General features: G+C 32.5%; 2 protein-coding genes across 4 annotated transcripts; one reads left to right on the top strand and one right to left on the bottom strand.

Moving 5' to 3' along the window:
• The first annotated feature begins 10,634 nt into the window (after positions 1-10,634).
• Positions 10,635-185,947, top strand: IRSp53 (Insulin receptor substrate 53 kDa). 3 transcript variants are annotated; one of them, XM_085198794.1, is made up of 16 exons: positions 10,635-10,989; positions 98,360-98,416; positions 139,994-140,221; positions 175,806-175,881; positions 177,162-177,254; positions 178,389-178,450; positions 179,035-179,106; positions 179,956-180,093; positions 180,768-180,833; positions 181,110-181,301; positions 181,380-181,599; positions 181,923-182,178; positions 182,257-182,419; positions 182,564-182,779; positions 182,961-183,127; positions 183,228-185,947. In XM_085198794.1, exons 3-16 carry the CDS (start codon positions 140,177-140,179, stop codon positions 185,011-185,013), a joined length of 3,552 nt encoding a protein of 1,183 aa, XP_085054920.1. In that variant the 5' UTR covers positions 10,635-10,989; positions 98,360-98,416; positions 139,994-140,176; the 3' UTR covers positions 185,014-185,947. The 3 variants fall into 3 exon arrangements, with proteins under 3 accessions (XP_085054920.1, XP_085054922.1, XP_085054921.1); XM_085198796.1 differs by lacking the exon at positions 182,564-182,779; XM_085198795.1 differs by lacking the exons at positions 10,635-10,989; positions 98,360-98,416 and adding an exon at positions 139,675-139,812.
• Positions 185,948-194,556: 8,609 nt separating this feature from the next.
• On the bottom strand, positions 194,557-196,473 carry LOC146531472 (uncharacterized). Its single transcript, XM_085198569.1, has 2 exons — positions 195,375-196,473; positions 194,557-195,209 (listed from the first exon to the last, which is right to left on the bottom strand). The coding sequence occupies exons 1-2, from the start codon at positions 196,318-196,320 to the stop codon at positions 194,557-194,559; spliced, it is 1,599 nt and encodes a 532-aa protein (XP_085054695.1). The 5' UTR covers positions 196,321-196,473.
• Positions 196,474-204,758: the final 8,285 nt, after the last annotated feature.

Genomic DNA, 204,758 nt, shown 5'->3' with positions numbered 1-204,758 from the left:
AAAAAATAATTTACAACTTCACCATTGTTTTGTTATTTTTTCGTTTAATGCTATAACCCCTACATAGCAGGGCCGACTAGAGAGAACTTGGGTGCCTAGTGTTAAGACACTCCGTTCCCCATTTTTCGTCGACTTCTAGAGGCATTGTTTGTTGACAAGAAATGAAAATATTTTATATTTGGACCGTTTATTTTGAAAGTGGTGTAAGTCCATTTTTGAGAAAAATGAGCTATCACGTAATTCATGCTTAATTTAATGTATTTTTTTTATATATAACTAGTCCGTGTTTAATTTCTCAAAAAAAAACCCACATTTTGAACAACTTAAAATCGGTCGGTAAATGAAATTGCATAATCATCGACATACTAACCTTTAATTTTCTCGAAACAAAAGAAAATGGACTTACACCACTCTCAAAATAAACGGTCCATTTCTTTCCCCCAAGTGGGAATCGAACCCGCTGCGTCCCGGTCGCTTCAGTATTTATTTCTACCGCTTAATATAGGCACTCTAACAGAGACGATACACAGCTATTAGCAATAATGATAGTACTTAGTACGATGTTCCGTCATATCGTAGCTCAAGTCTCATCAGAGTTTCACCAAGTTTTGCTTAATCATTACTTCTATTATCCATATCAGTCTCGATTAAGCCTTAAAGGTGGTATTAAGCGTTAAGTTATATGTGATCCTTGAGGTTTATGTCGACGTATGCATATCGTTAAACATAATATTGGATATATTATGTGGGCCCGTGCGGGGCTACGCCCGCTTGAAATAGAAATATAAATAAAGAAATTGGAAACTAAAGATTCAATCAATTCATTAAAATAGTTATATACGGCAAATAGCAAATTTGTCGAACTGAATATTTTAAATTGACATAACTTTTTTATTTATGAACCGATTGTAATAAAATAAACCCTATATGTTTTCGGAAGCTTGCCAGAATCCAATAGTGAAAACCGCATCTAAATTGGTTAAGTCGATTTTGAGATTAGCGATAACAAACGCATAGACAAACAGACTAAAAAATGAAAAACCATTTTTTTGGGTTCTATTAGGTTAATAAAGGTTGCCAATAACATTTTTTTTCATCTTCCAAGTACAGACATCGACCCTCTTACAATCTTATTATAAGAATAGATATAGATAATTATGCGTTTTTTTTTCAGATCAGTTATTGTGCAAGGACACAAGCGGGCGACGTAAACGCTACAAGTAGTGGGTTCGATTGCCACTCGAGGAAGTAAAGTGTTTAATATTTATATTTCCTCGCTCTGGTAATGCGTCTTTCAACGCACAATGCTTAGAATTTGGCGGAAAGTGGGTAACGGAGTGTCGAAAGTCATAATACTAGGTTCCCTTTGAATAACCTGCTATTTGCGGGATACAGAGTGAAGCTAAAAAAAAATGGAATAAGATTTTAAACCTAACCTAACTAAAGCAATCAGTTCGAATTAGAAAGCCATTAAGGAGTACTTCAATCACAACTATCAATATTTTAAAAACAATTTAGTTATTGTCAATCTCAACAGAAACATATTTCAATGGAATATATCTTTGGATGGTTATAGCGAATTCTTTGGACATTAATGTTTTCGTGACACGAAACAGGCGGTGCTGGCCGATAGCAGTAGTGTAATGAATTTCCGAAAGCCTCGACAGCCTGCTTTTAACGGCTTTCAAGTATATAGTTTATGTTGCACGTGGAATTTTTGCTGTAAATATTCAACAGGAGTTAATGGTTAAATGATAAGAAATACCTAGAAATAGTATAAATAATTTGTAGCTTATCATTATGCAAATATTTTTCATACAAATAAAGTTAAATATGTTGAGAATATCGATTAAATTACATTTCAATCGTTATTATGTAAACTAATTGTTGTTTTTAACTGCAACAAAATATTTTTGCTTTTTTTATGAGACATTTTAAAATTAAATATAGATGTAATAAATTACATCTAACAATAGAACCTATAAAACACACGATAAGAGGGTATGTTGCACAGAAACTTGGACTTAAACTAAGCTAGCTATCGTATAAAGAATGAGGTGTTCAAGAACTTTGTTGTTCCGACTGGATCGAGTATAATATAAGTTTGGAACACTTTGTATTCCAAAAGAACCTTTTTTATTAGCTTGCCATATTTAAATTTATTTTATTATAAAAATTTACAGATAATACATATTTAAGGGGAGGCATATATTTATTTATTTATTTTATTTTTTATGTAGAACGTCCTCCAGCTAGATGGGGTGACGATATTCGCAAAGTGGCGGGCAGCGACTGGATGGGAAGAGCTGAAGATCGTGCTCAGTGGCGTGCCATTGGAGAGGCCTATGTCCAGCAGTGGACGAGGACAGGCTGATGATGATGATGATGAAGGGGAGGTAGAAATAAATTAATTGGACATCAGTCTCAACTATGACCCTTTAGATATATTTCCTATTGGATAGTGAAACCTAATGGCCACACCATTAATATATCCTGAAATTGAAATATTTCCAAATCAATACTTACAAGTGACTTTGTAATCCTTGTTAAATGGATGAAGAAAGTTTCAAATATCGTAACAGCGATGGCTGTCGTAAGATAGTGACGGGTTGAAGCCCCAGATGGCAAATTAGCCCTCGAATCACTTTCTCATCGCGGTTGGCAGCCCTACGAACATCTGTACCTACATCTATCTAATTAATGATCTTGTGGTAATACTTATGTTAAATCGGCTTTGATTGATGATATGTGCTTGTTTATGTGTTATTATTGTTGTGTGTTGTAAATAACTACAAATATATGGTTAATTGATATTTTTTATACACGCTAAAACGATGTAAATAGTTCACGACAACAAAAACTGTTCAAAAGCGAGTCGGATTCGCCTATAAAAGGGTTGTAGCAACAAACTAAAAATAAACATATATTACCACCATCATCATCATATTATTCTTAGTTCGATTGAAACAAGGATGTAGTCACAGTTTTGAAGAAGTCAATTGTTAATGAAGTGAAATATTTATTTATGTTTATATTTCCATTTCTTCGCTCTGGTCGAGGCAAAGCGCGGCGTTGAGATCTGCCACTCAACACGCAATGCCTCCAGAGTGTCTTAACCCTAGGTTCCCCCCTCTACCTACCCTGCTGTGCGGAATACAGCATGAAGCTGATTTGTTTTAATTTAATTTATGTTTCCTTACACGAGTAAATACAACAGTTACTCCAAATATTTGGGTCCACTTAATTCTTGCTCGCTGATCTCCGACATTAATATATCATATAGTCGTAGCAAGAATATTATCATATCTCAAATTCCATTTGCAAAATTGAATTACGCATCTACTGAAATTGTGGAATATAATTTTGTTAAGATGAGAAGTGTGTAGGTACAAACAACAATGGACATGCTGGGTTTGTTGTTGAGTGCTTTCAGTCAGCTGGGACCATTATTTTATATGACATGGATATCATAGTTATTTACAACGCGACTTTACAAGATTTTCTATGTAAAATTATATTTGAATGTGTTTGTTGGTAGTTGAAAATCTCATCAACTCTCGTTAAAAAGAGGTCACCTGAGTCGTAAGTCGTAACTGCATTGTCAGATATACTGTCTGCATGACTGACTCATTTTGAAGTCCCATTCAATTGGAGTTACAAATATAATAACAAAAATAAATGTGTATATTACAAAAAAAAAATTCTAATAGATTTTTCTTTATGTTTTCCTACAAACGAAAGAGAAAGAGAGAGATATACAACCATAAATATTTTGGTAAATTACTTACCTAAAATAATTCTTCATGAAGCTTAGCTTTTGCTAGCAACTTATAGGATTTAAAGATTTTTCTTAATTAACATAATATATTTTTAAGTTATAAGATGATATTATGTTCAATAATACAAAAATATTTTGAAAGAGTCTGAATTTTAATAATTGGGTCACAATTTTTTTAATAATAATAAGTAATCAGAAAAAAGTATATCAAAAGGACAAATGGCATTACCTATATTTTTTTAAATATTACTTTTAGTTTTTATATTATTATCTATTTATATACAAAATTGAAGGGTCGATACTTTTTCTCTAATCTATACTAATATAATAAAGCCTAAGAGTTTGTTTGTTTGTTTGTTTGTTTGTTTGAACGCTAAGATCTCTGGATCTACTGGATCGATTTACTTTGTTTTTGTTTTGTATGAAAGTTGCATTCTTCAGAAGTGCTATAGGCTATATAATATTACATTACACATATATACTAATAAATTAAAATACTTTCTAATTTGACATGCAATTTATTCTGCCATGTTAATAACAACCGTCGTCGCTACGCGACCGCGTTCGTTACCGCGTCATTTTGATATTCATCCTTATGAAAATAAATATAATAGTCACTTTTAGCATTTCATCTAGATAGAAATTATATTTCTATAGAAATTATATTCTTATATTTCAAGCAGGCGTAGCCGCGTCCGGGTCCGCTAGTCTACAATAAAAGTGCACCGTATGAAAACTTTAGTGAATATAATAGTACCATTGTATTACTACAATATCGATTTGGAAAACAGACAATTCCATAGAGTTGGGAAAAACCATCGAAATTTACATAAGAAAATTGAAGTTTTCAATAATAGGAAACATTATTCTGTCTCATAGGAGGACGAATAAGATTTTAGTATTGACTTTATATTAACAATTGTCTTTTCTTGTCTTTTCGATGCTTTGTATGTATGTATTTTTACTACATTTCTTACTTCTTAGCTTTTTAGGGTTCAGTACCTCAAAAGGAAAAACGGATAGGATGTTTCTTATCACCCTTTGTTGTCCGTATTTAATATTAAATATATAATGAGTGCATACACCCATAGTCCCTCCACGTTAGTCAATTTTTATAAATTGTGGTCCCCGTTGACCTACAATCCTGAAATAGGTTCCTTCGAGGTTTCAATCCTCGATTGGCGAGTCCGACTCGCACTTGATCATTTTTTCTCATATATTATTTCTAATCAATTTTAGAATTACTTTGTTTTTATTTTTTGAGTTATTATTGTTTTTCAGCTGCCGGCTGTATCCCGCATATTGTAACGTAGGTAGGTAGAAACTATTATCAAAGAACTTCCTTCCGTTTTTTGCCCGATACTGAGATCTTCCTTACCACCATAGAAAAAAAAAACCAAAAAGTTATTTAATTATATTAATCTAATCCAAACAGAAAATCTGTAAAATACAATATTGCAACGTAATCGACTGAATAAATTATTTTACTCCTATGATTTGAATCTAAACCTCCAAGAAAACGCAAAATTTTCAGTGCACACATATTATATCGGACGTTCACCTTTACACCCTTCTGTATCTCTTTCTTCGAGGTATTCTCATATCAATATTTTTTTATTAGTTTACAGAGTTGAAATTCATCATATACTATTTTCTTCGTATGATTATATGAAATTTACGATTTTATTACAAAACAAATAATAGTATCAATTAACCAATTAAGCCTTGTTAATTTAATTTGATAGCCGCTTAAAACCAATTTGTCAAACCAACCGATGTTTTATTAGACTTGGCTGTAACAGAATCCTTATTAACTTTTATGGGTGAAATAAAAGCGACATGCGTGTAAAATTTCTGTAAGACTTCTGGGAGACAACGCCCTCGTAAATTTTATGATGCCGAATTATTGTAGGCTCCTAGCTATACTATTCTAACATCGATCGGCATAGTTCAAAAAGCGAGGTAGCCGCCAAAACAACAATTGCAAGGGGAACGTCTTCCCCTAATGATATCCGCCCGGAAAATTGCCCGGTGCAGCCGGTTATGAAAGAATCTTATGAAAAATCTTTTTTTTCCTTATTATTCTTGTTTAGCAACTAATCACCAAACCCTTTCGTAAAAAATAATTTGAGCGTGAAAATATTGAGTGGATAAGTAATTTTTCTGACAAGCTTTGTTTTAATTTTGTTTACGGTTAAGAAAGAATATTATAAGATAAGAGATAATTTTTATAATTTAAATATAGATTTTATTAATAGCAATAACTTTAAAATAAAATGTGTTCTTGAGGCACAAAATTAATTGCTTACTAACTTTAGAAAATCCTCCTTTTTCGCTTTTCCTATGGTAAAATCATAATATTGGTGTGTTCAAAAACAGAAAAAGAAGAATGACTCTATCTAATATGTTACCAATAAATGAAATCGGACAAAGAAGTCAAAAAAAAAATAAACTATACTGTTATAAACCAGCAGCAAGTTAAAACGTCAAAACATCAAATTTAATCGAGATAGTTATTTAATCACGCTGTATCCCGTACCAGCAGGGTAGGCAGAGGGAACCTAGTGTCAAGACACTCCGTTCTCTACTTATTAGTTATTTGATTTTCCAAAACAAATTCCATTAAAATAACTGTAAACGAGGTATAACGTATAACTATACATCGTTGTTCTAGTCATTATAGAAGAAAAAATATTATCAGCTTTAAATGAGGACTACAAGACAAAAATCAATGTCAATCAAAGAATTATCTTATTTTTCATACTGTATCCAACATATAGAAGGGTAGGCAGAGAGGCGGAACTCAACGCCGCGCTCTACCTTGTTACTAGAGCGAAGCGAAGCGAAGCCTCAAAACAAGGAATTATGTTCTTATACTGAAGTTGGAATTGGGATTTCTTCAGAAAGTCTGCATCACATGAATAATGCATGGAACATGGCGTCTATTGAACGGTATGATCGCCCACGCGCCTATTGTTGTTCTCTCACAATAGCATGTCCTTACATACTCTTATGTAACTTCCAAGAGAAAAGCACACATTTGGGTTAATAGCTAGAGATGAGAACAACTTTTTATGAATGCTATTTGGTTTTAAAATGTATATTTCAGTGACATTGTTTACTCGTAGCCTCAAAATTCGCAAGTTATTTAATTAATATGATAAAATATATTTTCTATGCATTCCATGTCCTTTCAGACATGTTTTCCATTTTCATCAGTAAATAAAAGTAATTTAAATCCTAACAGAATATAAAGTAAATATTTTAAATCGACAAGTCAACAACCCGATACGGTTGATACGGTCTACGTCTAACGATATGTGTTCACAAAGTTTGTATGCAAAACAATTTATTTAAAATGTTCATACTCGTATATATATGAGTATAAAACGGACGAGATCGTAAAACTTTTTAGACAACAAATTGCTTTTAAATTTCACGCGTCCCCATCGGCGAACACATGTCGCATTCGCATTTTGGCCCCGAATTGACATCGGCCTTATTAAACTGTCGCCAATCTTGTCTATAGCATGCAAACTGCTGACAAAATAAAAAATAACAAGGCTATAAACGTGTATTCTGTCTCCTGGACCTGGTCCCGTCCTCATTACATCTGTATAATATTGCTCGTCTATAAGAGGTATCTTTTATTTTGCTAACGAAAAAATATTAACATTTTAATAACTTTATCTACAAGCTAAAATTACACATAAGGTAAAAGAATTCAAGTTTTTAAGAAAATATTGCCAAATAATCTATTTCGTATTTCTTTAGATAATCCCTAACTGGCAAGGCAAGAACAATGTCATGAATTATATCATCAAATAATATTTGAAAAACAAACTTTCTGCTAAATATTTAAAAAAAAATATTTAAGGTTCCGTACCGCAATAAGAGAAAACGGCACGCTTATAGGATCACGTGATTGCTCGTTTGTCAAGATCAATTATCTCGATATAGCCTAGAGGTATCAATCTGAAAGAGTCTAGTTTGGCACACAGTGAGAATTTTAGATACAAATAAAGACAAAAATCCAATAAAAAAAAATTAATACGTATTCATTTCATAGAAATATATCATTACAAACTTATACTTGTACTTAATTTCATATAAGACGCCCTTTCCAAAAGTTGTCTTTAATTATTAGTACAAGGTTTACATCCCGTTGACATACAATTCTGAAATCTGTACGAAACCTTCGGTATGAGAGTCTGGCTTGCACTTGACTGGATTTTTATATAGTGGACACAATATTATTTCCGGTTCAGTCCCACCGTATGCACTTAGAAATACGAGAAAATTTATTAATATTGCTTTCATCGTTGTCAACCATAACCATAGCCGCCGCCATAAGAAACAAGATCAACAAGGAATTAAGGGAAGTTCGGAGGGGAAAATGTAAAATATGCATAATTCAAATTTATTATCTTGACGTTTTTATTTTAAGCAAGCTGAGCATGAATACTTAAAATTAGATTTCACTATGTAGTAATAAAAATATTTTTTTCTTGTTAGCTTCACGCTGTATCCCGCACACAAAAGCGTAGGCAGGGGAAACCGAGTTTTAGAGTCATCGCGTGTAGAGTGTTGCGGGATACAGCGTGAAAAGAAAAAAAAGCAATAACCAGAAAATTATGTGCCTAATTTTTACACGAAATATATGAATATATGATATCAACAACAATTATTTTAAAATACCAAATAAATAACACCTTCGACGTTTGAAGTGATGGAGTAAGTTACGAAGTTTTCAACTTCGTCTCGAGCATTACCGTTAGTCATTGCAAAGTGAGGACGAATTCGAAGTGCTTTGAAAGAGTCACGTCTCTGTGGACAGTACGCGATATCCGTTGTAAAGATCTGTTTAGATACAAAGATAAGGCCAGAATCTTATATATATTAGCATTTATATATATATATATATATATATATATATATATATATATATATATATATATATATATATATATAATAACAATAACATAAAATATAAAGACAATATGTATTTTTTGGATACACGCTTTTGATTCAGTTGTAGTGTAAATTATTTATTATGATTTTTTAAATATGTACTAAATAATGTGGTTCCAATGTTTTAAATAACTGTTTATAATATTATGATCTTTATAATTTCAGAATATATTTATATTTTTACAGCTTCACACCTTTTCTCGTAAAGCAAGGTAGGCAGAGAAAACATAATGTTAAGAAACTCTGTTCGCTATGCTATCCCGTCGTGTCTGACGGTTTCACCAGAGAGCAATCTCTGAAAGCTCTACTACTGTTTCATTTACTTTTAACTTCAAATATTGCAGTAATTTAAATTCTTCTAATTGAATTCATCCGTTTTTCGTATATTGTTCTTATCTTATTACACATATATGTATTAATACACATATATAAATTTATGTATGTATCTGCTCGAGATACGATTACATTGAATCAGGTTTCCTTGCCGTATAATAGGTAAATTACACCTGACTTAATAACATATACACGCGTCTATATTTTTATCAGCAATAAAGATGGCTTTAAAAATATTAATAAATCATCTGTCAGGGCGTGCATGTAGCAGGGTAAGCAGAGGGAGTCTAGTGTTGAGACACTCCGTCCTCCACTTTACGCCAAATTTTGGAGGCATTGCGTGTTGAGTGACCCGTCTCAATTTCGCGCTTGGCCTCGAAACAAGAACGAAAACGAAAATCACTCAAGTGGGAATCGAACTCACAATCTATCGATTTTACAGTCACAAGCTAAAGCAAGCGTAAAAACAAATAAAAAACATCTACAATTATTGGTTTTATGGTCTTCATTCCTACTATTAGAGATTACAGCCGTCATTTAGTTCAATTAGCATTTATTAACACCACCATAACAAAGTTTTGATGGGAGCTACTAAAGCCAGTTTCCATTCCATTCCTATATGTGAAATATCCCTTAGTTTACGACCACGCTTGCTGACCCAGTTCGGGATCGTCGCGGGATCACGAAAAGGGTTTACGGTTTTCAATATTTGTTATCCACTATGACTACTTCTATATCTTATGGGAATAGTTCAACTTTCATTGCAAGTGTTCTCCCGTGTCTCATACGAAAAATATATTTGACCTATATCAAAACCTACACTGAAAAATGTAAGGAGCTTAACTTAAGGTTTCTTACATAATAACGTACAGCCTTCGCTCGGAATTATCTGGTCGAGCGTTCGGTATCCAATTTACGCGCTGTTGTGGGGCTTCGACCGCAGGCTGATAATTGACACCGAAGGCATAACCGCGGCCGTAATAACCATTACAGACGACGACCGCGCCATGCAAAAACATGAAATTACAGCACGTCGCCGTAGAATGACCAATTTTCTAAATTCTTTATCATCATTGTTCCAACTATTGTGACTTCCAATAAAAATAACGTAATTCACCATCCCGATAGTCCGCTCTTATAGGTTTAGTTTAGAAAGTTGGCATCTTGTCCGTAGCGGTTATTTCGAGTTCCTTACATAGGTTACCGGGTGCCGGTGCAGCAAAAAGAAGGCTTTATTTAACGATCCACGACTCTTGAAAAAGCGCTCTGAGGCTCGGTGCCAAGACCGAGATTACAGTGGTGGGGCTGAAAAACAAATCTACTACGATTTACGTACCGTAAACTCGTTACGCGATGTGAACGAGGCGAGTTTGGGGGTGGAGCGCGATACAAACTATATCTTGTTTCTAGTACGGGAGAGTCGATTACGGGTTAAGCGGGATACGATAGAGACACGCTCGGTGCGTAGACCGGGCGACGAGAGAGAGGCGAGCTTACGCCGCCAGCTATACTCAGGACCGCGGGTTCGCCCGCAAATACTGTCGTTATAGCAGTCGCTGTTCGGCGGTCGGGCGGCGTGCTACCGGCGGGGAACTTTTGCTCCTGCACCGTACTGATTCGCTTTGGGTGAACTTTTACGAAAATCGCGCTCGGAAATTTAAGAGGTACCCATTTCCGATTCGTGACAGATTACGATAACCGTTGAAAGTGAAACTGAACCGTTGCGACGTGATAAGAGTTGTGTAAGGATTTACCAGTACTTTGGGAGGTAAATTGAGTGACTAAGTGGGACGATCTAGTTGAAAAGTGAAATTATTTCGGACTGGTCTCGATATCGGCACAGTTTTGCAATAAAAACTGCGTTTTGATTATTGACGCTCGTTGAAGCTGTTTTATTTCCTTATATGGTAAGTAGTTCTGCATGAAAAAAGTATGACAACATTGATATAAAAAGTAATGAATACAAATTGCTTATGTCTTGGTTGTACTGGGGAAGGGAGGCTCGGTTAAAGTATTCATGAGGAAAATGTAAAAGCGAAATATCATTAGGCTCCGTTTTTTATTGCGTTTACTAGGATTTACAGCTAAAAAATATTTTTAAGCGTAAATTAGCCTATGTACTTTTTTATTTCTTAAATGTTTATTCCTTTTGAAGTCAAAGATCGAAAATAAATGTTCTACTAAGGTTGTACTTTATATAGCAGTAGATCGTTGTAGCATAAAAATAGTACAAATTTTGAAACCGAAGTTAATTACGTAAGTATTTATAGTAACGGAAGCAGTTAACTCAATTTTTTCTGCCATTTACAGATTACAGCAAATATAATCGATTCTGTGGATTAAAAAACGGATTCAAGTTATGATATTTTTAAAAGCAGTTTATATTTGAGAATTAGATATCTTTATATCTCACTAAACTGTAAAAGTAAAATAAATTACTTGGTTGTATATTTATTAACAATTTTATACAAACTAGTATTTAAGAGTTAAATTAAAATGCTTAAAAAAATATTTTTACATATATGTATTTATGTTTTCAAAATTATGAAATATATTAAATTTTCACATGGTTCAAAAATATAGCAGAATAATCAATTTCATTCATAGTAAATAGTATTCTATTATCTATTTATTTAGTCTACTTAGAAATAATGGTGTTTATTTAGCTAGCACGTATAGCTTTAACATGATAAAGGGCCTTGTAAAATTATGCTAATCGAATATACAGTGGGTTGGGACCAGTCTCATTCTTCACGCAGAACATCATCTACAGTAGACGGTAATTTAATCAATTAAACTTTATATAGAAATATGTAAACTAATAGGACTAGAATTACCTTAGTAGACGGTATTTGTTATTAGAAGACTTTATTTTAATATGATTTTTATTTTTATTTATCTATAGTCGTATAGGCTAATAAACGAACTGAGGCCCGTATTTATAAACAGCTCTTAACTCTGAGATCGCTCTTGAGATGCCTATTTTAATTAATAAATTCGATATCTATGAATGTAAACAGCATCTCTAGATCGGTCTCAAGCTTGAGAGAGATTTATAAATACAAACCTAGGAATATTGAACATATTGTTTTTAATTACAATTGATTTATTCTCATGTTGATAAATACCTACTTCGCATTCCATGTTGTAAATTTCAATTAAACCGGTTTCATTGCGGCGTATTTCATAAGAAGAATGTTTTGTTTTTATTTATTTGGAACTCTTTTTTATTTATTTCGATTGGTCTCATTTGATGGTCAAGAACATGGTTGAAATTTTTTGCTTATTACTACTCTTCGTACATGTCGGTTATTGTAATCTGTAATGAGGTATAGATATCAATAGTTCAAATTATTCGTCAATTACATTTGATGTCTGGAAATAAAGTTTATTTTGATTATGTTTTTTCGTATTTAATATTCGATTAATCGCACTTTGTGTTTTAAATTTAACAAGGATTTTTAATTAAAAATCCTTTGTGAAAAAAAAATGTTTATACAATATCTTTTTTACATCACACTGTATCCCGCATGTGCGAGGTAGAGGGAACCTGGGAACTTAGTGTTAAGACACTTTCCACCGAACTGGAGGCATTGTGTGTTGAGTGGCGGGACTCAACGCCGCGTTATGCTTCGTTACCACAGTAAGAGAGCGAGTTATAATAAATATTTAATTGGGAATGAAATATTTAAGGGGAATCGAACCGACAGCCTGTCGCGTTTGTGCTCACGCTTATGCTTTTCCAATACAATTGGGTTACTCCGAATATTTATACGAAATATTTCAAAAACTCAGATAATATCCATTTTAGGTGGTTAAAAATCTTTTAAAAGTAAATAATGGACAGTATCGTCCTCAAAAACAAATAAAAATTCTGATCAGATAAACGGTTGTCATTTTACATTTATACGTTCGTCAATACGAACGACAACTAAAATTGGCTCTTTTAAAACCAAAATAGCAATACAAACGCGAAATAAAATATTATAAAAGGAAATATTTAATAAAATACAGTTGACGTAATCTGGTACAGATTTTTCGTGAAACGACTTGAAGACTTTACCAGAAAGAGCGGAAAAAGGAGAGTCGAGAGAGATTAATGATGTGGATTGAACGTCTTAAGCTAGCTTCTTTTATACCATTCATTTGGCCTAACACAATGTTATCTAAGAAAACAAAATGTTGAAAGTAATACTTAGGAACCTTTATTGTTTTTCGTCTATAAGAAATAGACGAAAGCACTTTTGCTGGACCACCACTTTTAATAGACACTTTTACGAATTTATTTTGTTCACGTAACAGATTAAAAAAGCATTTTTTTTGTCTTTATGAGTATATTAAATATTCTTATAGTACCTACTTAGTTGAGTTTAGTATTTTTAAAAAATGTTCAAAGGTAATTCGTGGCGCAGGGGCACAAATTTCACAATTCCTCAGAAAGTCGGAAACGAAAGTGTCTTAATGGGAACAATGTCTACGATCCCAGGTTCCCTCTGTCTACCCTGCTGTGTGCGGGATACAGCGTGAAGCCAAAAAAAAGGCTTTTACAAAATTGCATAATATTTAATGAAATAAACAAAACCACAAAGGTCATTCTTAGTTGTTTAACAGTTATATTTTTTATTTTTAAACTTTCCAATTTACTTCATAGTGATTTCAGGTAGAGCTTGCCTACTATTATTATCTTATTTCAAAACGATTGCCTCAGTAATCACCTAGCTTCACCTAACACGTTATATCCAAAGCATATACCGTTTTGCAATTGAAAGTCTTTTATGCTAACAATTAACTATATTTTATTAAGAAACTCTTCACGGTCCGCTCATCAAGTTATTGCTGTATGAGAATATTTAGCTTGCACATACAAAAAGCATAGTAAGATGGGCATGACGAAAATATTGCTTAAAAGCTGTTACTTATTATGTTATCATGATATTAAAACAGTATTAAATAGGTTAAATTAATATTAAAAACGTTTAAATAACTATTTTGAAATGACTAGTCGTGGCGCAGAGGCTCAAGGGCGTGACTGTAAACGTAACAGGTTGTGAGTTCGATTCCCATTCGAGGAAACGAAATATTTCATATTAAATTTCTTCTCTTTGGTGTCGATGTAAGGCGCTGTGTAAGTTAACACTTAGCACGTAAAGCCTCTGCGGAATTGCTCCTGAGAATTTCGCGGAAAATGGGGAACGAAAGTGTTTTAATGGGAACGGAGTATCTTAGCACTAGGCGCAAAAAATATTAAATTAATTATATTGTAATTCTAATAACAAACAATGAAACTTGCAAAGACATTTCATCTATTAATATGCAAAAAGTAAATTTACACAATACAATAATTTATGTATAACGTAATAATTTTTACAATTCTACAATCGAAATTCAGTCACGTTTTCACCTTGTAATAATAAATTATATTATTTATTAACTTATATAAATAATGCAATATTTATTTGAAAAATGGTGGTTATATAAATAATAATAAACATCTTTAATTAATAAAAAATCATTTTTAAAGTATACAGTACTTGAATTAAAGTATACAGTGGTACCACTAAGATTTGTTTATCAGTTTGCAATATTATATTATTCGTATTTAATTTTATATTTTAGAGACTGGTCAATAACTTGTTTTTTTATTATATAAATCTGTATATTAAATATTGCATTGCAAGCATTTTTGCAATAAAATTTTAATATCCATATAAAGAAATATACAGAAAATTAAAACAATTTTTATACAATCTACTAAAGTTATAATGGAACTTGCAGCTAATTCAAAGTCCGTATGTAAAGGTAGCGCGAGCGTGAGCGTGCCATCCAAAATACATTTCCTGTCGGAGTTAAACCTAGCATCAAAACGGCAGGTTTAATAGAAATATTAAATTAGATTTTGTATGTAATGTTGCCAGTATTATAGTTTTATTTGGAGTATCTAATGTCATATATTTAATTATAAATATTATTAGAAATCTAATATAATGAGTTTTTTTTTGGAGGTTCTCGTGGCCATGAAGTAGCAGTCATTTTTGTAGTTTCACCCTGTGTCAGTTCTATAAACTTAATTTCAAAAAATATCTTTTAAGCAAAGAAGTAGATGATTATAATAAAAAAAAATTGCGAATATCAAAATCACACATACTTCATACAACGTTCACCATTATAATTGATTGCTGACTGTGAGCTATTGCTTATCCAAAAATAAACTGTACATCATCTCGAGGAGACGTCTTGGGGTGGCTAATACGCGAAAAATGGTATCCACTTTTCTTCGTTATCTGTTAATAAGAGCCCTTGCAGTGGGTAGCAATCTCGCAGAAATATGGACTTGCTAATATAATTAAAAGCATTTTCCTGTTTAACTTTATTCACAATATTTGAACTAAGCTAGAGGTGATTTTTGAAGTCAAGATTCAAAATTTAAAATATTTGTAAAATATGGACTTTGATTTAAATTTTAATAATATAAATAGTACGTAATATAAATAATATTTCAAATATTTTTTAAAAAATATAAAAATTAAAATCAACGAGATTCTCGTAATTTGTAGTATTTTCTAGTAACGAAGCGCGCGGACAAGATTGCGGTTGCACTTCTTTAAATTACATCAGCGTTACAGTTTTTAAATTCAACGAAATGCATTTTTAGTTTTAGTAAAATTATATTTAGTACATATATTTTATAAAGATATTAGTTATAAATAATATAGCTATATTAATTATTTACCAGATTCCAGGAAATGTATGGTATAAAGGTAATACCTTACGTATGTTGACCAAAAATGTTTTTCAAATACCTTTGTTTAATTCAGGCATAATAATCAAACAACAACTATGTAAAGTATGATGGTATTATATGGTAATACTAATTTTCAGTAGATATATGTAATACTAGCGGCCCGCCCGCGGCTTCGCCTGCGTGAACTACGTTATTGAAAGAAAGAGATCCGTTATGAAGCGTCGTGTACCGTTACGGGAATTCACAGACTATAATTGACCTTCAAATGCATTGTTATTTAAAATAACTTGAGAATAAAAGTGAATTTAGTAATAAACCTATTGTAAACGTTCTTTCATCTTCGTATATCTTTTTAAAGATCTTTTCTCACTTGTCAAAACTATACTATACTATTAATTGTGATAATTAATAATTTTCTCTCATTTTATTCTGCATAGCAGGGTAAACAGGGAACAGCTAGTGTCAAGACACTCTTTCCGTATTCTGCCGGAAATCTAGATATTGTTTGTTGAAAAAGCGAAACTCAACGCCGCGCTTTGTCCTCCCAAAGCGGGTAAATGCAAATAATTATGACTTTTTTTTAAATATTAATATAACTTGGGTACGTTTATAAATATAACATGAAGGTATTACCGACACATGTTTTAAATTTATAATAAAGTAATTTAAACGGATTTGTTAATTAAGATTATCTATTATATTAATCTCACTTTAATCAATACTCAAATGAATTAAGTTGATATTTTGAAATGCAGTAATTAGCCTTCGGGCGATGCGGATAGTAGTTTTTGGTCGAATATGATTTGGGTCGCTAATGAGAATTACAAATTAATGTTTTACTTAAAAATTATAACATAGTTTTTTTGGCAAGGCATGGGATTGTAAATACGACAGGTTGTGGGTTCGTTTCTCATTCAAGGAAATGAAAAATTTAATATTTTCGCTCGCTGGTAACTAACACCCGCAGCGTTGAGTTACGCCACTCAGAACGCAGTGCCTCCAGAATTCGGCGGAAAATCTCTTAATACTAGCTGAAGTTGAAGTGATAATTTCTTTTGAGACATTTGACGTATTTCAATGGATATTTGCTAAAATGTCTAAATAAATTGTTTAAGATATTAAAACACATACGCTTGTTATTTCTTAGAAACTCAATGATATGAAACTAATAGCAATACATCCGTACATCTCATATTTCACTACGCACTGCTGCATGCTGCGTAAGATGAAGGAAGTAATAATATTAATAATAATGAAAGAATTTTTATTCCAAAAAAATGCTGTCATTTCTTCCTTAAAATAGAGAGAGAGAGAGAGAATGAGATTATCAATGATTAAAGGTTTTAAAGAGAGAAGAGATGTTTTGGGTTTTATCATTTTTGTTTCATAAAATGTAATCCTTTTAACGGCCTTTTTAGACCGTTTAGACGTTTATAGAAGGACATGGCTGGAACCTATTGGTTACATTTAATCCTTATTGTTAGTATTTTAGCTGGCTGTAGTTGGCTTTGTCCCAGGATTGTCAATTACGAGTTCATCTGATTAATAAAAATGGCCTCCAAAGCTTAAAGGAAATCATTATTAGCATACCTAAGATCTTTAATAAGGTCTAAAGTACTTAAATCGTGCTTTACAAAACTACATAAACTTAAATTTCATTCATTATTCAAAATATATTGTTAAATTTATAAAAGTTTCAGAATATAGCTACCTAGATGAAATTACTTTTTATAAATTTTACCTAATAAATGAATATTATTAAAAATATTAACTTTTATAAAAAAAGTGTTATCTAAGATGACCGCAGCTACCAGCAGTGAATACGGACGTTGCCAAGTGACCGTAAACTGTTTTCTCTCAGCACGCGCTGTACAAGAGCCGTAGGTGCGACTTTCTTCGGTGTGTCGAATTTAACGAATTATAGCAAAAAATGTCTTTAAGAAGTGCGGCTACAGTTTTTTAAACAACCATTTATGTGAAATTTAGTTGTACCAAATATTTTTTTATACTTATTATTTAATTAAAGAAAAACTAGTTTTATTTTAGTCGGCCTTCGCGATATTGGAATTTGCTCTATATGCGTGTTCAAAGTGAATTCCTATATAGAGGAATATTTATGAATTTCCCATAATTGATGAAATATTGTATGAACAAGGTCACCAAGCTCATATGTTTACACTATGGAGGCCTGGCGTGACTCTAAAAGCGACAGCTTGTGGGTTTGATTTCCACTCGAGGAAATTAAATATTTAATATTTTTATTTCTTCGCTCTGGTGTCCATGCCTAAGTGCGGCGTTGAGTTCCGCCACTCAATACGCAATATATTCAAAAATTAGGCGGAAAGTGAAGAGTGGAGGGTCAAAGCACTATGCCTACTCAGCTACTATTTAGCAATATAACAAAATATGTTATTATAATATGTTTTTTTTATTTTATTATAATCCTTAATATATCGTAATTATTTCTTCTGTTATTATGAAGATTAATAGTCAATTAATTAGTCAATTGTCAAAATTCATCTAATTTGAACTAATATTGTTTGGTTAACAAAATTAATGAATGCAGCACAGTTGTCATCAAGATTTTATAGCGGTTTCATGTTTATGGTTTGTTCAATTGACAAGAAAGGCATAAAGTTTAGTTAGTACCTTTAATAAACCTCTTATCTGAGGGCACAAGATTAATACATAGGAATAATTTCATTTCAGCTTTTCATTTTAGTCATTGGAAAAACACATTTTTAAAATTATTAATTGAGTTCTTTGAGATGAAAAAATAAGCAGAACAAAATACTAGTATCTTTACATATTAGTAATAGTATATACGTTATATTGCAATTATAGTAATTACGTTATTAATTTCAACCTTGACGTTTATTCACCTAACAGACGCGTAGTTCACGATCTTGACAGCATCTTTGGTCCATGATTGCTATCTGGAATTTATATTTACCTAAGATATTTAAGTTAATTAATATACTTAATGTTAATAAACTCCATTCCCTACTTTCCGCTGAATTGTTATGTTGAATTGCGGAACTTAACGCCGCGCTTTTGAAACACGGCATTAGGTTTAACAAATACATTAACGTCAGCCGTTCCATTATTTATAGTTATTTTCCCAACTTATTCACCCCTTTGCGCTTTAGGGGTTAAACTTCTCCAAAATTCCTTCCTAAGGGCACTTTGAGGATGCGGAAAGAATATTTAATTGTCTTCAATTTATCAGCCAGCACTTAAAAAATCAAATCAACTTCACGCTGTATCCCGCACACACCAGGATAGGCAAGGGCTAACCTCGAACTATTCTGCTATATGGGGTAAAGGAAGATGCTGTGTTTTTGGTATATTTGGATTTAGGAAGGTTAATTTGAAGGGTCTTATGTGTTCACAGTTACACGTGTAATGGATATGAATTATAACCACAGAGCACGATGTAAAGTCATGATTGCCTTCGACGTGACTAATGGATAAATTGGCTTGGGTGTTAAAGGTTACAATTGAGCAAGCAATGATTCATAACAAACCTAAAATATATTCATTTCTTGTCTTAAAATATATTTGCTTATAGGCCTTTTATCTTAGAATTACCTAAAACATTGTTATAATTTAAAAAGTTTAAATAGTCCATAGTTGCTAGTGGGTACGGACTCAGTGATGTAAAATATACGTCGCGTGAAAATGTTATCTTTAAAATAGACGTGTTTTCTCTCATGGTTGTGTGGTTAATAATTGAAATAAAACTATATTTATTTACTTTTATTGATGTTTTATTAGTAATTTACAGTCCTCTGATTTGGAAATATGGCTGGAGATATTTATGCTATATCGTTGCTCCTTAAAAGTTAATTTTTTCCATTTGACATTTTACCGCTTTAAAGTTGTCTACGTGGCCACGATTTCCTTGTGTAATTAAAATGTAACTTACATTATAACGTAAGTTAGCCTACAGGTTTGAACTATTTAACTCTCATTACAAACAGCTTTCTAAGTCGATAAACGAAATGAGTTTAGGCTAGTATCTGAATACAGTTGTGCAATGTGAAAGTACTAGTAAATGATCGTGTAAAATGCTAACTAATCACTATATATTAGCTGTTGATGAACTATTATGCTTTCACTGTGACATAATCTAGACTTTAGGTATTTATAAATAGCTCTCAAGTCTGAGATCGATTTTAGATCCCATTGAGATGACGTTTTCATTCATTCATTCAGTAATCAAACATGTGTATTCGCATAGCGATGACCTTTTTATATTTAATTATTTACTTTCATTCACAAATAATCACTGACCACTGTAGAAAATTACTTTTATTTTATTTGAACGCTGTCTGTGGTTTTGACCAAAAAATCTGTAAAAACAATTTGGGTTGACATAAAAAAATATATTTACTTTTTCAGTGTCATAAGATAAAACGAGACAGACAGGTTAATAATACCTTTACGAAATCGTAAAATGCGATTTATAGAAGCGTAATACAAAATACGCCACGAAAAGTCAATAGTAAACGAGTTTATAGGGTCCTAAGTGGATTTCACTAGCGTTTACGGTACAAAAACTAAGTACTGCACTGGTGAACGAGAGTAAACGACCTCTAAAATTTCTCTTTAAATACCTTGCTTGTCAAAATCACGTGCTTATGTTATACGGACTTTAAACTTTAAGGTAATATTGTTTTAGTACAATATTAGGATGTTTTTGAAATGGTTTTTGAATGGAAGATTTATATTTTTAACCGACTACTGTAAGAAAAGGAGGTTTTTAATTGGCATGCATTTTTTTTTAAATATTTATTTAAGGTAATTTTTTTATCATCGTAATCTATTTATATATAAGGGGTTGAAACTTTGTAAGGGAAAATCTTTAAATCGTCGCCGATTTTTATAAAATTTGAAATTTAGACTCTTAAAAATACTTAATTGATCATGTGTTTCATGGTTTATTACAATTCACCCCTAAGGGTCCAAATAAGCAGGCGAAGCTGCGCGCGCCCCCTTGTTATATATATATATATATATAGAGCATAGAGATAAGTCTGATAGCAGATTCAGTAGACATTTGACATTGACTTCAATCATACAATACAAAAAAAAATCTTAAATTTGAACCAATATTTAAGCTAGAATACTTATACGATTTAAAATATAGAAATGCTATGGCTTTCAAATTAATAAAAAAATATTAGTAAGTTTTTTAGAAATGTAATAATAAGCGATAACATAGACAATTCGATATATTCATCAAATTTTATATGTTTAATACAGCAATTAACAAAACTGATTCAGTGTTTATACAGAAAGCTAGGCATTCACAAGCTAATTACAGTCGATATAAACATTGGGTGCCTAAATTCGAGATCACTAATGGAATTTTCGCATGGTCGCCGCTCGTAACCGACGCGGAGAAGGATTTAACTCGTTTATGATGCTGTTACCTACAAATATTTTCGGACAAAATATCAGTAAATAAATAGTAAGTAAATACATATTAAGTAGGTATATTCTTTTCTTTACTACTATGAAAAAAAAACTTAAAAAAAAAAGAAAAAGTGCTATATCTAATTAATCCTAAAAAGATATATTTAATATTTGCTACAAAAAATGTTTTTAATTTTTTTAACTTTACAATTACTAATTACTTTAATTAATATAATAAATATCCAATATATAATTTTATTTGTATTGTGAACCTTATTATTTCTGGTCATCGTTGTTTACCTACATTAGACGGTGCTACATGGGAATAAAAAAAATATATAATTTAATTCCGTCTCTGTGTTAGGATTGTTTCTCTCTTGTCTGTCAATCTTTGATTTTACACAGATTATAAGACAGACGTCATATTTATGTATAACTCAAATATACGATTCATCCGGTCAAAGAGACTTTAATATTGTTTTTTAATTCTTTCTAATGTCCCAACCCAAGATAGCAACAGATAAATTACAACTTTATGTAAATACAAAAATTATATAATTATCCACTTCGGTTTTAGTTGTAGAGCGAACACTAATGGAATTTCCGCATCGGAAGCCAGAACACTGTACACGCGTGTAGCTTGTAGCAGGGATCAACTATTCTGATATAGAATTTATAGGTTGTTAGTCTAGTTATTCAATCCCATTTTAATTGAAACAAAGCTACCTATTAAATTATAATATGTGTTTTTTAATATTGTCAAAAATATAGATTTAACAGGTATTCTTGTGTAGTAATATATGATATTAAATTTCATGTTTGATGCCGTTATGCTGCAGGTGAAACAGCAGTGCAGTAGTTTTTGCGGTCAGGTTAAGGCTAAAATCCGTCACCTATCGCTCAATAGATGTCTATTACGATTGAAAATGAAGATATAAGTGTTTTAGTATTATATTATATTTCCGCAGAATTTTTAAGATATGTGAAGATAAAAAATACGAATCTCCCTCACACAAGCAAGCTGTACTTAAGTATGATTATGTTTTTATTTTCATGTCAAATTACAAGGCAGTAAAAAAGTTATTGCTCTTATAAAAAAATAGCAATCAATTTATATTACGTAGTATATTTTGCCACTTGTATTATATGTGTATTATATGAGGAGGGGCGCTGCTGTGCCACGGTTAACATCAGCTCTGTGAATAATTTTGATTATTTATTTAATTACTGTAAAAAGTGCAATAAATAGTGTTGGAATATATCCATGGACTATAAAAGAACGTGAAAAGTGTAAAGTGTCGGCGATTAAGAACATATAAGTGCAAAAACAGTGACAAAGTACCGGTGACAGTGTAACGGTTGACGGTTATGTTTGTCATAACTTAGACACTAACATTGATTGTGAAGTGAACGCAGTTCTTGGACAGATTTATTGTTCCATTTTGCTACAAATTGTAAGAACGATTAATGTAGGAGTTTATTATAAAAAAAAAAAAAAAAGCAAGTCATTTCGAAAGGGAACTGCGACACGACCAAAAGACACCATCTAGCGGATAACAGGCGTAAATACATACATCTGTTAAAGAAAATCAATCAGTGCTTCTTCCACTCACCGCGAGAGGGCAGGACTTATAAAAAAAAATACTTATAAAAATAATACAATAAATATTAAAATTATCTGCTAAAAGACGACAACAGAGGCCACTACCTGTATTAAGACAAAACAATTACACTTTAGAATCATGGAAGAAATCTTAAACGCTCTTAAAAAAATTACGATAGAATTGAACGATCAAAAACAAGAAATCAGAGAAACGGGAAGAAATATTACTGAACAAGTAACTCTCAGTATGAGTAGAATGTTTGAAGAGAAATTTTTATTAATAGAAAAACACTACGAAAATCTGAAAGATAGAATGGAAAATCAAGAAAAAAAGATTCAAGCCTTAGAAAGAGAGGTAAGAAAAAATAATTTAGTTATTTTCGGCATAGAAAACAACGAAGAAACATACGAGAGCCTAGAAAGAAACGTAATCAACTGGTTGGAGCAATATCTCTCTGTAAAATTAAATTATGCCGACATTCGAGAAGTCAAAAGAATAGGAAAGAAAGATGAAAGAACACGTCCGATAGTAGTTACTCTCTCAACTCTAGGAACAAAAATAAAAATAATGAAACAAAAGAGGGAGTTAAAAGGTACGCATTATTACATCAAAGAAGATTATCCAAAACATATACTGGAGAAAAGAAGAGAATTACGACAACAACTACAATTGGAAAGAGATAAAGGAAACATAGCTGTAATCAAATATGATCGACTTATTGTATGGAAAAATAATTCTAAGCGTAAATTACCTACATCACCTGAAAATGCTACTATAACTAATATAGAGAAAAATATACAAATAAATAAAAAGAACAAAATACAACAAAAGGATGTACCAGCTAAAACACCAAACAGTCTTTCAGAAGGAGTTATAAAACAAGGAAAATTAAATTTTGCAATTAATCCTACAAATAAGAATAATAATAAAACAAACAAGCATAGCAATCAAGCACCTCCTCCATAGTTAAACTAATAAGAAAAGGAAAAACAAAACAAAATTAAAACAAAAGATCTTCCAACTCGGCTGGTCACCGCGGAAGAGTACGACCAAAACCCTCCAAAGAATAAAAAAGCTATAAAAAGTAAAAATAAATAAATAAAAAGACTTATAAGATTATTATATATTAGATTATTATACTTAGATTAGATATAGCAACATAATAATGTTGCCAATTGTAAGCAAACGGCACTGCATAGACAAAAGTGGATTTCTTTGGAGGAGGCCTATACCCAGTCTGGGGACCTTGCCTGATATTATATTACTAAATTAGCTATATATAATAAATAAATTAGAAAATTTTAAATAAGAAAATAAAATTAGAATAAAAGTTAACAAAAAAAAATAATTAAGTAAATGAATAGTAACAAGTAATTAGTGTGAGTGTGTAGTAGAGTATGTATTATAAAATAATTAGTAAAAGAAACAATTAATCAGCGCTAATGTACAATTAGAATTAGTAAAAAATATATCTCCTTATAACATATACTTAAATATTGTTAGTAACTTGTAGATAAAATAAATATATTAGAAAGTAAAGTACAATTAAAATGTAAATTAGCATTAAGTTTGTAACTGTGGCAACGGTAAATAAAAGGCTTTATTATTATTATTATTATAATGTTTTTATATTATTCAAGCCAACTTGGTGCTGGCACCCAGAATCTCACCCTAACCCTCATATTAATCGGATTAATTCCTAAAGGCACCTCACGCCTGAGAGGATTAGGGCCTGTATTTAAATCATTTTTGCATGTGGCATTTTGACGTAGGACCTCTAAAGTCACCTTTACCAGAAGGGTGTAATTAGACCCGCACGTTTCGTTTCACAATGAGCAATGAATATTTATAGCTGAAATCAAATCCAGGAATGTCGCAATAATAATATAACAATTTAATCGTATGTTCCACAGTACAAATACAAAGCTTTTAAGCGTTGCAATTTAAATGCATGTAAAAGAATAGCTGGATGAATTTGAATTATATTTCAATGAAAAACAATTTGTGTTCCCACAGTTCTGGTTGTTTATGTAAATGAGATATTCCATATAATCTGAATATATCGGAGAGAGCTCAAATAAAGATATATGCATTCAGTTGGAATCAGCGTTCAGCTCTTGGTTTGCTTGATTTTAATCAAAAGTTTCGATTGGACTGCCAACCACCCGGGCGAGTGCAATCTAAGCGTGTGTTCCTTCCTAGAATAGGGTGTAATGGCTGCACCGAAATCTGTTCAATTTAATACCTATTTGTGCCTTTATAATTGCTGAAGGTTGCAGTCAGGCGTGACGAATGTACTCGTATTTACTATAAGTTCGTGTAGAGATATCTTGCTGTTAGTTCTGGCTATTGGAAATAGCAGCTGTTACTTTGGTATTTATTTATAACTTAAATATTGTAGCCAGAAGAGGCGTAGAGGCACAATTGTGTGACAGTATATGCTACAGGATATGGATTCGATTCCCACTCGAAGAAATATTTAATTTTTTCATTTCTTGGCTCTGGTGTCCACCAGTCAACACACCGTGCTTCCAGAATTCGGGGATAAGTCGGCTGCTACATGTTATATACAGCGTGAAGCTGAAATAACAAACAATTTTAACAATTCTTGCAACTCGACACTTCTCTTTCTTAGACTGGTGACAGCGAAATTACTTTATATTATTGTGTACGAGGTGCTTTTATAATGAAAAATGTAGGTAAATCTCCTCGGATCCATGTTTAAGTGAAATAAAAAATACAAAATTGCTCACAAAGCGGGATAGTCGCTCAAATTAAGCACCTGAATAAATTGTGTGATAATCTGTAGCCGTCTTTTAATGTTTTATTTTAGGGAGCCGCCGGCGACGAAGGCGTACGGAGAAGAATAAACGAATAAGATAATGATTACTCTCATTTCATTTACTTCTCTTTATCCTGGGTAATTGAGTAAATTGGGTAGATCTAGATAAGACTAGAGGGTGGTTTTGGGTGGACTCATTAAGAACATTTAATCGCACTTAATGCTTTTATCACCTGTTGGTGTGAAGTGGACCGTGACATGGGTACATGAGGAACAGATATTGAGACGCCAAATTGGAATAACGTTGAACTTTCTAATTGTTATATGGGTCATAATCAGAAAAGTGGACATTTTCGAATTCGTAACGTAACTGATAAGTAACAACACTGATAAAGTTTGTTACGAAACTGATGACATAAAGCATTATACACAACAAAATAACGGTATTATATGAATAAAACTATTGTTTTTTTTTATTTAATGAGACACAGATCAAAATTTTAAAGGTTCAATCGTTGAATTAACAGATTATAAATGTAAGAAGAAAACATAACAAAGTGAGAATATTAACAATATAATAATGCTAGTTCGTAACGTAATAAACTTATATTTCTAGTTAGAGATCACAAAGTTAATGATAAAATTAAATTCACTTTAAAATATATCAAAATTTGAGTCGTTATCATTGGAATTAAGTTTAATTCTTTGTAAGTGTTTATTCCGCATATCTTCATATTTAATAGGATTGGTCTTTTTAAGACGTTCTCTATATCTAAAAAAAAAAAAGCATTTGTTTCAGCATTTGACATAGGAGCTTACGCTTACTGAAAATACAAAAATATATATCAAAAAATAATAATCACAAAATCACAACTAATTTCAGAAAGAATAAAAATAAATTTTAACTAAATCGGTTCAGCTGTTTGAGATTAGCGTGCACAAACACATAGACAAACAAGCAAACAAGCAAAAAAACTTAAAAATCATTATTTTTGGTTACTTTACGTTATGAAAAGTCACTAATAGTTTTTTTCATATGCCAGCAATTTTTTTTTCTTATATACATATCTTCCATATACAAGCACCGGTTCGATAAAATTTTATTATAAACATATATAAGAAAACATTGGTACCGTAATTGTGATCTAGGCTTCATATTTTCTCAGTTTCGTTACGTAACGAAATATAACGAAATTGAGAATGAAGTCTGAGAAATTCTAACCTTTTTAAATATTTGCTCATAAGCCACGTGTTGCATGTGCAAGCACTGACGTTCTTTTTTGAGATTTTGTAAAAAGAAGCAAATAACATAAACAAGAAAACGAAATTATAGAATACTTACCAAAATAAAAGCCGTTTATAACCCTGAGATGTAATTTTACGCATTCCCTTTAAAACATTTGAACCCCTCAACTGCAGCGAGAACACTACTGGTTGTAGCTACGACAGCATTGACTTTTAGAATAATGGTGCCACAATAAAAACTAATATTAAATACCATCCAAAATAATTGCGTTCATATTTTAATTGTACGTTACTAGCCCTGAGTAATAAAAAGACAATATTTTGGGACAAATTTAGTTAATTAATATATATTATTTATTAAATAATGTATCAATAAAAGTAGTTCTATTTAATATTATGCATAAAGTAAAGTAATATAAACATATCTGAAATCAAATAAAACCATAAATATTCGTAACAAATCAATTTTTAAAAAGTAAAATGGTGAATGGGACACGAAAAATTGTATGGAAGCATTTTGAAAAGTTTTTTGCAACTAACAAAAAATACTATTAAAAGCCTTAATACATTTAAAATATTACAAAAATCTTTAAGTTAATAAGTAAATTTATCTTAAATGGCAAAATATTTAAATTATCTTTAAAATTGTATTTTTAAAACGCATTCAAAGTAGCGGGACAAGAAAAGACACAAAATGTGCACTTTTTCTGATTATGACCCATATACAGTTTCAATATTAGCGGTGTAATTTTAACGGTTCGTTTATTTTCTTAGTATAAAGTTATTTTAGCATTATATTTGTTTCAGTAATATTGATATATTTTATAGTATAAGAAATCAATTAAAAAAAACAACAAAATTACTAATAACAGAACATAAATAATAATTTCTATACTACGATAGGTTCTTTATATATATTAAGGTTTTCATTTGAAACTTTACAAAGATTTCCAAGTAAATCTTATTCTTTCATTATACCAGACTCTAATGTACTCTGTAGCTTTTTGCCTTATTTCAAGTTAAAATTAAGCGCGAAATGAAAATTGAGCTAATTATGAGAGTGAAGAAATCGAGCTAGCGTGAAAATTTCTTCTTACTTATTGTAGGAAAAGTACACTGTGCAGTAATCGTCAGTGGGGTCAATTTATATATATTTTTTCCGCTCCCGGGTTCATAATGAACGAAACATTAGCTCAGTTTACTTCGGTGAAAGCTTTCAAGTCTGTTTAACTCATCTGACTTTGTATTTATTTTAATAAATTGTATAGAATCAGCTTTTAAGCTTCACAATTTACTTTGCTTAAATAAAAAAAAGGTTTTTTATCTTTGTTAAGATACAAAATTTTTTAATTTAATCATTATTCATTATATATTCTTTATTAATGAGAAAAATACTAGCAATATATTTTTTGTAAGCTTTTAAAACATATAAATTATACAATTTTCAAATAAAGAACACGAGATGGTTTAACAATATAAAGCGTACTTACTAAATAAATTATCCATTTAAAAGTTATATGTAAAATATATCTTTTATAATAAAGCTTTACATAAAAGTTTTAAAATAAAATTGGCATAATAAAATGGGATGTATGCCAAAGATCTGCAAAATATTTAAATACATTTTTAAATGAATTGCGCGGTCATTCAATTCGCGACCGCAACACTCATGCGGGAATCGGATATTTTAAAAATCGCACAGATAATTTTTAATTACAAATTAATTTTGGTTTACTATAATGAGAATGCACACAGATTATATATTTCTCTATCTTATATATATTTTACGTTGTTGTCGTAAAAGTAAAAAAAAAGTATTACGTAAACAAGTCGCTCGAGCAGAATTTAAATAGTTGTGAAAAGCCTATTGATATTCAACGAGCACATACCTTGAGAGGTTTCATTTTGAACTAGCCAGAAGTTTCTAGAAAAGACCGAAGAAAGTTGACAAGTGACAAATGTCCTCCTAATTTAATTTAAACACAGTAACGAAACGAATGGTGACAGACAATGACATAAATTTAATTAAATTATTATTTGCATCACTTCATCGGCAAAGGAAATTATTTTCACGAAAGGGTAAAATGAATTGAGTTACAAATTAAATTATTGCCCATCGAAGTATATCTATCTACTTTTAAGGAATTTTAAAGATATTTATTAAATATTTATAATAAATTTAAATAATATTAAAGATAAATTATAATTATACGATTTAAATTAAGTTTATAAAAGTAAATATAAATATTTATTGTTTACCTGTTCATTTAATAAAATATCTCGTTTTACGTTATGCAAACAAGATTTATGATCTGTACTTGAACTTTCTCCTTTGTAAGGGCATTTATGAGTTAGCTTACAATCCACATCTTCCAGTCCGGTTCACCTTGAGAAGTGAAAGTGCCATAAAAGTGAAACTGAGAAAAATGCAGCCCTACCGCTTTCCTAATAACAACAAATATAACCATATGTGACATTCAAGCTTGACCAGATGCTGGATTATTATCTATTTTTCTTAAGTTAGTAGATACATATATTTAAATAAGAACTGCTTTCTAGTTGTTCTTCCTGCTTCTTGAATTGAGAAGTCAATTTCTAACAACTTTGTAGGGAAAAGTAGAATTTTATTTTTAGAGTCAACACATATATGTACATGAAGCTCTAGTGGTATTGTAAATGGAGTGGTGATGGGTTTGATGAATGAATTATTGAACATTTTCATTTCATTGTCCTGGTGACAAGACAAAATGCGGCGTTGAGTCCTACCCCTCAACAAGCAATGTCTCGAAAATTCAGATGATAGTGGGGAACGTAAGTGTTGTAAATTAGGTTCCCTTTGCCTACCATGCAATACAGAATACAGTTTGAAGTCATCAAAATATATAACAAAAGTTTCACATGCTGACTAAACCTTTCACATATGAACCTTACTAAATGTTTCACATACGTATACTTACATAATATAAACACATAGAGAACAACATGTACCTACTAAGAAATGAATGATGGGTACAAATTATTAGGTCTACAAGTTTATGCAAGAAAGTAGCAAGAACAGCTCCCTATGAGGCAATGCTATCTCGTATACTGAATATATTCGTAATAATTCGAGTCCCCACCTCAGGCGTTGTAAAGCACGGCAGACAGTTTTATTGGAACCATGCGAGGGATAAAACTTGGAGACGACACGGGTTCCACACCCTAGCGTTTCATTTTTAATAACAGTTTTACGATTGTTCAGGGCAGGAGATTTCTGGAAAGTTGAATTTATAGGTTATGTAAGATGTTCTATATTTATTGTTGTAAATATAATATCATATCTAATTCCAATAGCAACAAAATGATTATAGAATACGATAAAATTATAATTATAATACTTAATTTCTATAAAAAAATATACTGTTTTGTATAGATAAAAAAATATTATCGCTGTGTTTGAGTTTTTTCTGTATTGCTCGTAAAGTATCTAGAAAATGAGCGTTTTACAAGAAAAGTTGTAAAAAGTCCATAATTTTATATTGAATAACAAAAACAAAAGCATACACTCTTTTATTGGTCGTAAAGAACATTTTTCAACGATACTATTAAGATGGAGAAAAAATAAAGACGTCGAAGTGACGGTCCCGCACCTTGCGACATTTGCAAATAGGCACTCAGTGTATTTATACGATCCACCTGAGGTAACCTAATATGGTGAAATTCGCGACCTTTACGCGTTCCGTAATATATTCCCTTGTAATTGTTCTTAAAAGCACCCTCTTCTATTATTCGATGAAGTGTAAAGGGTGGTAATTTATGGTACAAGTTGGGGTCCACTTGATTTTACGTATTACTTTAGGTAATGTCGCTTTAATTGCTGTTTGGCGGTCGAAAGTAGGTACCTGAGATGTTTTCTATCATCACGCATGACTCTCTTTTTTTTTTCGCAAGATTTATAAACTTTGGACATATGGTGGTAGAACCTAAAAATATTATTGCATTATTTTTTATCTGGATTTTTATTTATTTTAAAAAAGATTTTTATTAACAAAGAAACATTTTTTTGTTTAATTAAAATGAATATTAAATTCCTATTGTTATTATAGCCATTGTTGTTTATTATTTAAATCTTATAAAAAAAACTAAAGTGACATTAATTAGAAGTAAAGTATAAAGTTAGCACTTGCGTGAAAAAGGTCTCTTCTTTTCGACCTTAACCATAAAATTTATAGAAATTAAAGTAAAAGTAAGAACTGATAAAACTCTTGTCCTATATTAGACCCCACCGGCCCAGTTCATCCCCAACTCAGCCCATAAAAGTTAAAGAGCACATTACGGCAAGTAATAACCGAACAACGGACCCCTAAATTGGGACTAGCCCGTGTGATCCGATCTCTATTTGTTTCGGTTACCCTTTTTAATTAAACCATTAATTATATGATTAAAAATAACTGTTTAATTTTAATAAGATGCCGAATTGTTATTGTTTTCTTGTATTTTTTGTATAATTTTGGAACCATAGGCTTAACCGGAGATAATTTAAATATAATAATTTCCAGATAAAAATAAATAAAATCAATTTCACGCTGTATCCCGCATACACATTCGCTACCCACTTGAGACACACCGTTCTTTTTTTTCGCAAATTTTTTCGGCTTTTTTCCTAAGTGCCAGAGCGAAGAAACGAAAATATTAACAAATAATAATTCTTTTCCTCGAGTGGGAATCGAACCAATAACAGTCCTGTTACAGTCACAGTCATCCTTGTGACTGTTCTTGACCCAATACGGCTTCAGCTATTAAAATAAAATCTCCAGATAATTTGAATATAATCATTTCCCTAAATGGGGTTATATCCACAACCACCGATTCGTCGTCGTTCGTTCGTTCATCGTTTGTCATTTCCCATAGCTCCCTAATAGCGTAAATCTTTTAAAATTAAATAAATAATAGCTCTATTACATCCTACTTAAAGTAATTTTCATGTAACCATGTCAAATAACATTGACTATTTACGTGAAAATTAGTTTGAAGATTCTGGTCAACTAATTTGCGGTGAGGCTTACATCGCGAGAGCTTAATTATCTAATTCAACCGCAACGGCCATAGAGCGAGGTTATCGCTCGCAAATATTAACATTTCTCAATATAAAATTGGATATATATATATTTCTTAAATATGATTATTTCTAGGATTTTTCTAACATGGCCACATTTTAATATTTGATTGGGCAATTAATATAAATAACATGATGAAAAAAAGACTGCAGAATTAACAATTTTTTTTTAATCTTTATTTTTTTCTCGTATATTTTTGTTTACACGATTTATTTAAATAAAAAATATCGTTATTAGCACTTACTATATCTATAACGGAGAAATCATTTCAAGCTACGCTTGAGGAATCACATGTAGCAGGGTAAGCCTAGTGTTGAGACACTCCGCGCGTGGAAAATGTCCACCGAGTTCTGGAAGCATTGCATGTTGAGAGGCGGAACTTAACGCCGTGCTTTGCCTCGACATCAGAGATGATTATACCCTTGTGCCACGAAAGGCTTTATTAAAATTTCACAATCTTAGAGTAGAGTAGATATGTATGTGTATGTTTGTAAGTCAGTACATAATATTACTTACATATCTACTAAACAACAAAACACGAACACAACACAGAATGTGTTGCAAGGTGGCTTAATTTAGATTTAAGTGAAGGTTCAACAATCCTCTATCTCGAGATTGGCGTCGTAATCCCTGTATGAGTAAGTTGGATGATCGTGAATTATGTGATCTGGGTGGTGGGCTCGTGGCTAACAGTTGCTGGCCGCTTACGGAAGTAATCCCCTTGTCGGCAAGATTCCATTCGGGGAGGAATTCAACTAACTTATATTTAGACCTCTACTTTTTTTGTAATATAGTATAGAAAGTAATACATGTATTTATGTTTATGATATTCTTATATTTGGAAATGGATCATTCTTTGGGATGTATCATAAACAATTGGATTATAAGTAATTGACTATAGCCGACTGTAACTGAATGAATTATTTTTTATTTATATTTTCATTTCTTCGTTCTGGTATCAAGACAAAAGCGCAATTCAGAAAATGGAAAACGAAGTATCTTAACACTATGTTTTCTCTGCCTACCCTGCTATATTCGATGTACAGCGTGAGGCTGAAAAATAAGAAGAAAAGTAATTGGATTATGATATATCTAAAGATCGCATAGAAATAAAAGCCCTAACTAAAATAATCAAACTTATAAATATTAAAATATACTCGAACTTAAACTTATTTACTTAATTAAAATTGGCTTATTAGACATTTAAAAATTTAGATTCACTTTAAATTTAAAATATTTTTGTCAATGTATATCATTTCCAACCAAAGAGCCAGGATACGTGAGTAAAGGTTAACTAAAATTTAAGTTAGTCCATCAATATTCCAGCATTAAAAGAAGATTTCAGCAGTCAGGAAGAACCGTCAATCAAGAGATTGGTGCCGTAATCCCTTTATGACATAGCTGGTTGACTTACGCGATGTGGGTCGAATCTAACAGTCACTTGGTACTTACGTTTCAGTAATCCCCTTGTCACCAAGTTACTATTAAATGAACGGATATCTAAAGTATCTAAGCCTTTTGTAAATTTTGTTTTAAAATGTTTTTTTCTGTCATATTTTATTTGTCTAAATATTATTTTGAGAAATTTTAACAGTATTTAGCCTTGTGTGACTTAATTACACTTATTTTAATGTCTTGATGACAACCAGAATAATTAATTTTATATTTATACTAGTGGACCCGAACGCGGCTACGCCCGCTGGAACTATACGAATATTTGTTAAATATATTTATGAAATTATTTTCAGTTTTCAATATAGAGATGCGTTAAGCAAGCTCTATTTGGGTGACGTTTTCTAACAACAAACTTTGCAAATCGTTTCTTAGCAACGGTCGAATAGCGATGGTTGTTTTTAACATGGCGGAATAAATTGCATGTCAAATTAATGAGTATTTTAATATATTGGTTTATATCGATAATATTACAAATATGAGAAGAAAGTATACTATGTTCATCCCGAGACCCTCAAGTGTCTATATGAGTATTTTATCACAATTAAATTAGCGGTTTGGGCCTGATTTCGTAAAAGACAGACAGACAGAGTTACTTTCGAATTTATAATATAGGTATGGATTTATTGATCATATAAATGAAATAAATGAATATATATATAATTAAATCCTGATAGTTTCTCAGTTACACTAGAAACATATTTATTCAATAGTAATAGTAACTAGTGTTAACTCGATGGCTAACTCATAAGTTATTGCAAGCATTCGATGTATGAATGCCAACGTGCCGCCCGCAAGCTCGTGCATTTGACATTAACTGATTTGAATGCATTTTGTGTGGGATGATAGATTTACAATCAAGTTATTTCATCGTAGTCCAAGGTTTAATATGAAATTGTAATTTCTTGTTTGAAATTTGTCGTCTATATTCGTATGTAGCATATAATAGTTTTGTATTAACTAAAAAGATTGCTAATCTAAAAGCTTAAGTGTCCCGCACACAGCAGGATAGGCAAAGGGAATCTAGTGATAAGACACTCCGTTTCCCACTTTTCCCTAGTTTAAAAATAAAAAATGTTGATATATTAATTGTTTATTAGCAACTAAAATTTTGTGTTGTTTATACAACTAACTAATATAAGGATGGTCCACAGAATGAGGTAATAAAATCAACAACTAGCAAACTAGGTCTAAATGTAGAGCGGTTACAATAAAATGAGCAAAATATGTGTTTAGTTTTAAGCGAGATGTTTACAATGAACGTTATGTTTTGAGAGTTTTCTCTTCTGCTAGTTATTATTATTAAAAAAAAAAATTAAAAAAAAACAAACATGATTGATATTATATAAGAACATCATGTATTATACTTTTTATTTAGAACATTAAGAATTATTATAAGTTTTAAATTAAATAATTTTAAGTGATTATAAATAATAATCCTAAAAAAACCATACACAATGATAATAAACGTTATTTATGTGAATTTCTTATTATACAAAAGCTAAAGTAAAAGAAGCAGTATTATTTCTGCTTTAAAACTTTTTACATTTTACAATTCAAGCACAATATGAATCGCGCAGTTTTTGTCATCAATTTTAAACTTCTTTATTTAATAAAAAAATTAACAAAATTCTGATATCGCTTAGCTTTCGCTCTGTCAAGGCCACCCGTGAAATGATTTATTTTATTCTGATAAAAACTTTCTCAAAAGTGTCTTTTAAGAAAGTCTCAAGTTTCAGAGATAAAAACAACGTTGAATTTGATAGTAAGAGTATCGGATACAGCAGATTAAATTTGCTTCTATTATAATAATTATTGTGTAAAAATTATTGATAAAAAATATATATAAATATGCAAATACAATAAAAAAAATCAGATGTATAATTTTGTACTATTTATTGTATCTTCAATTAATTGAAAATAAAAGCTATTTTCAATTAATTTCATTCTATTGTATATTTTCAATTAATTTCTTTTAAATTAACAGACAAATAATATTTTTACAATAGCATCGATTGCCCTTTCATGTAACAATAAATTAAATACTAAAAAAGTAATAAAAAAGTAAGTATAACAAATATGGATTATTATTATATATGAATAACATACATTTCAAATTCAATAATAAGACAATTGTTATTCCATTCATAATTGGCTATAGAGTTATAATTCACGACAACAAAAGGCGAATATCGCGCGGGTATCAGTGATTCTAATTAACATGGCGGAATTGACTCAACTTAAACCAGGGGCTCTCAAAGTTTTAGACCTAAAAGTTGGATCTGAGGGCCGTATGGTAAAATTCAATGAAGCTACAACTGCTATATATCTCAACCAATTCTTGGTTAGCATGGTTCCGTATAATAAATATTAAAGTGTATACATATAGTTATTTAAAAGCGGACCGTAGTTTTGCGACTCCTGATTTGAGTGAGACCCTACAAACAAAGGCTCATAGCCTCATACCATTGTTAATGGTGACACCCGAGGAAACGTTAATTAAACAAGGTTCCTCGAATAAGATATTGTAGGACCTCATAATATAACTAGATTGTGAATGTGCGAAACTAAATTTGATTATTGTGAGGGAAATATTATTTACACGCGCGTCTGGCTTTGGACGATCTCATCTGTATAATATTGTAAAGGGAACATGATCTCTTTGAATTGACATTGTAGATACTGTTTTATTTTTACCAAGTCAACGTGACCCGTTGTTTTTAGGGAGGGGATTCGTTTTTTTAATATTGAATTCTATTTATAATATATATTTTTTATTTATCTTCACATTGTATGCCTCATATCGCAGGGTAGACAGAGAACCTATTGTTAAGACACTCCCCTCATTTCGAGTTGAGTGGCGAAACTCAACGACGTGTTTTGTCTTGTTATTAGAGCGTATAAATGAAATTATTAATAAATTTTAATTAAATCCCCCAAATAGGAATCGAATCCACAACCACTGTGCCACTGCGCCACGCGCCACTTATCTCAACACAGTTAAATTAAGTATTTACTTATAATAACATATATATAAATAATTCCATTTTAATGAATAATGTAGACATTTAAATGATAGCAATGTAAATACAAAAGATAAATGAAGCAATCTGATCAGCGGAGTCATGGTGGGCGATTGTTCCTACGAAAACAACAATAAAATTGGCACAGAACGAGGTATCGATATTCAGATTCGAAAAAACTAGATAAATCAAAATCAACTATAGTTCAATAATTAATGGGAAGTAATATATCAAAGGAACGTGAAAAGCCATACAAAACTTTTTTGTAGTATGTTATAAGTTATACATTTTTGTTTACTACTCTCTCTATGATTACTTATAAATATTAAAATACACTACGAAGGGATTTTGAAAAATTTTAACCCTAAAGGGATAAATAAAATGGGGGTTGAAACTGTGTATGGAAAAAAAATGAAATCGGCACCGATTCTTATAAAATTCAAAATTACGACTCCTAAAAATATTTCATTGAACACGTGTTTCATGGTTTATTAGAACTCACTCCTAAGAGTGCAAATAAGCAGGCGAAGCTGCGCGCGCCCGCTAGTACAATATAATTGTACTTACGCAGTAGTATTTGATCGATAAGTTAACATAAGGACTGACGCCATACAAGTGTAAAACTAATTCTATACAGTTTATTATGTAATACAGGAAGGCCTTTGAAAAGATGGTGGCATAATAGTGTCGTGTCGGCCCTCTCATCCATCATTTTCTTTCACTTCATTAGCTGGTGCGTTGGAAACGAAAGGTGGTAGACTGGTAGCTACCATTGTGCTGCGTAAATACTAATACAAAAATAAATGTTATATTTACGCTTTTATAGTACGAGTATTAACGTGCTTGAAAGTAAATGATGGATGTCTGTTCTAATGCAAGTTGGGGTAAACATTACCCCATATTTAAAGTTTGTCGGTGTAAAATATTTTTTTACTTTTATTTTAAATTATTACTATTGGTCATTTATATTTCTTTTAAATCGCTTTATTTTCTAATCTCTCACTCTATCTCTATTATGTCTCTAAGTCTATAGCTAACTTTCATACTTTTTTTTACTTTTTTATTAGTTTTTATCAATAATTATCAGTTTTGAGTATGTATACATCAAAGTATTTCGTAGTACCAAATATCACATTTACAGCTAGAAGTGGGTTAGATTTTCGATGAGTGAGTGACTTAGTCATATAAATGCCGGTTTTAAAACTCTTGAATAAATCAATAACCGTTTTTTTAATTTACATATTTTGATAAATGTACAAAATTTCATGAATGTAGACTGACTGGCTTATAAGTTACGAAGGGTTCAAAAGTAGCTAGAAATGGTTCATGTAAAACATACATTGCGCGTTTAAGTAAAATTTTTTTTTTAATAACATTTTATAATATAATTGATATATTTTTAAATATTTTTTAAACTTCACTCTGTTTCCCTCATACAGAGGGGTAGGCAGAGGGAACCTAGTGTTAGAACGCTCTGTTCCCAATATTCCGCCGTAAATTATATTGTAAAACAAAAATAAAATTTGCACAAAAATAAACACATCTAGCAAGCAAAGTGAGAAGTGTTGTCGAAATAAAGAAATAAGTAATACAATCACTCGCTACAAATTACATTCAGAAATTGAAAACGTTGACAAAAAGGGGCCAATGATATTGTTATTAAGTCAACTGTGCCTCTACACGCGTGGGCCTGGAGGCGTCAACACCCCCCGGGAAGAAGTGGCTGTGTTGCGAACACAATTTAACTTGAAATAAAATTTTGTTACCCTTTACAACGAATAGGACATATATTATTCGGAATGGCGGGGTTTTTCTTATTCCATTCTCACTACATTTCATTTCTCTGTTGATTTTGTGACGAAAAGACTACTTACTTTGTGAGATATTTGTAAATATATTTTCGTTTTTTTTCCATTTGTAAATACTTTTTTTTGCAGAAAGGACCCTATAGGAAGGCGGTTAATAAGGCTGCTTTTATGATTTTTCGTAAAGGTCTCCTCCGTCAATTTCTGAAAGCTTAAATTTTATAAATATCCATACTACTATTAAATCAAAATATTAGTTTATTTTGTTAAACTAATATTTTTGAGAGAGTCGAATAATAATAAAAGGTTATATATTTCAATGATATCACACAAAAACCAAATTGTGAGACTTTCCTTATCTTAAACAAGAACACCTCGTAAGTTGCCGATTCGCTGACTGACCAGTTACCCCGGGGTTAATGGTATGTGTAAACATTGTGGTAGCATAATTTTAACGTAGCGAAGAATTTATATTAGCTACAAATATATGAAAATTATTAATATTTTTGGTATTGATTAATAAATATAAGTGCTGCTTGTCAGTCACTTGGTAACGGTAGTGTTACTGAGTCACTTATAAAATAATAATTATTAATAGTAAAAGTAATGTGATGTTGATAACAATTTCAATGATAAAAATAAAACAAAATTGTACCTTTTATTTCTTATGTGGAACTTAGAAATGTATTAAGACTAAAAAGATATATGATTTACGCGTTTTCCTCATCATGCTGCGTAAGGTTGTAAGAAGCTCTATTTTTCACTTTCTGCAAATTTAACAAATATTGTGCATAACATATAAATGCCACATGAAAATTGTTTAAAAAAAAAACGATATAAACAATTCCACGACCGGAATTGAATTCACAATCTATATACCTATCTATATACTTTAAAACAGCAACACAACAATTACAAAAATGAAATGAAATAATAAGTTATAATTATATTCTAAGCAAACGAAATTCGTCTTTATAAATATTAATACATAAAAGTACGTAAAAGGTTATAAAATTAACTATTACTTAAGAACGTTGCACGTAATTAGCATTTTGAATCAATTTATTCGTATAGTATTTTGTTACGTGATTTTATAGCCTCGTTAATTGGACAGTATGAAGGGTAATTCGTATACAGTTATACTTTTATATAACTTAATTATTTTGACCAAATTTGGTGTAGTTTTATATTTAATTAAATTATTTTATATCACTTAGGTAACTTTATATCAGTTTCACGCAGTATTCCACATCACAGCCATCCCAACCACAGCAAGGTAGGCAGAGGGAACCTAGTGTTAGACACTCCGTTCTCCACTTTTTGCCGCATTATTCGAGGCATTGCGTGTTGAGTGAGGGAACGTAACTCTAGGCTTTTAACTTGGTGCCAGAGCGAAGCAATGAAAATAATAATAAATAATAATTCATTCCCCCGAGTAAGTATCGAACCCACAATCTTCGCGATACTGTCCTACTCTTGTGCTCGACACGACAGCCTCAGGTGACTTTATAGAAGGCCTAAATATTATAACAAGAGTTAGTTACTAAAATTCATTTTGTGGATACTTCATTAATACAAAATGTAAAATTATCGGTTATAAGCGCCTGGTTGACATTTTAGGTGAGTTTTTCTCAGAATGTTTTACACAGAGTAAGTGGTCCAATAATTTATGTCATACTGTATTATTTTATTTATATGGATATAAGCTTTAAGAGCTTTTTAAAATATGATTTAGGAGTATTTTAAAATTTTTTTTTGCCTCTATTAGGGGCGGTCATTGCATAGTATCTGTAAATAAATGTGACAGTTCTGTGTTCGATTATCATTCTGGGGAATGTGTAATTCCGACGAAATTGAGACGAACGGAACGGTTTTGTAAAGTTAAACTCCCCCCTTTCATTTTTTAAATACCTAAATATAATATTTAATTTACGTACTTAAGAATAACATAGAAAACAATTAAATCCAACAAAGTGTAATTAACTAAATGAAAAGTTATAATTTAATTGGATTTTCGAATTTCCACGATGAAACCTTTCACCCCAGGCCGTTATAACTTAACTATTGGTAAACAGTATCGTGTGTGAAGCTGATATCAATTTCACGCTACTTATACGGATACGACTTGAACAAACAGAACTGAATCTCTAAATATGGAGCGTGGGAAACCACACTTGTATTGGACGTGATAGGCGGTTCGTGCTTGGCCGTGCTTCATGAGGGTTACGTAGAGGATCTGTCAGTCATATTTTTGAGTATTCGATTTCTTATTGTTTACAAACACTTTCGACTTGTTGACTGTAAGCGCGACAAGTTGTGGTTCGATTTCTACTTGAGGAAATTTAATTTAATATTTTCATATTTTCGTTTCGGTGTAGAGCCAAAAGCTTCATCACTGACGCTTTGTCTCCAGATTTAAGTAGAAAATGGGAGGTGGAGTATCCTAACATTGGTCTCCCTCTACCTACTCTCCATGCGGGATACATTGTGAAGCTGAAAAAAAAAATCCAAATTTATTGAGATAAAAATAAATATAGCTTATATTCAAAATAAATATACCTACTTAAAACGAAATACGTAAAGCTAAAACAAAAACATATATCCATACCTATATTATAAATTCGAAAGTAATTCTGTCTGTCTGTCTATCTGTCTTTTACGCAGTCAGACACAAACCGCTAATTTCATTGTGATAAAATACTCATATAGAGATACTTGAAGGTCTCGGGATGAACATAGGATACTTTTTTTTCTCATATTTGTAATAAACGCATCGCTTGCTTAACGCATCTCTCTATTGAAAAATTAAAATAATTTTATAGATATATTTAATAAATATTCGTTTAGTTCAAGCGGGCATAGCCGAGTTCGGGTCCACTAGTTTTATTATATACGAGTACATAAGTACCGAATACAATATTCAAAATCGGAAACAAATATAATATCGAAAACTCGAATTTGTAAGTATGTATAAATAATAACAGCAAGTATACTCAAAAAGAGGAAATCCATATACGCACATGTAATGTAATATGAAAGTGCTTTTTATTAAGACGGAACATAATAAAAAAACGAAATGAAATATTTAATACTGTTAACGGGAAAATAAATGAAGTTACGCACTGAAAGTGACGGCGTATCGACATTTTCTTTTAAGTGTTTGTTGTTTAATTCATAAGGCTTTTTGAATAAAGATGAAAATATTAAATCGGACTAGAGGTACCAGCTCCAGGCTAATATGACCGGGGGTTAATCGTCATACATATTTATGTAAAAAAATACATATTACAGTGACCGCGCGAAATGTTTGGTGGAAAACAAACTTAAGGAATTGAATAATGTGACATTACTCTTTGCATTAGATTTATTTTTTTATTGCAAATTTATATCAGTCAATCTGCTGTCTGTCTGTCAATTGCTAAGGAAGGGTTATTGAAATTTATGTTAATCTTGAAATATATTCATATCTTATTTATTTTTATTTGAAATGTTTCCAATATTGTAAAGAGACAGGCAGTTGGCTCAATTATATTTTCGATTCCTAATATAGGTACTAATATAAAGATTTATCAAAAACGTACAAGTCCCAAGTGAACGTGAACATGAAAAGAAAGTAAAATGTTCTGATAAGTAAAATGTATTAAAAAGCATTATTTCAATATTTATATATGTAGATATAACTATATAAACGCCCGCGGCTTCGCCCTCTAGAAATACATGATTATTTATGTAATACACTAAATTGCGGTCTTGTTCTTATTTGTATTATATATATGTAATGTGTAGGTAATAACATCTTTATCATAGATCTCATAAAGATTTCCATAATTTTTTTTTGTTATATTTGTAACTCCTCTTGCGTAAATAGACTTTATGATTAAATAAAACTTAAGCCTTTATTTATAAACCGTTTTCAACTCTGAGATCGATCTTAAGATGGTATTTTAATAGTCATGGAAAGAAAACGACATCTCAAGCTCGCTCTCAACTCGACACACATAATATATTATGTCAATTCTAATTTTTTTGATGATTTGATATATAGATAGATTTGCAGACAGAAACAGGCCAAATAAATTTACCTTTAAATTTATCTACTAAGACTCCCATGGAAATTATTATCTTCCTACAAATAACGACGACTAATGTTAGTATAACACCAAAATATTAGTAATAATTAACAAAAAAAGTTATGCGAAATAGGCTTACCGTTAGCCCGCAGTACTTTACACGAACTACATTATGGCCCGTCTCGCGTGAGGAACGACTGTTGTCTAAATTTCGACGTCACGTGTCCGTTACGGCCTTAGTCAACAGAAAAGTAGTTCAAACTCTCCGCTTGTTTAGATTTCAAACTGAATTTTAATAATGTTTTCAAAAAATATGCAACCATTGGTTGGTGAAGGTGACCTCGTTTCAGGTGCTTTCAATAGAGGCCGTTATCTTATTCATTGAAAATTTTAAATGATTTTTCTATGCACATTGATTGACGTGAAATTATTCTTTCTTTAAATAACAACTTAGATAAAATTCTAAAATAAGTAGGTAGTTTTACTTTTTGTAGCTACAAGTAAAAGTAATTCGGTAAACTAAGTGTGTTCTTGATAATAAGTTCGTTGCCATATTCAAAAAAATTGTGATTAAACTGACGTAGGTATTTTAAATTTAAGTAATAAATTTTATTTAAATTATTTAAAACTCTGACTTATTTGAGTTCTATAATATATTGCTTAATACAATTCAATATTAAAATAAGTAAATGTAAGGCCAATCGTGACGCAGGAGCACAAGCGCGTGTGAGATTTATGTTTATATGCTTTAAGAATTTAGTTATAAGTAAATAAAATAGCAAATTAAGGTTGTTGAAGTAAAAGAGGTTATGAAATACACGTGTTTATTATATTTACCAGTGAAGACACAATACATACATTAACCACAAAATTATAATAAAAGGACTAGTTTATAATTAATTTATCCATCTAGAGAACAACTACACATATTTACCTGATAGTTGGAAAAAATAACAACTTAACTTTCAATGACTGATCGCTTAGCTTCAACAGAGGGAAAAGAGGACGATCCTTCTCGAACCCACTATTTAAAGCTTTTGCCATAGACAAATATCAATTGCCTTTACTACTGACCATAAATAAATATCTATGGTAATGATTCTATACATATATTTCTTATTATTAAAATATCATATTCATTATAATTTTATAGTAATTAATTTAAGTATTTTTATCGTAATAATATAACTTAAATATAAATAAACATTTCTGATCTATAACTTAATCATCCAAATTATATACATGTCTTAGACACCAAATTATAAAAAAGTCAAATGTCAATTCATTGTCAAATGTAATAGTTATATGTTTATCTCTTTCTATTTAAGTCTATAAATCTATTACGGCCAGACTGACAAAACTTCGTCCCCGAAGTTATATAACAAAAACATATTTTAAAAGAATATAGAAATTAAATTCAACATTTATATTGGATACACCTCAACATTTTATCATCGATTTCACTTTTTCAGACATATGTATATGTATAAAATACGTGAGCCACATATATAGACACATCAACCGCACTCACCCGCTGCCAGTGCGACCGGCTGATGCCAAATATATGACCGACCAGCGGATAAATATGATATATATATAATACATAAGTCACATAAATAGACACATCAGCTGCATTCACCCGCTGCCAGTGCGACCAACCGATGCCAAGTATGTGATCGCCCAGCGGATAGATAAAATATGTAATATATAAGTCACATAAATAGACACATCAGCTGCATTCACCCGCTGCCGGTGCGACCAGCTGATGCCAAATATGTGATCGACCAGCGGACATATATGAAAACATATAATGTATATAAAATATATATATAACTAACTATACTATGCTAAGAAAATAACTAACTTACAATAACAAAAACTAACTACAATAAAATAAAAACATTTCTTCTTTGTTTAGAAAAATAATATGTTTATATTAGTTTATACAATTTAAATTAATTCCTACTTAATAAAAAAAAAGAAAGAAATAAAATAATTGCAATTAAAAGAATACAATGTTCAGGTAATATATTAAAAATTAATATTTATATATTAAAAATATTACATATTGATATTTTAATCATAGTTAACGTTTTCAACAGCAATATTTTCTTCTACCCATTCACCGGGCCATAACCGTAATTTTTCTTTAGCTACAATTATATCCCTAAAACTGCCTAAACCTTTTAGAGTAAAACGATCGTTGGGAAGAATTGAAGAAATCTTATAAGGACCTTTAAATTTAGGTTTTAATTTTTCGTTACGCCTATGATCCTGATGCACATAAACTAAATCACCTGTACGAAAAAGTTTATCATTTCGTCTAAAGGAATCAAATCGCCGTTTAAATTTTTCGGATATCTGTTGCAGACGTTGCTTAGCAAGCTCACGATCAGCGGCAATATCAATATGTGGTTCAAACCTATTACTATCAACGACTTCATTTAACTTGGCTTGCACAATAGGTGTATTTGCCTCTACTCCTATTAATAATCGCAGCGGTGAAAAACCAGTGGATTTTTGAACCGTTGTATTAATAGATTGTTGAACTTTCCATAATCCGCTCGGCCAATCTGACGGTTCATTACATATGGTACTTAACATATTGATTATCGTTGATACATAACGTTCAACTTGGCCGTTACCTCTCGGTGTACCTGTGGCTATCATGTGGTGCTTAATATGTAATTCTCTAAAAAGATTTTGTATGTGACGAGAACTGAAATTGGTTCCACGATCAGTTACAATTAAGGATGGTGTGCCAAACAAAGTAATAGTTTCTTTTATAATTGGTATTAATTCCTGACTATTTAGTGTTATTAGTGGTTTTAATAAGCAAAATTTAGTAAAACCGTCAACTATAATCAAAATATATTTATAACCTTCTTCAGTGAGAGTGAAGGGTCCAGTACAGTCTAAATGTATAGTGTGAAACGGAATATTAATTTTAGTAATTGGATGCAAATAGCCTTGCTTAGGACCAGAATGCCCTTTTCTCTCCGTACAAATTAAACAATGAAATATATATTTTTTTATAAACACTACCATTCTAGGAAACCAAAAATACTCTCTTATTTTATGAAAGACTTTATATGGTCCAACGTGACAATTATCATCATGAAACCATTTTAAAATGCTTAATCTATAACCCTTCGGTACAAACATTTTAGGTTCCTCTTCATGGTTACTTTTATAACATAACAAGTCATTTTTAATTAAATAACGATTAGAATCTATCTCACCGGTTTGTAACTGAGAAATAATAGTCTGGGTCTCTAGGTCATTGTTTTGAGCAGTTTTTAACCATGATTGTGAACTAACATTGTCATCGGAGATCTCAATTAAACTAATCTCGGGAAGGGATTGGGATTGACATTTAGAAATTGGGGACTCAACAGGATTCCGGCTAAGAAAATCTACATGACTAATAAATTTACCCTTCCTATACTTAATATCGAACCGGAAATCTTGCATAAAGGTCCACCAACGAGCAACTCGTGGTGATAAATCTTTTTTTGTCATTGTTGACTTTATCGAATTACAATCGGTAACTATAGTAAAGTAAATTCCAAGGAGGTAAACTCTGAAATGCTTCAGAGCATTATAAATACCTAACGTTTCTAGGTCATAAGAGCAATACTTGGCTTCTGTCGGAGTAGTTCTTTTACTATAGTATGCAACGACTTTATTAACATTATTAACTCTTTGTAAAAGTATTGCCCCGTAGCCGATCGAACTAGCGTCGGTGTGTAGTTCTGTAGGATACTCTGGATTAAAAATGGTTAAGAGAGGTTTTGAAACAAGGTGATCTATTATATATTTTCTAGCCACATCCTGCTCGAGGCCCCACTCCCATTTTTGGTCAATTTTCAACAATTTACTAATACAAGCTGTTCGTGAAGCAAAGTCAGGAATAAATTTACGAAAATAGCTAGACAGTCCCATAAATTGCCTAATTTGTTTAACATTACGAGGTATAGGGGAATGTACTAAAGCAGCCACTTTGGATTGACTAGGCCTAACACCGTCACGGGAGATATGCCTACCTAAATATTCAATGTTATCGACAAAGAATTTACATTTTTTTAAATTCACTGTGAATCCATTAGAACTAAGTGCTGCAATCGTTTGTTCTAAATAATCTAGCCCTTGTTCAATACATCTAAACGGAATTAGAATATCGTCAATATATATTACTAAAAATTTTAAATCTTTGACAGCTTTAGAGATTGCTCTCTGGAACACCGATGGACCGTTACAAATGCCAAATGGCATCTTTAAAAATTCATAATGCCCATCAGGTGTTACAAAAGCCGTATATTTTGTAGAGTTGTCAGAAACAGGTATTTGATGAAAACCATTTTTCATATCAATTGATATAAAAAGATTAGATTGACCTAACTTATCGATTTGGTCCTCAATAAGAGGGAGTGGGTATCTATCTCTTTCTATCAATTTATTTAACGCTCTGTAATCAACACACATTCTATCACTTCCATCTTTCTTTTTAACTAAAATTATAGGACTGGCAAACGAAGAATTACTCTCTTTTATTATCCGTTTATCTAATAAATCTTGTACTATTTCTTTAACCTTTTCTCTTTCTATTGGGGCTAATCTATAAGGTCTATAGTATACAACTTCTTTCCTTTTTAGTTTTATCTCTAATTCCCCACACCTAACGTTTCCCATAGATTCCAAAACAGAGGGATATTTTTGAAAAATGATTTTAATTTTGTTCTGTAACTCTTTATCTAAGTGCTCCAACATTAATGTAAGTTCTGTAAACTGATCGTCACTATGAACGTCTAAAAAATTTATTTCTAAATTGCTTTTATGTTTTCGCACTAAACGAGAGCCTACGGAATCTGTCACTATTTCAATATCAGAATATTGTATAGCATTTCTACCTATTAACAGATCATAATGGCAATCAATGTCCCTAATTACATAGATGTCTAATTCTATACAAAGTTCCGGGAATTGAACCGGTACTGTTATCTTCGCAAAAACTTGTATACTTCCTTTACCTATTCCATAAACATAAAAAACACATGGTACGAGAGGGCATTCAAGGCGTTTTGCAACAGACTCCTTTACAATACTGCAATTGGCTCCAGTATCAATAAGCGGGTCTAGTGTTACATTATTAATAGATACTTTAGTTAGCTTTAGTTCGGATTTCCTAAAAAATTAACCTCCTTTTCACACGCAGGGACATTGTTACTGTTTACTTGCGGTTTGAATCGACAAAAAGCGCTTACATGACCGGGTTTTTTACAAAACGTGCAGAAATCTCTAACAAATTCGCGATCTCGTGTGTTTGGTTTATTTTTCTGTAAACCAGTGAACACCATAGGACACTGCGCTTTTGTATGTCCTAATTTACTACATACAAAACATTTTATTTCGTTAGACTTATCCTCAAATTTAGGACGCTTAGAATAATTAGGAATAAAAGAATTTTTGGAATACCTATTATCTTGCTCTAAAAGCCGTTTTTTAATTTTGACATATGAAGTAAATAATGCAATAAGTTCGGATGTATTTCTAACATTGCTATTGAAAGACGCCATTCTTACATTTACATCGGTTATACTACCACACACTAATTCAACTAATTGTATTTCACTAAAAGCAATCTTTGTATTACGTAACAGTCTTATCTTTTCTCTAGCATATTCGCAATAGGAAATGGCCGAGTCAGAGGTATATAACGCTGCTTTTTGTAACTTTTCCGTAAGATTTTTTTTTTCAGGAAATAAAGCTGTTAACTCTCTACGTAAATTCTCCCAAGAACGACCTTCTTCGGGATCCCAAGTCTCGAACCATAACAGCGCAGACCCTTTTAAAGCTTTACCTGCCTTAGCGACGGTAGCAATGCTACTCCACCCGAACTCCTTGGAGAGCGTTTCGAGGTTGTTGCACCAGGACTCAGCACCGAGCTCGCTCGCAGTTGGGTCGAAGACTGGTAAAACGATGTCGTCATCTCTCCGTTGTACACCGGAAAGAGTATCCTTCATCGCCTTAAGAAGTTCTTGTAACACAGGGAGATCCATTTCTAATACTGAAATAAATAATCAATGTTAATATTGTGGATTTCGTGGACACTATCCCACTTCTGATGTGAGATTTATGTTTATATGCTTTAAGAATTTAGTTATAAGTAAATAAAATAGCAAATTAAGGTTGTTGAAGTAAAAGAGGTTATGAAATACACGTGTTTATTATATTTACCAGTGAAGACACAATACATACATTAACCACAAAATTATAATAAAAGGACTAGTTTATAATTAATTTATCCATCTAGAGAACAACTACACATATTTACCTGATAGTTGGAAAAAATAACAACTTAACTTTCAATGACTGATCGCTTAGCTTCAACAGAGGGGCGATCGTGTTATCTTCCTTCTTGCTCACACTGCGGGAGCGAGGGGAGCGGCATCAGGGAGAGTCCCTATTGCCGGGTATCACTCTGCACCTATTAAAATGGGTGCGTCTTCGGGTTGTGGCTGTAGAGGCGCTACTTGACCGAGAGGGGAGTAATTTTAGGATAGATGGAGGCTAGGAGGGGGAGGATGAGCTAGAGTCGCCTGGGCGGTCAGCCCAGCCGGGTGAGACCCTCGGCTACCCGAGAGAGGCCCAGCTTAGGCGACCAGCGACCGAGGCGACAGCTCAGGAATCGGATGTTGGGGGGGAGAGGAGATCCCTGGGGAGACGGTGCGCATCTGGTGGTCTTGAGTGCCACGGGGCGATATCCTTAAGGTGCAAGTGGTCTGATACATCGGCACGGCGGAACGCGTTGGACGCGAGCCGGCCGATGTGCTCCTCCAGGCTTTCCATCTTGAGATCGCGGTGGAGCGTTCGGTTGCGGACGAAGAATGGGGCCTGGGTGACTCGCCTTAGGGCAGAGTTTTGGACCACTTGCAGGATGTTTCGTTGGCGAGGGCTGGCAAGGGAGTACCACCCCGGTGACGCGTATGTGAGGCGAGTCCTCACATATGTCTTATAGAGCGCCAGTTTTGTTCGCAGCGGCAGGTGCGAACGAAGAAGAGGACGCAGCAGGAACAACGCTGTCTTGGCGGAGCTGGCAGCTTTGCGGATGTGCCCCGTCATGGTCAACCTCCTATCTATCACCACTCCCAGGTAGGTGGCGTGGGGGCTCCAAGGGATCTGCTGGCCCTGTAGGCTGAGCGGAGGAGGCAACTTGAGATGCGATCCGAAGGAGACGATCTGAGTCTTGCTGACGTTGATGGTGAGCCTCCACTCCGCTAGCCAGTTAGGCAGCAGGTTGAGGGCCCGTTGGAGCTTGACGGCGGCGTGGGAGGGGTTGAGTGATTTCGTGAGGAGGGCGATGTCGTCCGCATACAAAGCCAGCGTGGTGTCCTTAATTGTCGGAACGTCATCGGTGTAGCTGGAGTAAAGCGCCGGGGACCAGGTGCTGCCCTGCGGCACGCCTGCTGTGGCTGGGTGACTCCTGGAGATGCTTCCTTCAACTCTCACACGAAAGGTCCTGCCACGGAGGAAGGCGGCTAGGACGAGAGCGAGGTGGTGAGGCATGCCGGCATTGAGGATCTTGAGGAGCAGTCCAGGGTGCCAAACGCGGTCGAAGGCGCTGGCCACATCCAGGAATGCTGCTGCTGGGCTCTCCTTCCGGTTGAAGGTAGCGGCGGCGAAGTGGAGGACTCTTGCCACTTGTAGCGTGGTTGAGTGTCCACTGCGGAAGCCAAACTGCTCGGGCCGCGGCTGTAGGTGCGGCATGAGAAGCGGGAGGGTAAGCTTCTCGAACAGTTTGGCTGTAGAACTCAATAAGGTGATAGGGCGGTAGCTCTTTGGGTGTCGCGTGTTCTTCCCGGGCTTAGGAATCGTGATCACCAGACCCTCTTTCCACGCCTGAGGGAAGTAGCCCAGGCGCGGAATGGCGCTAAAGAGTCTGGTGAGGCTGGCGATGTACTTTGGCGGGAGGTGTCGGAGAGCCCCGTTGGTAACCCCGTCCTTGCCAGGGGCTTTCTTCGGTTTCAAGCGTAGGATCTCCTTCTTTACAGATGAAGGTGAGAAGAAGGGTGGTGGCGGCAATGGTAGAAGAGGAGAGCGCATCAACAGAGGGAAAAGAGGACGATCCTTCTCGAACCCACTATTTAAAGCTTTTGCCATAGACAAATATCAATTGCCTTTACTACTGACCATAAATAAATATCTATGGTAATGATTCTATACATATATTTCTTATTATTAAAATATCATATTCATTATAATTTTATAGTAATTAATTTAAGTATTTTTATCGTAATAATATAACTTAAATATAAATAAACATTTCTGATCTATAACTTAATCATCCAAATTATATACATGTCTTAGACACCAAATTATAAAAAAGTCAAATGTCAATTCATTGTCAAATGTAATAGTTATATGTTTATCTCTTTCTATTTAAGTCTATAAATCTATTACGCGCGACTGTAGTGTCGACAGGTTGTGGGTTCGATTCCCATTCAAGAATATAAAACAATTCATATTTTAATTTCCTCGCTCTGGTAATGAGTAACTCAAAATACAACGGCTCCAGATTTCAGTGAAAAATCGGAAACGGAAGTGTTTTAATGGGAACGAAGTGTCTTAACACTGGGTTCTCCGATTCCCTCTACCTAATATGTGAGAATACAGAGTAAAGCTAAAATAAAATTATAATTATTTCCATTAAATTAAAATTAATAAAGACAGTTAGTTCCTACATTAAAATGTTTACTAAATAAAGAATTTCAGATAAAATTAGAGGTATATATTACCCACGAAAAAAGAAATTTTCGTGACCTAAAATCTCTCTAATAGTATTTACGAAGAGAAGAATTGACTAACGAATCGTAATGTGTTCGTCTTGACACAGAACAAACGGAATGTTTTCTTTTGCTTCCCCCCATTACAGAGTCAACACGGGCGTTTGTTACTCCTTCCACGGTAGCGTCGCCTTCACGAGTATTCGAGCCCCGGAGTATTTAGAGATGGCGAGGTATATCGTTCCAGAACTTGACTTCCGATTACAAATACCTCTTCAATATAGCTCGGTGAAATTTTAAAGTTGCTTTAGCCCGGCCGAACTTCAACTTTAACTTTCTTTAAAAGCTCCGGAAGGGCTCTCCTTTCTGCTGTTTACAAGGAAATATATAAGTTTGTGCTCGATAGATTCTTAACAGGCATCAAGTTCGAGTGATTCGCGTGTTTATTGTAAAATTGGCTATCTGAGACTAATATTAAAGGATTTAACTAATAAAAAAAAGAAAAATAATAATAATATATGTGGGTACATACATAAGTATTTATAAACTCATAATCTATGAGTAAGATATCCTTAATAGAAATTATATTGAATTCATAAAATAATACAAAATGCTTAAAATATGTGCGTACATACATTTTTTTTCGCTTCACGCTGCATCCCGCATATAGCAGAGTAGGCATAGTGAAACAACACTCCGTTTGCCACTATCCTTACAGATAATAAATAATAACTTGATCCCCCAAGTCGGTTATCGAACCCGTTACCGTCACGTTACAGTCACGAGTTTCTGCCGATGACGAATGTGAACATACATAGTTAAGTAACTTAAAGAAAGCAATTATTATAAGAACATTGTAACGTGAAGTTTTTAAAACATTTTTAAAGTAACTTTAAGTGTTTCCGACCAAGTAACCTCATGTTAGACTTTACAACGATACTAATGGTTTTAAAAGTAGCAGGTACAACGGGTGCGGTTCATCTTTATTCAGGCAGCGTTCATGAATAACCCAACAATGTAAATACAATCTTAGGAACTAGTGATAACAGAGAGATACGAGAACGTCGAAGGCAATTCGGTTCAGGATCTTTACGGCATGGCATAGGTATTTGGAAGAAGGAAGTTTCGATCTTAAGCCGGATAAGCCAGAATTATACGAGATTAGCGAAGTACACCCCTGAATTATAAATGCTTTGGGTCATAATCAGAAAAAGTGTACATTTTGTGTCTTTTCTTGTCCCGATACTTTGAATGCGTTTTAAAAATACAATTTTAAAGATAATTTAAATATTTTGCCATTTAAGATAAATTTACTTATTAAATTAAAGATTTTTGTAATATTTAAAATGTATTATGGCTAATAATAGTATTTTTTATTAGTTGCAAAAAACTTTTCAAAATGCTTCCATACAATTTTTCGTGTCCCATTCACCACTTTACTTTTTAAAAATTAATTTGTTACGAATGTTTATGGTTTTATTTGATTTCAGATATGTTTATATTACTTTACTTTATGCATAATATTAAATAAAAGTACTTTTATTGATACATTATTTAATAAATAATATATATGAATTAAGTAAATTTGTCCCAAAAAATTGTCTTTTTTGTTACTCAGGGCTAGTAACGTACAATTAAATTATGAATGCAATTATTTTGGATGGTGTTTATTATTAGTTTTTATTGTGGCACCATAATTCTAAAAGTCAATGCTGTCGTAGCTACAATAAGTAGTGTTCTCGCGGCAGTTGAGGGGTTCAAATGTTTTAGAGGGAATGCGTGAAATTACATCTCAGGGTTATAAACGGCTTTTATTTTGGTAAGTATTCTATAATTTCGTTTTCTTGTTTATGTTATTTGCTTCTTTTTACAAAATCTCAAAAAAGAACTTCAGTGCTTGCACATGCAACACGTGGCTTATGAGCAAATATTTAAAAAGGTTAGAATTTCTCAGACTTTATTCTCAATTGCGTTATATTTCGTTACGTAACGAAACTGAGAAAATATGAAGCCTAGTTCATAATTACGTTACCATCGGAAGATATGTATATAAAAAAAATTGCTGGCATATGAAAAAAATAATTGGTGACTTTTGATAACGTAAAGTAACCAAAAATAATGATTTTTAAGTTTTTTGCCTTTTTGCTTGTTTGTCTAATGTTGTTAGTTAAAAACATTTTTTTATTCTTCCTGAAATTAGTTGTGATTTTGTAATTACTATTTTTTTCTCTGGAGATAGTGAATTAATAAATATGTAGTTCAAGTGGGTGAAGCTTTTATTTAAAAACAAATACGTTCTGTACTAGCGTTGTTGAAGATCTAAACAATAAACATAAAATATTATTAAATATCTATTGATACATATTTTTGTATTTTCAGTAAGCGTCATGGCTCCTATGTCAAATGCTGAAACACATAAAAGATATAGAGAACGTCTTAAAAAGACCAATCCTATTAAATATGGAGTTATGCGAAATAAACACTTACAAAGAATTAACTTAATTCCCGTGATAACGACTCAAATTTTGATATATTTCAAAGTGGATTTAATTTTATCATTAACTTTGTTATATCTAACTAGAAATATAAGTTTATTACGTTACGAACTAGCATTATTATATTGTTAATATTGTCACTTTGTTATGTTTTCTTACATTTATAATCTGTTAATTCAACGATTGAATCTTTAAAATTTTAATTTGTGTCTCATTAAATAAAAACAACAGTAGTTTTATTCGTATAATATCCTTACTTTGTTGTGTATAATGCCTTATATCATCAGTTTCGTAACAAACATTATCAGTGTTGTTACTTATCAGTTACGTTACGAATTCGAAAATGTCCACCTTTCTGATTATGACCCTTATATAGTTTCCACGAGCATTAGATCTTAACTTTGATTAGGTTTTTGTTGTTCTTGGATTTTATGTGCTTGCTAAGTCCAATTAGCATTATTTATTTTACGTTGGTAAATTTGCAATGACAGAATATGCATGCTTGCGTTAAACAAATGAAAAAAAATAAGTTCCATAAAAACATAAATGTGAAATAAGAGACAAGTAAAATGTTAAGTAATTTGTCGATCTCGAGATCTATATGGTGCCGAGTTCTGTGTTCCATCGAGCTATAATTCCAGCTCTTAATTTTAGTTGATAATGTTTTACGTATACAGGGTTTATTATGTTGACAAGTTTGTATAATTTCAATTGTAGATTATTACGTTGCTATATGATTTGGTGGATGGTGGTAAATAATAGCCAAGGCAAATTTAGAACTTGAAACTTTGACTTTCCTGGTATGATTGACTATTACGTGCTTTTACGTATCAATTAAGTTTTTGTTCATACATTTTCGTACCATCATGCATTCTAAATCCTAAATTTGAATGAACCACCATTTTAAATAATGGCCCAACTTATAGTTTTAGTGGTCGCTTAACAAAGTTAGTATAATGAATTAGGTGGTTATTAGTCTTAAGTCGTTGCTAGCAAGACACATAGGTCTCTCCGGCGTGAGGTACCGGAAGCTGGATTAACATCTACATTAGTTAAGTAGGAATATTTCATTTACAGAATTAAAGTAAAACATATTGTTATATCGTTAAAATTTTCTCTTCAAAAACTATTTAATGATTTTGTTTAACTATTTTTAATTATTACAGTAAGTATAACTACTACATTATTTCCAAATTTAGGTGAATAAAATAAAAGAAAAATATAAGAGTGAAATGAATACATGCTTTTTTTAATCAGATTGTTTTAAATACCTTTTCATATGTTGATAAAAATATTTTTTTTTGTAAAACAACAAATTCATGGCATTTGTTTGATATAATGTTTCAGATTCCATAATTTATTAACATTGAGCTAGATAAGCTTATTATTGCAACCGCTGTCACGAAGCAAAACCGAGGTCGTCGTGGCGCAGCGGCACAAGGGTGTGACTGTAACGCGACGGTTGTGGGATCGATCCCCACTCGAGGAAGTGAAATATTTATTTACGTTTATAATTCCATTTCTTCCCTCTGGTGTCGAGGTCGACTTCCCTCCTGAGTTCGATAACAATGTAAAAAAATCATATACTTACACATAACGAAACAGTTTATACAATAAAATATATATTAGAAGAAATCTAAGAGTACTAAGAAGTATTTTTTAACTGCGATTAAAAAATAATTAAATTAAAAAATAATAATAAAAAAAAAATTTTAACTGCGATTAAAAAATACAGTAAAAAAAAAATTAAAAATTCACGTGACAATTTGATCTGTAGAAACCAATTACTCTTGACAAAACCACGCTGTCTCCACTTTATGAAATGGGCCAAGCCGCGCGCTACGTATAGCGTTATAAATCATGGATTAACTACCAGCATGCCTTTATTAAACCGTTTTACTGGATTTGGCTTTGCATACTCGATAGGCAATCTTTTAACAATTTTTTAGTTTGAAAGAGATTTCTGTTGGTGACTTTATTTTTAGATGTTTTTATTGTATTACAGTACTAGTGGACCCGAACGCGGTTACGCCCGCTTGAACTATACGAATATTTATTAAATATATTTAAATGAAATTATTTTCAGTTTTCAATAGAGAGATGAGATGCGTTAAGCAAGCTCATTTTGGGTGACGTTTTCTAACAACAAACTTTGTAACGTTGCTTAGCAACGGTCGCATAGCGACGGTTGTTATTAACATGGCGGAATAAATTGCATGTAAAATTAATAAGTATTTTAATATATTGGTATATATCGAAAATATTACAAATATGAGAAAAAAAAGTATCCTATGTTGATCCCGAGACCCTCAAGTATCTCTATATGAGTATTTTATCACAATTAAATTAGCGGTTTGGCCCTGATTGCGTAAAAGACAGACACACAGACAGAGTTACTTTCGAATTTATAATATAGGTATGGATATGAATCAAAACTAAGTTGTAACAAGCGTATAAGAATTTTGACGTAGCTCGATGAGAACGTATGGCTTAGTTGGCCTAGCGCTGGGACGGTTTCCCTTGAGGCGCGGGTTCAATCTCGCTACGTACAAATTTTTATACGTTTTCTTAATAAGTAGGTATTTTTCTTTCCTAAGTGTGGAATAAAACTTTAAAAATGTTCAAAAGTATATGTATCGTTAAAGATGTTAATTGAAATTACAATAACAATTTATTTATTTTGCCAGTATTCGTTTTAACGTTTTTTGTACTTTATCTACAAAAAAATGTCATTAACTAAAAAAAAATTGAAAAAACAATTGTCTACTGGATTCCGTAAACATTACACGCTGTAAATAAAGTAGTTTAAGTTGTCTGAACTGAATCTCAGAAGGTGCCTCAGGTTGAAGCTGCTTTATTTAAATAATTAAATGAACTGGCGAATGCAAATCTTGTCTTTCTTTGAATCCAAACAAACAAGTTGTTTAAATCTTTATTCATACAAATACATGAATTAAAACCGACAGAAACGTTGATAGTTTATGTATGTAGCGCTAGCTTTTGTAGGGATATGCAATATAGTCCCGGCAATGACAGTATGGTGGTCACAGATCAAATTATATATTACTAGTGGACCTGAACGCGGCTACGCCCGCTTGAACTATATGAATATTTATTGAATATATTTATGAAATTATTTTCAGTTTTCAATAGAGAGATACGTTAGGCAAGCTCATTTTGGGTGACGTTTTCTAACAACAAACTTTGCAAATCGTTGCTTAGCAACGGTCGCATAGCGACGGTTGTTATTTACATGGCGGAATAAATTGCATGTCAAATTAATAAGTATTTTAATATATTGGTATATATCGCAAATATTACAAATATGAGACAAAAAGTATCCTATGTTCATCCCGGGACCCTCAAGTATCTCTATATGAGTATTTCATCACAATTAAATTAGCGGTTTGGCCCTGATTGCGTAAAAGACAGACAGACAGACAGACAGAGTTACTTTCGAATTTATAATATAGGTATGGATGTTTGTTCGCTCCGAGTTAATAACTGTAATACGAATCGTCGAAACGATATAGGATTAAAATTAAATAAATTTTGTTTTACGTTCTGACGATATGTTAAATATTAATAAGCGGGATACTTCGTACTCTCATTAATAAGCCGTAATTAATTGATGGAAAAATCGATAATTTATAATTTTCACATATAAATTATATATTTAAATATATTAAAATTATTCTTACATAACAAATTAATGAATTTCAATGGATTTTGATACCATATATTTTCTGACTATTTGGAACGACACTTTCTTCACTTCGCGGTGGCGAAGCTAGCTCGTTAAGCATGCACGTGTATGTGATAGTATGGGGTTCAGAAGCTTCTTACATTTCTCTTATACAGACCATTCTAACGTCGTATATTTCTTTTATTGCTTAATGTGTTCAAACTTGAGCATGTCTTCCACCATTCTGAATAAAATATCATCACATATACACTAGAGACCACTAGAGACCAGTCGTAAGTTCGATTCCCACTCGAGGAAATGAAAATATAAATTAAAATATATAATATAACTGTTATTGGCTTTGTTTTTTTGTACAAGTTTTTTTTATTAGTAGTTAAAAATATGCTGTTGTTTTCTGTATAATAAATAAATAAAAATAAATATTTATTTCATTTCCACGAATGGGAATCGAATCCACAACCAGCCGTGTAATTTGCGTTCATATAATTAAATAATTTTAATAAGCAACAGTTACAGCACGTATAAAGTAATAGAGCCATTAGATTAATTAACTATTGTTAAATCAGTCTAGGATAGCAAAACTAAATTTGATTAGGAAGAGCAGGCTAAACCACTAACTCGGCTCGTTGATTTAAAGTTGTACGGCCATTCGTAATTTTGAACGTATTATGGAAATAGTAGAATCATTTTGCTACTAATTATGAACCTCATACATAAGCTTGGTAGCGGTCCAATATGTTCAGCCAAGAGTGTGTTTGTACGTCGTATCGGTGGATTTATTTCATATTGTATCTAAAATGTATTTTGGTAATGGATTTAGTTTATCTAAATATTATATAGATATGTGTATTTTAAAATATATAAATATGTATATTATTGAATTTTATATTAAAATCAACAAACAGTCTTTTATATCCTATCCTATCCTATCCATACCTATATTATAAATTCGAAAGTAACTCTGTCTGTCTGTCTGTCTGTCTGTCTTTTACGCAATCAGGGCCAAACCGCTAATTTAATTGTAATAAAATACACATATAGAGATACATGAGAGTACCGGGATGAACATAGGATACTTTTTTTTCTTATATTTGTAATATTGTCGATATATACTAATATATTAAAATACATTTAATTTGACATGCAATTTATTCCGCCATGTTAATAACAATCGTCGCTACGCGTTGCTAAGCAACGGCTTGCAAAGTTTGTTGTTTTAAGAAAACGTCACCCAAAGTGAGTTTGCTTAATGCATACATGGCGCGCGCCGATTTAGATTTGTATACATTAACAAAAATTAGATGATTTCTATAATTTGATATTCATCCTTATGAAAATAAATATAATAGTCACTTTTAGCATTTTATCTAGATTGAAATTATAGTTTACTGTATAACATTCCAATAAATAAGGAGATGTCACTAATTCGAAATGACCTAGCCTACGAGTGGTATAGTATGACCGACGCGAACGGGCAGATGACTTTGATGGTTTTGTAAATTTTTATATATTTTCGAATTATTATTATTTTTTATGTCATTATTTGTTGCTTATAATTAATTTATCTCAGTTCGGTTATCTATACCGATTTTATACACTTAAAATATCGTAATTTTAATGATTTCGGATTTTATTTAATATTGTTCGCAAAAATTAATTATTAATTAATATAGAAAAATGTTTAGTACGCGCGCACGGCAAACTTTAGGTACTTTTTCTATTAAAATTTTCCTTTAGTTACTTTTACTTCTTTTGTTTGTTCATTTCGGTTACTCAGATATTTTTTCTAATAATAAATCTCCACTTATTATTATTTTTTAACTTATTTTAATTATTTAGGTTTATATTTTCGCGGGCGTAGCCGCGTCCGGGCCCACTAGTCCTATATCTTATAAAACAAAGTCGCTTTTCGTGTCTGTCTGAACTTTCTAACTCTTCTTCTTCTAAACCACCCAACGGATTTTGATGCGGTTTTCACCATTAGGTCGAGTATTTCTCAGGGAAGGTTTATATATAGTTTATTATTTGTACATTCTTATGTAAATTAACATAATACGATAAATGTGTATAAAGTCCTACCCGTTCAGACACTTTCGCGCATGCGCTGCTTTAATGGTAAGTACTACATGAAAATAATGTAGTAGAGTATTGTTCCTCTTAATAAGATCTACAAAAAAGTCCACGAGAGCATATACGTATCTTTTAAGAATAACGTGTAGTGATCATATTTCTGTCTAAAAATAAATTGTAATTTCAATATATTTTTTATTGTGAGGGATATTTTTCCATAATGGTATTAATCCTTATCCTTTAAAATACTTTATTAATTTTCTACGTTAAACGAAGATAAACTTTGCTTTTTACAATATTTCGAAATTGCAAATAGTTTTAGAGAAAAACGCATTTAATTGTTGACACATCCCGCCGTTGACACATCAGCTGTATGTTACTCAAGTTTCACTTATCCCTTACTCTCAGCATATAAATAAGTATATTAGTTACGTTGGCCATTTAATGTAAATCAAAACTGTCTTCTACTGTTTTTCATTTTAATAAGTACTTTAGAAGTTGTTACAATATCAAAAAATCCTTGCTGCGAAACGGCTCGCCACTCGCCATGCAATACAAGCGCGTCCGCCGCGGCCGCCTGCCTTACACGCATCGGTGGTTCAGTGGTAGAATGCTCGCTTGCCACACGGGCGGCCCGGGTTCGATTCCCGGCCGATCATTCTATTTAATTTTCCTCACAGGCAGCTGCGTAATGCTTGCTTTTCATCAGAACAGAATACCCTCTTCAGCATTAACTACAAGCTCGAAAAAAAAACCCGCCTGTCTCTATAGCAACGAAGATTTAGATGCGTTTGCACGTATTGGATAATTGGAGTTGAATGTATTATTTCAGCGCGATATATTTGGTTTCATATTTTTTGTAGTAGGTAGTTATTAGTAGGTAGGTTTTTGTTTATAATTTCTTCCGTTTAAAAATAGTAATTTAACTATCTAAAAATAGTCATTTAAATATATTTTAATAAGTACTTGAAAAGATTAGTAGCACAGATTTAAAATTACGGTACCTACTAAAAAATCCTGTGTAAAACAATTGGAAAATCCTTATTGAAACTACAAAAATGCGGGTTGCATTAGGGTTTAATTAATTTTCACATTATCTTAAGTGCTTTGCAAACATACATTATATGAATAATCCAGTAGCAAAAGCGGGCGAAGCCGCAAGAGGGTCGCTAGTGTATAATAAAATTGTAACCGATCGGTGTCTGTATATGGAATATATAAAGAAGGATTACTGGAGGCCTTTTTTAATGTAATAGCAATAATTTTTAATTTTTTGTCTGTTTGTCTTTTCGTCTGCAATATTCAATATTGGAATTCGGCAAGCTTACCTTTACATTTAGTGTTTTGCATGCGCCAATATTGTGACAAAATAAGTGTTTTATTAAATTGAAGGAAACTTTAGCTATCAATGTATGGATTTTGTATCGAAAATGATAATATTGCTTAATTACGAAAGTAATTTAGATGACAAAATAAATAATTGTGTAGTACAAGCGGACGAATCTACGCGGGGGCCACTAGTATGTAATATGTATATCGAAAGTATATAAAATAAACATTTCTATAACAAGCTCCCTTTATCTCTGCTGAACACTTTATATATAAAATAGAAAAAATTAAAAAAACTTTATCATATTAAACCTATTATGAAACTTACAAAGAAAATCATGAATATGAAAATTCAAGAAGATTGCATTTACTGAACCTAAAATGCAAATCGACTTACATTCCAACACGTAATTAGCGTTGAGTTACGCTTTAATAATACTCGTAGCTCACGAGGGTTCCCTAATAGCAATGTCATGTTTACGAGCTACGGGTAGTGCATAGTTTTGACATTGCTAATGTTAACTTTTCCGAACTTTCCCTACACCGTCGTTAGCATAGAAAGCGTTGGTACAATCTTTTTTTATATTATTCATAGAAAATATTTTCTTAATTTATATTTCTTAATTGACTTTTGTATGTTAGTTACGTAATTCAATTTTCGTTCTAATTTATTAAAAGTTATAATTTAATATGATTATTTTAAACTTTTGTTTAATTTTACAATTACTATTTAAAAGATCTTAAAATATAAAAGGTATGTGAAAGTTGAAACAATATAAATAAATAAATAAATAAATAAAAAAAAATAAAAAAGCCTTTTATTTCCCAATGGTAACACAAAATTTTTACAGTGAATCTTACATATATATTTTTTTTTAAATTTATGAAATAAACTAACTTCTATTAAATTTTTACTATTCTATTCTATTCTGTTTTAATAAAAAAATATTTCTAAATTGTGTTAATTAGGAACCCCCCTCAGGTAAAGGCCTCTTCCAAGGATTGTCATCACTTTCGGTCCTGGGTCGTATATATTCATTCAAAAAAAAAACAATATAAATAAAACATTACTATTTTGGCTAATTGTTAATGACTTCACGAACAAAAACGAAGGCTCAGGTAGTATTTTGTCAGTGTTTGACCACCTACCATATGGACTACGACTGGGCAGAGATAACCTAGTATTTAGACACTCCGCTCCCCGCTTTCCATCGAATTCTAAAGGCATTACGTGTTAAATCGCGAAACTCAACGCGATTTGCCTCGACATCAGAGCGAAGAAATGGACATGTAAATTCAAATATTTAATTTTCTCGAGTGGGGATCGAACCTACGACTAGTCCCGCTTATACTTACTTTTCAAAACAAAGCTTCAATATTTCGTTTTATGTTTTATAAAAGTTTAGGTCATCTAAAGTTAAGTTATGAAAATTGTATGAAGTTCGACTTCAGTGAGGTGTTACGGACGCCCGTAGGTATCACTTCCGGAGTTCGTGGCGCCACTAATTAAATGTTTCGTGAACTTATACGTTTCATTTAAATCTCGTAAAACGAAACTTGAGAAGGAAATTAAAAATGTCCAGCGATTTCATTGTAAAAGTTTCTCTTGTTTGTAGACAAGTTTTGTCATTTGGAACGTTCACTACGTCTGCTTGGAGCGGACTGGATTTTTTAGGAGATTCAATCGGTAGAGTTGCTTCATGTTGATGCTTGACATTTACTTTTTGCCAAAGTAGTGTCGAAAATAGTAGATATAGCGTAGATTGGTTTAGTCTCCTTTTTTGCATTTTCCCGTTCATTTTTCAATGCAACTACTTTCCACGTACGAGCATGTTAAATTCTAGTTTTTTTTTTTATGTTATTAAAAACATGAATTGAAATATATAACTCACATGATTTTCAGCCATAGATTAAAGTATAATATATACAACAAAATCTAGGAATCAGAATTTAGTTGGGGTGTTGTGGGGATGTAATCTAAGTGACCAATTAAAAAATAAAGCTTTTTATTATCTAAATCTGATATATAAACTGTAATTAAATCTCATCGGCTACTATAAATTAAGAATTCCCATATATTTGAATTGACAATAATTTCTCAACTCACATTCGCTACAGTTAACTATCGCCCAGTCAAGGAATGATTTTATGCCCGAATAACTATGTTAATGGTATTCAAACCACAACAAAAACATTTGACGTCTTGTTAGATCTGGTCCGAAGTTTCCCTTTAATAATGTTTCGGGCGTAGAATAGTTTAAAGCAATGTAAATATCTAAAGTAATTGTATTTGTTTCAATTAAAATGGCGACGGTAAACGAGGATAATGGAAATACAGTAGTTAAACCTCATTTGTAGAAAGGATTAACATTTTCACTAATAATACAATGATTATTCCTTATTTATATTGAATAATCTAACCGGTCAACCTTTCACTTGAGTTGAGTGATGAGTGATGAAAGCCATTGCCATACCTTAAGGGACCGCCGTTGTAAAATATATTTTTTTCTCTTCTTTCATTCCTTTTTTTAACTGCAAGTCATATGCGGAATATAGCGGTATTCCGCATATTGCACTGCAAACAGAAACATAAGCTAGTGTTAAGATACTCCGTTCCCGTTAAGACACTTCTGCTCTCTATATTCCGCCAATTGTGTAGACATTGTGTGTTGAGTGGCAAGGCTCTCTCTTTCTTTCCATTCAAATTTCAACCTTTTATTTTTATATGAATAAAATCTTAGCAAACAATCTTAGGTTATTAATGCTGATAGATACTCGTATATTTACATATTAAAATTGAGTTACCTTTTCTTTGAAGCGTTCAGTAACGTTATTTTTGTGATACTCTTTAAAATTGCTCACTTCAAAAAGGTCTTGGTTTCTTTTATAGTTTCACCGAGGAATTACTTTTTTGTTGCTCTACTTTGTAACTCTAAGCACTTCTCAATCACTTTCAATCTTCTTACATTTTTGAGCAAAAAATTAACTTATATTTTCTATTGCATTTCAATGTTAACGTTTGACTTTTAGCTTTTCGAATGAATTTTCCCTCTTAAATACTTAATGTTCACAAAAAGAGATTTTTAATCAAAATAAATAAATCAAATTAAATCAGCTTCACGCTGTATCCCGCACACAGCAGGGTAGGCAGAGGGAACCTAGTGTTCAGACACTCTGTTCCCCACTTTCTGCCGAATTCCGGAGGCATTGCGTGTTGAGTGGCAGAACTCAACGCCGCGCTTTGCCTCGAAGCCAGAGCGAAGAAATGGAAATATAAACGTAAATAAATATTTCACTTCCTCGAGTGGGGATCGAATCCACAACCGTCGCGTTACAGTCACACCCTTGTGCCGATGGCCTCAATTCTCAATTTTTTAATCAATTTTTTTAATAATTTAATTTTAAAATATTACATATTGGCGAAAGCGTTTTATAAAAAATAATGTAGTACAATTTACAGTAACCAACAAACTTTAGCTATATACTAGTAGTTTCAAGTTTTCCAAGCCTAGCCAGAAATATTGAAATTTGTCTCATGCGAGAATAAGAATCCTCATCATTGTGGAATATAAATTACTGCAAATTCAAATATCAAAGATATATTTGTATAACATTAGTGTTGTATAATGTCCTACTAATAATAATGTTTAGGAACAATTTTACCCTTAAATATTTAATTAACTTAAGGGTTCTTGAAATTGTAAATTAATTAAAATATCTTATTTACAGGTAAGGATCCAGTTAAATATAAGAGTCGAAAATTAACATCGAGAGTAAGTAAAGAAATAATATTTCAATTCAATTATGAAACAACTTAATATTGTTTTCAAAACAACTGTACGATTGGTTTGAAAACAATAAATAGAGTATTTTACAAGAGTTTTAAAAGGAAAACGTATCTATTCAAAAATAAAAAAATATATTTTACTCTCCATTCGTTTCCTGTAAGAAGGTAAGTTGATATAAATAAATATAAAGCATATATTTGCAGTGTTTATTATGCAAACAAAATTTGTAGTCACCCTAATATATTACTTTATTGGCAATAAGGATCGTTCTTACGTGTGTGATCACCCTTAACTCACGCTTCGATTATTATGGAAATTGTATACAACATGAAATTCATGTTAATTCTGTCTCAGTTATTGCAAAATTGTATTCATAAAGCCCTCCTGTATAAAGAACAAATATTATTTGATGAGTATAAATTCCTTTCTTATTAGATTTTATTATTGTTTTTTTATTTTATTTTATTTTATTCTTTTGTTTTAATTATAAATATTCGAATATAGCAATACTAGTGGACCCGAACGCGGCTACGCCCGCTTGAACTATACGAATATTTATTAAATATATTTAAATGAAATTATTTTCAGTTTTCAATAGAGAGATGCGTTAAGCAAGCTCATTTTGGGTGACGTTTTCCAACAACAAACTCTGCAAATCGTTGCTTAGCAACGGTCGCATAGCGACGGTTGTTAAGCAACGTAACATGGCGGAATAAATTGCATGTCAAATTAATAAGTGTTTTAATATATTGGTATATATCGAAAATATTGCAAATATGAGAAAAAAAAGTATCCTATGTTCATCCCGAGACCCTCAAGTATCTCTATATGAGTATTTTATCACAATTAAATTAGCGGTTTGGCCCTGGTTGCGTAAAAGACAGACAGACAGACAGAGTTACTTTCAAATTTATAATATAGGTATGGATACGTGGAGATTACAGTGATTAGTAATTTATGGTGTTATTTTGGAAGAAACAAAAATAAACTCGAAACTTGTTTTGAAAGTTTAAAAATTATGGCCTCAGATATTGCTGGTTGGATACAGAAAGTATTTTTTGTGCGAGCCTTTGTCTTAATTCTTGCAGGATTTTGTAATGCTTATTTACAGTAAAATCTGTGGAACAAAAAATATTATTATAAATTTTAAAAAGATATATATGATTTTTGAGTTTAATTTAAAAGAAATATCTAAATGTTTTTCCAAAATCAATGAAAAACAATTCAGTGCATATTGCCAACTTTTTGGTATAATTTGCTGACATTTACGTTATTAACACCGTAGTCTTTACGGATCGTTAATCAGCACTCATTAAGGCATCCAGTGTACCATTTGTTGGAGTAATTAAGATAAGTTGCCTTATAAGTGCATTCGGATTGTGAAAAATTTTGATTTACATTTTGATAGTGTTTTCATTTATTTTTTAATCATGTTTAATAATAAGTTGTGCGTTTTTTTGGTGAATGATCATTTTAATTGATATTGACCAATTATTAGCAAATAAAATAATAGGAACGAAAGAACTAAATTCTGTTTCAAGTAAGGAGGTAAAGATATAAAATTTGTTTTTTTGTAGAGACGGAGAAATAAAATCTAAATTTGATAATATAATAATTATATATTATTTTTATATATATATTGCTTATAAATAATATCTAAAATTGTTATTTGTTATTATGTTTGGAAAGGGCACAATACGTTTGTCACCTAAAGTCATTTATTACGTCGCTGACACAATGTTACTTAACAAGGAAGGTTTATGTGTGGTATTTGTCTCTATCAACGACAATTATTTATTCTCTCCCGCACAAAAGCTTTTTTTTTAATGTTCATTTTCATTAACCTACGGTGTATGTACAAACGACTTAGGAAAAATATATAATCCAAAAAAAAATATTTGTAAATGAGCATTTTAAGTTAAAATAATGGATTAAGATAACTATATAAAATGATAATTGGAAAGTCAACATAATTATTTGCCAGAAAAATCTGGGAAGAATGTAGCAAGTGTATATTTCTTGTTTACATAAAAATAGAAGTAGCAGAAGCATAGAGTCGTTTATATATATGTAAATTAATGTATTATAATAACACGAGGTTTCAGTAATTAGGTACATATTTGTAGGTAGATAGGGAGTACTATATAAGTTAATTAGCTAAGCTGACGAACAAATATAAGTTTGTTTGGAAGGTGACTTAAACAAATGTGCTCCTAGATTGTCCTATGATTCAAGAAATTTTGCCGAATATCTGCTATCTGTGTGTCATCTTGAGAAAAATGATTTTGATAGACAGACAGACATACGATCAACAAAATTATTTTATCAAGGCTCTGTTTTTATCATTTGAGGTACGGAATCCAAAAAAAAAAATATTTAATTGGTATAAACAAAACAGATACGACAGACAGCCATAACAATTTTATTCATACGCATCGATATAAAGATTATCCACAGTAGATAGTCCTGCTGTTGCGCGCGGTGCCTGATATATGGCAACACTAGAAATAAATTGTTGTATTTGTTATACGTTAGTCCAATCCACGTGATGGATTGCAATTACTCCAGTGTCAATAGATTCGTTAGTCGCTTGTGATTGATTATCAGCAATTGAATGTAGCAAGTGCATTCTCTATGTCGATGGAATGTGGCTATATGTATAGGAAAATGTACTTTATTTTCTTCATTTTACTTATTCTGGAAATAGTTTGTTTGTCATTTTATACTCTCTTATAACAATAATAACACAGCTTCACGCTTTATCCCTATCGGGATAGTCAGAGAGAACGGAGCTCCAAACGCTACGGTCTCTACATACCTCTTTCACCTCGTCCACGTCATCAACCTTTTCATACATGTTTTTTACGTGATCTTCCTCCAGTTTCTTTGATACTGTGTTTTTGAAGGTTAACCGACGACCGGTCTCCCCCTACCTCTCTTATTTCAGTTTTCGTGCCCAAGCTAGCTGAGCACGTTCTTCTTCGTTCTCACCTGAGATGGAGGACGGAAACGGTAGGGGATGGAGCTACAAATATACTCTCTTATATTTATAAATCAATTTAATGAATATATGGTACAGTAGTATGAGAAACTCAAAAAGTAACCATCACTGAGTTGAAGATATTACAATGAGGCCAAATAGAATATCTCTGCTTTAAGTCGGAGGAGTTAGCTATCCTGTAGATTACAAATTATACTAGATCAAGATGAAATGGAACGTTATCAGTTGTTTAGTTAATAATGTGTAATAATTTCAAAATAAACGGAAAGTGAAGTAAGGTAACATTTAGGAAAGAAAACGTATAAACATTTGAACGCTAAGACTCGAATCCGCACCTCCTGGAAACCGTTCAGGAATTAATAAATGAAACCACACCACACCACATATGCAATAAAAATTATATTTAAAAACACAATTTCATAATATAATAAAGAAAATCGCATGAAATTTTTAATGACGATACCTTCCACCTTTCCCAATAAGGCAGCGCAGTTAAATCTAACATAGTTGTGTACCGTAGAATATTCAATTCGCACCCAATCAATTCAGTGGCCTTTACAAGTCCGTTACGTCAGCTTGGACAATTCCCACACTATACAAGTATGAAACTCAATTTGCCGTGCTACTTTTAGAATCTGCTATAGAAATTTTAATTCGAATCGGTCTTGCGGCTGAAAATGTCACATACAGGCGAAAATCCCTTTTAACTTTAGAAGTCTGTCACAAATAATAATTCGATATATTTAGCTTGGCCATTAAAATTCGTTGACGTGTATTTCATATATCTAAAGTTTTAATTAAAACTCCAGGCACTCTTGTTTTATTTGGCACGTTATAAGCAAAATACGTAGGTAATTAATCTTAACTTCTCGCGTAAATTATTTGCCTATTTTGGTTCGTGTACGATTAATTTTATGTTTGATTGCTTAAGAAATTGCAAAATTTTGCTGTGATATATAATAACGATGATGTAATAAACGCCAATAACCATTTTTTTCAACGTATCTTCATACAATAGTTTTTCTCAAGATATAGATTGTAGTTCGAATCTTAGTCATTTATTTCGTTATTTTCACCCATCAACCTCACTTTCCTGGGTAGCTTGTAAGAGAACTGTGACACATTACTTCCGTCCGGCACGGATATTAACTTGTGTGACGGAATTCTACACCTTATTATTACGTATAATTTTATTCAAATAGATCCATTAGTATAGAAATATTAATAATAAACTGTCTGAGATTTAAATATACGACCATTACGTACAGTTAGGTCACACTAATTTATTGCTAGTAAAAAATAAAGCTATATATTTAGTACTATTTTTCTTTTATAACTCTAGTAGAAATAAAAGAGCTTATTTAAAAATTTCATCATTTTAATTCCTGAATAATATCGACACAAGGTGAACTGTTGCGTTAATATAAATCGGAATAATTTTAATACAAATAAAAAGACATTTTAAAAAGCAGCATTTTTGTGCTACTTTTCATTTTATTGAAAGCTTTCATAAAATATAATATACAAACTCTAGAAATGTTAACTGAATCGCAATGACTTTTGAATAAAAATATTTTCACTAAAAGCTTGTTTTAGTTTCAATGCAAAATGAGAGTATTTAAACGTGCAAACAGCACAACCGACATTGAGTTTACTTGGAAGTCGTCTGGTTGCTTCCGAAGCCATTCAGCCAGGTTCAGGGGCAATGGAGGACATCCATCCATATTTATTTATCGCTTTCAACTATTGGCAAGAGATTGCAATTACTGAGACCCTCAAGCTACTGCAATTTCGCAAATTGCAGATTTTACCCGATAGCAAGAACTTTGAAATTGCACGTCGTTATATGCATTAGACCTTCTTTGCTACTTTGCATCGACGTCGTAACTGTCGACGTGTGGAAGACGTAATTATCAAAATTAATAGGTATTTTAATACTTTCTACGATGAAAGTTTCTATGTGATGTATAATTATATAACTATCAGAATTATTAAGTAATCTATCATGTTTTTCTTTATTAAATGTGTTAGTGAGTTTAATGTTGATAGATTGAATCATCTTTTAGTCGTTGGCCTACTGGACAATATGTAGAAAATGCGGAGAAATAACAGTAACTTATGTCATGTCGTCTGCCTTGGTACTAGAGCGAAGAAATGAAAATATTAATAAATTATAATTCATTCCCCTGAGTGGAAATCGAACCCAGAACTGTCTCGTTACGAACGCGTCAACAAAACATGTTAGTTATATATGTTAATGAAAATTAAAATATTTATAATATAAAATTGCAAACACAACATTAACAACCACCGAGATCGTGAGTGCAAGAGATTTTTCTTAACTGGAGCAGACGGCCTTATGTATATTAGATGTACCACGGCCGTACTGGTTCTACGCTAACGATGAAATTACTTACAATGAGTTCAGGGTTTTTATTTTTCATTTTTATTAACTTCACGTTGTATCCTGTCTATAGCAGGGTAGGTAGATAGAACCTTGTGATAAGACTCTACGTTCTCATTAAGACACTTTCGTTCTGCACTTTCTGCCGAAATCTAAAGTTTTTTGTTACGAGAGCGAGAAATGAAAATAATAATTATTTCATTTTCTTGACTGGGAATTGAACCTATATCACCCTTTGTCTCGTTTATGCGCTTGCGTCCCTGCACTTCAACTGGCCTCAAGAGTTTAAAAGATAAAAGTGTTTAAATAATCTTTGAAAATGTATGCAAAAGAAAGATTTAACAATTTTCGCTCTTAATAAATTATATCTTTGTGAAGTGTCAATGGCACTAAATAAAAAATCGAATTATTTCTATTTCTTATTGCAAATTAAATGGGATTTAAATTGTGTTTTTATTTAAATACGATATGTTGAGAAGCAAGCTATTAGTGGATTGGTTGAAGCATGTGTCAAGGGCGCCCGGCGTGCCTGGAGCCTGCACAAGTTCACCTCCATTGAAATAAACGTTTTAATAGAGTACTTGTTCGATGCAGTCTGCCGAGCTAGCTAATGTTTTGGATTTCTGTTTTGGTTTTGACTTTTGAATGCTGTAAAGCTTGTCTGGTTTTTTATATGAAACTAAGAGAATATACTTTTATTAAATTAGTGAATCAATTTTACATTTTTAAATATAAATTATTATAAAAATATATATTTAAAAATATAAAAAAAACCACTCTTCCGAGGGCGGGACAGGGGTCCAAGCCATCGGTGGCTAGGGCTCCAGAGAGAGGAACCTCAGCACAATACGCGCTGCCTTCTGTATCCGGTTCTTGATCCAACAGCTAGGCGATAGCCTCTTAAGGTGTTGATCGAGGCTTATATGAAAGTATATTATTGTAATGTCAGTTCAAAATGAAAATATTAATTTAAATAAATATTTCATTTTCTCGAGTGGGGATCGAAACCACAACCAGTGGCGTTTAGTCAGTCACGTCAGTCAGTCTAACTTATATTAAATTTAAACAGAAGCCAAATTTTAATCACAAATTTCACAAACCAGTCAAAGTATAAACAGTAATATCAGAATTAACATCAATATAGAGAAAGAGAGAGAGTCTCTCTCTCTCTTTAAAATTTAAAAGAACAATTGTATATTGCCTCCGAAAATATCCAATAGAAACAACAACGAAGCATTTACCTTCCTTCAGTCAATACTACCGCGGAAACCAAATTGGTTTCCGAACTTTAAAAAATATACTGCACAGAAGATACAGGCTTTTTTGTTTGCGAATCTCCATTGCTATATAAACATAGCTTTGGTACTAAAAGGGATCCAGTGGGAATCGTTTCTCTTTGGGGTAAATTCTGAGAGAAAATCGTTATTTTCTCCATTTTGTTTGAATTGCATAAGGAGAGTTTAACATGTTACGTTACTTATTTAATGAGAAAAAGTTCTTGATTGATTGTTCGCTTATAGTTGGTTGTTATTTATCCTTTACTCTTATACAACTTGTTTATTCTCTTAGCAACTACTTTGTGATTGGAATTGGGGTGTTTTCGTAACGTATCGACGTTTTGTCTTGCTAAGTTAATTTAGATATTTATCTTGCTCATTATATGAGCCAATCGTGGTGCAGAGACACAAGCTTGTCGGGTAGTGGGTTCGATATTCAGTCTAGGAAATAAAATATTGTATATTTTCATTTCTTCGCTTTGATGTTCCGGTCTATCAAATTGAGGAGTGGAGTGCCTTAACACTAGGCCCTATGCCTACCTTGAATGCATGAAACTAAAAACAAATCTTGCTCATTTAAATTTAATCCAATTGTATCATATATATCATAGATTTGATAAACATAAAGATAATATACTCGTACGTTACTAATAATGCAATATAACAATAGAAACTACTTGCAGATTTCAGACAGACCGACAAATAATTTTAAAATTTATTATAATATCGTCTAGTTCTTCGAGGGCGAGGTCAAAAGTCAAAAGAATAATTAAAAGTAGAATTCACTTTAAGTAAAAACGTCGGAAATAATATCCCGCATAAAGCATAGTTTACTGAGAAAAGAACAGACAGAATGGCAAATATGTCTGCCAAAGCCGCAAATATTACCGGAATGATAACAAATGTGTTCCTGTGCGCGTGATGTCTAGAACCTTGCCAAAACACTCACAGACTATAAATTAATATCTTTTTTAGTTTTTTCTTATTTTAATTCGATAAGTTTGTCTCAATAAAGTTATTGTTATTTTTCTTCTTTATGTATTTGTACTGTTACATAAGTATTAGATAACAATTGTTATTTACTTTTCGAAGATGGTCATGGTGTAAAGGCGAGCATGCGACTGTTATCGCCACAGGTTATGGGTTCGATTCCCATCAAAAGTAATGAGGCTGCGGTGATTTTCGTCACTCATCACTCAATGCCTCGAGAATTCGGCGGAAGGTGGAGAAGTATCTTCACATTAGGATCTTTCTGTCTGCTCTCCCATGTGCAGGATAGCGCGTGAATCTAAAAATAACATCTTTTTTAACTGCTGTTATACTCAGACTTTATAATCGCAGTTGATAATTAATTATTTTAACACTTATTAAAAGTTCTCTGTATTAAAGAATTAAAAGAATATATGCACAAGCAAATAAATATAAAAAGAACATATATCAATATCATCTGAAAATTGATTCCATATAAATTTAGAATAAAAATTCCAATAGAAAAATGGGGGACAATTTATGCTCATTGATTTTAATACCGAGCTATTTCAGTACACTTCCTTCACAGTTCTTTACCTTATGTACTCAGTTACATTATTGTTAAATTATTAAGAAAAAAATGTTTGAGAATTATTAAAATACTTTTAGGTTACGATCGAATTTCTTCCTAGTCCTTACTAGGAAGTTCTTCCTAGTTCTTCCTAGTTTTATTTTTCTTTAAAGAGCACTAACCTTGCATGACTGTTCTCGTTTGGAGCGATAATTTGTTGATATGATCTACTCGCCGTAATAGAGCCATATCACGATATTACTTGCGCGATATCACAATTTCCTTTTAATCGTTATAATATACCATATTTGCACTTGATAAAAGTATGTCATATGACTTTTAGGGCTGTGTGTGCTTAACGCCGTGTTCGTGGATTCGATACCCACTTGGGGGAAATGAAATATTTAATATTCTTATTACCTGGCCCTGGTGACGTGGCAACTTAATAATTCGACGGAATGTGAGGAATGGAAGTGATTTCACTGAATGAGAAGAGAGTATCTTAACACTTTTTAACGCATTTGTAGCTCCTCTGGTGTCACACGGGGTCGTGGGCGGCGGTGCCTTGTCTTTTTGCATAGAAAATGTGCAGAATACAGCATGAAGCTAAAAAATATTTTATAAAAATAGAAAGAACTGAAATAATAATTATTATTCAACTTTCAGTAATGTCGTTTTGACGACCACGTACATTTTGCGCGTAGGCAAAAATAATCCAATTGTCGATCATTTTGGTCTCGTTATCCTCTCGTTCAAGCGGAAAGTGAGGCTGAGCATAAATAGATAAAAGAAATGAAAATATTTTTAAATGTAAACATATATCCGTAAGTAATCGAACCCACAATCATAACGTGTACGGAGACTTGTTATCTATTCTCTTATTTAATTTGTAAGATTATATTTATAATGGAAAATTTTTCAATTATCTAACGGTGATTCACTCGTTGGCCGAGCAAATCAAGTTATTGATGAAATTGTACATACAGATAGCTATTATAATATAATAGACTGAGATCCCAGGGCCCCTAGACTTACGTCATTTTAGCAAAGTTGAAAGTTCAAAGTTGAACGGATTTATACTCTAATATACTTTCAGGGCCTTACTTTCAAAGTCAAAAGTCTTAACGAGATATTAGACTAACATTTCAGCACAAACTAAATTTCAGTTTTACTAAAATGAGGTAGGTCTAGGGGCCCTGGGATCTTGGGCTATAAGCATTTAGTTCGAACGACGCTGTCTTAAAATATAATTAATTATTTGTCTTTAAATATATCAATTCTAATTATTACCAAAAGACATTAAAGTAAATCTGTAGGATATTAATAGATAATATATTATTACTTAAGTGTACAACATAAAAAAAACATCAAATGTCTAATTAAAATTGTGAAGAATAAACGTAAACATAAATATACAATATTAACAAACGAAGAAAAATCTGATTCTATACAGTACTGAAAAGATAATTCAACTAAAATCAACGAATAAACAGTGCAATACCGCGTATGTAAATGAACGGGTCTGTAGTTGCAATTTTTAACTTTCCCCTCGTAATCGAAGAGCGATTGATGATTTTATTAAAGTCCATAATGTGCGCCTGATTGGAATGAAAACCTATATATAAAAAAGTAATTGAATGATTTCGATATGCAAATGAAAATTTCAATTAATTCATCGTGAATGACATTACCTCCTTTCAATTTGTGGGCAACTAGCTGAATGAACAGAATCAACATTTACAGTACTAATCAACGTTATAATTTATATTTTTTTAGTATCACGCTCTATCCCTCACATAGGGTAGGCAGAGGACACTCAATTTCCCATGTTCCGACGAATTCTGAAGGCATTGTGTGTTGAGTAGTGGAACTCAACGCCGTGCTGGGCCTCTACACCTGAGGGCAGAAATAAAAATATGAAATATTTTAATCTCTGGCCATATAATAGGTTATAATATTTGACACTATTAAGTTAATTAATAAGTAACATATTAATTTTGTTCTAGAATGCTGTTTTTTAAACAGCATAAGTAAGTAAATTTCTTGACTATTAACAGTAATTCTATAGTTTTTAATAATAATAAAATACAAAAAGACATATTTTCATACTGTGTCAGCCCTACGTCGACCATATTCATTTTTTACCTCTTTTTACTCGTAAATAATGGGGTGAGTTTAATTATTTATTTGTACAAGTATCCACTGTATTTCTTGGTAACTGTATATTACTTATATCATTATATATTATAGTTACGTAATTTGTTTTGCTTTGCAGAGCTGTAGGTACTTACGTCATTACTTCCTACTTTTATTGATAAAACTGTTGTTTACGTCCAGATCATGTTATATTCCTGTCTAGAACATTTTATGAAAAGAACTTATGTTAACTTTTAAAACAAGTATTACATTAATTATTGTACATTCCATTTAGAATTAAAATTAATGACGAAATTGATGATTAATGTTAATCGAAAAACTAGAACTTCGTATTACTATTTCTTGTTATTTCAAACCAATAAATTTTCATTTCAGTCAATACAAAATAAGCTCTAGAGAGTGAAAGCACGTTCATAGATATATTCACGTCCAACAATTTCCTCAAACGACCACAGCTGATTGCGAAAAAGGTACAAAGTAATAAAACTTGAGATCTAATTGAGTTGAAAGTGCTTTGTTTATCCATGTTTTCCTTAAACTAACTCTGCCCTAGGCAACGGTATGAGATAATCTGTATAGCTCGGGGCGCCAGACGCAATATCTTTTTAAAAACTTAAGAAGATAAAGAAAGAAAAACCCTTTGGTGTTAACTGAAGAGTGTAGGTGGAAATAGTGATGGAAAGCGTAATATTTTTTTTTATATTTATAAGATAACTAGCGACCCTATTGCGGCTTCGCCCGCTTTTACTACTGGATTATAAATATAATGTATGTTTACAAAGCACTTAAGATAATGTGAAAATTAATTAAACCCTAATGCAACCCGCATTTTCGTAGTTTCAATAAGGATTTTCCAATTGTTTTACACAGCAAGGATTTTTTAGTAGGTACCGTAATTTTAAATCTGTGCTACTAATCTTTTCAAGTACTTATTAAAATATATTTAAATTACTATTTTTAGATAGTTAAATGACATTAAATAATACATTCAACTCGAATTATCCAATACATGCAAACGCATCTAAATCTTCGTTGCTATAAAGGCAGGCGGGTTTTTTTTTTTCGAGCTTGTGGTTAATGCTGAAGAGGGTATTCTGTCCCTGATGAAAAGCAAGCACTACGTGGCTGCCTGTGACGAAAATTAAATAGAATGCATTGGCCGGGAATTGAACCCGGGCTGCCCGCGTGGCAGGCGAGCATTCTACCACTGAACCACCGATGCGTGTAAGGCAGGCGGGCGCGGCGGACGCATGGCGAGTGGCGAGCCGTTTCGCAGCAAGGATTTTTTGATATTGTAACAACTTCTAAAGTACTTATTAAAATGAAAAACAGAAAAGACAGTTTTGATCTACATTAAATGGCCAACGTAACTAATATACGTATTTATATGCTGAGAGTAAGGGATAAGTGAAACTTGACTCGATACAGTTGATGTGTGAACGGCGTGATGTGTCAATAATTAAATGCGTTTTTCTCTAAAACTATTCGCAATTTCGAAATAGTTTAAAAAGCAAATTTTATCTTCGTTTAACGTAGAAATTTAATAAAGTATTTTAAAGGATAAGGATTAATACCATTATGGAAAAATATCCCTCACAATAAAAAATATATTTAAATTACTATTTTTAGACAGAAATATGATCACTACACGTTATTCTTAAAAGATATGAATATGCTCTCGCGGACTTTTTTGTAGATCTTATTTTTTTTTTTTTTTTTTATTTTAAAAAACTACATCCACGGGCTCATAGTTGCCCGTGCCTTTTTTTATTTTAAGAAAGTTCTTTTAATGTGGCGTACTTAATTTTGGGACAATTTAAACTGTACTTATATCTAGAGCTTATACTAGAGGGGTTGGATGAGACCCCTACCGACAATTTTTTTTTTTTTTTTTTTTTTTAATTTTAAAAATATATTATAATTATTAGAGAAATTATTAGAATAAAAATTATAATTATTAGAGTCTTTTGTATAATTATTATAGTCTTTTGTATAATTATTATGTATATAGGTGTGGAATTTTAGATTTGGCCTGGCTTATGCAGAACGCCTTCCTTAAGTTTTTGGATCAGTGCCTCTATCACCCTATCGTCTCTTTGTGACATTGCCCCTTTTAGGTTCGCCTCCACCACCTCCGTAAATGAAGCGCCCACCGCTCGGCTGATGAAGTTGCCTATTGCGTCACCGCCATCGTCAGAGTAATAGACACAGGTGTTGGTGTGTCTCGTCACTGCGACGACTGCGTGAGAGACGCTCTCATGTACTCGGATCCGTGCGCGTCCGGTTCGGACGATGACGACGTCTGCGAAGGTCTGCCCCTGAGCCTCATGGATAGTCATGACTCGCGAACCTGCTCCAGCTCCATATCCCTGGTCTTTCAGCTGCCTCTTCTCCTCCTGCGTGTGGACCAGATATAGGGTGCCGTCGTTACAGTGTGGTATTCGCGCGTCGGTATATCCGAGAACCTTTAGGGAGTGGACAATGGGGCTTGCGGAGTAAATGCTGTTATATACTCCGGCGAGGGCATAGGCGACGTCCATTGGGCTCCGATGTGTGCAAGGCAACTCGCATGTGATGTTGGTTGTCAAGCTAGGCCTACAATACCTTAATTCGAATAGATTTTGTCTGTCGATGTAAGGCAGCTGATTGATATCTCCGATGAGTGTGACCTCGTTCGCTCCTGACAGTCTGGCCGCCATAACAATGGCCCCGAAGTGGTTCATGAGGGCTTCGTCCACCGTTAGCCGGTTTATAGCTATTCCCTCATGAAAACCGTTGACTAAGATCGAGGCCATTGTTCGCACTCTCTTTGTCGCTTTCGTGCCAAGGCGGTGCGCCAGCTTCTCTCTTAGATCTTTCGCGGCCTCTACTGTGGTTGTCGCTACTACTTCCGTGTCCTCATCGAAGTGCTTGATAATGTGAGTTGTCTTACCACACCCCGGAACCCCATTTACCCAGGAAAGTTTTGGTAGCTCCCAATTCACGAAGGCTGCGCCCGGCTCAGGATCGCTTGAAATGGCGTTTGCCATTCCGAGTATCCTATCGTCCAGCATCACCCTCGTGCATTCGGCCACTACTACCACTTGGTCGCTCTCTGATGTAAGGAATTTGGGGGGATCGTCTACTCTTTCACTTTCGACCAGGCCTATAAAGCCCTTGGTGCTGCTATAGGCCGCCATGTACTGTCCCGTCATGCTTCCGTGAATGACACGGGAGCTGACGTTGTCATAGATGGCGGCTTTGGCTTCATCGAGTTCTACTTCCAGGAGTTTGAAGTTCCCTCTCTGGAAAGTCTGAAGGATCTTTTTACAGATATTGGTGTTTACCTCGCGGGTTGCCTTTAATGTGGCTAAGAACTCGATGAACGCATTTATAGCATGTTCCTTTGGGCTTCTGGCTATTTTTAGGTCAGGTAGTGTTATGTTGCCTCTGCTGTGCTCTAGTACGCCTTCGCGGTGTCCTTTTTGTTCCCGTTGATTTCGAGTATCGAAAAAGGCTTTGACCTCTCTCTCTTGCGTGCTAGTTTGGCGCGCAGCCTTAGAGGCAGAACATTTTGGAGTTTCTTCGACTCCCGGAATGTCCTCTCTTTCTTCGGTGCTGGTTTGGCGCGCAGCCTTAGAGGCAGAGCATTTTGGGGTTTCTTTTTCCCTTGGAGCGACGACTCCCAGAATGGCCCTCGCCAAAGTCCTCGAGATGTTATGTTTGGGGGTGGGTGTGTTGGTCTTGCTTGTGGATGGCTCGGGGTACAGCTTCTCTTGCAGCCTCTCGGATCCGCTCTGCTTCGGCGTTTCGGTTGGAGCCTCTGTTGAGGGGGAAGGTAGATGTTTCTTTGCCTTTAGGAAGTCAAGGCATTCCCCCCTGTCTTCGTAGACGACTAGCTGGTGTTTGTGGGCGACCTTGAGGCATTCGTAGTAGTTTGCTATGCTGCCTCTATAAGGTTCTACCCTCATTGCGTCTACGCTTATGGTCTTAGGGGCTCCTTGCGGCGTGCATTCCCGAACTCTTCGGAGGATCGAGTCAAGTTGGGCAAAGGGAGATTTCTCCCCACACTCGAGCAATGCGATCACTTTGTTCTGTGACCGCAGTATTCGGCAGGGGGGTTCAGCCAGCCTTTGCCATGTCAGTGAGTCTATTTTTGCTGACCTCACCGATGTTTTACTCGTGCTTCCTTTGAGTAGGGCTGCTAGTCCTGGTGAAATTTGGACTCTATCCGGCGGTTCCGAGCGACTGAAAGCTATTCCCACCCTTTCTGATCCCTCGGCCATGAACAAGGCTACGCTCCTGACCCTTATTCCGGGTTGTCCGTCCGCTGCCTTCTCATTTAGCATTGCCATCACGTTGGTTGTGGCCAGTGTTGGTGGATTGTGCTGTGGCGGGTTTACTTTTGTGGTTAGTTTTTTCCACTTCTTTGGCAGGCATCCTGTGGTCTTTTTGAGGGAGACCAGTAGTTTATTTATTGGTGATTTTGTTGGTATTGTTGGTGTGGGAGAAGCAGGTGTCGAGTGTGTTTGTTGGATTAGTACGGGGATTGGAAGTGGTGCGGAAGTTGGTATCTGGGGAGCTTGTGGAAGCGGTGCAGGTGTTGTTGGTGGTGTGGGTACTGGTGTTTGGGAATTTTGTGTGAGTGGTGCAGGGGTTTGTGATGGTGCAGGTGCTGGTGTTTGGGATGTTTGTGAGGGTGTCGCGGGTATTGGCGCGGAGGGGAGAGCCACTAGCGAGCTATTGCGTTTCGCGGCTGTTAAGATGGCTTTACGTGCGAAGGTGAGGAAAGGTGTCCTGGTGGCTTCTGATTCTAAGATGGTGTGGAGTGATTGCTGGTCTAGGTTTTTGTTGATGGTGACCTCCAGCATCGCTCGATCTGAGCCGTATCTTGTTGTAGATCTTATTAAGAGGAACAATATTCCAGTACATTTTTTTCATGTAGTATTTACCATTAAAGCAGCGCATGCGCCAAAGTGTCTCAGCGGGTAGGACTCTATACACATTTATCGTATTTATGTTAATTTACATAAGAATGGACAAATAATAAACTATATATAAACCTTCCCTGAGAAATACTCGACCTAATGGTGAAAACCACATCCAAATCCGTTGGGTAGTTTAGAAGAAGAAGAGTTAGAAAGTTCAGACAGACACAAAAAGCGACTTTGTTTTATAAGATATAGGATTTATAAGTAGGATATTAATGTAAAAATATTAAACGCTTTTTTTCCATATAGCAAGGTTACTTGAATTAGGAAACTAGTGTTCAAACACTCCGTTCCTCATTTTCCCCTCAATTTTTAATCCTATCCGGTCAATGTCCGAGACTTACTAGAACAGGGAACTGAGAAATATAATCATTCCTGGGAGGGATTGCAACCGACAACCATCACGCTTACAGGCAGACGCTGTGCCACTGCTCCACGATGGTCTCAAGCAATAAAAAATGACAATTTAGATTTTTAGATCTTTGAGCATTTTAATCCAGCTTTACTCATTTATTTCCAAAATTAACAAGTTTTATAAAATATATTATATATACTATTATCGTATAACTATTATCGTACCTCTTACTTAAGACGTATAAATATATAAGTAGCAACGGCCAGCTCGCGTTGGACGTAAGGACAAATTCCTTGCGGGGAATGTTTGTTTTGAAAATACAGGTGTTTTTCCGATCTGTTTAAGCTAAAGTGCTTTACTAGGTTCGAGAAATAAATGTATAAGGGCGTGTTATGGCAACGGAAGGTGAAAATAGCATTAAAACTACTAAATTCGTGAAAAAAAAATAGCTATATTAATATAAATATGCCTATCAGTGACATTTCTTTGAGCTTTAATTAAAGAAATGATGATAAACATTGTGCGAGTAGGAGATCGCTGTACTGTAAATGCGATATTGTGGATTCGATATCGTTCGAGGGAATGATCATATTAATTCCTCTACTTTGGTTGACAACATCCTGCATAGGATTCAGTACTGCCAATTGCCAATTAACACGCTGTACTTCGATAATTGTGCGGAATGTGGCTAATAGAGTGCCTGAATGTCTTAACACTAGGTTGCATCTACCTACCCTGCTTTATAGTACCGTATGGACCTAAAAATATATTATAAATCTTCATTACCTTTAATAATCCATACCTACATTATAAATTCGAAAGTAACTCTGTCTTTTTGTTTGTGTTTTTTTTTCATATTTTTAATATTTATGATATATACCAATATATTTAATTAATTAATTTGACATGCAATTTATTCCGCTATGTTAATAACAATCGTTGCTACGTATTGCTAAGCAACGATTTGCAAAGTTTGTTTGCTGTTTGTGCTTAAAGCTCTCTCTATTGAAAACTGAAAATAATTTCATAAATATATTTAATAAATACTCGTATAGTTCAAGCGGGCATAGCCGCGTTCGGGTCAACTAGTATGCTATATGCAGAAAAAACGTTAGTCTAAAATAGGAAAATTTGCAAAACAAAACATTTATATATAACGATAATATAGCTTAACTAGATTTTTAGCAAATCTCCAACCAATTGACTTCTGGACAATTCAATTAAGCTGCACGGTAAGTGTGCAAGTTGCAAACAAGCATGCGGGCCAAGTTCCAGTAAGTTTATCAAAGAGATTGTAGTAACAAGTTAGCCTTCATCAGACATCGACGAGGATGTTTGTTTAGCTTTTAGTTAGTATTAATATGTAGAGGAATGTCTATTGTTCACGTTTTAATATAATTGCTACTTGTATGCGTTGCACGATTTATGTATGTCTTATACTAGCTGATACATACAATAAATAATGTGCGTTATTACCTTTTAAATATTTTTTAAATATATAATTTGAGGCCGTTGTGACGCAGTGGTAAAAGCATAGGACTGTAAACGCGACGGTTGTGGGTTCGATTCTCAATGGCAATTAATTATTGTTTATTAATATTTTCATTTCTTCGCTCTGGTAAAGTGGGTTTTAACACTAGGTTTCCTCTACCTACGCTGCTATATGCGGAATAATCAATCTTATATCTATTTTCTCCCTTTTTACTTTTTTGTTCATCACCTCAATGAAATATTGTTACAATAATAATCATTATTAAGGATTTTCAGTAAACAATAAAATATTTAACAGTACTTATTTGAAAATCAAAATTGTGGAATTTTCTAAAATGTCCCAATTCGATTTTAGAAGTTTGAAGTTATAACATTTGAATCATTTTAAGCTTAAATGGATATAATATCAAAGCTTCTCTACTCTAGCACAACACATAAATACGATATATTCAATAACATTGTATAATTTCTAATAGCTTGTATAACAAAACGTTGGACAAAGTTATTGGAAACGGTTTCTGTTTCGACTAACTGATTTCGAATTCTCGAAACCTAAATTTAGTTATCAATCCTGAGCACAGCCTGTGTGGTAAGTGGACCGACGAATTAAATTATAAGGTCGCTATGTAATACCGTCAGAACTTATCCGATTCGGCGTGCTGAGATTGGGAATAGTACTATCAATTTCAGAATATTCATTTCATTTGTGTATGTTGCCTCTAATGACAAGTTTCTAGAGAATAGTCAAAGATAAATAGTTTTTTTCGAAATACTTATTTTTTTTTATGTTTCATAATTTACCACCGGTCCACTAAAGTGTAATTGAATTAAAAAGACCTGAAAGGAACTGGCGCAAGAAGATTAGCGGGATTCTAAGTCAATAGTTTATATATGCATTATCGATATAACAAACAGCTGAAAAAATACATAGAATTAAAGAGGGGATGTTTATATGTGTTGTTTTTTTTGTATAGAAAAATCTATCGGTTAGTTTTTAATCAGTAATTTGTATAATTCAATAACATACCCATGAAAGAAAAAAATGACAAAAGATATCTATCGATTTAATTTCAAAATCATATGAATAACCTAAAATAACCATAATATAAATATAAAGTTGCAAACTTCTATCAGTTGCTACTTAAAAGTTCACGGAACTCTCTTCATCTGGAAGAAATTTTTAAATTCACTATCGATGCACAGGGAAGTATAAAGAAAATAAAAAAAATTGCTTATGCTTATAGCCCATTTAGCGCTTTTCGAAAAGTTTTGCAGCAAAGGTTCTACCTTCGCTGCAGAACAGTTATGAGAAAATAAACGCAGTTTTTAAAACTACCTGTTTGCACATTTTATTTTTCCACCCAGTATTGGAGGCAATGGCCCCTTTTAAAACTTTATGGAGGTTTTTCGTTATGATGAAATTATTAAGTATCTTCTTGCAAAGAATATCTGTTAAATATCCTTTCGGAATAAATGTTTATATACATATTCACGCTGTATTCAGCACATAGCGAGGTATCCAGAGGGAACCTGGAAATCTAGACCCCCCCATTTCCATTAAGATTCTAACCCATAATCTGTCGCGTTTACACTTCGCTTCCTTTGCTTCTGCCCCTGCTCCAATACTGAAATTTTAATTTCAAATTTTTGAATGGAAGCTACTACTAAAAGCTCACACAGTAAAACTATAATATTCAAATCGGAAAAATCGAACGAACCTAAATCCCAAATCATCACATTTAGATCCATTACCAAATCTGTTTGGTTTTCATATACAGCTATTACAGGTGTCCGGCTGTTTCACAACCACTAATAAACGCTGGTAGCTCATTAAAACGACTCACCACAAATTCACAAGTGGGAATAGCCTGGATTCCCAGGCAATGGCATCCAGCTAGTTCCAAACAGCTACCTGCATTCCTAATTAAATGTGATCATTGCGTACGTTTGTTAGTCGCGAATCGAAATTCGTCATACGATTAAACATCAATAATTTGAATGCTGATGTAGTTTTGATTGTATTTGTCTTTTGTAAATGTATTTGTGATACGATTTTGGATGGCTTTGGTTGGTGGGTGCTGTGAGGGTTGTCAATGGTTACTGGAATAGTTATTGATTGTTGTAGACAAGGGGAACTATTAACTTTTGGGCTATTACCAATTTAAGCTGCTTTGAATACTGTAAGTTTTCATGTTTTCATGATTCAATATCATTTGGAAGTTCTAAGTAACATATATGTTATTACAAAGTAAACTAATAAGATATTGTGATATATAGAACAATACAATTACTAGGCAGCCCCCTACATGTTCGACCCCTCAATAAGCAAAGCCTGTACTATAGTGATAAGAAAATAATGTGCATTTATAATTTCAAATATTATATTATACATATGCCTTAACAATTAAATGATTAATTTCATTTACACAAAATTTACGAGTTTCAGAAAATTTATTAGTTTACTGATACTTTTTCAGGGTAACGTCTTAAGACTTACTTAAATAAATATATATTAATGTTACCTACATAAAGAGGATAAATAAAGAAAAACTTAAATAAATAAAGCTACATTTATACCTAAGATAATTAAAAATTTGTGTGACAATCAGTACAGCAAGCGGAGACGCCACTAATTTATAATTGAAAACGTCTCGGTGTCACAGAAAAAGGAAAAATAATTTCTAAATTAAATTTCTTGGCGGCTTACGTACTGGGTACTGGTGGGTACTAAATTTAGAGTAAAGCCCAAAATTACCAGAGCATTTTCCGGATTGCTCAATTTACTCGGGGACTACTATCCGGGTTTTCACATTGATGGTAGAAATTGGATTTTTGGAGATCTATGAAGGTTTTGGATTTTGTAAACATTTTGTATTTTAGATATGATTTTTATTGGTTTATATTATTTTTTGTAAATAGATTTCATGCTGTAATAATTCATTTACTATAACAACATTCAATATTTAGAAAAAATATATTACATTTTTGTTAAAGACGAGATACTAGTTGATAACCAATGTCCATCTACTAAAGTCATAACAAGCAGTATAAAATTATTGAACATATAAATGGAATTAATATTTTAGTTACACATCTATACTTATCTGCTACCAAAATTTTTCCTTATACAAATTAAGAATTTTTTCTCGCACAAACTCCTTCCTATACAAATTGAGAAATTTAATCATTTATTTCTTAGAGTATTTTTATATACTTTAAGTTCAAGATGTGTCCCGCATATAGCAAGATAGTCTGAGGTAATTCAGTATTATGAAACTCTTTTACACACTTTCAGCAAAATTTTGGAGACATTACGTAGAACTCAATGCCGCGCTATCTCTTGTTACCAGAGCCCTGAAATGAAAATAATTACCCTGACTGGAATCAAATCCACAACCATTGCGTCAAATACAGTGCTCTTATACTCTTTTATAATTTTCTGAATGGAATATTAACATGGGCTTCAAATTGATTTGTAAATAAATATCCTATCAGCCTTTGAGTACAGACTCAACTACTGAAAGACTAGAGATATTGCTTATCTCTTTCCGAAAAATATTATTGGAAAATCACTGCGGATAGATTTAAAGTTCAATACTAAAGTGAGGATATATTTACTTTTTATTCAGCTTACAACATAAAATAAGGAAAGATAAAATGTAATAATATTATTTATTACTAGCGGACCCGGACGCGGCTACGCCTGCTTGAAATATAAGAATATAATTTCTATAGAAATATAATTTCAATCTAGATGAAATGCTAAAAGTGACTATTATATTTATTTTCATAAGGATGAATATCAAAATGACGCGGATACGAACGCGGTCGCGTAGCGACGACGTTTGTTATTAACATGGCAGAATAAATTGCATGTCAAATTAGAAAGTATTTTAATTTATTAGTACATATGTGTAATGTAATGTTATATAGCCTATAGCACTTCTGAAGAATGCAGCTTTCATACAAAACAAAAACAAAGTAAATCGATCCAGTAGATCCAGAGATCTTAGCGCCAAACAAACAAACAAACAAACTCTTCCGCTTTATTATATTAGTATAGATAATTATTTACCGTTATGTAATGTTAGTGGTATGTAATTGAGTGTTGGGTGGCAATTTCTATACAAGTATATATTAGGAAACTAAAATATTTGTCTCGTTTTAAATGTAAATCGAATCCACAACCATTGTTGTAGCAACGTCGCGACTGTGCCATAGTGGATGTTATGCGATTTGTTTAGACAAACTGCGTCATTTAAATGTGCCATTGCCACTGACATATTGTAAGTAATAAATTAAAATAGCGAATGTTAAATGTTTTTTCAAGTGCATGTAGTTACTTTATACTAAAATATAAACAAACGATTTAAATTTTTTTCTCTGACTGTGTCCGTTTGTCCGTTCTAATCTCCGGAATCGATGGTCCGATTTTTATGCAACTTTTACTGAAAGATAGAAATGTTTGTTGAGCAATATATAGGCTAATAATTTTTATCCCAGTATACCCATGAGAGCGGGATTCAAAAAAAATTAAAACAAATGATCTCCCTAACGGCTTAAATTAAAATTTATTTAGTACATAACGTAAATACACTTAAATAATAATAAGTGATAATAGATAATTTAAGCGGGCGAAGCCGCAAGGTGGCCCTACTAAGTAATCATATTTAGGGGTTAAGTATTATAGAAGTATAACGAAATCATCACCCAGAATTAACATTCTAATGAAGTTTGCGTGTTCCATTGAGAGTTTTTGGTAATTTTAATTACGTTTCCTTGAAGCGTGCCAAGCGACCTGTGCCGTTATTTACGAGTCCCCGCTGTATAAATAGATTATAATTATTATAACTACATACTTTTTTAGCTTCCAATTAATCAGTATAGAATCAAAAATATTTGGACAAATATTATTCATGATATACGATTAATTATTTATTTATTCTGTGTTTTATTTGGAGAGATTTTATTAACTGTTTTCATATAATTTGTTTTGCGTAAAGTCCTTTGTATCATGAATTGTGTAATAGACATGAATTTTAATGGACTTTTTCATATTTTTATATGTAGAAGCAAAAAGATGGGTGTTATAAGTTTGACGTGTAGGTATGTGGGTCTGTCTGTGGCACTGTAGCTGCTAAATTAGTGAACCGATTTGAGTGTGTTTTTCAATCGAAAGCTTTGGTCGGGGTTTTTTAAGTTTTATTTTTTTTCCTAGCAAACAAGATCTAGACATAAATATTTATAAATTTGCTAGTAGAATACATAAAAAATATCTGAAATTTGCTAATAATAGTAAGAAGATAACTAGACCAAATGTAAAATATGAGAACCAATAATGTTATATATGTATACGCTACTACATTATTTACTACAAATTTACGAAGTGATGAAACAAAAGTTAAGAAATATATAACTTAGCTCTCAAAATTCTTTTCAGCGGAAAAACATCCATAGTTTAACTGAGCTATGATGACGTCATTATTCATGTAAATATTAGTAAGTTAAATTAAATAATTAACATTCAATATATATATATATATATATCTAGTCTATAATTACGCAATCATTTTAATCCTATAACACAAACATACACACGACTAGTAAAAGTGGGGGTTGTTAAAAATGTCGTGCATAATGGAGATTGGAAGGGGCTTTAATTAAAAGTCAACGGTAGCCCTTGTAGAACAAAAACGCAATTTACTTCGTATGTCCACTTAATAGTTATTTTTTATTTGAAATTCACTTTGCCTTTGATTTCGATGGCGCTTTTAAATCTAAACGGCGGATTCCATGAACTGGCCAATTTAACATTTAGGCAATTTTGAATAGACGTGACACAGTGGTTCAGCGGCTGACTGTTCATGCAAGTGTAGTGGGTTTGATGTTCATTCGGAGAAATGAGTTATGTTCCTTTTTACGAATGAGGAGAAACCGTGGCGTAAAGTTTGGGCCTGTAGCCTGTAGGAATATTTATGCTTGCATATAAAAAAGCAAAAAATAAAGAAACTTGCAAAGATATCGATTTATTTATCATGATTATGACCTTTTTTGCGGAGTACTATAAAATAAAATTATTAGGTTAATAAAATATATTTGTAAATGACAAAGTTTCCATTAACTAATATTTTCTCTCTGTATTTTATAATTTATTCTGTAAGCCTAAATTATGTCAGTAATACGAAAGAAAAGTTAAATAATTTAACATTGGTTTGTTTCTAGACGAAATTTCCTCGACAGTATAATCTGGTAATATTTCACGGCGCACTATGGGACGCATTCTATAAAAGCGTGCCAAAAATGGTCGAAACAAAAGTCGTAATTTCAAAGTTCTGTTGATTGTTCTATATACTAGAATAGACTATCTTATCAATACAACAAGATTTTTATTTTTGATAGCAGTTTAAAGTGTCCAAAATGACCTTCAAACAATACACTTCGATATTTCCCTATTTTCCATACTGCATATAGCGATATTTAAGCGTTAGTTTCTTAATAAATTTCTATAGTAACTATATTTATGTTATACATTTTTATAAAGCTCATTGTTTCTTCTTTAAGAAAATATAATTCGTGTATAATAAAAACCTATATTTAAAAAGATATCTTAAAATTTTTAGAAGTGTTATATTTTACCATTTTCATATTTTCAATTGGAGTTTTCATTGTTGCCGCTGGCTGCCGCTGCCGAGAAAACTATATGTATGTATACAAAAATTATTCAAGAATTAGGGGAAAGAATAAAATTTTGCGCATATTTGCGCCATTTTGATTTAGAGCAAAAAAACCAAAATGTAGTAAAATCAAAATTTTTGATATTTCATGAATACTTCTTTTATTTTAAATAATTGGCGTCCTATTTAGTTCTTTTTTGTTCTATAAGTAGAAAAAAACTATCAGAATGTTTATTTTAACATTTAAAATAATAATATGTCTATTTTTGAAAGAGCATATTTGTTTTGAAATATAACATTTTTTGTGGTCATTCCAACTACGAACATGACAAAATTATCATTTTTTATGTGAATAAACAATATTATGTGAATACAAAATAAAATATTTAATTAATTTGATGTTGTTTTGCACAAAACACTTGTCTGGACAAGTATAAAAAGACCAATTATAACTAGTTGCTTTCATTAGAGTAACCGAACTTTTCCGCATTGTTTCTAAGACTGTTAACTTATTAAAAGATATACATATATTTTGTGCAACATGAGTGAATTCGTTTGCAGTAGACGTAACTTATGCACTTTTATAATTGAAGGGAGAAATACTTCTGAAATAGAAAACTTTTAAAAGGAGAACTTAAATTTGTCGTCATCAGACGTACAAACTATAGTGAACAACATTCAAAAAATTTTTTTATATAATTCTTCAAACTATGTCATCAGGACTTGTCGTAAATGTCGAAAAATTCGATTAATATACACTTAATACAGCGCAATTGTATGTTAACAAATGTAACAAGTATTACATGCCTTCTTCGATGCATAAAATTCTTATACATGGAGCTCAAATTATACAGTACTATGCAATTCTTCCTATTGGGCAACTTTCTGAAGACGCTCAGGAAGCAAGAAATAAGGATTACAAAAGTATCTAACGAACTGTTTGACGAAGCTAAAGAACTTCTGCAAATCACAGAATAAATTCCTTGTTTACGTCACTATTTTTATAAAAAAATTTTTTATATTACATATGATATATCAGTTTTTTGTTTAACAGCCTAGATTCAGTATACTTAAGTTACTTTTAATGATTTAAAAATAATAGTAATTTTTAAACATCTTAATAAGCTCTTATTTATGACAATTTCTAACTTTGAATTTTTTTTATTAAATAACTCATGACTTTTATTAATATCTATTTTATGTCATTGATAGTAAATATATTCAAGTATATATATGCAAAATTTCAACACTTTGCGATGAAAACTGAATGAGTTACGGATTTTTGACACGAAGCGCATCATTCCGTCCCACTGTGCGGCGACTAAGCTGCGATGAAACAGGGCATTTCTCGGACATATCGCATTGATTTATGGAGTGTTTAAGTACCCTTTAAAACTATGCTCCAAGAAAGCGGAGATACTTTTGTATCATTTTTATTAAAAAAAAAACAACACTAGCTACTGTTACTTTTATAACAGAACTAGCGGCCCGCTCGCGGTTTCACCCGCGTGAACTATGTTATTATTAATTCCTGTCTCCATGACTACGCCCTAGTGACGTCTATGCAAAATTTGAGACTCTTAGCATTTGTAGTTTCGACCCCAAAGACAACCCCTTAGAAGTCGAATATTGCAAATTCCCGTCTTAGCGAGCACCTACGTCCTATAAATAACTCCTATGCAAAATTTGAGATTCCTAGCACATGTAGTTTCTGAGATTTCGTGATGAGTGAGTGACCTTTCGAATTTATATATATAGATTTATTTTGGAAATTATTCTAGACTGTTATAGTATAAATTAGTAAATAAACGACTTAAAATTTGCATCTAAGGCGAGCTATACGGATCTTACTCATATAAAAATTATATACCTGTAAATGTGCTACAGTCATTGAGACGCTGTGCATACAGCTTTGAATGGAACGACTGGCGTAACAACTTCGTCGTGTAAATTCAATTTCGCTTCAAATTTGTCTTGATTAAAATCAAAATGAGCGTAAGCCTCTTGAAAAGTTTCATTTAAGTAAAACGCAAGCTACAGACGTGTTTTTCATAAGTTTTCACAAAGAGATTTTACTATAAAAATGTTCCTACCTATGAGTTTTCTTAGACTTCCTAGGTCTATGATTTATATATAAGTATTTTAAGAATATTTTTGTAAATACAAAAATAAAAGTAAAAGTAGAGGCCAGACCAGAAGAGGCAACAGAGGAGGTCGTGACGCAGAGGCTCAAACGAGCCACTGTTGACATAAAAGATTGTGAGTTCGATTCCTACGTGGGGAAATAATATATGTAATATTCTTATTTCCTCGCTCTGGTAACAGGGGAAAGCGCAATGTCTCTAGAATTCAGCGGAAAATGGGGAACGGAAATATCTTAATGAGAATGGAGTGTCTACTAGGTTCCCAATCTACCCTGCTACGTATGGGATACACCGTGAAGCTAAAAAACATAAAATAAGATCAGTGACCTTAGTAGCAGGGTTTAAACTATATTGAATTTGTACTTACTTATTGTAAGTTGTTTGCGGCAACCTGTTCGTAGAGTACTTGATATTTTCCCTCTACTTTACTAGTCTTTGATTATGTAGGGTGCCGAACACTTTTATACGGCAAGAGTATCAAAACATGTTTATCTTTTATATTTTATTCAATTGTATAAGATGCTTACGAATACATTACTTATTTACACGTGTATATAAAATTAAAAAAACCCTTTTAGTTCCTGCTCTCACAAAGTTTTAGTACATATAAAAGTATCTAAATAAATGCTTAGGGCAATTGTTTAGTGATTTATTTTTAATTATAATTATGTTAATTAATCATGTTTAATTTGTAAGTTAAAACTGAATAATATTGTTATGTAGAAGTTATTTGATATTTCAACATAAGAATATTCATTTGTTTTGCTGACTAGCAAGAACACCATTTGGGTACCACCAAGGTCTCCTCTAATATATATCTAATGTATATACAAATACGTATATACAAGAATTAAAATTAAAAGATAAGAAGAATTGAACGTCTGTCTGTACTCCCTTAGAAAAATTTAAATTCCTTAGCTCCTAATACTGTATGTATACATACATATTAAGTTAATCCAATACCATTCGTTTCTAAAAAAAATTAAAATTTTGTTATGAATAGGTAGGTAATTAATAAAATAAATATAAACTGTATGAATCAATTAATTTTAAACATTACATTCTATTGATTCTTCTTTATTATCATAGTACCGTTAAACAAATATGGGTAATTGACTGCATACGTTAGTACAAAATAAATAATTATTACATACGAAACGAAGCGAGGCTTGGCCGTGGCGTAGGGACACAAGAGTGTGTGCAAACGCGACAGGTTATAGGATAAAACACGGCGTTGAATTCCGCCGCTCAACACGCTATGTCTCCAGAATTCGGAGAGATTAAGTACAGCGAAGTTTCCCTAGCCTATACTGCTATATGTGGGATACGGCGTGAAGCTGACAAAAACAAAATTATATAAAACAGTTCACAATACGTGGTTGCCACTTTAGCCATATATTTTGATGTTATCATTATTAACGCAGAATTCCTTATTTATATTTAATTTTTATAGTATTATTTTAAAATTAAATTCTCCACAAACAAAAAACTTAACTATTTTCTAAACATCAATCAAGCTTTCCAATACTGTCTAAACAAAAATTACCCTATAATTATACAAGGGTCGTTCTATTATCGTTTGCTAGGATCGCTAAACGATTGTAAAATTCGTTTATTATAATTGGAATAATTTCAGTACATACTCGTATACGCCTCATCCACACCCCAGATAAACAGTGCGCTATAAATAACAGTGGACGATTAACAAACCGATGGCTGTAGGGTCGTAATATATTCACTAGTGGATCGCAATTTGTCTGACCTAACGCAATATTGGCCCTCCCTGAGTTTGCATAATCCCATCCATGTTCCAGACTTTAGTTATAGTTTAATTAAAGTATTTTCTAAATTTTCCTCCCCCCCAATACGTTCCAGCACGTTCGTATATTAGTTAACGTCGTGATGCTGCGGTGGTTTGAAATGTGACAGGTGATTAATTTGGAAATGTTTCTTACTGGCCAGACCAAATATAACTGGAGATGCATGTGGTTGCTAAGTAGAAAATTGCCATAATATTATAAGTATATGATTTGATTTTGGTGAAGAACAAAAAACGGTTAAGTGCGAGTCAGACTCGCCCACTGAGGCTTCCGTACCAATTTCAGGAATGTAGGCCAACGGGAAGTACTACTTATATAAAGGTTGACAAACTTTAAGTTAAGTTTATAGGCAAAAGCCCAAATTAATAAAAAAATAATTATAAATATAAATTTGCAGTGATTTTTTTCTATGAAATACCTATCAATGTTTACTTTTCGATTTTTTCCTTTCTTTATATTGTAAGTTCCCATTTCATGCAAAATTTCTTAACTGTAGGTCCGTACAGGACTACATGTACTGATTACGCGGCGAATTTCATACAAATTGCATTAAAATCGATGCATAAATGCTTGTCTTTTGATAACGTCGTCGTTTTTGATAACCCAAAAGAATATTTTTTTCTGTGCTTTAAAGGACCATATACAGGGTGGAATTGTCAGCACCACTTTAAATGAAACCACAGTTTTAACTACTCTATAAAAGCCTAATATAATTCGGAAAAAAAATAACTCCCAAAAATAAAAAAGTTATTTTTTCAAACAAAATAAATAATAAAATTATCGTTTTAAAATAAAACGCCATTTGTAAAGTATAACATAAGCACGCACACACTTACCTGTCAAATCGGAAACGTCGCACTCGTATGTGTGCGTCACACGAAATACAGGTACGGATAAAAATCGTGAAATGAAAAAAAAATCCTACGTCCAAACTGTTGAGGTACCTTGATTAATTTCTTAGGTGTGGGTTTGAAATATATTACCCTATATGCAGTTTCAATAAAAGAAGCGCTGCCTCTTCCACCCTGTATATAGATCAGACTGTTTGATAAAAATTTCAGCTTGATACCTCCACGCGGTCTCGATTTAAATGGTCTTGACATACGCACAACAAACTGATAGTTTTTAAGGGTTCCATTTTTACTTTTTGAGGAATGTAACTCTAAAAATAACTATTATAAATGATGTATAGTGTTTTAATATTCTTATACATAAAAAACACCATGTAGTAAAAACACTTTATATTTATAGTTAAAATGTTATTTATTTGTATATTATTTGGGCATTCTGTATTTAAAAGTTAATTAATGTAGTAATTTTCTTAAAACATATCCTAATTATCCATAAAACAGTATACAAATACAGGTACAGGTACCGATACAGGTACCGGTACAGGTACAGGTACCGGTACAGATACAGGTACAGGTACCGGTAGGTACAATAACAGCTTACCTATATCACCCCGAATATTTTCAGTTAACGCAATTTTGACAACACGAAGAGCGGCGATCCCGTTACTCAGTTTATTTAGCAACGAAATATAATTTGATTTCAGTACATCAGTGCATCTAACCTCGTTCATATTGATTTGTTAAGCGCACTGGGAAATTAATGGAAAGCATTACTCGAAATCAAGTTATTCGAAACATTTGTAATTATTGCAACTGAATAATAATGTGGATAATTTCTAAATTCTATTTAATTTTACGCTACGATTGAAGTTCATATTTGTATGCAACCGATATTCAAATACGAATACGACGATCTATTATTAGATAGAATATATCAAAATATGCCAATTTGGGAGGAAATTACGCGAATTTGACAAAAATAGTTGTCTGATATAAACTTGAAATTTATATGGGACTCTCTGAAATATTTCACCCTACAGAAAGAGAAATATCTAAATCTTAAAATCAAAAGTATCTGAGTAGTCCCATAATACAAAATATTAAAAATACAGTCTTACCGATAACCTCTCACCATTTAAAGTCAGTTAAAAAGACAATATTTTCTTAATTAACAACTTTTAACTTGCGAAAGTCTCAATTCACTATTTAAAGAACAAACTCAAAGAACGACAAATTGTCTTCAATTTATTATTCTCCACTTTTGACATGTTCAGCTTCAGGTCTTAATAGTTAATGGAATTTCAGCATTTAATTTCCTACTACAGCAGTAGAAGGCATTTTAAGATGCGCCCAGCATACAAATGCAGCAAGTTTATCGACTGTAGCAAGTGTGGTTATTGTCAAAGTTTTGCCAGTTTAATTGTTTTCCCATTTGGAACGCTCGCCGCATACGCCTTTCCAATGTCGCCTATTACGAGCATAATTAAATTAAATCTTCCTCATACAATTCCTTTGAAATGTTTTATTCCTTTGAATCAAGAAATGGAATGGTATTGCATAGAATTGTGGTACAGTTTTATGTGATTTGTACATAGTTAGTGCTTTTATAATTCCGTGGCTTCTTAAGGGTTGTTCTCACTTGAGACTTCTGTAGAAGCTACCAACTATTTTTAAATTTCCATTCAGATCTTTCACGTTATTTTTATATAATTCAATGCTTGCGAATAAATGATATCTTTATTTAAAACTATATTATTTTATAAACTCGTACATATTATGTATTTAACTTTACCCTTCTAATTTAGTTAACCAAGTTGTCATGAAACTCGCTAATGCCGTGTTAGTTTTAATCTACAATTTGCCAATTATTCGTTAGGCAAAGTAAATTGGTTTATGTTAGTATATCAAAGGTGTTTCGATACTTGTATTCTTTTTTTAAATTTATATCTTGTAACTAATTAATTAGAATTAGTGTACTTCAATTTTATTTATTGTGTTTAACTTAATACAAACTTATTCAGTGGCCCATATGACGCGGACGGCCCGTATGGCCCAGCCTATGACGCAGGTAGGTTCAATTTTTTTTCATTATTTTTGATTTTCTTATATTTTTCGTCAATTTCTTCGTCTTTTACGATATAGATATCGAAATACCTATCACTCTACTCTTTATATTAACCCGAGTACGAAAATACTTCCATTAATTGCTTATTAACTGGCGGAACCCATTGCATTTTTTTTTATTTAATTCCTTTTTATTAATTATAGATTTAAAATATACGTATGAAAATATACAAATGATATTAACATATTATCAATTTCTCGCAAACATAATTAATATGTTTATTGAAATAAGAATGCCTGATCGCTTCAAGTGAACTAATTGTTTTAAGCGCGAGCTTAAATAGAATTGCCGCAGAGTAATTAGTTTCGAGGTCTTTACCGACTGTCACGATCAACATATTTATAGCGTCGCTCTACTAATGCCTTTGTAGAGATACTTTAATTGAACTTTCTGTGGTAGCTACACTGTTTTTAATTTAGTTATTGTTTTTTCATACTGTCTATATAACGTAATATTAATGATAATGCCAGGATTTAAATCTTGCTTTGACAAAAATATTTAAGTTAAAGTTAAATTTAAGTTATATTTCATTTGGCGTTTTAGAGAAAAATGACGATAGTAAATTTTAACCATGCTCGCGCATATCCTCACGATAAATTGACACCAGGAAATTAAGAACAAACTACATGAGTCATCATTTTAGCTTTTTTAAATGATATCATTTAAGAAATAAATATTTTTTATGATATTTAAATAATAACAATAAATTCAATAAAATAAGTTTTTTTTTTGCATTATTACTGTCTTATTTTCAACAAACATATCTAGTAGTCTTATTTTCAACTCGTTTATACGAGAAAACAATTTTTAGAAAGATTTTTATCTTGTCACGCCAAAGAAGTGTCACTTATAGCACCTACACACATTAATTTTAAGCATACTCGAATCCCAATATTAAGCATATGATAGCAGTCAAAGCTAATACCAATATTTTACTAAATATACCACAATTTACCAATATATCCAGGTCGGCTCGTTACAGATCACCTGGGAGGCTGCATTACCTCGACTGCATGGTGTACAGGAGACCCCGCCACAATGAAATGGACGCTTTTAGCGGAATTAAAACGTTCGATGACTGTCCCCATGTTTTATTGATACGGGGACATATGTACTTGTTTTTTTTTCCATTAGCGAGAAAGAGTTGCGATTACACTTGACTGTCCGATACTTGCCTTGCGTTCTGTGTTTCGTGTTTATGTGATATGCACATAATACATACATACATGTAAAAGAAAATGCTTTTAATAATTTTTTCTGCACAGTTTTTATTATGAGTGAAATCTTCTTTGATACAATTTGAGTACAGTACAGTACATGTACATGTAAAAGATCCCGTATTCTTGGCATAAAATTTTGATTATCTATATATATAAAATCGAAAGGTCACTCACTCACTCATCACGAAATCTCAGAACCTACCATAGCTAGGAGTTTCAAATTTTGCACGGAGGTTATTTATAGGACCTAAGTGCTCGCTAAGACGGGAATTTGCAATATTCGACTTCTAAGGGGTTGTTTTTCGGGTTGAAAGTTTGTATGAAACTTCGTTACTACAAATGCTAGGACTCTCAAATTTTTCATGGACGTCACTTATAAGACGTAGGTACACATGGAGAAATTAATAATAATTTTAGAATTGCATGCGTGAATTACGTTATCGTAATTCAGGTAGGCGAAGCCGCGGGCGGGCAGCTAGTTTTAAAATAATATTATTATTATAAATAATACAGATAAGTAAATTATTAATTGTATAGTTCAAGCGGTAGAAGCTGTAAGCGGGTCGCCAGTCCAAAATAACGTTCTTAGAATTATCTAGAGTCCTAAGAATTTACAAATTGAAGCCTGAAGAATTTTTAATATAGTACAGTGATTGCTAAGTGTAAAAGGAATATTCCAGATTCTTTTCAAAATTAAAAAAATGTACTACAATCGTCATCAAAGACAAATACAAATTTATTATGCCTTTCAATTTTATTCTTTATCAGTTTTCACTTGCGTCATTCAATTAAAGAACAGGTTTCAATTAATTAATTAATTAGAAATACATGAATCTCAGAAATTGAAAGTAAATTTATAGTGTAAAAACATCTTGAAGAAATCGAAATTTAACCAGACATGTTATATTACCAAATATGTTATTACAAAAGTATAAGAAAAAACTAACTCAATATCATGTAATTAATTAATATTTTATTAATTTTCTTAGGATATTCTCAATAAAAAATGTATAATAAATTTCGTATTTAAATTCGTTGTAATTTAATATCATATTCTTAATATAAGAAATATATTTAGAAATGTATGCAAATATTAACATAGCGGGATTGAGTAGACGGGATAAGAAAACATCGAGCTGCCAATTAAGTAAACGTTTTAATTGTGTTATGTTGAAATTGTCTTAGAATATAATTTATTCTAATACTAGAGTTTGTGTACATTTTTTATATTATATATTATAAAAAAAATATTGGTTTTGACTTTTAAATAACCGTCCACACCAAACGACCACTAGTGTTAAAGAATATGGTAAGTTGCAATTGCATGCAAGCAGCACATATGGATGCTAAATCTTTGATTTTTACATAAGCTATAATAGAGTCATCATAGCACATTATTACACTGTCTGACTGCGAAACTACGGCAGTCGTGGGTTTGATTCTCACTAATGTAAATGAATTATATTTTTAATTTTTTCTCGCATTAGGCGGAAAGTACGAATAGATTACGGTACACTCAGTTTATAAATCGAATGAACACAAGTGTCTCTAATTGCAAAATATTATCGCTTCAGCCGCCCGTCTAAGTGTCTAATGTAGTTGAAACTTTTCGAACGGAAGTGTCTTAATGGGAACGGAGTGTCTTAACACTAAGTCCCTAGGTTCTTTCTGTCTACTCTGCTAAGTGCGGTGCAACACAAAAGATAGCTAAATGTTATTTATATTTCCAAAATTATTATTATCTACACAACAAGAAACAAATATAACACGTGAACAAAATAAAAGCAATAATGTTCTCATAATTAGATCATTAATTTCATTCTTTCTATTTTTGCAGGTTAATTCACAATCTTGTTAACGACAAGACGTGGATTGCTTTTGGGAAGGGATTAATGTAAGTATTATTTGTTATTGTTTGTTTAGAAGTATTACTAAGTACTTTTTTTATTAAAATAACACGTTAAGCAGTTTTATTTCCTTAAAATGCTTTTCAGTTTCAATATAAATTTCTATTAATATTAATTAATATGCCTATTATTTATAACTTATTCTAACGAAATTTGAAAAGCCTTAAAATATTTTTATTTATTTGTATCCCGCATATAGCAGGGTAGGCAGAGGGAACCAGTTGTCTAAACACTTCATTCCCCACTTTCCGCCGAATTTACTGGGTATTGCGTGTTGAGTAGAGGTTCTCAAAGTCGTGTTTTGCTTTGTTATTAGAAGCAAAGAAATGAAAATATTGATAAACAATATTTCACTAATATGTCACTTGTACCACGATAGCCTCGTATAAAAAGTAAATTTAGTAGTTTAAATAAGTACTGCTACTTTCAATTCAAAATTTAGAAATGAAGAGCTAAGCACGTAAATTTCTTTTTTTCCTCTAACCGTCGGAAGTGCACCTTTTAATTTAAGACTGAACAGACAGAAATAAAGTAGTTGTAATAAAAGGAAAGTTAGCTAGTATTTTGGGCACGTCCGCGTTAGCCCGTCCAAGGTGACTTTTAATTAATTTGAAAAAAAAAAAAAATTACCTGCCCACCACATCGCAAAACAACAACGAAAAATAGAACCTTTAGTATTCATTTAAGCAGTAAATTCTCTTTATGAAGACCAGAAAGTTTGTTTCATACGATAAAATCATTATGAGAATTTTTTAGTAAGACTGGAAATTTTTGAATTTTTTAACTAAAGATTTAGATATAAATGAGGAAGAAGTTCAGTTATTTTTTTTATAATGAACATTTCGTATTGCGTAACTAAAATGTCGATATCTGATAAATATATGCTAAAAATAATTTTGCAACTGAGATTCTTATATCTACATCTATAGCAATTAGTCTGGTAAGTACCTACTTTCGAATTAGATCATCGAACCATGACGGCTTCTTTAATTTTAGTTCTATAAATTAAAAAAAATATTTTAAATTATCATTTAGTTTTAATTAAAGGTGATTATATCTGTTTTAATTTAGGCATATTGGACAATTATATCTCTTTTATAAATGTTAATTGTCGTAAAAAGCCAGTCGTGGCGTAGGGGCATAAACGAGCGACTGTAAAAGCGAAAGGTTGTAGATCGATGTTCGATTCCCACTCAAGGAAATTGAATTTTTAATTTCTTCGCTCTGGTGTCGTGGTAAGCCGCGGCGTTGAGTTCTGCCACTCAACACGCAATGACTCCAGATTTCGGTGGAAACGGGGAAAGCAGAGTGTTTTAAAACTAGGTTCCCTCTGTCTACCCTATATATGCGGGATACAGCGTGAACCAAATAAGCTCTCTAAATTATAGTGCTAATAAAATAAAAAATTACAACCGCTTAAATCTCGTATGATTACAGCGTGATTCAAATTTATTTTGTTACACAAATAGCAATAGTAGCTGCATGTAATGTATTACAACATGAATAGGTATAATAACAGTATGTAAAATTTTATATTATGTAAATTTCATAACAATATTACTTATTTATGACTGGCGACCCGCTGGCGGCTTCGCCCGCTACAACTTTTTAATTATTCATTTATTATTAATATGAATTACTTTCGTGCTTTTTATTACATTTTAAGATAATATTGTTTTGTAGCAATTTTGTCGAATCGAATATCTTACATTGATAAAACACTTGTATTTATGAACTAATTAAATAAAAAAAAAACACTAAATATTGAGAGAAATTTACCAAAATATATTAGTGAAAATTTTAGTGAAAATTAACAAAAAAATTGTACTTAAATCACTTAATCCGTTTCCGATATTAGCGTGAAATACACAGACAAAAATAGAAAGAAAACGTATATTTTTTTGAACACAAGAGGATTCCAACTCGCGCTTATTATATTCTTAAATTTAAGATTAGCAACCCGCTAGCGGCTTCGCCCGCTCTTCCGCTCTTATAACATCAACATTTCCCAGAAAGACGTTTGATTGACATGATTTAGATTTCTCAATTATGCCACGATAACGTTTCAAACAGCCGACTTTTGCTTTAAAAGTACACTTGTATTAACAAGCAAAGTTTCCTTTAAAATCATTACTGAATATAGCATGAGGATGACTTTCTTAATGGTTAATTAGAACATGGGATTGGATTACCAACGCAACCCATTAGCGTAATTTAATAAGATAGCTCGCTCGCTTATTAGATGGGGAAATAAAGATAATTGCTGTCCCAATTTTCAGTTTACCCGTACACCCGATTCGAATTCAGTCTAATTTGGATGGTCGGATTTTACATCTAGATAAAGTACTTAATTAGGGGAATTAACTTCCTACAGTACTTTTCGGGTAGTTGGCTTCATTGGTTAATAGTCGATTGTGCTAATGCTGTAACTTACTTTAGTAGGTAATAGAATTGCAATTTTGTAATAGGTATTATAAAAATTGTGTATTTATAATGAAATAATAAAAAAGAGTTGAATGACTTATGTATGCAGAATATTAATTTTATTTCTAATCTATATATATAAAAGGACATATACCTGACTGACTAAAGGTAAAACGTGAATTTTGGATGGATGTTTAGAATAAGAAAAATAGAATTAAAAGAATTAAAAAAAATGTGTCGGTCAGTCTATTTGTTAGAGAAAGCTATATGCTATCTTACATAATGTTAATTATTTCCATATAACCCACTGAACCTGCGATCAGAGAGTCATTTACAAGACTATTAATTTCCATTTGATCACAGGGACCGAAGCCTCTGGTCAAACCTAATAATAATTAGCTGAAAAATATATAATTTAGGTTTTTTTTAGGTTTAGATTTAGTTTAGTAATTTAGACACGAACTGTGAAAAGAAAGTGGTTTATGAAATAGCATTCCAGTCGAACAATTTCCAGAACACTGCCGCTCACTACATTGCATATGTGATATGGGTATATTCGTACTCGGTATCAAATAAATGAGTCCGCTCGGTTTGATTCATACGAATGGGGAACGGGAAGTACCAGTACGAATAAAACAAATCAAACGGTGTATAGGCAATAGGGTGCCGAATTCACTGCAGTACTGCCATCCGACGTAGGCTGGACGTTTTACACTGTGGAGCTATTATATGCGTTTGCACTGTTAATGTTTAAAATAATACAAATAGTTGAATGTGGGCAACATGGGCACATGGGCACAAGATTCTTCGAGTCCCACCCAAGGAAATTAAATGTACTCGCGTCCATTTAACGCACAATCCCTTCAGAATTAGGCGGTAAGTGGGTAGTGGAGTGTCTTAACACTAGGCTCTCTTTGCCTGTCCTAATTTGAGCTGTATTAAAATACTAATAGTAATGATTTAAGCTTTTCGACCTGTGGGAAATTCGAAAGTGTATTGATATAATATGTTGTTTTTACTTGAATCCATGAAGAAAAAGAATTTCATATAAATAAACATATATATAGGTAAAATTATAAAATATATTTTGTCAGTCAGTATAGCAAAATCCGACTAGCTGTACGACTAAAACACCCCTACACGCGATACTCAACGCAGGGTTCAATGGGTGTACTACTAAATGGAAGTACTTAAATAAAATCTGAACTTGTTTAAAATTTGCTCAAAATGGTTCACAAAGCTGTTGCAATTTAACGCACCACTTGGCCCACATGCGCCGGTAAAACAGAAACATTTTTCATTTGCATGGCTCTCTCTGATCAGTAATGGAATTTTAGGTAGCTACAATTGAATTATGCTTAGAATTATTTAATTCTAGCTATTTAATTATTACTATTGTCTGTCCGTTTGTTAACACTAATCTCAGAATTTGCTTAACCGATTTTTGTACAGTTTTTCACTTAACTTTTAGTGTCTGTTTTATTTAAATCGCTTCATAAATTATAAAGTTATATCAATATATGTTTTTGGATATTAACTTTAAAATAATAATGTTATTAGAATACGAAAATAAATCTGATTAGTCTGTAAACTATTGAGTAGTTCTGGCGGGCGAAGCCGCAACCGGGTCACTAGTACAAAATAAGTATACATTGAATCATACTTTTTTGTGGTAGAAAATATGGGGTTCCCGTTTAAGAGGAGCAAATGGGGGGAAATTAGTAAGCGGTCCTTTGGTTCTCTCTATAAGGGTGGTAAAATCTAAATATGATTAATTTGGCTTATGTATATAATGTTTATTTTTGCAAAGTTAAGCGATCTAACATAAAAGTTAAGTTATGTTATGATAATAAAAAATTAAAGATATCTAAAAATAAGTAGAACGTTTTAAAGCAATTCATTAAGTCAAGTAATAATTGTCAAAATTTAATTAATTAAGGAACCTCAGGCCAATACCAACATTTATCAAAAGGACTAAAATATTATCTATAGTACCAATATTGTATACCAATCGCCTAGTTATTAATATTTCAAAATCTCATATAGACTCCATTAAATTGCAAATTGTGATTTTCGCAATCCACCTAACAACTTGCATGCTAACTAAACGTTTAGAGGTCAGCCGTTTGCATTTTAGTACAAATTATGGCTACTCCAAATTTTTTAGAACTAACGACTGGCACTGACTTTGCTTAAATGCTTGATGTTTCAATTTTAAGAATATGACAATCATCAATCAATCAAAACATGCCTCGAAAATTGGACGAAAAAATATGGGGACACTGTGGTGGGGTAATCTTAACACTAGGTTCCCTCTGCCTACCCTGCTGTATAAGGAATAAAGCGTGAATCTGAAAAAAAAATACTTAATTTATGTTTATTGATACATGGGAACATTACTCGCCAGTTGCAGTCATTAAATTATTCAGTGTTTTAATTAATAATTTTAACAAGGCAAAGCGTAGCGTTGAGTTTCGCCACTCAACACATAATGCCTTGAATTCAGCGAAAAGCGGAGAATGGAGTATCTTGACACTAGCGCCTAACCTGCTATATGACTACAGCGTGATACTAAAAAAAAAATCAGTATTGAATCAACCTTTTTCCTTTTTTATGGTGGTTTTTATTTTCTCTGTGATCAATATGAATAGTCCAGTGACTTCTGTAAAAGTAAAATTTTTATGAAAAAGGATTTGAAACTTTGCCACTTCATTCTGCAAAGTTCAAGAATCGCGCGGCGTTTTTTAATGATTTACTTCGCGTTCTTAACGAATGGAAAATGTAAATTGAGTAGAATCCTTTTAAACGAATTTGCATTTTCATTCATTTTCGTTTTATAAATCCATTCAATACAACACTTTGGAAATCGGCACGCTTATAATAGTTCCTTCTCATAATAAAATGAATGTCCAAGCCCCAATTTTGTTGTGAGGATTCTTCAAATGAACCCGAGTTGTTGTGGATGTGTTTACTTTGTATTTCGTAGCTACAAAGGGATGGGGCACAACACATTTAGCTTTTCGCTTCCTGCTCTTTTAGACATGGTCCAAATGATTACGAATAAAAAAATAAAAAAATACAGTCGAATTGATCCTCCTTTTCTTACAGAAGTCGGTTAAAAACCATATTTCGCATCGAGGTTTTTATTAATATTTAATTGACGTCGCCAGTGTAAATTATACATTGGCATATTTATAAGTTTGAAAATTTAAAAAATATATACGTTATAAAATATTTTGTACGGCAAAATTGTTGTTTTATTCAATTAGCTAAAACGTTAGTAGAGATATTGTCTTTAAAATAGAAACGTAAAGTTAAGTTAAATTAAGTTACATTTCTTAAGGTTGTTAGAACACAAAAATAATTCAGAATATTAAGTAAACAATTAAGTAATTCAAGCGGGCGAAGCCGCGACCAGGTCGCTAGTTAATTATAAAATAGTTTACAAAATATATGGAAATATTTCGCTTCCAACATGAACCATCAAGCAATACAGTTCAGGACAAATCGGGTCCCAGCGTTATTGCATAGTATCGCGACACCTGTAACAGACGTACTGACAGCACTATATTACTCGTATTGTAAATATGCACAGACTATTCGCGTTGCGTGGTCGCTTAGTGAGGAGGACCGCTAAATTAATTCTTTTGAGACTACATTACGAGTAAATACGACAACTTTCGTGGATATTAGACTGGTAGAATATACATATATTTTTGGGCATGTTTTTTTATGTTTAATATTAAATTTCCTTGAATGGGAATTGAACCCACAATCTATTGTATTTACACTGAGCTGGCTGACTGGCCTCTTTGGACATTTTAAGTCAACTCATATATTCAATCAGTCAATCAATCAAATCAGCCTTTTCGGCACTGCAGTCCACTGCTGGACATAGGCCTCTCCCAGGGTGCGCTAAAGTAGCTAACTAACTCAAATATTAACAAGCGTGTATTTTAAATTTATTTTATTACTAAATTAATAGTAAGCATCTTTTTTGATTAAGAAATTAAAATTTATTTAATTATAGGCATCAGATTTATATTATTTTTAACAAAAAGTAAAACAAAACAAAAACAAATATTGCCAATTTACAAAAAAAAAATATTCCCATAATATCAAGGTAGGATAGGCCGTTAATTTCAATATAGTCAATTTATATGCCTTGGAGTATGCTCTCAGCCACCCCTCTGTATCAAAAGAAAGAAAGGAATTTACGAGTATATTTAATTTTTCGGTAAAGGGACCCTTGTGACATTGGTTTCTGTAATAAGGCAATGCGTGTGGCGTGAATGAAACTAACAAGCCATGCAAACAAATTATCTTTACAATACTATTCATTATATTAAAATTAAAAAATATTATTATTAATATTGCGGCGTTGAATTCCGCAACTCAACAAGCATTGCCTCCAGAATTAGATGGCATGTGAGGAACGGAAGTGTCTTAATGGGAACGGAGGTCGTGAAATTAAATAATAATAAAAACATATAGCTATGTATATGAACCGTACGAAAATAACATATTTTTATGTAAACAAAATTGCTCATAAAAATAAGGCCAGGCTTAAAAAACGTATACCGAATAAAAATGCAGAAACAATAGAGGACCGATTAAGGCTATACGAGTGAACTGCTGGCCTCAATGGTCTCAAGTCGATATTATTTCGGTTATTGAATCGGGTCTCTTTATACGTCTTGCCGCGGTATTGCAGCACAATTTTAAATGGTTGTTTAAAAATCTAATAATAAAAGCACTGTTTTGTCATATATAATGTATATAATTATAATTATTAATTTATAACGTTCCTTACAGTAAAAAAATCTATCTAAATATCTAAATAAATATTTCTCGTAAAAAAAATTAAACGTGAAATATCAAGGTATGAAAATAATATTCACGTTAACGAATTCGAATTCTTTTTCATAAAAATATGGGTAAAAAATGAATTTCGCTAACAAATAATAAAAAAAAAACGTTCATTTTCTCGTTTTGTTATTTACCTATATAGCTGCAAAAATGTTTCACAAGGTTTATTACCAACATAAATATTTGCAAAATATAACTTCTTATCTTTGTTAAAAGGGTCGGTAAAGTTATTTTGTTATAACCGGATCTAATTCACAGGCAATTGATTTAAGAGAAAATTTGAAAATTCATTATTCGCTAAATATAAGCTTTAAGTTGTAATTAATTTTTGAAGCTAGGCACTAATGTTTGAAATATCCTATCTTACGTTGGGCCTCGGTGGGAGAATTACATTACATCCCTTTTGATCTTAAGGAAAAGTCCCTTAAAATGTAGGGCGACGTTTTCATTCATTGCGTGAAATATTATGCATTTATGTATAACATTTCTTCGCCAATCAATACTAATAATAATTTCAATTCTAAATTGCGGAATATTTTAATTCGGAATAATGCGAAAATAGGGAACGGAGTATCTTAACACTACGATTTCTCGGCCTACCCTGATGCTTGCGAGATACAGCGTGACGATAAAAATAAAAATCTACAACATTTTCTATATTTTTCAAATAAATCCAAAGCCCTAGCAGCAGTTTCTTTGCATATTGAAGTCTAAGTTAAACACAATAATAGCTTATTTTGGGATTTGAATCTATAGACTAAACATGACTAGACTAGGTTCAACACCATAACAGAAAAAAATGTGATACAAATTAAGATTGGAAAAAACGCTTTAAATTGCTAAAATTTAAATCTGCCAAATAACTGCTACTAAATCCCGTCGAGTTTAATATTGTAGGTGGAGTTTTCTTTTAAAAATATATCTTCTTGTATTCCATTGTTATGCAAATGCTATACTCGGCTCGTGCTTGGAAGAGTGTTGTTATTGCCTGAATCCATTTTAGTCTCATTTCATTAAACCTTTCACAGTTAGTTATAAGAATATATTTTTACTTTAAAGAATATGTTCCCCGTTGAGGCTTTGAGGAACGGAGTATTTTAATAATAGGTTCCCTCTGGTTACTCTGCTGTGTGCGGGATACAGCGAGACACTAAAAAAAGTACCGGTAACGAAGTCGAAGTCTGGTAACGAAGTAAAGTGGGGAAAGTGGGAACAGAAGTGTCTTTATGGAAACGATTATCTAGGTTATCAGTTTCCAAGCCATATTATAGAAAATAATCTAAAACTAATATATAAAAAAAAAACAATATTACACGTACATTATAATAATAATATAGCAAAAGTTATTTTCCGATAAAACTGAACTGCGAACGTTAGAAGGCTGAGGCTAGCACGCTGAGTTGCGCGGTTTCGCCGGCGATTCACTTAATTGGTAAATCTTAGCTGACTCCGCGCTTTGCAATTACGTTCTATGCAACCCAGATCAGACGGCTTTAGTACACGTATTCAAAGGAGCGATTAATTAGGGCTAACGGTTAACGGACAAGTTAATAATGTTAATTTGATGGGTATGGAAAATGGTCAGAATTTAATTATTTTAACTATAAATCTTAGTTGGGATTGCTTTATAATTAACAAGGGATCCATTCGCGGATTCGCCCGCTTGTTATACAAGGTTAAAAAATTAAAAACATCGTTTTGGGTTCTATTACATTAATAAATGCACCCAATTTTTCCATACTAATTCTATGTATTTTATTAACAGAATGTTCACTTTATCTGAGTCCTAATAATATAGAGATATCATGAAACAGGCAGTCGAGATGGTAATAAGATGATTGATATTATTGAGATACATATTCCTGAGGACACTGATGGGCCTACATTTCCTACATTTCCGATTTTGACCATTGATCATATTCGTAATTGAAAGGGATCGAGCTGGTTATATTCGGATCACGTAGATAACTTGTCTTAGCTTGTTTGCCGATCTTGGGTATTCAATAGATTATCGTTATATACTAAATCGATTATTGATGCGTTTAGTTAGACTTTAGGATGGTACTGTCGATACGTGCTATCTTGTTAATAAGTTTTGTTTATAGTAAATATATTGTTAGCGTACAAGTGTAAATGTGGGTAGAATTAGGTAAAATAGACAATAAAAGCAGTGGAATGGTGTCAAACGGGAACAGTTGCTTAAAGGCGGAAGCCCTGATTGGAAGGTATCTAGTGTAGTGTTGTTATTGAGTGATACATGTCACTTATTATAATTACGTGGAACCTCTGTCCGATTACGTTGGAAACATATAGACGGTATGTATTTTTTATTGTGTTGTTTTAAAACCGCTAACCTCATTTAAAACGCGCGGCCGCGCGTAGCCAAGTTTTTTTACAAACAAAACTGGCGAGCAGCACCGTGTGTTATTTTACACGAACCATTTGAAGCCACTTTTTACCTATTCGTAACTCAAAAACTATTCCATCTAAAGCTGTCATATTTGGCTCAAATATTTAGACCCCCTACCTGTATACATAAAATTTCATAAACACAGCTTAAACAGTTATTTAGATAATGACGTCCAAAAATCGTTAATTTTTAGGGGGGTGACTGACCTATAGACCTTAATGTTAACCAAGTTCCAGATGACCTGGAATGGTGAAATTTAGCATCCGGTTAAGTAATTGGGTGTATGTAAAGGAAAAAATCCGAAACTAGTATTTTTTTAACATTTTCTTATATTTTTTCAATAAATAGATTCAATTAGGAACATTTACTTATAGTGTAGCGCCTGCCAACAAAATAAGAGCAATGCATTATTTATATATATTTGCTTTTATTTATGTCACACGTTAGTAAATATTTTATTTGTTTTGTAGACTAACTTCACTATTACTTACGTAAGCCATCTAAAACAACACGATGCTTTCAAGTATATTTTAAGATAAGATATGTCTCCATTTGTAGCTGAAAATGCCTCTAATTTATGTCCTGACAAAGCCTGCCATCATGTGGACTTCAAGGGCTTCACGTAAAAATATAAAAATATAATAAATGGATTAACATCCTTCATTATTATTTATTATAATTTAAGCATATGTTTTAGTACTTATTATACTAAGAGTATTTGCATAGTCGATTAACGTATTTGATATTAAATTATTATTACAATATTTAAGTACTAAGTCCTATATAAGATCCTATAAGGGTTCTGTTTTATTGCTTTCGAGGTACAGAACCCTAAAACAGAAAAAAATACACTAAAAAATAAATATAAAAAAAATAATTATATTGATAGAAATATATATAAAATTTAAGAATAATATACTATCTGTAAGGTCAGTCGTGGCACAGGGGCACAAAGTGTGACTGTTAAACCGACTGGTAGTGAGTTCGATTCCCACTCGAGGAAATGAAATATTTATTTAAACTTATATTTCCATTTCTTCGCTCTGGTGTCGAGGCAAGGCGCGGCGGAGAGTTCCGCGACTCAACACGCAATGCCTCCAGAATTCGATGGAAAGTGGGGTTACTGAGTGTATTAACACTAGGTTCCCTCTGTCTACTCTGCTGTGTGCGGGATACAGCGTGAAGCTGATTTTATTTTTAATTTGATATATTGTCAGCCTACCAGCTATCTTAACAGAAGTAATTATAAAGTAATTATTAACAGTAAAAATTTAAGTAATTGTTAATAAAAAAAATAAGAGAAAAAAAGAGAAAACTAAAAATTACTTAAACAAAATAATAAAAAATAAATAAATCCGCTTTACGATGTATCCCACACATAGCGGGGTAGAGAGAGGGAACCTACTGTTAAGACACTCAGTTCCCCTCTTTCCATCGAACTCTGGAGGCATTGCGTGTTGAGTTATTCCAACAAAATAATAAAATTAGAAAAAAATATTAATTAATATATCAGATTTCTAAACGCAGCATACATTCATTACTTTCAAATCTGACAACTGTCATTTAATCAACAAAATAAAAACTATAGTCGAAATTCATAGATAAATATAATCTATTTTCATATATAATTAAATATCGTCTTAAGAGTAATAAAACATAATATTATTGACCATAATAAAAAAGTAAATATCTAATTATATTAGATATATTTTATTGTACGAAGCCGCTCATATTTTAATGGTTTTTTTGGCCTGAGTTTCATGATTCCGTTCTCTGCCGACCAAGGTCGACTCCGTTCTCTGCCGTTTTCATGAGTTTCATGAAAACGGCAGAGAACGGAGTCGACCTTGGGATCATATCAATTCAGATTGGTACCGTCAGCACTTAATAAACTTATTGTTTATATTTTTTCCAAGACATGTTGAACAATGAGTCGTTCAATAGAACTGCTTGTGGTTGAAACAAGAACTTACACCGAATTGTTCCAATGCCTCCCGATGGGAGCTGTTTCTTCCATGCTATTGCATATTCTTCGTTTGAGCGTATTGATATACAACAAACTAATAAATTGCGCGAGACTATAGTAGAGTACGTATGTCGTAACTGGAATGATTTAAGTATCTACACTAGCGCTCGAAACGGGAATCCTTACTCTTCTAAAGAAGACATGCTTTGCTTAACTACGTACGGAGCTACTTCCAAAATAAAGGCTGCAGTAGATTTGTACAGTACTAGCGGACGCGCGCAGCTTCGCTTGCTTATTGCTTAGGGGTGAATTCTAATAAACTTTGAAACACGTGTTCAATAAAATATTTTTAAGAGTCTCAATTTCAAATTTTATAAAAATCAGTGGCGATTTAAAGATTTTTCTATATAAAATTTTAACCCCTTATTTACACCCCTAGGGGATGAATTAAAATAAACCACGAAACTTATGTTCAATGAAATATTTTTAAGAGTCTAAATTTCAAATTTTATAAAAATCGGTGGCGATTTAAAGATTTTTCCATACAAACTTTCAACCCCTTATTTGCACCCTTAGGGGGTGAATTCTAGAAAACCATGAAACACATGTTCAATTAAATATTTTTAAGAGTATAAATTAAAAATTTTATAATAATCGGTGGCGTTTAAAAGATTTTTCCATACAAACTTTCAACCCCTTATTGGCACCCTTAGGGGGTGAATTCTAGAAAACCATGAAACATGTGTTCAATTAAATACTTTTAAGAGTCTGAATTTCAAATTTTATAAAAATTGGTGCCGATTAAAAAAAAAATCTATACAAACTTTCAACCCCTTATTTGCACCCTTAGAGGGAGAATTCTGGAAAACGATGAAACACGTGTTCAATTTAATACTTTTAAAAATCTAAATTTCAAATTTCATAAAAATCGGTGCCGATTTAATTTTTTTTCCATACAAAGTTTGAACCCCTATTTCACCCCTTTAGGGTAAAAATTTTTCAAAATCCCTTCTTAGTGGATATTCAGATTACGAAAGTAAATATCTGTCCAAATTTCACGTTCCTACGCACAGCGGCTACGGCTGTGCGTGCGTCTTACCTCAGTCAGTGAGAACAAGTCCTTTTATATATATAGATATAGATAGAAGTGTATTATCACAATGGTGTCCTACTTGGTTTATTCGGCGAAGAGAAATGTCCTATGAAGCGCTCACTCTAAACTATGTTTTAAAAAGAGCAACTCTTGAGTTTCTTGCCGTATAGCTTCCTATATGAAAAGTACTTGTAATGGGCAAATTGAATAAAGAATATTTTGATTTTGATTACATTATAAACCTTTCTACTTATGATTTCTGTACAAAAAGTAATGATATCCCATCAAAAACATAAATGTAAAATGAAAGCCAAGTTCAGTAATAAAACATATGCTTTCAGCGATAAAAGAAGTGAGATGTAAATGTATGCCAAGTTCAATGGTCAGTCCTGAAATTAATTTTAACAATATAAAATATTTTATAACAACTGAAAATGTCCATTCTTCTTACAACTTGGAGACTTTATTTATGTGTAATATCTGACTTGGCCAGTTTTCAAATTAATTTACATCGATATAAATAAATGTATTCAAATTCTATTCTATTCAGATTCTATTGTAAATTTATATGAAAACTGGCCAAGTCAGATATTACACATAAATAAAGTCTCCAAGTTGTAAGAAGAATGGACATTTTCAGTTGTTATAAAATATTTTATATTGTTAAAATTAATTTCAGGACTGACCATTGAACTTGGCATATATTTACATCTCACTTCTTTTATCGCTGAAAGCATATGTTTTATTACTGAACTTGGCTTTCATTTTACATTTATGTTTTTGATGGGATTTTCCTTTTACTCAAGTTTTTTCAAAAATATTACATAAAAAATTCTTTACACAATTACACACGATATTGCAACTGCAACGTGTAAGCAATAAATATTTTGGTTTCCATATTGACAGAAAGTAAATAATTGAATCGGCATAAAATACATTTCCTTTTGCGAATCAAATTCCACATTAACTCCGAATCCAAAAGTCCTATAAAGCGAAAATGATTTCATTTACTTTGGAAATTTAAGCTTCACTTATATTCTGTAATATTTTTGTAAGAAATTACGGTACCAGTGTTATACCAACTTAGCAACGAGTACTAAAACCAGTATCGATGAAGATCCTTTAAGGGATCAGGTGTTCTTTCAAGTAAATAAGCTATTATATTGTGCTTTGAAATTGTGCCACATTTTGAATTTGTGTGAAATTGAGGCCAGTCGTGGCGCTCCCAGGAGCACAAAAATATGATTGTAAACGCGATTAACTGTGGGTTCGATTCCCTCTCGAGCTCAACACGCAATCTCTTAAGAATTCGGCGAAAAATGGAAAATTATGTCTTAAAAGTCGCCGCTGCCTATCCTGCTATATGCGGGATAGAGCGTGAAACTGAAACAAATATACGACAAGCTAAAGAGATCGTAAGCCAGATCTGGAGTTATAGAACAAATTGTTTTGCAAGTGCGTGTGTACAAGGCGCAAAGCAATACCAAACTCATGTGAAGTTCGTATTTGGTAGAACAGAAACAATTAGTATAATTCCCATGCGGCCGCAATACACCGTCAGACTTTCCAATTTAACTTGACAAGTCGAAGTTCTTCCTCCTCCTCTTCAGATAGAACGTACTCCAGTTATTTTTATGTTTCTCTTATCTATTTTATTGGCCCATTATGTTACGAGTTCGACGTTTGTATATTACCCCTTATTGGAAAACCTACAAAAACATATTTAGATGAAATAAGTTTCCATTATTAGTTTAGTATTCGATATACAATATTGCTTTTTGTTCTAAACTATTTTATTTACTTTCAGTATCATATTTATTAAATGTTAAACACCGTAAACTAGATTACTTGTTCGTTTTAATAATTTACATAAATTCTAAATGTAATCTAACTTTCTTGCAAAGTGAAATATCGATTTATAATGACTTTTCCATAACCACCCATCTAAACAATGCGACTACGGGAAAAGCGAACTTCTCGATAAAATGAAATTAATGATGCGAAAGGCGGTATTACTCACTTTTCTTCTAAGTCCACAGTGGTTAAGTCGTCTGTGTATCGGTTCTGAACGTTGTACCATTATTTACTTTAGTACTTTTATCGTTTTCGCTATTGTCAGCGTCGATACTGTTTGAACTTTTGATACAAATAAAACGGTTAAGTACGAGTCGGACTCGCACACCGAGGCTTCTGTACCAATTTTAGGATAGTAGGTCACGGGAAGTATATCTTATAAAGGAGGATAAAGTTAAGCGGGCACATGCATTTATTCTATGTGAAATTAAGTACAAATATAACCTTATAACTTTTTATATGGAATAAAACCTATAAATTTTGACTTTTCGGATTTTTCTCTTTATTTGTATAGTAAGTTCTCACTTCGTGTCAAATTTCATAAATGTGTGCTTACAGGGCCCTACAGGTTTTGATTACTTGGCGCATTTCATACAAAATGCTTCAAAAACGATGAATAAATGCTCGTATTCTTTTAGCTTAATTTTTAGGAACTACAAATCTGGATATGAATAAATGAATAAATATGGTCAAGAGGTAAGATAACTTACTACATGTAAATATATCTTCAGCTATAATATAGGATCGTCATACAACCAGTACCATGCCGACTTTCACTCGATCACCGTACGGTATTCTCGATCGTCTCTCGATGTATACACGATTTGCTCATTAACGGCCTTTTGTTGGGATGTCTCCGGTGCATCGGTACATGGATGGGGGAGATGAGGACCTTTTATTACTCAGGTAGGCTCTCGGTTACATGAATAGTATTATATTGGTATTGGTAATATTTTTTTATGGATTTTTAAATTTCATACAATTTTTATTTGTGCTAGCGGTAAAACAAGAAAAAAAAATATTTATACTTGCTGTATTTTATGAAGTATCTACAGTGAAAAGAATAAAGTGCTTATTGTAGTGGAAAAAGATATTGACAAACGTAAAAAAATACAAATAGGAAAAAAAATCTTTAGTTGGACGCGTCTCTTATTATTTGCATTGTATGTTATACAAAGAAGAAAAAACAATATCATATATAGTTTTACAAAAAAGAAAAAAACATTTCATTTATATTAGACCAAATAAGCTATAAAAGTAAAGATATTCAAACTATGGCACTATCTAGCCCATCCCAATTTTCTATCTCATTCCTGTCTCCAGACTTCCTAATACAATATTAATAAACACCACATAACCCGAATCTCCCCTTTAAACCTGTATAGTGTTTGAGTCGCGGTGCTTAGTATCGAGACGTTCTAATCAGTGTTCAGGGTGTGTCGCACCTATGTAGCCTGGCTTCACCGACGATGCTTGACAAGATACGCAATTTAGTTTGCAATAATGAACTAAAGGATTTAATTAAGATGTTAATGTTAATTATGTTTTAAAGGTGTTTGCTGTTTACGCTTTAAACTTAGTTATAACAGCTCGAATGATAGTGTGAAATTTTAAATGATTATTGAATATTTTTTCTGAAAACAATACCTATATATTTCATAAAATAATATTTTCTGTAAAATAACTCGATATATTGCTCAATTAAAGTAATCTAGACAAGGCAAACCCACGGTTAATAGTATTACCCTTTTGTTCTTTACTTTTCGCTGAATTTTCGAGACAAAGTACGAAGAGAAAAGAAAGAGAGTCCGAAGTATGAAGAAATCAAAAAAATAATTCCCCTAAGTGGGAATCGAATCCACAACCTTCATATTTACAGACAGCCTCTATGTCACTGCTTCAATACCGCCTTTATATAACATATACATTTTACTGCAGGTGTTTTATTGCAATGTCTTGGTGATTTACCTCAGTATGCATATAAAACACGGTTGCAGTTTTGTCTCGCAAGAAGCGCGTAATAATAGAGATGTCACATTTTCTTTAGAAAGTAGGTCGGCTTGATGAGGAGTTTCTTAGCATATATATGAGCAAAGTAAAAGGTAAATTAGAAGGTCATAGATTAGTGCCTATTTATGTTTAATGCATTTTACTATTAAATAGAATATATATAAGATATTAGAAATATATGTACATATATCTATGTTTGTATGTTTTGAGATATATTCATTGTAGTGTTTCGGCTCTTGAGATAACATCTATCAATTTACTTTGAATCCGTGTGGATTACTGTCTTTTCTTATTTCTACTAGATAGTTGCCTAGAGGGTTTTCTGAGAATATATGGCGCATAAGAAAATGTTTATTTTTAAATTAAGAGCTAGCTCAGAAAATTTCTACAACATAAATAACAGTTATTTATTAGCAATAATAAATAATGAATTACTTAGAAAATAATAAATAAATAAATAAAAGAAAATTTGTTGCTTTTTGTCGTATTGTTATGGGAGACATTTTAGTGATAGGTATGCAAAAGTGTAGGGATTGACTCTTTTCTTTTTCCCTTTTTTTCTTACTCTACATAAGACACACAATTTAGTAAGAGATGTTCTTTTTATATAAAATCTTTTGTAATACCATTTTGTACCCAACATTTTGAATATTTTATAGTAGCCCGATGCTGTAAGCTGATGTGATATTCGTGTGTCAGTTTATACAGTAGATATCAAATTATCGCCGTGGGCATAGCTGAGATTACCTCCACAGAATGTAAAAAATATATAGTAGGTATATAAATGCATATATATAGTTTTTTTTATAGAAGAACATATTTTTAACATTTTTTCACTTAAAAAACTATTGTAACCTGTAATATTCGTACAAACATATACGGAAATTCAACTGAAATAATCCGTCTTAGTGCAAGTGAAATGTATTATTTATGAAATGGAAATGACACAAGGGTGTCACTGTAACGCGACGGTTGTAGCTTCGGTCCCCACTCGAGGAAGAGAAATATTTATTTACGTTTATATTTCCATTTCTTCGCTCTGGTGTCGAGGCAAAGCGCGGCGTTGAGTTCTGCCACTCAACACGCAATGCCGCCAGAATTCGTCAGAAAGTAGGGAACGGAGTGTCTTAACACTAGGCTCCCTGCTGCGGGATACAGCGTGAAGCTGACCATTAAGTTAAAATAATTTTGCTGAAATATTTTCTTCACATTTTACAATCTTTCCTTTGCAATAGCCAGGATCATCTATTTTCTATCGTGCCGTCTGATCCGATTTCCGTAGGGTGTCTATTTGAGATGCAATTTTGACGAGATATAGACGACAATGACCGACCGGCGTCTTGCTGACGCGGCCAAAGCTTTACGTTCGGTTTACATTTAGCTTGTTATATTCTTGAAAATCTTTCACTTTACAGTCGATCATGAAAAGTTGCATACTTTACTTGAAATTGTAATATTTTTCGCTTTGAAAAATGAAACGTAATCATATAATCAATATCGGAATCAAAACTCCTACGTTTATCAACAAGTAAAATAAGGCAACAGTTTATAGAATAACAAGAAATGTTTTCTACGATTTTTTTAATATTAAACATTTTTATAAGAAAAGGGAAAATTGCAGACATGTAACCCTAGCTGATATAACCCTCCGCCTGCAAGTGACGTGTCATTTTCACCGACTTCCCTTTACGGATTTTTCAAATGGTTTATTTTATTAGCAATGTGGTAAACTCTTAGTTCTTATATAGTGTTATGAGTTTTAGTCGTATGGATGCTAAAGTTTTGCAATATCTATCTTGAATTTAATCACGAGTGAACACAGAACTCGGCACCCATACAAATCTCCGATTAATTTACCGGTGAAGTCGGGATCAACTTCAACTTGGCTCTCATTTCATATTTGATAGAATCTAACTTACTTTCTGTGTGTGTGTGTGTGTGTGTGTAAAATAATAATTATTTACTTAATTTTACAAAACAATTCCAGGGACCATGACATAAGAAATCGGTCCTAACTGTGTTATGTTATTTAGAGGCAAATAATATTTATTGTATAATAGGCAAATTTCGATATATTAAATTTTAATATATTACCATAATTATCATGCTTAGCGAACATTACCAACATCTTCCTAATTATAATTGTAAATGTATTAAAATTTATTTTAATATGTATCACCCTATCAATTATATTCAGGCAACCGTATACCTTTACGATTCTAAATGACAAAATTATTACTCTATAAATAAGTTATTTTAAATTCTGTATTACAAGGTACTAAAAGTTAGATGCCAGATGAAAATCGTTGTGCAGAGGCACAATCGTGACAGGTTGTGGATTCAATTCCGACTCTTCTGCAATTGAAATATGAAATATTTCATTTCTTCGTTCTGGTAACGAGGCAAAGCACGGCGTTGAGTTCTGCCACTCAGCATATAATGCTCCCAGAACTCGGCATAAAATGGGGAAGGGAAGTATTTTATTGGAAACGGAGTGTCTAGGTTCCCTGGTTCCTTTTGCCTACCCTGGTATGCGAGGAATACAGCAAATATTATGCAACTTTACATCAAATTCAGCTTAAACTTGCTTAAAATTTTGTTTTTCTTCTATTGCTCACGAATTGTCAATAATCTTAGATAGATAGATAGAAAAACCTTAGAATAGAAAAGAAAGAAAAATAGATAGAAAAATCTTATTTGATTTTCTGCAAAATTTTGTAATTTTCTGGGGACATCTACTGAAATGAATATCAGTTTGCCAGCAAAATTTTTTCACCGGTAATTTAGAAGTTGCAGGAGCACAATAAAAGATACGTTTCACGCTCCACCTGGCATTCGTAAAAAAATAATAAAACTCGACTGCGCCGTGCAACTAGGACTACGAGAAATTTAAAGTGCTCTAGATGAAATTTCTAAATATTTCATGCAAGATGATATGTCAAAACGACGGTCCGGTAGGTCCTTTTCAGGCCGAGAAATGTAAGTTTATACAAGTGGCTTGTGACATACACACTCGTACATACCCTGGACTTTAATGACGGGCTATTTAAATTGAGCTTTTATTTGCTTCACAAAAATTATTATCTTACTAAAGCTTTATATAACTATGTTAAATTGTTATTTATTGAAAGTTACCTGATGAAAAGCAAAGTCAAAGATCTACAAGGCAAAATTAGAATTACAAAATAATAAAAAATATTAAAAATGTAAATTACGAATCTAGATGTGCTTTATTATATTAAGAATGTCCTTCAAGTGTAAACTAAACTGAGAGGCAGTCGAGCTTCTTCCAGTGTCAATATCCCTTTGGAGCAGCTCACAAACTTTCTACGTCGCTATCATTAAAACCTAGAGTACTTTATTCTAGTTAAGTATCACATTTTTTCAGTTTTCATTAAAATTTGCAACGAATATAAAAGTTATAATTAATTTCATATTTTACGTCGTTGATTCAGTATTAATTAGTGCTTTATTCACAGTTTAAATATTATCTAGTTCATATTTTTGTTAAGATATTTCAACAATCCTGTAAATTTGCTATAGTTGGTTCCACATTGAGTTATGATGTCATAAATCTAACTTCGAATTAATCAAAGTTGTTTTTGTTGTAACACAGTATGTTAAGCCTGAAACATTTTGATTGGTAATAAATATATCTACGGGATTAAATCAAATTTTATTTGTACTCTTTATTTTATATGTATAAATATCTAATCATAATTTTATTTTCGTTCATGTCTGTTTGCATAATTTGTTCTGGTTTTCCTTATTTCGTTATTATTTATTGGTTGATTGATACGTCGGTCCACCCAGTAATCACATATAAGTACCAAAATATTTATTGAAATATCCAAATATGTAATTTCTAAAAAAAATATTTCGAAAACTAACAAGGCATAATAAAATGGTAAAACGTCACTCGTACGGCGTACATTTTTAGTAGTATTTCGTAATAGGTGGAAGCCTTTGAATTTTATCATGTTCATTCGTCCGTTCTGGCGTCCACCCGTGCGTCTATTCCTGCCTTGTGCCTTTACAACATAATGTGAATTAATTCATTTTAAATTCATTATTTTATTGTACGTATGAAATTTGTGAGCAATAAACAAATGTATATAATTTTCTATTTGTATGCATATTTCGTATTTTTGGAATGGACAGAGATTTTGTATCAGGCATAATATAGAAAATCTCCAGCTATTGACATTGAAGTACATGTAATCGACTCCTAGTAATTATCGATTGAGACAGTTAATATTTATTTATTTATTTATTTATATGGGCAATACATATTCTTTTTTACTAAAATGAAAAGAGAATTATTAAAAAAAAGAGAAATTTAAAATAAAGCGTGCGTATGTATGTATGTATGACAGAAATGTATATTTATATCTTTATCTATAGTTTTCATCACTGGTTCCATTACTATTTTTATCTCCAAAAGATATTGGAATACACAATTACCGCAGTTTTCAGTCTACTAACCGATTTTGTTTTTAAAAACTTATTAAAAATTTATTATTATATATTATTATAATATGTTTTATATTGTCGATCAGGAAGACATTAAATTCTTAAGTCATTATCAATATTGGGGCCAGACTTGCGTGTGTGGCGACAATTAGGTACTCGTACATATATTACACCTTTTAACAGATTAAAAAAAATAATAATAATGGATAATATGTAGTGGGCATTTATTCTACAATTATTTTGTGAAAAAAATGTTATAATTTAATTTCTAGAAAAAAAACTAAACTGGAACAAGGACAGTTAAAATTTTATTAAAAGTACGACTAACGTTATTCCAATAGATAAAAGAGGACTTCTAATAAGGAAAATTGTGATGAAATTCCGTTGTGCCGTAGATTTCACTAAAGAACTTTCTAAAAGCAATCAAAAATATTTGAAGCAAGTAAAAATTTCCTTTAATAAATTATTTCTGGAGCATAGGCGAAGGGTTTCGAACGTTTCTTCTCTCGATACGATCTAAATTTGGCAAGCCAACTTTTTAACTGCTCCATCGTCAATTATCATTAGAATCTCGGTATCGGGTACTGGCAATGCGATCGTAATTCAATATTAGTGCCTATAAAGGTGAGTGATAACCGCCGTATCCTCTATAAAGCCTTTTCTTGTAGGACGCCATAAGTCTCATAAAATAGTTTAAGTATACTTCTGTATACATCAATTGAATATTAAATGGTATTGTTACTTTTTTTTAATTATCAGCTTCACGCTGTATCCCGCATGTAGCAGGTTAGTGCTATACAGAGAGAGCCTAGTGTTACGACACTCTGTTCTCCACTTTCCGCCAAATCTTTTTGCATCGACATTAGAGCAATGTAATGAAAATATTAAATATTTTATTTCCTCGAGCGGAATTAAACCTACGACCTTTCTCTCTAAATATTATTTTTGATAATAATTTGCAATAATATACGTTATTTGGTAAATTAAATCATATTTCTAAATCGAAATTGTAAAAATGTGAGTTACATACGAGGCAGACTCCCCTAAATTCATCTGTACGAAAAAATGTTTGAAATTTAAGTTGAACGAGCGATACGTCTGAAACCAGAGCAAATATTCGTATTTGACCAGGCAACAATTTTTGTCTACTGTTTGGTTAAATATTGAAGTGGTTTATTGCTTATACCAAATAGATTAAGTTACATGTGTTTTCTTAAGAAATATATATATTTTGATTTAGTAGAATATAGGTAAACAATAATTCAACAAATACTTACTTAATTATTGTTATAGTTTTTTGTACCTAATATAATTTATTTATTAAAACAATTAGAAATCTAAAAATAACAAGCTACGAGAGTACGCACATATTTGAGAATTTCGAGTTACTATTTTCTTTAAACAAGAAGCTGCATAGTTGTGATTGTGAGGTCGTCGTGGTGCGGAATTAAATAACTTTCCTTCCTCGTTCTGGAACAAGACTTAGTACGGTGTTGAGTACTGCCATTCAATACAAAATGTCTCGAAAATTGGGAAACAGAGTGTTTTAACACAAGGTTTCCTCCGTCAACCCTGAAATGAGAGATACAGTGTGAAGCTACAAAAAATATAGTTGTGTCATATAGTATTAAAAGAAATAGGTGGGAGAATACTTCTTGTATTATTTCTTGTACTTCTTGTATTGATACTTCTTATAGTTCCATTTCCTCGCTCTGGTGTCGAGGCAAAGCGCGGCATTGAGTTCTGCCACTCAACACGCAATGCATCCAGAAATCGGCAGAAAGTGGGGAACGGAGTGTCCTAACACTAGGTTCCCTTTGCCTACCCTACTGTGTGCGGGATACAGCGTGAAGCTGATTTATTTATTTTATTTTAATAATTCTTGTATCGTCTTCGTCGTTCTTATCTCCTTACAGGTACATAAATATATTGAAATAATACACTCTAAGCTAACAATAGTATATTTCAAACACCATAAAACGTACATCGAAATGGGTGGCAAATAAGGACAAATTCCAACATGTACGGTCAGCGGCGTTAGACGGCGTCGGGTCACTATTACGATGCAATCCGTGTGAAGGCTTCGCCGCTCGGAATTTTGAGATGCTACATGTTCCCTTAACACGAAATAAACTAGTCAGTCTATGGGAAATCTATTTGTGATAGCGTTACTTAGTTACATTTTCCTTTTAAAGTTTTAGGTATTTCTTTCTTTTTTGTTCAATAGAAAATAGAATAATAATTGTTTATGCAAGGGTAAAAAAATTAAATTATTTTAATTTTAATTTATTTTATGAAAGCTAGCTAGTTTAGTCAGCCTCTAGTTCGTACGGAGAATATATTTATGCTTAACATAATCGTTTTCAGCTCGACGTATTGCGTGTAGAATGGCGGATCTCAACGCCGCGATATATTTACTATAAAAATAATTTAAATATAATCAAAGCCCGATTCGATTCGATTCGAACGCACAACTATCACGTTAACAATCAGACGCTGTTCCACCGCGTCTCGACGGCCTACATTATTAAGAAGTAAGATCGTATTTCAGAAGTAAGGGATATGCGGTGTCCTATAGGCCCGGCACGTCCGTGGCCATTCCTCTCTTAAGCCGATTACAGCCGCATTGAAAATACACTTCCAAACACAAATTACACTCGGTACCATCGAAATTCTACGTTTACTAGATGATAAATTTAGAAAGTTCTATTTATTATTCATAATAATCTAAATTTATTGAAATATTAAAATTATTACTACTTTTTAAATATTAGATAGGCTCATTTGATGTTTAAAATAGCAAATAAACCACGTAAAAATGTATATTTCTTTTGTAAATTTGAACAGTTATTTCAACAGAGCTAACAACTAGGTACTACTATTGTTCTACTACTGTAATATTAGGATCATTGAGATCACTGCAATAATGTCATATAATTTTGTATAATTTGGTACTAAAAATGCTAAGGCGGTTCTAGACATTTACGATAGCAATTCTGTGACCTAAAAGTAAATATACCTGACGTAGCTGCAACTATCGGTCGACAAATTTTATAGACCATATTAAATCTATATCTATATATATAAAATTGAAAGGTCACTCACTCATCACGAAATCTCAGAAACTACATGTGCTTGGAATCTCAAATTTTGCATAGGAGTTATTTATAGGACGTAGGTGCTCGCTAAGACGGGAATTTGCAATATTCGATTTCTAAGGGGTTGTTTTTGGGATTGAAAGTTTGTATGAAACTTCGTTGCTACAAATGCTAGGAGACTCAAATTTTACATGGACGTCACTTATAGGACGTAGGTACTCATGGAGACAGAAATTAATAATAACGTAGTTCACGCAGGCGAAGCCGCGGGCGGGCCGCTATATGTTATAAATACATTTATTTTATTTGTTTAAATACTTTTATACTATTTCACTACCAAACATATTTTTCTCGTATGTCTATCACGAGTTCTAAAAATAATTCTGAAAAAATCCTCGTATATTGAAATTCCTCAAACTGAGTTCAATACTAAAACTCTTTAAATTGCCAAAGTTATTTGTGCTCAACTGACACGTTCGAATGCTGTAAAGAAAGGAACTTAAATTCTTTGAAAGTCAGCAAAAAGTAAAGATTATATAAACTTCATTTATTAGAAAAATATATTTGATTTAAGGCCAACCGTGGTGCGGGGGCACAAAGCAAGAACGTAAACGCGATAGGTTCTGAGGTCGATTCCCACTTTCAACTCAACTCGTTCTGGTTCTGGCAAAACACGGCGTTTAGTTCCGCCACTCAACACGCAATGCGTCCAAAATTGGGCAACAGAGTGTCTCTGTACTAGGTTCTCTCTGTGTCCCTTACTATGTGCGGGATACAGCGTGAAGCTGATTTAATTTTGATTTTTTTTTATTTCTTGTTAAAATATAACATAACGAAACCACAAATAAAATATGGCTGAACTTCAAATATCAATAATTCACAAATTAGCATTTAATTATTTGTGCGGTCCACGCTCGCCGATACCGTTGAATATTGTATGGCGGTGTTAGTGTGAACTGTATTGTCTGTAATTGCATTGTGCTGATCGAATTAATGTTTGTGCGTAATCGTCGAGGCGTCGCGTCGCGTCGCGTACATCCGATTAGTGGAACTGGTATGGAAGGAATGCAGGCAGGACAGAGGAAACCTGGGAACGTGTGGAGAATCCGTTCCCATTAAGACTGAAGAGAGGAAAATGGAGATGGAATTTTTCTCCATTTTCCTCCGACTTCTAGAAGTTTTGCGTATTGAGTGGTGAAACTCAACTTTCACTCAGGGTTTTAACTATATTTTTTTTATTTATAAACTGATAATATTTTTATATTCTTCCGTGTTGTTAGAATCTGTCTTATAATTGAAAATAGAAATATATATAGTTGTTTATGTATAGGAGGTTTGCTAAATAGCAATCCCTACAAATATTAATGTAAATATATTCATATATCAGATTTCATAATTTACTTAACACGTTAAATTTTACTTAAATAACCAATTCAATTCCTAAACACAATTTGAGACTATAACCTCAACTAACTCACTCACAATATCAACTTACAAAGAAAAATCTAATATAAATCCCATAAACTATTCATTGTACACAAACCATAGCAAAAGATATACTTTAAATTCAACCATTTAATATGAAAAAGAAAATCCCAGTCCATGCATTACATTAACTTTGAAACGTGTTTCAAATGTTAGTTGCTATAAAACCCTATTTCCTTGCCATAACGTGCCACTGTTGTCCATTAGGGGGGGGTAATATGATGAGACAGCACACTAAGCTTACTGCGTCTGGTAAATAAGAAAAATATTTCTGAGATTTCTTCGTATGTTACATTTCGTAAATATAACATCACTTTTGCTTTGGAATTAAAACTCATTATCTTTGTTTCTGAGTAGAATTTTTCTTTGTAATTAGCTTAATATCGTTTAAAATTAATGTTATTATATAAGCACTAGCTTTCGCTCATGGTTTTGGCTGTTGGATCTATATTATTTCTTTGGGCTATAGTTATTTGTGGGAGCCTTTACTCTGGCCACAGTCTGATTGCTAAGACCCGTATTTATTAACTGCTTTCAAGTCTGAAATTGGTGTTGAGATGCCGTTTTCATTTATAAATTATCTCTAAGAGAAAACAGCATCTCAAGATCGATCTCAAACTTGAGAGAGATATATGATAGTTTAACGCAGCAATGTTGCTTAGCACTGAATGCTTATATCAAAATAGAATTTTAAATGAATTGATGAAAATAAATAAATAATTAAATAATTTAAACGAATTGAAGAATTCACCGAGTTCCTTGTGAACATTAGTTAAGGTGTTACAAATGTGGTAAGCGGTTTAACGGAAACTTTAAGTAGACAGGTAAGAACATTTATTTCATCGAAAACATTTCAACGAAATTGTAGAAATAAAATATCATGTTAGGTAGCTATACATGGTTATGTTAAAACTATAAAAAAATACATGAAATACGATTTTTTTCTACTAGAGTGTATTTTAGAAAATATATTATATAGCACAGATAAATTTAAAAGTAAATTTTAAAAACAATAACTTTTTCAGCCAAACGTACAAAAATTTACGATTTTTTCGTCTAAGTAAACATTTTCTATAGATATTTTGAATTCATATTTTCTTCTCATAAAGCTTACTGCTAGTAATTGAATATTATGAACACAAATATACGAAAAGAAGTATTATTCTTTGGAAAATCAACAATCTCCTTACGTTATTACATACATGTCTGATGCTTGTCTAGCCCACGTTCGATACGGTCGAAGCATTAGCCTTTAACTTCACAGCATCTACGCTTTTACCGTTGTAAGTGTTTTGAGGAGAATGAGTACTTAAGTCGTTGAGAGTTCGTCGATAAGTTCTAAACAATTTTGATGTACTCTAAGTAGTATCTACGTTAAAAGCTGTTACGTGTTTGGGACCTATGATTTTAGAATAGAAATATTGGAAATGTTTTTAAAATAATAATATTACAAAATTATTAGTTTCTTACAAATAAAATAGGAAATATGTGGATCGTAATGTTTGAATGATGTCAGGATCGACTCTATAGATTTTAATAGTCTATAGAGTCCATATAACATTTTAGACTGGAACACGACACTTACTAGTAGAGTACCGTCTAGCGTGTGCCTTGAAGAATTTATATCAATGTCGATTTTGTTTTCAATTTTCCTAAATTTAGTAAAATTTTAGTTTTTACTAGTAAAAATAAAGAAGAAATAGCCTCAAGACTTAGTGTTATTACCTAAGCGACACTAAGTGCTTCCACTGTCGACATTTTCCCATCACTAGATAGAGCCTACAGTGTAATCGTAATACATAATGGCACCTATAAACATAAGTTACGATTAACTCCGGCCCCTCGTTTTCGGCTCATGATTTACCTTGTATCTACCATCACTATGAGGTTATGTTTTTCGAAACAACTTATTTAATATAATAGTATTTATATTCGTTCATTAAACATGTTTAAGATATTTTGTAGGACTTGACTCTTTTAATTACATTTTCAAATTAATGTTTATACTATACAATAGGCCGTTCTTTGCCTTGTATATATAATATATATAATAAGGCAAGAATTGGCGCGGAACTCAGCGCCGAGGTTTGTCTGGTTACCAAAGCGAGGAAATACAAATATAAAAAAAAATATTTCCTCCACTGGGATTCGAACCCTAAACCTGTTGCGTTGTGTTGCCTCTAGGTAATTAATCTTCAAATAAATAAAGATAATTTGCATCAAGCCCTACCAGAATCTGTATACGTTTATATACCCGTTAACTGGCCAATTACGGATGTTTATTATGTCCGATGATCCTTTAGTCCATTTTATATTCAAACGCAGTTTAAAATAAAAAATATAAGCCAATGATATTTTTAGCTATAAACTGAATTGCAGAGATTAGAGCTTAAATTTATATTCATGAAACATAAATAGAAATAATGTTACTAAAATTTTAATTTTTTAGGCATCACTGCATATCCCTAGTGGGGTAGGCAAAATAGTATATCACAAAACCCACCATAACCTAAAATAACACAAAAATAAATTATATATTTCATACTAAAAATATTTTGAATCTTCTTTTCCATGAAAACATTAAATAAAATTCATCCTCTATCTTTTTCTCTTAATAAAGATGTTAAAACATGTTCTTCAATTCTAAGTTAGTATCTTCTGTAAGCGAAAGAGATAGAGGATGAATAATCGACAGATAAGAAGAGTAGACTTTGTTTACCTTCCAAGGCAGTACGTGGGGATTTTACCAAACAACAATTTATATTTACGCCCCCGGCTTATAATTTCTGCACCGTTTGTCCCAAATATTACTTCCCCTCTATTGCCGGAGCTCTTAATGTACATATATATTTCATCTTCACGCTATATCCCAAATGTCGCAGGGTAGGGGGAGAGAGTCTAGTGTTAAAACTCTCCATTACCCACTTTCCAATGAATTCTAAAGGTATGACGCGAAGAGTTTAAGTGGTAAATGCCAGCTGACAAAACCACTGCATGTCACAAGTTCATCACAGATGAACAAGCCTCATATTTTTAGTTAAAAATTCCTTTTGACTGCATTTTGTCATAGTACGGAATATACGATTGTTCGTGACAGATATTGTATCGATAGCTAAACATACAGATAAATAAATACTGACAACATTAAATGCGCCAGTCGTGACCCAGGAGCTCAAAGAGTGCTGGAATATCGACTGGTTGTGGGTTCGATCCCCACTCGAGGAAAGAAAATATTTATTTAAATTTATGTTTTCATGGTAAAGCGCGACTTTGAGTTCAACTCAACACGCAATGCCCACAGAATTCGGCGGAAAGTGGGGAACTAATGGCCTTATATATTTTTATTTAATATGGCTTTAATATTACAAGGACTATACTATATATCTTTCTTTTAAGCTTCAAACTTTATCTTAAAATAGTAGGGAGGCGGAGAGAACCTAGTGCTTACTAAGACACTCTATTCTGCGTCTTCCGCCGTCATCACCGCCAATCATTTATCCCAAGTAGAAATCATAGCCATAGCTTTTGAGTTTAAAGTCTGATTGCATTCCACCGCGATATAATGTATCATAAAAAATAATATATTCCATTAATAATTGTGTTATGATATTAAGAATAACATAAGAAAATACAAAAGGACTAATGCATATATTTCTTAGCAAAAAAGTACAGAAATTAAAAAATAAATCTTTAAAGAATATAAATTAACTAGATTCTTCACATTTCTTACGAACATTATTCTTATTATAGTTTTTCAGTTAATACTAATTGCTAAGAAACAAAAGATTTGTTTTTGTTTTCTCAACTTTTCCGTTTTAAGTTGTGTACATTAAAGACAAAGAGCTCCGTCACAAACGGCGTTAGCGATACAAAAAGAAAAATGGAGGGTCGCGATACTATTAACGCAAACGTAGCGGACCATAAATTTCCTCTAATAAATGAAAGTAACGCCTTATGGGATAGGGGAATAACTCAATTGACTTGACTTTCGATACTGAAATCGATACTAATTTTATGTTTATTTAAAATATTTTAGAGAATCTTTTAGTGCTTTTACATTCTTCTTTTTAGGATTCCGTACCTCAAAAGGTAAAAACGGAATCTTTATAGGCTCACTTTGTTGTCCATTTCTCGGTCTGTCGAGACTATTAATCTCATAATCGCGTGGAGGTATCAAGGTCTCTTGAAGCATAGAAAAAATAAATCTTCGAAGTTAATGCATTTATTTTTTTTGTGATTTTGCTGTATTTCTAATGAAATTCGCTGTGTCATTAAAAGCTATAAAGTACTCCTCGTGGATCGTGGTTCTACAGTTATAAAATTTGGCACAAAGTTAGAATTTACAGTACATATAGTGTACATTTCTAACAAAGTGCCTGCAAACTTAAGTTTGTCAATTTTTATAAAATATACTTCCCATTGACAATAACGAGATTTGTACAGAACCCTCAGTGGGCGAGTCCGACTCGCACTTAACCGGGTTTTTAGTATGTTAGTTCTTGTTATATTTATTACTGTTTATAATAAATAAGAAACTATGCGGCCATATTTCAAGTATGTTGGCTTTCATACACATTGTTGTTATTAAAGCTAGAAAGAGCTCCTAATGAGGAAAAACGCTATCCGCATAGTTACGGGGGCTATGAACTTTAACGCCCTTAATAACATTTTCCACAACAGTTGTTTTAAACTGTTTTAATATCGTCTAAATAAACATTTTCTAAATGTTTATTTACTATATATAAACATAGATATTAAATTCAATTTCATTTTATAGCTTCACGTGGTATCCATCAAAGAGAACCTGTCAAGACACTCCGTTCTTCATTTTCCGTCCAAATTTCCAGACATTTGAAGTTGAGTTGGGAAACCCAACCAAAGCAAGGAAATGAAAATAATTCAAGCCGTCCAGTAGAAATTGAACTCACAGTCGTTGCTTATACAGTCAAACCCCGCGCCACTACGGCCTCAAATGTATTATTAAAAACAGAATTATTTCTTGTTTAAAATTAAAAATAAGCAGTATTTTGTGAAATAAACACAAAGAGACAATGAAAATCAAGAATCCTTGTAAACAATGTATTTACAAAGCAGCATATAACATATTTATACAAATAAAGAAGGTCCAGCCAGCATTGTAGAAAACATCGTAAAATTGTATTTTCTAATGCCGTTGCGTATGAAACATTCAACGGACGTATTCTCTAATTAGTTTTTGTAATATTTTTATGTTTTCTTGTTCACGTTCTGAAATGAAAATTGAATTTGAAAAGACAATATGTTTATTCTAAGTAAATATACTGGTGTTTTAGCATAGTTTTTTTTATCTTTTTTTATCAGCTACTTGCTATAATTGTGTGTTGAGTGGCAGAGCTCAACACCGTGCTTTGCCTCGACACCAGAGCGAAAGAAATGAAAATATTACCTTTTCTCAAGTGGGAATCGAACCCACAACCTGTCTTACAGTCACACGTTTGTGGCTTCACCACGATCGTTAGTTTTTTTAAAGAATTTTAAATTAAAAATACTTTCATTTTATATCTATATCTATTTATAGAGCGTAACGTATTACAAAACAGACGAGATACATTCCTTCATCTTTAATGAATTTAACTTTCATATAATAAAGATATTGTCGATGGAGATTTATTATACAATTACGCAATTTATTATACAAATGACGCCAATGATTACATTTGAAATTAAATAAATACAGTCTGTATTATATTTGTGAATTTAAAATGGCATCAAATTTGATACACATTATAAAATTTTACATTAATAATATGAAAGGATTTAAAATATACGCTTTTATTCGGACTAGAAAATAGAATTAATTTACGAGTATTTCCTGCTATTTATAAAGCAGTTAAATTATTATATAAAATGTTTATTAATATAAAATGATGGCTAAATAATGGCTCAGGAAGCGTAATGTAGGACGTCCTCCAGCTAGATGGGGTGACGAGATTCGCAAAGTGGCGGGCACCGGCTGGATGCGAAGAGCTGAAGATCGAGCTCAGTGGCGTGCCATAGGAGAGGCCTATGTCCAGCAGTGGACGAGGACAGGCTGATGATGATGATGGCTAAATACAAAATTTCTAATAAATATCACAAACCTGCACAAAAACACACATATTCTACACCTGTGCTATAAATATCACAGATTTGGACTGACATGGTCGTATACTGACAAGAGTATACGACCATGTCCAACAGGATTTTTATCTATTTCTAGAACAAAATTATCTACTTTATAAATTTTTAGTATTATGTGTCAACATTTCGTAGGAAAATGAAGCCATACGCATCAGCCATTACAAGATAAGGGAGGCCACGCACGCAACAGCTATTGACGTGAAATGGCAAACATTTTGTATAAAAAACGTCTAAAGAAATGACAACCATCTAGATAAAATTGAGGTCGTATATTGTTCTTTTATATTCCAGAAAGTGTTGCTAAAATTATATATATTGGAGTTATTGGTTATTGGTGTTATTATTATTTTATCTTTTATATTGTAAAGTTTAAAAAGAAAGAGGAATAAATTTTATTAAGCACTTAGGAAAAATAAATAATCGTGTTTTAATCCCAGTGGATATCTTTTATCACCGTAATTTAAATAATTAAAATAATAAGTACAAAAAACAGTTTTAAATCTAAAATAAGTGAAAGTAAATTGCTATAATAATTAATAATATAATATCTTCGTAGAAATAATAGCATCACGCTTCAACACCTTATTATACCTCTACATCATATAGCTTTATTAAGAGAATACCAGATCATCCTCCTAAGAATTGTAGGGCGAGACGTGTACTTCCCCAGCGTGTCAACAAGGGAGCTTTTACCTGACCGGAATATTTTTGTCGCCAATTTCCGTACAAACGGCTTAACGCAAAGGAACCTTACTTAAATGTAGGTACCTGAACCTCTTACCGCCTTGTCAAGATATCGTATATTTATGGGACCAGCGCAAATATTTCCTGTTCTCTTTTAAATTATAGCAGCAGCTTATAATTTTTAGCGTCCGTCAACTCTGCTGGAGCTAACCAACGTTATTTATTTGACACCCAGAGTATATTTTCTTTTTTTTTTCTGAGATTTATTAGGTTATAAATATATAAATTTATACCTATATTTATATATTTAGTTAGGGGAGTTTTTTCAATTTCATGTTAAGTAAATCGTATATGAATGAAAAATTATTTTGAATTCAAAAATGAATTAATTTCTTTTTGCTTGAAGAATATAAGTAGAAGTAAGCCCTTTTTTTGTTTTTGTTTGGTTTTACGTGTTATCCCGCATATAACAGGTTGGGCAGAGGGAACCTGGGAACCTAATGTTAAGACGCTCCGTTCCCATTAAAGCATTTTTGTTTTGGAAGCTTTGCGTCTTGAGTGGCGAAACTCAACGCTGCACTTTTCCTCGTTATCAGAGTTAAGAAATGAAAATATAAAATATTTAATTCTTGCGCGACTAGCCTCAATTTACTTGAACAATTAGTAATAAATTATTTTAAAATCAACTACTTAAGTATAGGTACACAGTTAAGCTCATCTTCTTTCACATTAAGAAAACCACAAAAACCATCAGAACACATTTTAAATACAAAATTCAAATCTAGACTTCACAACCTAGATTTACCTGTAAATTAGTACTTAACACCGCTAATTACTCCAATTAACAAGACCCATTAACACTATTAGCTTTGTTCCAACCATGAGAAGATCAATCCAAGCAGTTATCTACAGATCGTGTTTAAGATTTCCCTTTCCTATAAACAGTCACTTGAGATACGTCGATATCTCAGGCCCAACGTATATATCACTTAAAACGACAGAACATAAATCTATGGGGCTGTCTTCTCGTTATTTGTAGTCGCCACGTGAACCACCGGTTTCGGGTGAATATTAACGATATCGCCAATTTTCCGCAAGCTTACTCGCGTCGCAATTTCTCGCCAATTGAGCAATGGCATCACATCGGGGGGTTGCCGTTTTAGTTAAAAAGTTTAGTAAATATTAAATTGTGATTGGTGATCGTCTAGACCTGTAGAATATAATTCTATTGATGACGACTCCTCTGATTTTTCTTTTCGATTTGAAAATATACGTTCATCGTATAAGGAATATGCTAACAATATATTTTGTGTTTTATTAATAATATCAGCTTCATACTGTAACCCATCCACAAGGTACTCGTAGGCAAAGGGAACCTAGTGTTCAGATCCTCGTTCCCCATTTTCCATCAAATTCTGGAGGCATTGCGTGTTAAGAGGCGAAATTCAACGCCGCGTTTTGCGTAGACACCAGAGCGAAGAAATAAAAATATTTTATATAAATATTTTATTTCCTCGAGTGGGGATTGAACCCATAACAAGTTGCGCCGCTTTGTGCCACTAGCCCCCAATATTTTTTATTTTATTTATCTTGTATTGCCATTAAAAGTGCTCACAAAATCTTATCTATTGACTGTCATATATTTTTATAGCGGATATCCAGCTTGATTAAGGTACATAAATCGTATAAGAACTGATTTAAAATAAATAGAATTTATTCAATTTCAATTTCCTACGTTTATTTTCTAAGAACCGGGAAATGTTGCCAGTATCAGACTCGTTTTAAGGAAATGCTATTAATCTCATACGAGTGCATTTAGTTTTTTATATTTTATACAAGAAACTGGTTTTTTTGCATCAACCTTATAAATGATGTGATTTGCTGGAAGTTTTATATGATTTCCTAATTCTTGGAATTTTTCTCTTAATATGTACCTACCATAGTTTTTTTTCTTTTATCAAAGTGCAGTGAAGTGAAGATGCAAAAAAAGTATAATTATATTTTAGTAATATATTTTTAAACTTTTGTATATAAGATTATACGCACACGTCACGTTGCCTAAGAGCACAGTTGCTGTCCTTGCATTATTCACATGACGCTAATTTGAAAGCTCAGTTGCGAGAGCTATTTTATAACGTAAAATAAAAATATGTTCTATCTCTAAAACAATATAATAAAATCTTTTGCTATAATTATTTGTAACATATTCTTAACTTTGCCAGTCGTGGCGTAGGTGCACAAGCGTGAAACTGAAAACACGACAGGTTGTGGGTTCAATTCTCTGTAGAGGAAATTAAATATTTAATATTTTCATTTCTTTGCTCTGGTGTCGAAGCAAAGCGCGGTGTTGGGTTGCGCCACTCAATACGCAATGGCTTCAGAATTTGGCGGAAAGCGAGCAGCGGAGTGTTTTAACACTAGGCTCCCCTATGAATATCCTGCTACATGCGGGATACAGCGTGAAGTGAAAAAAAAACTTTATATAAGAGTAAATGTAAGAGAAAGCGATTAGTGGAATATTTAAATATTATGTAACGATCATTAATTAATATTTGAAAATTAATAAAAAAAATCCAAACATCTAAAATGAACTAACGAAATTAAAAAGTAAATACTTATTTAATAATAACTTTCTTTTCGTTAATAATATTATAATATATAAATTTTACCATCATATTTGGTAAATGTAGCTAATCAAGAGTGAAAGTATCTGGTCAGAACGAGCAGAAATAACCGAAAACAACATTCCTAAGTGATAACATCAACACAAACTCGACTCGCACAACATATGTACTATATACCTCCGTTTCCACACAAAAGAAATGAATAGAATAGTTTTTCGCTAGCGTATGTGGTAGCAACAGTTAAGCTATTATTTTAGTTTATTTTTGTGCCTATATTAGAAACCACAAAGACTCTTTTATTCTTCTAACTGCTCCAAGACGGATTTGTATTGAAATCCAACGGGATATAAAGGCAAACAATATTCGGCTTTGTTGTCATAGCAGTAACAGCCTTTAAGGAATCGCGTAGATTACCTTTATACAAGTAAATGTGACAAAGAAGGTCTTTGGTTGCGATATCCGTATATAAAGAGCATTGAGATATATCTTATAGCTTCATATATTTACTGGAAAATTATTTTTAAATAACAATACGTTCGTTCGTGAAATAAGTTTTTGAGACATTTTGAGTATAGATTTTGAGTATATTATTGAAATCTATTCAATGCCTCTTAGAGAATTCGCGCGCAAACATACGCTCTTGCATGTAAAAGCCCTAAAAGCTTTCTCTTTGGCTTTCAACTTCACCGTTGGTATATTCCAACATTGTTTACATTGTATGTAGTATGGGGTTACATAATAAATTATGCAAAAGTAAGTTTTAATCTATATCCTCAAAAAATATCTAATAATTTATAAGTTACTAGCGGCCCGCTCGCGGTTTCACCCGCGTGAACTATGTTATTATTAATTTCTGTCTCTATGACTACGTCCCAGTGACGTACATGCAAAATTTGACACTCCTAGCATTTGTAGTAACGAAGTTTCATACAATTTTTCAACCCCTATTTCTTCCCCTTAGGAGTCGAATATTGCAAATTCCTGTCTTAGCGAGCACCTACGACCTATAAATAACTCCTATGCAAAATTTGAGATTCCTAGCACTTGTAGTTTTTGAGATTTCGTGATGAGTGAGTGACCTTTCGATTTTATATATATAGATTAATCATTTTTACTCGTAAAAGCAACAAAATACAGAATTTTCTATACAAAATTGTCAATCTAAGTGAATAATGAAAGGGAGACTCAGTCGTGGCCACTTTCATACAATAAAAGCAAGTGCATATACCAATACTATTTGGGTTGTCAGTAGCACGCACGTCGGATTTCCGGGAAACTGTAGCAATCAGTGATAGCTAAAGCTAATGACTCGCCCCTCCTGCAGCTTAGAGCGGCCTAGGTGTGGGGATTCAAACTTCACCAACAGTTAGTAAGCCTACTATATTTTAAAACGTACTTTCAAGGTTGTTTTGAAATAGCTTATGTTATTATATAAAGCTTTTTAGTTATATTTTTTTCAACTCCTAGCATTGTTTATTTTTTATAGAAAATTCATTATTAGTACCTACGATGACAATTTATGCTGCCATTTACAAAATTTCATTCTCATTATAAAATGATCTTAAAGATAAGCTAATAAAAAAAATATCTTTTTATAGTCCCGCATACCGCAGAGTAGGCAGAAAGAACCTATTGTTAATTTCTTCGACTGGGAATCGAACTCACAACCCGTCGCGTCACTTGTCAGTGCCACGACTGGACTCACAACAAAATTTGAGAAAGTATGAACTGGAGTGACATCATGTAATTGAATTATTAGCATTCAAGATGAAAGGATTCATATCCTACTCGTATATAGGTAGATTATTTCAAGCCGTAGTATATTTACCATAGCTTTGTAAGGCATCTAGGAAATATAAGCCATAAACTCTACTGAACCCCAATTACGTATAGTTTATGTAGGTACGTCTCGTTTTGAAGGACTATTTCCTGTGATGAAGGCAACTTCGCATTTACCGGACAATACTGACCCTCCTATTTTTAGTTGACAATTGAAAAATGTGTGGAGGAGTATCGAAAGAGATATTACATACATTTAGTTTGGTTTATATTATACGCGACTTCGCCTGTCTAATCTTATTGCTATATTATAGCCAATTTGTACAAAATCTTTAAAATTATTTATAAGCTTACAGTAAAGTTTCATCAAAATCCGTTCAGTAGTTTTAGGGTGAAAATGAAACAAACATCCATCCTCACACACTTTCACATATATAATATCAATATTAGTTAAAAACCACATAATTAATGACTTGATGAAAAATAAGCCTTGTATTTGCTGCACAAATTTAAATGACACAGCAGGTATTTTTAAGAATTAAATGATATAATTGCAACTGTCAGTAGCACGCACGCAATACAGCAATCTATGGCAAGTAATATCTGGCGCCCCTGAACGGATTAAAGTGTTCAATGGAGGGCGCTGGTGAGTGGCCCCGCTATTCATGGTTTGGTAAAAACCAATTGCTTTTTGTTGACCGGAACATCATATAAAATTTCATTTTAGGGTTCATATTGTGTATCATTTTTTATCGTATCGTAACTCTCGGTAAAATAGGCATGTACACTTAGTGTTAAAACACTCTGTTCCCTATTTTCCGCCAAATTCTGGAGGCACTGTATGTTGGGTGGCGGAATTCAACTTCACTTTGCCTCAAGACTAGAGGCCAAAACTAAAGATATTTAATATGTCATTTCCTTGAATGGGAATCGAACCTACAACCTGTCGCATTTATAGTCACACTTTGTGCTCCACGACTGGCATATACATTTCGCAAAATATTTTTTATAAATAATACTCAACCCCCAGGAAATAAGCTCAAAACTATCATCGAGAGAAATATCATTTGTTTTGAAACAATGATTGCTATAAAACATTTCGAACAAAAGTTATCAACTTTTCAAAGATAATTAATTAATGATATTAAGTAGTCATTGTTGCAAGTACAAAAGAGCAAACAATATCGATCAAATCATTGAATAATTGAATAACAGAGTCCCGTCATTCTGATGACGGATTATGCAGAAGTACACTACAGGATATTTCCCACGAGTGTATCGGAATCTCATTAGTGGTAAGTCCGCAGTGTGGCTGACAGATGACGCACTCCCACCGCGTGCGCTGTCACGTCGCCGGTCAGCGTCGTAGCTCGTGCAGTCTACGTTCCATTCATTTTTGGTCTCAATATTGATTTGATAGCCAAATATATGAATATTAGTGAAAAAATAGACCTGTCGTGGCCAAGCACGTGGTTGTATATCCAACAGGTTCGATTCTCACTCAAGCAATTGAAGCAATATGAAAAAAATAAATGAATAATTCAAATCTTTATCTTATTGTATACAATACAATTATTATTCTATTCAGTAAACCCCTTTTCCCCCTTTGACATAAAATATATGCTTTAAAAATATGAAAATCCTAGCTGTAAGATACTTTTGATTTACCTAAGTAGCGCTACGAAGCAAGAATGTGAATATGAATATTCAGTAACGTAGAACAGTCGCATGCAGTATATAACTGCATTCGCGGTAACAAGATTCGTCAGCAAAACAGCTCCATCCAGACACTACTGACACTAAGCAGTTTACGCTAGCTCTACGCTACACTGCTATATGACACAACGACACTCGGTCAGCGACTTGGCAAACGATCGCAAAAGTCTCGTATAAGCCTCGATATGAAAATCAAATTGTTCCAACTCAAAAGACAATCGAGACTTCCAAGTTTCCAAACTTTAAAAGTGAACAGACACTTTAGAACAATTTGGTTTAGCTAGAAAATATTATAAGGCTTCACAGATTGAAAAACTCGATCGATTTTCACTTTGGAAATCCGTGTTGTTACTTACGAGAGAGTTTAATATAAATCCGGATAAGGATAAAGCAAGTTCGATCCGGGATAAGGGAGTTCAAACTAAAATAAGTGCTCGAATACTTGTGTATTTACGCCTCGAGGTGGCTGTAAGAGGGAAGTATGTAGGGAAGTATAAGGCTCATTCAGTACAATCCCGCGTGGGTGCACAACTGCACATGCGAGGTATAAACGGATTACAGCGAGGCAAATCTCACTTGTTTAAAACTGAATTACGAATACACTGAGAGCTAGTCCTAGTGTTTGTAAAATTTATTTTAATATATTATTATAATTAATTGTTTAAAGAAGATATTTTTTATTGAAAAAGTGATTGTTTTATTAAAAGATTTTTTAAGCCGTTACATACTATTGTAAAGCATTAATACATTAATTTATTTAAATGATTATAATAAAATAAATGAGAAGATATAATATTCTTCTTCTAAATTAAAATACATATAATTAAAAATAAAAATTAATTAAAATATGAAGCTATTACTTTCTATCTGTTTATATGCAAATGTGAAAAAAAATACACCAAAGTACGTATTTAAAGTTTAGTATCTCAATTTTTTGAAAAATTCTCGCTAAAGTTAACTAGTGGTTGAATTTACGTTTTTATAATAGAAAATTTGACTTTTATATGATTTTGTTCATATCTTATACATGGTACATATATCCATGATACATGTATTATATAAGTAACGTTAGTATAAGCCTTGGAAACATTTACTTGCATTTCGGTATAGAACTACTTCTATAAAAATGAAGGTCACAGGTTCTATTGAAAGCCAAACATTTTATCAATTAGTTTCGTACATTTATTTTTACTTATAAAAATATTAATGTAATAGAACCGAAACAACATTTTTTTTTCAATTTTGTCTGTATGTCAGTGCACACACTAATCTCAGAAACGGCTTAACCCATTCAAATGTAGTTTTCACTATTCTATTATTGTTTGATTTATTTCAATCGGTTATGTTAATATGAAAAATTGCATGCGACAATGTTCCCACAAAATAGATGTTTTATTGAACTGGGTAGAAATTTAGCTATCTATGTATGAGTATTGTCTTTAAATGATAACATTATTAGATTCAGATGAGAAAATAAATAAACATGTAGTACCAACGGGCGAAGCCACGCGGGGGCCACCAGTATTTAATAAAACATCTTAGTTCGTTATATGCATATAAAACGCAATGCCTATAAATAGCAATGAGCAGGTGTGCAGATATTTTAGTAATAATATTAATAGCCACGTAAAGTTATTCATATTTTCATATAATGCAAATAATATTTGCTAGGATCGAGGTTCACGCAGAAACTACGAGTATAATTAGGCAACAAGTTTATAACAAGTTCATTCTTAACAAACATTGGGTGGGAATTATATTCGTATTTAATGAACTAAGGCGTCGCGAGCTATGCATACGATTAGCATCTAGCAAGTGCATCGCTTGCGTGATTATGTAAATTTTATACCAACATTGTAAATTCAGTTAGGCGTTTTGACGGCTTTTACGTAAAATAACTAAAATATATATTACGTAAGTTTAGAAAGCAGTGAAATGTGAAGTCTCTAATACGAATAGATATATGTATATTTGATTTAAGTTATAGGTTATAATGTTTATAGTAAACTAGGAGCACACACGCGGCTTCGCCCGCTTAAACTTACTTAGTATTATACAAAATATTTGTAAATTTTCATCTAAATCCGTTCACTAGTTTTTGCATAAAAGTGAAACAAACATCCTCACAAGCTTTCACATATATAATATTCGCTAGATATATTCGAGTTATCAAAAACGATTGTGTCTAAATAATTTAGGTGTAGGTAACACTTGCCGCAAATTGCTCGCTAACATTTATGTTAGCAATTACTCTTGTGGCATTGACAATATTTCGTAACTAGCTTAATAATATTTTACGCCACGAAGTAACAGCTCACGAAATGCTTCACTACCTACAATTTACAAGTTTTGTTTGTCATTTAACTATAACACCTTTAATTAATTTTATTTATTTAAAATTTACATAAAAAATATGTGCTAATAGCTTCGATCCATTGTTAGCATAAAAAGCCTTTTAGCTCAATCAATATAACAGTAAATAAAAGAAAATATTGACGTCCAAATTGCAAAAAACAAGAAATGTGTGCCGTTGACCCGAAGACATGGCGAAATGTGGTCCTAAATACCAACAAATCCAAACAATTAACCAAACAGCACAAAGGTTTAGACATCAACGGTCCATTACCAGTCACTATGTTGCCAAACACTAGGAGCCAGATACGAGTGAGGTAGACGATAGTAACAAGTCTTCCTCCGGCCGTGGTAGACGCCCGTCGCGGTCTTTTAAATCTTGTACAGGTGCGACTCTAAAGTTTTTTTTTCGCATAACTTTTATTAATATAAGTTCGTTTAAGGTTTTTTTGTATAAAAATAGTTTTTATATCTTTAAAATTAAAATAATAATAAATTAAAATTAAATTAAAAGTGATATTTCTCGTATATAAATATGTTACTTATATTTATTTTTATTTTGTTGCAGATGTCGGCAGTGTTGTTTTCTTAAGTGTTGTGAGTAATACAAAATCTTGGATTCTGGTGCGATGAAATGTGAATTTTGTGTTGATGCAGTTTGAATCGTTTGTCGTGTGAAAACTTTGCCCTGATGATTTATCAAGTGTAACTTTTTTTACTGTTTTCTTAATTGGTTATATACTCTTTCGCTATGGAGACTGAGGAGCTCACTAAACTCGTGGACGGTATATATAAGGTAAGGAAATTTTTATTTTTACATATATTTGAAACTTTTGACATTCGTATGATAAATATAGTTACTTTGGCCATAACTCTCGTAGAATCTCTGTAATAAACATAATTTCATTCTAAAATTTTATGCTATTTACTATTTTACATAAATAATGTAAGATATCAATTTATTCATAATTCAAATTTACATATGTATGTAGAACTAATCAAATAAATTTAATTTCCATTTCTGTATAAAAAAGGCCAATTCAAGGCCTCTTCAAATAAAATATATTATTATTGTATGTATACAACACTAGTACAGCTCTCCCTGTTTTCTAATATATATATATGTATTATATATTATTAAGATACAAGTGAAAGGGATAGCGGAGGCCATTGTGGCCTTATTGAGAGGAAAATAAAGTTATAAAATTATACACTTCTAGTTAATATCACGACAGAGCTATTTTATTATGTAACGTTGGAAATTATTAGATACGAAACTGGTATATCTAATTTGAATCTCCATTCTCCATTTTACTCTTTAGTAGGTATTTCTTCATTTAAAAACGTTGAATATTTATTATCTTTATGAATATTATGAATATGACTTTGTTAGGATAATTATAATTTTAAATATATAAACTACAATTTTATTTTTATTATCGTAAATTAATAAACCTTATTAAATTAATTTCGTTTAATATTTTATAAAGGTTTCTAGTAAACATCTTTCGTAATTAATAAATGTGAAAACGATTTATGAATTTAAATTAATTCTAACAATTTAATAACGAAACAAAGGCTAAACCAAGAAATTTATAGAGACAGCTGGAATTATCTTTAATGTAAGTTTGATGTTACTCCGTAAAAGTTTCCTGATTAAAATATAAACAAAATTGAATTATTTTAGTATGTTATAGGAATATTTTACCATTTATTTTTACCATTTAGCTATAGTCATTCGATAAAAGTGAAAAATACAGTACAAAAGCTCAGGCGGATGTTCCAGCACCTGCCTCTAATGTCAAGGTCAAACGGTCACCACCACTCGCGAAGACTATACGATTTCTCTAACTTGTTTGATATAAATATGTATGTTTATCGCATACCGCACTGGGGTCAAAGATTTCGACTTTCTGATTGTTTTCTCCATATAAAAATATGGTAATAGCCAATTCAGCCTTTTTTTCTTCGATTCGTAGTCATATGGTGGCCTGTGGCTTGAAATATCGATTTTATTATGCGAATAAACAGGCATTAATAGAGTGAAAAATTAAATATAACAAAAAATAAATAAATTACTTATATTTTTTTCTGGTTAATAGCTAAATGGTCTCAGAAATTAAAAGAAAATATATTCTTTTATTTATTTGTCTATGGTAAAGAGTTTGACTGCAAGGTTGTTCATATTTTGAAGAGTATTATAGGACATAATGTTTTCGTTGAGCCATCTCGACATAACGATCTATAAAAAGCAACCTTATTTTGGTCGTACATATGTAAATTCTTTCCCTGATTTAACTGTTTCAATAAAGTTTATATACTACGAATATATGAAATATATTTATATTAAATTATTATTGAATGATTTTTTTTTTCACTTTTCACCCGGGTGGCGTAACTCAACGCTGCGTTACATCTAGCAAAACTAGACCGACCCATCTATAACATGCACAAAGAAAATTATGTGAGATTCAAATCTAGATAAATGTTAAATAATTTTTGTGTTTTATATAAACCTAAAATAAATAAATAATATATATTTTAGACAACATTAATTTGACTAATATTTAGAAAGGAAACTTATACTTGCAATTAATATTCATATCACAGTTGAGATATTGATTATACCTTTATCATTCGTTCCAAATTATCTCTGTATTAGACACGACCAGCCTAGAAATTAGCGTTTACTTTAAAACGGAAAACGACCAAATATATAAAACGAAACTAGTTTTTGCTTTTTAAGGTTAACTCCGATTCTTAAATAGCACTTACCGAAACCATAAAATGTTGTCTTTATTGCTTAACTCTTAAGATCATAGAAAACGGGGAGAAGTGGGTTCTAAGTGAAAATTATTTTCTATATCTTAATCGCATTAATGAGGCAGTCGTGGCGTAGGGGCACAAGGGTGTGACTAACGCGACGGTTATAGGTTCTATCCCCACTCGAAGATGGGAGGAGGTAGGCAAAAGGTTGGGTTCAAAAAGAAGTAGGTTCTAAGTGAAAATTATTTTCTATATCCTAATCGAATTACTGAATTACACGGTACTTACAAGAAATATAACAAAAATAGTATTGTGTAATACTCTTTGCGTGTACTAAAGTAGGTTTTATGTCGTGTGCTTAATTGAATAATCGGAATTCATGGCCAATTCCGTTCATAGCACTGGTGGATTGGACTAAAAACACTTGCATGGTTTCCATATATTATACAATCTGTTAACTGTGTAATTGGACTAGAAAATATATATATTTCATTTCTTTTTTTTTTATCTTGTATTCCACATATAGGAGGGTAGGCTGAGGGAACCTTGTGTTAAGACACTTCTTTCTCTACATCTTGAAGTTCGCCCTCTTATATTTAAACTTTATTATTATTCTTTTACATGCACACAAAAGATATATCTCACCTAATCTTTCACCTCATCTATATCACCTAAATCTAGATAAGGCTAGAAGGTTATTTATTTGATTTCGTTCTCTATTAAATGTAAACTTGGAATCCTTAAATGATTTTTTTTCCGTCAATTTTAATATTTTATCATGACAAATTACTTTTATCTAATTGATTATAGAAACTTAACATAACGTTATTTCTTAAAATAAGCTCATTGAGTATTGCCAGTTTTATTTTTATGATATAGAAATTATTTCTGAATGTATAGTATGAATAATATAAAGAAGCTTGTAAAAATAATAACCGCTATTGTAGAACTACAATCAATTCAATCCCTTTATGCAAAACCAACATTTTTACAGAAACTACAATAAAAATATCTCAAATGTAAATATAATGTTAGGAACACGCAGATAAAGTCGCCGAACTTTAATAACGAGTTTTGAAGGTTAATGAGTTTTTAGAAAACTCAAATTAAATTATAAACCTAGGCAAATATTTACGTAGCGTATAATATATTAAATATATATTTTTTAGCTTCACGCTCTGTCCCGCATGTAGATATAGAACCTGGGAGTACTATTAATACACTCCGTTCCCATTAAGACACTTCCGTTTCCCACTTTCTGTCAAATCCTGAAGATATTTAGTGTTGAATGGCAGAACAAAGCGAGGAAATGAAAATACTACCTACATATTTATTTTTCTCAAATGGGAATCGAACCCACATCGCGTTACGGCTGGCCTCAATATTATAAAAGATTTTAAAGTAAAAGCATTAATGTATATTAGGTGTGCTTTACTAAATAAGTACTTAATTTAACTTTAACTGGACCATTGCCAGATGCCTGTTAAAGTGCTAGAATATTATATTGTTTATGAAAGACCTCAATCTTGCTAATGCTATTATATTAACCAAATTGTATTTAAATATAGTTATTTTATATTGTTTTTCATATTATTAACATTTAATAAATCTTTGTAAAGGTTTTTTTAATAAAAATTAAATACAGATTATAAAGAAAATTACTAGTATTTGTTCGGTGTATTTATTAATTATTTATTTCTTGGTTGGCACCGTATTTGAATTAAACTAAGAAAATAATATCTACAAAAACATAAACATTCAAACGAAAATTTTATAGTTCGATCAATTTTTAGTTTCTTGTTAACATAAACTGCGCGCGTTTACTTTCCTCCGGTAAAAGTTTTTATGGTTATTTCTTTTCGACAAATCACAGAACCGGTATGGTAATTTCCACTGTCATAATATTGGTGAAACTTGTTAATGTCGATATGTATGTAGAGAACGAATATGTGATATTTTCTTAATAGTTAATTTTTATAATTGTTCCATATTATTTTTATTCTTGAGAATTTTTTCAATATCTTTAAAAATGTTATTTATTTATCGCCACGCTGTATTACGCACACATCAGGGTAGGCAGAAAAAACCTAGTGTTAAGACTCTCCGTTCCCCATTCTCCACCAAATTCTGGAACAGAGAAACAATACAAAAGGAATTGAGTAAATCAAATAGCATTCAATGAAGAACGCGTTACACGTTCCACGCAAGCTTTTACACTATTTTAACTATATAAAAACACTTTCAGTATTAAAATTAAAATTTGAATGAAAAATACTAATTATACATTCAATAGATCTTAATTAAGTATCAAAAAGCTTATATAAAACTTTAGTGTAAATAAGAATGTCAAGGTTGCGACGCCTTCGAGATATACGGCACATTTGTCTTTGCGAAACGACTATATCGTGCCAGCATCGCAAGTAATGCTCCCAAACCAGCCAGAGAGAGCTGCTTAATTAGGGAAAAACCAAGCAGAAATCTCTCCGTCAAAGGTCAAAGCTCACTGGTCGGCATTTACCCACTTTCCTTGCCCGAATGAGATTACTCTGTGACATTGCCTAATGTAAATTTTCGTCATTACGCTGTCTCTGTTTATTCTTAGTGTTCGTGCGGATCATTGCGTGATTTGCTCCGGTCATAAGGAGAAATGTATGTTTGTCTTGCCGACGTTTCTGCAGCGCTCGAATATTCTTAATTATCTATATTATCTCTGTTCTCCGTTCTTATTTTTATTTTTGATATTTCATTAATTCCGAACGTTCTGCTTCTGTTTCATTTTTATTTATATAATTCTCTTAATGCTTGTAGCTGTCACTTATAATTATAATACTCATATAATGTCACAAATCAGAACAGAAAATTACAATTATATATGTAAATTACATATAAATATTTATTTTAATTTCAAAATAAATTATTAGATATAAGCAAACACGCATTCACTCTAACACTACGCCCTAGATTGCACGGAAATGAGAGAAGCAGAACAAATGGCCGTCGCGTGACTTTCGCTCTTAACCGTTCTGGATCATCCGCTAGGAACAATCTACATATCGTGCGTGTACGGAGAGATGAAATTAAAGATATACTAGGAATACGTTTTTCTTACGTAAATTCTTACAAAAACAACAATAAGCTCAGTAAACAAATGATAAGAAAAACATCTTTCATTATTTTTTTGTTTGTCAGTCTTAATTTTGTATAACTAAACCTATAACTATTATACGGATAATTAGCTATGAGGTAATCTATGATAGAATCAGGCAGGCAGAGGCACAAGAGTGAGACAGTATATGCGAAAGGTTGTGAGTTTGATTCCAAGTCGAGGATATAAAATATTTAATATTTTCAATACCTTGCTCTGATAATAAGGCATTTACGGCGTTGAATTCCGCCACTCAACATGCAATGCCTTCAAAATTCAACGAAAATTGGGAAACGGAAGTGTCTTAATGGGAACGAAATATTTTAACCCTCGGTTCCTAGGTTCCCTCTGCCTACTCTGCTATGAGCGGGATACAGTGTGAAAGCTTAAAAAAATGCAAATAGCTACTAATTATATAAAATCTGTGTAATTATTAATATAAAAAAAGTTTATATTTCATATTTTAAATTTAGACTGAGCTAAGGAAAATAAGCTTAAATAACTAAAAAAGCCTTCATAATATTCATAAATAGCCTTCTTAGGTAATACAACTGGCTCAATTATATCACGTTCGTTGGAATAGTCGTATTTGAATAAGAATGCTTTAGAGCTAGTACTTTATCTATTGTGAATTCGCCCCCTGATACGCTATTAACCCCTACATAAATGTTATTCAAAGAGGCTATAAGCCCAATACAAAAGGTAAATATCGACTTCAGTTCAATTGGCACCCCTACGTATTTGTAAATAGTCTAATTAGATTTGTTTTAACTATATTCTTAGTTTTTTTATTCAAAAACCATTTGCTATACAATTCTATTTTTTCGTATTTTTACAGTTAATGAACGAGAGAAAAATGAATTAAACACTTTTTCTTCTCTCCTTCTTGTACTAAGGAAACTGTAAAAGTTATTAATGCAATTATTTAAATTAAAATGACTTATTTTTTTCTCTGAATAAAACACAAAAATTAGGCGACACTATATTTTATCTAAGAAAGCTTTCCATACTATTCTATAAAACTATGCTTTTAAGTGAACTTTGAACTCATTCCTATCGTATTTAATCGGATTCTTCCTAATAGTTCCTATAGCCCAAAATATTTAAATGTAAAAAAAAAATACATTATGTTATTTTTGAACAATAATAGGTTCATATAATTCTATTATTAAAAATCGTTTTCTGTTAAATAACCATTGGGCTCTTTGTAAGAGCTCTTATGGTAATCTCATCTGATGCCGACCCTTGTTTGAATCGGTTTCTCTCATTTGAATAAGAATAGCTTAAAATTCCAGCATCCTACAGAATTGGGTAATTCATCTTTTGATGTGCTAGTTCCAAAAATATTAAAGAATTATATTTAGAACTGGAAAGAAAATAATAGCTCTAGAAATATGTGAACAGAATTTTAATAATCGGTTGAGTAGTTTCGGCGGTAAAGCATAACAAACAAACTTATATTAACATTTATAATAACAGTAGAATTAAAATAAATAATATAGAGTAGAGTTACATATTTATACTGTGCATATTTAACTGAGTGATCTGTCACTCTCATCGCTCATTGTCGTTGTCATGATTTTTTCTAAAATAAGTATTATTCAGGTATTAATTTTTCTACTTTCTTTAATAATAATAGTAATAATTGTTTATGTATATTATATTACATGTAATATTAATAATTATCGTAATAATTATGGGATCGGCCTAACAAGCGGTCAAATTACCATATGTATTTGCAACAGATATTACTTAGTATTAGCTTTAATTGATCCTATTGTTTAAATATTTATAATTTTATATTCTTTGCAAATATATTAAGTTAAAAATATTAATTCGTGGCGCAGGGGCTCAGAGTGTGTGAACTGACTGGTTGTGAGTTCGATCCCCATTCGAGGAAGTGAAATATTTATTTAATTCTGTTCTGTTCTGTTTAATTCAAATAAAATGTAATATATTTATCAGTCTAATTGATATTAATCGTTATAAAGTTGTACATTTTCTAAAATATTTTTTTCAGCTTTACGCTTTGTCCAGCACATGGCAAGGTAGGCAGAGGGAACGTGGGAACCTAATGTTAAGACACTCTTTTCCCCATAAGACATTTCCGTTCCTAATTTCCACCGATAACGGAGCAGAACGCCGCGTTTTGCACCGTTATTAGATATCTTTGTATACCAACATAACATAAACGATTTCGAATTGTTTTAGCTAAAGCTACACATTATTTTTATATTATATCAACTCAGTTATTTCAGCATCTCCATATTCAGTTCCAGCACATCAATCAAGTTGTTCTATTTCCACTAAAGATATTATCTATAACAATCACTGTATGAGGCAATAGGTGATCAATTGCACTATAAACAATGTTATACTGTTCAATACTTATTACTTGGTTTCAGGGTAAATAAGGCAATGGATTACGCTTTTAATTCATAAATAATTATTTCGCCTGATTGATTATTTAATAATAGATTAATATAAATTTGTGTGTACGTTAATGATGGAAATAGACGTTGCGTTGGAAATTTTAACAAATGTTATAAAATAAAAAACCCGATTGCATAAAACTAAAAAGAAAACGAACAACCGCAATAGTTCATTGGGATTGACAGTCGGAATCTTTTTTTTAAAATAATTAATCATTTTGGTTAATTGATTAAAGAATAGGTCCCGACTGTTAATTCCATATCGGACTGTTCGTTCTATATCCTATCCATATTAATATACGTTTGTAAATTTATGATATGCAAAGAAGTTACTACAGATACGTTTTACTTAATAATACAAAATTTGTGTGTAGTAAAAAACCAAACGATATATCTCACTCATTATAAACTTTATATTTGGAATAAGGCACAATTCAACTATATACGTGTTATTAAATATAATTAACTCTAGTGTTTCCACCTGAAGTTATTTTAGTGTCTTCTCCTCTTAATAAAGATCCTTCAAATTATTTTTCTTTTTTTGTGCTACTTAAATTTAACTTCTTTTGTGTTAAGTAATATGCTAGTAAAGGAACGCTTAACTCAAGAAGTACTCGTAATTCAAGGCAGCCTATTTCTTCGATAATACGACGACATCGGCTCGATAGATAACTTAAATTCAAATATTTAAAGTATATTTTCCACTGCGTGCTTGCTTTTTTACTATCCTGGCGCATAGTAAAAAGCGAATATGATTATTAAATTATTTTGGTGAAATTTTAATATATATTAATTGGAATGATGCACTTCGCGTTATATTGTTTTCTCCCCTTAAAAATAAAATAAACAATTTTATCTAAGTAAAGATGACTATATGAAACAAATCATTCTAAAATAATTTATTAATAGAATCGATCGTTAAAAAAAAATATATTTATTTTCAGGAGTAAAATTATTTATTTCATAATAATAGCTAAAATAGCACTTGTTATATGAACCATTTGCAGCAGTATATATTTTGTAATCTCGCTTTACAGTGGACTGGAAGCCTCATCTCCAACTTTTCGAGTCCCCATCAAGTTAAATTATATATCAGAAAACCTTGAAAGATGTTTACCAAAAAGAATTAAGATGCTAAGTCTTTGGAAAGTCTCTATTATGATATTATATTTTAAGTCCGTTTAACTTTTGTCATTAAATATTAAAAAATAAAATTTTAGAAACAAGCTCTAGAAGAACATTTATCAAATATATAAAATATATATATGTAAGTATTTTCATTTTAACAAGGTAACAAGGCGAAACGCGGCTTTGAGTTTCCCCATACGCAACGCACTCGAAAATTCGATTCGCTCGAAAAGTGTTAAACAGTGTGTTAACACTAAGTTCTTTCTGTAGATACTGTCGAATTTAATACGCACTATATGTCACATATTTATATAATAAGCATTTTAATCACCAACCTCTTAAACAAGCTACTTATAAATATGAAAAGAAAAATAAAAACAAAATTTAAAACAAAAATATCATTTGAAAACTAAATAAGTGAATTTCCCTTTACTTAAACGTAGTATAATGAATAATAAATGTAAACAATATGCAAAACTAATATACTTAAAAGTAAATTTAATATTCCTTTCAGAATAAACCAACATGTTTGAAATATTTAAAAAGCGTTCTTACTCTATAGTGATTATTGTGCGCAAGTAGCTGTGCAGTGCACTTGGCATGTCCTGTTACCGGTGAAACGGTAACACAAGTTACCTACTGGTAACTATAATACGAGTCAAAGTCAACCTATACCGTACATATAAATTTTATAAAGATAATTAACCGTGTGATCCCGGCCTAGAATAGGATCACCCTGGTACTGATGGTGTCGTAAGAGGCGACTAAAGTACGTGTGGTAGAGTCACGTCGCCAGCAATGGCAACACGTTTGGGCAGACTCGACCGGATCAATACCACCCCCGGCATTTAAAACCGGCGTTAAGTAGTGGCTTTATGCCACTGCGTTTCGCATTAGGTAATGCCGGGCTCCGGAGCCCAACCCCCACCCCTCCCTGGAATATGAAAGCGGCACATAAAGAGAATCTACCCCAGGAGGGTACCAGCACCTCCGGTGCTGGAGAATCCCTCCCTGAGTCCTCAAGCTCAGGCTGCCCTTCGAATTCTGGGGAGGGCAACGTACCGCGCACAAGACCAAATTGCAAACAAGGCAAACGAGACGTACGCCCCACGGCAACCCCTACCACACTAAACGTGGACTTTTCCAATATCAGGGGTCTTCACTCCAATCTGAATGCCGTCCACCACCATCTTGAGACGGCACGGCCGGCCTTGTTATTTCTGACGGAGACTCAAATTGTCCGACCGAGCGACACAGCCTACCTCCAATACCCCGGCTATAAAATAGAACACAACTTTATGCCTCATGCCGGGGTCGCTGTGTACGTAAGGGAGGACCTGAGTTTCCGTCGTCTTGCTAATCTTGAAGGTCGGGACCTGTCGACTATCTGGCTCCGTGTTGACTCGGAAGATCGAACCCGAGTCTACGCATGCCTTTACAGGTCCCACAGTGGCAATGCGGAAACGGATCGGCTCATGGAGCACATGCAATCGGCCATCGACGATATGCTCTCACAGATCCCCTCTGCTGAGGTCGTGATACTTGGCGATTTTAACGCGCACAATGCCAGTTGGCTTGGATCACGCACCACCGACCACGCTGGGAGGGCCGTTTTTGACCTTGCTACGGCGAATGGATTGTCCCAATTGGTCGAGTCGCCTACGCGACTCCCGGACGTGGACAACCACAATGCCTCCTTATTGGACCTTCTGCTGACTTCGCACCCGGAACAGTACCAGGTGGTCGTCGATGCTCCTTTGGGGTCTTCTGACCACTGCCTGGTACGGAGTGTCGTGCCCGTTCAGCGCGGCAGTCGCAGAACACCCGCAACTCGTCGCGTTTGGCACTACAAGTCAGCAGATTGGGATGGGATGCGTACATTGTACTCATCTTATCCCTGGGGACCGGTTTGCTTCTCTTCTGATGATCCTAGTACCTGTGCCGCTGCTGTTGCCGACGTGGTTCTGCAGGGCATGGAACTTTACATTCCTAGCACTGTAGTGCCCATCGGTGGCAAGTCACAGCCTTGGTTTGATACGTCTTGCAAACTTGCTGCCCTTAGCAAACGCGAGGCATATCAAATCTGGGCCGAGGCACTGGTTACTAAGGATCCGAAGGTGAAAGCCTCAAAAAGAGAGTATAACCGGGCCTCTAGGTCCTTTAAGCGGCAAATTGCCAAAGCAAGGTCCCAGCATATCGCCAAAATCGGCGAGAAGCTTGAGAGCTACCCGTCCGGAACTCACCAGTTTTGGGCGCTCTCAAAGGCGGCACTCGGCAACTTCAGCCAGCCTTCGCTTCCGCCTTTACGCAAGGGGAATGACATCTTGGTCCATACGGCGAAGGAGAAAGCCGATCTCCTGGGCGCTCTCTTTGCCTCGAACTCGACTTTGGATGACCAAGGATCAACGCCACCGACCATCCCGCGGTGCCAGAGCTCAATGCCTGAGGTTAAGTTCAACCAAAAAGCTGTAAGGCGAGCTCTGTCCTCTTTGGACATCCATAAGTCGAGCGGACCAGATGGCATCTCCCCCTTAGTGCTTCGTTCTTGTGCTCCTGAGCTGACACCGGTGCTAACGCGTTTGTTTCGGCACTCTTACTCAGTCGGCGTAGTCCCAGATTCATGGAAGAGCGCTCTTATCCACCCGATCCCGAAGAAGGGCGATGGATCCGATCCATCTAACTACAGGCCTATTGCCATCACTTCCCTACTCTCAAAAGTCATGGAGAGCATCATCAATAGCCAGCTCTTGGTTTATCTAGAGGATCACCGATTGATTAATGACCGTCAATATGGCTTCCGCCATGGTCGCTCTACCGGTGATCTTCTGGTTTACCTTACCCACCGTTGGGCTGCGGCTATTGAAAGCAAGGGAGAGGGCCTGGCAGTTAGTTTGGACATGGCGAAGGCCTTTGATCGAGTGTGGCATGGAGCGCTCCTTGCCAAACTTCCATCCTATGGGCTTCCCGAGAACTTATGCAGGTGGATCGCCAGCTTTCTCACTGGGCGCAGCATCAAGGTCGTTGTCGACGGTTTTTGCTCCAATCATATGCCCGTGAACGCTGGCGTTCCCCAAGGCTGCGTGCTGTCCCCCACGCTGTTTCTTCTGCATATCAATGACATGCTGGAAGATTCTAGCATTCATTGCTATGCAGATGACAGCACGGTGGACGCTGTTTACTCCGGCCGCGCAAGTCTTTCTCGGGAAAACGCTGAACAGTACCGAAATAAACTTGTGTCTTCTGTTGAGGCGTCCCTCGAGATTGTCTCTTCATGGGGTGAAAAGAACCTGGTCCAATTTAACCCCCTGAAGACACAGGTTTGCGCGTTAACCACTAAAAAAACCCCATTTATCGTATCGCCAGTCTTTCAGAATACTCCCCTTTTAGCCGCGCCCAGTATCAGCATATTGGGCCTTAATGTTTCGAGTGACTGCCAGTATCGCGATCATCTGGAAAGCAAGGCCAAGTTGGCCTCAAAGAAACTGGGGGTCATCAATAGAGCGAGACGGTACTTCACGCCAAAACACCGATTGGCCCTATATAGGGCCCAGGTTCGGCCACACATGGAGTACTGTTCTCATCTCTGGGCTGGTGCACCCCAGTATCAGCTTGACCCATTTGATCGCATACAACGTAGAGCTGTTCGAATCATTAAGGACCCAGTAAGCTGTGAAAGGCTTGACACTTTGGCTCTGCGTAGAAACGTCTCCTCGCTGTGCGTTCTCTATCGCATTTTTCATGGTGAGTGTTCTGAAGAACTGTTTGACCTGTTACCTGCCGCCGAATTTTCCAACCGCACAGTACGTCACAAACTTAAATACCATCCACTCCACCTGGATACGTGGCACTCCACTACTGTGCGGTTTCGTAGAAATTTCCTTCCACGTGCCACCGAACTGTGGAATAGCCTACCCGCGGCAGTGTTTCCAGGTCGGTACGATATGGGTACCTTCAAAAAGCGCGTCTATCTCCACCTTAAAGGCCGGCAACGCACCTGTAGCTCCTCCGGTGCTGCACGGGGTCGTGGGCGGCGGTGATCATCATCAGGTGACCCGAACGCTCGTTTGCCTTGTCCTTCTTCCATAAAAAAAAAAAAAAAAAAAAAAAAAAAAAAATTCAATTGCGGCCGTCGGGGCATAAGAGCAGAAGCGATTGTAAATCGACTGGTTGTGAATTCGATTCTCACTCGAGGAAATGAAATATTTATTATTATTTAGTTTCTTCGCTCTGGTAAGCAGTTATAGCGTTCTGCAAGCTGCAAGAATTCGGCGGAAAGTGGGGAACGGAGTGTCTTAACTCTAGGTCCCTGTCTATGTGCCGGATACACCGTGAATTAAAAAAAAATACCGATGAAATTTCTAAACGGATTTAGTATAATAAGATTCAGTATTTTACGAGTTCTTCTATCTTTGTTCTGAGATATAAATTTGAAAGTCGATGTGCCGTGTATTATATCTTTATATTCGTTTATCCGATTTGACTTTAGTATCTTACAAGCTACCTTCTATTGATCTCCTCGTATCTCAGTTTTCGTGAAATATCTAATATTACTTTGTACCTGATTGTTTTATTGTATTTTAGATGGAATCTTTTTTCTATTTCTTTTCTATCTTACGAACGTTAAATTTTGTCATTGCATTAGCGGACCCAATTTTTATTTTATCAGGCCGAAATTAATAAATATATTTTAAAAACTTATCACAAATTTAAAACAACAACTTCCAAATGTGGACCAGGCTGTGCAAATGCGGAGCAACCTTCTATAGACGATTTGCAAAAAAAATATATAATATCCGACTTTCTCCAGTCATAAGGACGACGCAGCTTTTTTTGTATAAGAATAGTCTTGCTTTTTTAAAAAGAACTTTATAAAAAAAATTGAGAGCATATTGTCGTAAAGTTTATTCGTTAAACTCCTAACGGTACCATCGACTGCCTTTATCTTTTTAGTCCACTCAACCACGTCAACGTTATCTATCTTTTCATATATGTTTTCGGTTTTGTCTCTTAGTCTCAGGTCTAGTTCACAAAAAGCTCAAGCTTCAATAAGCTAAATTTTTACACATTATATACATTATAATTTACAATATCCATAATAAACTTAAAAGCCTTGGATACTGAAGCTAAAATATACTAAAGCTTTCAATATGAAAACAAACCTGCTTAAAGTGTCTAACACCTACCATTAGAAACTTTAGAGTAATCAGGAACATATAACTCCGGCTTCCATTCAACGAAGTTAGCCGAGAAGAACTTATGCACATCACAACTTCTTTAATTAAATTTATGAAGAAAATAACATGACTATGAAGCCAGTCTTGGCGCAGGGGCAAAAGTGTGTGACTGTAAGAGCGACTGGTTATGAGTTCGATTCCTACTTGAGGAAATACATTAATTTAAATTTATATTTTCATACAATTAGGCGGAAAATGGGGAACGAAGTATCTTAACACTAGCTTTCTTCTGCCTACCGTGCTATATACACAGCCACGAGGCGATGCTGATTTAATTTAATTTTTAATTTACGAAGAAAATAACATAGCTTCAATATTGCTAGGGTGAAGCCCGCTTAAGTAGTACGACTAGCATTCAAACGTCTTTGAAGTGTTCTTCTTAAGTCGGTTGCATTTATTTGCGAATCCTTGTAACAAGCTCATTAAAATATCGATATCTTCTTTATGCATTTCCATTCGTGTACTAACTATTAATTACGGCGTATAACAAAGCGAACTGTTTCGAATTTCAATACATTTTATGTACTTAGATGTTCTTGTGAACTCAAATCAAGATGCATTTTGTGGTGGGGCAAATTGAATTTTCTTTCGAATATGTAAATTTTTGCATTCTAAAATAATTGGCAAATTTTAATTTTATTGTTCCGTTCCGATGTTTCTTTCAATTTTGGTCAGCCTATACTTATTTTAGGTTTGGAATTCAACTGGTAGAGGATTTGGATCAAGACTCTTTAGGCACTCTCTTTCAACTTCCAGATCTTGTCGGCACCGAAAGGATTCTATTTGACCCAGGTTCTTCTCATTCGTTACCTATAGCTGTATGCTAATGGTCATTAGCCTGATATTTGACATATTCATCTTCGGTCCAACCTCAAGAAGAATCTAAACTATCTTCACCATTCACTGGTGTACAATACCACAAAATAGACAAGAGTGGAAGAAAAAGAGAGAGGCCTTTGCCCAATAATAGAACAGACTAGCAAAATTATATTTCAATTTTAAAGGCAACGTCAAAAATTAAAGGATAAATGTGGAAACCAACAATCCTCATAAACAACATACTCCCTGGATTATGTACAAAGAGAAAATATAAATAAATTTGTCGTTCAGGTCACATATATATTTAGTTGACGCGTATTCGTCGAAATACAATTTAAGGAAGGAAATTGCCTTGCGGTGGAACCCGCACAAAATGGAATATGTGATATTAAATCTGTATGACAGTTATTAGGACACTCGAGTGGCGGTTGAGTCTAACAAAAAGGATTTATTTAGAATGAAACGATGGTACATTTTGTTAAGCGTTTTTTTAAATTATTTTGACGGCGATTTTTCTGTGTGGTATTTTTGTAATGTAAAGATATTAGAATGAGTATGGAGATACTTATATTTTATAGAAACCTTTTTTTTTTCCCTAGCCTATACCATCCCATTGTTGGGCAAAGGCCTCTCTCCACTCCTTCCATTCCGGTCTATTTAGGGCTATTGAGCACCAGTCTGGCCTATAATGGTCCAGCTCGTCCCGCCATCTCCGTTTTGGTCTGTCGATTCTCCTTTTAGAGCTTGGACCTGCACAGCACCTGGTAGATGACGCTTTGCTGAAATGGGACTGGGCCGGACACGTCTGCCGCAGGCCTGAAGAGTCTTGGGCGAAATAATCTACCATAGAAACCTTTGCTTGAACCTATTTGCGTATTAAGAATTACATTTGACAGTATTTATCAATTAATTTGGATTTGAAAATATACTTACTTACAGTACTTTTGAACTTGTAAAGTATTAAATATTCTTGTCCATTAATGGTTCAAGTTAAATAACAATTAAAAAATAAATATAAAATATGATAAATTCGAATATAAACTTCCATAAAACTAAAAAATATAACCAAAGTGTTTGTCTAGTGTTCACGTACCTTCCGCTTAAATAAAAGTAAACGTTAGGCATTTTAAGTCGATGTGATTGAGAAAATTACCGGTCGGGGCCGGACGTGACTGGCACTCTACCAATAAGTGACAACATAGCTTGGAAAGCTATTGCTACTATTTTATATATACGAAACATCGAATAGATCCACTTTGGTAGTTATTGTTTATATTCTTTATGTATTCGATAAATTATTTTCATTTACTTTTATATTTTTGTTATTTTTTCATATAATTAATTAATCTTGCTATCTTTGGTATTTAAAGGGCGGAGATTTTTCTTGAAAAAAAAATTCTTGCAATAATTCAATTACTCATTGTTTATACTATTAAGTTCGGAGCGGTGTCTATACTTGCAACCACAGGTGCTAATTCTCGCTTTCACCTGCTCCATCCAAATATAGCAAATTACATCAAAGGAAAAGAATACCAACTTTTATACAATTTAATTACAAATATGGCTGCCTATCAATGAACGTACATACTACAAAATATAGTAAAAAATAATTGATTCTTTAATTTAAAATTACTTCATTTTTACAAGTACTTACATTTTAAAGATATAATACACCTTTGAAATTTATTTCTATCAATTTAGATATACTGTACGTCCGCCGTCATATAAAACTGTCTGCCATATCTGTGATCTGTCTAGGAAGCAAATGCTTAAAGTTTTAAGATTTGTGGCTAGTATTTTATATTGAGAAAAACCTAAACAATATTTCTTTTTGAAAATAGTTACCCTGGTTATTTTATAAACATACTAGTGGACCCGAACGCGGCTGCGCCTGCTTGAACTATACGAATATTTATTAAATATATTTATAAAATTATTTTCAGTTTTCAATAGAGAGATGCCTTAAGCGAGCTCATTTTGGATGACGTTTTCTAACAAACTTCGCAAATCGTTGCTTAGCAACGGTCGCATAGCGACGGTTGTTATTAACATGGCGGAATAAATGACATGTCAAATTAATAAGTATTTTAATATATTGGTATATATCGATAATATTACAAATATGAGAAAAAAAAGTATCCTATGTTCATCCCGAGACCCTCAAATATCTCTAAATAAGTATTTTATCACAATTAAATTAGCGGTTTTGCCCTGATTGCGTAAAAGACAGACAGACAGACAGAGTTACTTTCGAATTTATAATATAGGTAGGGATAATTTAATTTATAATAATAAATATGTATCCGACTGTACTCAATAGAAGATTATCCTGGCAAGGCACGTAATTTATTAACTTTATGTATTCTTTGACTACCTATCAACTGTTGGTTAGAAAAGTAAAAAACAAAGTCAAGATGTCGAAACTTTGAGAAGCTTGTCTTTTTAATTATGTCATGTTCACTAAATCTTATTAGAATTCATATAAATTTAGTAATTTATTAATCTCTGTAACCAGCGAACCCATTTACAGCAATTTGTATACACTCATTTAACAGTATTTGCTTAGCAGTCGACCTTAATTAGAAATTTTAGTACAAATTACAACATTTATTACAATTTTCTTTAATAACTATTTATTTTTAGAAAATATAAAACAAATATTTGGATAATGATTAAAAGATAAATTTACTCATCCTCGAATTTTAGTCCTAATACAAAAAAGCTATAATTCTATCTATATTTTATAAGTAGCTCACCCTATTATAAGTTAAGCCTTAAAATCGGAGTTTCAAACAAAAGCATAAAGAATATAATTTAGACATGGCTATTTAAAGGTCAAAGGCCGAAATTAAAACAGATGTCCAGGGTAGATTAAGTGGAATTATTCTATGGAAACAGAGCAAAAAAAATTAAAAGAATCGCGACCGATCTTACTTTATGAGTGGTGAAATAAAAATGCAAATTCATTTTGCTCGCGTATCCTACCAGGCCTCTTTTGTAGGATAACAATAAACATTGTTGTTTCCCTTTTATTTAAGGAAAGAGGAAAAATTCTGATTGCCGGGAAGTAAACTAGGCAGTGGTACCTTTTGTGGGATCGACGTGCTCTCATAGTTTTAAATTCAAGTCTAGCTTAAAAAGTTATAGAGAAACATTTTTAATTATACTACACTGTCGGCATTGTTTTATATTTCTATAGAAAACCATAATATTGTTAAAACTTTGTCTTGTACAAAGTGAAAATGTTCGTTTGATTTTTTTTATGAATGTACATATTAGTTAACTGGCGACCCGCTCGCGGCTTCGCCCGCTTGAACTACATTAGTTTTAACGTACTAATCTGCATTACTTTCGGTTTCTTATAATGATATCAATTTTAAAACAATATCTACCTTTATTGAAAAAGTAAAGTTTTAGTCAGTTCAATAAATATTATTTATCTCATACAAGAGAGAGAGAGAGAGAGAGAGGAGATTTTTGTACATCTTTTAAAGTAAATGCTCATAAAGTTAAAGATGTAAGAATAAACATCGTGTAAAACTTTTTTTTATGACAATTGTCAATATTTTATTTGACGTAACGAAATAAAATCACGTCTTCTTATATAAATAAATTCGGGTGACAGCGTAACTGGGGCGCGAAACTAATAAGGGCAAGCTCAGCCGTTTTCATATTTGCCCAAATTACATTAATGCTTATTACTGCTCTTAAGAATTGTACCTACAAGAAGAATTGGATAGACACGTTTACAGAATTTTAGGGTTCCGTATCTCAAAAGATAAAAACGAAACCCTTATAGGATCACTTTGTTGTCCGTTTGTTCGTTTGTCAAGATTATCTCGAGATGACGGGGTTTCAAGATGAACTTAATACTAAATATTCTAGCTTTATAGTCTCTTAAAGCACAGAAAAAATTAAAAGTTGACGCTATCGGAAATTTCAAGCACATTTTTGCTGTATTTTGTATGAAAATCAACGCATAATCAAAACTCATAGGGTTCTTCCCGTGGGCCTACAATAATAAAATTTATTACGCAATGGGAACTTAAATACAAATAAAGAAAAATATCAAAGAAGTAAAAATTTTTGACCTACAATCTTGAAATTGCTGAGAGAGCCTTTATTTTCTTTCAGTCATTCCTGAAGGAAGGATGTTAGAAAAGTTGTATATTAATGTTAATAAAGTTGTTAATTATTTCTATATTTGTTTTAATTACGATTTACATTTTTAAATAATAATAATAATAATACTTTATTGCACATGAAAATAAAAAAAAGAAATATATATCAAATTTACACAAAAATGAAAAGAAAAAGAAGGATACATAGAAACTTATTTAGGTACTTAAATTAACATGTGCAATGGCGGCCTTATCACTGTAAGTGATCTCTTACAGGCAACCATTAAAAGTGCAGGACTTATGCAAGAAATTATAGTAAGGCGCAAAAAGTATTAATTAAGAGAGTAAAGAAATAAATAAATAAATAAATAATATATACTTACTTAATAATATTACTTTATGTTTTAAATTGTTTATTTGTTTGGATTAATTTACACATTCGTATAAGTTACTAGCGGCCCGCCCGCGGCTTCGCCGGCGTGAACTACGTTATTATTAATTTCTGTCTTCATGAGTACCTCCGTCCTATAAGTGACGTCCATGCAAAATTTGAGACTCCTAGCGATTTTAGTAACGAAGTTTCATACAAATTGTCAACCTTAACCCAAAAACAACCCCTTAGAAGTCGAATATTGCAAATTCCCGTCTTAGTGAGCACCTACGTCCTATAAATAATCCTTATGCAAAATTTCAGATTCCTAGCACTTGTAGTTTCTGAGATTTCGTGATGAGTGAGTGACCTTTCGATTTTATATATATAGATATAAATATTTGTTGCTTTTTTTCATATTTAAGTAACCGGCTAAAATGATTTACATAGAGATCTATTTACATGTAAAACAGAGAGACGATTTCATACAGCAGACGTATTACCGCCTACTTGTTTATTTACATAATATATTCTTAGTACTTTCATAAAAAGTAATTTAATACGATATTCAAATAAGATCACTTTTATTATGAAAATAATATTACAATATTTTTATTAAAATGCCTATCGCTATACCTAGAGTTAAACTAAAAAGTTTTAGTATTTATCTTTTAGTGTAAAATAGGTTTTTATTTTCCTCGTACCATAAATTGAGTCCAATAACCACTCGAAAAAAGGAAAAATCAATATTGTTATTTCATGGCACTGATTAGCGGATCGTGAGCAGAAGTGTGTTAATGGGAACAGAGTACCTTGCCACTAGGTTTCCAGATCTCCTCCAAAATTTAAACATGAAAAAAGAACTTTAACACAAAAAAAGCTCTACAAATGTTAAATTTAATACGTTCAAATTAAGGCAACGCTTTGCCAGCGGTATGTAATCCGTCACATTTGACGGTGTTAACGCGGCATATCTGTATAATTGCGTTACGGGACTTTCCCTTCTGACGTCTTTGTAGCGTTGATTGTCGTTTATGTAATTGCCTACATTCTATACTAGCACGGCTTGGTTTCGAACGTATTAGTCACTTTACGCGAAATATTTTCTTAATTGCACTCTAGCGACAAAATGGCGAATTTCTGCTCAATCCACATTGCTCCTTGTCTGGCGCTAACAAAATAAGATCACTTATTCCGCTTGTACGTCTGTCTGTACGAATATTTTACGACTGTGCGAATTGTATGGAACTTCATTTCATACTCCAGTGCTTGCACGTCTTTGTATGTCTATATAAAAACTATTCAATTAAGCTTGAAGAAATATTATTCAAATGAATTAAATATGATAGAATAGATGTTTTACTCGTATATCATTTAAAGTTATTGAGGTCAGTGGAGGCGAAGAGGCACAAATGTGTGACTGTAAATGCGACAGGTTGCGAGTTCGATTCTCACTCGAGGAAATGAAATATTTAATACCTATTTGTGTATTGTGCCTCGAGAAATCAGCTGAAAATGGGGAATGGAGTTATTAAGACTCCAGGTTCCCTCTGCCTACCCTGCTGTTGCGTGATACAGCTAAAGTTAAAAAGGAAGTTAAAAAGAAAAAAAAAAGTTAATATCAAATTGCTCTACGAAATCAACAGTTTCACTATTTTATAATGCCCGACAGACGCCGTCTGCTGTTGAGAAATATTAAAATTAAATTACTTTTTTTTTACATAGCTGTGTATTTTATTTCGCAGCAAGTATTACGTTTTGAGTTTTATTACTATAGAGCACTTTGAATATTAATATACAAGTTGTATACCTATATTAATTTGAATATTTACGTAAAAATATCATTTATAATTAAAAAAGAACATTAACTTTTACTTTTAAGCTTAATTTATTTTAATGGTAATGTTTAAGTCACGTTTTTAAGTGCTTGTCGGTCTCTCTAATAGGAATTTGCAAGCAGTGTCTACGTACAATGGCTATAGTTTCTACTTATTTGCGACAGACAGATACGGAGAGTATCGATGGCTTGTTTTTAAACAATTCCGTTTCGCCCATTGTTCCGCTTTCTTTCTATGTGAAATAACAATTAGTCGATATCACCGCGAAGTCACATACGACAGTGTTACATATTTGTTTATTCTACGCGAGTAAAGCCTTGAATAAAACTAGGGCAAACAATATTTTTAGTAAAACTATTAGTAAATTTAATGACGCTACTTACTTATGACATAGTTTTCACTTAGATTGTAAACAAGATGGATGTGAAAATGTATATTAAAGTTCAAGTTGGATTTGTCCTTTGAGGGTTTCGTACTAATTTCAGGATTGTAGGTCATCGATATATTGTAGGTAGGTTTAGATTACGCGAATTTCATATAAAATACAGCAAAAATTATTGGTTTAGAAGCTTTTTTTTTGGTGGCCTAAGAGACCTGAGACCTGATAGACCTGATTATTTTATATTAATTTCAGCTCCAACTTCTACACGATCTTGATAGAAGACAGGTACTGTTACCTGTATTTGCATACTTAGTCTGTACTAATACTATCAGGGTGACGCTTTTTTTCTTTTGAGATACGGAACCCTAAAAATAGTATAAAACACCCATCTGCCACTGTCGTCAAATCAACTTGTCACAACACGGACAGCCAACTATTCGTGTGAAAATCTTTTTCTTATCATCTTGTAAATTGTCATTAGACTCTTCTTATCTATCTAGCAATTTAGACGCGAAAACATTAACTTTTATTTAACACTAATGTATGTATATACTAGTGGACCCGAACACGGCTACGCCCGCTTGAACTATACGAATATTTATTAAATATATTTATGAAATTAGTTGGCATAAACATGGCGGAATAAATTGCATGTCAAATTAATAAGTATTTTAATATATCGGTATATATCGATAATATTACAAATATGAGAAAAAAAAGTATCCTATGTTCATCCCGAGACCCTCAAGTATCTATGAGTATTTTATCACAATTAAATTAGCGGTTTGGCCCTGATTGCGTAAAAGACAGACAGACGGACAGACAGAGTTACTTTCGAATTTATAATATAGGTATGGATATGTCACAACAGCTTTAATAAAGTTACAACCGTAACCGGTACTTGAATATAACGAAAACGTGTTCACCATTTTATTTGATGAAGAGTGCGTTAGTATTACGGAATGTTTCGGTAAGCTAACGAATTTATTGAGATACGCCTCAGTGGACCGCGAGCCTTATTTATCCTCGACTCAGCGCGAATTTTATTTCTTTCTACAAAACACCTTTGTGGTACCCGCGACGAATGCTTGAATGGCGACCGAATTTCATCTAAATGTTGTAAAAACACATCTTCAATACAGAAAATTTCTACTAAACAGACTATGTCATCAGTGTTGACTTTCTAAAGTAATTACTCACTTATTGGCAAGCCATTTACTATCTACAAGCAATAAAAACTTTTTAATGTTCAGAGAAAATCTATCTTATTTTATTAACTTTTGATTATTATAGTCGAAAGATATCAACTAGTCTCAAACTCGTCGAAACTTTTATTATACGATGTTACTTTTCATAAAGTACTTTAGAGACGTGCTCGTTTTAGTTAAAAATTTAGATAAATAAACTTACCTGTGAAATTTTACCAAACTTTAACAGTAAAGAGGATTTACATAATGTATGTGTGATCAACGCAATGGGATGTTCTAAGAACAGGTAATGGAAGTGCTGGGAAGTACGAAGCGTCATTAGTCTCCCAGGCATGAGCTCCAATCAAAGCTGATTACGATTCTACGTTGTAAACACGTAAATCCAATGTGGATAAATATTTGCACGACAGGCTGTATCGTACGTGCTCCGCTCCATTAATACACCAGTGGGTACCAGAACAGTTACTCGCCCGGTCATGGACGTTTAGAACATTTTAAACATATTATACCTTTTACTAAAGTTATAAAATAGAAATGTGTGTTATTTGTTTTTCGCTGTCAAATATTACTAGTTTAGTTTAGTTCTTTTATTAGGTTAAATGTAACTCGATCAATATTGTTTATATTGAATAGTAAATTATTGACAGTGTTATAGTTACCACAGATAACTAATAAAATATGTTTTAACTAAGAAATACAAATGTAAATTTAACGAAACAGACTATAATTGAAAAAAATATTTAGTAATAATGTCCTTATATTTTAAATCCACATTTGATTTAATAGCTTTTGATTATAATTTCAAAACTTGATAAAAATATATTTATATATATACTAATAGATATACAAATTAGTTCTAAATATCAAATTCAAAGGTAACGTTTCCTAAGAGTATAATATACACTATACTAACTAAGCCCCAGGAGAGAAATAATTAAGCCACACACAACCGTAAGGAAGAACTGGTATAACTTAATAGAATGGGAATATTTAATAGTATTTACTTGCCTTTTGATGTCTAAAGTATAGACATTTTTGAGATAGTTAGCATCTAACATAGAAACCGCACGCGCAATTACATGAATTTTAATACCCTCGAGGGGTGATATTTAAAGAATTTCATTATGGTAAAACTCTAGACCGAAGCTGGTATTCATTTCGTTTGAAACGTACCGTCTTATCACCAGCTTTGAATTATATTAAAGTTGTCGTACAAGAAAATTGTTGATGTTTTATGTCTGGTACTTGCTTACTATTTCTATTAAACTATTGTACTACTTTTAGAATTTATAGGAAATCTAGTTATTTACAAGCGCTATTAATATATATATATATTAACTTATTTCTGCTTCCATTCAAACTTAATATAGAATATTCTACCAACCAAGCAAAAGACAAAATATTTCACGAATATTTGAAAGTGTGGCATACGAATTTAAATTTACGTAAAAAAAATATTCCAGTACAGTATTATATAACACAGTATAGTTTATATGATAACAATCTATAGAGACTCGAGACGCTAGAGCTATTGTAGTACGGAAGAAAAATACTTAATGTATGGAATGCGGGTGTTGTCTCAATTCGTGACTAGCATTAGACTGTAATAGGTTGGCAAATTAGCATCAAGTCTTCGTTTTGAGATCGATTTTAAGATATATTATTATATGAAAAACTTTAATTAAATATTTTTATAGGCCGTCGTGATGCAGGGGCAATCAAGGGGTGAGGGTTCGATCTCCGGAAATACTCCAGTGTTGAGTTCAGCCGAAAATATCAGCAGAAATTGGGGAATAGAGTGTCTGATTGGGATACTTTATATTTTTTTAAATACATAGAATAAAGGCGAAATAAATTATTTTGATAGTAATATCTAATGTGCTTTCTCCTGTACATAGAAGATCTTATATAATGATAATTAAATGATCGTTGCATCTAGATAACGATTCTTATCGAAACTGCAATCGTGTATTACTTAGAAACGGTCAGCCTACACTCAACTAACATATAGAGTATATCCGAACAAAAACTAGTTACACTATATTCCGTTATCATTTATTTTCTGTTCTTTGTTAATTATAAATTAGCAATTAACAGAAAAACAATTATTAAAAATTAAATATATTTCAGAAGTATTCTATAGGTTTTGAATATGCCGCGAATTTCATAAGAAATACCGAAAACGATTTTGATTGTGTTGGCTTAGAAGTTAGATTTTTCTATTTGATATTAACTTCACTGATCTCTTCTTTGCTATCGTCACGCGTTCTCGAGTTAAATGGTCTTGACAGACGAACAACATATCTATAACCCTAAAATGATAAAAAAATTAATTAATTCCTTCACAGATATACATCCTTTATCCACTCTGTAAAACACCATCAAAATCCATGTACCTATTTTGGTAGACAAACGTAAATTACAATGTACCACAATAAAATTCGCGTCGGCGTTTCATTATAAACCGCAGACGATGGACGCTGTTTTCCCAACTTATTATCCATTACGGGATATCTCGTTATTTAATATTGTCGAATTTACATAAGATGCGACATTTAATGCGATAGGTACTTCTTTTTGTCCGACTTTACAGTGCAAAGCGGGGTAATGTGTTTACACATCATACATCTATTAAATATATGTACTTTGTTTGTATGTATGCTTATTGGTTGTAGAAACTAAACGGGTAGACCAACTTTGACGATATTTGCGTTAATCGATTCGTTTTAATCTTGTGAGTGTCACACACATTTTTTCAGCTCCACGCTATATGTGGAATACATCAGCAAAGTAGCAGGGTAGGTAGAGGGAACTTGAGAAGCTGTGTTAAGACTCTCCATTACCATTAAGACACTAAGGTTCCCCACTTAATGCTCGAACCATTGCATGGTATGGTGATTACCAGAACTAAACACCAACGTTCAATTTCTTTTTTTAGACAGGAATCGAATCTACAACCTGTAGCGTGGCCACCCTCAAAATATACATAATATCTATGTAAATGCATAACTATATGAGTAAAGCTAAACTAACTTCAAACTTTCCATCAAACATCAGCGTATCTTGGCTTCGTACACTTCAAAGATTACAATTACAGAAGTGAATTAATATGTATTTTCATACATATGAATTATTATTTGTCGAACGTCTAGATGTAAATCGCGGTATTAGAATTCAGTAGTTAATATATGCATAGGTCGTAACTCGATCAAGGAATGGCTACAGGCACTTCAGTTTTGCATCGCAAGATATTTTGCATCGTAGAGTTAGTTAGCAATTAACTAAGTTTATTATATTTGTTAGAGTTAAAGGAACTTTATGGTGTATTGACTTTTTGAGGCTAGCCGTGGTGCTGAGCACATGTGCGGATGATTTGGTTTGGTTTAGGTTGTGGGTTCGAACCCCATTCGAGGAAATGAAATATTTAATATTTTTGTTGCTGCTTTGGTGTCGAAGCAAAGTCCGGCGATGAATTCCCCCTATCAAAACGCAATGTCTCCTGAATTTGGCGGAAAGTGAAGAGCAGAGTGTCTTAAAACATTTATTTGCTTTCTTTAAATAAAAGATATGAAAAAATATATATTACAAAGATATAAAAATCTCTTCTTTTTTTAGTCATCTTTTGTATAATTAAATATCTATCTTTTTTTCTATTTCTTTTAAAAACACGTGCATTATGATAGCATACAGAAATTAATTTTGAAACGGTCGTTAATAGTTTACCTCATAATTTAACAGGTCAACTGAAACAAATGCTCATCTAAACTTTACATTTCTTACATAATTTTGTTATAAAGCAGTCGTTACAATGTAATTTGAACATCTTCTAGTTATGTAAGTAGGAAGAATTACTTAACTATATTTGTTTTTTTTTATATTTTATATTGCGTACCCATTTCAGTTAAATTATGCACATTTTTATAAGAATTCATCCTATAAATTATGAAAAAGTAAGTTTTTATGGCACACTAATTAATTCTTATTAATTTCTCAGCCCTGGTTAGTCAAAACTTGTCATGTTAATTTAATGTTTACTAGGTTCCCAGGTTCCCTCTGACTACCCGGCTATGTGCGGGACACAGCGTGAATTCAAAAAAAATGTTTTATTAACTTCTTAGTGAGAATAACAAAGCATTTAAATGTATGACGTTATGCATATTTGAGGTGTTATAAAAAATCGAACTCCTTTATAGACTTACGTACCTATGAGACCTATGTCTATACAAAACCACGTCGTGAGACAATTAGCATTGAGAATTATATATCTCTGCTTATAATATATAGGTACTTAATGAATATATTATTTAAAACAATTCAAGCGTCGAAATACACTTGAATACAATTTACTCTTTTAGAAGGTCGTCGTTATAAGAAAAAAATATATATTAATCAATCGTTTGTTATATTAATGTTGGATTTATTGAATCAATATCTAAGAAAATAATTTAAATTTGCCATTCAAGTGACTACATAACTTATGAAACATAAATTTAAATCCTATATCTTATAAAACAAAGTCGCTTTTCGTGTCTGTCTGTTGTTTCTAACTCTTCTTCTTCTAAACCACCCAACGGATTTTGATGCGGTCTTCACCATTAAGTCGAGTGTTTTTCGTAGAAGGTTTATATATAGTTTATTATTTGTACATTCTTATTTAAATTAACATAAATACGATAAATGTGTATAAAGTCCTACCCGTTGAGAAACTTTCGCGCATGCGCTGCTCTAATGGTAAGTACTACATGAAAAAAATGTACTGGAGTATTGTTCCTCTTAATAAGATCTACAAAAAAGTCCGCGAGAGCATATTCGTATCTTTTAAGAATAACGTGTAGTGATCATTTTTCTGTCTAAAAATTATAATTTCAATATATTTTTTATTTTGAGGGATATTTTTCCATAATGGTATTAATCCTTATCCTTTAAAATACTTTATTAATTTTCTACGTTAAACGAAGATAAAATTTGCTTTTTACAGTATTTCGAAATTGCGAATAGTTTTACAGAAAAACGCATTTAATTGTTGACACATCTCGCCGTTGACACATCAGCTGTATGTTACTCAAGTTTCACTTATCCCTTACTCTCAGCATATAAATAAGTACATTAGTTACGTTGGCCATTTAATGTAGATCAAAACTGTCTTTTACTGTTTTTCATTTTAATAAGTACTTTAGAAGTTGTTACAATATCAAAAAAATCTTTGCTGCGAAACGGCTCGCCACGCGCCATGCGTCCGCCGCGCCGTGCCCGCTTGCCTTACACGCATCGGTGGTTCAGTGGTAGAATGCTCGCCTGCCACGCGGGCGGCCCGGGTTCGATTCCCGGCCCATGCATTCTATTTAATTTTCCTCACAGGCAGCCACGTCGTGCTTGCTTTTCATCAGGGACAGAATACCCCCTTCAGCATTAACCACAAGCTTGAAAAAATAACCCGGCTGCCTTTATAGCAACGAAGATTTAGTTAGATGCGTTTGCACGTATTGGATAATTGGAGTTGAATGTATTATTTAAGCGCGATATATTTGGTTTCACATTTTTTGTAGTAGTTATTAGTAGGTAGGTTTTTGTTTATAATTTCTTCCGTTTAAAAATAGTCATTTAACTATCTAAAAATAGTCATTTAAATATATTTTAATAAGTACTTGAAAAGATTAGAAGCACAGATTTAAAATTACGGTACCTACTAAAAATCCTTGCTGTGTAAAACAATTGGAAAATCCTTATTGAAACTACAAAAATGCGGGTTGCATTAGGGTTTAATTAATTTTCACATTATCTTAAGTGCTTTGCAAACATACATTACATGAATAATCCAGTAGTTAAAGCGGGCGAAGCCGCAAGAGGGTCGCTAGTTTTATTATATAAAACAAAAAAAAAACTTGTAATAACCAAAAAAATAACGGCCTAAACTTTAATTACTTTTGTATTATACAAAAAAGAATTTTCATTTAAATAACAGAAAATATGAACATTTCTAACTAAAACTTAATTTAAACTAGCAATACAATTCTATAATTAAGTTATAACACTCCGTATATGTAATACACCCCACAACATTTCAGTACTTATCACTGAGAAGTTCTCGACTCGAGGGTAAAGTAAACACAGGTCACAAAGCTAAGTTAGTTTTCAAGTTCAAACCACATTCGTGTCTCCATGTTTGACTTAACCAAACCGCAGCTTATAAGCTCTATAGTTCAGCATGTGAAATATTTCTATGAAGATAAACTTATACTATGTAAGTTAATTATAATTTGAGGCCAGTTATGGCGCAGAGGCAGAAGTATGTGACGTGAACGCGACTGGGCGTGGGTTCAATTATATTTTCATTTCTTGGCACTGGTGTCGAGACAAAGCTAGCTCAACGTTGAGTTCCGCCACTCAACACAATCCATCCATCCATCCATCCATCCATCAGCCTTTCAACGTCCACTGCTGGACATAGGCCTCCCCTAACTCTGAATCTCGCCACTCCGTCCGGTCCTGCGCCCTTTGAATCCAGCGGATTCCCGCTGTCTTCTTAAGGTCGTCGGTCCACCTGGTTAGAGGCCGGCCTGTGCTCCTTTTGCCGAGACGTGGTCACCATTCGAGGACCTTTCTTCCCCTCGGTTTTCGGCCCTCCTGACAATATGGCCTGCCCATTGCCACTTCAGCTTGCAGATTTTGAGAGCTATGTCGGTAACCTTCATTAGTCTACTCAACACAATATGAAGAAATAAAGATAGAAATGTGCAGAAATAAAAAAATCTATAAATGGACAAGTTGTATATACAGTTACTTTAATATTATAAAAACCGATGCCTATTAATTTATGAAATAAACTACAAAGAACAACCTTGAAGGCAACGTGAGTTATGACAACAATGAAGACCTGTCAAAATTATATTTAACTGCGTGCCTAAGTATTACAAAACGTTTTTCAGTCAAACCGGTCCGCCTTAATGTAGACATTTATCGATGACATTGGCATTCAAACACTTGCAACAAAGATTATTATCGCGTGAAATTAATAATGAGAAACTATAATGGAGGGTAATTACAGTAACTGCCAGAGGTCATAGTTTTTTGTATTTACTTGTAAAAAAAAAACACTATAATTTGATATAGAGACCAGGCGGAAAGTGGGCAACGGAGATAACATTAGGTTCCCTCTGGGTACCCTGTTGCGATATAATGTGAAGCTGAATTTTAATGTATAAAAGGAAATGCTTCAATTCAAGTCCTGGAATGAAATGCCAAAAAGATCTCAAATCCTTGAAACATTTGTATTTCTATTGATATTTCCAAAAAAATATTTGACAAAAGAGTTACACAAAAATATAAACAACATAATTATTTCACCAGGTATCAAATGATTAAATCTTCATTCAAACTCAAAGCGTATTAAAAAGTACCTACAGCGACTAAAAGTTTCCTTAAAAATAAACTTTCCAAGGTAGGAAATCGAGGACTGGAGTGGTCGGTGCCGGCAGTGCTCATTTGAATTACGTTTCACTCCGCCTTTTGTAGTCAACTTCATTTAGGAAAGTTAAAGGCGAAAAATCTTTTATTTTTCCTAGCATCCTGCATTGTTGAATCGGTAACAAATTGCACGCTCCTGATTCACCATTCAGTGGATGTAGTAGCAGTGTAAAGAAAATTGGAATTTAACATCCCCCCTTTTCCCCCTCGATCAGTGTTTAGGATAATCAAAAGAGATTAATTACCAAAGCGCAGCTATTTAGAACTGAAACTTTTTCATTAACTTAGCGGACAAAGGAGACGCCAGTGCCTGCTTGTTGTTGTATATTTTTCCCTATAGCTAAATTTATTACTGTTATACAAGATTTATTTACCTTGTCAATACTAAAGGGAATTTTGTGTTTTCGAAAAATGTTATTTATATACTAGTGATCCAAATCCGGCTTCGCCCGCTTAAACATATTGTTATATTACAACCAAATTATAAAAAAAAAATTATATGTCTTTGTAAAGCGTATATTACTGTAAAGTTTTAGTCACTTTTGTAATATTAATAGAATTAATATGGTCATGTCGTTTATTACTAAAAATAGTTATTATTCATTTTTAATAATCTCTTTATTTAATTTTATGTTGGTTATTAAAACATACCTATACAAATTAAAGTGTATATAGTTCTAATTATTTTATGCAAAAACAATTAGAGGCCGTCGTGGCAGTGTGCTATAAGCGTGTGACTGTAAACGCAAGGATTGTGGGTTCGATTCCCACTCGGAGCAATAATATATGATTTATTAATATTTTTATTTCTCCGCTCTGGTAACAAGGCAAAGCGCGTCATTGAGTCACGAAATGCCTCAAAAATACGACGAATAAATTAATTTTTAACAAAAAGAAAACCGACTTCTAACAACGAACTAAAAAGTGAAAAATAATTATACAAAGATTTAATAATTTTGAAGTCGGTGCCAAGTAAAACAAACAGGCTTAGTTATTAGATATTGTAGTAAAGGTGTTGTAGCATTAGCTCGACACCGACTTCAAAATTATAAAATCTTTGTATAATTATTTTTCACTTTTTAGTTCGTTGTTAGAAGTCGGTTTTCTTTTTGTTAAAAATTAATTTATTTTACGATTTTAAGTGATGGGTAGATCTTAAAATGATGCTTCTTAAACGAGTGGTGATGGTGGTGGTAGTGGTTGTCAACGAGTGGTTGTGGTTGTCCTATGTAAAACTTTATTTAATTAGGTATTATTTTTGTGCAAAGTTACACTTTGGTATATTGACAAGAACATACATAAAAAGTATTCGGGCGAATTGAGAATCTCCCTTTTATGAAGTTGGTTGAAAATGAGAACATCCCCTTTTTTGAGGTTAGTTGAAAAGAAATGCAACGATCAGGAATCTCACTTCTGACATCAATTTAAAAAATTTTTGTAACTATTATAGTATAATCAATTTTTTACCAAAAAAAAAACAAACTTTCTTAATTTTCACCGGATCCCATAATCGGAACCTAACCAAACTTTCACCAAATTATCCTTGAAATGTATCCTTTCAAATAAAAAAAGAATCATCAAAATCGGTTGGCGCGACATTGAGTTATACGTCTATTTGTCGCGCACATACCTAATGCAAATTTAAGACTTATGTGATTTTCTCATAGATACCATTGTCAGACATGGACCAAAAAAAATGGGACCATTCGGGAAGCTTCACCTTTCAAACAAAAAAAAAATTTTCAAAATCGGTTCACCCAGTCAAAAGTTATGAGGTAACAAACATAAAAAAAAAAAATAAAAAAAAAAATAAATAAATAATACAGTCGAATTGATAACCTCCTTTTCTTACAGAAGTCGGTTAAAAATGGGGAACGTCTTATTATTACGTTCCCTCTGCCTACCATGCTATATGCGGGAGATAACAGAGTAGGTAGTTGAAAGTGAAAAAAAGGCAAGATTTGGATACATATAAATACATTACTAATATAATACATCACTAGTCATAGGCTAAACAAATACAATTATCTACTGTATAGAACAAAATCATATTTCGTCTTTCACAATACTTATTGCAGTTTCAACGTAGTTTCAATTATTGTAAACACTGTCGTGTTCTCGAGTCGAGGGCAACAAGTGTTTTACAAATATACCATCTAAGTATAATATATTAACTTAAAAGAGTATTTACGATATGCCATTTCATACATAAGAATACTATATTTTAATATGCATCCTGGAAAATGTATGCGTTTGAGAATTACAGTAATAAATTTCAAATAAGCCTGTCCTTACGTACTCGGCATGGTTTATCTTTCAATGATATTAAAATGTGTTTTGGAATATATTATTCCGTCCTTTTGTTTATTATAAAGTACGAAATATTTAAAAATATCGAATGAAAAAATTGCCTAATTTAATAAAATATATATACTAAATGTAAAAAAGTATTTTCATTTATATTTTGTGGGATAGGACCCCCACTGCGTTTCTCACTTCCCGTCCTTTTAGAGACATTACGTGCTACATTGAAAAACTCAGTGCTACACTGTTAAGGTTAACAGATGAGGAAAATGTTTATATTTTTAAATATATAAATGTATGGGCCGGATTGCTATACACAATATCGCATCCAAATATAGTGCCTACATAATTGGAAAGTAAGAGATAGAAAGTGGGGAACTAAAGTGACTTACTGAAAATGAAATATCTTAACTCTAGGTTCCCATGTCCTCTTTGCCTACTCTGCAATATGGGATACAACGGGAAGCTAAAAAAATCATGTTTTAATAACTTCTATTCCGTATATATATTGACTAACGCCCAATATTAATAATGTATCTCCTATCTCCAGTTAACGTCTATCTCGTACTGTCCGACATATCTATCCAATCACTAACCTGCATGCCTACCTCCATCTCTGTCTATTTCAATCTATGGTAGCAATTTTTGGATTAGGATTGGTTATTAACATTGGACGTAAATGAATTCAAAACCATAGAGATCTAACATTAAAACAAAGACAAAGCTAGATAAAAACTAGATATGAATTCCATTACATATGCCAAACTTATACAAAAAATATAAGGCGTGTGCGTAACACATTAGACAGAGGGAAGGCAGGAAGGGTCCCGTCACGAAGTCTACCCGAGGCAATTTGGTAGCAAATGTCGTTCGCTACGTGCCCCACAAATAAAGAGGATGGAATAAAGCCGCCTGTATTACTTTAGAAGCTGTTAGTTTACAATGCTCTGTCTTATATTGTACTCGTATATGCTAAAGGAAAACGAATTTTGTTATTTCAAACTGGTTTGCTTTGTCGAGAGATTTTGTTTTTGTCATTGATTATAATTATTATTGTTAGAGTTTAATTTTCTGGTGTAGTAAAAGCACGGTGTTGAGTTTCGCCAGTCAACACACAATGCCGCTAGATTGCGAAATTGCCGAAAAATATTAATATTTTGAATTTAAAATTGATTTTAAAAGACTATTACTAACAATTGAATTACGTACTTCGTCGTCTTAATATTTTATATAATAACTCCAAAAAAATATATATAAAAATGTGTATGTTTGCTTAAAGGTTTCATAATGGTACTCGTATATACTGAATCATAAGTTCAAATAGATTAAAGTGTTTCCCAAACAATGCGGTTAAAACTCAAATTTATTTCGAAAACGAAAATAGAATAGATATATTAACTTAACTATGTTTTAAGAACTTGATAGGATTTTTACATTTTTAAAACATGATGTGTGTATTTTAAAATATTTCTAATTAACTTTTAACAACTTTACACTTCAAGAGTTTGCGCTTGTAAAAATTAAAAATTATGCCTGATTTTCCTGACATATTGCTTCCTACGCCCAGACTGAGAACCCATACATTACTGTCAATGTCGAAAATTGGACTAGTGAACGTGAATATGAAGGATAACCGCCACAAAAAGAAACACCTCACACGTTTCTGTTTAAGGTTATCTAAATAATTATATATGGTTATTTGTATTTACACTAATAATATATCACTGTCTGTTACAAATTTGTATTGCATTAATAATTTTATTATTAGCTATTATAGAGCTATTCGGTTTCCTGGTTTGGGTTTTGAATAAAAAATAATAATATCAAGGAGATATAATAACTATTTACTAGGAAAAAGCAGCAATAGGAAAAAAAATGAGATGAGAGATGATTAAAAAAATGAAATTATAGCTTTGAAACGCAAAGAGACTCATTTTCTTTGATTTCTTCAACTTTTCAAAACTGGTGCTAAACTTTTGTCAGTATGACAATAGTGTGACAGAATTACTGTCAGAAATTGTCAGTTAATGTGACGGCAGACATTAGGTGGCATGACATCGTAAAACACATTAGCACGTAGTTGCCCTCCCTTGCTCCTGGTATTCGGCTAAAAGGGAATATGCATTGCCTGTTTGTAATGTTCCATAATCCACAGATTACGAGGGAACCTGTCTACCGTCTACTACTGCTTCTTATAATGTGAATGTAGAATTTTGAACTTTATTAAAAAAAAACTATTTTAATATGAGTTTTAAATCTTTATGTGATATTAGTAAGATATTTTGTTAAGTCAATTTTCTTTTATTAGGTTGATACAAATTGGCACTAATGTACAAACTTAGATAATCGCTTTAATGCTAATTGACGTTTCTGAGCATGGCTGTAACCTCGAATAGTCTATTAAATTACTTTTTTATATAATAAAGAGACAAATAATAAAAAAAAAATAAAACCATACGTATATACATAAATATCACGTAGATATTCGTTCTTGGACATGCTAAAAATATGCCTCTTTAAAGTTTTTCATTCAGTACCGTGTTTTACTACATTTTCAAATTACCTTACCTTAGATGAGTTAATCAAGTATAAGAATTTCCACCGTTTTCAGGTAAGTAGGTTTCCGAAGAACTACCTTTGAGCAATATTTACAATGGAATGCCGGTGCCGGTGCCGGTGCCGGCAGTTGCCGCACCTAACGAGGTTGCAGCATCCTTGAAAGGCCACATTCCGATACGACTATTTACGGTTTAAGCCTCATTTTCTTCGAGATTGCAAATTAATGTTCTAACAAAAAGTAGTTCGCCTAATTCTTTGTGACCAATTTTTGTGTCTAACAGTTTGGTATTTTAAACTTATAAGTTATATTTAACTTACATTTATTTCAAATGTTTACATTACAAATATAATATTATGCTCTATAGAATCTATATATATAATAAAGAAAATATTAGTAATAATTTATTACTTTTAATCATTTTAATTTTTATTTAAATTTAGTAAACATGACTAAGTAGAAAAATTGAGATATGTCTAACAGATTTAAAACGGAGTATTTAATAATACAAAACATAATCATTCAAACTAACTTAACTTATATAAGTTTTCGACTAAACTAATCATCTATCAAAGTGGGCTTTAAGTAACAATAGTTTTTCCGTTGTTTCAGAACATCTTGGACAAGTTCAATCCCGGCGCCCGGCAGATGATAACAGCTGGCAAAGCCTATTTGAAAGCTTTACATGGTAAGATTTAGTTTAGTTTATTTTACGTATAATATTATATTCAAGTTTATCATATTTAAAATATAGGTCACCATTATCCAATAAATTCTAGAGGTAATGCGTGTTGGATGGCGAAACTTAACGCCAAGCTTTGCCTTAATATCAGAGCGAAGCACATTAAATATTATTTTTCCTCAAGTGGGAATCGAACCCACAATCTGTCGCATTTATAGTCCCCCTTTGTGTCCCTGCGCTACAACTGGCCCATATAACCACTAAGTTTTTTTTATCAATATAGACATATTTCGTTTAACATCCCATTTATAAGTACTCTTAAAATGTAGGTAACCTTTCCAAATATCATTTCTCAAATGTTTTCTTGCAAAACGAATACTAAAAACAACACAATATACAAATATTTTAATGAAACATGACAAAACCGTCTAACGAAACGATTATAATCTTATTATTATCCAAGTTCACGTGAGTAACTCCATGACGAAACAGCCCGACGAACGCCTGATGGACTACCAAGATAATGACCGAACACTACACAATTAAATTAATTCAACACGATCCGTATTCAGTAAAACGGAGACAATTAATTTATAAACCATAAGCCAAATGGGTGCATCTATATGCAAAACCTCAGTTGCGCCTGTTTGGCTCCCGAACTAGGGCGTATATGGTGCCAAATTGTCTCTGTTGGCTTATCTAGTGTAATATACTCGCTAGACGCTATAAAGTTGGCCATTGTGTACTGCGACGTATTAATCTTGATACTTGCTTTTACGCCACTTCTCAAGAGTGCACTCGAGTGTATTGACATTTTAAAAGCTAATAGCTGGTCGCAGATTAAAAGTTATCGTTGTTTAAATGATATTTTTAAGTGACATTTTGATATCGTTCGTTTAATTTGGCTCGCTTGGTTAATGTGGTAACGGAATGGATTCCTTTTTAAGTTTCTACATCGCAGATTTCTTTGATTATAGAATGTTATACAATCTTTAGTGTTTTTATATTAACTCCTACCGTTGAGACTGTTGTGGCTTGTGAGTAACGCGATGGTTGTGGATTCGAACCCCACTCGAAGGAATCAATTATTACTTATTAATATTTTCATATCTTCGCTCTGACATCAAGGCAAAACACGTAACGGAGTGCCTTAACACTACCTATATACGGGATTAAAATACTAATTCAAATTTAATAAACATATTTTAAACATCAGGTGTAATTCTATCGACATATCCACTAGATCTATTAAGCATCCATTACATTTCAATTCAATACTGTCACAGGTGCGGCGGCAGCGTCTAGGCTGTACGTGGATGCTGTGGGCAAGCTCGGCCGACAGGCTCAGCAAGGCACATGGGGAGGATGTGCCGATATCGGTAATTATATATTTTTGTTTACAAGTATTTATGTTTATAATTTATTTTATTCTTTCTGATTTTCTCTACACGAGAATACCATTATATTGGGTTCGATTGCCAATTCGAGTAAAACAATTAAATCAGAAGTCATCGCACATTGCAGAATTGGCAAAATGAACCTGGGGACCTGGGAACCCACTTTCCCTTGAATTCTGAATAGGCATAATAATATGCATTGAGGAGACGATGGGAGGAGGATGATGCAAGAATAATAGGCATTGAGTATTGAGTTACCAGAGCGAGAAATTGAAAATATTTAATTATTTATTTCCTTGATTGGGACTCGAACTGACATCCTGTTTCATTTACAGCTTTACTCTAATTAATTAAGTTATCTATAAAAAAATTAAGGTAAATTAGCGTTCAATATAATTTTATATCTAATTTGATTTAGTAATTTTCAAAATATTAGTTAAATACATAAGTTAAATTTATATTAAAGTTATAAAGATTGTTGCTAAGTTTAATTGATAATTAAAGAGCTTATACAAGTCTATTTAAAGTAGTACTTAACTTTGAGTTTGAAGTTGAAGAACTGGAGATTTTTTATTTCTAACTTATTCTGTAATTTCAGGAGAAGTTTTAAAAAAAATTAAGACAGACTTCCGTTTTTTTCTGTTATTACTATTTTCTAAACAAGAAATAGTTTTTATAAGTAATCGTTGTTCCCATACAAATTTAATCGACCATTAAGGCGAAGACTAATTACAATTAACATTAGAATTATATTACATTTCAAGGATTTGGTGCACAAGCTTAAAATATTAAGGCGTAATACAAATAATTACCTAAGTGCCCCTTTATAAGAGGACCGGGTCAATGACCTCGTTCATTAAAATAATATAATTATCATAAAATCTCATTGTAATATAAATGGCGAGCTCAAATAAAATCCTTGAAAATGGTTGGCATTCATAAATAATCATGATTACATTATCATTTGTTAAGTGGCCATTTATGTTTCATTTACTGTATTGTTTTATCATTTACTAAGTAATAATATGATTTTTCATATAAATATAGAATTATTTTAATATTTTAATGCTTTATTCAGGCCTCACATTTATAATAATAATTGAATTATTTTTAAAGGTACTGCCCTTATGAAGGTTGTGGAAGTGTACCGGGAAATCCAAGATCAACAAATGAATATCGTAAGTCATAAAATGTAATCTTTACAGTATAAATAAATAATATATTTTTTTATTATAATTTTGTCCTTAAAAAGAATACGACGAATGAATAAATAACAAAAGTAAAATATCCGTATTTAGACATTTCATCCAATTCTTACCAATCCTTACGGGATGTCTCAAACTTATATCCTTTTGCCATATAACTTATAGCATTGAGTAATAATTTCTTTGTACAATTTCAAGTGAAACGTGAAACACATTGACGCTTCACTGAGCGTGTTATTGTGTAGTCGTATTATAGGGATAAACCTTCTGACATAAAAAGTTTTCTACGATCATGTAGTGATGTGAAATGTTATACTTTCCCGTTGTATCCCGCACATAGCAAGGTAGATAGAAGGAACCTGGGAACCTAGTGTTAAGATGCTCTACATTTCCGCCGAATTCTAGATTCCAGAGTGAAACGAAATGAAAATATTAAATATTGAATTTCTTCGAATGGCAATCGAACCCACAACCTCTCGCGCTTACAGTATCACGCTTTTGCGCCCCGAACCTCCTTAATATGAAATGTTCTAATGCCTAATCTGTTTGTTTCGTAGCTGAAAGCGTTCTACGTAGATTTGCTCGTCCCACTGGAAACTAATTTGGAAAAAGATACAAAAGTTGTACAGGTTTGTACCATAAATATATTTACCGGTAAGGCTCAAAGAAAAAAAAAATATAATAATTAGAGAACAAGGCACATGAAAAATGGACTTTATATAAAGTCAAAGACATGGCTGTGTTATATTTATTTTATTAATAAAATTTTATTAATAAGTTAACTTAATGTAATTTTTTATGAAATACTTTAAAAAATTCTTTACTCTTTCTCTATATTAACTATAACTGTGTGTAACTATTTTCGTAAAAAGAGATACAAAGTTTTTGCTTCAAGTATTAACTCATGTTTTTATGTTTTTTTTTAATTAAAAAAAACAAAAATTTATAATCCATATATTATATATTTATAACTAAAAACAACCAGCTTTCAAAATGGTGAATAACGACAGCAAAAAATGTATTAAGATCAACTGAGGCAATTAGAGATAAGTTAATTTTATTGATACTGGTCACGATCACGATTCTATCAGAATTTAAATCAAAGCTAACACTCATAATATTGTTACGTGTTCTATATATTAATTATGCTAATATTAATACTTGAAAAAATATAAAAACACATTTTAATTTAATATAGTTATAATGTGAAATTATAATAAGCTAAAGAAGCTTTAAATATTTAAAAGATCCAAGTAAGATCCTTAAATATTAAAAAAGGCAGAAATTAGGTGATATTTCAAAGTGTTTAGCTTAAATATAAATAACAGTTAGCGATGAGACAATTAATTATCTTCTTAAGTAAATAAAGATTGCTATTTTTGTAAAATATTAATTATTGTATATTTATTATTTTTAAAGTGTTATTCCACAAAAAAAAAATACAATTATATAATAAAATATATACATTTTAATTTCAGTCTGAGCAAAAGAGATTTTTGCAACAACATAAGCTGCGTTCAGAAAGCTACAGCAAAGCGGCCGCTACTATTAAGAAACAGAGGAAAAAGAAAACAAATGTGACAAAAGTTGGCTCCGCCATGGATAAAGAGATGAAGGTAAATTCTCTCTACCCTATATCGATATATCACTCGAATTTCACCATAAAAACCTACTCAATACAGATCTACCTACATTTTGTCTATGTAAATTAGAATCCAGAATAATGAGTATGTTCCACCATCCAACACGCACCTTATGTAAAATGAGCGAATTGAAGAAGATAGAGTGAAGATATCTTAAGACTTGGTATAAAATTAAAAATCTTTTCCTAAAAATAGAAATTATTATTTATTAATAAGCACCTTAATAAACCTATATAGGTTATTTAAGTAAAACAGAAATGCGAAACGTTTACTGTTAATATCCAAAGTGTTATTTGCCATAGTAATTTCATTATAATAAATAAATTTCCCTTTATATTCAAATACCACGACCTTAATTAAGTGGAAATATATTCAATGATAAGGCTTAATATTCGGCAACTATTCTACTTCGCTAAGATGAGTTGACGTTAGCTTCTTACAGAATTCTGGGGGTTCTGTTTTCGTAACAATATCTCTCCAAATAGACAATAATTGAGATCATAACTTTGTGTAAGCGTTCACGTAAACATCGCTCTTGAAATACTTCTCAACTCATCAACGAATCTCGGAAACTAATATTAAAAATAAATAGTTTTTTTTTACCATTTCATTGGTTTTATTGTTTCAATATATTTCTATAATTACAGAGTATGCAAATTTTGGAAGAAGAAAAAACAAAACTGGATGCTTTCTGTGAACAAAGCCTTAAAAATGTATGTATTTGTTTATATTTTTAAATTTGTTATACAGTAAAAATATTTTAAATGAATTATATAACTGTTTTAAAAATTAACATACCAGTACTAGTATCCATTTTTTTTTAAATGATTGAAGCGCCCTTCCACCAACTAAACCATGTCAGTATATACCAATGAAAAATAAACTAACTAAGTAATTTAATCAACTCCTTCAGCAACTTTCAAATATATATTTTTTATTTTCATTTTACCCTTTGAAATTTCAATAATTTTTATTGTCTGAATAAACAGGCAATGACCCAAGAACGTCGTCGATATGGATTTGTATTGGAGCGTCAATGTTCCCTGGCGAAACACTGGCTAGCTTATCATTCTGCAGGAGCATCAGCATATAACACCGGATTAGAAGAATGGTTGGAGGTTTCACGTACAAGGGAATTCTTACCGTCAAATGTAGAAGCCATGTTCGTGAGCAGAATGAGAGTAAGATATTAAAAATCACTATGCAATTCTTATAAAATCAGTATTCGAAACTAAATTATTATTTTTTTTGCTGGACAGCAAGTATCATTTTGGGCAGATGAAGACGTGTACGCAAGTCCACGAAATGGTGATGATGACGACCGTGCTTCTGTTGGATCAGCGCTACGTAAAACAAGATCAGTTGATGCATCGTGCTTGGACGTCAGATCTATAGCTGATTTGGGGTCGCCGTCACATGGACTATCAAGAGCTAAATCTGATTTAAATCTTCAAGCAAGTATCCACAATGCGGATCAAGGTAAGCTTAGTCATAAAATCTCAATGATGTATGCAGTACCTACTTATAGCTTATATGACCTTCCTCGTATTACAATTTGTAAGACAATTATATGCAATGTCAAGTACTGTGTAATAAAATAAATAGGTACGTTATGTTAGCTTAACCTTCCTTGTTACTATTCTTTATCTAACATTTTATTGTGTTCCACAACCTTATACTTTTTTGACAGAATTGACTTATATAATAATAATAATAATATAAATTAAATATTTAATATTTGAATATTTGGCGAGTTGAGTTATATTTATTTACATTATGACAACTCTAATTATTTTTTCTAGATACAGATATTCGTACAAAAACCCGTCCATCATCTCTCGCACCACCCTCTTGCACATCACGCGATCCGCCTTTGGCAAGAGCCCTGTATGCATACGCGGCAGCTGGAGACAATCAACTTAGCTTCCAACAAGGAGATATTTTAGCTTTACTTGGTGACAGAACTAAAGGATGGCAATATGGAGAAAACTTACGTACACATAGTGCCGGCTGGTTCCCACTTGCTTATACTGAGCCCATTATAACCGAGGAGACCAGGTAAGAAATATTGAAATATCTTTTGTTATAGTTTCATATATTTACTTAGTTACAATGATTTTTTTTCTTTTGTACCAGCAATTCACCAGCTCGTTGGAGTTGCGCTCAAACTCCAAGTGAAACGCCTCCACCGGCGCCCATCGCGCACACGCAAATGTCGTCTAACACAACTACACCACACGCGCACTCTCATCCTCCACGCATGTTTGGAGACACTGTCACTGCTCACCATGTAACTAAGGTAATTTGTGGCTATTTAATTTAATTTTTGATTTGCTATATGTTATTTAACGATAAATTAATAAAAATGTATTTGCTATATATATGTATACATCAATAGAAAAACCTTTTTGGGTAAAGTACTAAGATAATTTTATTTCATCAGGGTCGTCTCGCAAGTAGCTCTCCTGGTCTTCCACCAACCCTACCAGCTCCATCACCAAGCGCATTAAGCACTTCTGCCAGTGCCAACTTCCATCCGACACCAATTCCTGCAACATCTGGCCCCATTAAAAATTCCACGTCAGCTGCTAATTTCACAACACATGCTGTCATCGAAACAAGATCATTTGGACCGCAAACACTTCCTATGCGATCTCAGGTAGAATTCTATTTTACAAGAATATGACATAAATGTATCGATTTTCTGTAACATTGTCCTTACATTTCACTAATTAAAACGATAATAGTAATTTACTTTAGTAGTAGACTTACTATAAAATAGCCTGCAATATTTTTTAATTCCAAATAATTTTAGCATAATGTTTTTTTTTTTACTTTAGGTGACGCAAAAATCTGCTCCAGCCAAGACTGTGGTTTCAGCTGTGGGTGCTGTTGGTAATGTTTCATTACACAGTTCTAATGATTCAGGCTTTTCAAATGAGCCACCTCCTCAACCAGATGTTGACTATAGCGACGAAGAAGCACAAAGACTTCGCATTCCGATTAGGTACTTATAATATTTTTTTTGTAGCATTGCTATTTTTTTGCTTTTGTTTCTTATGTAGCGCTATTTTTATTTTGTTTTAATTTGCTAATTATTTTTGTAGTAAGTCAGCTCAACAAAACATCGACAATAAAACGTATTTATTGAAAACACAAAGCTTAAAGAGGGGACCAAAAACCAGTAATAACAACGGATACCTAACCGATGATCAGCAACTACTTCTACGTAATATGCTTGATATGGACAAAGATTCCCAAAAGATTAAAAGAACAAAATCATTCTGGAAATTCGGACGTACGACTTCTGAAGAAATAATGGAAGGAATGTCACTATGGCAACATAGAGATATTGTTGACACAGTTCCAGAATATAAGAAAAAAATGTTTGTGAAATTGAAGAAAGAGTTGAGACCAGCTCCAGATATCCCAGATACCAAACAATCTAATACTCCCGAAAAAACTACTTTAATACCAACCGACAATTCCAATCAACCTCAAGAAACAATCGATAGGAAAGATATTAAAATAAATAATGGCATGCGACAAGCCAGAAGTTTAGGCTCAATACAACACGAAGAACGTGCTGAGAGTAGAAAAAATAATATTAATTACCATCAAAATCAAATGAACAAGAAAAGCTTTTCTGAAAAATCTATAGCGGAAGAGAAAAATGACGAATTTACTCCTCGTAATGAATCTCGTCACTCCGATCTAACTAACACAAGTACAATCAAAACAAACTTTGAAAATAGCTTTTACAACGATGAAGACGGTGATGGCTTTGTTATGAAAACTGTTAAACGTAGGGAAATATTACAGCGGTATGATAACGAAAGTAATTCCGATAACAATTCTGTGGCATCTACTACCGATCCATATGACTGCATTATTGTTGATGATCACATGACATCCAAAAAACAACAAGAGTTAGATCGCCGCCGTCAGGCTCAGTTATTAGATAACGACGTCAAAAATAATAAAGAAAATGCATATATGCCTGAATTTGAAGAAATTGAAGTAACACCAATTAAACCACACGTACGAGCAACACTATCATCAGAAAAAACTAAAAAGTCATCACATGAGAGATCCTCGCCAAAAGTCATGGAATTCAAAACATTTAAGGATTCATCAAAAGAAATTAAAACATTCTCTGCATCATCAGAAACATTGAAATACAAAGACAGCGAGCAGCCCACTGATCGTTATGGCATTCCGATAGAACGAAATAATAACGAAATACGGACCGAAGAGATTTATAATGACCACGACGAGGGCACTCTCAAATATAAAAAACGACAAAATGAAGAGAAGCGAAAACATAACCAGGAAAATGGGAACAGTAAAGAATACCCGCAAGCAGAAGTTAGAAATCAGAAGAAAGATCCAAGATCTTACGAATCGACTGAACCAAGGATTGACTATTCTCTAGATAGACGCCATACACGAAAAGAATTTGTAGATTCAAAAAATCGTGACAACAGGACGAGGAATCGCGCTAATAGAAGTTACGATGACAGTACATTACAATACAACGGAAGACGAGAAGAAAGATTTTATGAATCGAACATATCATATTTCAGTGATCAAGAAAGAAGGACGTCGAGGTACGATTATGAAACGGATTCTAAGAAAGCTGAAAAATCAAAATTGCGGCAAGAAGAGGCGCGGCTAGAAGCGAGACGTTTCATGGATCGAAGAAATGAAGCACCTTATAGTGAATCTGACGACCAAAAGTTTAATGAAGCTTTGAAACAGCAGAGACCTCAACTATTGCCACGAACAAAATTACTTAAGCGTACAGCAGACGGCAATGAATTGCCAGAAGAAGGACATACATTTGGGCCGTGGTACGACTTGTGGGGTCGAGAAACAGCAATTTATAAGTAGATCCAGGTTTGATTATCGATTAGGTTATTTCTAGTGACGTTAGCATGTAGTCACAATACCAGTTGTTTAGTCTTTATGTTATACGTGTAGAATATTTTTTTGTTCTAAGCAGTAGATCGCTATTTTTTTGAACTCAAATTAAAGATTAATTTTGTTTTATTTTTCATAAGCACTCACGTTACATATATGTTATTATTATTGTATATTTGTTGTTGTTAATATTAAAGTTTAACGTTTAAAGCTATATAGTAGCTAGAATTATAATCTATATACTGAGTTACGTCTATAATAACTTTTAAACTTTTAGATTACTATGCCAATAATAATTTAAAAGTAACATACAATATAAACAACACTCGCCTACGGAACTCGTGATTAAAGTACTTACACTGTTTAATATGAAACAATCGAGTAGTAGAAATCGATTACAAAACTATTGTTATAATAAATAATACGTACGTTTCTATATTATAGATCATTATTCTAAACTCTTGCAACTGTTGCTAGTTTTCTATAGAGCTAATTGAAAATACTGAAATTGATATTACATTTTATATACCATTGTTGTAAAGGGAAGGTTTTTTTTTAATAAAATAAGTAGGTAATTTCTACTTATATTTACACATACTATACCTATAAGAATTAGGAGTTACATTAAATATTTTTCTTTTGTAAATCTGTATAAAAACGTAGTGTGCCAAAAATTTTATATATTTTTCTCGTCCAGGCCCCAGCAATTCGCAACAGTGAAACTAAGAAAGGCGTTAACGAACGACCGATCATCGCCTGCCATTGATTAATATTTTAGATGTTATTAATATTTTGTTAAATATATATTATATATTACTGTGTAAATTAGAAACACCATGTATTTTGTACAGTTAAATATTAATAGTTTAAGAAAGAATATATCACAATTTTTATAATAACCAAAGTTTGTTTTATTTCTTAACCTATAAACTGTAAAATAAATAATAAAGAAGAGAGAAAGAATAAAAGAAATAAATAAAATAAATGAAATTCACGCTGTACTTATGTATCCCGCACACATCAGGGCGGACAAAGGACCTAGTGCTTTGTATCGAGTGGCAGAACTCGACGCCGGGCTTTGCCTCAAAATCATATCGAATAAATGAAAATATAATCATAAATAAATATTTAATTTCCTCGAGTGCTCCAACCCACTAGCAATTGATTTTACAGTCACACTTTGTGCCCCTGAACCACGACTGGCCTCACAAATAAAGATACTATAATATCAAATGACAAATTCGAAAATCCTAATTTCTCTTTTTCTTTAAACCTAAGAGGCGTGAAGAGAAAATCTAAAGAAATATATGGAAAAATGTGAAAAATAATGATGATAGTAAGGAGAATTAGTATCTATTGGCCCCGTGACGATACTTCGTGATTTATCACATGTTCCTTATCAAATCATTCACATTGTGACAGCCAGTTGATGTATGTGAGCTTACCTATCTATAAAGAAAACTTATTTACTACTTAACAATACACCCCTTGAGATTTGAGGGTACAATAAGAAAGTTTATTTTTTTTTTTTTACTTTTTACTTTTAAGCATTATTTTTACTTTTAAGCATTATTTTTTTACTTTTAAGAATTTATTATTTCAATAGCATCAAAGATTTGAGCAAGAATCTTTTATGGTAAAAGTTAAATAATTGCATTAAATAGTTTTATAAACTTCAACGTTGCTTTTACTTTCTCTTCTCTCTCTCTCTTTACTGTTATTTAGTCATGTTAAATTTTGTGGGGAAACAAAGTTTGTCTAGACGCAAGTATAGGTAAGTTAATTATTTTAATTTTATTAATACTGAGGTGACATGTATTGATAGTAGCGACACGCTCGCTACATTTATTTACTAATCTTTATTACTTTCGTATTCTAATCACACTAAAGCTTCAGTCAATTTACAATTTAATAAATGATAGATAAAAAATAACAACAATATGAAACACCAAATTTATTTACAAATCTAAGCTTGTAAGACTTTTTACAAAGAAGTCATAACCAAATTATAAGTAATTAGGTAGTAATATAAATAGTTAGAAATATAAATTTAAGACAAAACCTTAAAATTTCCAGTAAAACTAACTATAAAATACAAAAAGTTTTTCAAAAACATCGCTTCAGTAATAGTCCAGAGCTCTTAATCTTTTCACACATTGATGACAGCGAGAGCAAAGTGCCACATATTTAAATGCTTAGGGCCGACATAAAGGGAGCGAGCTAGGCAAAGGAATTGAAATTACGCTTTCAGGAAACTCAACTTCGACTCACCCTTCGAAGGACCGTTTCAAATGCAAGTAGAATATCTTTATCGTGTTATGTATATTTAGTTTAGACTAAGATGTATTTCCATGAAAGATATTTTCATTTCATTGCGCGGTGTATTTTATTGTATTATCGATTTCTAAGTCGTACTTACTTAGTGACTGATGAAACAAAAACAACGATATTTTACTAAAACGAAGTAGAAGAAACACTATTTTTTTTTGAGAACACTATTTTTCACATTATTTTTGTTAACTGCGAATGCTTTTAACTAGAGTCTTGTTAATAACACTTATTTAAAATTTAAATTTATACAATTAATGAAATCTGTAACTAGATTTGTTTAGCAAAAAAACCAATACTGCCTAAATTTAAATAATTTAAGTTTCAATAAAATGACTTTGCGTGGTTCTTTAGAAATCACTAGATTCACTAGTGTTAGGATTTCCATATTTGTCAAAAACTCAAAACTAGGCGGAAAGTAAAAAAACATTAGTTAATCTAACATTCTATACGAATATTCTTCCTCGCACATCTGTGTGGGTTTAGGTTTCTGCGTGAACATAAAAATCACTACATACAATAAAAACTAACATTACGAGAAAAAAACAAATGAATATTTGAATAACTCTCCGTAAAAATGCACAAAAGTTTTTTATTTCAAAATACAAAGCTGTGAAAGATGTGCTTCCATAAAATATACAAGCTATATACAAGTACTAAATGTTATACTAGCTGGGTACATATGTATGCAGATATATACCATACTGGAGTATCGAAAACCTATATATTCATATTTACACACCATTTGTGTCGAACTGACCATATATTCGCAAGCGATATAATATGTTCCGATAAAATAAATTTTATCAACGAGAACCAACCAGTGATGACAAACAAAATGCTTAGAAATATCGAGAGTCGTATCGATATAAAAATCAATTTGCAGTGTAAATCGAGCGAGGAGACCAACGCTTTCCAAGTCATCGGCTCCCTTCGGGCGCCTTGGTCCGGAAAAATCCACAATTTTGTAAAAAAAACTTGGCTCAAAATTTTAAACTGCAACACACGTTGCTGATGCGTCGAATGGAACGAGAATTTCATTTGAATTTGACTGTATAGCTATACAGCATGTTAAAAAAATCTGGTGCGTGAAAATAAAGCAATTTGAATGAAGCTTAACTACCACTGGATAATTATAGTTATTACGGCCTTATAAGTATTTAAAATTTCATATAAATTATGTCCCGGGTTTTAATTGCGAGAAATTCGATGTTTTAAAATTTAATTTCCAATATAATTTTCCTGCCAGGAATGGCAAATAATGCGATTACGAATAACGGACAATTATTCATTGTTAATTGTCTGTTGTTGTTAAGAGATTTAATATTTAAGCTGATGTAAGTCACTTTATTTGTAAATGTTTCGTAATAACTTCCAGATGCCAGTCGTGGCAAAGGGCCCAAGTGTGTAACTGTAAATGCGACAGATAGTGGGTTCGATTCCCACTTGAGGAAATTAAATATTTAGTATTTTAATTTTTTTTTACGTTGAGATCGATCGAATGCCTCAAAAATTTAGGGGAAAATGGGGAGCGTAGTGTCTTAACACTAGGGTTCCTCTGCTTACCCTGCTATATGAGGGATAAAACGTGAACCTGAAAAAAGAATAAAAAAATAAAAACGCTCAATATTGCAGCAGTTAAAATAGTTCGCCATGTTTAATACCACAAAGTTCTTAAATAAGCACAGACAGTTCGGTCAGTGGTTGCATCTGGACGATCTAGCCAGCGGTGGACAAAATTCTCTAATGTTCCGACGGCAGCCAGGAATGTAAATAAAAAGTCATTTACACAAACATTGAGAATAGTTCAAGGAAATAGCTTTTGCAACAATTATGAAAAGAAATGCACAACTAGCGTAGCGCCAAGATTCTTATCATTTAATGTCGCATTTTCTAAACTCATTTATAAAGTTCACAATAACAGTATCAATGTGGAATAAAATTTTATTTCAAAATGAATAAGCCGTATTCTGGGTTTCAAATAAAACTTTCGTGGTGCGATGGGTTGTGGATTCATTTCCAACTCGAGGAAATGAAATATCTAACGCAACACCCCACTCAACACGCAATGCCTTCAGAATAAGGCGGAAAAAGGAGAACGAAGTGTCTGAACACCAGGTTACCTCTGCCTACTCTGTCCATATGCGGGATACGGCATGACACAAATATAAAATTACACTTTCTCATTAAAGGTTTTCAAAAATCACATTCACATTGTATATTGTGGCCGCGCTAGAAGTAATCCAAATGATAAGCGGCCAGGGCCATTTGGCAGGCGAGCGGTCTCTATCACTACGACGCCAACATTGCCAACCCGCACCGCTACACGCCGCTGTACGCCATTTTAGTTGCCCTAATTTATGTTAAACGCCATTATAAGCGACACATTGTTTAACATTTGTAGTGGGCCTTGTTTCTTTTTTTAGGACAATCAAAAAATTTTTTTTTTTTTTTTTAATGGAAACATTTATTTAAATGTATTTTTCTATTTGTGGTGGTCGTTCTGGTGTCGTGGCAAAGCGCGGCGTTAAGCTCCACCACTCAACACGCAATGCCATATATATATAGCGTGAAGTTAATTTATTTTTTTTTGAATTTTATAGCGTTGAGTTCCGAAACCAATACGTAATGCCTCGAAAATTCGGCGGAAAGTGTTTAACAGAGTGTCTTAACACTATGTTCCTTATGCCTACCCTGCTGTATCCGGGTTACAGGTGAAGTTAAAAAATATATAAATAATAATGATTATCAATATACTCATAAATAATTAACATTGTCTCTAATAATATTAAAATTATCTATTCATATATTCGAAAGTTTGTAGGAACTACGTTATGCAAAACTTAATCAAAGTTAGAGTGCAGAAATTTTAGAAGTCAACCAATTAAACTTCAAAAACAGCTTTTATATTATGACATTCCAATAAGTAAATTTTATTTATAAAGATTATTAATTGACTTCTTATCTTAACACATTTATTAAGAAAAACTCCTACTTAGACTCTTGTAAACATCAATATTGGCATTATCAATTGATATTTTAATAAGATTTCATAAGAAATAGATATATAGATTAATATAAAATTTTAATTAAAAAGAATATAATTAGCCATAGTAAAATTTTATAAACTAAACAGATTTTAAGCTAAAAACATCCAAATTTAATTTAGGAAAGTGGAACTGACAATTTATTAAATTACATATAAAACGAGTGTGAAAATTAAACAAAAGCGTTCTCAACAGAAATGTTTCATTCTTACTATTTCACTGTATTGTTTAATTTTTTACACTACGAGTATAATTTCTATATGAAAAATGGTATTTCATTCTTGGTGCCATGGAGTGCGTACATGATGAAAACGTGGACGTGACGCGCGAGGCTCATGCATAATGCATACATCTTTTGTTTTGCAAGTCTTTATTCGAATTTTAGGTGACAAATGTCACAAAAGTAAAAACGAAAAAATATAACGAACGAAATAGAAATAAAAATATGTATTGCATTACAATTTTTTTTTTATATATATTTATATAGAATAAATTTTATCAAACATTGTATAAGAGTATACTGTAAATTTTCTATTGTATTAGCTTTCACATTGTATCACGAATGCAATAGGGTAGGCAGAGGCAACTTGGGAACCTAGTATCTAGAGCGAGGAAATGAAGTATTAAATTTTTCCCTCCCTTAAGTGGGAATCGAACCCACAACCGTCGCGTTCACAGTCGCAGGCTCATGCTACTGCGCCACGATGACCTATTTTGTATTGCCATTCGCTTACCGAGTGCGCCAATTTAGGCCAACTTAACCTACTTACAATATACCTCTAGAGAAATCTCGTTTTTTTTTTACTTTTTTTACATACCTAACGTAAAATATATTTCAGTTAAGTACTCGATGGCAAAATATGTGTATGGTATATTTATTTATTGATATTCACTTATCAGAAGACACTCCGTTCTCCACTTTTTGCTCGAAGGTATCAATTGTTTTGCATTTTATTATGAGTAAACTCGACATTCATATAGATCTTCCAATTTTTGTAGGTGAAGTTGAGAACGGTGCATTACTTAACATTAAGTTAAATTTCTCTCTCTCTTATTTCACTTTTCATGAAAATTATATTTTCAACACGTTAGATAAAATATTTCCGTTCCCCTTTCAACACTTATGAAAATCTTTAAATATTTAATATTCCACATTTTCACATAATACACTTTGAACGTTTACCTCACAACTTTTTGAAGCATCTGTAAGTCTTACAATCGACAATCCTTCTTTATGGTACACTTATTTGTTATTGGTCCACTTGTGTCGGCGCCAAGTGTATTTCTAGGAGCCAAAACTTAGATTGGTATTGAACCGGCTGACATTATAGGCTATAAGACTATTCTGAGTCAGCATTTACGGATCTTTTAGATGTTGGTTCAAGGTAACTTTATAAGACATAAGAATACAAATTACAATGATAATACTGAATTTCATAAAAAAATATATATTGTAAGTAAATTATTGAAAATTTTAAGTATGTTATAATAACGGGTTTTTAATTAATAGATTTTTTTTTTAATTACTTTAATGGATATTAAGTACTAATATAATAAAAGGACTTAAATAGACACTATTAATAGTTAATCAGTTTAATTGTTTCACGCTCTATCCAACATAAATCAAAGTAGACAAAAAAACCTAGAGTGAAGTGAAGCATCATTGGTGAAGAAAACGAATGAAAAATATCTTAATTATAATATTTTTACCTTTCCTCTGTCTATACTTATTGTTGTGTCGTCTATGATGCACTGGCTCGCCAACTAAGGATGTGCGCAAGCGCCGCGTCCGCTCTCGCCCGTGGCTCGCGCGGTAATGACGCGCACCCCGCATCCCTTAGCTCGAGACAGTGCCATTGTGACAGTGTCATGTGACAGTGACATTGTGTACAAACACTACATCCCTTCCTTATCAAAACTTTAATATAACTTAGTAAGTGTACATAATTTAGTCATATTACAATTTAATTAGTAACGCTAAATCAACCATGTATAATTAATTAAATCGTTTCCAACTTCATTAATTTATTGTGTTCCACTTTCTCCAGAGTCAACAATTTCGTCTTCTTGGTTCTCACCTATAGCTTTCCATTGCCCTTCTATTCTTTTTAAATGTAATATGTTCCTTCTTAGAGTTTGTCCAGTTTCTTCGTTCCTGATTGTTGTGTCTCCATTTCTTGTACTCTCCACAATGTGTGGTGTTGGATTATAATTTAAAGTAAGCTTATTTGTTTTGTTAATTTCTTTTATATACACTTTGTCTCCTTCATTTAAATCTGAATCCCGGGCATTCCTTCTTTTATCACTATAATCTTTTCCTTTTTCTTTTTGTTGTCTGTCCTTGTCTCTTATCTCTGTGTCATCAATTTCATTACTTATGTCTTGAAATGTTGGAATCTTATCTTTGTTTAGTCTTTTGAAGAATAACTCTGTCGGTGTTTTTCCGGTCACTGAATGAGGTGTCGAATTATACATCATGAGGTATTCGTTTAGGCATTCTTGTAAATCTTTATTTTCGAGTTTGCCAATCTTTAAACGCTTTAATATGTCTCTGTTTTGTCTTTCTACCTCGCCATTTTGCTGAGGCCAGTAGGGGATAGTATTAAATAGCAGTATGTTACAATCTTTACAGAAAGTTTTGAACTCGTCACTAACAAACTGTCGTCCGTTGTCCGCTGTGATTGATGAAGGATAGCCTAATCGGCTAAATATTTCTTTTAATAATCTGATTATAACAGCGCTAGTTATGGTTTTAGTGATTTTCAGTTCCTTATAGCGGCTATAATAATCCACTACAACTAAAAGATAATCACCGCTTGGTAATGGACCGAGCAAATCCATGGCAATATCTAACCACGGTGCTTCCGGCAGTTCACGACGCTTCATAGGAGCAGGTGGATTTGGCAACCCAACCAGTGTACAACCCTTACAACTCTTCACTAAGGTCTCTGCATCCTTATCTATCCTTGGCCACCATACTTTGCATCTCAAACGACCCTTCATTGCCACGATCCCTGGGTGGCCCTCGTGTGCTGCATCTAAAACGTTTTTTCGAAGCCGAGATGGTATGACCAGCCTATTACCTCTTAAAAGTATATTATCAAAGAAACACAGTTCATTTTCAAAAATTTTATATCCTTTTACACTATCGTCCCATTCATTATTGTAAATGCCTCTTTTCACTTTGAGTATTTCCATGTCTCCTTCTGAGTGTATCTTAATCTCGTTCATAGAAATTGCACGAGGTCTTGCATTCTCCACGATTTGATGAACATGTTCATCACTTTTGGTCTTTGGGTAATTCGCATATTTGCACAACCGCGACAGCGAGTCTGCTATATTCGACTTACCAGGCTTATATTTAATATTATATCGGTAAGCCTGAAGCCTCAAAACCCATCGCTCTATTCTAGCACATGGTTTTGATTTTGCTCCAAACAAAATCTCCAACGGCTTATGGTCCGTGATAAGGTCAAACTCTTTACCAAACAAAAACACATTAAAGTGTTCTATAGCCCATACCAAAGCAAGAGCTTCTTTTTCAGTTTGACTATATCTTCGTTCGCAGTCTGTCAGCGTGCGGTTTCCGTATGCAATAATTCTAGGACCTTTATTATCAATTTGTACCAAGACTGCACCTAATCCTACTGGGCTAGCATCAGCTATGACTTGAGTTTTATCATTCACATCATAATAACCAAGTGTCTTAATTTCCGATAACGTATCTTTTAATGAGGTGAAAACATGGTCTTGTTCAGTAGTCCAAAAATCTTCTATATTTGCATTTTTGCCAAATTTTTGTCTCAATAGCTGCTTTAATGGTTCAGTCGTTGTAGCCATATTAGGAATCCATTTGTTAATGTAATTTACAAGACCCAAAAAGCTTTGTAGTTCCTCTACGGTTTTCGGAACCCTAAAATGGGCTACACTCTCTATATATTTGTTTAAGGGCCTGACACCCTCTGAAGTCAATTCATGTCCCAGAAAACTGACTTGTTTAACCTTATATAAACATTTGTCATTGTTAAGGAGAACATTATTTTCTTTTAATACTCGTAATACTCTTTGAAGACGCAAATCATGTTCTTGTTCTGTCCGCCCATAAATCAAAATATCGTCGATGAAATTTATAGCACCATCACATTTTAGAAGGATTTTTTCCAGTCTTTTGAAATATTTCAGGAGCACAGGAAATACCAAACATAAGGCGCTTATACCGGTAAAGACCCTTAGGACTAATAAAAGTTGTGATGTGCCTTGAGTCTGGATGGAGTTCCAATTGGTGGAAAGCGTTCTTAATATCCAGCTTAGTAAAGAACTTGGCTTTCCTAATCTTTGGCAAAAGGTGTTCCATCGAAGGTAAGGGATGGTTCTCCCGCATAATGGCCGTGTTGGCACGTCTCATGTCTACACATAGACGTAATTCTCCATTATCTTTCAGTATTGGCACTATAGGAGAAATCCATTTTGATGGTTCATGAACTTCTTCTATAATGTCATTTTCTAATAATTCTTTGATTTTCCGTTCAATCTTCCCTTCAATTGGTATAGGTATTCGTCGATACGGTTGAGAAACAGGTTTTTGCAAGTCGTCGATTGGTATTTGTACCAAAACATCTTTAAATTTCGGAAACGGCTCATTCTTCACTTGATTTACATCAACCCCTAGCTTCAGGACACCAAGTTTAACGGCACTATCTTTACCCAGTAAGTTTCTGGATCCATTTATGATAACGTATAAATGAGCGTTCTCTTCACGGTTATTAACCTTAATAGTTGTCTCAAATGACCCTAAAATGTCTAGGGGAGTTTTACTGCCATATGCCAAAAGTGTTTTCCCAGGATTATTGTTTTGGCTTAAGTATGTCACTCCTTCTTCTTTTAACTTTGTTCATGTCTGATCTGTAATTAAATTGTATTTTGAGCCAGAATCGATTAACATCTTTATTTTTACACCTCCAATATCACATAATATATTCGCGTCGTTGTTAATATTAAAAACGTAATCAACTTCTTCTTCTTCTTCTATAACATTATCAATTTCTTTCCGTTTCTTCCGTTGTTTCGATAGTCTCCCTTCTTTTTGTGTATCGCGTTCAACTATTTTCCGCTTCCTTTGTAGTTGTGTCTTGCAGTATTGTCGAAAATGTCCTAACTTGCCGCATAAATGACAAGTTTTTCCTATGGCTGGGCAGTTCTTTCCTTCTGATGTGTGCTTAAAACTACCACACCTTCCGCACGTTTTGTCTGGAAAATTTCTGAATTTTGTGATGTCGGATCTCGAAGTATCTCTATTCCCTTTGGCAGGGATAATAGCGTTAACGTCGTGGTTCTTGTTTTGCTGTCCATATTCTTCTAACTGTCTATTAACAGTTTCTAGCGTATTAGCTTCCGTTATTATCTTGTCTAACGTTATACTGTCACCTATTGTCAATATTTTCTTCCTTAAGTCTGTTGATAGACATTTCTCTGTTACTTGGTCTATCAAATGCTCTTCTGGTTTATCAAATTGACATTTCTCCGCCTGATTCCTTAACCTCACAACAAATTTTTCAAATTTCTCTCCCTCCACTTGCCTAATTAGGCGGAAGACATGCCTTTCGTAAACCTTGCTCTGTTTAGGAGTAAAATAATCATTTAGCTTCTGTATCGCTATTTCAAAAACATTGTTGTTATTAGTAGGTTCCGTATTAGCCCCTGGTAAGTTATAGAATATTTCTTGTAGGTTTGGCCCACCAAGTAATAGCAATGTCGCCCTTTTCTTTACTGGTGTCGTAATATCTGTTGCCTCTAAGTATATGCTTAAGGACCGTTTCCACTTTTCCCATCGCTGTCCTAATGATGCATTATCACCCTCTAAATCAAGTTTTTCTAATAACGGTAAGTTGCCAGACATGATCATGATGACAGTGTGGGGTGACCTAAAATTGAAAGCACCTAATCGAATGAACGAACATTTATACTAAATATTTTATATTTAATGAGGGTACATTTGTACCAAATATATCCAATTTAATGGAGGTACATTTGTACCAAGTATTTTTAATTTAATGAGGGTACATTTGTACCAAATATATCCAATTTAATGGAGGTACATTTGTACCAAGTATTTCCAATTTAATGGAGGTACATTTGTACCAAGTATTTCCAATTTAATGGAGGTACATTTGTACCAAGTATTTCCAATCTAATGGAGGTACATTTGTACCAAATATTTCCAATTTAATGAGGGTACATTTGTACCAAGTATTTACCACTCAATTGGGGTAATACTCCAATAACCAATTGAATATAATCAATCAAAATATCTTTTTATAACGCTATTTTTTATACCTAATTTAAATTAAAATTTTAAATAAATAGAATTACAATAATGACATATAATAAATACATTTTAATTGTTATAATACCCTAATGTTTAATTGCTTTTGTTTTCTGATTATTACAATTATTATTATTTATTTTTTTTAATAAAATTACTGTAAATGAATTAATATTATTACTTATTACTACTAATCTATTGCTACAAGAAAATATCACCGTGACATATTATACATGAGAAATATATAAATATATAGCAATCACACTATTTCATGATATAATACATTTATTTTTATATTTCATTCATTTCATTTATTGATCAATAATTGGATAATATATGTGACTCGAGTTGAATTCATCCTAGTATAATATCATTTCACATTTACACCCACTTTAAAATATGATTCCAACAAGAATCTACCCCACTTCTAATAATTATTTATCAAAACTTATAAATGCTGCAACCAAAGATAATTATAATATCACCATGGTATGCAGAGGTAAAAGATTTACTTAATTATATTACATTGAAACTTAACCGTAAACAACAAACAATCTTGCTAATTTTGCTTTTCACTGACCAAACATATATTACTTTGTCTTTATTACCAAATTTTTTTTTTTTATTTAGTATTATTATAATATATTTTGACCAACCCTTGTCCTCGTCGCCACTTGTTGTGTGGTCTATGATGCACTGGCTCGCCAACTAAGGATGTGCGCAAGCGCCGCGTCCGCTCTCGCCCGTGGCTCGCGCGGTAATGACGCGCACCCCGCATCCCTTAGCTCGAGACAGTGTCATTGTGACAGTGTCATGTGACAGTGACATTGTGTACAAACACTACACTTATAATAAGATCGTAGCTTACTTACAGACTCATTAAGTTGCATATTGGCTATCAAGAGAAATCCATTTCATAGTAAATTAAGGTCTTCAATTATTTTAAGGATTCGTGAAGAACTGTACTCATGTTATCTAAAGGGCTTGGATGTTACTTTGGCATGGATTCCAGGGCATTCTGGAATCAGTGGGAATGAATCTGCAGACTCCTGCGCAAAATTGGCCATCCAGTGTGGTAATTTAGATAACTTTTTTATTTCGGCCCAGGATTTGTTGTCTCTTGCATTAACTCACTTGGATGTGTCCTGGTCTGAATTCTATGAATTAACAAAAACTCAGAAAGGTAAGTATTATGCTACTATCCAACCCAATATCCCAAGGCGACCATGGTTTTTTTCTCAAAAATTTGCTGAACGGAGGATTATATCAACTATTTGTCGTTTGCGCCTTGGGCATGCATGTACACCTGTTCACCTAGCTAAGATCAGGGTCAGGGACCACTCACTGTGTGAGTGTGGCCTGGACGAAGGTTCCCCTTCCCATATCCTTTTCACATGTCCAAAGTTAATTCGTCCCTTGTATGATGTCCTTCCTCATATAGTTCCCCGTCCCCTTAATGTTCAGTGTCTGTTAATGTTTGTATATACTCCTTTGTGTAAATTCTTATGTAAATATATTAGATCTAATAATATTATAGTATAAGCTAACAATTTTGTAAAATATAATCTATTACTAACCCTTTATTATGTATATATTGTGTATAATTTCTGTTTATCTTATAGGAGAAGGCAGTATCTTAGCTGGATCTCTTTTTAACGTGCATCTACTATTGCGTAATATTGTCTCTTTACCGTACACTCTCCTTTGTGTGTTTTCCATTCAACGTGACATTGGCGAAGTGATTAGTGCTGAACTGGCACGCTCGGATCGCCATAATTAAAGAACAACAACAACAAGATCGTAGCTAGTGAATGGTACATGAAGATACTCGTATATGAGAAAAATTGTTATTGAGAGCATTTGACAACGTAATAGCAGCCTAAATAATGATTATAGTGTTTGTTTCTTTTCCATCGGTTCATAAATAAAAAAGCTATATCCATATAAATTATTTCTATTTTCTAAATTACCGTAAAATAATTGTTTTATTTATTTTTTAACATATTGCCTAAAAAATGATAATGTTATTAGATTAAGTAAGTAAGTAATTCAGGTTAGTAAATAAATTCTCGAATAGTTCAAGCGGGCGAAGCCGCGAGTGGATCGCTAGCTACCAAACAAACTAACGTAACGAGTCGTAGGTAAAAACATATTTTTAAACAATTTCACTCATAGCTAATAAAACGCGACTAGAGTGAAGCTGGGACGCGTTATGCGAGAGTTAACCCGAGAATGCCTCCGTCGCGTCGACATGTTTAGCTACGAAAGTAAATGTCAATAAACTACACGAGCGCCCCCTGGGGGAAAAGTGTCCACGCGTTGTGTTTCAGCAGAAAAGGGGAATAATGTAAAATACACGTAAAATCTACGCAAGATGTTTGTAAAGTGCTTTGTTGGTAAGATTTGATTTATTCTTTACCGATTTGAGCAAAATACTATTGTAATAATGTTGATTTACTTTTAGATTTTTATTTATGTCTAAAGCAAATTTCTATGTCTGGGAACTAAATTTCAAATAACTTGATAAAAATATATAATTATATTTTCTTTTCAATTTCTAAATAGGTATTTTACATTTCAATTTAAATGATATATGTGATATAATATAATCTATAATATCCATGTAAAAAAAATCTAAAAGATTAAATACAAAATAATAACCTCCCCCGACATTTTGTAGAATTTAAATCTAAAGTATGAAAAAATTCAAAATCACTGGCCTAAATCTGAGATGCATCTCGAGGGATTTTTATGAAATTGAGCTGAAGTAGTTATTTAGAATTAGAACGATATGACGAATAATATTTCGTAGTTATTTTAAAATATGAAGGTTTAAATATGTTTTTAAAAGTTTACGCTTCATTCTTTATTTCATATAGGTAGATCAATTTTCCTAAGTGTTTTTTATAATTATTTATTTCTAAATAGAATAAAAAACACTAACGTGCTGAACAACTTTCGGCTGAATGTAATGATTGGTAAAAATTAAACTACTCAAAACAAACTTATTTATATGTTACAAGAAAAATAAATATAATAAATTCAACTCTCAAATAAAAACTCTTTTTTATTTTCCATACTTTGTTAAAGAAGAAGTGTTATTGTTTTGAATTTTTATCCACAAAGTGTGAACGCATACATATTCTAGTAGCTTTCAGTTGGAAAGATTAAAGTTTTCGCGATTTGCGCTACAAACTACGATGGTTGTTGAAAGTTAAATCTTTTATATTTTTTTCTTCTTGCAAAAGTTATATTCAAATCAATAACAAGTATTTCACATTTTTTTTTGGTTTATTCTTTAACTAATTTTATCGTTGGATTATATTTTATATATTTTAAAAACAAATTATTAATAATAACTACACGAGTCTCCTAATTTGTCATTAGAATTAGTAATTAATTTAAGCTATTATGGGGGTAGAAATAGGGGGGCCAGCATGACCTCGGAATAGTCTTGCGCTGCACATATTAATTTTACTAACAAAAAAATACCTCTGAAAATAAAAATAAAAGTTTACATGAAAGAAAATATTTTGAAATATGCTCATGTCTATAATTAAGGAAACTATTTATATATGTACATATAAAGATAAACAAACAAATTATTACGAGAATGGTATTAAAATACATATTTTTATATCATTACTTATAACTTATTACCTATAACTTAAGTTAAAAGTCTCAATAGAAACAAAACTGCTTTTAAATAATCTTATACATCCCTCTTGCACTCGTAATTTATTACCGTTCTGCCCTCAGTAAATACTATTTACAGGGCACAACCCTTTAAAGATAGATTGATGGGTACGGTTTTTTAGATTGCCTACTACTGTGACTTATGCGTGGCTTCAATACGCAGTGCCAAAAACAAATTGTTAGTGAAACCAGACAAGCGCGTTCTGTTTACGTTTCATTTATAACGATTTAAGTATTGTTATTGAATATATATTTATATTTATATATACATGCTTTGGCCAAAACAGTTTTTTTTAATTAAAAAATTATAAACTTTATATATATACTGGTTTATGGCCGCACCTTCGTTCGCATTTAATTTCGAATTGAACATCTAATTTCTTAAATTTGCATTTTTTTTGTTTAGCTGCACACGAAATACTCTGGACAGACAATGTTTTCGTATTATTTAATTTAGTATTATTTTAATTATAAAAATTACGGGACCTATAAGTAAATCTTCAATCAATTAAATCTTTACCAGGGACACCGCATAATTTAAAGAGGTCCAGACTCCTCAATAATGAGCTATTGGGCTTGTTTACTTTTTTTAAAAAATAATAATAATCGGCTTAATTAATGATTGCCGGATCTGGGAGTCGATTATAAATCAATTTCCATGATGAAATTGTTATTATAAAATTATAAATTAATTGGTTATTTTTTTATATTAGTATTTTATGCAATTTTATTTTAACCTTAAGCAAAGAACGAGTTCCCAACCACCATAAGAGCTAATTATGATGTGTCATAAAATTTTTCTCTCACAAATGACCTCTAATAATAATACTACAAAATCTTGTTAACTCAATCTCCTATCACGTAAACGCGGCGATAATTAATGTGACGTTAAAGAGCATTATAGCGGCCATTAAGACCCCGCAAGCGCATTAAAGGGTTATTCTCTAGACCGGTTGTAAAATATAATGAGTACGCGTACTCTTAGCTAATGACCACAAAACCGCTGTTGATAAACATACTGGAATTTTATGATACACTCGCCTTGCTACCAAGATAATTAATTATAAATATTATAAAAGTATATTTATTTATGTATATATTTTATATGGGACTATCAGACATGAAAGATATTCTTTCTGTAAGCTTCGTACTTTAGCTTGACTTGAACTAATAATGTGTAACGTTATTTACAGAGCACGGCATAGCGTTATTTACATTTTAAGCTGTTAAATCTCATTGTATTTTAAATTGCAGCAAATGCACTTGTCAGAATAACAGTTGATTTAGAAACATAATGGATATATTTTACTAGAATATATGAATTTATTTTACACATTTAAAATAACGTAATGCACATGAACTATTGAAAATATTCGGAAAGATGAGGTAACGTGACGACAAAAGGCAATTCTTGAAGTTCCTTGAAGTCCCTCTCAAACACCTCACTTATTTTCTATGTGGACTTATTGTAAGTGTAACTATATGTGAAATATTATATCTGTCATCCGTGTAACTGGATTTCTAGTCTTCTAGACTACTTGAATTATACCATTATGTTAAATATCTATAATATTACCTTCAATATATCATCTTTTTATCTAGATTTTCTTTTTCAAGGAATAATTTTAACACTTTTCAAGAAAATTAAGACTTTTTCAACCCTTCTTGAGACGCGCTTAATCCTTCTTTATATTTCGTAACAGACATAAGTTAGGAAATAAATCATCTTCACGCTGTATCCCGCACACAGCAGGGTAGGCAAAGGATACTTCATTCCCCACTCTGCGCCGAAATCTGGAGACATTGCGTTGAGTGGCGGAAATCAACTCCGCGCTTTGCCTCTACACCAAAGCGAAGAAATGAAAATATGAATTGAAATAAATATTTCATTTTCTCGATTGGGGATCGAACCCACAACAATTTTGTTCCATTCGGTAAAGAGGCTCTTTCTCTTCATACTAATATTTTTGACGGTCTAAATCCAATAATATTTAGAGAAAGAAAACGCTTACCGCCAATATTTTATATACCTACTAAAAAATAAAATAAAATAAAATAATAATAAATTCTAAAATACGATATCAATATAAAATCGAACGAAACAATTCGTTGACTTTATATAAATCACCAACGCCATATCGCAACAAGATTACATTTATTTGGGTAAGAAATTATTTGCCACCATAATATATCAAAATAGAAAAATAACGGGATCACGGGTTTAAAATTCATTCAATTCTTTCATTTTAGATGCTATATAAATCATCGTCAAGTACACCTGACGACGGCTACGGGGGCGGATGAAAAATATCAAAACGTTCGCTATCAACAGCTTATAATGTCGGGGCTTTTCTTTTCAGATTAAATCGCCGTACTTCCCTCTAGAGGGCTTACAATGCAATCAACTATAAATAGGTAGACATATTGTTGATGTTTTCTTTTTAAATGTTATGTTATTTTATTTATTTCTCATTTATTTATATCTTATACACTAAAAAATAGACACTATAAAATAATAGATTTTCAAGTAAAGTTAACCACATTTACATATATGGTCCGATAAATCGTTCGTAAATTTGATTGAAATAATAATGTTAAAAGAATTTTAAATATTTTAGTAATACAAAGTTAGTTCCTACTCCAAATAATTGTTATTGCACCATACTCCATCTTTTAAGAAACTAATCCAATACTTGACTCCGTCGTGGCGTAACACAAGCACGTGACTGTAACACGACGGTTGTAGGTTCGATTCCCACACGGGAAAATAAACTATTATTTATTGATATTTTCGTTTTTTCACTCTAGTATCAAAACAAAAGCATAGCGTTGACTTCCGCCACTCATCATGCAATACCTCGAAAGTTTGTCATGAAGTGGGGAACGGAGTGTTTTAACATTAGGTTCTCTCTACCTACCCTGTCACATGCGGGATACAGCATGAAGCTGAAAAAACTTTGATATTCTATAATTTTTTACTAAAAAAAATATTTACAAAAACCATAATTCCATGTAAGTATCTATTTTATATGGGCACCAGACGTAAATATAATTAAGTTTCATAATAATTTATTCACGTAATAAGAGGTAGTTTCCTTGCAGAGTAAGACTCAGATTTTATTATTTAGCACAATGAATAGACTCGTCTGAGCCCAAGCGCACACTTCATGCCAGACTTTTTTAATTCTGTTGACTCTCTTTCAAAGGGCTTCTCGTTTTGACGTTCATAATTTTAAGCATTCACTAATCATTACGCACAAAAATTACTTACATGGTTTGAAAATATAATTTCAGAAAGACTTTAAACTTTTTTTGAATATTGGTTGCTAGAGTTATTGTTATTTAATTTTAAATTAATTGAACAACATTTATCTCTGTTTATTTAAGGCGTTATGTGCATTAATAATAATTTTCTTTGTTTTAATAATATATTATTAAAACTTACCGACGAAGTATTCCGAAACAAACAATTGTAGTGTCACCACTTATAACTGAATTAATAGTCTTAACATGCTTCTTATATATAAAATGTTACTAAATATATATTAATTATAAATTAAAACTTCTCTAAGCATTTTTAAACAAACATCCATTAGGAGACGCGTCCGCCATCTTCCCTCTCTTTTTGTCTTTTTTTCTTTGACTTTGACAGTCGCTAATTCAGCCAATATTATATTTTGCAATATTAAAAATATTAATCATGTCATTATTTCTTTAAAATTATAAGGTATAGCGCGCACTAGTGATTTTTGTCACCGTGACTGTTGCGTCACTGTCACCGTGTACATCACACTTAATGAAGGTGCGCGCATTTGGATACGTGACAATTGGGTGACTTTTTGTCCGCGGAGGACGGCAACACGCCGGTGACGCAACTGTCACCGCGTCCATTGATTTGTATGCCCGTGCGCGCATTAGCAACTAAATGTCACTTCGTTCCTCCTCCCCCTTGCAGTTTCCATACTAGTCGTCTTCCGCATAAACATGAAACAGCAGCATGTAGCATTGCAGCACCGAATTTTTATTTCAATAATGGCGTCAAGTTCATCACCAAGGCAAAACGTGTGTTTTCATGAAGATAAAATAGACAATGACAATACTGATTGACGAAATTGAGTTGAGGCCATTGCTCTATGACAAATGAAAAGTTGAAAGCCAATATTTACTACGTTTGCTTTTTTTTCTATTTCTTAATATAAATGCACAGACAACCATCTCTTCGAGATCCATTTTATCAAATGTAAAAAATTTCGTCACTGTCATCGCAAGTGCGCGCAGTCGCGAAATGTATAGTGACATGTCAGTGACAAAAAAAATATTGT

This window comes from Heliconius melpomene, chromosome 15, assembly GCF_056956725.1.
Source record: "Heliconius melpomene rosina isolate 202511_hmr_F chromosome 15, ASM5695672v1, whole genome shotgun sequence".
Taxonomy (NCBI): Eukaryota; Metazoa; Arthropoda; class Insecta; order Lepidoptera; family Nymphalidae; genus Heliconius; species Heliconius melpomene.
The sequence above is the reverse complement of the archived record's forward strand: the minus strand, read 5'-3'. Positions and strand labels throughout refer to the sequence as shown.

Bases quoted from the DNA above. Each gene is read 5' to 3' on its own strand.
- IRSp53 (XM_085198794.1), top strand. From the start codon at position 140,177: ATGGAGACTGAGGAGCTCACTAAACTCGTGGACGGTATATATAAG. The intron at 140,222-175,805 runs GTAAGGAAATTT...CCGTTGTTTCAG, and splicing joins TCGTGGACGGTATATATAAG to AACATCTTGGACAAGTTCAA. The intron at 180,834-181,109 runs GTATGTATTTGT...CTGAATAAACAG, and splicing joins GTGAACAAAGCCTTAAAAAT to GCAATGACCCAAGAACGTCG.
- LOC146531472 (XM_085198569.1), bottom strand. From the start codon at position 196,320: ATGATCATGTCTGGCAACTTACCGTTATTAGAAAAACTTGATTTAGAG. The intron at 195,210-195,374 runs GTGTAAAAATAA...TAGACATTTTAG, and splicing joins TATATTATGTGATATTGGAG to GGTCATTTGAGACAACTATT.